Raw genomic sequence first — 278,542 nt, 5'->3', positions numbered from 1 at the left:
GATTTAACAATATAATACAGGGGTGAATTTTATAGACCTAAATCGACGCCCATATATACTGCTGGTTCAACCTTTTCTACTAGAGGTGAAACACATTACATCTGCCCCAACTAAGGGGGCAGGATATAAAACTTTTATGCACAACAAATAAAACATTTGATAGAGTGAGTGGCGGTCTTATTCATGACGGTTCATCTTTCCCACTAGCGGCCATTGTTACAGTTAATTTTTGGTTGAATCGAGCCGATAAACACTTGAACCTAAATTTGGGCACTTTTAAAATATAAAAATGTATCTTCGTATTGTTCCTTTAGGTTCGAACTGAACTTGGATCAGACAAATATAGATATGTATTTATTTTTTAACAATGCAGATAAAGGCATATGTTTGTTATAAATATACAAATTTATTTATTAAATTTATAAAAATTTATTTTAAATACTAATAATGGTTTGTAGACCAATTATTTAAATATAAAAATGTAAATTTAGCCGATTAATATTTTGTTTCAATTAAATTAAAGAAATTAGAATTATAAGAAATAAATACTTATTTTCAAATTTTTTTATTTGTAAAAAGGCGCCCATCAAAATATATTGGCGCCCAACATAATATATTGGCGCCCGACGATCGTTTCAATTAAGTTTAAATATTTATTTTAGGTGTTTTATTGTTATTAAATATTATTTTACATATTAAAATATTGTTTTTTTACTTGAACATTTACTAAAAAATTGAAAATTTAGTATTAATTATAATCGTTGGGCGCCAATAAATATCGTTGGGCGCCAATCAATATATTTCGTTGGGCGCCAATATATATTATTAAAGATTAAATATATTTTATATTTTATTTATTTTTTATCAGAAATATGTAATATATACATTAAAATATCAAATTCAATATTTTTATTGAGCACATTAATGCAACAAAAGTAATATAAAGTCAAAAAACAATTTTGTGACAGTAATAAAGTAGATCCTAATGTCCGACTATGCTTTAAAATGTAAATTTTAGTGATTTCTAAATATACAAATAGCAAAGATTTTAGGGCAGTTATCCCCTTTTTGTCAGAATCTGAAAGGAGGCATCTAGAGCTAGACACTAGCTTAACAACATGGCGAGGCGTGGCCTGTTAGCTTCCGGAAGGGCGCCATAAAATCCGATTGGTTGCTGGGCTGCCCGCCTCTAGTCTGTTACCAAATATTGGTCGACAAATAGACCCTGTTTGTTATATGTTTAGATGTTCAGACGGGTCCTTAGTAGTACAGTATAGTTTACTCACTCCTCATTGACAGAACATGATTAAGTATCACAGTTCTCGTCCTACTTGCAAGTTTACCACAAACTGATATCAAATCATTAGCCAGTTTGTGTCAGCGTCCTGATTTGTGTAGTGACAGTGTTACAACTTGAATTTAAAGAACATAGTTGTGTTATAAGAAAAATTTACGAAAAAAATGTGCAGCAACGAAAGTCCAACGAATCCAGCGCCGAGATTCCCATTCCCATTGGAGGCCAGTGCACCCAGAGCACTACTACCCATCGACCAGTACCGTCTTCAGCTCTACCAATATGCCGTCGCTGAACGTCTGAGGTATCCACTATTGAATCCGTTTCCGCCACCGTTAACGTGCTATCCACTATTTCCACGGGCCCTTCAACCCGAAGAGCCCAAACCCCAGCACAGTTATATCGGTCTTATCGCAATGGCAATTCTGAGCTCACCCGAAGGAAAACTAGTCCTCTCCGACATCTACCAGCACATCCTGGACCACTATCCGTACTTCAGAACGAGGGGCCCCGGCTGGAGGAACTCAATACGGCACAATTTGTCGCTGAACGATTGTTTCATAAAAGCCGGACGCAGCGCCAACGGAAAGGGTCACTACTGGGCAATCCATCCGGCCAACGTCGAGGACTTCAGGAAAGGCGACTTCCGACGACGCAAGGCCCAGCGGAAAGTACGCAAACACATGGGCCTGGCCGTCGACGAGGACGGCGCGGACTCGCCGAGCCCGCCGCCGCTTTCCGTAAGTCCGCCGGTGGTTCCGGGCCCTTCGACGGCCGTCTATCCGGTCCCGTCGACCCGGGGACCGTCGCGTAAACGTCAGTTCGACGTGGCGTCGCTCCTCGCGCCCGACTCCGGCGAGGACACCAACGAGGAGGACATAGACGTCGTCTCCAGCGACCAGCAGGAGCAGAACGCAACGGCGAACCAGTGGCCCATGTTCCCGATAGTAAATTATTATCAGGCCCTGTTGCAAGCCCGGCCCGGTCAAATCAAAACGGAGACCTCGACAGACGGTGGTGCCGACTCTTAAAGTGATGCAAAGACTTGTTTATAAAATTATTAGTGAAATGTGTTTTGTACCTAGTTCCCCACGCCGAAAGGTAAATTCCTCGTTCAGATTTTTTACACAATTCTATTTAATTTGTCTATTTTTATACGAATAGATGAACTTTAGGCAAATTAAAATATTGTTGACCACTACTGAACATTATTACTACTATGTTGTTTCTCTTACATTCCTTACAAGACTTTTTGGCCAATCATTGTGATTTTTGTAGATATTTACATAAGATTATTTTATTTATACTGTTACGTACAGTTTTTAAATATTTATATTATTTATGTTTTTATCAATTGTGATTTAACCGACACCCGGTTCTATTATATATTGAATATTTGTATATAAAATTATATATAAATGTGTATCAAATTGTAATATTATTATATGTAAATATATAACTTAACTCAAGTCATTGTTTTATTTACAAATTTACCATTTACAAAGCAACAACAACAATTTTCCGTATCAAAACTTGATAGAGCATTGGAAAATTGTCAAATTTATCTAATAATTGGTGTATTAAAAAAGAACTTTAATTCTAAGGTGAGTGAGAACATATTTTTACCAGTTTAAGGAATTATTTACTCTCACCAGAAATTTATAAGATCCGTCGCTAAACTGTGGGATGTCAAACTTGGGTAGCGTCGCTTCTTGACTTTTAGCTTAACTATGAAACTTTATATGTAGATAAAATTCAAAATTTTATTTTTATTTCTATTAGCTAACAGTAATTACAAAGTTTAATTAATTTTGTAACATTTTGCTCACATAATTTATTTATTTAATCTTCCGTAACAACTTTACAAGTACGTAAAGATTAAAATAATAATACATTTTTATTTAACATTGATTTATATTTCAGTAGTTATTAAAAATATTTAATTTATACGTAGCCTTTGATTATTTTTTTAATTTTAATTGAAAAATATAGTTTATAATATTTGCTGATATATAGACATGAAAATTTATAGATAATTCTTATTTTACTCATTCTTAAGGATATAATAGTTCATTCTTTTTGTAATATTATATTAAACTTTAATTAAATAAAAGTTTCTAAAATTGAAACTGGTATGAATTAAAGTTTTTAACTAAATCATTCATTTTAAGTAAATAAATATTAATCTCTAATATTTGAAAATATATTAAACTTTGTAATATTTACTAATGTATAAAGATAGTTATCGATAATACATTGAAGTATTCAGTATTTTACTTGAAAAAATTTTGCACTATATAATGTTTACTAGAATAAAAAAATTGAAAAATAATAAAAAAATAAATTTTAAACTTGAATAAAATTGAAGAATGAAGTGTGTAAATACAAATGAGCAACAAATAAAAATTAAGGTAAGTTTTTAGCATGGTTTTATAATTTATTTAGTGTAATTAAAAAACATTACAACATTTTACAACAATTTTTTCTTTAATAAAATGGCGCCCAACGATAATTTTAGTTAGGTTTATATATTTATATTAGGTGCTTCAAATTTGTTAAATATTAAAAAGTAACATTTTAGTTTTAAAAATGTGGTTTTTACTTGTTCATCCAAGAATAATTTGAAAATATAACTTTAATTAAAATGATCGTTGGGCGCCAATTTATTTTGTTGGGCGCCAATATATTTCGTTGGGCGCCAATATATATTATTAAATAAAAAATATATTTAACAAATACACAATAAACATTAACAAAATAAAATTCAATATTTTTTATTGAGCACAATAATTCAACAAAAGTTTCTTAAATGAGGATAATATTGATTTTTATTCGAATAATGATAATTAATAAGAACAAATAAAACAATGATCCTTAAATATTTGTGTATTTAAATTTATTTACATATTTTATAAGTTTACAATGTTGGATAAATAATAAATAATTACCAGAAAAATAAAATAAATCTTTTAAAAGCCTCCTCATTTATTTACTTACCATAGTAATAATCCTAGTACAAATGCAACAGGAAAAATATACAAATGTCCGGAAATACTATGAAAAAAACTTATCGCTTGTGGCCCCCGTGAATGGTCAGAATCGAGAGACGTAGACCGAAAATCTCTCTACGAAAACACAGTCGAGTACCTAATCCCCCCGGGAAATCATCAAACCGTTCAATACTTATGTCAAGTAGATTATAAAACACAATGAATGCGAAAAGTTAAAACCCACAATATTTGGTTACCTCCTGGCGCGTAAGTACCGGCCCGTCGAGGTCCTCAGGTTTTTATCAAATTAGTCTAAGCACTTGTGAATGTCACAGTTAGAGATTTAACACCTTTTATCCAATAATGTGGTTTTCATCTATTTCACTTTTGGATCGGACCATTCAACGGCCCGTCAATCATCGTGGGATGCTTTAATGTCGGATAAATTAACTTGTGTCTTGTGTAAATGGGTTTTTACTATTTTTAACACATTAGTGCGATTTATGTTTGCGGTAAAATTAATAAATATTAAGAATATTTATGAATAAATATTGTGTTCTAAAATTTTAGTATTAATATTATACTAGTTAACATTAACAATAATTTACACATATAATTAATAATTTTTTAATATTTTTTCCTTTTATTTAAATAAATATTTAATTATTTTCTTGGAATTTTAACAAAAGAGGTGTATTAAACACTTGAATATTTTTTCAACATTAATAGTGAAAATATGCAAATATAATAATAACATTTTTGCTTTTTATATATATAATTTTTTAAGGAATAAATTATTTGAAGTGTCTATTTTACTTAATATAAAGGAGAAACTAATTCTATGTATATAAGGAGAACAAAACATTATTAATAAATGGATGTAAAAGTAATAAAGTATATATATTTTAATTTAAAATAAATTTAAATTCTAATATGTATATTTAAAAGATTATTAAGATATTGTTAAACAGAAAATAAATTATAGTTTATTGAATATAAAGGATTGATTAAAAATTATTAATGTATAATTGTAAAAAATAGTAAAATATTCGATTTAATTCAAAATAAAAATTCTTAAGATTTCTAAAAAATATTAAAGAATTTAAATTTTTTTGCTAAATAATTTCCTAAATTAATTGCCCATAAAATATTAAATACATTACCTATGTTAAAATAATTTTTTTATATATTTCTATGTTTATAACAATAACAAAATTTAAAAATAATTAGGATTTCAATTTTTTGTTATAAATTATTTCTTATGTTTCTATGTTTAATAATAATGTATATTTTAATATGTTTAAATGTTGATCTCAAATTAAATTGTGAGAATAATTAAATAAATGTCTATTAATTTAATATAAATAATTCAATTCCTAAAAATATTAAACAAATAATTGATATATTTTTTATATATTTATGTTCTTATATAACCATAATAAATTTAACAATTCTTATAATTGCCATTTTTATTTCATAAATTATTACTCTTATTTTTAGATTTCATAATAATATATAAAAAAATGTTCTTTTTATCTGTAAAATTTAGAAATGAAGAGTATTTTAAGAGGAACTTAATCTTAAAAATCTTTCTAATGTTCGTGTATAATCTAATGATACTATTATTAATTTAAAACTGTAATAGTCACAGCTAAAAGCAACAAATTTAAATAAGAAAAAAATAGAGTACCGAGTAATGAATATCCTATAATCATGTAAGTAAACCAATTTTAGTTGATGCGCCTCTCCCATAAAATATTGCACAACGCGTATCATTCTCACCGAAATAAATAATTGACTCAGGCCCCACTTTTGTGTTCCAGCCAGCCCGAACCAACGCAAACACGCACTGGTACCACTTTTATTTGGCGATTTGAAAAACAAACTCGCCGAGCAACAATAAAAATAAACACATATTGTCACGTAAATACATATTCCGAACATTAATTAAACAAGCCCTGAATGCTGGTACAGTTGATCTAAGGTATTTGCATACACAGTGCCACAACATCCGAGGTGTATCGAAAACAAGAAGGCGGCGTGAATCAATATTAGCTGAGGCATCTTAACTTTTGGGGAGTGGTGAACACTTGAGGAGAATGAACAAGAAAAAAAGAACGTCTTAGGGACGAACGGTCCCTGAACACTTTGAAAATGCTACCAAGCACTCGGCCGGACGATTGTTTGAAGAAACAGACACCAAATATCTCGGATGATCAATATATCACGTAACTATTTGAGTTGTAATAATATTACCGGTGGCAGCGCACACCTTCGACAGGAAATTGTGTTTGTTCACGGGTCTTATGCACAAGACGATGGCGGCGGGTAATTTTAGATGCTGGATGATGAGTCGATGGGACCCATCTGGTCATCTCAATGTCAGATGCGGATCTACTCTGTGTTTTTGGTTTTATTTTGCGTTATTTATATGTTGTTTGTTGTGTAACTGAATTAACTCTTTTTGTAATATTTCAAGTTATTCTATAAAATGTTACACATATTTTTCTGAATTGAGATGGATATAAATAAATTAATTTTAATTTTGAATGGGACTTATAATAACTAAACCTGCGTTATTTAATTTAACATGAAATAGGACCGTTTTCATGTTGAAACACATTTGTTATGCATTTTTTATGGAGTATTTATCTCTTAATATAGTACTAATTATTTTTGTGTGACATTGTTAAAAATATCCATAAAATTCAATTTTCACTTAAAATATGATATTTAAAATTTATTTAAAAATAATTCTAAAAGGGTAAAACAATTTGAAAACTCTATTTTTTGCGTACTTACAGTGATGGTCATTAGTAGAGCAACTTTTATAATGTTTTGTCATAACTCTTTTATTTAATGTAAACTGTTAAAGTAATATTAATTTACCATTGTTGTATTATACACTACTATAGAAACTACTACTACTGTTAGATACATTTTAATGAGTTGAGCTGGACATAAATATAGGAACTTTAATTTTAAAAGGAATTTTTAATCATCAAATCTGTGTTATTTAATTTAATATTAACACTTTGTACAATATCCTTCTTTGTTTTATAATTCTGGCCCATCTCCGTGGCATAGACTCGGTCACTTTCCAAATATACTTCAAGTTTATATTCCTTCAAGCTTCTTATATTGCTGTGATGTATTCATTTAAATTAGTAAAATTTTTATGTTAAATTTGTTTATAAACGTGATTCCCCATATTTTCTATAGGATTGAGGTATGGAGATTGGAACGGGCATGACCAAACATCGATGCTTTTGTAATCAATTTTTAATTAATATTAAATATTTTTTTAAAGAAAGATCATAAAATATAATTTTTTTATTATTTATATCAAATTAAAACCTAATTTTAAAATAGTTTTTTAAATTATTTACTCAAAATTTACTCAAAAATTGTTCATTTATTTTATTTTTAATTTATTTTAAAAAATAATTTCAATTTCGTGTATAAATTTAATATTATTATAGGTGTATCTAATTTGTCTAATTTTCATATAGTATCAGGACAAATTTATTTACTGTTATAAATTTGTTAATTTTTAAGTGTACATGAAAAACATTATTTACAATTTAAACTGTTTTTGTTAGTATACACTGATTTTAATTAGTATATGATAGACAAGTATCCTCTACAAAGCCATTATTTTATACATGAAAATAAGATTTGAAAAATATACATAATTTAAGTGATGGAAAAATAATTGTAATTAATCTTTAATTAAATAAATTAACTAACTATTTTTTATTATTTATTATCCTCAATAAAGTCATTATTTTATACAAAAAATAAAGTTTGAAAAATATACATAATTTAAGGGATGGAAAAATAATTGTAATTAGTCTTTAATTAATATTATTATATCTGTTAAATAAATTAACTGATTGTGGGTAATTTTTCAAGAAAAAACCTAAAATATATTTTAAAATATTTATATCAAATTAAAACAAATCAAAACCTAATTTTAAAAGAGTTTTTCTAACTTAAAATAAATAAATTTAATTTATTTTATTTTTAAATTATTTGGTAGTATTTATCTATTAATATAGATTAATTTCAATTTTCATTTAAAATATGATTAAAATTTATTTAAAAATAATTCTAGAAGGATAAAACAATTTGAAAACTCTACTTTTTGTATGACTACTTATAGTGGTGGTCATTAGCAGAGCAACTTTTATAATGTTAAACATTTTTGTCATAATACTTTTATTTAATGTAAACTGTTAAAGTAATATTAATTTACCATTGTTGTATTATACACTACTATAGAAACTACTCTATTCTTATTCTATAAAATGTTAGATACATTTTAATGAGTTGAGCTGGACATAAATATAGGAACTTTTATTTTAAAAGGAATTTTTAATCATCAAATCTGTGTTATTTAATTTAATATTAACACTTTGTCCAATATCCTTCTTTGTTTTATAATTTTGGCCCATCTCCGTGGCATAGACTTGATCATTTTCCAAATATACTTCAAGTTTATATTCCTTTAAGCTTCTTGTATTGCTGTGATGTATTCATTTAAATTAATAAAATTTGGTTATAAACGTGATCCCCCATATTTTCTATAGGGTTGATGTCTGGAAATTGGGATGGGCATAACAAAACATCGATGCTTTGGTCTTTTAACCAATCCATGACAATTTTGAATTTATGTTTAGGATCGTTTTCATGTTGAAACATATTTGTTAAGAGAATGTCTTCAATATATGGAAGTAAATTGTTGTTTAATATATCCCTGTACATAAATCAGTTTAAGGGGACCTACGCCAGAAGATTTGAAGCATCCCCATAACATAATAACCACCACCATGTTTCGCTGAGGGTATGTCCCATTCCCTCTAGGTTGGCTTTAATTTCTGTTAACGATAAGATTGGATTGTTTTTTGACATTCGAATCTAGTTATCGATTTTCTTTCAAATTTTTCGAATTGAGACAACTTTTTTCGTAGTTACCACTTAGCCAGTCTTTCTAAATTTTTTTAATAATACGGGAAACGATTGACTTATTTAGCCGTAAACTCTTAGCCATCTAAGAGTGGATTTAAATCCACAGAGAGCAAAGAAAGACCATAAAGTAATTTTGTCCACTGGAAAATAAACAAGTATGCAATTTTCTAAAGAATAAAATTAAATTGACCAGTTGTAAGTAGACGCAATAATAACAGAAAAAACAATAAACATTATAGGTACTGGCATACAATTCAAGTAGTATAGTATTTTTAATGTATTTCAATAAGTTTCTGTAATTATGACCACTAGTGTACATCATTTAAACACAAGATTTAAATTAATAATAATTTCGCTAATAATTTGATTGTAAATTCGTGTAATAAATATGATACTAAGCGTGTAAATAATATTGTGCCAATGTTATTGTGGCGTGTAAGTGTAAGAATTTAAAGCGTCGAACCTTTTCGAGTCGACGGGTGTGAAAGTGGAATTCCTGAAGGTGTTTGTATAAAAACAACTTGAAAAGTAATTGAAGTATGCCCCCACGAAGAAAGAAAATAACGTCTAAATATTATAAGCAAACATAAACGCTTGTGCAAAATACGCACCCGAAGACGGGTGCCTTGCGAGTGTGAATAATCTATTATCAAATAATTCGATGTTTTTCACATGGCCGATTCGCAATACTAGCAATTGTAATTGTATTTATTGGACTGTGTGCAAATGACTAAATAATTGTACTCCTAAATATAGAGTACCAATGCCCGGGCTCAATACCTTGTTAGTTAAATGCTGTTGGCTCCCGTTGCGAGTTACTTACACTCGGAGGGTTACTTCTACCCGCTTTGGCTTTACTTATTGTATTTATATTGTACTGAAAACGTGTTACAATGAAGAGCCTCTCTAATTCATTATTATAGTCGCCTTTACGTAACCATTAAGCTGTAAAAATTATTCACAGGTTCTTTTTTTATAACAAATCCAAACTTTGATTCACACCCGGACGCGATCGATTTTAGTTCGTGGATTCAGCTGCTCTTGATTTGCCCTTTTAAAACTACTGCGGATTTTAATTAGTATATCATACACAATTATTCTCTATAAAGTCATTATTTTATACATGAAAATAATATTTTTAAAAAAAAAACATAATTTAAGAGAGGAAAAAATAATTGTAATAAGTTTTTAATTAAAATTAAATATTTTTTTAAAGAATTAACCTAATTTTTAAAGTAGTTTTTTAAATTACTTACTCTAAATTTACTCTAAAATTTTTCATTTATTTTATTTTTAATTTATTTTGAAAAATATTATTTTCAATTTCGTGTATAAATTTAATTTAATTATTTATCTTTATCTAATTTGCCTAATTTTAATGGTATCAGGACAAATTTATTTACTATTATTAATTTGTTAATTTTTAAGTGTACATGAAAAACATTATTTACAATTTAAACTGTTTTTTTAGTACACACTAATTTTAATTAGTATATGATAGACAAGTATCTTCTATAAAGTTATTATTTTATACATGAGAATAAGATTTGAAAATATACATAATTTAAGTGATTTAAAAATAATTGTAATTAGTCTTTAATTAAATAAATTAACTGACCGTGGGTATATTTTGAAGAAAGAACCTAAAATATATTTTTTATTATTTATTATCCTCAATAAAGTTATTTTATACAAAAAATAAAGTTTGAAAAATATACATAATTTAAGGAATGGAAAAATAATTGTAATTAGTCTTTAATTAATATTATTATATCTGTTAAATAAATTAACTGATTGTGGGTAATTTTTCAAGAAAGAACCTAAAATATATTTATATCAAATTAAAACAAATGAAAATCTAATTTTAAAAGAGTTTTTCTAACTTAAAATAAATAAATTTACTCTAAATTTAATGGTATCGGGACAAATTTATTTACTATTATTAATTTGTTAATTTTTAAGTGTAGATGAAAAACATTATTTACAATTTAAACTGTTTTTGTTAGTATACACTGATTTTAATTAGTATATGATAGACAAGTATCTTCTAAAAAGCCATTATTTTATACATGAAAATAAGATTTGGAAAATATACATAATTTAAGTGATGGAAAAATAATTGTAATTAATCTTTAATTAAATAAATTAACTGATTGTGGGTATTTTTTCAAGAAAGAACCTAAAATATATTTTTTATTATTTATATCAAATTAAAACAAATCAAAACCTAATTTTAAAAGAGTTTTTTTAACTTAAATAAATATAAATAAATAAATAAATAAATTTACTCTAAAAGTTTTTATTTATTTTATTTTTAATTTATTTAAAAAAATATATATATTATTTTCAACTTCGTGTTTAAATTTAATAATTATAGACATTTAATATTAATCAAAATATTAAATTGAGATTATTATGAGAGACTGTCATATAGTATCAGGACAAATTTATTTGCTATTATTAAATTGTTTATTTTTAAATGTACATATTATTTACAATTTAAACTGTTTTTGTTAATATACACTGATTTTAATTAGTATATGATAGACAAGTATCCTCTATAAAGTCATTATTTTATATATGAAAATAAGATTTGAAAAATATACATAATTTAAGTGATGGAAAAATAATTGTAATTAGTCTTTAATTAAATAAATTAATTGATTGTGGGTATTTTTCGAATCTAAAATACGTTTTTTATTATTTATATCAAATTAAACGAAATTAAAACCTAATTTTGAAATAGTTTTTTAAACATAAATTAAAAATAAATTAATAAAATGTTTTCATTTATTTTATTTTTAATTAATTTAAAAAAATATTATTATTGTCGTATTTAAATTTAATATAATTATTATATATTAATTTATTTAATTTTAATTAAAATATTAAGAGCTATTATTAATTTGTTCATTTTTAAGTGTACATAAAAAACATTATTTACAATTTTGTGATTTTGTTAATATACACATATTTTAATTATTTATGATAGACAATTATCTTCTACAAAGTGATTATTTTATACATCAAAATACATAAAAGATTTGAAAAATATACATAATTTAAGGAACGTAAAAATAATAGTATTTAGTCTTTAATTAATATTATTATATCTATTAAATAAATTAATTAATTATGAGTATTTTTTGAAGAAAGAACCTAAAATAAATTTTTTCATTTTTAAATTTACATGAAAACATCTACAATTTAAACTGTTTTTGTTAATATACACAGATTGTTTATAGATAAACAAAATTAATTTAGTTTAATTTGAATTTATTTATATCAAGTAAGACAACCAAAAAGTTGTATTATTTAAATTTTAATTGTGTGTACATTAAAAAACATTAATATTAAGTTGTTAATGCAGTTCAAAATTCAACAGTATTTATGTTAATTAATATAAAAATCATTTTTATTGTAATTGTAATGGTTTTTAGAGGTTTCGAAATATATAATTAGGGATATATGACATAACATAATTATAAATAAATTTAATATTCACTATTGATTAATTTTTTATAATATTTAACTTTATATGTCAGTGCTTGTAAAAATTTATTATTTTAAACTAAAATACTACTAGAAGATTATCATAATTTTTAGCAAACAATCGAGCAGAGATTAGAAAACAACAAACATAAACTAAACAGTAATTAAAACAGTAAATTCGAACAATTCTCATAGACCAGATCCATTTTGCACATGCTAAATATACTTAGGTATCTAAGTGTAGTTGTGTCAAAACATCAAACAATATACATTTAGACAAAAAGCTTTGAAACACATTCTCACGAAACGGTTGAACCAACGCTTAAGTAAATTTGATCTAAAATGTTATCTTAAAAAGAAATCTTCGTATTTGCCAAATGTTGAATGAATAGAATTTAGATGTCATCGTGTTATTATTGGGCCTATTTAAGTGTAAGCAGGTGGTAGAGGTAACCAAACGAAAATATACATTTCAGTTTCAAAATATCCAATATTATTCAAATCCATTGTCACACTTGAAAATTTGTGTTTGTAATAACAACAACTTGAACGGTTCGAAATTTTATATTTTAACCCCACAAACACTGTTTCATTGTGGGTGACGGTCCGTCGTTTATCTAATAAGATAAATATCGGCAGATTTCACGTTTTAAATGTTAGTGTTACATGTTGTGTAAGTTTTTTACGATATATTCAATTAGGTTATTTATTTTTATTTCCTATAGGGTATTTAAAACATTTTTGAGCTAAAACTGGTGGATTCAAAAGTATAATTCGTTCTCCCTTGACTTAAAAGATGCTGTAAAAGATGTAGTTATGTATGTTTTGTTAGTTTCAAAGTAGCAATGAATACATTGAAGATGAATAACACCCAGGTCCTCCTGAAACCTGCACCAATGAAGAAATATCTCCTGTAACATTTGGAAATAGACCATTAAACTGTGATGAATTAATCACACAATGAATTTCCTCAATAAGTTGGGCAAATGGATTCCACATGAAATAAGTGAGCTTAACAAAATTAGGAGCTTGACAACTGCTAATTCTCTCTTTGCACGCAGTGCAAATGAGTTTTTTAATAATTGTATTGTTGCATGAGATGGAAAATGAATTGATTAGGACAATTGTCGTCGGTCTGGACAATAGATGGAAGCTGGTAAGCTTGGTGAAACAGTTCTTAAGAAAAGATTTAACCATAAAGGACTGTAGGGTGTATTGCACAAGAAATTGTACATATTTACTATCCACCAAGAGGTCAAACGATGAATGCAACTGTCTACTACTCTCAAATTGACCAAGTTCATGAAAACTTCCTCAAAAATAGCTTCTTTAGTCAATTGGAGATGTGCTGCTTCTTTGTGACAACACAAAGCTATACCTGACATTAGAAATACAAGCTTCAAAATGTTCTACCTCATCCACTATATTGTCCAGACATGTGACTTTTATATTAAAATTATGTTATTTTAAATTTATGTTTTTTATATATCTAATATAAATACAAATAAAATTTATAAACTGTACATTATTTGTTTTTCTTTTATTTATCGCGTCGCTGTTCTATGTTTCATTTCGCCAACCACTAAAATTCTTCTGTGACGCTGAAAGTTTTCAAAGAGATCAATCGTAAATGTATTTATAAACTTTTGTTCGGTTCTGTATAAGATTAGAAAACCATATCAGTGAAACTGTTCTGTAGAAAATAAGTTTACCAAGTAGTGAAAATGTGTTGGAAAATATATACTTCGAAAATAAACCGAATAAAACATGAAACAGCCACGGTCCCCACGGAATACCCACACCGGCTATTGTATTAGAAGGAAATTTCGTCGAATGCTGTAATCAAACAATTTCATTTCATTAACATCTAAATTCGACTATCGTAGGCCTTAAAATAATAAACACGACCGATTCGACAACGCGTTTATCTGTTTACTAAATGTTATCGACATCGTGCGATGTTATTGTTGATTATTTCAAAACACAGAAATAACACCGTGAATATCGTAGCTTAATTAAATTTAAATCAAGCTCCATTCAAGTTTATACGCTTGCGGTCACTCGAACAAAACGAAAAATAAATAATAAAAACAGCCTATAATATTTCTCAATGTTTATTTATACAACGTTTGATATGAAATTTCATTCTTCGACCTGGTACGACAACGATGGAAAACATCGAATGTTATTCTTTATCCCAGGGCAAACTCATTAAGCCGGATAAGGATCTGACGACATGGTGAAATGCGATTTTTACGTGTTGCCATTGTTTTATTTATTGTGTTTGTGTTGATTATAAGCCAAATATTTTTATAGTCAAATGTTACGTGCCAACAAAAAATCTGAATAAAATGATAAAGGTTGTGTTTAAGGCAAATTGAAACAATGATTTTTTAATAATGAAATATTTATAGTGAATATTGCCAATAGTGAGTTCATATATATATATATATACATACAGTACAATAAAAAGTACACTATTCTCATTCTAGACAGGTAAATATTTAACAAACATTTTGTAGCATAAACGTTGATGTAAAAGCTTTAGAAACTGTAAACTTAACGACTGATAAATGTAAAATTACTTGACAATTATCAAATATCAAAATTTGATTATTTTAGTCTTTAAAATTCAGATTTTAAATTAAAATTCTGTTCTTATATAAATATTGAACAAATTTCATTATACAAACTTTCATGTACAAGCTTTTTTAATTTAATAATAACTATCTAATTATCTAAAATTTTGCTTGTTTAGTTTTTAATAAAAATGTTGAAATTTCTTCTTAATATAAATTTTAAATAAAATATCTAATCTTGTTTAAACATTTAACACTCATTTTGTAACATAAACGTTGATGTAAAAGCTTTAGAAACTGAAAATTTAAAGATTGATAATTCTAAAATTTTTGACAATTATCCAATATCAAAGTTTGTTTATTTTAGTTTTTTAAAATTCAGATTTTAAATTAAAATCTGTTCTTATATAAATATTGAACAATTTTCATTATATAAACTTTCATGTACAATCTTTTTTAATTTAATAATAACTATCTAATATAAAAATTTTGCTTGTTTACTTTTTACTGAAAAATGTTGAAATTTTTTCTTAATATAAATTTTAAATAAAATATCTGATCTTGTTTAAACATTTAACACTCATTTTGTAACATAAACGTTGATGTAAAAGCTTTAGAAACTGAAAATTTAAAGATTGATAATTCTAAAATTTTTGACAATTATCCAATATCAAAGTTTGTTTATTTTAGTTTTTTAAAATTCAGATTTTCAATTAAAATTCTGTTCTTATATAAATATTGAATAATTTTCATTATATATACTTTCATGTACAAGCTTTTTTAATATAATAATAATGATCTAATATCAAAATTTTGCTTCTTTACTTTTTAATGAAAAAAATGTTGAAATTTCTTCATAATATAAATTTTAAATAAAAAATCTGATCTTGTTTAAACATTTAACACTTATTTTGTAACATAAACGTTGATACAAAAGCTTTAGAAACTGAAAACTTAAAGATTGATAAATGTAAAACTATTTGACAATTATTCAATGTCAAAATTTGTTTATTTTAATTTCTAAAATTCAGATTTTAAATTAAAATCTGTTCTTATATAAATATTGAACAATTTTCATTATATAAACTTTCATGTACAATCTTTTTTAATTTAATAATAACTATCTAATATAAAAATTTTGCTTGTTTACTTTTTACTGAAAAATGTTGAAGTTTCTGCTTAATATAAATTTTAAATAAAATATCTGATCTTGTTTAAACATTTAACACTCATTTTGTAACATAAACGTTGATGTAAAAGCTTTAGAAACTGAAAACTAAAAGATTGATAAATGTAAAATTATTTGACTATTATCCAATATCAAAATTTGTTTATTTTAGTTTTTAAAATTCAGATTTTCAATTGAAATTCTGTTCTTATATAAATATTGAACAATTTTCATTATATAAACTTTCATGTACAAGTTTTTTTAATTTAATAATAATTATCTAATATTAAAGTTTTGCTTGTTTACTTTTTAATGAAAAAATGTTGAAATTACTGCTTAATATAAATTTTAAATAAAATATCTGATCTTGTTTAAACATTTAACACTCATTTTGTAACATAAACGTTGATGTAAAAGCTTTGGAAATTGAAAACTTAAAGATTGATAAATGTGAAATTATTTGACAATTATCTAATATCAAGATTTCTTTATTTTAGTTTTTAAAATTCAGATTTTCAATTAAAATACTGTTCTTATATAAATATTAAACAATTTTCATTATACAAACTTTCATGCACAAGCTTTTTTAATTTAACAATAATTATCTAATATCAAAATTTTGCTTGTTTACTTTTTAATGAAAAAATGTTGAAATTACTGCTTAATATAAATTTTAAATAAAATATCTGATCTTGTTTAAACATTTAACACTCATTTTATAACATAAACGTTGATATAAAAGCTTTGGAAATTGAAAACTTAAAGATTGATAAATGTGAAATTATTTGACAATTATCTAATATCAAGATTTCTTTATTTTAGTTTTTAAAATTCAGATTTTCAATTAAAATACTGTTCTTTTATAAATATTAAACATTTTCATTATACAAACTTTCATGTACAAGCGTTTTTAATTTAATAATAATTATCTAATATCAAAATTTTGCTTGTTTACTTTTTAATGAAAAAATGTTGAAATTACTGCTTAATATAAATTTTAAATAAAATATCTGATCTTGTTTAAACATTTAACACTCATTTTGTAACATAAACGTTGATATAAAAGCTTTGGAAATTGAAAACTTAAAGATTGATAAATGTGAAATTATTTGACAATTATCTAATATCAAGATTTCTTTATTTTAGTTTTTAAAATTCAGATTTTCAATTAAAATACTGTTCTTATATAAATATTAAACAATTTTCATTATACAAACTATACTACAAGCGTTTTTAATTTAATAATAATTATCTAATATCAAAATTTTGCTTGTTTACTTTTTAATGAAAAAATGTTGAAATTACTGCTTAATATAAATTTTAAATAAAATATCTGATCTTGTTTAAACATTTAACACTCATTTTGTAACATAAACGTTGATATAAAAGCTTTGGAAATTGAAAACTTAAAGATTGATAAATGTGAAATTATTTGACAATTATCTAATATCAAGATTTATTTATTTTAGTTTTTAAAATTCAGATTTTCAATTAAAATACTGTTCTTATATAAATATTAAACAATTTTCAATTATACAAACTTTCATGTACAAGCGTTTTTAATTTAATAATAATTATCTAATATCAAAATTTTGCTTGTTTACTTTTTAATGAAAAAATGTTGAAATTACTGCTTAATATAAATTTTAAATAAAATATCTGATCTTGTTTAAACATTTAACACTCATTTTGTAACATAAACGTTGATGTAAAAGCTTTGGAAATTGACAACTTAAAGATTGATAAATGTGAAATTATTTGACAATTATCTAATATCAAGATTTCTTTATTTTAGTTTTTAAAATTCAGATTTTCAATTAAAATACTGTTCTTATATAAATATTAAACAATTTTCATTATACAAACTTTCATGTACAAGCTTTTTTAATTTAATAATAATTATCTAATATCAAAATTTTGCTTGTTTACTTTTTAATGAAAAAATGTTGGAATTTCTTCTTAATATAAATTTTAAATAAAAAATCTGATCTTGTTTAAACATTTAACATTCATTTTGTATCATAAACGTTGATGTAAAAGCTTTAGAAACTGAAAACTTAAAGATTGATAAATCTAAAATTTTTTGACAATTATCCAATATCAAAATTTGTTTATTTTAGTTTTTAAAATTCAGATTTTCAATTGAAATTCTGTTCTTATATAAATATTGAACAATTTTCATTATATAAACTTGTACAAGCTTTTTTAATTTAATAATAATTATCTAATATCAAAATTTTGCTTAATTCTTAATAAAAATATATTCTTCTTAATATAAATTTTAAATAAAAAATCTGATCTTATTTAAACTTTTAACACTCATATTGTAGCATAATTGTTGTTAATTTGTTTATTTTAATTTTTAAAATTCAAATTTTCAATAAAATTTCTATTCTTGTATAAATATTATCAATATTTATTATATAAACTTATATAATTTTTTTTAAAATTAATCAAAAAATGTTAATTTTTTATTAATATAATTTTTAAATAAAAAATCTGATCTTGTTTAAACATTTAACACTCATTTTATAACATGAATGTTGCTATAATTTTGTCCACAAAAAAGGCTGTTTTTTAAAGAATAAAATTAGATTAACCAGTTGCATAGTAGACATAACAATGACAGGAAAGATAATAAACATTATAGTTACTGGCATCCCATTCAAGTAGTACAGCTCATATTTTAATATATATTTAATAAGTTGCTATAATTATGACCACTCTGTAAATTGAAACAACTTGTAATCAAACAATAAATCGGACCACACCAACAATAATTATACTGAACAAATTTTTGTCTTTAGGATTTAGTTTAATGCTTGAAATATGAATTTTTAAATTATCTGAAAAAATTGAAAGCAAACAATGAATCTGACCACGTGTCCACCAAAAAAGTGAACAAATTTGATAAACAGTGAACGCAAACCGTCTAATAAAACGAAGACACGTTAACAGTGAAAGAGGTAACGCCCAAAATTGTAAAAGATATTTTCAGTGGTGGACAAAAAATTGTTTGTTAATAATAGGTAGGAATGTTGATCTGTTGTGACTATATGTTAAAAAGATGTTTAGCCTTTTTATGAATGTAACATAGCTCGGTCTTTATGGCCGAAGAACTAACAAAGACAATGATATTTGAAATTATTTGATGTTGACTTTTTAACAAAAGACCCGATGAGCCGTCACCGATCAAATGCTTAAGTGTTTAGATCACTCCAGTTTGATATACAAAGAAAACCGTCACTCAGCACACAACTAACATGACCATTGTGCATTACAATAATTTTATACACTCTCCAACAACAATCGGTATTACATATATATATCAATGATGGCCATGCATTCTTGTGCGCAACGATTCATGATATTTTCAATCTCAGTTTTTAGTAACGACTCGTCAATATTAACAACTTTTGTTTAGCGTGTTTTGTAATTCCATACGTGTTATTAAGACATTGTTCGGTTCGAATGCAAATAAAAGGTTTATTGGGACGGATTATTTCAAAATATCGAAGCATTTCGTTTCACTGGACCAATTCATCATGTCTTTAGCACCATGACATCTTCATACGTACTTGTTCTAGATACTGGAAAAAGTATATCTTGACATTTAGCAACTTTAATTCAACAAAATAACTATTTTCTACAAGTAAATTCATGACACGAGAGAAAATTCTGGGTTCTTGGAATTAGGGAACAAATCTACCTCAGTTTGGACTTCTTCTGAATTAAACCGTTTATTATGTAGAAAATTGGACAATAACAAAATAATAGCCACATGGACTACATGGTGGATGAGGTAGAACTCCCCATTTAACATTTTGAGGCTTCCTTTGAGCCTCCAATGAGACTTGAAGAAGCAGAACGCCTTTTCTGTTGACCAAAGAAGCCCATCTTTGAGAAGGTTTTCAATGAACGTGGTCAATTTGTGAACAGTGGACAGTTGCATTGATCATTTGGCCTTTTGATAAGTAGCCAATCTGTAAAACTTCACCTATCATCCACCATACAATCATTACAATCATTTTTGGCTTAAATTCTGTTCCAACAGGTTTACCAGCTTCAACTCATAGTCCAGCCTGGTGAAAATATGATAGTCAACCCATTTCTCGTCGCATCTAACAACACAAACAATGAAAGACTCAACTGCATTGCGTGCAAGGAGAAAATGAAGCCTGTTTCTTAAAAATGATTCATCTCAGTTTAATGATTGGTTAATTTTCAATCATGCTGCACGATTCTGATTAGTGTTAGAGGTTTCAGAATGATCTTGACGTTGCTGATCTTCATACAATGTAGGAAAAAAATTAAGCACTTTTAGAAAGCTTCAAATTAATAAATAGAGTTTAATACAAAAATGTATTCAAATAACGTCATGTACATGACATTTTTTGTACCTAATACTTAGACACAGAACATTTTTACCAATAAAGTTGTACTTCGTACGTTACAAATACATTTTGAAATTTCGCAAATGATTGTGTTACACTTTGTATAAGCGGATATACATTTAGAATGTGAAATTTATATGTATAGCAGTTCCCTTTGACATGAAATTCAAATATTTGTTTTCATATGCACAAAAGGCAGCCTCCAGGATGCACCCGTCTTTGTTGCCATGTAATAATTTTCGTAAACGAAATTACATATTTTTGAAGAAATGTGTGTCGTCGAAATTATAGATTCATAAAAATTGTTTTTGATCTTATTTTCTTGCAACGTAAAAATTCCGAACACATGCTCTCAACTCAGCTATACACCCATAAGTGACGAGAATATGAAACTAAATGGGGTTGGCATGTGAGGCTTTGTAAATATTGATGTTTTCCAACATGTTCACAATAAATTTTGTTGTCACACATTAAATTTTCGTTTTACAGTTTTAAATTTAAACATTTAGTCAGCCATTTTGTTTCAGCACGGCCATATCAAAATGAATGTATTATCGCAAACAATAATAATAATTACTGTTAATTATTTTTTGTTGTATCGAACGTCTATTGTTATGCAAATAAGTCGAAGAAAGTCTATAAGCAATTATTGTTTGATTATAATTTGTTGAATTCGCTCGCCTCTTGAACAAGTCTCTCGGTATAAATCATTTATGTTAACGATAATTGTATGACACGTAACAGTCTTATTCTGATTTTGGTATACACGCAATTTAAACCAAGGTGTACAAAAGATTTTTTTTTACTACCCGTCAATGTAATTGTTGATATTAAAATGTGTATTAATTAATGATTAAGATGCGAGAAAGTTTTAATTTAAATAATGATCAGCCTCAACAACAATCGTTTATATCAAAATAAATTAGTAATATTAATGGTAAAATGTATTCAGTGGGGTAATAAAAAGTCCCTTCCTCTTATAAATTTGGAATGGACCAAAATTATAATATAAATAAAGGTATTTTTGAGGCAATGAAAGAATATGATTGTCATTCAATTTTAAAATTTTAAAAGATATTATACAAAATTTATCTTAAAATCCTTCTAAATTGTAATATTATGTTTTATTAATTAAAGACAGACAAAGTTATAAATCAAAAAAATTTTGGCTATAAATGACTTCAATAGTTCTTCAAGATTGTTTTATAAAAATAATTAGCCCTAAGAAATTTGTAAATTAAATTATATTATAATTATCTAAATAATTTATTTTATTGATTAAAGACTGACAAAATTATAATTGAAAGTAATTTTGGATATAAATATAAACTTTTACTTTAATAGTCCTTAAATATGTGATAAATAATAAATAAAAATGAAATAAAAAATGATAATAAAATTGCTAAAATATTTGTAAAAATATTTAACCCTAAGATATTTTTAAATGAAATTATATTATAAAATTCTAAATAATTTATTTTATTAACTAAAGACAGACAAAACTATAATTGAAATTAATTTCTGATATAAATATAAGCTTTTACTTTTGCTTCCACGTTAATTAAAAAATGTTTAATAACAATAAACATTAAATAAGAAGAAAAGATAATTAAATTACTAGAATATTCAAGTTTATTTATTATTATTTAATTTATTATAAAAATAATTAACCCTAAGATATTTGTAAATGACATTATTTTATAATTTTGTAAATAATTTATTTTATTAATTAAAGACAAATTTATAATCGATTCCATATGGAAACTACTAAAAACTGTGTTAAATAATAAACAAAAATGAAATAAGATGAAATGATAATTAAATTACTAAAATATTCAAGTTAATGTTATTATAAAAATAATTAACCCTAAGATATTTGTTAATGAAATTATATTATAATTATAATATAAATTTTCTAAATAATTTATTTTATTAATTAAAGACTAACAAAATTATAATTGAAATTAATTTTGGATATAAATATTAGCTTTTACTTTTGCTTCCATATTACTCAAAAATGAGATAATTAATAAAAATAGAAATAAGGATAAATGATAATTAAATTACTGAAATAAGATTAATATTATTATAAATATAATTCACCCTAAGATATTTGTAAATAAAATTATATTATAAATTTTTAAATAATTCATTTTATTCATAAAGACAAACATAATTATAATTAAAATCAATTTTGTATATAAATTTAATCTTTTACTTTTGCTTCCATGTTATTCAAAAATGTGATAATTAATAAATAAAAATGAAATAAGAAGAAATGATTATTAAATTACATACTAAAATAATTCAAGATTAATGTTATTATAAAAATAATTAGCTTTAAGATATTTGAAAATGAAATTTCATTAAAAATTTCTAAATATTTTATTTTATCCAATAAAAACAGATAAAATAATAATTGAAATTAATTTTAGATATGAATATAAGCTTTTACTTTTGTTTCCATATTACTCAAAAATATGATAAACAATAAATAATATAAAAGTAATAAGCCTAAAGTATTTATAAATGAAATTATTTTACAATTTTTTAATTGTTTATTTTATTAATTAAAGGCAGACAAAACTATAAATGAATGTAATAAGCTCTTAGTTCTAAGTTACTCAAAAATATAATAAATAAAAATTAAATAAGAAGAAATAATAATTAAATTACTGGAATATTCAACATTAATGTTTTATAAATTATAATTTGAAGTAATATTAGATATAAATATAAGCTTTTACTTTTACTTCAATGTTATTCAAAAATGTGATAAATAATAAAAAAAAAAATGAAATAAAAAGAAATGATAATTAAATTACTAAAATATTCAAGATTAATGGGTATTATAAAAACAATTAACTCTAAAATATTTATAAATGTAATTTATTTTATTAATTAATTATTATATTATTAATTTGCGTCATAAATTAACACTTGTTTTTAAAATAAACTTAAAAATTATAAAAAAATTAGTTGTACACTTAAAACTAAACAGATTCATTACATAAGAAACTAATTAACTCTTATAAAAACGTTAATAAAACTATTATTTACTGAAGACGAAAAAATAAATACATATAATACAAAATAGGAACTTAAACATTTGCATAAATAAATTGATACTGATAAAACGTTAAATTAAGAAGACTTAAATCACTTTTTCTGTATCTGGTCGCAAAATATTTGTAGCAACCAATTTGTGAGCCAATATTTAGTTTTTCAAATAATTAACCCATAAACAAGAATCATTTTTGGGGCACAGCCTACAATTAGCAACAAAGATAGTAACTTTGGTTCCGTATTAGTATTGCGTAATATGGATTTTTTTAAAAATCGAATTAAGTATAATTAAATTCATTAAGTAGCAAGCCCACTTCTTTCAGCTTAATTTGTTGCATGTGTTAGATTTCTTATAATAACATGTTGCTTTAATAGTTGTACATATCTGGTGAGGTAACCACTGAATGTATGTCAAATATTATTCTTTGTCTCGTAAACAATTTTAATTTTCTAAAAAAAAAAAAAATATTGTAATTATATATTGATACATATAAATCATGTGGTCACCATGAAAATCACAGCTTAATCTAGTTCACAAAAGAGGCACGTTACTACAATAAAATTCCCAAACACAATAAATAAAGAATTCGACGAATGCCTCGGAAGAATTAATTTATGAAGTTTTTTTATTTAAAATCATCAGTCATGGTGTGGTGTTAAACTGTTTATAGACGTCGACACGTGGTTAAAAAATGCAAATAACATGTCTGTTATTATTCTCTTATGACAAGTAAACGAAAGACCATTGTATAAATAGTTATGCGGATAAACTATACAATAAAAAACAATAATTTAATATAGAACAATGGTCGAAAATCAAACTTTTTTATAAATAAAAGTACGGCCATTGATTATTTTGAACGGTTTGATTGTAAAAGAAACAATAATATAAAATATTTCAACAAATCTTTTGTTCCAATTGACAATTCTTTTGTGCCATAATACACACAGATGTCCGTCAAATTTATGTTTTGACATTATTTTATTTCATATTCATCCTGCAGTGGCGGGCACAGTTCTTTTTAATGTGAGGGCCACAATATTTTGCCCAATTTGTATGATTGATAATCACAGTTTAATGGGTGGACTATTTCCACATGTTACAGGAGATATTTGTTCATGGCTGCAGGTTTCAGAACGACCTGGGTGTTACTCATCTTCAACGCATTCATTGGTACTTTTAAGCTAACGAAACCAAAAAAGTGCCACTACATCTTTTACAGCATCTTCTCTTGTTGCATTGCATGAAGCCTTTTTTAATGATTAAGGGCTCCTATATTTTCAAATATGTTACAGGACATATTTCTTCCTTGGTACGGGTTTCAGGACGACCTCGACGTCGTTCATCTTCAATACCTTAATCGTCTAAACCAAAATCATAAGTCTTCGCCACTTCACATGCAGTTGACCACATCATTTTAACCCCAAACACAAATATAACAGCAGTTTTTTTTTAAGTAACTGAAAGTGAAACTAAATAAATTGAAATCTGACTTTTTTCAGCACGTCACTGGACGACGTGGAACAAAAAGGTGTCTATATACAAGTGCAGGTATCATATAAGATGCAAAGTCATTCCAATATAACATTATTGAAAAGTATACGATATTTAAACGAGAGAAGAGAATAACAGAGGAGCGAACGCCGACAAAGATATTTTTATGCTGAAAATTTGTGCTACTTAAGACTGTCTAGAAGGACTTCTTTATAAATATATTTTTTCTGATCGGCAGATAAAAGAAATGTTTAACAACCCTTGTTTTTTCACATCGAACATTTCGGTGCCCTTTTCTTAATGCAATCGAAATGTTGGTGTGTTTAGATGAAAGATTACGTTCGGGCCTGTTATTTGGTTTTTGATCTTTGTGTGATGGCACAGTGCTATTGGTAATAATTACTCACGGAACACATTGGCATTTGCGGCAAGCAATTACCGACAACTGGTGGTGGGTGAATTTACCTTGCGTTAAGTAAAAATTTTATTACATATTCAAATACTGTTCCTTCAACACGTAACGGCGAAAATAAGGTATTTTCTCTATTTTGCAAAACGTCAGAATATATACATAAACGCCGTAGGATAACTTTGTGCCATTTCATTTAGGCATTTCTCCTCTTCTTTATTCTATCTGGGCCGTACTAAGCGATTTTTCATAAATCAAAGTATACTCAAATAAATATTTACTTTTGATTTTATAAATTTTATTATTTTTATAAAGATATACAATGATCTATAATATAATGATCACCAACACTTTTTTGTTAATACACTTTCATTGATTAATGGTTTTTGATACAAATATACATAAGTAATCAAAATATTAATAACTCGACTATTTCTAAAATATATGTACCACAAATTAATATAAATTAACAATATAAAATAATTAAAAACGTGTGTGTAAATGTTTAAAATTAAAAAAATATAATATTTGTTTATTAAACTAATGTAAATAATCAATTAATATCAGTAATTTTATCTTTAAAACAATTAATTAACAAAATCTAAATTTAGATATAGAAAAATTTGACAATTAAACTATTGAATTGAAATTGAATAAGATCTTCAAAATTGGTTTAAAAAAAAAATAAACTATCAATTAGTTTTAAAATAAAATCATATAAATAAAATTTGTTAAATTTCTTACAAATTTAAAAAATGTCCTAAATATTCTTGTTATTTTAAACAAAATAGAGTTTTGGAATATTTATAATATATCTATATATATAGATAATAATGAAAATTAAACAATAAACATAAAAAATCCAAATATTCATACATTTCTAGAAATGATAGAATTACAACATATTTTTTACATATTTTTTAATAATAAATATAATTAAATATAATGAAAATTGAATAATAAACAAAAATTCAAAATATTTTACTAATATTTTTATACATTTCTAGAAATGGTACATTATCAATGTTTTTAAATTAATAACAAATATCATAAATATATTTTATTGTAATTTTTAAAGAAAATAAAAGCACATTCACAAAATTGATTAATCATACCAATTACAGATATTTTTAGTACATTTTTGATAACAAATATAAATAGGTAATAATTAAAATTAAATAATAAACATAGAAAATCAAAATATTTTACTAATATCTTTATACATTTTTATAAATGGTAAATTATCAATGGTTTTAAATTAATAGCAAATGCAAATGTAAATATTAATAGATATAATAAAAATTAAATAATAAACAGAAAATTTCAAAATATTTTTTAATATATTTTATGTACATTCCTTGAAATGATGAATTATAAATGATTTCAAATTAATAAAAAATATTATAACAAATATAAATAGATAATAATTAAAATTAAATAATAAACATAGGAAATCAATATATTTTACTAATATCTTTATACATTTTTATAAATGGTAAATTATCAATGGTTTTAAATTAATAACAAATGTTATAAATATATTTCATTGTAATTATAAAAAAAAGAATAAAATTACATAAAATTTATAAATTATATCAATAACAGATATTTTTAATAATAAATATCAATAAATATAATAAAAATTAAATAATAAACAGAAAATTTCAAAATATTTTTTAATATATTTATATGTACATTCCTTGAAAAATAATAAACATAAAAAATCAAATTATTTTACTAATATCTTTATACATTTTTAGAAATGGTAAACTATCAATGGTTTTAAATTAATAAAAAATGTTAAATATATTTTATTGTAATTTTTAAAGAAAACAAAATTACATAAACAAAATAAATCAATTATACCTATAAGATACTTTTAATACATTTTTTAATAATAAATATCAATAGACAATAATGCAAATTGATAATAAACTTAAAAATTCAAAATATTTTATTAATATCTTCATACATTTCTAGAAATGGTAAATTATCAATAGTTTTAAATTAATAAAAAATGCCATAATCTATTTTATTGTAATTTTTAAAGAAAATAAAATCACATACAAAAAATTGATAAATTATACCAATAACAGATATTTTTAGTACATTTTTAATAATATATTTAAAATTTAAATAATAAACATAAAAATTCAAAGTATTTTATTAATATTTCATTTTCAGAAATGATAAATTATCAATGGTTTTAAATTAATGACAAATGTTATAAATATATTTTATTGTAATTTAAAGAAAAATAAAAGCACATAAACAAAATTGATAAATTATATCAATAACAGATATTTTTAATACATTTTTTATAATAAATATCAAATAATGAAAATTAAATAATAAACATAAAAATTCAAAGTAATTAATATTTTTATACATTTTCAGAAATGGTAAATTATCAATGGTTTAATATAGATCAATATATTAATAACAAATGTTATAAATATAAAATTCATAAATTATATCAATAACAGATATATTTAATAATAAATATCAATAGATATAATAAAAATTAAATAATAAACATAAAGTTTCAAAATATTTTTTAATATATTGATATGTACATATGTATATATTCATTCAAATTAATAAAAAATATAATATATATATATATATATATATATATATATATATATATATATATATATTAAAAATTAAATGAAAAAATTGTTAAAAACAATAAACCATATTATTTTATTACATCATCTAACATATTTAAGAAAGATAATTTATATTTATATTTTTATTGGATTTAAATCATCATTTTTTATTAACAATTATTTGTAACTGACTAATTGAAATGTATTATTCCACATTTCAATTTCCAAACCTGCATTAACAACTATTTTGTCTTTCACCGAAAACTATTTGAACTCATCAAAATTTACATAATAAAAAAACCAATTCCTACAAATTTAAATTGGTCCAAGTGACAAAATTTGGATATAGTAAATATGAAATAATTCCTCCTGATGAAATTAGTTCGCCAATCAAATTTGAATGCATAAAAAAAAAACTAGGTAATTTGTGCATGTTGGATGATAATTTTGAAATGGTTTCGGGAAAAATAAAACAGAATGAACCCGAAACGAAATTATCTTTGTAGTGCAAAATGATGGAACAATTGAACTGAATAATTTGCAAAAATATTATTTGTACGTTTTATCCGGTGCCTTTTAAAAATTGTCTGTATTTTAAAAAATTTAAATTCAGCTTTGGGATAAAATGCGTCTTTTTGATGTTAGTGACTGTCTATTTAGAATGTTATTGAATTATTCAGATCTGTACAGTGGTGTGAAACAGCGAATAAACGTAGAATAATGTAAACCTCACACCACCACACCAATTGTGTAACACCCTCACCGAAGCTTCCTTGCTTCTAGACAGGACCGTCTCGTTCCCTCCGTCTTTTCGTTTGACTTTTCCACTTTTATTTTAGAAACACGCCAACATTATTTATATAAAACACAAATCTCTCGCCGCGTCTCAAAACAATTTTGACGCATTTACGACACGTTGCACCAAACGACGGAACGTGCGTGCATTACTCAAACGTGTATTGTAATTTAAATTAATGTTTACATTATATTATTTTCATTAAATAAAAATGAAATCTTAATTACCACAAAGGCTAATAGATTAAACACTCAAGGAGCGGTAGATGGAGATAATTAGAGAGCAAAATGTATCACAACCTTATTGCTGCCGATAAAAAGTGCCCTGTCATCCTTTTAACTTAGAATGTGAACGACGGTTTAAATTTAAGGTTTATTGTTTACATAATACTGCACACGGTGAACACATCAGAAATGTTTAAACATAAAAGCTTCTGTCACACAATCGAGTTGTGTGAGACAATTAACCGTATCTAAAAGTCATAATTTACACACCCTAAGTGTTTTTATTAAAACATGCACAAGAAACATGAAAATCGTGTTAAAAACATCATGAAGAACAATACAACAATTATAACGACTTTCAGCTTATAATATTTTATTTAAAGTTTAATTCACAAGATAAATATTTTAAATCAATTATTTTTTTTTTTTTTTGTCAAATTGACTCTAAATTAATTGAATTAAATATAATATAATGCTTAATTTAAAAAATAACTAAATTAAAGAAAGAATTTTCTGATCAAAAATGGTTTAAAACTATTAATTTTGTTAATTTTTTGTTTATATTAATTATAAATTAATTAAATTAAATAAATCAATAAAATTTAATAAGACATACTACTTAATTTTAAAAAAATAACTAAATTAAAAGAATATTAATTAAGTATGTGCTTAATGCCATCTTAAATTTTATCAAATACTTTTACTTTCCCCATAACAATTATTTAAAATAATTGATATTAATTATTTTTTTTAATTTTTTGTTCAAATTAACTCTAAATTAATTAAATTATGTAAATAAATAACATTTAATGAGACATAATACTTAATTTTGAAAATTAACTAAATAAAAGAAGGAATTAAAAAAAGAATATTAATTACTTAAAAATGTCAATTATGAATCTACTTATGCCCAAAATTATTAATATCTTATACTTTATCAAATACTTTTACTTTCCTAATAAAAATTTAAAACAATTAACACTGATTAATTTTTTTAATTTTTTGTTCAAATTAACTTTAAAATATTTAAATTATATAAATAAATAACATTTACTAAGATATATTACTTAATTTTAAAAAATAACTAAATTAAAAAAGAAATTAAAATTGTAAAGTCCAAAATTATTAATACCTTATATTTTATCAAATACTTTTAATTTGCTGACAAAAATCGTTTAAAACGATTGACAAATTTGTTAGTTTGTTCAAATTAACTCTAAATTAATTAAATTTATGTCTAAAATTATTATTACCTTATATTTCAGTAAATACTCTTAATTACCTATTAAAAATAATTAATATCGTTTAATTTTATGTTTTATTTCATATTAATTATAAATTATTTGAATTAAATAATATTATTAAATAAGACATTAAAGTTAAAAAATAACTAAATTAAATAAAGAATAAAAATCATTATTTTTTAATTTTTGAGATGTCTTAATGAATCTTTTATTAATTTTTAAATTGTTTAAAATAGATTTATGAAAAAGAATTAAACAAAAATTAATATAAATTTATTCAAATATAAAATTTATTTAAATAATTTTTATTTATTTAAATTTAGAAAATAAGAATTAATATCATTGAATATTTCTTAATTCATAACATTTAATAAATTAAATTAATTATTAACAATTTAAAGTTTTTATCAAAATTGTTAATATAGAAGAATTCTTATTTAATAAAATATTAAATTTAATTTCCAAAATGTTTATGCTACTGTATAATTTACAAATAATGATTATTGTTTAAATTTTTCAAAATATATTTTTTATTCTTAGACTTATTTTTGATTTTATTTATAAAAAAAGACGTACGAGTGTTTTTAATAGTTTAAATATAATATTAATTTAATGTAGTATAAAATAAAATTAATAAATAATTACTATAATAATTAATAAGAATCAAAAGATTCGACCCACTGGTTGAGGAAATGTCCAAAACAATCTGAAACAGAACAGATATAATAAATTACACATAAAGAGGAATCAAGTGTAAGAAATACATAGTTTTATTCTTGTTGTTTCTACATAACACATCTGTAAGATGGAAGTAGCAAAGTACTTGTTAAAATAAGTGCAACTGTACCTCGCAAAATCGATATCCTATATAAGTTGATGCGAAATAAAAGCAAGTGGTAGTACTTATTTCGATATTGTTTATTAGTGCGGTTAATTAGTTATCGAAACAAGTTCTGTTAAAACAGAAGAGCGGACCGTAACGGCACAAACCTTCTCACATTCTCATCAATGGCAAGGCGGACGAAAAGAATAAGTAGTACTCAGAAGCGGTATTAAATTATAACCTATAGCATCTACTTTAAGCACTCAGATAAAGCATCAGGTATTAGTTAAAAATAAAAGCATCGCTAGGCTAAAAACAATATATGACAGCCAATCAGCCTTTCTTACTAATTATCAAATGCCGCCAAAATTTTACAGAATGCTCTTTCAAGTTTGTTGGTTTAAAAGGTGTAAGTTTTAAGTAAAGAGTTATTTTGATTAATGTTATTTTGAGCCTGGTGAAATAATTAATTGAAATAATGATCAATTATGGGAGCAACTGTTATTTTATCGAATCATTACGTTACGACTTAGACCATTGTTTAATAGCCATTGGATTTTTCTCATAACAAATATTTAGGTTATTTTTTGTCTTCGATTAACAAAGTCGGTGTGGACACTTTTGTAATGAGACTTTCTATGTTTCAATTATTGATTTAATTGGGTTTTTTGTATACCAATTAAGAAACAAAAAGGTTTTAGGAACATTTTTATAATTGTTTAGTGCTACTTTGAAACATATTTTTATATCCTGTAATTAACTAATTTACTAAAGCTTTACATAGTATTAATCCTAAAATCTTTAAATAAAAAGAAGTGAGGCTCATTTTTTGGATCAAAAACATGTTACCTTAAAATAACTCTTAATTAAAACAATTAAGCCACAATATGTTTCCTCAAAACTGATGAGCACTCACTGTTGAATCAAATACGTACTACAATGAATTAAGCAAAGGTGTTCCAGTAATTTAATAAGGAGTGAATTCTAAATCAGTACTAATTCGCTAGTTTAAATCAAAATGACCCAGATATTAATTGGACAAAGGTCAAATTCATATAAAGGTTCCAGTGGATTATATTGTGTGAGGTTGAATTCAAGTTTCGGATAACCTGCGATGGAAGAAAAATCAAAACAATCATGCTCCTGTCGCATAGCAGTGAACGATGAGACTGGCCGTGTTCAGTATGTATTTACTAGTTTCTTAGTTGCAATTGTTTCTTAATTTCACGCTAATTAAAACGGGACGCGTGCGTTATACAAATGTTTTGCGTCCGTCTGGACCGTTCCAATCAATCTGATCAGTGTAAATATCACTTTGAACTGTGACAGATCTGATTGATGTACTTTTTAGTACTCACGTTATGTAACTAATTAATTAAATGCTTTGTTGTTATTCTTATTTTAGTTTTATAATTATTAAATCGATAATTTAAATATTATTGATCAATTTTTTCTAGATGGTGTGTTGGAAAATTACATGTTTGGACCAACGTGCTTAAATGGCTCGTCTTTGTGCCAGTGGTTCTTCTCACAGCTGCCCTCATAACTTATATTGTATCAAGAGTCGCAGTCACTGCGGCCACACCTCAAACCACCAGATTAAGTATGATCATTTTAAAAAATTTCCACCGTAAAAAACCATCGTTATTTCAGAACCCGAAGATATTTGGTACATCAACGAAGAAAAAAGGAACATCCAACGTGGTCTTCAGACAGTTTACGTCCCGGAATACGATGATGTGTCCCTCCCCGTACCGACAGCTTACTACAACGACAATGACTTAATTTCAGTGAACCACAGTAAACAAAGGCAAAGGCGGTCACCAACGTTTAACACTGAAGATTATGTGGTGATTGAGAACTATGAAACGGTAATAAACAACGAAAGTGCAACAACTTCAAGAAACAAACGTGAGAAGTATGACACAAGCATGAACAGCACTGAATTGGTAACACTTTTTCCAATCTTGTGTTAGTCAAGACATTAAAGAGCTTCCTTTTAGCATGACGATGAAAGTCAAGAACATGTTATCGCCTATAATATTTCCACAAAAGAATTGTGGCAGATTGCAACCACAAAAACCGAAAAACCAGATTTAAAACCTTTCTTTCACAAGCATAAAATATCCAAAGAAGAAATTAGAAGCTTACAAAGTACTCATTTAACTCCAAACCAGCTCCAATTTAATTCACACTTAATTTCCAGGCAAATTTATGAGAACAGTCATGAACAGCACAGTCAATCCATGCACAGACTTTTATGAATATGCTTGCGGAAACTGGAATAAACATTTTCAGATACCTCCAGACAGAGCTTCGTATGACACCTTTGGAATCGTGCGGGACAATTTGGATTTTGTTATTAAAGATTTGTTGGACGACGTCCATCCCCCGGTAATGATGAAAACTGACGCATATTTCAATCTTACACTAATTTCTTTTCAGCCTGCATCCAAAAACAGTGAAGAAATGTTTAAAAGTGGCTACATATTGAAGTCAATTTTTGAAGACTTGCAGCACCACGATCACAGTAAAGCTGTGGTTAAAGCCAGAAACTTTTACTTGTCTTGCATGAATGAAGGTAGTTTTTCAAATTGTTGATGAATTTAGCTGAAGCTTATGTTTATAGAAATGATCAACAAAAGAGGAGACGAACCGTTGAAGAAGATTCTAAAACAACTTGGGGGTTGGCCAATAGTTGACAAAGACTGGGATGGATCTAATTTTGATCTTGTTTCACTTCTTGCAAAACTAAGGCTTCTCAATAATGACATACTTATTTCTGAATGGATTGGGCCAGACATGAAAAACTCAAAGGAATATATGATACATGTGAGACATCTCATTATACCCCTTAATTAAAATTAATAGTATTTTATTTAGATCGATCAAACTTCACTGGGATTATCTTCTCGAGATTTTTACATAGAACCCTCGACTTATTATTCAAAGGTGCTCGCTGCTTATAGAAGATTTATTCATGACATTGCTCACATAATGGGTGCAACTAACATTGCATTAGGTGATATTGATGAACTGTTAAAGTTTGAAACCGAGTTAGCCCGGGTATAACTCAAGTTTATTTATAAAATATGTTATGCTAACACTTTACTTTTCAGATTGTGTCATTAAATGCTGACAGGAGATCAGTATCAGATGTTTATCTCCGAACAGATATTCAAAGTTTATCATTGCACTTCCCTGACTTCGATTGGGACAAATATTTTTTACTCATTTTAGGACGAAAAATATCTTCCGTTTACCCAGTAGCCATACATTGTGTAGAATATTTACAGAAAATGCTGGAACTAATAAAAAACACTCACCCAAGAATATTACAAAATTACATTCTTTGGAGATTCATCAGACATCGTACGAATAATTTAGATGCCAGATACTCAATTGCTAAACAAAAGTATGTCCCTTTTAATATAAAACTTTGGGCCACTATAAATTTTATTCTAGATTCTACCACGTGTTAATCGGAAGAGAAAGGGAGCCTCCCAGATGGACGTTTTGTGTTGCTCAAGTAAACGCAAAGATGGATATGGCTGTGGGTGCTTTGTTTGTTAGAAAATATTTTGACGTAACAAGCAAAAACGATGTAAACTAGACTGACACATTTATTAACTCAATCTACAATTTTATAATTTCAGACAACAGCCATAATAGAATTGCTTCAGGAAGCATTCAGGAACACTTTATTTGAAAATAACTGGCTAGACAACTACACAAGAGATTACGCCAGGATTAAGATCAACGAAATGGATCTAAAAATTGGATTTCCAGATTTCATTTTAAATGAAAAGGAGCTAAATGAAAAATATTCTGATATTCACATACATCCCGATTACTTTTTTGAAAATACCTTAAGTATTTTAAGACATGTTACCAGAACAGAAAAGCTAAGAATTGGAAATTCTGTTGACAAAAAGATTTGGAGCATATCACCAGCGGTGGTCAATGCGTACTACAGCCGAAATAAAAATCAAATATGTACGTAAATTGTTGATACAACACGATACTTTTATTAAAGGTTTTTTTTTTAGTGTTCCCGGCGGGAATGTTGCAACCTCCATTTTACCATAAACATTTTCCAAAAGCTTTGAATTTTGGAGGTACTGGAGTGGTAATAGGACATGAAATCACCCACGGATTCGATGATAAAGGAAGACTCTTTGATCATCACGGTAACTTTCACTTGTGGTGGAAGGAAGCTTCCATAGAAAAGTTCAATGAGAAAGCTCAATGTTTAATAAACCAGTACAGCAAATACGTGATACCTGACATCAAAATCCCGATAGATGGATTTCTGACTCAAGGAGAAAATATAGCAGATAACGGTGGTTTAAAACAAGCATTCTTGGTAGGTCACTATTAGTTTATTGACAAATATACTCATAAAATATTTTAGGCTTACAAAAGCTGGTTAGATCAAAATCCTGATAACGACGAAAGTCTCCCACATATGCCACATAATGGAGAACAATTATTCTTTTTAAGTTTTGCACAAGTGTGGTGTGGCAGGCAAAGATCGGAAGTGGCCAAAACTAGAATTTCAACATCTGTTCACGCTCCGGGAATGTTCAGGTAATATCACAGATGCAGTAATAAAATATTCATACGGAATAATTGTTCCTCATTCTTTTTCAGGGTAATTGGGGCTATTAGCAACTCCGAAGATTTTGCAAAAGCTTTCAATTGCCCTTTAAATTCGCCGATGAACCCACAAGACAAATGTACTATTTGGTAACTATATTTTTATATTTTTTATACAGATTCAGTGACCCTAGTCAATGTTATTGCTTTTATTTTCCGACTGTAATTATTTACATTTTCTAAAATACATTTTGTTTTATAATATTTTATGCCTTTTTATTTCTTTTGTTTTAGTCATTTAAATCAAATTAAACTTAAAATTCATAAAAATTAATAATATGCTATTCAGTTATAAAATATGCTTTAATAATTATTTGGATTAAAATAAACAATTTATAGTTTGGCGACATCTGGGGTTTCCCATAAACTTTATCCAAGTCCCTTTTAGCTATCTATTGAATTTGACATAAACTAAGTCAGCGCCATCTATAAATCACCCAGTTAATCTTTAGTAAAATTTTTACCGGTTACATTTTATGAAAATTTTTAAGGTATTGATTGAAATTATGCTATCTACTGAATTATGAACTTACTACTATTTTATCATTATGATTTCTGTATTTAAATTTCATTTTTGAGGATTTTTGGGATATACTTAAATTCCAAGTTTAATAGTACAGAAAAAAAATGTAAAAATTAAAAACAAACAACTAATTGATTTTATTTTCCAATACAAAAATCTCTAAATATTACATCTAAAAGTTGTTCAGTTGTCACAGTTCCAACAAGCTTTCCTAAACTTCTTAAAGCTTTTCTTAAACTTTCTGCCATTAAAACCAGATCACCATTATATTCTTTTAAATCTCCTGTATATTTAAAGAACATTTCAAGGTTTGCTAGATACTCATTTAACTGCTGCCTGTGCCTCATTTGGTTCATTGAAGGATGCTCCCTTGAAGGCTCACCACATCTAAAACATTTTATTTACAGTTAAAACATCAAAGTTGGTGAGAATTTACATACAAATTTTTAAGTTCCAATGTAATTTTTTCAACTAGATCAACCACACCATCCTCAGTCTGGCAACTGACGTTAACAAAACTATTATTTAACTCAACATTTTTTACTAAATCAGTCTTATTCATGACAACAATACAATTTTTTTTAAACTGTTTTGTTTTGTGATCTAACAAATTATCCAGTTTAAGAGAAGATACATATTCAAATAAATAATCTGTGAAACTAGCATTATTATGTCTCTTCCAAAGCTCATATTTATCTGCTGCCACCACCAATATTACAAGATCACAAACTTCAAAGCTTTGTAAAGCTCTTGTAATTCCTTCTTTCTCTACAACATCAGTTGTTGTTGATCTTAATCCAGCTGTGTCAGCCAGAACTAAAGGGTAGCCCCCAATATTTAAAGTTACTTCAAGTATATCTCTGGTGGTGCCCTCAATTGGGGTCACTATGGCTGCTGGTCTTTGACACAAAATGTTTAGAAGGGAACTTTTTCCAGCATTGGGCTCACCCAGTATAACTGTCTTCACTCCATTTCTTAACGTTTCGCCTTTCCTGCCGTCGCACAAATGTTGCTGTATCTCATTTTTTAGTGTCCCAACATCAGTCATAACAGAGTTTATTAACCCTTCATCTAAAGTTTCAGTCTCTTCGAAGTCAATGTGGGCTTCAATATGAGCTACACATCTGACCAGTATGTTCTTCCATTTATTGTACAATTTACTGAGAGAACCTTGTGTTTGTAAAAATGCTTGTTTCCTCTGAGCTTCAGTTTCTGCTTGAAGCAAATCAGCAAGACCCTCCACTTCAGTCAAATCTAACTTTCCATTATGGAACGCCCTGCGCGTAAATTCGCCCGGCTCGGCCAATCTAAGATCTTTTAGAGTCCCCAGTGCTGTCAGAACAGAGTTTACCACTGCCAACCCACCATGTACATGTAGTTCACAGCTGTCCTCACCTGTAAAACTTTTAGGGCCTGAAATTGTTAACTGAGTGAACCCACCAGAAATATCAATGAATACCTGGAAACCATAGAATTAAGCCTTTGTCAAGGGTTTCTTTGGATGTTGGATCTTTGATGCTTCTCAAGTTAACCTTTCGTGGCTCTGGTAGTTGGCAAAGGCCTGTTAAGGCTTTTAGCGCTTCTCCGGCTGATCTGCCTGAAACTCTAATCACAGCCACACCACATTTTCCCTGACCTACAAAAGAATGGATGGGTTATTAATTAACATTATATATTTACATTACCTGAAGACAGGGCGAAAATCGTGTTCGAAGAATAACACCGGGATCGTTTAATAATGTAGTTTACATATCTTTTTAAAATAATCATGGCAAATGTTTATATCACACAGAAAATTGTTGTTGTTGTTCAGTGTACAAAATAACCTCACTTTTTTAAAAACCCTCTTGAAATGGTTTAATAGGTTTGAAACAAATATTGATATATTAAATATAAAGATAAATTTAGTAACGAAAACTGAAGAGAAGGTCCTGAGTAGTTAATAAGTTCAAAACAAAAATTGATACTGACTCAAGAAATCAAAATTAAATATATGTAATGATGTAAGAAAAATTACATAGGTTCAAAACATTGATACTACTTAAAAAGATCAAGTATATATTGACATTATATAAGATAAAATTGAAAATTAAGTGATAGACAACCAACTAGAACTGTGGAGAAATTCATGAGGAATTAATAAGTCCAAACAAAAATTGATACTGACTCAAGAAATCAAAATTAAATATATGTAATGATGTAAGAAATATTACATATGTTCTAAGCATTGATACTACTTAAAAAGATTAAGTATATATTGATATTATATGAGACAAAAATTGAAAATTAAGGGACAGTCAATCAACTAAAACTGTGAAGAAAGTCCAAACAAAAATTGATACTGACTCAAGAAATCAAAATAAAATGTATATAATGATGTAAGATATATTACATAGGTTCAAAACATTGATACTACTTAGAAAGATCAGCCAAAACTGAAGAAAAGTTCCTGAAGTTTTAATAAATTCAAAACAAAAATTGATACTAACTCAAGAAATCAAAATTAAATATATACATAATGATGTAAGAAATAAATATTACATAGAAACAATTTAAATGTGAGTTATAGACAATAAGGTAGTACTAAAGAAAAAGTTCATGATTTATTAGATCTGAAAAACAAAGTTGATACAGCTTAAAAATTAAAACTATACAAAGTCTGTAAACTATTTAAGAAAAATCTTTTTAAATATCAGTACTTATCTAGCTTGACACAGAATACCAAAACCATTTTTATTCTGTGACTTTGTGACCTAAAATAATTTATATTTAATCAAATTTTAGTTCCACTTAAATACTCACAATTTTCTTGATATTTGTAGTCCTAAAATTGATTAACTGGTGTCCATAATGAAACAATAACATTTTAGAAGAAATATATTTCTTAAAATATATATTTTACATATTATTGACAAAGTACAAAAGTATAAAAAGCTCTTGATATTAAATAACAAGACAAATATAATGTGTATAAACGTATATAAAATAAGTTTAACTTACAGATTTCTAGCATTTAATGGTACATAACATTTATAATTTTTTAAATGGTAGTAATAAATAATTTGAGAAAGATAAAAAATTACAAATGTTAGAATGTCATGGAAAAGTTGCAGTCAAAAGTACACTTTTGGAATGAATACAATTACAGAATTCGTCTTCTGTTCAATATCTCTAATATTAACATTAAACATATATTATAATGCTACAGTAAATAAACCTCCAAAATACTTAATTGTTATATATTAAAGTTATTGAATGCAGTAAGTTTGTTTAAATTTGAGTATTAACTATTAATAACTGCATTTGCCAACACAAATTAATTCACCAACTACCAAATCACAAGCATTTAAACACACAGGTATTTGTGTTTTTGAGCAAAGTTGACGTCTTTGTTAAAAGTCCTTTTAACAAAGTTATTGTCCGTGTTATTTGTGGTATCAAACACAGCATGTAAAAATACTACATAAAATTATAATAGTTTGGCATTAATTAGAACAGTTTCAAGGCACTTAATTTAACATCTGACACAAAATAAATAACGGGTATGGGTTGTAAAATGAACATACGAAAAAAATACTGCTAATTTTCACAAAAAAAAGTCTCAATCGATTTAGTTTAAGGAGATCAAAAATTAATGTAAAAAAAAAGATTGTTATTTACATATCAACAAGTTAATTCAAATGATTTTCTTGGAAAATTACTTCTTTCAAAAAATATCTGAATGTGTAGAAGTTACCTAAACTAACATTATAATGGCACGTTACATCAAAAGGCCACAATCTTTTAAATTATTCTTAATAATCACATCAGTAACAGCATCAAACACGAACTCAATATTATGGGTATCAGTAGCACACGTGAAATGTGTGTAAATTTCCTTCTGGTCCTTCCTCATATTCAAGTTTTCAAACTTCATTCTTATGTATGAGGAGGCGTCTTCGTATGTGTTCGGCCCAGTATATTCGGGGAAGCATATTGTCAATGGACTTCTGGTTATTTTATCCTCAAATAAGTCCTTCTTATTCAAGAACAAAATTATAGAAGTTGATACAAACCATTTACTGTTGCATATTGAATCGAACAATTTCATCGACTCCACCATCCTGTTCATTTCTTCGTCTTCAGCCAAGACTAAGTCATACCCTAAATTAAAAAGAGGATAATTTAAAGTCAAAATATTCAACAGGGTGTGATTGTATTGTAGAATAATAAATTACCTGACAAAGCAACACAGAAAATGATAGCTGTAACTCCTTCAAAACAGTGTATCCACTTTTTCCTCTCTGATCTCTGACCACCAACATCAAACATCCTAAAAAAATTCCAATTAATTCACACCCAAACCCTATCACGTCAGTCCCCTTACTTGAAATGTAGATTCTTAAATGAGAAATGAGTCTCAACAATGCCTGTAGTCTTGACACGCGTCCTAAGTACATCTTGCTGACTTGGCACATAACCAGGTTGTGATATACGATCTAAGGCGTTTAAGTAATAAGCTGCGGAATCGTTTAGCTGATACTCCCTCGACCTGGCGAAGCACAGCTGCACTCCCATGTCCAACCATAGTTTTTTCATCAGGGTGACCAGCTCCGGCGTCAGTTCACCTTCTTCGGCGGCGCTGGCGTAAGTGAAAAACTGTCGGGCAATATCCTAGAAAAAAAAATGTTTAACAAACTGTACAAGCAAGAATTAAAAATATTTAACGGGTTATTAAATAAATTTATTTAAACCCTTTATAGCCAAATATGTAAGGTACTATTTTTAAATTTATAATCAAAATTTGTAGAATAGATCATAATAAAAATTTAAAATTATTAAAAGATTATATATTACCTAAATTTTTTATTTTGTTTAAACTTTGAAAAATTTGTAGGAATTTATCAATTCAAATATTTATATTTAATTAATTGTGTTCAATACAAAATGTACAGAAAAACTTAAATTATTATTATTATAATTGTTACATGTTAAAATAAATTTTTCCTGTTGATGTAGATTAGATTAAATCTATTTATTATATACTATTAAACTTGTAGTTAAACTAAATACAATTTATATAAAATTATGAATTAATCAATTCAAATATTAATCAATTATACATCAATTTATTTAATTATACATTCATGCAGTTGTTTTAATATTAAATTCACTAAACTATTGTTTATTTGTATACAGTGTAGCCCATTTGAAAGTAGGACACCCTCATAAAATTTGTATTTTTTGTTCAATTTTAACATTTTTTTTCTCCATTGTGAAGCATGAAAATATATACTTATAGAGAAATTTTCATATGTTTTGTTCCCAAACCAACACCTACAGGGTAATTTATAGGGATGAAAATTGAATAAATCATACTATATACCAAATATCATAAAAAATTACGCATATTTTACTTTAATATAATTTTATTCATGCGTATTAATAAAAATTGACTTGGTTTAATAGTTTTAAACAGTTTTTCCTTTATAAACAATAATAAAATTAAAAGTGACGTTAATATTTGATTCCTAGAAAATGCAGGTTGTGGTTTTCCATCTAGGAAATTAAAATTTGTTAATTTATCTTTAAATAGTGTATGCACTGTTGAGGAATGTCATGTATGTAATAAAAGTGAATCACTTTTAATTGCACAACTTTACACACACATAAAATATGTTTGTGTGATAAACACAGAAAAAATAAACACTTAGAAATGCCATAAACTCTAACTTTCTTTTCCCCTATTTATAAATTTAATTAGTCACAAATTAAACTGAACTACTGTTTAACTGTGCTGTATGAATTTCCTCAAGATTTCCATCAATTATTCATAATTTGCGACTGTTGTATGTTTAATTGAGTAAGAAATAAAATGCATTACGTTAATTTATATGCAAAATTAATGAGTGAAAAACTGCACGCTGAACTCAAGAACTAGTAATTAATTCACGCGTTTTGCATTCATTAGAAATTTCCTTGCATGAAATAACAATCGAATATGATTTTTTTTAAGAGATGTGACGTAAATTATTGATAATAATCAAACTCGATTAACACACAATAAAATAAAGATGCCCAAATAGAGCCCAAAGAGTGATGAACATATTAATGAGAGCCCATTTAAACACTTTTAATTGCCTACTAATATTAAATCATTACATGATTCATAATGTCTGGGATGTGTGTTATGAATTGAAATTTACTTACTGCTCTACTAGGATCAGCGAAATCGATCCTCAATTGCCCCATAGCCCTGATAATTGCCATTAAACTTTGAATAGTGTTGCTATAGACCACAGGCCTATATTGCTCCCGTTCCTCATGCGAATAACCCAGTTCGTGTATTATTTTCATCTGTTTGACTATGGTACTTTTGCCAGACTCTCCAGCACCTAAAAACACATACCGGTTAACACACGCACTCCACTTAATACAACAACAAAACACGGCACGTTATGTTTGGTGTTTTGGAGGGTGATTAATGCCATACCGAGTAGCAACAGTTTAACTTCACTGGCCGCACGTTCCCCATCTTCGCGTAGGGCCCTGTCTATTATTTTGGATCGTGCCTGTGCCTCCTTGTCCCCAGTTGTACTCACAGCACAACCCATATTAATTTGAAATCGCACTACCCTTGACACTTGTTGCTCTAACTGAAACAGGAACGACTCCGCCCGGTCGATGAAAACATTTGTCGGTTACAAAAACTCCCAAGCACAACTGACCGCGTTCTGTTGGCAGCACTGGCAACATCTGTCGACGCGCGGCGCGGAATTTTTAAATTTGAATATTTTTGCTCCATAAAATATTATTTAATAAATTTATTTATATATTTAATTTATATTTTTTATTATGTAGACGATTTTATTAATGTTATGTCAAAAGTAAATTTAACCACTCTTATTACTTATGTTGTTCTATACAGTGTATTTTCTTATTCTATATATAAGTGTAACATAGCTTTCTGAATTAAGTGGTCTAAATATAGACAGTTTAATCTAAATAAATAATTAAAATAAGAATTAATTTTTAGTAATGTTAATATTATTTTATTGTATAACTCACTTTCAGTGACAAAAAAGTCACGTTGCACTCCAGAGAAAAGGAAAATAATAATTAATATGAAAAATCAAGCTATAAATATTGCTGAAATTATTTATTATAAAGATGTTTTTAGTAAAGAATCTATTGATGTCAAAAAAGAATATTAGAACTAAAGACTAAAGTTAGGTCAAAAATATATTAATTATCCCCCTAATAATTATGGCAAATAATACTGAACAATACTTGCAACGATGTATTTCAGTAAAGAAGTCATCGTTATCAAAAAAGAAGAATATTCGAACAAGACTAAAATTTGCACAAAAATATATTAATTATCCTCCAAAATTTTGGCGAAGAATACCTTGGAGTGATGAATCCATGTTCAATAGACTAAGATCAGATGTTAAACAATACGTTCGTCATCCTCCAAATAAAATTTTGGACCATAGACACACTACAAACTTTGAAACACGGTGGAGGAAACGTTATGGGTTTGGGGTTCCTTTTCTTGGCCTTCCTATAGGGCTATTACAGAAAATTATTGGCAAAATGGACAGTTTCCTGTATGGAGATATCATGAAAGATGTAATGGAACCATTTACCAACGATAATTTACCAGTTACATGAATTTTTATGTACGATAATGATCGAAACATGCGTTCAAAATTGTTCCAAATTGGTTAAAAGATAATGTGATTGGCCAGCGCAACATCTGGACCTAAATTCAATTGAAACCTTATGGAGCAGCAGGAAACACAGAAGCATCCTGACATTTTTGAGGTAGTCAATCATCAATTTATAATTAATTTTCAACCATTAAACTAATATCATCATTGGTGACTCATCATTCACCACAATGTTAATTAAAAGTAAATACTTTCCATCATTAAATTTATTTTCTACGAAATTTGGGGATGGTAAATTAATAAAACGCAGTATTATTTTAAAATTTACTCAACAAAACAAGTAATAAAAAATTTTCACTAAAAAGGCATAATTTAATAACACTTATGTTCATAAATAAACTACGATATATAAACAACGAATATATATAAAAAATTTTACATAATCAAGTCTATGTCACAGCCCAAATTAAAGGCTTTGTGTCTTAATGCAGGTGCCTTGTCTTCTTAGTATTGACATAAGTAGAATTGATGTTTAATAAATATGGTGCATATCTTAAGGCTACGGGTCGATAAACCCATTCATAGAGCATGTACTATGTTTTCCTCAAAAATCCGCTACTTGGTGGCGGTCCCAGGTTCATGTTCGACTGCATTGGCATGGTTGGATCCATTCCCATGGTAGCGGGTTTCGAAGCTCTCGGACTTGACCTCGGGGAAGACGGTGGTCTTTCGATCGTCATTGTTTGTTGAGGTATCTGAATGTCTGTTGTCACACCCATGGAATTGTAAATTTCCTTCAACATAAGAAGAATTGTGTCTTCTGATTCCCAGTAACACACGTGAGAAGTTAAGGCAAATATGTATTCGTTGATAAACTCGAACGGGGCTTCTTGGAGTACGTAATCGATTCTACGTCCGTTGTTTAATTGTCCTAGAGGAAGCTCTGTTGTTTCTTGAGGCACTTCTTCTACTTCAGGCGCATTAACTGTCAATTGCTCTTGGAAGGCTTTGTTCACTTCTTCTTCCAGTGAGGCCGGCTGATCAGCTCTGTGGAACATCGCCAGCTGATACACTGAGTTCCATGTGCTCTTCATGGATTCTATAACTTTTTGTTTTAAATCCGCCCCCACTTTTGCCATCGTTTCTTTTAACTCCAGGTGCATTCGTTTCCTTCCTTTGTGATGGGGAATAAGCACCGGCTTCAGCGATGATAAGTCCGGATTAACTAGAGATTCTACCCTATAAGCTACAGGATCGTACGGATGAAATATGTTAAAGAATGCGGGGCACGTAGGTAAAGCAAACTGGTCGCCCAAGGTGTCCAAACCTCTCACAGTTACAAACATTCCAATGGGTGATCCTAAGGCGAAAAATGCTTTTGGATGGAAGTCCAACTGAGGGTAATGTATTTGAGGTTGCCCAGTTCCTATCGAGCCCATCATGTAACTGATTCTTCTGCTCATTTTACGCTTGTCTGGGGAGGGTTTACCTGGAAGAGGTGGAACAACATCACCATCTAAAATTGAGATTTTTTATTATGTATGTTGAGAATTATAGATATTATTACTTACCTCCATTAGGTTCTTCTTCGATTTCTGGTTCTGGCGTTTTCTGATGACCTAATAAATCAAACAGGATTAGCGAGCCTAAGCTATGTCCTCCAAGGGAAACACCGCCTTTAAATGTAGGGTTTCTGATTTTGAATAAATTATAAATTCTATTTAATTCGTTGCCTACTGTTGATATGATCGTTTGACAATATATGGGGCTGGTATAGAAAAGAATATCTAATAGCGTATCATTTGTGAAATCTCTAAGTCTTGGAATGCTATCTAGTGTTATACTTTTCAGTTGTTTATCGATTCCAGTTTCTTCAGAGTGCAACTGGTCATGCCAACTTATTGGTAACACTTCTACTTTGTGAGTTATACCATTATCACATGAAGATTTGTAGTGAGATTGTACCAATTGAAGAGCTATGCTTCTAAATTCATCAACTGAAATACATAAAAAATAAGTATGGATATAAGGATTTTGTTTGAGACAAACTTACCAACTTCCTCAACAGACCTAAACTTCAAGTCGCAAACTGAGCCTATGCCGTGTACCATAAACATAAGATGATCGATGGTAGCTGGTTCACCCTCATCAATATCAAACTCATCCATGCCACGTTTAACAAGTCTCGCTCTAGCTTGGTTCTAAAAACAACAATTTAATAGTTGGAAACGGTCATATATTTTTTAGTTGTTGTACCTGAGTGTTCCCCCAAGCGTCTGTAGCTTGGGCCTGAGGAAACAGAACTAAAACATCGGGAGCATGGAAGATTACCTTCTCCCCATTTGCCAACTCCACTTGTCGGTGCCATTGGTTTTGTTCAAAAGCCGATTTAAATTCCTCCTCCAATCTGGCAGCCACGTTTTCTTCATAAGGTATATACCTACCATCCACTTGACCTTTGTGGAACCACGAACACCTTCGGACTTCATTCGGATCTCCTTTCCAGTAAACGGGAGTCCTTTGTCTGCGGAGTATGTTAACGTCAAACCTTCCTCCGTCCGTTGCTATAAACTGCTCTGGGTCTAAATCATCTAAAAATAAAACAATTATATGGTCCCATTGTGACAGAGTCAATATAAAAGCTTACTCGAAGTAAATGCGCTTTCTAAAGCCAATGAGTCGACCATTGAGAAGGGTTTCCACGTGACTTTGCCTTCCACTTCCTTCTTGTGGAACCAATGATGATAAACTGGTCTATAGATCTGGCTTCTGGTGGACTAAAACCCAATGTTTAAACAAAGTTTACAAGTATTAACTAAGTACTCACCGCAAAGGTGTCCGAATTTTGTGATAATCCATCGGAGGAACTCGCCATGTTTAAGTTAGACTGCATAGCCTCACTAGCTGGAATAGCCGACATGACAGGACTTGAGAAACTGTAAGGTATGGACGCAGCTGAATTGGGAAACGGCTGAGTTAGCTGTGAGTGCCCCAAAGTGGGTAGTCTTTGAGTGGGCAAAGGCTGCGAGATTGGAGACGGTATGCTAGGCGTGGGTGCAATAGGTTTGAATTGATATGGAACCGCCGGGTCTTGGTTCGAATGCGTGGAACTCGCCGGAGAAACGGAAGGCGGCGGCTGGAAAAAATTGACAGGGGCCGGAGCGGCTTGGTACGGTTGTGGTGGTAAATTTTGTTGAGGTGCGAACGCTTGTGGTTGTGGGGGTGGTGGTTGCGAACTAACCAGATTCGGAATTTGAGCGTACGTCGGTCGTTTTAATCCGGTTGCTCTGCGGAAAGTGTTTATTGAGCCCGAGTTGACGGGTGGTTGAGATGGTGCTGGATTAATTGGCACGGGATTGACCGAAGTTGCTGGGAATAAAGGCACGGGTTGCACATTCGTGTTTTCTTGTGCAATTAGTGTTTCGATGCCAGCGGGGGGTGGAGCTACAAATTCCTGTTCTTGAGGTTGGTTTGCAGTTCCTGTGATTCGTGAGAATGCTCCGGTTATGTTTGAGAGGGAGGAAAAGACGGAAGAGAAGTTTTGGGTGGTTTGTTCTGAATTAAACTGTTGTGTAGGCTCAACAGTAGTGACAGTAGGTGGTGGTGGTTGTTGGAAATGATGGCTGGCTGAAGGTGTTTCAACTTGATTGGTAAAACTTTCAAATTGTGGAACCGATGTGTCGAATAATGGTTGCTGATTCAATACTTGATCTGAAATTAAACAAAAATAGTTAAGCGTAAATCCCGACAAATTAAGTAATAAGTTTGAGTCAATAAGTAAAGTTAAATATTGAATATTGTAGTTAACACACCTAAGAAATTATCAGCAACGCCCAAAATATGCTTCACAATATAAACTAACAAAAAGTATTGCGTCTAGTGTACAAGGCTATATTATTGACGCCATATATGTCGCAAAGATTTTATGAAGGGGTGTAGAACCCTTAGCATAAACTAGAAAATATAATAAAAAATATGGATTCAAAGAACAACTGAAGTTTCGAAGTAGTAACCCTTAAGTAAAAAACGAATTATAAAGAAAACTGATTAATACTATTGTTAAATCGGTACAATTAGTTAATTAGTTTAACGTGATAAGTTTAAAATTGTTCAGACATTAGTTGCGAATATTGAGTTATCAAGTCGACTTGCAGCTTGGAAGACGATACGTAATTAATTCATTAATTATTATATTTACATGTAATGTATCTTTGTTTGTCAAATTCTTTGGTCTCGAACCTGTAAAATTAGACTATAGATAAGTGCTGTTGAATAATATTCTCCCTACCTATATCAGCATTTGTCATATTTCCTACTATAAAAGTAGACTAATTTCATTATTAGTGTCAGTGAGTGCGATGGAGGAAATGTGGTGGATTCTGATCTTAGTTTTTCTCGCGTCCACCGCGGGTGGTGAGAGTGTCGAATCGTGCGTGGAACATTGGAATTCCGAAGACGAATTCACCGAATTCTACAACATGGACCAAGTGATGGTGTCCTCTTATCACAGCAACAACGTGCCGTTCAAATACTACGACTGCATCGAGGAAGTAATAAGGAATACCGAACGCATCCCCCGGTCGGACAACATGGACTTGGCACTGGACACTAAGCCCTTCTTCAGCTTGGGCGAAATGAGGGACCCGAGGATTTTGACGAACCGCTACAAATTGCCGCCGTACACGAACGTTAAAGTGAAGGCTGGCAGAGAGTTTTTGGCAGCTTATAATTCATTGGAACCGGTGATTACTTTGGTGGATTTTACGAAGGAATCGAGAAGAAATGCGGCCGATTTTCTTAAGATATTACCCAATCTTCATCCGAGGGGGAAGGACATCAATTTTGAATTGATGTTTTTCAATTCGTCAGGTAATTGTGTTGTTTTGGGTTCGTAATTTACTGGGTTTGGCTTGACTATTGTTTATATTAATTGTGTTATTATCTTCACAATTCAAATTGTTGAAATTATTAAAGTAACTATGTTCTGACTATAAATGCTCTCATTTCTTTTATGCTACAAACAATTATTTAGGTTAAAAGATTAGTGGGATATACACAAAAATATTCCAGCAATTTATTCATTTCTGACTAGTAAACCATTTTTTCTTAAGATTTTAGTGTTTGGGGTGTTTTATCATTAAATACATTAAATATTTACAAAAGTTTGTGAGCTTATTACCCAATATTTGGAGTTCCTTTTTCAATAATGTTTTATTCTTTCAATTTGATATAAATATATAAAATTTATATTCTACATTTTTACTTTCGTGTTCCTTTTTTTATGAGTGGCGAAAAGCTTTGTTTATTGTTTCTATTATCAATTTTGTTTTACTTATTTTCCAATACTTTAAGTGTGAAGTTTTTCATCATTTTACAACAGTTTTAGATGACATTGCTTACGAAAAATCTGTGTAATTCTCCCCTCAATGAAACAATTTCCTAAAAGATCGATTATCTTTGACCCCATTTAGAATATCTTCTTCCGCCGTGACTCAAGGAACACCGACTATTTCCCAATTCCGGGCGATTCCCAAAAAATCGTTTCCGACCTACTTTTCAGCGTTACAACAGTGTGGTAAATTACTCACGGTTTCAGGAGTGACGGCGGTTTTAGAAACCACCGGCAACAATCGCAGTCACTTGCTCGATTTATTGGAAAAAACGGAATCGGGTCCCCAAAGTGAATTGATGAACAATGGATCGGGTGCAGCTGCGTTTTTTGCCTCACTGAACGCCGCTCAGCTTCAGTTATCGGCTAAGGCGATTTTGCTGTTTATTGATAGGAACGTGGTGGATGAGAACATATCCCATTTGTCAGGGCCGTTTATTAAAAACAAGGGGATAAGGGTGTATGTAGTTTGGGGAGGAGTTTATCCTAGTGTCAAGGAAGAGTACAAATTGTTGAAGGACTTGTGTGAATACACTGGAGGAAGATTCATAGTAGATGTAGGTGTAAATTTGTCTGACTTTTACCGAAGACAATATTTTGAGGAGGGAACTGAAGACCAAGTCGTAAGTAAATTATACCAGAACAAATAATAAATAAACATTTAATTTGATTTAGTCACTACTGCTGCAAAGGAAGAATTTAGTGAGGTGGAACAACTTTACTTTTCCCATTGATTCAGCAGTAACAGCCATACACATCATCATCACTCCTAATATTACTGCAGGAAAACTGAACACACCCACTGGTAACATTTGTTATCAACAGTAAATATATGTATTTATATATCATAAATGATTTTAGGAGAAGTTATCAATTTACTAGATAGCAATGATGTTGCCCAATACGCAATGGGATCCTTCGTTGACTCCAAAACAAACCAGTATGACATTCATTTGAACACAACAACGTTAACCTCCAAAGAAATTGGAACTTGGAATTTGACGGTGAAGAATTCACAAAATTTTAATTTAACTGTGTTCATTTTTGCAAAGCTCAACATCAAAACTACCGTGTTCAAAAAGGAAAATTCATCAGGTCAGTGAATACACTTATTATCACACTCATTGAAGAAAAAAAAAAACAAAATAAAGAAATGCAGATTATGCATATCTGGTCAATGGTTATCGAAGAAATATCAGTTATTAACCTCGGATGGAATAAAGCGAAATTCATCTTTAGGAAAATAAAAATAATTGTGACGTTATGAACTGAAATAAGGGTAAATACTCTTAAATGTAAACATGGTCATATATTATCATTAATTAGCTGTCTAAATTACGAATTATCAAAAAATTCGGAACATCAAATCATTTTAATAAAAAATAATAATTACAGACGAGAAAAATTTGTTTTAGTACAAAACAGTTTACTTTTAAAAAACAGCAACAATAATGATAATTTTGAAAATAAACGTAATTATGACGTTATGATGTGGGGTAAATACTGATTTTGTTACAAGTAAACAAAATTATATATTATCATTAAATAGTTGTCTAAATAATAAGAATAAAAACCAGATTGTGTAAGAATGAGAAGAAAATTAAATTCATTAATAATAATTAATAAAGTCATAAAATTATAGACATTAGTTTCAGTAGAAAACGTCATTTCACAATTGAAAAATTTTCAGAAAACAAGAATTATTAATAATATCCTTGAGGAATATAAAAATAATTATGACTTTATCTTATAAAATAGGGGTAAATATTGATTTTATTACATGCAAACACAATTGTTATCTTAACAATAATAAAAAACAATCAGATTGTATCAGAAGTCCACTAATAAAAATTAATAATTAATAATAAAATTGAAGATAAGGAAAATTAATTTTAGTACAAAATATCTTTTTTATAATTTAGTTCACCAATTCAAAAAATTTGCTTCTCGGAAACAAAAAATATTAATATTTTTTAAGAAAATTATTTTTATTTTTGACGATAAAATTGGGATAAATATTGATTTTGATACCTTCAAACAAAATTAGCCATGATATTAATTATGAAACTAAAGACAAGGAAAATTAATTTTAGTACAAAATACCTTTTTTATAATTCAATTCATCATTGAAAAAAATTGCTTCTACAAAACAAGAAGTAATAATAATCTTGAAGAAAATAAAAATATTTATAACGTTATGATATGACGCGGGGGGCAAATGTTGCATGTAAACAAAATCATATATTATCATTAAATTGTTCTCTAAATAATAACAGTAAAAACCAATTTGTAACAGGAAATTAAGTCAATCAAGTAATTTAATAAAAATTAATAATTAGAGATAAAATTACAGACAACAAAAATTTGTCTTAGTATAAAACACATTTTTTGTAAATCACTTCAAGAATGAAATCGTTTATTTAAAAAAAAAACAAGTAATATTCATAATATCCTTTAAGAAAATAAAGATAATTATAACGTTTTGTTATAAAATTGAGATAACTATTGATTTTGATACCTTCAAGCAAAATTGACCAGTAATAAAAATTAATAAAAATTTTAATGATAAAATTAAAGACAAGCAACATTAATTTTAGTACAAAATATCTTTTATAATTCAGTTCATCATTGAAAAAAATTTGTTTCTAGAAAACAAGAAATAATAATAATAATCTTGAAGAAAATAAAAATATTTATGACGTTATGATATGATGTGGGGGGCAAATGTTTCATGTAAACAAAATCATATATTATCATTAAATTGTTCTCTAAATAATAACAATAAAAACCAACTTGTGTCAGGAAATTAATTCAATCAAATAATTTAATAAAAATTAATAATTAGTGATGAAATTACAGACAACAAAAATTTGTTTTAGTATAAAACGCACTTTTTATAAAACACTTCAAGAATGAAAAGGTTTATTTAAAAAAAAAAAACAAGTAATATTAATAATATCCTTTAAGAAAATAAAAATAATTACGACGTTTTCTTATAAAATTGGGATAAATATTGATTTTGATATCTTCAAACAAAATTGGCCATTAATAAAAATTAATAATGATATTAATGATGAAACTAAAGACAAGGAAAATTAATTTTAGTATAAAATATCTTTTTTATAATTCAATTCACCATAGAAAAAAATTGCTTCTAGAAAACAAGAAGTAATAATAATCATGAAGAAAATAAAAATATTTATAACGTTATGATATGACGTGGGGGGCACATGTTGCATGTAAACAAAATTATATATTATCATTAAATTGTTCTCCAAATAATAACAATAAAAACCTACTTGAAACAGGAAATTAAATCCATCAAATAATTTAATACAAAATAATATTAATAATTAGTAAAATTACAGATAACAAAAATTTATCTTAGTATAAAACATCTTTTTTGTAAAACATGAATGATAAGATTTATTTTAAGAAAACAAGTAATATTAATAATATCCTAATATGACGTTTTCTTATAAAATTAATAAATATTAACTTTCATACCTTTAAACAAAATTGTCCACTAATAAAAATAATGATTTTAATAGTTGTCCAATTAATAACAATGAAAGTCAGATTTTATGAGAAAATTGAGTCAATGAAATCATTTAATTAAAAGTAATAACTAGTGATAAAATTACACAACAGAAAATTTGGTACTACCCTTTTTGTTAAACATTTTACAATTTAAAAAGTTTACTTTAACAAAACAAGTAATAGTAATAACATCCTTGAGGAAAATAAAAATAATTATGACGTTATATTGTGAAATAGGGGTAAATATTGATTTTGTTACATGCAAACAAACTCATTGTCTAAATAATTACAGTAAAAATCAAAATGTATCAAAAATCAATAATTAATCATAAAATTATAGACAAAAATTTTTTTAGTACACAACACAAATTGAAAAAATTATAATAATTAATTGAATAACACCTGTAAGTTTCAAGAGTCACAGATAAATATAAGCTATTAATTTAATCTTTGATCTATTACTATTAAAATTTTATATAAAAATCATAATCATAATACAAAAAATACATAGATTTATTATAGTATTTGACATTGAAATAGTTTATCTAAATATTATACAACAAACCTATTTAATGTTTAAAAATCTCGAACACATTAACAAATATTGGAAAATTACAAACAGATAAAGGGCACGTTTCCGGTTATATTTTTAGGAAACGCGTCCAAATCTTTTAATAGATCAAATATTTTTGCACGTTCTAAAAATAATCGAAAATCTCATAATAGATATGCGCATAAACCATCAAAAAAAGCACACAAAACCACAATGTCAACCTGCACATATCCCATAAACTGAACCTCAAATCAGCACACAAACAAATCTGGCAGGCTTCCATGTTTATTTTTTAAAATCGGTCATCAGCCCAATTACATAAAATACAAGAAGCGTGACTTACCAACATAAGATAGGAAAAGGCACGCTGCCTCGATGCGTTGTTTAAACACAAACTGGCCGCTTGTTGGTGTTAGAAATGAGAGTTTATTTGGACTTCGTTCATAAGTTGAGACGCAACTAAAGATGCGTCATCAACTGTATCTTGCGTAAATCTCTAGGAGGAACGGTGTGGAAAAAATGACCTCAGGCGCATGTTTACAACTCCGATGCACTATCTTTTCGGATTCTGTTTGTGTGTTTGTGATGTTTAAAGTAATGCCAACACGAGAGGAAATAAATAATGGACTATAAATAATACTGGTTAATTAAATGCATCGACGGAGAAAGATAGAACGAAAATGAACTTTGACTTTGAGGAACTTACGTATGATGAATATAAAACTTTGTAGAATATTTAAACAAATGTATTATTATAATGTTATAAACTACTTCAGCATTGGAAAACAACTTGACCTTTGGTCAAGATCAATATAATATGTACACGTATACCAAATCAATTTTTAGATCCCGAAAGGAAACTGGTCAATCTGATGAAAGTGCACATCAAAGGGGACGCCAATAATGTGGAACAGATAGCTTTCCACGACGAGAACGGTTCCAAAATATTCTTGGAGAAGAACAACTTCTCTATCATATGGCAGAAACACAGCGGGGACATTTCTGTTGATCCAGTAACCAAGGAGATTGATTTCAAATACCTTATCACCAAAATACCAGAAAAACCATTCTATGCCACAGTAAATGGAAAAGATGATAAAGGTAAATTTTACAACTGTTTGAATTGCACTAAATTCTTTAGTTGCAGGTTATAAGTTCCAAAGACTAAGTTACATGGACCCCAATGAGTACAAAAAAGTCTTCCCAAGACCTCCTTTGTCCATAGAAGTGGGTGAGAGCTCCGATTTGGTGATTGGTAACTCACTAACCAGTCCCAGAATATATTTTGAACTGACAAATTATGGCACCAACGTTATGAACTTACGATTCGCAGCCTCGGATGAAAAGTACTTGCTCCTTAGGCTGGAGCCATGGAGGTAAAGTATTGGATAACGGATAAAGTAATTTACCTTTAACTTAAATAACTAATTTGCCAACGTTCTACAAAGGAATTCATGTAATATTCTTGGAATTGAAGAAAAGATGAGCCTTAGTTTTGACCTCCTATTCGTAGTAAAATGAATAATAATCACATGGAGAAATATTTGGAGTATGTGGTGGATGAAGAACTACCTATTTAATATTCTGGAGCTTTCTTTGAGTTTCAAATGGGACATGTGGGTCTTCAACTTAGTCTATTGATTAACAAAGTTCATCTTTGAATAAGTTTCATGAACCTTAAGTTCCTTTTTATTGATCTTTTGATATCTTAGTTTCCATGAGCAGTTGTCAAACTACTTTTTCCGTTGCCTAAGATTTTAAATTGAATTTAACAGGTACTAATTGTTTTATTGTAGCATGATTTTAAGTCCCGGTGAAACCAAAACGGTTACCCTAACACTGGCAAGCCGACCCTACTCAGGGACCGACACCATCACATTCAAAGCAATGGGTAGTGAAACCATTGAAAAAAAAGTCATCGTTACTGTTGGAAACCCCAACACGTACGACCGTACTGACCCAGAATTAGATTGGCAATACACCAGCGACTGCACCAACCTCATCATAAAGGACTGTGACGGTGGCACCTGGACGATTGAAGTAAAAGCAAAAGATACCGGTGCTGGTAAAATAGAATCACATAGAAATAATAACAGTCTCTGTTATTAACTAAACTGTAGGTTTGTTGCGGCTAACATCAAATCCCAGTGGCATGTACTTCCCTAATAGTTATACAACCGGTACTACAGAAGAAGTGACCGGCTATTTCAGTGGATCCTGCTGCAGTCCCGACCTGCAAATTACGGCGACGGACGTGGCCAAAAATCGGATAACTCGTAAAGTCAATGCTTACAGTAAGTACAATGTGGATATTTGTTATTGAAATGTATATCTAAATGTGCTACTAACGTTTTGGAAATATTTAAGGAACTTGGTGGAGTCCTGGTGCTATCGCCGCTTTAGTTTTGGGGGTTTTGATACTATTGGCTATTGTGTGTTTGATAATCTGGGGCATTTATAAGTGCTGCACTACCAAAGAATCTTTCACGTTACCCACATATAGAGGCAGATATTAATTTATTATCAATTGGAAGTCTGACAATAATAGGTTTATTATTTTTTATACCTTTGTAACATAAAAACATTCTTAGCTCTAAACGTAGTTTATATATTTTTTTAGAATTTAATAAATAATAATTTAATAGTTTTGTAAAATAAATTTAAATAATAATAAAAATAGGCTTTTAATTATTTTGGCAATAATATATGAAAGAAAAAATATTTTATGAATAAAACCACAAACTAAACCTGAGTTTTAAGACAAATAATTAGGATAAAATAGGAACTAATTTTAACCACTTAGGCAGAACCCTAAATTGTAAATATTAAGTAAGAGTTAATACTGAATTTGTTAAATGTAAATAAAATCATAATATTATCAAATAGTTGTCTAAATAATAATATAAAAAATTATATTGTAGAAGAAAACTGAATTATTCAAATTATTTAATAAAAATTAATAATTAATAACTCAAGAAAAATATTGTTTAAGTATAAAATACTTATTTGTAATATACTTTATAACTAACCAATTTTACTTGCAGAAAGGAATATTAATTAATTGTTAAATTGATTGACTGATTTAAGTTTTTATTATTAATTAAAATTAATAGGGTTACTTTTTTTATACAAGGTGTTTCTAAAATAGGTGGGAGCAGGATAAACTACAATTCAGTGTAATAAATTTTGTTAATAATGATGCAGTAGCGTAGATTCTGGGGGATTCCCCTCTTTCTAACCCTTTATTCTATATCACTGAATATTTTAAAAATTTTATCATTTTTTTCAATTTAAAACAAAAAAGGTTTTAAATTTTCTTCATTATTGTGTAGTACCCAAATTTTGACCACCTACTTTAGAAACATTCTTAGCTCTTATCTGTGGTTAACATAACATTACTTAAATATGTTTTAATAGATATTTAAAAAAAAATGTCGTTACGATAAATTAGGAAACAAAATTTAATGTGCTTTTAATCACTTGTTAACTAACAATTATTTAACACGTCAATATTTATGTAACCCCTTTTTTAAATTTATACATATTTATATATCATAATTGGTATTAAACAGTACTAGAATTATAGTAAATATATTATCTAAGAATAAAATAATATTGGTTTTATTTGAAAACAATTACTTTTATAATCATAAAATGTACAAAATTTATATAAAATATAAAAAATAGTAATTTTGAATAAACCTAATAATTGACTGTTAGAATATAGGTTAAAGTAGGACCTAATCTTAACCATAAAAATGGAAACCTAGACTTCTTTCTGGTCTGGACAGAAGCGAATTAAATAAAGGTTTGGTACTCAGACTTACAGTAAGTAACTTGAGTATCCAACAAAAAGTATTATCATACAGTGGCCAAAACTCAAAACATTTAAAACCAATTGTTGCTAACTCAGGTTTGTGTCTTTGCAGCTTTGGTGGAGTTCGTCGTGGTGGAGAAACGCAAAGAGAAAGCAACAACATCCAACGTTCGATCATACAACACAAGCATTTACAGTAAGTAGGAATGTTTAATCGATAATATTCGTTTATTTTTCTTTGAATTTAAGGCGACGATCCCAAAGGTGGTAACATCCCAACCTTGGTGCTGGGCTGCATTATTTTCGGAGCGTTTATGGCTTTCGCCCTGTCCAGCATGATCAAGTTTTGCACGACGAAGAAAGCAAAACTACCAAAATAAGCTAGAACTGGATAATTTATCCACGTGTGATGACTTAAGACTGAAATATTAAATAATTTTTAAGCAAACAATTTTATTTGTACATTGTTTTACATGTTACAAAGTTTAAAAATAATTGCGACATCAGTGTGAACGTTACTAGATGTGTAATGTGTATTATTAATAAATGTTGGTGATTTGTGAAGACCCTATCTTATCTTTATGATATAACCCGTGTATTTATTTAAATTTAAGTAGCACCGGTAGTTAACTGCAACAATTTTTAAAGGGATTTTTATTGGTGCACAAATAATTAATTTTTCAAATTAGGTGCAACGAAAGCACCAATCGGGGCAACAGAGGGCGGAATAAATTTCACAGAAAACTGCAAATATTCGATACTTCAAAAAAAAAAAGAAAAAACAAAAAACAACAACAACAAATAAACAAACCCAATACACCTGCACCAAAAGCAGTAGAAACTAGGTCTTACCTGTTGACAGATCTATGACAGGCGGTGGTGGTTTTACTTGAGCTGGCAATAGCAGCGCATTTTGCGTAAAATCATCGACAGTGCCTCCTGTCACTGCAGCATTAAACAGAGGATTGTTTACCTTTTTAACAGGCTCGGACATTGTTCCGGCTTTAATTTCATTTAATAATTTAGGTACGTACAGTAAACAGATGTTACACGGTTCAGTTTCTCACCAACTGTGTAAATTTATTGTTAATTGTATTTCCTGACAGCTCTGTTGGTCGATAGACGCACTAATTACAGGTGACACTTAGTTTCTGTGGCCGATTAGTTGGGCTACTGATCAATAGATGGCGCACACAAGTTCAACTTGAATTTGTACCAATTGGAAAGAAAGAGAATGATATGTTTCTATAAATGGGTCACTTCATATAAAAAAATACAGTAGATAAATGACGCAGGAATTTTGAGCAGATATTTTTTTAATGGACAAAATGAACGTTAAAATTTTTATTCACTTTGCATATAATTTGAGGTAAAGTTGCAGAATCGGTCACTCTAAGGAACATTATATAGCGCATGCGTCGTAAGGCGCTGATTTCGCGCTTCTTGAACATTTTGAAGTGCAGTGTTGTCGGTTTGCAACGGTCAAAATATTCGAATCATTTTTTATGGTTGAATTATTGTTGTGTTGTTGTGTATGTATTATACTTTTTATTTTTTTGGTAAGTATATTATTTCTTCTAATTTGATGATTATTGCTCATTATTAAAATATTATACTTTACAGATTATATTCTCATGGCGTTTTTAAAAACAATATATTATTCCTATTCTTCTGCTAATTACTTTCTTAATTTATTTGTATGCTCATTTAATATATTTTACTTTATAGATCTTTCTCATTTTTAAAATATTATACTTTTATTCCTTTAGTAAGATTATTTTTAATTTGTTAGCAGTCATATTTTAAGTTATCTTACATTATAGATTATTTGTGTGCTGCATTTATTATTTTTTTTTGTACAATCTTAATTTATTGATACGGGTCGTTAATTAATTAATATATTTTACTATATAGATAATTGTATTGTATTTAATTAAAAATGTTTTTAATTTTTATTATTTTTTAATTTATTCCAATTTATTAATAAATTTATACTATATTTGTATTGAACAATTTTTTTCGAGTTACATAGACCATGACTGTTCCTCGGAAGATCTGTTTCCATCGTACCTCCACGAATTCATATGGAGAAATAAATTTAAAAATCATAATATGTTTATGAGCATTTTAAATTGTATTAGTGAGCAATATCCAGTGGAATAGTTTTTTTTGTTTTAATTAATTTTTTTTTATTATAAAATATATAAATATATCTTTTTTGTTAATTTTATATTAATGTTGTAAATTTACCTAATTATTTAATAAAGAACTTTTAATTAGATAGTTAAACTACCAAAGAAATATAGAGTAAATAAAAAATGAATATACTAATTAATAAAGTGATTTGCCGAATTTTATCTCTTTTCGAATTCAACCACATAAATAATATAAGTCATACATGAAAAACATAATAAATTACATATATATTTTTCTAAAAATCATTTCTCTACATATTTCGTTAAAAATGAAATCTGGCAACTATGCTGTCTAAAATCTCCGAAACAGACGATTTCAAATCCAGTTGACGCATGCGCTACAAATATTCCTTAGAGTGACCGATTCTGCAACTTTACCTAATTTGACATTTAAAGGGAATATATATATAACATTTTTTCCATTTTTCAAAAATGGAATCTAGGCGACACCACAGCGAAATCTATATTACCCGTCCTCCGTTCTAGGTTAGTTACGCTACTGCCCAACAGAGGGCACGTAAATTATGTTCACGAACATACTGCGAAATTTAAATTAAATAATAAGAATTTACTAAAAAACAGACGCAGTAGCGATAAGTGGCAGTAATTGCAATTTAAAAGTTCACGAAGCAAAAATGCATGTTTAGCATATTACACAATCCGGGGAATTTTACACGACACAATTTATTGGGATTTCAACAAGTAAAGCCCATCCAGGAGGTCTGAGCCAGATTGAACTCGTAGGCGCAAAAGTACTCGGCGATTTTGGTGGTTCCTGGAAACGCCACCACTCGCAGATCGCCGGCTTGATTAATTTGAATCGTATTATATAATGGGACTGTCGTAGTTAGCGGTTTTCCCCATTTGTCATAGCTGGTCACTGCAATGCGATTGCTTTGCCTTTGTCCTGTTATCGGGTTTATTGTCGAACATCTTGTTGTGGCGAGTATACAGGAGGTGATGTTTTTGAACAACGTCACCTGATCCTCCTCCAGCTCGGCACTGTTGTCTTCTGCTGCTGCCGCATAACAGTTGGCTATCTAAAACTTTAAATCAGATTATTTTGGATATTCATCTAAGGCGATTACCAAGAGGTCGGAATTGATCCTCCTGATGCATCTGACAAAGTTGCAGTAACCAGCGACGCATTGGCCATTGTAAAATTGGGATGCATCCTAAAACAACAACATCGTTTCGACATTTTATTTATTTTTGAAATAGGTTTTGTGTTTCTGATGTCACTGTTTGTACTTTAGATCTTTCCAAATATTATTACAAGTTACATATTGTATTTTTAGTGCGATGATTTTTGTACATGAATAAACGTAAATCATTGAATTATGTGATACCGTATTTTTAGAATGTTACAAACGCATGTTTTTAAGGAAAAATATTCAACTTTGTACAAGTCATGTTGCCAAATAGAAAATTTATATAGACCGAACGTCTAAAAATATGAATTCCATTACCAGGAATAGACAAAGGAAATACGTATATCTGTTATTGTTTTAAAATTAACTTGTATCTATATCATGTATTAAACGAGACGCATTAGTATTAAGCACATGTATGTTTTCTAATTATATTTTACGAAATCATCGTCTAATTACTAAAACTGTTTACCACGATAGTGTAGGTATTTGTTTATGATCTTTTGCGTTGAAACGAAAAATATTTGCAGTATTTGTTTGTATTGTTATTATGTAATCTTGGTCATTATTAATTTCGAGCAAAATACACGTGTTATGCCAAGTAAATTGAAGTAAATTACGCTTTAGCTGATAAGAATTTGCATGTCTTTCTTCAAAACCATTTAAACATGTTAGTCATAACCATGGAAATTCGCAAATATTTACCAATGATAGTGATATAACAATAAATCAATAGCAAGTTGTAGATAAACCTATTTCATTCATTACTTCACCGTAATTGTATCTTGGAAATCATTCGACGATTGTTCCGAGAAAAATAACGAGATTGAATTTATTGAACAGGACCTTCACGTTTCGCGGATAGGAAATAGGAAATCGATGTTGACTTAAGCGAATTACCAGTTTTTTAATGACCCAAATAGATAAACTATTGAAACCGCAGGGTTAAGGTCATAATGTTCATTTTCATGGCCACATGGTAAAAAGCATTTGATTTGATCTAACCCGTTACGCCAAAGCTTACCAACGCACAATGATTCATATTAAATGCGAGGAAAACGTAAAGTAAATAAATATAATTAACAACGAACAAAGAATTAAAAGATTAACGCGTCTCGTTTGTTGGAAGATGTTTTGAATCAACTTTCAACAAAGCCAAGGTAATCAAGGAAAACGTGAATTAAAAAATTGTGAAACCAAAATGAGACGAGGTGGAAATAAAAATTCGAAAATGTTGATAAGGTGCAATTTTGCGTTGTAAAATTAATGTACTTTGCATACTCGATTGGTGTCCAATTTGTTATTCGTATTTTTTTGTTTATAATTAGTGCTCAAACAGTGATACGAAAAGACGCCACAACAATTCATTTTAGTTGTGTGGCGTGTTAATTGTAAACTATGATTCAATAGTGTATTAATAATTGTAACCATAAACAAATAATTACTCATTTGTTTAAGTAATATTTTAAATAACGTTTTGTAGATTAACCCATTTATACACATTCCTGGTACTGATTAATTAATATTAGTGATGTCAACTTAAAAAATACCTACAACAATATTATCCACGCAGTCATTGTATCTTGTGTCAGTTAGATATGTGACCGCACAGTCTTCTAGTCCACCAATGGAGGGTTGGTTGTTGTTACTTCTTGATGATGACCGAAAACATCTAGAGCACGCACCTGATTCAGCGTTATCATCATCGCTGGCGATGTTTTGGCACATGATGTTAAATAGGTTTATTAGCTGTGACCTAGAATGATTATGTAATTTGGTAATCATATTGTGTATGCATGTTTTTAAGTGTTATCTGGACATTGGAATTTCACACATATTGATACTCAATTATCTGATATGGTTCCATTGTTCTATTATGATAATTAAATGTTGCTAATACGAAATTATCTTGGAACTTTGATGATGACATAATTATTCCTTAAACACAAAGCCCTGATAAAGTTATGTCAACATATTTGACTATTTAACCAAACTAAATAAATATACAAATCTAATCTCTTCAAAGAAAACTGGTAATATTTTACTGATCTAATTAAACTAGTTTGCACCAAAGAATGCACCACGTAGAAAAGTAAAATTTTACGTAATTACCACATGTTTTTGAAATATCACCAAGTCATATGACATGGTGGCACATTGGTCTTATCAAATGGTATTTTCTATGGTATTTCAGTCTGATTTTTTGTTAATTGTGGAGAAACGATAGATGAACATTTTAAACCATTAATTGAGTGCATTATAATGGTAGGTAATGAGTATTCGAATATGAAAGAAAGTATTTCTATCGTCTCCTTTTCCATATTTTCCTACTGTTCAGCATACAAATTTAGAAAACAGATCAAATAAGCAGTTATTCCTTTACATGATGTGATATGAACAAACAAACTTATAGGAGAAATATGGCTATTTTAGAAGACTTTAGATGTTACTAGCCCTACATTCCAATATCTTATCAGACTTTTTCTGAAACTATGTTTCTAAAGTATAAAAGAACGTTTGTTTAAAGACCCTCTAATTCATAAATTGATGCAGTAAGGTGATTAATTTGTGCAGTAATTAAATGAAAATGAAGCAGGATTTTGCTTGTTATTCAAGGCTGTCGTTCATGGGTTTTTTTAAACAATAAAGTTGATGATCATATAAAAAATTGTAGAGAAAAGATAAACGAACATTTTAAAGTATTATTTGACTACATAAATCTGATTGTCTAGTAATTATGAGTACTCAAATATGAAAGTAAGTATTTCTTTCATCTCCTTTTCTATATTTTCCAACCTTTCAGCTTAAAAATCACAGAAAACTGATCAAAACCAGTTATTCCTTTACTTGATTGTGTAAAGGGTTCTTTTATGAATATTTGAGCTTACAAAGATGATTCTAGTACGTCGTATAGAATAAATATGGCTATTTTAGAATACTTTAGATGTTAGTGACCCTGCATTTCAATATATTATTCCACTTTTTCTGAAACTGTCTTTCTAAAATATAAAAGAACGTTTGTTTAAGGACCCTTCCATTCATAAACTGATGCAGTAAGGTGATTTAATTTGTGCAGAATTAACTGAAAGTGAATCAGGATTTTAGTTGTTGTTATTCGAGGATATTGTTCATGTTTTTTTTTTAAACAAGAAAGTTGATGTTTACATAAAAAATTGAAGAGAAAAGATAAACGAAAATTTTAAACTATTATTTGACTACATAAATATGATAGTCCAATAATTATGAGTACTCGAATATGAAAATAAGTACTTCTTTCATCTCCTATTCAATATTTATCAATTTTTCAGCATAAAAATCACAGAAAACTTATGAACTTATGTAAAGGGTTCTTTTATGAATATTTTGAACTTACAAAGATGTTTCTAGTACGTCGTATAGAATAAATATGGCTATTTTAGTATACCTTAGGTGTTAGTGACTCTGCATTTCAATATATTATCCCACTTTTTCTGAAACTGTCTGTGTAAAATATAAAAGAACGTTTGTTTAAGGACCCTCCAATTCATAAACTGAAGCAGTAAGGTGATTAATTAGTGCAGAAATTAAATAAAAATGAAGGAGGATCTCACTTGTTCATGTTTTCAAGAAAGTTGATATTTATATAAAAAATTGTAAAGAAAAAAATAAACGAACATTTTAAAGTATTATTTGATTTCATAAATATAATAGTCCAGTAATTAGGAGTATTCGAATATAATAGAAAGCATTTCTTTCATTTTCTCTTCCATATTTTCCAACTTTTCATCCTATAAATCACAGAAAACAGATCAAAACCAGTGATTCCTTTACTTGATTGTGCAAAAGATTCTTTTACGAACATTTTGAGCTTACAAGTATGCTTCTAGTACGTCGCATAGGATAAATATGACTATTTTACTGAAACAGAGTCTTAAACTGCCTTTTATGTAACTGAAATTAAATCAAATAAATGCTTGTTCCTTATTTTTTAACATTTTTATGCATATATTTCTGGTTTGTAATGTGGATTTATCAAATTCTCCTACTTTCTTTGTCGTTGAGCTTACTGTTTCTAATAGCAAGATCAGAATGTTACGTATACAGACAGTAAAGTAAATTTATGAATACTGTAATTCGTAATCTGATGCAGTAATATGATGAATTTGGGCAGAAATTCAATGAAAATGAATGCAGGATCTTGGTTGTCATTTACGACTGTTCTTTTATTTATTTTGAAAATAAGATTGTTGATAATTATGTAAAAATTGTTAAGAATTTACTATTCTTAAAACTGCTTTGCTACGTCCTCAAAAATACATTCCCTATAGTCTCATTTAAATTATTTTCCTCCCAATTTAGGAGTTGAAACATTTTCATCAAAACTTAGTTTTTATTCAAAATAAGGTACAGGATTACTGAAAAAGTGCACATAACAGAAAATGTTGGCAGTAGTATATTTTAAACTAAAAATAAAAACAAACCAAATGTGTATTCCTGAAAATAAAATTTCTCTTTAAATTTGTACACTAATGTTATTAAATACCAACAGGATTAACTAAATTTTGTTTTAGCTAATTACTCACGTGTATTGTTCGCAGTTTTGTTGCTGGTGCTTTTGTTTAACACACATCACACCCTAAAAAAATATATAAATCATGAAATCATTGTGTGACAACTGAAACAAACAAAAATGTTTATAGAATAATTAAACACTGATATGTAGAATAACAATCTAAATTAATGTGGTTGACGAAAAAACTCATTGACATAGGAAAATATTAATATGCAACAATTAAAAAATAACTAGTAATCTTACATAACACTGATTCGACAAAATAAAATTAAAAGGAAAAAACAGACACAAATAAACACATAAAATGATGACGTAAGGAATTTTTGAGTTAATTGATGTTATTTAGCATGCAAAATCTGTTATGCAACCGACAGTCCCGAAACAACAACACACAAATCAGCCCGTACTCACCCCAAAGAGGCCGGTTATCAGTAGGATTTTGATTTTACGGAACATGTTATGTCATATACCACTTTTGTTGTACTGGCAGATGCACTTTTAACGAGCCGTTATTATTAATGGTGTCATAACGATTTAACTAAATTTCAAAATATCCGTTGCATGTTCGCAAATTATTGACCGGCGTGAACAAAATATATTTTTTTTTTTTGTATTTTGACGTAAACGGCCGAATACCATTGCATATTGGTACATGGAATGTACCCAAAAGTACTTTGGGACGTGATTCAGACTGTGTTCCATTGTGCAACGTCTATCTGTGTTATGCGAGTAAATATTGACGCCTTTTATGTTCTTTGTTTAATGTACGAAACAATTCTACTCTTTTATTATTATTAATCGTGTTAGTAATTATTCGCAGTAATTAATTGTTGTTTTAGATGTAAAAGGGGAAATTAAGTTAATTGGAATGTAATTCAAGGTGGTGTATATTAAAGAAGATGGGTCATTTTCATTTATTTATTAAAATGTGTTAAAAATATGAGTTGTACTGATTGATTTGGATGCCAGTACCCACGAAGTTTGTTTTTTTCTGTTTTTGTCGTGTCTACTATTTAATTTCATTTTAATCTTTCAAAAATTACCTATTTTTCTATTTTTCAATGGACAAAATTACAACAACTTTTTACTTATTGCCCTCTGTGAATTTAAATCGATTATTTGCAGTTTTTTGCTTATTATAATTATTTAATCTTTGGTCGAAGTGAAACTGTAAGAAAAATTATTATTCAGCTTCACCAAGACCGAGAGAAACAAGAAGAGATGACAATCCAACCTTATCTACAACTGAAATTAAAGCCAACATGGAGGAATTGGTTCAAGGACTGTCAGATGATTAGTGGATGGGGGTTTATTTGTCCCCAGACCTACAAGGAAAACCCTGGTTTCTATTAAAAATGTGAAGGTCCAATTTTAACCTGCTTAGGATCACATTCACTGAACCACAGAACAATGGGGAAAAATAGTTTTTAGTAATAAGTCTGTTAAATGATCTACAGGGACAAAACTACATAAAAATTTTTTTATATCTACAGTGAAACATGGTGGCGATTCAAATATGCTATAAGGATGCTTCAATTTTTCTGGCATAGGCCCTCTTAGACTTATTTATGTAGGAGGCTATATTAAACAACAATTTGCTTCTAAATATTGGAGGAATGATACTCTTAAAAATGTATTTCAACACTGGAACGATCTCAAACATAAATCCAAAATTGTGACAGATTGGTTGAAAGATCAAAGCATGGAAAAAGGATATTATACAAAGTGTTAATGTTAAATTAAATAACGCAGATTTAATCATTAAAAATCTCTTGAAGTGGCTATAATTATTGCCTGTTCAATTAAAAAAACAATGAATATTTTGCTGGTCTTAAAAATTTAAAGCAACCTATTGTTAACTATTATGATTAAATTTTTATTGATAATAAAACCCTGATAAACATAATTATTATTGAGATTACATCAAAAAAATGAACTATTAAATTAATTTTATTGATTTTCTATTACTGAATATCTGTGTAACTCAAATTAATTAGCTAAAATGTTGTTTTAACTTACTTTGTAATGTTTTAATATTACAACCACAGATAAAAATATATATTACTTTATCTAAAATATGTATGTATGTACATGATCCTTGTTTATTATTATAACAAAGGAAATATGATATAAATTTTGATGGTCTTACAAAATTAAACTGAATCTTTGTTAATATTTATATTAATATATCTAAAAAAGTAAAAATATTGTGAATTTTAGTTATCTTTTACAGGTTATAACTCAATCTAGAAAAAGTAATTTACGTTTTAAAATTTAACTATAAAATAACTTTTATTTAATAAAAATATCAACGATTTTGACATAATTTTTACAAGCAAATTCATACCCTAACAGGAAGAAGAGGTTTTACCTCAGTTTTGACCTCTTCTTCATAATTAAACCATTTTTTAAGTAAAAAATTGGACAACGATGGAAGTAAATAATAGACATGGAAATATATCTGGACTACATGGTGGATGACATAGAACTTCACCATTTTGAAGCTTCCTTTGAGCCTCCAATGGGACTTGTGGTCTTGCGTTATCTTGAAGAAGCAGAACGCCCTTTTTGTTGACTTAAAGTGTATAAAGTTTTTGAGCAAATTTGCAACAACTTGCTCAATTTTTGAGCAGCACACAACTGGATTGATTGTTGGTCTCTTGGTGGGTAGTCAATGTATACAATTCCATCATCAAAATTTTTCTTAGGTTTAGATTCTTTTTAAGTACTGTTCCACCAGGTTTCAGCTTCAACCCATTGTCCAGACATCAGAAAATTGTTGCAATCAACTCATTTTTTCATTTGCGTTGCATGCAAGCAGAGAATTGACAATTATTAAATGCCTAAATTTCTTAACCTCACTTAATTTATATGGAATCCATTTGTTCAACTTTTGAATGAATTTTAATGCATGAAACCTTTTTCTAATGATTGATTCATCGCACTTTAATGACTGGCCTATTTCTAAACTTGTTGCAAGAGGATTTTGCACGAGATATTGCTTAATTTCTTCGTTGGTACAGGCTTCAGGACGTCCTTGACGTTGTTCATCTCCAATGTATGTTAGTTATTAATTGCCACTTTCATGAGTGTTTAACTATTATTTTAGACAATATTAAATTAATAAAATATCAAAACAAACAAATTATAATATTGCATTTTTAGTAGACTTTGTGATATTCTGAAGGTTGCAACTTGCATCCAAAATATGCATAAACAAATAGTATTCACATGAATCTTCTTTATAGTTGCAACAAAAGGAAAACGAAGTAAAACAACAAAAATTTCGTTGACCTTGCAAATTTAAATTAAATGAATGGAACCACCGAATTGCTTAACTATTACGAATAAATACAATGTAATAAAAATTTACACTTGAATCATAACAAAATGAATCACTAAACAACAAATTACAAATTAATTTAAGTTGTTTGCGTAAAAATTTTTCAGAACCATTCGAGTATTTAACTAACTAACTAACTACGATTTCCAAGAAATAATCTCTGACGTTTTGGTAAATATAATAAAGTTTTAAATAAAATAACGTAAATAAGTAGATCCCTGAAAAGTTTTTTTTTTTTTTAAAGTTGTTGTGCTTTTTGTTGTTTACGAAAAGATGTTTTTAAAAGTCCAGTGAGATGATAAAGTACATAAAAATATTTATTATAGCTACCGAGTCTGTAAAACGTCATAGGCTTCTAGACATTACAAAATTATTTGTCTGCAATTTACACCAACAAATCTAACCTTGTTTCAAACCAATAATATTTTACATACACCTCTTTTTGTGACCTCGAGATAAAAAAAATTACACAATTAAAAATATTTACAGTGATAATAAATGAGACACTTGAAACATTTTATTATCGGAATGGAGTAATTAGATAAAAATATCCAGTTACATAACCGAAACGACTAAGAAAGGTTAGGGATGGATTTAATAATAGACGATGATGTCTTATTTATTGAGCACGGATCGTTATGGTGCGATTAGTTGGTACTGGCACACGAGGAGAGAAAAAAATCGTACACATAACGGATCCTCAGCTCTCTTCGGCTGCGATGTCGGTACGCGTCAGTCGGTGGCGCAGATCCGTGACTTAGCTCGCCGGCAAAACGCCCGTTGTTATGACACATCCCGTATAATTCTGGCAGTGGCAGTTAATCCGGGTGCACATAATTCGTGAGACGGGCCCGGTCGTCGAGTGTTCGCCTCGTTTTAGGTGGAGGAGACATCGTAAATACCTGTGACGCGGCACGAACCCATGCCATTCGAAACGAGCGTAGATTTAAACGTTGCGCAATGTTAAGTGTGGTCATGGTACACGCGTGGAGAGCCACGGATTCGTCACAGATAAACATTCTAGCACGAGTGTTCGGATGTACGATGTTTCCGAACCGGTCGACACTAGGCTAGGCTCTCTCGCTCTGGGTCTACGGTTTCGTTTCTAATGCGACGGCGACGTCGCGTTCGATTCTAATTCACAGTTAGGTTTTTTCGGGACGGGTGTCACCTTGTCCCCGGATCGTTTACGGATGTTTGTTTTGATCCGGTGCGCGGGAGCATCTTCACCCGTTTGTTTGCCGCCACTACATTTGATAATTTTGTTTTTAAAATGTCGATTTCATTCCTGTTTTGCATTATACTGCTTTGCATATCTTATAGTAATAAATAATAAATTGCTGTCACTGGCACCAGTTTCTTCTAATGGACCGTCAGAAGTTATTGCAAAGGAATTGGAAATATTCTGTTTAATTTGTCTGACATACATCAAAGCTTTCAGTCTCTCAAGCTTTGAATACTTTTAAATAAACAAGCTTTTGATTATAAACAATTACAGACATTGTTGTATCATACTTTTCGGTTTACGACGTTCAAAACTGAGATTCCTCTTCTTAAAAAAAGCAACTTGATTTCATGACTTACTTTACCTTCTTCAAATAACGAAATTTTGTACTAATACTAATACTGAATTTTGATAGTCTTACAAAATTAAACCGAATCTTTGTTAATATTTGTATTAATATTTGTAAAAAAGGTAAAAATTTTGTGAATTTCAGTTGACTTTTACAGATTATAAATCTGGAAAAAGTTTTAAAATTTAGCTTTAAAATAACTTATTTAATAAAAATATCAACGGAGTTTTACAAGCAAGTTTATATCATGTTAGGAAGAAGAGATTTGACCTCAGTTTTGACCTCTTCTTCATAATTAAATCATTTTTAAGTAAAAAATTTGACAACGATAGAAATAAATAATAGTCACATGACAATTGTACACATTGTGGTACCATAATTTTCAGTTTTCGACGTTCAAAACTGAGATTGTGTTTTTAAAAAAAGCAGCTTGCTTTGATGACTTACCTTACCTATATACCAACATGCTTTCTAAGAGAGATACAGGCCTAGGGGCACCCTGAATATTGTACTATGTAATAGATTTAGATTATGATTACTATTTCCAGACCAAATAGAAAAATATTAACAATTTTTTTACAAGTTTTACAAGCAAGTTCATACAATATTAGGAAGAAGAGATTTGACCTCACTTTTGACCTCTTCTTCATAATTAAACCATTTTTAAGTAAAAATTGGACAACGATATAAATAAACAATAGACATATGAGAATTATACACATTGTTGTGCCACAATCTTCAGTTTACTACATTCTAAAGTGAGATTATGTTCTTTTAAAAAAGCAGCTTACTTTGATGACTTACCTTACCTGTATACCAAATGTCGATTTCGGTTGTAACTTGAATTCATTCCAGTTTTGCATTAAACTGCTTCGCATATCTTACAATAATAAATAATAAATTGTTGTCACTGGCACCAGTTTCTAATTGATTAAGCTGATGGACCCTCAAAAGTTATTGCAAAGGAGTTGGAAATATTTAATTTGTCTGACATGCATGAAAGCTTTCAGTCTCTCAAGCTTTGAATACTTTTAAATAAACAAGCTTTGGATTATAAACAATTACAGACATTGTTGTACCATACTTTTCGGTTTACGTCGTTCAAAACTGAGATTCTTCTTCTTAAAAAAAGCAACTTGCTTTGATGACTTACTTTACCTTCTTGAAATAACGAAATTTTGTACTAATACTAATACTGAATATCTATGTAACTCGAAATAATTAGCTACAACACTGTTTTAGCTTACTTTGTAATGTTTTAGATTACAACCACAGCTAAAAATATATATTACTTTATCTAAAATATGTATGAATAAATAATATTATGCACATGATCCTTGTTTATTATTACAACAAAGGAAATATGATATAAATTTTGATGGTCTTACAAAATTAAACTGAATCTTTGTTAATATTTGTATTAATATTTGTAAAAAGGGTAAAAATATTGTGAATTTCAGTTGACTTTTACAGATTATAAATCTGGAAAAAGTTTTAAAATTTAGCTTTAAAATAACTTATTTAATAAAAATATCAACGGAGTTTTACAAGCAAGTTTATATCATGTTAGGAAGAAGAGATTTGACCTCAGTTTTGACTTCTTCTTCATAATTAAACCATTTTTAAGTAAAAAATTGGACAACGATAGAAATAAATAATAGACACATGACAATTGTACACATTGTGGTACCATAATTTTCAGTTTACGACGTTCAAAACTGAGATTGTGTACTTAAAAAAAACAGCTTGCTTTGATGACTTACCCTAGCTATATACCAATATGCTTTCTAAGAGAGATACAGGCCTAGGGACACCCTGTATATTGCACTATGTATTGGATTTAGATTATGATTAGAATTTCCAAACTAAATAGAAAAATATCAACAATTTTTTCACAAGTTTTACAAACAAGTTAATACAATATTAGGAAGAAGAGATTTCACCTCAGTTTTGACCTTTTCTTTATAATTAAACCAGTTTTAAGTAAAAAATTAGACAATGATAGAAATATATATAGATACATTTCAATTATACACATTGTTGTACCATAATTTTCAGTTTACGACATTCAAAACCGAGATTGTGTTTATAAAAAAAGCAGCTTGCTTTGATGACTTACCTTACTTATATACCGACATGCTTTCTAAAAGAAATACAGAATACAAATAGAAAAATATTAACAATTTTTTTACAAGTTTTACAAGCAAGTTCATACAATATTAGGAAGAAGAGATTTGACCTCACTTTTGACCTCTTCTTCATAATTAAACCATTTTTAAGTAAAAATTGGACAACGATATAAATAAACAATAGACATATGAGAATTATACACATTGTTGTACCACAATCTTCAGGTTACGTTCAAAAGTGAGATTATGTTCTTTAAAAAAAGCAGCTTACTTTGATGACTTACCTTACCTGTATACCAAATGTCGATTTCGGTTGTAACTTGAATTCATTCCAGTTTTGCATTAAACTGCTTTGCATATCTTACAGTAATAAATAATAAATTGTTGTCACTGGCACCAGTTTCTAATTGATTAAGCTGATGGACCCTCAGAAGTTATTGCAAAGGAGTTGGAAATATTTAATTTGTCTGACATGCATGAAAACTTGCAGTCTCTCAAGCTTTGAATACTTTTAAATAAACAAGTTTTGGATTATAAACAATTACAGACATTGTTGTACCATACTTTTCGGTTTACGACGTTCAAAACTGAGATTCTTCTTCTTAAAAAAAGCAACTTGCTTTGATGACTTACTTTACCTTCTTGAAATAACGAAATTTTGTACTAATACTAATACTGAATATCTATGTAACTCGAAATAATTAGCTGCAACACTGTTTTAGCTTACTTTGTAATGTTTTAGATTACAACCACAGCTAAAAATATATATTACTTTATCTAAAATATGTATGAATAAATAATATTATGCACATGATCCTTGTTTATTATTACAACAAAGGAAATATGATATAAATTTTGATGGTCTTACAAAATTAAACTGAATCTTTGTTAATATTTGTATTAATATTTGTAAAAAGGGTAAAAATATTGTGAATTTCAGTTGACTTTTACAGATTATAAATCTGGAAAAAGTTTTAAAATTTAGCTTTAAAATAACTTATTTAATAAAAATATCAACGTAGTTTTACAAGCAAGTTTATATCATGTTAGGAAGAAGAGATTTGACCTCACTTTTGACTTTTTCTTCATAATTAAACCATTTTTAAGTAAAAAATTGGACAACGATAGAAATAAATAATAGACACATGACAATTGTACACATTGTGGTACCATAATTTTCAGTTTACGACGTTCAAAACTGAGATTTTGTACTTAAAAAAAGCAGCTTGTTTTGATGACTTACCCTAGCTATATACCAATAAGCTTTATAAGAGAGATACAGGCCTAGGGACACCCTGTATATTGTGCTATGTACTGGATTTAGATTATGATTAGAATTTCCAAACCAAATAGAAAAATATCAACAATTTTTTCACAAGTTTTACAAACAAGTTCATACAATATTAGGAAGAAGAGATTTTACCTCAGTTTTGACCTTTTCTTCATAATTAAACCAGTTTTAAGTAAAAAATTAGACGATAGAAATAAATAATAAACACATGACAATTATACACATTGTTGTATCATAATTTTCAGTTTACGACATTCAAAACTGAGATTGTGTTTTTAAAAAAAGCAGCTTGCTTTGATGACTTACCTTACCTATATACCAACATGCTTTCTAAGAGAGATACAGGCCTAGGGACACCCTGAATATTGTACTATGTAATAGATTTAGATTATGATTACTATTTCCAGACCAAATAGAAAAATATTAACAATTTTTTTACAAGTTTTACAAGCAAGTTCATACAATATTAGGAAGAAGAGATTTGACCTCACTTTTTGACCTCTTCTTCATAATTAAACCATTTTTAAGTAAAAATTGGACAACGATATAAATAAACAATAGACATATGAGAATTATACACATTGTTGTACCACAATCTTCAGTTTACTACGTTCAAAAGTGAGATTATGTTCTTTAAAAAAAGCAGCTTACTTTGATGACTTACCTTACCTGTATACCAAATGTCGATTTCGGTTGTAACTTTAATTCATTCCAGTTTTGCATTAAACTGCTTCGCATATCTTACAGTATTAAATAATAAATTGTTGTCACTGGCACCAGTTTCTAATTGATTAAGCTGATGGACCCTCAAAAGTTATTGCAAAGGAGTTGGAAATATTTAATTTGTCTGACATGCATGAAAGCTTTCAGTCTCTCAAGCTTTGAATACTTTTAAATAAACAAGCTTTGGATTATAAACAATTACAGACATTGTTGTACCATACTTTTCGGTTTACGACGTTCAAAACTGAGATTCTTCTTCTTAAAAAAAGCAACTTGCCTTGATGACTTACTTTACCTTCTTGAAATAACGAAATTTTGTACTAATACTAATACTGAATATCTATGTAACCCGAAATAATTAGCTACAACACTGTTTTAGCTTACTTTGTAATGTTTTAGATTACAACCACAGCTAAAAATATGTATTACTTTATCTAAAATATGTATGAATAAATAATATTATGCACATGATCCTTGTTTATTATTACAACAAAGGAAATATGATATAAATTTTGATGGTCTTACAAAATTAAACTGAATCTTTGTTAATATTTGTATTAATATTTGTAAAAAGGGTAAAAATATTGTGAATTTCAGTTGACTTTTACAGATTATAAATCTGGAAAAAGTTTTAAAATTTAGCTTTAAAATTACTTATTTAACAAAAATATCAACGAAGTTTTACAAGCAAGTTTATACCATGATAGGAAGAAGAGATTTGACCTCAGTTTTGAACTCTTCTTCATAATTAAATCCTTTTTAAGTAACAAATTAGACAACGATAGAAATAAATAATAAACACATGACAATTATACACATTGTTGTATCATAATTTTCAGTTTATGATGTTCAAAACTGAGATTGTGTTCTTATAAAAAGCAGCTTGCTTTGATGACTTACCTTACCTATATACCAGTATGCTTTCTAAGAGATATATAGGTCTAGGAACTACCTGTATATTGTACTATGTACTGGATTTAGATTATGACTAGTATTTCCAGACCAAATAGAAAAATATTAACAATTTTATTTACAAGTTTTACAAGAAAGTTCATACCATATTAGGAAGAAGAGATTTGATCTCAGTTTTGACCTCTTCTTCATAATTAAACCATTTTCAGTAAAAAATTGACAACCATAGAAATAAATAATAGACACATGACAATTATACACATTGTTGTACCATAATTTTCAGTTTACGACGTTCAAAACCGAGATTGTGTTCTTAAAAAAAGCAGCTTGCTTTGATGACTTACCTTACCTATATACCAAAATACTTTCTAAGAGAGATACAGACGTAGGGACACCTTGTATATTGTACTATGTACTGGATTTAGATTATGACCAGTATTTTCAGACCAAATAGAAAAAGCTTTGGCGTTTGAAGGTTTCCTCCACCGTGTTTCAAAATTTTTGAGTTGTATCTGTCAGCACTTCAAATTACTCTATTACCCAAAATTCTGGAGGATAATTAATATATTTTTGTGAAAACTTCGAATATTCTTTTTTAATACAATGGTTTCTTGATTGAAATACATCCTTGTAAGTTTTGTTCATTCAGTCGACGTCTGATTATTCTATTAGACACAGTGATATTGTATGACTCAATTAATTAATTTTTATTTGCCTGATAGACAAGAAAGGATTTCGTTTACTGATTCTTCCAATTTGTCTGTCTATAAAAGGAGTTGTTTTTAGGACGTTTTCTTATTGTATTTTCAAATGAGTGTATTGTTTCACATTTTTAATAACATTGTAAACTAATTTTTGGGAGTATCTTAAGTTTTTAGTGATGTTAATTATAATTTCCCTTATCTCTGGAGTGCAATGCTTCTTTTTTCCCACTGAAAGTGAGTTATTTAATAAAATAATATAAATCCTACTAATAATAAACTCTTATTATTAAGAATTATTATTGTTACGGTAAATAGTAGCACAAAATGTAATTATGTTTGAATGTGGCTTTTCTTTGGCCAACCAAATCAGACTAATAAGTGAGTTTAAAGTAATATATACGTCGTTTTTAAGATGTATGAGAAAAAAACTATAGAATATTGAAATATGTTTTATATACTTACTAGACAAGTAACACATTTTTTTCTATCTAGTAACAACCAAAAACAAACAATTAAAACCAAAATAATAGTGCTGGAATAAAGAATAATACAGCAAAAATATTCATTAAACAAATATGGCGCAATAAATGCAATAATTATAATTGTACGCTACATTATTACCTAGAATTAAATAAATTTAATGACAATAATTAATTGGAACATTAACTAAATCATCAAAATAAATTATTCTTAAGACAACTATTATAACGTCGTCATTTATAATGTCACTATTTAATTTCAGTTTTGAACGTCGTAAACCGAAAATTATGGTACAATAATACATAAAATGGTTTATAATTTGATCTATAAAACTAATTTGTTATTAAAAATGTTCCAAAGCTTGAGAGACTGAAAGCCTGCATGCATGTCAGACAAATTAAGTAAAATATTTCCAATTCCTTTGCAATAACTTCTGACGATCCATTAGTTTAATCAATTAGAAACTGGTGCTACTGACAACAGTTTATTATTTATTACAATAAAATATGCAAAGCAGTTTAACGTAAAAGTGTAATAGATTCAAGATATCCAAAAAACTTCAACAATGCAACTGAAATCGATATTTTAAAATGAAAAGAAACCGTTGCACATTGTTACATTAGTCGATTGTGAATGATTCACATTATGAAAACATATAATAGGGGATGATGCCACTGCCGGACATCCCCAACGAAAAATGGAGTGTCAGAAGTTATTGCAAAGGAGTTGGAAATGTATTACTTAATTTGTCTGACGTGCATGCAAGCTTTCAATCCCTCGAGCTTTCGATCCACTAGTGACACTTTTAAACAAACAAATTTTATTAGTATATTAGTTCTATCAACAATCTTAAATATACCTAATTATAAACAATTTTACATATTATTGAATAAAATGAACATTATAAATGATCATGATTAATTTAACAACAATAATTCATTACAACATTTGGATTTTATAATAATTATGATCTTAAGAAAAGCAACTTGCTTTGATGATTTATTTAATGTTCCAATGAATTATTGTCGTTAAATTAATTTAATTGTAGATAATAATGTAATTTATAATTATAATTATTACATTTATTATTGCATTACTATATTTGTTTTATGAATATTTTTGCTCTATTATTAGTATCTTTTAGATTAAAACCAATAAATTTGTCGAATTATTCACTAATATTTCTCAGTTGTCATACAATAAAATTATTATTTATCTTTGTTTATTATCTGGTTAATTTATTTTTTATAAATAATTTACTATATTATTTTATTATTATTATTATCAATAATTAAATATTCCTATTTATTGTAAATTTATAAATATTTTATACAAAAAAGTATAACGTTAAACTAAAATTTAATGAATTTTCATTTAAAATCAAAAAATATACACATATAAATTGGATCGAATATAAATAATCACATTATACTAATTTTATTTTGATGAAATTTTAACATTATATTAAAATTTAACGCCATGCCGTTAAATCATTTTAATTATAATTGGAATTTTAAATGTCTACATTAAATAACTGTGGATTTTATGCAAAATGTATAAAGAAATAATTTCGTGTTATTCGTTTAAAGTGATTTTAAATTAATACGAAATTAATCTGTATTATCAATTATTTTAAGTATATCTAAAGTTTATTATATTATTTGTTAACAACAAGTGTATTATTGCACTTGTAAATTTTTCTTTCTATATGTTTTATATTAATATTACAAGAATTTAAATTAATATTAACTATTTAAAATAAATATTATATATTTAACATTAATATTAAAATTAACTAATTTTATTAAAGTATTAATTAATAAAATATCAAAATTGAATGGAATATTATTGCATATATATATATATATATATATATATATATATATATATATATATATATATATATAATGTATATAATGTTATGTTAATTACACAATTGATTAATTATCAAATATTCTGAATTAATATTTTGTTTATTTTTTTACTTTCTGACTCAGTTTTAACATTAGTAGATTTTATACTTATTTAAATAATTTTTTGTTGTACAAATGATATTACATTTCCTTTAACCGAAAGGTTTTGTTTTACTAAGAAATTCAATTAAAACATTTAAATGAGCAGATTAAATTAAATTTTATTCAAATTAGGATAATTAATCTTTTAATGTTTTTTTAAGATGGTAACAAATAGAAATGTATTTAAAAAAAAGTGGATTTTTTATTTATAGTATATATTATTTCTTTGGATTCAAATATTTTGAATCACTAATTTAATTAGTTAGGTATGTATTAGTTTAAATAATACAACCCTTTTCATATCAATCTGATTCATTTTTTTATATATTTTAGAAGCAGAAACAAAAAAAGGAAATGTTTAAAATGTGTGAAAAATTTCTCTAAATAAAAAAAAATTACTTGTTTTATCAAAATTTTAACACAATGTCAAAATTCAATGGAATATTATTAACTTGTTTTAATTACAATTGAAATCTAAAATATTTTATATTAATTAAAACACTTAAGTAACTTGTTATGCAAATTACAGATATGATTAAATATCAAATATTTCGTATCAATAAGTATTTTATTTTTTTTTTTTGTTTCATAACTTTAGGAAATTTTTTAATCCATTTTTTGCCGAAGTTTTATTTCTAAATAAATAATAATTTGAATACCTTCAATTTGTAGATATTAAGCAAATTACGTAAATAATAACTTTTTGTTTTATTTGCATGTTTTGTTTTATTTAAATATTGTAAAAATCATGTAAATTAACAAATTAAACTAAATTTTATTAAAAATAATAATAATAATTACTAATTACTTAATTAATTGCATAAAACAATTTTCTATCTCGACAATTTTTGTTTGAAAACATTTATGATGTCAGTATAAATGTTGATAATAAATGATAATATATTATTGTATATATAATTGAATTTGTAAAAATATATTAAAATTTAATGCAAATTTGTATAATCATTTTATATTAAAAGTTATAGAATATAGAATAGTCTAAATAAACAATTCTTTTGACAATTACATTTACACAATAAAAAATAGTAAATAGTATAGTTCAACTCGGAAATGGTAACAGTAAATAATAAATTTATATCAATTTATTTTGTTTTATATTTGAAGTAATTCCAGAAAGTGCTATTTCAAAGAATCTATTTTCGGTGTACACGTATCAAATATTTGTGAACATCCGGATTCTTCAGAATATTGACAACAAAATTAGTTCAAATTCTCTACTAGAATTCTAACAATACAAAGAATACTATTTATATTAAAAAATAATTTATGAAATAGATTTGAATATCATAAAATTGGGATTATTGAATTTATACAAATGTATTATTATGTTTACATATACATATAAATGATAAAAATTACATTGAGTTAATTATCAGTAAATTACACAGTGGCAATATGAAAATAAATTACACACATGTCAACTGGTTGAATAATAACGATTTTCCAGTTTGGTAAATCTTAGTTATGCCAATCACAAAAATGAAAATTTATTACTCATCTAATTTTCCAATACATCGACGTACATATTAAAATTTGAAGTATCATTAATTCATTAAAATACACTAGAAAATTAATTAAATAAAAAACGTTACGGGTTTATTAAATTTTAATATGGCTAGAAAAATTGAATTTATGCGTACATGTATTTAGCCAATCAAATGCTCATCATTATCGATTATTTAATATAGAATTTCTTTGTGATATTTTCACACTGGTTTGAAGTCTGGGTTATGTAAAAAATATAATTCTATTGTGTTTTAAACTTTGAAATTTGTCTTAAAAGGCTTAAAACAAAAATCTTTTTATTATTTAATATAATAATATATATTAAAATTGTAAGTAAATTTGTTTCTTTAATTTTTTATAGAAAATTTACATTAATATCTCCAATAATTACAGGTATCAATGAAATAAAACTAGAAAATATTAAACAAAATAAAAAATGAGGTTATGAAAAATCCCCTCCCTTTCTGATAACCATTATAGCCACAACCAATAATTAAGAAGTAACAGATTATTTAGACAAATTAACATTTAACTAGGTACTATTTTTTGAAATTATTTTGTTCTTGATTTTTATTAAAAATTGAATCTTTTAATTATTTAATATAATAATAAATATTTAAAATTGTAAGTTTATTTTTTAACTTGTACAGAAAACGTACATTGATGCCATCAATAATTACAAGTATCAAAGAAATGAAACTAGAAAATATTGAACAAACAAACATTGAAGTATAAAGTGAGGTTATAAAAAATCCCCTCTTTTTCTGATAACTATTATTGGCAAAACCAATAATTAAGAAGTAACAGGTTATTTAGACAAATTAACCATGTAGGTACTATTTTTTGAAATTATTTTGTTATTGATTTTTATTGAAGTATTATTAATTAAATAAAAATTATTTAAACAGGGATTATTAAATTTTACTGTTTCTGAAAAAAATTAAATCTGTGAGTACATATTTTTAGCAAATGCTCATCATTATTGGTTTATTTAATATAAAATTTGTTTCTAATATTTTTACATCGGTTTAAAGTTTGTGTTGTAAAAAAAAAAATCATTTTATTGCGTCTTAAGCTTTGAAATTTGGCTTAAAAGTCTTGAAACCAAAATCTTTTTATTATTTAATATAATAATAAATATTTAAAATTGTAAGTTTATTTTTTAACTTTGTACAGAATACGTACAAGTAACAATAAAATGAAACTAGTAAATATTAAACAGAAGTATAAAGTGAGGTTATAAAAAATCCCCTCTCTTTCTGATAACTATTATTGGCAAAACCAATAATTAAGAAGTAACAGGTTATTTAGACAAATTAACCATGTAGGTACTATTTTTTGAAATTATTTTGTTATTGATTTTTATTGAAGTATTATTAATTAAATAAAAAATATTTAAACAGGGATTATTAAATTTTACTGTTTCTGAAAAAAAATTAAATCTGTGAGTACATATTTTTAGCAAATGCTCATCATTATTGGTTTATTTAATATAAAATTTGTTTCTAATATTTTTACATCGGTTTAAAGTTTGTGTTGTAAAAAAAAACATTTTATTGCGTTTTAAGCTTTGAAATTTGGCTTAAAAGTCTTGAAACCAAAATCTTTTTATTATTTAATATAATAATAAATATTTAAAATTGTAAGTTTATTTTTTAACTTTGTACAGAATACGTACAAGTAACAATAAAATGAAACTAGTAAATATTAAACAGAAGTATAAAGTGAGGTTATAAAAAATCCCCTCTCTTTCTGATAACTATTATAGGCACAACCAACAATTAAGAAGTAACAGATTATTTAGACAAATTAACTATGTAGGTACTATTTTTTGAAATTATTTTGTTCTTGATTTTTATTAATGTAAAATTAATTAAATAAAAATCTTTTCAATAGAGTTTGTTAAATTTTACAGTGGATAAAACTATGAATTTATTGTGTTTTAAGCTTTCAAATTTGTCTTAAAAGTCTTGAAACAAAAATCTTTTTATTATTTAATATAATAATAAATATTTAAAATTGTAAGTTTATTTTTTAACTTTGTACAGAATACGTACAAGTAACAATAAAATGAAACTAGTAAATATTAAACAGAAGTATAAAGTGAGGTTATAAAAAATCCCCTCTCTTTCTGATAACTATTATAGGCACAACCAACAATTAAGAAGTAAGAGATTATTTAGACAAATTAACTATGTAGGTACTATTTTTTGAAATTATTTTGTTCTTGATTTTTATTAATGTAAAATTAATTAAATAAAAATCTTTTCAATAGAGGTTGTTAAATTTTACAGTGGATAAAACTATGAATTTATTGTGTTTTAAGCTTTCAAATTTGTCTTAAAAGTCTTGAAACAAAAATCTTTTTATTATTTAATATAATAATAAATATTTAAAATTGTATGTTTATTTTTTTTTAACTTTGTACAGAAAACGTAAATTGATTCCTCCAATAATTACAAATATCAAACAAATTTAACTAGAAAATATTAAATTGAAGTATAAAGTGAGGTTATAAAAAATCCCCTCTCTTTCTGATAATTATAGGCACAATCAATAATTAAGAAGTAACAGATTATTTAGACAAATTTACTATGTAGGTATTTTTTTTAATTATTTTGTTCTTAATTTTTATCAAAGCAAAAATAAATAAATATCCTTTCCATAAAGTTTATTTTTAAATTTTACTGTGGATAAAAGGAAGAATGTATTGTGTTTAAAGCTTTCAAATTTGCCTTAAAAGTCTTGAAACCAAAATATTTTTATTACTTAATATTATAATAAATATTTAAAATTGTAAATTTATTTTTTAACTTTGTACTTACTGTACAAATATCAAGAAAATATTAAACAGAAGTGTAAAGTGAGATTATAAAAAATCCCCTCTCTTTCTGATAATTATTATAGGCACAACCAATAATTAAGAAGTAACAGATTATTTAGACCAATTTACTATGTAGGTACTATTTTTTGAAATTATTTTGTTCTTAATTTTTATCAAAGCAAAAATAAATAAATATTCTTTCAATAGAGTTTATTTTTAAATTTTACTGTGGATAAAAGGAAGAATGTATTGTGTTTAAAGCTTTCAAATTTGCCTTAAAAATCTTGAAACCAAAATATTTTTATTACTTAATATTATAATAAATATTTAAAATTGTAAGTTTATTTTTTAACTTTGTACATTGCCTCCAAGAATTACAAATATCAAGAAAATATTAGATAGAAGTATAAAGTGAGGTTATAAAAAATCCCTTCCCTTCCTTATAACCATTATAGACACAACCAATAATTAAGAAGTAACAAATTATTTGGACAAATTATTTTTTTAAGTAAAAATCCTTTAGGTAGGTTTTATTAAATTTTACTGTGGCTAAAAAATTAAATTTATGCGTACATATTTTTAGCAAACGTTCATCATCATAGTTGATCTCCTGAATATTTTTTTATGTTAATATTGGAAAACCAGTTGTTGAAAATATGTAACTGTCGGAGTTCCAAAAACGCTCCGTTATCTCATTAGAGGAAACCTTGTCTGATTGAATTTTAGAAGGCTAACTGACCCAACCTCTAGATTATTTTCTTATGACACACATCGGAACGTCTATTTTATATTAATGCTGGCCCCAGTACTTTACTGTCGGTCGCTGCAACCCAACAAATTATTGGTTAGCCAGCTCAAACGTGTGTGTATGTGTTAATATGATGTAACGCAAATAATATTAGTCATAGTAAATATTTAACGGGTAAACAAAAATTGTTCTAGTACAGAGATAAACGCGGCAAGTCGCGGCACGAAACTAGTTTTTCCTGGATCACTGTATCCGATGTCTTTTTGCAGTTGGCATTTAAAAAGGTGTTTCAAGTACTCTGGATATGCTCTGTTTGTTATGCGGTCTTTTGTAATGCTAATCTTGACCGGTATTTTTAAGAAACCGCTAAACGCCGAAAAATCTCAATTATCACGTCTTGCTGCAATTTGGCTACAAGCAATTAAAATTTGACCGACTTTAAAACACCAGTTATGGTCGATACTGTTTGAATATATTTGTTCTTATTAGATGTTAAATATTATTTACTAAGAAACTAAGAAAATACGACTAAACAGTGAATTTAAAAAGTAATAAATTGTTATGTTATTGGAATATTGATTTTAAAATTATACCATGTACTTTTATTGAAAATACATATTTAATATATTTTGTATTTCTTGAAATATAATTTTCAATTTTATTGCGTTTGTTGACAATATAAAGAAATAGATAATCAAGATAAATAATACTATATAATAATAAACAATTTTTATTAAAAAAAAAGAAAATGTATTAGATTATTGATTTTAAAAATCTTTATGCACAACATTACTTAATTAAAAATACATTATTATATAAATAATAAAATTAATTTCTTTTAATATATTTGTCATAGGCATTTATTGAATAATTGATATATTATATTACATATAAAATATCATATTTCTTTCTAATATTTTTGCATTAGTTTAAAGTGTGTGCTATTTAAAAAAAAAACATTTTATTGTGTTTTATGCTTTGAAATTTGTTGTTTTTTGTTATTTAATACCTTTTTATAACGATATATAATTAAAATTGTAACAAATCTTTATTTTTTTAACTTAAAACAATTAATACCTCCAATAATTACAAATATCAAAGAAATAAAACCAATATATATTAAACAGAAGTATTAAGTGAGGTTATAAAATGACCCCTTCCACTCTGAAAACCAACAGAAGCCAAAAATTATTCAGACAAGTTTACTATGTAGAATTTGTTTTTTTTTTTTTTTTTTAATTTTATTAAAACAAAAAAGAATAAACAACATTTATAAAAAAACATTATATATACTTAATTTGATTACATTTTAAAAGTACACTTACAGTTCCTATTTAAGAGGATATGATAAATTTAGCTTAAAAAACACATGCCAAAAAATGTTTTTTATATTCCAAGCTGAAGGTCTATTTTTGTAATCGAAAAGTAAAAATATTAAAACAAAATACGTAATTGTTGTTGATTCCTTATGGTTAGGTAAACTGTGGAATAAAATATCAAAAATATTCTTGTATAAGTGACAGAAAGACTACAGACTTGTCTTTCTGTCAGTTATTCAAAATTTCAGATACTTTTCACATTTTATTTGATGATTTATTTACTTAAGTTGATCAGAAAGTGCAATTTTATCATAAAAATAGAACTTTTAATTCTGTCAGAGGCTCATTAATATTATCTATTTTTAGTGAAATTATGCAATTTGTAGGATGCTACAATTTCTGTCAGGTGAGTTTCAGTTTTTTTTTTCAGGTTTGTTTTTGTCTTTTGAGCTGTTATTTATTAATAGATAACTATCATCAAAAAATTTACTAATGCCCTAATCATTTTTTTTCATTACAAATTAAAAAAATATATATAGTATATTTCTTTAAAGTAAAATATAAATAATTTAATTCATAATTAAATAATAGTCAATATTCATTTATATAGAGTTATAATTAAAAAAATTAATAGGTAGTTTACTTTTTATAAAAAATGCTCTAATTATTTTTTCTCATTGTTTAATCGTAGAAAATTTTATAGTCAGATAAACTAGAAATAATTGAAATAGCTTAATAATATTAAGTTATGTGTTTAAATAAACTTATCTTCTATAAAAATTGTCCTAATTATTTTTCCCTTTGTTTTATTTAAAAAAAAATATATAGTAGATTATCAAAAATAATTTAAATTATGAGTAGCTTTTTTATTTTCTATTTCTTGAGATTTATTCATGTAAATTAAATGTTTAAAATGGAGTTTACCTCTTAAATAGGCCACAATTGTTTTGGAATAAGAGTAATTTTTAAATTTTTATGTCTTTCTTTTCACTGCAAAGAAAAATATCTGGCATCAATGGAATTATATTTACTTATTAAATAAATAATTGTTTGCAATAAAATTAAATATATATTTTTTTAAACAGCTTAATAATATTAACTTACGTGTTTAAATAAACTTATCTTTTATAAAAATTGCCCTAATTATTTTTGTCATTGTTTTATTGTTATTAAAATATTGTAGATTATCAAAAATAATTTAAATCATGAGTAGCTTTTTATATTTTTTATTTTTTGAGATATTATCCATGTAAATTAAATGGTTAAAAGGGTGTTTACGTCTTCAATAGGGCACATTTGTTTTGGAATAAGAGTAATTATTAAATTTGTATGTCTTTCTTTTAATATTTTTCTTTATTTTCATTGCAAAGAAGAACATCTGACCATCAATGGAATTATATTTATTTATTAATAAATAACAATTATTATAAAATTAAATATTTTAATTTAGTTAGTTCAGGAAGAAGACAAAAATCCATTAGAAGAATATTATTTTGCATTATTTCTTATAAAATTTATCGTTCCCATTTTTAAAGATTTAACATTTATTAATTTTTCATGAAATTAATCAATTTTTCTTAATGTCCAATTGTAAAAAATTATATAGTAGACTTCTGTCAAGTAGTCAGGTAGCTATTATTTATTAAAGTCGAGCTAGAAATAAAAAATGCCAGTAATTTACATCTTAAATAGGTCACGTTGTATGTAATTCAATTATATAATAAATAAAATATAAGCTCTGTAAAATGATCATATAATTTTGTCAGAGCAGATATTTTTAAATTTTATGTTGTATTTCTTACATATCTTTCATAATTTAATAAATTATTTGTTTAATTTTGTTCATTTAATTGATCAGAAGACGTAAATGTGATTTTCATTTCTATCACAAATTTATTTATCCCCTGAGTTAATATTTACTCTTTTTCACAAGAAAAAAATAACAATAAAAACAATTAAATTTTTAAATCAAAACTAATAAAAAACTTAAATTTATTTCTTTATTTCTTCTGGAAAAAGTGGATTTTGTCACAGATTTATTAATAAGCAATATTGTTTATTATATTTGTTATACAGTAGAAAAATCATCTGACTCGTCTGAATTTAGAGAGAGACATTATGCATGACAGAGACAGTAGAAATCTGCCACAGTGAGAGACTTACTGTCTCTATTGTTCATGATGTCTCTTTCAGGATTCAGATGGATCAAACTTTTTTCGTACTGTATATCTATTTTTGAATGATGCAATGGAAAACTTATTTTTTTGTATAAAAATGTCATAAGAATTTTTTCTATGTTTAACTGTAAAAAATTATATCCTAGATTTCCGTTGAGTAATATATAATTACAATCATGATTAATTGTTCTTTTGATTAAATTGTCCATATTGGAAAAAATAATCAATAAGAGCATTTAGATTTTTAATCAATATTAATTAAATTTAATCAATCACTTGATCAGTTGATCAGGAGAGATAATGTTATTACAAAAATGTCTGTTTTAATTTTTTTGCACAGACATAGGCAATATTTTTTATGGAATTCGTTATGTAACCCTTTTGAAGGGTGCTAAATTCACTTATTTTTATTATATCCTTTTATATAAAAATGCTGCTATAATTAATTATTCTTTCCATTGTCTCATCTTTTGTCGGGTAATATAGAAATAATTCAAGCCTCGACTTGAGGTTTTTTATTTGAATTTAACCTTTGGGCTATTATTTATTAAAATCGAGTTGGAAATAAAAAAGTTACAGGGGTATTTACATCTTAAATAGGCTTATCGTTTTGCAGACGTTGTCAGAGCAGGGCAGACATTTTTAAATTTATAAGTCGCACATTTTTTATATAATACTTTACATTATTTTCATTAAGGGGAAAAAACTAAATATATCCGAGAAGAAATATTGATGTTTTAAAACCCCCTCGTAGCGAACCCCCCCGAAAATAACGTTGGAACACTTTCTGCTTTCACTGATGGACGCCTAAATTTAATTTCGATGGTTCACCCGGTCTATTTCTGTCACTGAATTGAAAAGTTAGGAAACCAAAGTGAAGGTTGGCACATTCAAAACTAAATTGTCCATGTCGTAGTTGTTTTATTTATAAATAAGACATTTTCCAACTGATTGTTCTAGAAGAGGTACGTAATTGTGCGCGGTAAATAAACAATCACGGTCAGGTTCAACTTTAAATTATTATTATTGAACTGCGTCTACTTTCTCCGTGTTTATTAGGAACGCCAACATTCCGCATGGAGAGATTTATTCATTTACAATAAATAAACACAGTCGGGCTTGTTGTTGGTGAAATAATCTGTTGGTCACTTTATTCAAGTGCGACTTACAATTAACTTAGAAATAGACTAATATATAACTATATGATAATTATGTAATGAGATGATAATTTAATTTTAATCATTCGAGTATGTTATCGATATACAATAAAAATATTTATAATATTTTGTACTTTAGACTTTGTTATGTGTGTATGTAATGTAAAGTAAATTCTTAGCTAATCTGAAATGATTTTAATTATTGTTTTAATGTTTACTTTTTATTGTTTTTTTCAATAAATAACAATAAGTTTCTTATTGTAGTATTTTCCACGATAATATTTGTCTCTTTGACTAGTACAAAAATATTTTTAAGAATAAGGGAAACTAAGTGTGCATCACCAAGTCTTAGAAAGAGTAAGCTGGTCTTAACAAAGGTAATTCCAGGAACACGCTGTCCAACATAAAAGAAATCACTAAATATTGGAAAAATAATGACGCTACTTTAAAGAGAATTTAAAGGCTTTGCATTTTTTGTAAACAGTTACAATTTTAATTGGCAGCAATAATAAAAGGTAAGTTTCGAAAGTCAGTATCAAATGCACAACTTTCGGATGATTTTAACGATGTGATTTTAGTAAAAAATGGCAAACTGAAGATGAAAATTTGGCTATGTATACTCAGTGACACAGAAATATGCAGTGGTTAGATTTCTTTTATTTTATATGGTAATTTTATGTACAATTTGGGGTGATTAAAAACTCAGATAAAAATTTTGAATATATTGATCAACATCATTTTTTAAAACTCGTTTTGAGAGTTCTGAGATATCTCATGGTGAAAGTCCACAAACGTCTCTGGAGAGACTTTTGAATTTCGAAGTTTCCTGCCTATAATGTTCAATCGATGGTAACTTATGGCCATGGCAACAAATTTATATCAAAATATTAGAAACATTCCAAAGTAACTTTCTCAATATGAGATTGAGTATAATCGTGATGGAAGGCTGAATTTCGAAAGTTTTTAAGCTGAAAGAGCAAATGAGGTGTACCAAGAAGCCTTTCTTCTTCTGAAATTCACTAGTTGACCATTAATTTATTTTCTTGGACCTCCCTCACGTCGCTTTTTCAGGTGCCTAATTTTATGCCACCTCTAGTTGAGGCTGAAGGTCAGTGAAAGTCTTTGAAGGGACTGCTGAATTTTGAAGTTTTCTGCCTATGATGATCCACAGGTGTTCAATAGTTGGTAACTCGTGACTACAAATTTATATTAGAATATTGGAAACACTCCAAAGTAACCTTCTCAATATGAAATTGAGCATTAACCTGTTGGAAAACTGAATTTCGAAGGTTCCTAAGCTGAGAGAGCAAATGAGGTGCACTAAGAAGCCTTTCTTATTTTGAAATTCACTTGTTCACCATTCATTTATCGACTTGTGCCTCCCTCACGTCGCTTTTTCAGGTGCCTTATTTTATGCCACCTCTACTTGAGCATGAAGGTCAGCGAAAGTCTTTGAAGGGACTGTCTAATTTCCAAGATTCCTGCCTATGATGTTCCACAGCTATTCAATCGTTGGTAACTCCTGAAATCTTGATGGCCATGGCAATAAATTTATATCAAAATATTGGAAACATTCAAAAGTAACCTTCTCAATATGAGATTGAGAATAATCCTGTTGGAAAACTGAATATCGAAGGTTCTTAAGCTGACAGAGTAAATGAAGTGCACTAAGAAGCCTTTCTTTTTCTAAAATCCACTAGTTGACCATTAATTTATCTACTTGGACCTTGGACCTTCCTCACGTCGCTTTTACAGGTACCTCATTTTATGCCATCTCTACTTGAGGCTGAAGGTCAGCGAAAGTCTTTGAAGGGACTACTGAAATTGAAGTTTCCTGCCTATGATGATCCACAGGTGTTCAACCGTTGGTAACTCTTGAAATCTTGTTGGACGTGACAACAAATTTATATTAGAATATTGGAAACACTCCAAAGTAATTTTCTCAATATGAAATTGAGCATTAACCTGTTGGAAGACTGAATTTCGAAGGTCCCTAAACTGAGAGAGCAAATGAGGTGCACTAAGAAGCCTTTCTTATTTTGAAATCCACTTGTTCACCATTCATTTATCGACTTGTGCCTCCCTCACGTCGCTTTTTCAGGTGCCTTATTTTATGCCACCTCTATTTGAGGCTGAAGGTCAGCGAAAGTCTTTGAAGGAACTGTTAAATTTTGAAGTTTAATGCCTATGACGATCCACAGGTGTTCAATCGTTGGTAACTCCTAAAATCTTGTTGGACGTGACAACAAATTTATATCAGAATATTGGAAAAAACTCCAAAGTAACCTTCTTAATGTGAATTTGAGCAGTTACCTGTTTGGAATACTGAATTTCGAAGGCTCCTCAGCTGACAGAGCACTTCTTCTGTAATCTACTAGTTGAGTCTTCATTTGTCCATCGATATCTTCTGGGACTGTACAAGAATTCTAGACAGTGCTTCGACTTGTCCTGTCTCTTTTAAGCCAATAATTCACCTTCTTTTAATGACTAAAACTAGGCTGAAGGAATCCTTTAAACACAACCAAAGTGAAATCTTTGTCCAGGTTCTATTAAACACAAAAGTTCTTCAACAAATGGTCGAACGTACACGTCATTTTCTGAGGACATTTTTGTAATTGATGTGAAGTTTCATGCAATTATGTAGATCTGTATTTTCACATCTATAAATAAACACATTTACATGAGTTGGAAATGAAAAACAAATTATTAATTAGCATTAGCAAAAATGAAACTTTAAATAAGGTTTGCTAAAACAGACTTATATTTAATTAAGAATAAAAAACGGATTATAGTTTCTAAAATAAGTACCTGACATAATAACTGCATTTGAAGATTAGTTTTATCTGTAGTATCATTAACAAAGTCATTAATTAATTCTAATGTACAATGTATGTAGTTTTTAAAATGTTTTTCGACAAAATTATTTGACAATATCCTTTAATAATTACCTAAACGATTAGAATAAAAAACCACTAAAATAAATTATAGTAACCAATTTATTGATCAATCCAGTCGTACAATGTAAAAAATCAATTTACTTAATGTTCTTCAATGAGCAGAAGAGTTGTGCATTTTATTTATTTAAAGTCATTTCATATTTTATTCATATATAGGTAGCCAAGGTTAGAGATGATAAAAACAACAATTATTTATCATCTTTTAACTTGACTAACACATAAGGACGAAATCAATAGCATATAGGTACCATTATTGTGTGCATTTAAAAAAATAATGATCCTTGAATAGTTTTATAAAATTTCAAGTCAGTGTTAAATAGAGCGAGCAATTTCAAAATTTGTGTTATTTAACATATCCAGATGATGTAAAAGGCAAGTCGAACGTGTAAGTGTTGTTGCTTCGAAGGTTAAAAATCTATAAATTGGCCAAAACGGATAATGATTAAAACAATTGAAACAAAAATACATTTCCAAGTGAATTATTTATATAATCTGGCGTTGTAACGGTCAGAATATTGATTGGTATAAGGAAATGAGTCAATTGCAGCTTTTCCAAGGAATTATGCCTTCTCATGTCGTATTGAACCATGGGACACCTATAATTTAAATCGTGCATATAATGACAAAATTGATTAAACCAATCGTGCATCTATTTAGTACTATTTATAAATTGGTTGTTTTCCATTTTTACAAACGAATTATGATTTTTCCACAATTCTGACACGTGTCTCATTTAGGTTCAAAGGTGTGAGCAACATTGTTCCAGTTCACGTAATGGGTTTTGTTTACAAAGTAGAATTTGTTGCCAGTTATTTTTGATAAAAATTGCCAGGTCCAATTACGAAATACACGTGGACAGACAGCGATTCGAAAAATAAGTGTGATAAATCCTGTCACTTTTATTGTGACCCTCGTATATAAATAAATGCGTTTCAAATTCCCATGGTGGTAAATAAATAATTTTAATCACTTGCATCGAGTTTATTAATAATCGTATTATTTTAATCTGATTTCTTTTTATAAATTTAATTGGACTCTTTCACATAATGGTATTTAACAATATTTTAACACTCATAGTGTTATTGAACAATTATTTGATTATGTTATGGTATGTTGAATATTATATTTACCCCCAGGAAATTTTATACGTGATGTGAAAATATATTTTCTAATACATTAGTACAATATATATCATATAACGAATATAATAAAAATGCCATTAATAATAATAATAATAATAAGGCTAAATGGCTCCTTTAGTTCCACCAGAAACTATGAGGTAATTTTAATCAATAACATCAGCTAATTATTATCATAATATTTTGACTGTACTATTTCATAAAATTAATAATAATAATAATTAATATTTTATAAAATTCCATAATATTATTAAACTGTACATTAAATAATATATAGTAATGAAAAATTGACCTATCCAAGCAAAAATTCATGAATGACATGAAAAATTATACTTCCAGTCAAAATTGTTGATACATTTAATAAACAAAATAAAAATATTGATATTATGTATGTCATAAAATGAGTATGATAAAAAATGACAAAAAAAACTAGGGTAAATGACTTCTGTCGTTCTTGTCTAGACGCCAGAGCCTAGAAATCAATTTCAACCACTAGCATCAAGTTTATTAATAATCATAATGTTTTAATCTACTTTCTTTTATAAACTGGATTGAACCATTTCACAAAATAGTTTTTCTAAAGGACGATTATTTGATCATGTGACTTAAAAAATATTTTTTCAGTCAAAATTTTTGATACATTTAATAAATAAAATAAAAGTATTAATATTATATATATCGTACAATGAGTTTAATAAAAAATATTAAAAATCTAATTGAAAGAGCTCCAGTGGTTCTTGTCTAGACACCAATGTCTAGAAATCAATTTTAATCAATAGTATCAATTTTATTAGTAATTATAATATTTTAATCTGTTGTAATGTAATTCTTTTATAAACTGATGGAATCGTCTCACAAAATTTTTAATATATATATTTTTTTTAAATCCTATAATGTTATTGAACAATTATTTGATTATGTATGTTAAATAACACGTTGAAAAACTGACCAGTCCAGGTAAATTTTTTAAGTGACTTGAAAAATATTTTCTAGTTAATATTGTTGATACATTTAATAAATAAAATAAAAGTATCAATATTATATATATCATACAATGAGATATCAAATCAACTTTATTAATAATCATATTTTAATCTGATTTCTTTTATAAATTGATTGAATCATTTCACAAAATTTTTGATAATTAATATACTTTTTTAAATTCCATAATATTACTGGACAATTATTTGGTCATGTATGTTAAATAGTATGTTAAAAAATTGACCAGTCCAGGCAAATTCCGTAAATAATTTAAATAAATCTTTTCCAGTCAAAATTGTTAATGCATTTAATAAATGAAATAAAAGTATCAATATAATATCCATGAGTTTAGTAAAAAATGTCAAAAAACTAGTTGAAAAAACTCCTGTGGTTTTTGTCTAGACACCAAAGTCTAGAAATCAATTTTAATCAATAGCATCAACTCTATTAATAATCATAAAATTTTAATCTGATTTCTTTTATAAACTAATAGAAACATTTCACAAAATTTTTTAAATTGATATATTTTTTTAAATTCTATAATGTTATTTGACAATTATTTGATCATGTATGTTAAATAAGACGTTGAAAAATATTATATATATTTTTACAGTCAAAATTGTTGACACATTTAATAAATAAAATAACAGTATGAATATTACTATCATACTATGAGTTTAGTAAAAAATATCAAAAAAAACTAGTTGAAAGAACTCCTGTGGTTCTTGTCTAGACACCATAGTCCAGAAATCAATTTTAATCAATAGCATCAACTTTATTAGTAATTATAATATTTTAATCTGTTTTTTTTTTTTATAAACTGATGGAATAGTCTCACAAAATTTTTAATATATATATATATTTTTTAAATCCTATAATGTTTTTGGACAATTATATGATCATATATATTAAATAATATGTTAAAAAATTGACCACTCCAGACAAATTTCATAAATAATTTTAATAAATATTTTCCAGATATAATTGTTAATGCATTTAATAAATGAAATAAAAGTATCAATATTATACACACGAGTTTAGTAAAAAATGTCAAAAAAACTAGTTGAAAAAACTCATGTGGTTTTGTTCTAGACACCAAAGTCTAGAAATTAATTTTAATCAATAGCATCAACTTTATTAGTAATTATATTTTAATTTGATTTCTTTTATAAACTGATTGAATCTGTTCACACAATTTTTAATAATTAATATATTTTTTTAATTTCATAATGTTATTGGGAAATTATTTGATCATGTGTGTTGAATAATAAATTGACCAATCCAAACAAATTTCATAAGTAACTCCAAAAAATATTTTTCCTGTCAAAATTGTTGATACATTAATAAATAAAATAAAATTATTAACATTTTATATATCACTCCAATGGGTATAATAAAACGTAATAAAAAATAACTAGGCTAAATGGCTCTTTTGGTTCTTGTCTAGACGCTGGAGTTTAGGGATCAAATATTTCCGTAAAAATAGGATTTCTGTGCCTAAAGCACAACGTGCCAAACATGCTTTTTTATTACTGACACGTTTAATTCTTGAACACGTCCATAAATGTTTATGGTCATTGATAGAAACTAACGAAAATATATAATAAAAGCTTTTAATTTTTGTTTATGATTATAAAATTTGTACGAAAATTTTAATTCACCAAACACAAATAACATAATGATCAATCCACGTTATTTGCTTTGTCAATTAAATAACGTAACTATTATTGTTATTGTGATTTTTTTCTTTCACTAGTTGTTTATTCTGAGTCTGTGTTTATGTTTTAATATTTGAATAATCTTTATGGCGAAACATAACACAATTGTTTTTTTAGAATGATCTAAATTACGTTTTTATGAATAAAAAATAATTATTTAAGATAAAATTACAATTTGTAATATTTTTTTTATATATGTATAAAAAAATTCAATATAATTTTCTTATCGTAAAGTTTGAGACTTAAACATGTGTTATTTATGAGATAACTTAAATTACTGAGTAATACTGTTAATATTAAATATTTTCTGAGTATTTTACGTATTTATCAATCAAATGAATATATGTTAAAATGAATGTCCACTTACTAGAAATGTGACGACGTCAATCATTTAGTCTTATCAGTTGTTTATATTAATTGAAGGGGTGGGTAAATAAAAATATTTTTTTTTTTTTTTTGAAAAACGATGCAAATATTTATTTAATACAGAGTTAGGATACATAAACGGTAATATGAAAATATATAAATATTTTCTTATATGAATGAATATCATACTGGACGTCATACAGATTCTATTAAACACTTATCAAATCAACCAAATGTAAAAATGAGGTAAGTCCAGCATTAGTCTTATAATATATAAATATACAATAATGAGATAAACATAACATTAAATTTGCTGCACAGCAAGTAACAAAATACATATTTTACATAAATAATTGCGTATCTTAGGATAAATAGTTTACAAAATAATCACACATTTTCCAGTTAAAAATAAAAAGGTACGTTAATTTCTCTATGATAATATGACAAGGTAAATCCGCAGTGATGATGATTCACAGTTCACAATATAAGGGTTGATATGTAACCTCAAAGTGTTTTTTGAGGGTAAATATCGGACTTAAGACGATAAGATGGACAATTGTCCTAAGATTTTAAAGTATACATTTATAGTAAATATTACGCAATATTAAGTCATAGCTATTAAAAGCGCCAATAATACGCGAATATAATATGTTATTGTTAAATAAGAACAAGGATAATCATAGGAATAAATTGGCAAATGAAAGCGTGTCCATTAAGTTTATTGTGCAAGTTGACAACTTCCTTCGTCTTCTCAACGTAACTAACAAATAAATACCTATCACTAAAATAAATATGCTCTTTTGGAGGGAGCATGATATGTTCAAATCTCCTTAAGAGAATCATCACAACAACAGTGGCCAACTGAAGGCCACCAACATCACCCCGATCAGTAACTTACACCGCACTAATGATGAGCTTCTTTGTCTTTGATAAACGACTTCAGATGCTCGACCTCCGTCGAAAGCCGGACGATCTCCGAATGCAGGTTGTGTGTTTGCTTATCTGTCGGTTCACTGTTCTCGTTATCCTGTATGCTGGCGTGGAGTTGAGATTGTTTTTGGAGAGTCTGAAGGGTGGCGGCCGCCTGGCTGGCCGTCCACTCGGCGCCCAACGAAATTCCGGAGTCCCTCTCGTCGCTGGAACCTTCGGCGTCCCAGGGCGGGCTGGCCCTCGGTCCCGGCTCCTGCTTGATGTTCTGCAGGGACAGGAGGGCGCTGGCGGCGTCCTTGTCGCCGAGATGGGACTTGTGTCTGAGCTTCAGCGGTAGGCTGGCGTTGGCTTCGGTCGTGGTCAGGGCTACCGGGGCGCTTTCGTCGCCCGAATTGCTGGACACCTCGAACGGGGACTGGCCGCGTGAGCGGGATCTGGACAAGTTTAGGGCGCTGTTTGAGTCGTGGTAGAGGGTTGGGTGGTAGGGCTGGTAGTGGTAGCCGTGGTGGTAGTCGGCCGGTTCTCTGTAGGGGGTTTCCATGTGGGACGGGGGTGGGTGCAAGATGCTGTGGCTGTGTGGCAAGGCTTGCGGTGGCGGTGATCCCAGCACTGGTTGGTGGATGACCGGCGTCGGTATCGGGTTGGGGGAGAACAGGAGCGACGGTGATGGGTGGGAGATCTTTGAACGTTTGGTGAGACTGATCACTTGGTCGTTGGTTGGTAAGTTGGCCAAGACCTTTTCGACGCACACGACGCTGTCGCCGCAGATTCCGTATTCCTCCTTGATCGCTTCCAGTTGGGCTTTCAAAATGGCGTTCTCTTTAGTCAGTTCTACTACTCTCTGTTCCAGCACCATGTCGTTGTAGCGCCTCTTTTCGCGGGACCTTTTGGCGGCCTCGTTGTTCCTGCGGCGCCTGTCCCAGTAGCTGTCATCCTTTTTGTTGTCGGGGGTGAACTCCCTTTGCTTCCTTTGACCGAACAGGTCTTTATGGTTGACCCCGTTCATTTTGTAAGCTGGGTTGTTGTAGTTGTCTGAGTTTTCTTGCATGTCTCGGCCGTGACTAGATGGCATGTTTGAATTCAGCTGTGGAATTTCACCATTAATTGGGGAACCACTCTGGCCTCTACCCACGAATTCGGCAACCATTATACGCTGCTTTAGAACATCTGCAACAAAAGAAACTCCACTTTAGTGACTAGAGCTTTCGCACACCGGTAACGTACAACTCGAATTAATAAATAGTTGATAACCACAAAGAAGGCTTGAAATGGAATGCTGGGGTAATATGCAGAGTTCGGCTAAGGCCTTAAAATGTCTTATTATTATAAAAATAAGGACTGGTTTTAGCACAAGTATTGCCAAGGCCGTCCTGATTCACCTGCACTCAGCACCCAAAGGATGCACAATAACGTATTGGTATTGGTACAGTGCACGTATTCCTCCAATCGATTGTGTCCATCCCCACCGCTCATGATTTATTAAAAATGTTACAATGTTGTGTAACAATGCGCACGCTAATTAATTCATCAATTAGCTTTTTTGAGGATGATCGTGCACGCGTACTTGACTGCTCATGGTTCCGACAACGAGAACCGCACACCAAAGGCAAGCGACTTTTACGCATGTGACTCAAAACAAACCGCAAAACCTTGTGGCAGTTCGTTGGCTGGCAGCCGTGTAAAAATCATGTTCAGCCGTGAAAACGGATATGATTCAATGCCGGGCGAAATTTTTTTCCACAACCATCTGCATCGGGTCACAAAATAGAGTTTGTCCGAGATAGAGGGGGGGGGGGGCGCTGAAACATTGCATTGATTGCACCGGCTATCGGCATTGGAAATGTAGAAGACCTTGAAAGATGTTAATGCACCTTTTAAATGCAGTCTGGGATCGCGGCACTAAAAACAATTGGATAACGAGGAAAGCCTGTCTGGGTTACAGGAAGATACTGTTCTGGTTAATTTTGGTCCCGGTCTCTTTGTCTGGGCCGTTTTTTGACGGTTTGGGGCCTTAATGGGTGACGTATTTTATGTCACTTATCGATTGGATAATCTCGATTGAGTGATACAGCTTTATCTGGGCTAAATATAATAAAAAAACAATGGACTTAAATTGGCACAATTAAATTTGTTTAATCTAGTAAAATTATTTAAATTTATACACAATGGCCCTGCTTTTTTGTTATCTAGAACATGTTTATCGAAGATACCCTTTGTTATGTTATTCCATTGTTTATCTAAGTGGAGATGAATCAGATAATAATAATAATATTGACTCGTTCGGCGAAAATCTCAGAAAACACTGACTGGTCCTTTAGTAAGTATATTAAAATTTATTGATAGCATGAAACGGTGACTAATGCGTTTCCCGAAAACTGAGTAGTGGAACAATTAGAGCTTCAGCGAAGGGTATTTGGAAGCAGCAACTCGTGGAAAATGAGCGGTTCCGAGAACCCGATGGTTTCATTAATTTGGGTTTGATTTAAATATAAATTTTGTATGACGTGTAGGACATACGCCAAAACTAAATAGTTACGAAACTGATCTAATTTTACATCGCAGTTTTACTGCGCTTGAATCGTGTATTTACAATTTCATAATAGACAAATATTTGCGGGGAGACAATAGTATTTATTTTTTAACGCACGTGGTCCGGCCAAAGGACTCCCACATCCAAGTCTATTTTCCGTCCAGACTTAGCACTTGGTCAATTGGTTCCACAACAATAAACAAAGTTTTTTGTAATAAACCGATACAAAGAGCGTGGCGAGGACACTCGATGGTGAGTCACGTTCGCACACAGAGGATCTTCACGTTACAAAAGAAGCAGACTAGGCAAGAACTGTTTGTGGATAACTAGGCTAGTGGAACTCCAGTCCAAGAATGCCCCACTCAGTAAACTACTTATCTCTAGTTACATAATAGACAAATTGCTAAATCATGATCTTGCACTACGTTCTGCCTTTGTTCTGAGCAATTGTTTAAATCGAGGCCCAAAAAATCGTTAGTTTCTCTCGATAAAAACAAACACCACAACAACACGTCACCCTCCATCAACAACTAAAGCTTGTTGCGTCATTGGCTCAGAAGACACACTCATCGGAAACGCATCAATTCCCCGAAACGTTCTGAGTGGAAGCCGTGGCGGGAAAGCCCGGCTGAGGGATAATTCAAAAACTCACCAACTGTTAGGGTTGACGTTTTTGTTGGCTTAAGATCCGAACTGCTTGAACGTGGCGAAAACGTTCACCGATCCTCGAGCTAGTCCTGGCTTGAACTGTCAACAGAACGTCGTTGCACAAAAACAAAAACAAATCGCAGTCGTCGCGAGTGACGAACGGAGTAGACGGAGAGAATGGAGAGACCTCGTTTACACACGTCTGAACCGTGGAACTGTCCGCTAATGACTGAACGTCGGGCTGCGACCGCTTTCGGTGGACTGGTGTGAAAACGCGGCACGAACGCGCCGTTTAGCGATAAAGAGTGTGCGGGCGTCCGATGTTGATCATTGTCGCGACTGTGAGGAAAACTGAGGACAACACCCTCGGTGACTCACCAATCAGATCACTGACAGGTCACCTTCATGAGTTATGTAAGCAATCTGGATCGGTTTTTTGGAAATGACCATCGCCTCCACCCTCACCCCCAGAAGGTGGGAAATTTGATGGGTGCCCACGCCCGGGGTCGGGGATGGCGTTTCCCCCCCCCAACTGTTGCGTCGCGGTGCACACGCTCGCTGAGGTGGACGGGGCTCTTCGGTGCTGCTTTCACCGAGAAGACATTTCTGGGTGATGGGGTTTTTACTTTTCTTCTTCGGAGAGGTCGTCCGGATGTGGCCTTGGGGATTTTGATTTAAATGCCGAAATGGTGGATGCGACGACAACAAATATTGGAAACTTGGTGGGGGGAGGGGCATTTAAATAATGAACAAAAGAACATATTTGCAGTTTTATGTTCGACAAAGCATAGAACAAAGGATTAAAATATAATGATAAAGTTGTATTTATTTACACATAATTTATAAAACTTATTTTTATGTTTAAAATTTAAATCAATATTTTTAAATAAATAAAAAAAAATAATATTTTTGAGTTATTAATTACTAATTATTTAAAACTATTTTATTTTAATTCAATTTTTTTATTTGATCTGAATAGTAATTAATAACAATTTTTAGATTAATTGAAATATAAAAAATAATTTAATTTTAAGTGATTATAAATACAATTTCAGAAAAATTAATAAAAACTATTAATTATTTAAAGTAAATTTTACTTTATTAATATTTTTTTATTTGTTTTTAATAGTAATTTGATAGTGTTATTGTTTTTATTTGCAATAAATATAAAAAATAATTAACTTTTTGAGATTACTCAGAAAATGTTACCAAAAATTATTAATTATTTAGAACATTTTAATTTTATTTACACTTTTTTTAGAATTTTTTTCTATAATATTTTTGATATCTATATTGTTTTTATGTAAAATAATAGAAATATAAAAAATAATTAAATTTTAAGTGATTATAATACAATTTCAGAAAAAATAATAGAAACTATTAATTATTTAAAATTAATTTTTTTATAAAAAATAATTCACTTTTTGAGATAAATATTTAGTATCAGAAAAAGTTAATAAAAATCATTAATTATTTAGAACATTTTAATTTTATTTACACTTTTTTAGAATTTTTTTGATAGTTATTGCTTTTATGTAGAGTACTACAAATATAAAAAATAATTCAATTTCGAAAAAATTAATGAAATAATTAACTATTTAAAATAATTTTATTTTTTTTTTTGTATTTTTGTTTTTATAATAATTTTTGATAGTTTTATTATGTTTTATGTAAAATAATAATAAAAAAATAATTAAGATTTAGATTTTATAATTTAATTTCAGGATTATTAATAAAAATTATTAATTATTTAAAATAATTTTATATTATTTGCATTTTTTATCTTTTATAGTAATTTTGATAATTTTATTGTATTTTATAGAGAATAATACAAATAAATATATAAAAAAATATATAAATTATTATTTTATTTTTTATAGTAATTTTTGATAATTTTATTGTTTCTATATGGAATAATACAAATATAAAAAATAATTCAGTTTTTTGAGATTATTATTTAGTATTAGAAAAAAATCAATAAAAATTATTAATTATAAAAATAATTTTATTTTATTTATATTTTTTTTATAATAATTTTTAATATGTAAAATAATAATGAAAAAATAATTCAGATTTAGATATTATAATTTAATTTCAGAATTATTAATTATTTAAAATAATTTTATTTTATTTGCATTTTTTATTTTTCATAGTAATTTTTGATAATTTTATTATAGAATAATACAAATATAAAAACATATATAAATTATTTTATATACATTTATAAATTATACAGTATCAGAAAAATTAATATTAATAATTTTACTTTAACATTTTTTAACCTGTTTCTTATAATATTTTTTAATAGTTTTATTGTTTTTATGTATAAATATAAAAAAATAAATTAGTTTTTAGAGTATTTTTTAGTATTAGAAAAAATAATAAAAGTTATTATTTTAAACAATTTATTTTATTTTATTTACATATTTTTATAATAATTTTTCGATAGGTTTATATAGAATAATTCAATTATAAAAAATAATTATGTTTCAGATAAATTAAAAAAAAAAAAAAATAAAATTATTAATTATTTAAAATAATCTTATTTTATTTATATTGTTTTTATAATTTATTTATAGTTAAGTTTTTAGAAAAATTATTTTAAATTATTAATTATTTAAAACAATTTTATTATATTAACATATTTTATAATAATTTTTGATACATTAATGTATAATATTAACTAATTATTCAACAATAATAAAATAAGATTTATTTTGTTTAATTTTTTTTATTAAATTTTTAATCGTTATTATATTTGTAAATAAATTATTTTTCTGTTTTTTTGGAATTTATTATTTAAATAAATTTATTTGATTCATTCAATAATTAATAAATGAAATAAATATAAATTATTGAAAAATTACATATTTAGATAAATATTTTATTTTATATAATTTTTAATTTTGTATAAGAATCCATTTAACGTTAATTTTTTTTTTGTTTTTATTATTTTTAAGTATAATTATCTGAATATTAAAAAAGGTCCAGAGAAATTAATTTTATAAAATATGCATTTAAATAAATATTTTTTATATATTTAATTGTTTAAAAGTCGATGTGTACTGTAATTTTTACTACTTTCGAAAAAATTCATTTAAATATTTTTTAATAATTTTTCCACGTATATCGTCGTATATTTAAAACAAATTCATTTAATTTTTAATGTTTTTCGTCGAAAAACATGATTTTTGGGTTGTTTATTGAGTAAACTAGAAAATTAATTAAATAGTTAAGCATTTCGAGGGAATATTATGATTTAATTCCAGACAAATTATGTCAGCTCTAAAAATGGCGTGATAACTTATCGCTAGTTTATTGTAATACTTTTATTACATTGTTTCTCAATTCCTGTTGTTGTTTTTGAGCATCTTATCTTATTATTATTTTTTCTTTAATTATTACAAATAAGCAAATACTGACTGAAGTGTGTTTTATGCAACATTCCATAACCAAATAACAGACGTGTGTAAGTATAAATTCGAGGTGGAAGCGAAATGATGCAACTTTCGTGCAGATCCCATCACAGGATGGAGACTCCTGCTGACAAGGTCTACAACTAAAAAATACGCAAGGAAGTAGTAATGTAACGTGGAACGTTGCACACAAAACTATTACCCAATATTACACAGCATATTTTGCGTGAATCAGTCGAATAAATTTTTTTGTCACATTTTTATGAATAATTTTAATCGCATCGACGGCGAAACAAAAGTGAAACCGTACATGCGGTATTTTAATTCGATGAATAATACGGAAAATTATTTCCTTACAATTGATAAAAATCGATTGTGTGTATTAAAATGGCGGCTTTTGAAATTGACGTAAGCGCATTGCAATCAGATTGGGCTTTGATTTTTTAGTCGGCTTTATCTGTCCGGTGAATCACACACGTTTTGTGAACAAGTGCAAGGACGTATGGGCACGAATTTCTGGGGGATTCACGTGCTTCACGTGCACCCGTGGCTGCGCCACCTCCACCACGTTCTTGTAAACACTGATTCCTTTGTTTTACGCTTCGGTATTTTCGCTTGGGCTAGTTTAAATATTATTGAACTATCTGGAAATGCAAACAAACATGTTGTTTGTACTTTTGACGTGCCACGTCACCGGCCAACGTGACAAATGTTTTTCGACGTTAGGAATTTTATCGACGCGCAAAAAAAGGGTATTTTAATCCGTATCTTGATTTAACTGGGGGGGGGATTTTTTGGGTGACACGATTTCGTTTTGCGGGCAACGTTGTGCAACCTTCTGCGATTTATGACGCAACAATTACGCTAACCGTATTTTTTCCTTTTGTAACTTAAGTTTTTTAACCTCGCCAAACAAATATGTTTTTCAACTGGATTATCACGGCTGTAAAAAAAAAAAGATATCGTCCCGAAAACCATGAACTTTGGCGTAAATATGTTGTTAAAGTTCCACGTACTAACCTATGTCAATGTAATCTCGCTGTTGTTATTACTCGAAATAGAGATGACATTGGACCAACGACAATTCATTTGTTTTTTATGCAGATGCATGAAAATAATTTATTTGCCTGATACCGTCTTGAACTCGGTGAACTGCATTCAGTCTGGGACGTTGATAATTGACATAATTACGTCCACGAAATTATACCGGAGTTACGTTATTCGCAGTTCTTTTGGTTTGTGATAACAGTTTTCGACATTATTAATTTTAAACGTGGCTTAATTGTGCCAATTTAATTTCGCTGCGGTTTATCTAAAACCTAAATTCGTATCGATTCGAGATGCAATCTAGGTGAAAGCCATATGAAAGTTGGTCATATTTTCAAGAACGGCTCAATTAACGTGCGGCGGAACTGGGGGAATTATTTTTATTATTTTCACTACCGCCATGTTTAATAGTTTAATATAATCCACACATACAAGGCGATTTATTGATTGTTTTTTAATAGTTCAGTTTAACAAGTTTTTGCTAAACTTTCTGTATTATTTGAAAGCATTTTTATGGCTTTCTTTTATATATTGTTTTTGAGATCTCAAAAATTAGGTCAAAGCTTCAGAGCAGGAGAAGATGGGCAACGTCAAGGTCATCCTGAAACTTGTACCAACGAAGAAATTAAGCAATATGTGCTGTCATCAAACTGAACATCAAAACTTGGGCAAAAAAGCTGAAAAGGACAGGAGAAGTTGCTGAAAGTGAATGTACTGAAGATGAACAACGTCAAGATCGTCCTGAAATTGGGCAATATTTCCTGCAAAATCCTCCTGCAACGGATTGGGAAATATGCCAGTTATTAAATTGCGATGAATTAACCATTAAAAAGAAGCTTCAGGCAATGAATTTCATCAGAAAGTTGGACAAATAGATTCTATATAAATTGAGGATAACCTTTGGCAGTTCCCCATTCTTTCTTTGCAGGCAACGCAAATAAGCCTTTTATTGGCCATACTATTACATGGGACCAAAAATGGGCTGGTTACGACAATTCTCGCAGGTCTGACCAATAGATTGAAGCTGGTAAACCTGGTGGAACAGTTTTAAAAAGAGAAAAAAAGATTTTGAGGACTGTTTGGTGGATTGGGAAGTTTCAGAATGTTAAATGGGAAGTTCTACCTTATCCACCATATATTACAGATATTTCTCCATTTGATTGTTATTTATTTTTGTCATTGTCTAATTTTTTAGGTAATAAATGGTTTAATTCAAAAAGGGAGGTCAAAACTTCAGTTCCAAGAACCCAGAATTTTTTTCTCGTGTCAATTTATAATTCTGTATTAAAATTGCTGCAAATAACTTTCTCTTATCTTTAATTTATTTTAAAGTGCGTCTAATTCTATATATTTCTTGTAAATTAAATAATTAATTAAGATAAATATTTTACTTCAATTTTTAAATTGAAAAAGTTATATAAATTTTAATTCTATATTAAAATTGTTGTATTTTTATAATTTTATACAATAATTGAAAAATTTCTAGTTTTTTTCTACCATAATTTTAATTTGATTCCTTATCGTTCTTCTTGACTATTTATTAACTTTAAAATAACAAAATTGACATAAAAATATTCAACTAATTGTTAATTTAAATTTAAAAAGTCTGTTATAATTTACAATTCAATATTTAATGTAAGTTTATTCAAAAATGTCTTTCAATTTTAGTCTATAATTTGAAAAAAAGTGTATTTAATTTCTATATTTCTTCTACATTTACAACAAAATTAAATAATTAAATAATTTACTTCAATTTTTAAATTGAAAAAAATATATAATAATAATAATTCTATATTAAAGTTATTGTATTTTTATAATTTTATACACTAATCGAAAAATTTCTATTTTTATTTTAATAATTAATTAAGATAAATATTTTACTTCAATTTTTAAATTGAAAAAGTTATATAAATTATAATTCTATATTAAAATTGTTGTATTTTTATAATTTTATACAAAAATTGAAAAATTTCTACTTTTTTTCTACCATAATTTTAAATAAAAAGTTTTTAATTTTTTTTCGTTTTTTTGACTATTTGTTAACTTTAAAATAACAAAATTGACATAAAAATATTCAATTAATTGTTAATGTAAATTTAAAAAGTTTATTATAATTTATAATTCAATATTTAATGTAAGTTTATTCAAAAATGTCTTTTAATTTTAGTCTATAATTTGAAAAAAGTGCGTTTAATTTCTATATTTTTTCTAAATTTATTACAAAATTAAATAATTAAATAATTTACTTCAATTTTTAAATTGAAAAAATTATATAATAATAATTCTATATTAAATTTGATGTATTTTTATAATTTTATACTCTAATCGAAAAATTTCTATTTTTATTTTACTCTTAAATTGCCATAAATAAAAAAAAATAATTCGAAATCGACTTTTAAATTGACTTTTTTTTGTGGTTTAAATTTTTTTAGGTAACAAACGACTTAATTCTGGAGAGGGGTCAAAATTGATGTTGATTTTGCTTTCACTTCCAAGAAAAAATGGATTTTTTTTTTGAACATTGGCAAAAAATCGTTGTTTTTATTGAATAACTTAAATTATTGAAAAAATCATGAATATAAAAAAATGTTTTTGACAAAATCTGCTTCCTATGTATAATTCCAAGGTCACCGCTCCGCCCTGAGACTGGGGGTACATAATTTTGAGACAAAGTTTCTGAATGAAAAAAAATCACCGTGTATAGTAATAAAAAAAATCAAAGGCTGCGTTGCAGCGACCGGTACGGTTCAAGACACAAAAGGTAATTAATTAAATGGCGAAACGCCAGTTTAGGTCAAATCACATATGAAATAAGTAACAGGTTGACCTCAAGTTGACAAGGTCGCAGCAAAGACCTCACAATTTGCCAGTCGGCGTTCGTTTCCGGTTTGTACGTGTACGATGAAAATATTTTCACAAAAATACCAACCTTGATACATTTGTGATTACGAAATAGACCAATATATTTACGTAAAATTCCAACCTTCGACAGTGTCAAGACGCTATTATATCATTTAATGAAATATATATATTAGTAATATACATATAGGAACTTGTTATTTTGCAATGCCACAGTTAATATTCACGTATGATTAAGCCTGGGTGTTACTAAATTTATTGTACAATTAGCAGTTTTGCAATAGAACCAATACGGTCTCCTTTGTCCGTTCGAAATCGCCAAGAAGTGAGGTGAAATTTCGATGGCACCTCGTATAAGCAAAGCGTGACAATACACAACCTCAATACTGAGGAAAAGTGTGCCAAGTCCACGTTTTCTTCCCGCACATAGGTAGTTTAATTGTGCATTTGTTACGCTTCATTTATTCCGTATTTTGTATAAATAATACATTTGTTTTTTATTGCTGTATTCGATTAGGCAACGCATTAGTTTATTCGATTTGTGGCCACGTGATTTCATTGTTATCGCGACGCACAGTCTACCTATTTGGTACCCCCAAATTATCTTGATATTTTTGATAAGAAAACAATAGATTTCGTAACGAACAACACGGATCACAAACATCATTGCCCCGATATCTTTTTTGTACGTACATAAGTGGGATGCGAATTGCAATAGACATAAATACATCTGTTTCGTGTTTTAAAAATAAATCCAAGCATTTTGCCATTAACCCCAATTAAGCCCCTGGCGAAGATGCACTTTTAAAAATAATATTTATGGCGATACCAAAACAAAACCGGCAGACACGATAAAAAAAACACAATTAGTCAAAATTTTGCAAGTGTTTCGTTGTGTGATGGACAGGTTGGATCACTGGGGCCTAAAAATAGACGGGAAAAATAAAATTTATTTGGGTCCACCAAATAATATTTGGGTATTAAGTTTCAATGCCAAATTATTTTTTTCATCGTATACAAAAAACAATGCGAAAATAAATTTTATTTGGGTCCAACTTCCAAATAATATTTGGGTATTAAATTTCAATGCCAAATTATTTTTTCCTCCACATAAAAGTGGCTAATTAGAAACAAGTTGTGCTTAAAAATATTTAATTTATTAAATTAATTTTTATTTTATAGTATTATAATTAGGAAAATAAAATTTATTTGTGTCCCACTTTTAAATAAAATTTGGAAATTAAATTTATATGGCAAATTATTTTTTCTTCCATATAAAAATGTCCAGTTAATTACAAATATTTAAAATAAATTAATTTTCATATTTTTTAGTAATATATATTTTGTAGAGATTAGTGAAGTTTTTAAGTACTTTTATGAGGCTTAAATTGAGGCTAAAATTAAATGCAAAAATAAAATTTATTTGTGCCCCACTCCCAAATAATATTTGGAATTTATATTTCGATACCAAATTATTCTTCCTTCCATATAAAAATTTCTAATCAGAAACAAATTGTTTTTAAAAATATTTAATATAAATCAATTTTCATATTTTTTAGTAATTTATACTTTGTGGTGATTAGGGAAGGTTTTAAGTACTTTTTAATTATTTTATGTCGTACAAATTTGTATTACTGAGGCTAAAGTTAAATGCAAAAATAAAATTTATTTGTGCCACACTCCCAAATAATATTTTAAAATTAAATTTCGATGTCAAATTATTTTTTCTTGTATATAAAAATGTCTAATCAGAAACAAATTGCCTTTAAAAATATTTAATACAAATCAGTTTTCGAATTTTTTAGTAATTTATAATTTGTGGTGATTAGAAAAATATTTTTTAATTATTTTAGGCAAAAATTAAATACAAAAATAAAATTTATTTGTACCCCATTCTCAAATAACATTTAGAAATTAAATTTTGGTGTCAAAATTTCATATAAAAATGTTTAATCAGAAACAAATTATCTTTAAAAATATTTAATTTAAGTCAATTTTTATATTTCTTAACAATATATATTTTGTAGTAATTAGAAAAGTTTTTAAGTACTTTTTAAGTGTTTTATGTCGTACAAGTTTGTTATACTGAGGCTAAAAATAAATGCAAAAATAAAATTTATTTGGGTCTCTCTGCCAAATAATATTTGGAAATTAAATTTGGTTGCCAAATTATTTTTTCATCCATATAAAAGTGTCTAATTGGGACAAATTGTACATAAAAATATTTAATTTAAATCAATTTTTATATTTCTTAACCATATACACTTTGTAGTGATTAGGAAAGTTTTAAGTACTTTTTAATTGTTTTGTGTCGTACAAGTTTTTATTACTGAGGCTAAAAATAAATGCAAAAATAAAATTTATTTGGAAATTAAATTTCGATGCCAAATTATTGTTCTTCCATATAAAAATTTATAATTAGAAACAAATTATGCTTAAAAATATTTAATTTAAACCAATTTTTATATTTTTAGCAGCACTTTGTAGTGATTAGGAAAGTTTTTATGCACTTTTTAAATGTTTTATGTCTTACAGGTTTATTACTGAGGCTAAAATTAAATGGATAAATAATATTTGCATATTAAATTGCAGTGCCAAATTATTTTTGTTCCACATTAGAAATTATAAATGTATAAAAAAATTTCAAATTAAATTTTAAATTTATTTTTGTTATTGGGGAAATTTCTACACACTTTTCAAACGTTTTATGTGCACATTTTTATTTAAAATATTAGAAAATATTTCCGTTGGCGTCGTAAATTAATAATACACCTCTGTTCTATTGTTTGTCTCGAAAGTTAGCAATAAAAGCCGGTTGCTTCTACATTTGAGCAACGCAGAAACTTTCGTTAAATAATTATTTTAGGATTTATTAATAAATGGTGGTTAAAGAAAAAATTTGATTTAAATAATGTGTTTAATCGAGAGTGAAACTTTAACGTTCAAACTGGTGCACCTGCAATTTATTTATTTATTTAATCTAGTCTGGTGTTTATTGAATTAATTTAAACATAATTAAAAAATTACTTTGTAACTTTAACTTTTAATTAATATATTTTCATGATTTTATAAAAATTAGATTTTTTTTTGGAAAGTGACTGAAGCTTTCTGGAAATTGAGTTATTAGTTGTCTTTAAAATGTTGGATAAATATTTGAGTCCAAAATAGTAGCAGACAAAGAAAAGTGAGAATGCAAATAAAATTGTAATCAAAAATGTTACTGCCTTCTTTGTAACTACCTAATTTAAGTACTATTGCATGCACTAACCATGAATTAAAGAAAAAAAAAATTAATAAAAGTGATTCAAATTCTCTAGAGAACTGTTTGTTGATTGGAAATGTTCATCGACATCCCTAGAGAACTTTCCAGGTGCTTCAAATAATAAGCTCTCAAGAGAATCTACGAAAATAGTTAGGTACTGACTTACCGGGTGGCGGCGAAAAAATTAATCCATTTTCGGCGTGCATTGGCATTCTGAAGTTTTCTGGGCCTGCAGGCCTAATAACCGGATACAGAGCAATGATTAGGCCTTAAGTACACTCCACAAACACAAAATCAAAAATATATAATAGAAGTAAAAAACAATCACTAAAAAAATGGTACGAGAAGACAGTCCTTGGTTGTTAAAGTTGGTTACGAGCGATGTTCAGTTGTGTGACTGGCGAGCGAGACGGGTAAAACGCATGGAATCCGCTAAACAGCTTTGCTGCAAATGCACAAGCGGTTGTGTAGTCGACAGCAGCAAACAACAGTACCACTGAGGATGTAAAAGTATGAGATAGTGACCTAGATGTCCGCGAAGTAGTGGCAAAATGAAGAAAGCGGAGAAAGGGAGACCAAAAGGAAATGCGGTCGCCGCAGTAATATGTATGTAGTTACGTGAGATTATCACGACACATAATACGTTTGTGTCCTCAATTTGGCTCCCGCAAAACTTTCGGCCGTGCTGCATTCTTCAATAAAAATGAAATCATCGTGCTTAGAAAACGTCTAAATAGGGTTAACGGTTACGGTGAGAGTTTTATTATAAAGCTCAGTCCACTTTGGTGGCATTTTACATCACCGGTTATAACACTATTATGATTCTTTCACCAATTTTCGGGCCACTGTCACTGCCTTGACACTGAACTTCGGAAACATTTGTTCATTACCATGGCTATTTGCTTTTCTTCATTTCTTCATGTTCTTATAGGTACTGATTATTACTTACATTCATGTGTAAGTCTCATTTGTATTTATATTATATATTTCAATTCAAAATTAATTATTATTGCTAAAATATAATATTACAACAAGTAGATCAATGTTGTATTATTTATTTAGTTTGTAAAGACTAGTACATATTTTATACATGTACATTTATATTATATTTTTTAGAAATTTTAACAATACTGCTAAATTACTTTTAGGGTTATTAAAAATATATTAGAAAAAAAATCAATCATTAAAATTAATAAAAATTATTTTTACCATTTATTATATTCTACTCAATGTTAAAATTTTTTTAATATTAAAATATACAAAAATAAAAAATAATTTTTCTAATTTAATTTGATAATTAAATAAATAATATTAAAATTCTCTTAAACTGATTAAAAAATATTCAAAATAGATTAAAAAATAAATAGTGTAAAACTTCGAAGAAAAAATATTAGTAATAGTAGTTATAATTAAAAAAAAATCTCTTAAAATAAAAAAATGTTAAAATTCTCTTAAATAGATTGAAAAAAAATTAAAATATATCAAAAATTACAGTTAAATTTCGAAGAAAAAAAATCCAATAGAGATAATAATTATAATTAAAAAAAATTAAATTAAATAAATTATGTTAAAATTATCTTAAATTTACTTAAAAAAAATTCAAAATATATTAAAAAATTATGTTAAGTGTTAAATTTCGAAGAAAAAAAATATCTCTTATTTACTTTAAAAGTTTAACGTCGTTATTCTAAAAAATAACCATTTTTTATCGTCTATTACTTTAATAAAAATATATTTTTCAGGAATTTCGGGAAAAAAACAAATATAAAATAGTAATAGTAATTACAATTAAAAAAAAATGCTTAGGATAATAAAAATTAAATAAATTAAAATTCCCTAAAATAAATTGACCAAAAATAAATCGAAATATATTGAAAAACAAATAATTGTTTTGTTAAATGTTAAATTTTTAGAAATTTTTTGAGTATATTAGGTGGCACTGAAATTTTCTTTTTCAGGATTTTCAGATGAATAAGGAATATCCAAAAGTTGTATAATTAAAAAATAAATAAATAGTTATTTATTTTAGTTATTATTAAAATAATTTTTTCATTAATTACAAACGTGTTTTTTTAGTTTAACGTTAATTCAAAAAATTTGTATAATTTTGATATTAACATTTTAATTATTTTGTTTACTTCAATTTTGTTATTCTTAAAAAATATATTTACAATATTTTATATTGTATTGAAAAATTTTCATTTTCAGGAATTTCAGGGAAATGTGCAAAACAAATAATAATACAATTTTAAAATTCTCATAATATAATAAAAAATACCTAAAGTAGTTTTTTAAATTTCTTTCATTATTTTGTGTTTTAATTGGTTATTGGTTTATCGTTTCGTTAATTGTTATTCACAAAAGATGTTTTTTAATGTACTGAAAACATATCCAATGATAATAATTACAAAATAAAACATTTCTCATAATATAATAAATAATTAATATATTTTTTCTAAAATATGAGTCTTATTTACTGACTATTATAAGAATTTCAGAGAAATAAAGAATATCCAATGATAATAATTACAACAAAAAAATCTCACAATGTAACAAATATTAAATATATTTTTTCTAATGTTGTAATTAAAAAAATAATCTGAATTTTTTCTATTTATTTTTATTTTCACGAAAAAAAAATATGTTAATTTACTAATTTTAAAATTTAAACAGAAATATTGCTAATTTTAATTTTTGTCACAAATAAGAAAAACCTGTAAATTAAAATTGAGAACTAAATATATTAAAGTAATTTTATCAAACTAAATTTTCAAAAATATTGAGAGACAAGACATATCTAAAAATGATAATTACTAGTATTAGAAAAATTATATCTAAATAACATAATAAATAAGTAATAATTGATTATAGTTTCTCGAAAATATGCTTAATTAGTAAATACTATTGTTATTAAATATTCTAATCTTTATTTTCCTGTAATATTTTGTTTTTCGATATATTCATTTTTGTCTGAGTCAAAGTAAAAAAAAAAAAAAATAGAGATAAATATGATAAAATATAAATTAATGAAATAAATATTAATCAAGTGTTGAATTAGTAAACAACATTTTTGGGTCATTATTGTTTTTGTAAAAGAAAATAATTAAACTTATTCTTCTGTATTTTCTACATTTAACTGTCCAAAATTCTGAAATAATGAATATTTTTTCATAAAATCATGAAAATCCTTTTCCGAAATACCCTCTCTATTTTGTATAATAATTAATAATTACTATAATAATTATAATAATATTAAACACTCATCAATTTTATCTAAATAGAAATTATATAAATATGCTTAATTAATAGCTAATTAATTTATTATATTAATTTTATCAGACACCTGTTTTCATAAATTTGCGTTTTAATTATCCAAACATATTTATTTTAGATCACCACAATATCATTCAACCAAAAATAGAAATTACAAGTAGATAAACTCACATTAAAAACTAATACTTTTGTTTAAACAATTTTGTTATTTTAATGAGGGATTAATTATAAAATAAACACGCATGTTAGGCATCCAAATTTGACAAGGAATTATATTCAGCATTTGGGGCAAATATAGACAAGCTTCTTTAAATATGTCTGATTTAATTTCTAAAATAAACAAAAGCCGTCAAAAATTAATTAAATTATAATTTAGGTTTATTGTTTAATTGAACTTTGTTTTCCTTTTGAATAAGCATAATTTTAATTCTATAATTATCACTGAAAATTTTCATAAACAGGTAATAAAATATTTTTTTTTTAATTTTAGTATCTGTATTGCTCATTTATGTTATTTATTTTGATATAATTATCAATAAATAGATTTGATAGCACAATTTCTAGAAAGATTTTCAATTAATAAACAATTTTAAAAAATTAAAATGGAGCTTTTAATTAGAAGACCTAATTTAAAAGTACTCAAATGGCCGTTGAAAATTATTGTGGTAACGTTTATTGTGATGATTTCTTTTTCTAACGTTTAATGTTTGTTTTATAAGTAATCATTTTAGCCATTAGCCATTAAAAATAATATATATGATCATTAAGAATTTATAGTGAAGTGCTCAATAAACAAATTACAGTTGAAATACTTGTACAACAATGTGAAAGCATTAGAATAACCATTATCGATTTGTGAAAAATCAATATATCAATACGAGAAAAAAATCAACTTGATAAATCTTATGATTGTGAGCCAATTAAGTTGATTTCAGTTAGATCACACCAAATTTAGCGTTCGTAACTTTCAGCGATAAAACATTCTTCGATAAAAATGAAATCATGGCACATAGAAATCAGCTAAATATGGTAACTGTCACAGAGAGAGTTTATCAACAATCTTCTTCTTGGTCTTTGCTTTTATTTTACATCATTGGTTATAAAACATCAAACAAAATTTGCTGCATCTGATCCGTCATTGTTCTTTGCTTTGATATACGAAAGAGATCATTTCCGTGAAAATGAGGTAGGATATTAACCTCAATTACAATTCGAAAAGAAAGTTGCCATATAATATCTCTCCCACTTGGTTGTGTGCGCATATTATTTTACATCATTGATTATACCACTATTACGTTTTAGTACACAGCTTTCTTTCACCAAATTTCGTTGCTTGGTCAATGTCAGAACCTTGACCATAAACTTTACATTGCTTTTATTATTTACGGTATCAAATAGTAAAATGGCCAACTTACATAACGTGGTGTTGCCTCACTTTTTACTTCAACATCCATCGAATTTTTGAATCAGCACGTTCAGAAAATTGATGCATTAATACCAAACTGGCAAAAACTTAATTAATACAGACAATTAGATGGAAGCATCCAGGAAGATTCGCCTGAATTAAATAATTAGACGAATTAATATAAATATGATAAAGCACAGCTCTGCATTGAAGTGTGCCATATTAAACATCATTAGAAATTACACGCACGTATAATTAATTATCCTGTATATTATAAAACACAAATAAAATAGGTTTAGAAAATTACCAGCCATCAGTTATTTCACTGTCAACCGATGTCCTCGATTTCTGTTTGGCGAAGAGAGAGTTTTCAGTATCATTCTACACCTTTCTTTTAAACATAATTCATGTTATTAATCCATTTTACATCACTGGTACATAACTGTTTTGCTTGCTAGCGTAATTTTGTTCTTCATTTCAATAATGACACACATTCGAAAATTTGAATACATCCGTTAAAAAGATTTCGTGTCGCGATACGGATGGATTAATCGATGCGAGATTCAAATTAATTGCCTATTTAAACTTTATGGATTTAATTAATGCGTTGCAGTTTTATATTTATGTGTGTGGAGTTGTGTGTTTTAATTAATTTTAAAAAGTATGAAATTTATTATTTATTATCACATGTTTAATAAATTATTAATCACTTTTTGTTTTAGCTTTTACGTTTGAAAAAACTACAAAAAGGTTTGATTTCCTGTAAAACGCTGATTAATCGCATTTAAATATTTTATTGGATTTAATTATGTTTATAATGTAAAAGTTGTATTATTACTTATTAATTTTCTAAGATGATGTTAATTTATAACAATCCTTTAAATTGTGACATTGACCTCATATTCGTTATGCACAAATTAATGGAAAATTTAACACATTAAACATAAAACAGGTGATTATTGTAATTTTATCTGTTTTATGGGAAACACGTGAATAATTTCAATGCCTCCCTAAAAATTATTAACACAAAAATTTATTTAATAATTAAAGAATTATACTATAAAATTCTGATAGTTTATAAATATGTATTAAATTTTATAAATATTATTAAAATAAAAATACATGTTGAAAATAATTCGATAGATTCAATAGAGAAATTTTATTTAATTTAATTATTTGTGAACTTTTACTGCCACTTTGGTAGTACCAGGGCACTTATGTAATAAATAATAATGTCAATTTTCATACACTATTTAAATAAAGTATTTAAAAACCCATTTATTAATTTAAAAAGTAATCACACCAAAAAATTATATTTTATACTGCATAGAAAAATAGTTTCATAAAGAAGTTCGTTGAATAAAATAAAGTTGGAAAGTTTGTGCACGCAAAATTTAGTTTAAAACGTTTAGTAAAATACGATAAACATCATAAATTATTGTATTTTAAATTTAATTTTTTAAAGAAATTTATTGCCAGAATGACACTGACAGTTTATATTAAAACTTAAATTTTTAATTTAATTTATCTTTAGAATTAATTATTTGTAATATTTCACTGTCAGAATAACAGTACCAATGCACTTATTTAAAAAATAATAGTACCAATACACTATTTAAATAAAGTATTTAATAGAAACACTTTTAATAATTTAAAAAGTAATCACACTAAAAAATAATATATTTTATATATTATAATTATAATACATTATATATATATATATATATATATATATATATATATTTTGAAATAGTTCAATCATTAAAATAAAGTTGGAAGGTATTTAACAAATTCTTTTTATTAATTTAAAAAAAATCACAAAAGAAAATTATAATTTTTATTGTACAAAAAAATAATTTTTTGAAAAAATTCATTCAATAAAATTAAATTGAAAAGTTTACACATCCAGAATTTATTTTAAAAATGTACAATAAACATTATAAATTATTATTTTCTAATATTGTATATTAAAATATATATTTTTTATTGTATAAAAAAGTATTTTTTTTTGAAAAAATTCACTAAATAAAATAAAGTTGAGAAGTCTAGACATCGAGAATTTATTTTAAAAATTATAAATTATTTTGTAAATTTAATTTATGAAGAAGTTTTATTGCCAGAATGGCAATGACAGTTTTGTTTGTCCATTTTCATTAAAAATGAACATTTTAATTTAATTTATCTTTAGATTTTATTGTTTATAAAATCTTACTGTCAGATTGGTAGTACCAAAGCATTTACGTAAAAAATAATAAATAAGGTATTTAACGAATTCTTTTTATTAATTTGAGAAGAAATCACGTTAGAAAATTATATTTTTTATTGTATAAAACAGTAATTTTTTGAAAAAAATTCATTCAATAAATTAAAGTTGAAATGTCTACATATTCAGAATTTATTTTAAAAACATTATAATTTTTACTTTTTAAATTTAATTTATTAAGAAATTTTATTGCCAGAATGAGATTGACAGTTTTGTTTGTCCATTTTCATTAAAAATGAACATTTTAATTTAATTTATCTCTAGATTTAATTATTTATAAAATCTTTCTGTCAGAAAATAATAAATAAGGTATTTAAACAAATTCTTTTTATTAATTGGAGAAGAAATCACGTTAGAAAATTATATTTTTTATTGTATAAAACAGTAATTTTATGAAAAAAATGTATTCAATAAAGTTGAAATGTCTACATATTCATAATTTATTTTAAAAGTGTACAATAAACATTATAATTATTACTTTTTAAATTTAATTTATTAAGAAATTTTATTGCCAGATTGACATTGACAGTTTTGCCTCTCCATTTATATTAAAACTGAAAATTTTAATTTAATTTCTCTTTAGATTTAATTATTTATAAAATTTTACTGTCAGATTGGTAGTACCAATAAATATACTTATGTAAAAAATAATGAATATAGTATTTAACAAATACTTTTTTGTTTAATTTGAAAACACGAGAAAATTATATTTTTTTATTGTATAAAACAGTAATTTTTTGAAAAAATTCATTTAATAAAATAAAGTTGAAAAGACTGCAAATCAAGAATTTATTTTTTATTATTAAAATACATTTGTAGATTTGTAAAATTTTACTGTCAGAATAATAGTACCAATATATTTATATAAGAAATAATAAATAAAGTATTTAACAAATTCTTTTTATTAATTTAAAAAGGAATCCCACGAGAAAATTATATTTTTTACTGCATAAAAAAGTAAATTTTTTGAAAACGTTCATTTAATAAAATAATGTTGGAATTCACAATTTATTCTAAAAATTTACAATAAACATTATAATTTATCATTTTTTAAATTTAATTTTTCAAGAAATTTTATTTCCAGAATAAAACTGACAGTTTTGCCTCTCCATTTATATTAAAACTGAATTTTAATTTAATTTATCTTAGATTTAATTATTTGTAAAATTATACTGCCATATTGGCAATACCAATGCACTTATATAAAAATTTATAGCACCTATTTTCAAATACAATTTAAATATTTAACAAACACCTTTTTATTAATTAGTAATCATTTAAGAAAATCATATTTTTTATTGTATAAAAGTATTTTTTTGAGAAAGTTAATTCAAAAAAATGAAGAATTTATTTTAAAAATGTGTAATAAATATTATATATAATTCAATATTTTTTAAATTTTACTTTCAGAATGGAAAATTTTTGAAACCAAACCTTAAATATTTAATTTTAAGTTGCTTATTACTTAAAATATTTTGATGATATCATTATTTTTTGAGAATTTTTAATTTTAAAGAAAAAATCTTCATATACTGTACTTATTGCCAAAACTGCAGTTTCTTTATTAACAAAAAAATTTAATTTTTGTTTGAAATTTATATAAAAATATTTATTTATTTATATTTATGACTATTATTTCGATTATTTCGAAATTAATTTAGAAATACCAAAGCTTCAAAATAAGTGAACAATATAAATTGACAAAACATTAAGTTTATAAACTGTAAATATTTAAATTGGTCACAGATATGATAAGATTTTTTATGTTATTAAAATGACTTAAGTGACATTTATGAATTTACCATAGGTTGAAACTTCTTAAACAATGTTAATCGTTAAGCAAATTCTTAAGAAAAACCAACAAACTGAAAACAAAAACCCAGTTGCATTCACAAGTAAATCCCAAAATCCACACAAAATTGGGAAACAACTCCCAGCTAATTGATTCAGCAACGGGCCAGTACGGTTCTGACGGATCCATGCCCAGCATCAACATGACCTTGCTTTGCAGACAATGCATCATATTTGTAAACTTTTTCGGTCAGTTCTCGTTGCAAGAGGTGCATCGACTTTTTATCAAGAATATTTAATATGTGACCTTGGATGTGTTTACTGCAACCGCATGCAAATTACTTATCTTCTCGCAACGTTACTTAGTTTTTCGATACGGCTCTACCCCAATCCACTGCCAACCGAAATATCCCCTCACCAACCCATTAACAAATACGGCAGACAATTACAAAACGTCGTACGTGCGCAACGATGATTGCACTTGACATGCACAAACTGGCCAATTTTTTTTTTTGAAGATGTGCATCATCATTCAGCGCAATTTCATCTCGACCATTGGCAAACACGAAAACATCTGTGGCTGAACTCCGTTTTGGGCCGTGCATAAATTTTTCAGGTCCGCGAATCAATGTACGTTTTATTGTTTCGACTTGTTTACGACGTCAAATGACGAATAACAAATTACAAAAGTTGAATGATACGATTAAATTTACGTATTACCGACATTACAATAAGTGTGTGTGTTTTTTTTTTCTTCTGCTTTATCAGTATTTTCGAAAAGTGACGTGTTGTAATCGAAAATTTATCTAGACGGGCGATATGCATATTTATTTACAGTAATGATTCACGTTTTTATTGACGAATTTGTCTTAAATATCCGGTAAAAAAAATAAAAAGTACGAAATTTTTTAATGGCCATTAGTTAAGCATCCAAATAAAATTTGTCACGAGAAAAAAATTGTAGCTTCCCCTTAAAATTACACCGTTTATAGGTAGAAAATTAGAAAATAACAAAAAAAAAGGTACTCAATAAAATCACCATTATTATCAACCTGTTTTTATACAAACAAATTCATGCTACAGGAAAAATATTAACTTTTATAAACTAATTTATAATTTTAATTATGGTATTTTAAAAGTAAAATAAAAGTAGAATTTTTTAATTATTGTATAAAATTAGAAAAATACAACAAGTTTATTAAAGAATTAAAATATATATATATATATATATATATATATATATATATATATATATAATTTTTTTAGTTTAAAAATTGAAATATATAATAATAATATAATTTATTTTAATTGATTATTTTATTTTGAATGTAAATTTAGAAGAAATATAAAAAATTAAAAGCACTTTTTAAATTTAAAAAACTAAAATTAAAAGGCAATTTTTATAATTATAGAAAATTCGTAAAATAAATAAAAGAAAAACTTAGAATATTTATAATAATTTTAATACAGAATTATAAATTATAATAGTTTTTCTAAATTAAAATTAAAAATTGTATTTGAATATTTCTTATGTCAATTTTGGAAAATTTGGAATTAAAAAAATTGTTTAAAATTATGGTAATTTAAGAGTAATATAAAAGTATGAATTTTTCAATTATTGTATAAAATTAGAAAAATACAACAATTTTAATATAGAATTAAAATTTGTATATTTTTTTCAATTTAATAATTGAAGTCAATTGAAGATAATATTTACAACAATTTTAATACAAAATTATATATTATAATAGTTTTTCCAAATTAAAATTAAAAATTTTTTATGTCAATTTTTTTATATTAAAAATCAATAGTTAAGAAGAACGATAAAGAATGAAAATTTTTTTGTTTAAAATTATGGTAATTCAAGAGTAAAATAAAAGTGGGAATTTCAAATTATTGTATAAGATTAGTAAAATACAACAATTTTAATTTTTTCTGTTTAAAAATTGAAGTAAATTAATTAATTTATTTTAATTAATTATTTAATTTTGAAAGTAAATTTAGAAGAAATATAAGAAAAAAAATGCACTTTTTTAATTTATAGAACATTAAAATTAAAGGCATTTTTAAATGTAAAATAAATAAAAAAATTGATAAACAACGATTTTAGTACAGAATTATAAATTATAAACGTTTTTCTAAATTAAAATTAAAAATTGAATTTGAATTATTTTTATGCTAAATTTGTTAAATTAAAAGTCGATAGTCAAGAAAAATGATAATGAATTAAAAAACATCTTGTTTAAAATTATGGTAATTTAAGAGTAAATTAAAACTGAAATTTTAATATAGAATTAAAATTTATATAATTTTTTCCATTTAAAAGTTAAAGTAAATTAATTAATTGATTTTAATTAATTATTTAATTTTGGAATATAAGAAATTAAGAGAACTTTTTTAAAATTATAGAAAACTAAAATTAAAAGACATTTTTTATAATTATAGTAAATTAATAGTGAAATAAATAAAAAATTGGATAAACTTACAACAATTTTAATACAGAATTATAAATTATAATAGTTTCTCTAAACTAAATAAAATTGAATTTAAATATTTTTTATGTCAATTTTGTTATTAAAAGTCAATAGTAAAAAACAATAATTAATTAAAAAACTTTTTGTTTAAAATTATGGTAATTTAAGTATAAAATAAAAGCAGACATTTTTCAATTAGAGTAAAAAATTTGAAAAATACAACAATTATAATATCTAATTAAAATTCCTATAATTTTTTCGATTTAAAAATAGAAGTAAATTAATTAATTTTAATTAATTATTTAATTTTGAAAAAATATAAGAAATTAAAAACCATTTTTTAAATTATATAAAACTAAAATTAAAAGGAATTTTTTATAACTACAATTAATTAATCGTAAAATAAATAAAAAATAGAGATAAACATAGAACAATTTTTATGCAGAATCATTAATTACAAGAGATTTTCTAAATTAAAATTAAACTTTGAAAATTATGGTAATTTAAGAGTAAAATAAATGTAGGAATTTTTAATTATTGCATAAAATTAGAAAAAATACAACAATTTTAATATATTATTAAAATTTATATAATTTTTTCAATTTAAAAATTGTAGTAAATTAATTATTTAATATTAATTAATTATTTAATTTTGAAAGTAAATTTAGTAGAAATATAAAAAATTAAAAGCACCTTTTTAAAATTATAAAAAACTAAAATTTAAAGACAATTTTAATACAGAATTATAAATTATAATAATTTTCCCAAATTAAAATTAAAAATTGAATTTGAATATGTTTTATGTCAATTTTGTTATATTAAAAGCCAATAGTCAAAAGGAACAACAAGGAATTAAAAAACCTTTTGTTTAAAAATGTGGTAATTCATGAGTAAATAAAACTACAACAATTTTAATATAGAATTAAAATTTATATAACTTTTTCCATTTAAAAATTGAATTAATAATAGGTTGAAACTATGTTGTTCAATAAAAACACCCAACAAATCAGGGCAATATCTTAAAACACTTTGAAAACCCTCCAAGAAAAGCAGTTAACAAACAATAAACAGAAACTAACTGCAACCCCGCCAATTAAAATATTAATGAACTAATCAATAGAAAACACAGTTGGCAATATTAAATATTAAAACGGAATTATTTTAAGGAGCGCCACCCTGCAGTCTGTAATCCTCCCCTTTGAATGATTACGTGTCCAGATCACGATAGTAGTGTCAACGTACCTTCCATGCCTTTATTGCGCATTATGCAGAGTTGGCCCTGCTTGAAAATAGTTTACACGAAACTATCTGTCTGTAGAACACAACCAACCCACCCCACCAACCTAACCCTTCACGCGTTCGAGTTCGATCAACAAGTTCCAAGTATTTAATGCCTAGACTGAATAATTAGCCAGAATTTTACCATTGGCATGACAACATTGAAATTCACACGAGATTGTTATTGCACAACCAATTAATAGGGGATGAAAAGTTCTTATTTATCAGTACATTAAATTCAGACGTCATGTGTTTACGAGCCAATATAACCAAAGAGACTGGAAGTTCCATCAACACGATTTCAACATTACCGTCTATTACACTTGCTAAGCCACATTTAATAGGTGTCATAAAATAAATATTATATACGTCATTTTGGATATTTAATGTATCTGAAGCAAAACACCCATTTAAATTAAATATAGCCAAATTATGTACGGCTTTATTACTTTATTAAAATTATCAAATAATTTTATAAAATTATTCTGCACCGCTGCCAACGAACAAAACATCCAAATTTGTTTTAAATCAAATGACAAATAATTAAATTAAATTATATTTATTCTCATAAGTTTAATCAAAACATTATTGTTTCACAAAAAGTATTATTTTTATTGTGATTATTTTTTAAAATATTGTTAAAGCCTATTGTTTATTAAATAATTTTCATATAAACGACGAAAATAATTATGTTGTCTAACAGTGAGGAAACTTTTACAATATACAATTAAAAAAAACTGTTCATAATCAATTTATATTTAAAATAATTATTAATCATTATGTTAGGACATTCCTATTATTTAATCACTTCTTTTAAAACAAAATTTGTATGCTCCTAAAGGAGTTTATGAGCCAATTTAGAAGAAAATTATTATAATTTTCGCTTTTATAATCAATAATTTGCATTGTAGAAATAGACAAAAAAATATTTGATATTAGTACTCCAAATTTCATTTGATATGATAACATTTAATTTATTAAAGGTGCCTAATATTTTAATTCACCTCATTGTTTACTCATAACGAACTATAATTATGTTAATAATCATTTAAATCTCGATAATGGATTTGAATAAATAATAAATAACATGTACAAAGTACATTTTAAATCAATAACTGTAAATCCATTGTAAGTTTTTTTAATTTAATATTTGATGGATTTAAATTCAATATTGTTCATAATATATTTAGTTGGTCTAAATTTTTAACAACACGTTACTCTGTTGCAGTTAAAATTGTATATAAAAAAACGTTGAACCATAGGTATTAATTAGTCTGTATATACGGTGGGTTCCAAAAAACCTTTTTATTCATGAATAAATTTTTATGTTTTTATTATAATATTTTTGTGTTAAACTATGTTATTATATTTTTTCAGTTTACAAATTGCAGTAAATTAATTAATTTATTTCAATTTTTCCGTGTCCTTTAAAATCAAAGTTTCAAAATATAATTTGTCCTCAATAAATTAATCACCATTTTTTTTACAAGAAAATTCATGTCACAAGAAAAGAAAAACAATTTAGAAAAATGATGAATTAAATATTTTGTTTAAAATTATGGTAATTTAAGAGTAAATTAAAAATTATAACATTATTGTATAAAGTTAGAAAAACACAATAATTTTAATGAATCAATCAAAATCAATTTAGAAAAATGATAAAGAATTAATTATTTTGTTTAAAATTATGGTAATTTAAGAGTTAATTAAAAATTATACCATTATTGTATAAAGTTAGGAAAATACAAAAATTTTAAAGTATGATTAAAATTTATATTATTTTTTTTAATTTAAAAATTACAGTAAATTAATTATTTTATTTTAAATAATTATTTAATTTTAAAAATAAATTTAGAAAAGATATATAAGAAATAAATAAATTTATATAAAACTAAAATTAAAAGGCATTTTTTATATTTAAAGGAAATTAATCGTAAAATAAACAAAAGATTGAATAAATTTAGAATATTTACAACAATATTAATACAAAATTATAAATTATAATAGTTTTTCTAAGTTAAAAACAAAATTGAATTTGAACATTTTTTATGGTAAATTGTTTAAAATTATAATAAATTTAAGAGTAAAATAAAATTCATTTTCCAATTATTGTATAAAATTGGAAAAATACATCAAATTTAATATATAATTAAAATTTATATAATTTTTTCTATTTAAAAATTCGACTAAATTAATTAATTTAATAATTAATCTTGAAAGAATTTTTTTTTAAATTATATAAATAATAAAACATTTTTCAGAATATTGATTGATACAGAATTATAAATTATGCTACGAGAAAAAAATTCTGAGCGTCAGTTTTTACCTCCTCTTCAGGATTAAATCATTAATTACATAAAAAATTTGACAATAAATAACAGTCACATGGTGAATTATCTGGACTATATGGTGGATGAGGTAGAACTTCCCATTAACCATTTGGAGCTTGCTTTAAGTCACTAATAAGACATGTGTTCTTGGCTGTCATGAAGTACCAGAATGCCTTTTCTGTTGACTAAAGAAGCTCTTCTTTGAGTAAGTTTTTCATGAATTTGGTCGATATGTGAGTAGTAGACAATTGTATTGATTATTTGTCCTCTTGGTAGATACTCTGCATGAAAGATTTAACCAGAAGTCCACCATAGAGTCATCAAAATCTTTCTGGAGCTAAGTCTTGTTCCTCCAGGTTCATTTAGACCAACTTTTTGATGAAATTCATGGTATGAAATCTGATCACTGATCCAGTGGAACAGGTTTCAGAACGACCACGACGAAACCATGGAATTTCATCACTTTCAGCATCTTCGTCCAAAGACATTGGAATGCGATGCATCAAAATTTTTGATGAACTTATTGTATGAAGTCTATTTTCAAACACGTTACAGGAGGATCCATCTTTCTTACTTTCAAAGTATCTTCTCCAAAGCCATTGTGGGGTCTTCTGTTGCTTAAAGCTGATTTTGGAACTCAAAAAGCAACTTTGAACTAATTATAGAACATAAATACACCATGAAAAAATGTTTTAAATATAAACTTGAAGCAAAAAAATAAATGGCATAGTTACAAAAAGCTTTAAGAGCTTTCAATTAGTATATACAGTTTAATAATTAAGTAGGCATAAAGTTGAAACAAGTTTTTTGTCACGTTTCACATTTGAACCCATTAGAGAAAGTAATTAGTTCGGTAAGAGTCAACGACGACCTACCCCAACACATCCCGACAACATTAAGGAACAAAAGACCCCATCGATTGGTCGTGATCCCTTTCGATGGTTCGACCGTCCCATTTTTTCTGCGTGTCCTTTTAAATCTATACAGTCTGCAAATTGAGCACGCTCAATGTTCAATGGTTTTTTGAACGTTTCGTTGGGTGTTCCTTTGTCTGTGTGTGTGTGTCGGCGGGTCGTGAGCTGCGGCTAGACCGTTACACCGTAACACCGGGTCCGGGGGTGGCTAAACGTGGATTTTTTTTGGGGGGCCGTCGCCACCGCCGCCGCCGCCGCCGACACTAGACGATGGCCGCGTCGCCGTCACCGCCGTCCCGCGACGGAGCAGGGACTGTTGACTGCGAAAAGGTCGACGGTTGAACGGCCGAGCCCGGCCAAAACCTTCAACAGAAATTGCAAGGCCAGACAAATATAACTAATATACATCTTGCAGGACTGTATTTAAAAATTAATCACGCAATTTGTTGTTTGTTGACTTTGCTCGTTGCAGCCTTTTACATTCGGTCGGCTATATTTTTGTTTATGGCGGTCCGATGTTATACAAGGGAATACACAAATAAACTTAGTGTGCGTATGCTGTGCATTAATTTTTTTTACAAATGTTATGAAAATCAATTTGGTTCATCGATTTTACAGTAATATTTTAGTTATATTTTGTGTTTGTAGTCTAAATGACACTAATTACTTATTTAAACTTAAATGGAATTATTCTAAATAATATTTTATTATTTAAATATTTCTGTAAGCATTCAAAAACATGTTTTAATAATATTTAAATATTATTTGTACATAATATAATCACATTGTTATGTGAAATTGCAACATTTTAATGTAATGGTTAGTTTTAGTAATTTTCTTTTTCTTAATAAATATTTATTTATTTTTAATAAACATAATTTCATATATACACATGTTTTTAGTTTTTTCATGTACCTATAATATTCACAATTGTTTTATAAATAATCAATTTAATTATATATTTGGTAAAAATAAGCCTTAAAATATATTTTTTTATTAAAATTTTAATATTAAAATGGCTCTTTGCAATTATTCAATAATATGATTTTAATCAAAACAATACATATTTAATAACAATTATTTTTTAAATATTTTTTAATTTTTTATATAAACAACATTTTCTAATTATTTTATTAAAACAAATTGGACAAAAAAAGTATGAATAGTATTTAAGTTTTTTAATTCAATTGTTTAATTTTATTTAAAAAAAGACAATTTCAATAACAAAATTAAAATAATTACTACACTAACAATATTACAAAATTATTTAGCAAAAAAAATAACTTTATATATTTCTAATAAATATTTTCAGGTTTTAATTCAAAGCTATTTTTAATCATAGTAATCATATTCACAATTTGTCAATGTCAAAATAACATTTTTTTTTATTTATTGTAGCTCCCACAATAATTATATTTATTATTTAAAACAAATAGTGGATGTCATTTTGGATAAGATATAATGATAATAAAAAAATAGTAATATTAGGCAATTTATTTTTCAACTTTTTTAATAATAACTTTAATTAATAACATATTTAATAGAATTTATATTTTACATAATTTTTATTTTTTTATATAAATACAATAAATAGTATAAATATAAAATTTTTTTTATTTTAGCAAATTTAAAAACGAAGTTCAGAAAATAATTTAAATGGTATGTTTAATTAATTAATAATTAAATTAAAGTAATTATTATTTATAAATAATCAATTTAATTACATGTTTGGTAAAAATAAACTTATTTTTTTATGAAATATCTAATATTAAATATACTTAAATATTTTATTTTCAAATTTTTTAATAAAAATAATAAATAATATTAATATTTTATTAAAATAATTTTGAAAAAATCCAATAAAATATATATTTTTTATAAAAATAATTTTAACTATTTAAATAGATATAATAAATATCTATTAATAATTTTTATTAAAATGAATTCAAAAAAATCAGTAAAAATATAAATATTTCTTTATTTTTAATTTCAGTGTCTAATTATTGCTTAAATAAAGATAATATTAGCAAAAAAAAACGTCAAGATTACATTATTTTATAAATAATCAATTTAATTACATGTTTGATGCAAATAAACATCATATATACAATAAATATTTTCATTATTTTCCAATTTTTAATGAAAATAATTTTAATTATTTAAATATCTATTAATAATTTTTATTAAAATATATTCGAAAAAATACATTAAAAAATATGAATACTTTTAATTTAAATGTCCAATTATTATTTAAATAAAGACAATAAATATTTTGATTATTTTCCAATTTTTTGATAAGAATAATTTTAATTATTTAAATAGATATAATAAATGTCTATTAATATTTTTTATTAAATTAAATTCGAAAAAATCTAGTAAAAAAATATATTTATTTTTTTAAATTTAAATGTCTAATTATTCTTATTCTAAAATTATATTATTAATATTCTAAAATTTTATAGCCTATAAAGAGGCTCCCATAATAATAATATGTTTATTACTTAAAACAAATATTGTATTTAATTTTGGATAAGATATAATGATAATAATAAGAGTAAATAAAAAAGTAGATTATTATCTATAAATTTTGCATAATTAAACTATGTTAAATCTGGGTTTAATTGTTTCATATTTAAAATTAATTTTACTATCTTTGGAAATCAGTATAGTCACAATTAAAAAATTTCGTAAATAAGATAAAAAAATCTTTAATTACACATTTTGTTGAAAAATTAATATTAAATAATATTTTAGTATATGTATGTTTTTTAAAATTAACTGTTAAACTTTTATGTACATTATATAATTGTATTATTTTAAATTTGAATACCGATTTAATAATGTTTTTTACTAAATTAAATTCAAAAGCTGGTAACAAAAATTAATAAAATAATTATTCATTTCAATAATATAATAAAAGAATTTAAGACTTTTTTATCAAAAATTAATTATGATGAATGAATTTAATTTTAAATAAAAATTGTTATAAAAAATTTTCTTATGTTTATTTCACTACTGACAATATTTTATATATTAAATATTTTTTTTATAATTTATGTATGTTACAAATGAGAGGATTAAAAAGTATATTTAGATAACTTATCTAGATTTAATATGTATAATACAGTAATTTCTAGAAAGATCTGCGGTAAAACACTGATGCAATTGTAATTTATTATCGGTTTTATTTATTTGTTTTATTATCTTAAATTTTAATGGACACTTCACATTTTGTAACATTATTCATTTTTTAAATATATATTTTTAGTTGAATAGTTTTATCAATGAACAACGTGTCCATAATTATTTGATACGCAATTTACCCCCAAAAAAAAAAAACAAATACATAACGCCGTTTTAAAAATGTAATTTTTCAAATTCCAAAATGAAAATAAAACCCAGTGATGTAAACTGAAATTTCACATGATTTTTGGGGTTACTGTAACTGTGGAATGTAAATTGTGGGTGCAGAAATAACAAGACTGCTAACTGTATATCATAACATCCGTTGATGATTTAAAAATTTGATTTTTATGCGCTCGGTTTGCACGAGACGTTTAACCCGATCGCAAATATTTATAAATTTTTGCCCGTAAAACTTTGTTCGCAACTAAAGGCGTTGGACACTTAACGAAAATAGCACCGACGGAAACGGCCAAATAATAACAAAACGTATTTGCTGAAAATTGAAACACAACAAATTACTTTCTCTGTTTAAACAGAAAGTTTAAAACACGTGTTTATTTACGTACGTACGATTAATTTGTGTTGGTACACTTATGGGAAAGAGATTTTCTGGAATATGACGGTGAAATGTCGGTTAGGATGGGCAAATTGTTATTATTTCTGAATGGATTCTAAGCCATGTTTACCAACAGGTCGAATTCGATGCTAGCACCTAATGTTTATTGATTTTACTGTTACTGTTGTGTCTACTATGTAACTGGTCAATCTAATTTTAATTTTCAAAAATTGCCTACTTTTTTATTTTCCAATAGACAAAATTATGGCAACTTCTTACTTTATGGTCTTTCTCTGTGAATTTAAATCGATTATTTATTAGAGGTCTTTTGCTTATTATAATTATTTAATCATTGGTCGAAGTGAAACTGTAAGACAAATTATAATTCAGATTAACCAAGACCGAGAGAAACAAGAAGAGATGGTTAAGAGTTTACGGTTAAATAAGTCAATCGTTTCCCATTATTAAAAAATTTAGAGAAACTACGAAAGAAAATCGATAACTGGATAATTCTAATGTCAAAAAACAATCCAATCTTGTTAACTGAAATTAAAGACAACCTGGAGGAAATGGGACTTGCTGAAATTAGTTCAAGGACTGTGAGAAGATTTCAGATTTCACCCCAGATCTACAAGAAAATCCCTGGTCTCTACTAAAAATGTGAAGGTCCAATTTTGACTTGCTTATGATCACACTCCCTGGACTGGACAGTGGAAACGTGTAGTTTTTAGTGACTAATCTAAATTTAATTTATAAAAGATGATGGTTCTGCTTATGTTAAACATCCTACAGGGACAAAACTACACAAAAAGTTTATTATACTCACAGTGAAACATGGTGGTGGTTCAATTATGCTTTGGGGATGCTTCAATTCTTCTGGTGTAGACACCCTTAGACTGATTTATGTACAGGGATATATTAAACAACAATTTGGTTCCATATATTGAAGACATAATGCTCTTAATAAATGTGTTTCAACATGAAAACAATCCCAAACACAAATCCAAAATTGTGATGGATTGGTTAAAAGACCAAAGCATATTGCCCATCCTAAGCTCCAGACATCAACCCTATAGAAAACTTGAGGAATCACGTTTATAACCAAATTCGACATAAAAATTTTACAAATTTACAAATTTAAATGAATATAGACTTGTGGTATATTTGGAAAATGGTCTGTGCCACGAAGATGGGTCAAAATTATAAAACGAGAAGAATATTATAAAGTGTTAATGCTAAATTAAGTTGTCATATTTATATACAGCTAAATTCAAAAAAATATATGTAACATTTTATAGAATAAGAATATAGTAGTTTTTATAATATTGTATAAAACAACAATAGTAAATTAATATTATTTTAACAGTCACATTAAAAAAAAAAGAGTTATGGATAAAATATTTAACATTATAAAAAGATATTTTATTATTTTGAGTCTCATATGATAAAATAAAATAATAATGGTGTCAGAATATAACCAATAACTCTGAACTATGTACTATATTTTATAATACATAAATAGTTTAATTATTTAAATAGATATAATAAATATCTATCTATTAATAATTTTTATTAAAATAAATTCGAAAAAATTCAGTAAAAAATATTTTATTATATTTATTTTTAATTTCAATGCAAAAAAACATGTCAAGAATACATTATTTTATAAATAATCAATTTAATTACATATTTGATGTAAATAAACATATATTATATTTACAATAACTATTTTCATTATTTTCCAATTTTTTTATGAAAATAATTTTAATTACAATTTATATATTAATAAAGTTCATTAAAATAAAATCGAAAAAATCCAGTGAAATATAAATATTTTATTATTTTTAATTTAAATGTCTAATTATTGTTTAAACAAAGACAATATTAGCAAAAAATATATCAACATTATATTTATAAAAAATCAATTTAATTACATGTTTGATGCAAATAAACTTTATATATTTACAATGAATATTTTCATTATTTTCAAATTTTTTAATGAAAATAATTTTAATTAATTAAATATCTATTAATAATTTTTATTAAAATAAATTCGAAAAAATACAGTAAAAAAGACAATATTATCAAAAAAAAAAAAACATGTCAAGAATACATTGTTTTATAAATAATCAATTTAATTACATGTTTGATTTAAATAAACATATATTATATTTACAATAACTATTTTCATTATATTCCAATTTTTATATGAAAATAATTTTAATTGTTATTTATATATTAATAAAGTTCATTAAAATAAAATCGAAAAAATCCAGTAAAATATATTTTTTTATTTTTAATTTGAATGTCTAATTATTGTTTAAATAAAGACAATATTAGCAAAAAATATGTCAACATTACATTTATAAAAAATCAATTTAATTACATATTTGATGCAAATAACTATATTTACAATGAATATTTTCATTATTTTCCAATTTTTTAATGAAAATAATTTTAATTACTTAAATATCTATTAATAATTTTTATTAAAATAAATTCGAAAAAATACAATAAAAAATATGAACATTTTTAGTTTAAATGTTCAATTATTATTTAAATAAAGACAATAAATATTTTGATTATTTCCCAATTTTTTGATAAAAATATTTTTTTTTTTAATTATTTAAATAGATATAACAAATGTCTATTAATATTTTTTATTAAATTAAATTCGAAAAAATCTAGTAAAAAATATGACAATGGGTCAAAATTATAAAACGAAAAGAATATTATAAAGTGTTAATGCTAAACAACAATAGTAAATTAATATTATTTTAACAGTCACATTAAAAAAGAGAGTTATGGATAAAATATTTATCATTATAAAAAGATATTTTATTATTTTGAGTCTCATATGATAAAATAAAATAATAAGGGTGTCTGAATATGACTAATAACTCTGAACTATGTACTATATTTTATAATACATAAATAGTTGGTTTATTTGTCAAATAACAATATCATTAATACAATTACAAACGTACTTACCTAAATATTATCTTGAAATATTGACGTCAACATATTTGTATATTTTAGATACTAGTTATTACGTGTAGAATTTTAAACAAAGACTTGGCATATTTAAAATCACGTAATTTAATAAATTGATAAATATGTAGAAAGCGGTCACACATTAATGACAAAGAATTTACTTATAAGTCATACATACATACATATGTAGGTCCGTTATCAAAATATGTTGATTACAATTATTGCACCCAATCTAGAATTGTTTTTGGAAAATGCCTTGTTTTCACTTTGTGCCTTTTACAACGGCACATTGTGATTTGCGTATTTAGTCCACAACAATGACATCTATTTATAACTATTTATGAAATACAATTCATAATAAATTTCTTCTGCGTAACGAGTTAATCGGGTAACACACTAGAAGAAATAATTCCACAATCTATTATCTTATATATTATTAAATAATATGCGTATTTATTATGTAGAAGCGATAAAGGCCGATGGAAAAATGGTCGCTTTGTGTGGCGAGACATCAATTTAATCCCTTATTGAGCCTCACACCTTCGGGACGATGCACTTATTTTGTGGGATTCAATAAGAGACGGGGCCGAAAAAAAATGACGAAAACTAAAAATAATTCTAGCGATGCACATGTACACAGCTCAGGTCGAATTCAATAGAATCCATTCCGATCGCATTGATCATCGTCTTCTGCTGTTTGTTTGGTCGTTCAATCCTGTATCATGTACCGGTCTTAATTTGTCATTAATTAATTGATTTTTTTTGTTAATTAATTTAATTTTTATCTCACGAAAAATATGCTTTGTTCGTGGTGTGTTTATAGGGTGGAACGGTTTCAGGAAAGAGTTTCGGTTGGGTTTAATTTTAAATTGAGTGTATTTCGTAAATAATGTTGAGGATTCCGTGAATCGTTTCTTTGCAAAATATTTGCAGAGCAAAACCAAATGTTTTTCAAGTGTTGTTTTACAAGCAGTATATTTCTATCAATGATTTCGAGGAAATTATTTCAATAATATGACACAATTACACACAGGAAGATCGTTAATTTTGCAGTGGTGCTAAAAAATGTTTCAATATATTATTATATTATTTTTAATTAACATTCTAAAATTAAAAAATGCCTTTTAATTTTAAATTTTTATAATTTAGAAAAAGTGTGTTTAAATTCTTATATTTCTTCTAAATTTACTTTCAAAATTAAATAATTAATTAATAATTTGATTTTATTTTTAAATTGAAAAAATTATTTAAATTGTTACATTGTAATTTTATACAATAATTGAGAAATTCTTACTTTTATTCTAGACTTAAATTACCACAATTTTAACCCAAAAATTTAAATTCCTCATCGTTCTTTTTGACTGTTGACTATATAACAAAAATGCCATAAAAATTTTGAAATTAAATTTTTAATTTTAGTTTATTCAATCCTTTATTTATTTACGATTAATTTACTATAATTACAAAAAATGTCTTTTAATTTCCTATAATTTGAAAAAAGTACGATTAATTTCTTAAATTTCTTCCAAATTTACTTCCAAAATTAATTAATTAATTAAAATAAATTAGTTAATTCAATTTGTAAATTTAAAAAAATATATAATTTGTAATATTAAAATTGTAGTATTTTTTTTAATTTTATACAATAATTGAAAAATATTATTTTTATTATTTAAATTTAAGTTTTTTAATTTCTTATCGTTCTACTAAATTTAGTTTTAATTTGACAAAATTTAAATGCCATAATATTTAAATTCAATTTTTAATTTAGAAGAATATATATTATATATTTTTTCTAATTTTATGAAACTATTGAAAAATTTGTTCCATTGTTTTATTATTTATTACCTATAATTTAAATAAAGATTTTCTTGCATTTTTTCTAGAATCATAAAATGAATATCTTAATTTAATTTTTAATATGAATTTAGGAAAAAAAATAAATATAAGTTTTAATTTTCTAATAAAAATAATTTTAAATAATTTTCCATAATTAAAAAATATATATATTAACCTTAATTTTTTATATACTATTTAATAAAATTGAACATTTATTATTATTATTAATTTATCAAACTCATTTAACATTTTTTTAAATGTGTTACTATGTTGGCAGATTTAGTATGATTGGACGAAACTTTTGCTTAATCAAAATAATTGATTTCTTCGAATAATTCAAGATGATTAAACATTTAATTTAAAAGATTATAGGAATTGTGTCCCCAATGTTAGATATAAAATTCTGCATCGTTAACAAGAGAAAAGATAAAATTATCATATAAAATGACGTCATAAAAATTGTTAATTATATTGTTATCAAATGGGTTAATAAATTTTAAATTGTATATTGATTTATTTTATTTATTTATTTTTTTCTAAAATCTGCTTAGTATGGATAAAAAAATAAACTAATTTACGATAATTTAAATATTTCTTCATTAATTATTAAAATTGATCTATTATATTGTAATTTATCAAAATAAAAGCAGACAAATCATTTTATGAAATTTTTATAACTGTTATTTAGGTTGGTTTACTTAGAATCGATGTTATTTTTACAATAATGCAAACAATTGATATCCTCAAATAAATTTAAGGTATTTGGTCTAACCAAATATTTAAATCTATTATAAAAGGTTAAAATATTTCCATTAAAATATATTTTATCAGACTTTTTATAATATAAAATAATATTTTACGACTTAAAAATATTTGTATTAAAATTTATAAAATAATTATTAAAGCTGAATGTTTTAATATCTATTACTTTTTTTTGAAATTTTAGTAAATTGTCTTTTTCTTATCAGATTTTGTTTTAATATTAAATAATATTTTATATATTTATTTTTTCTTTAATATTTATTTTTTCTTTAATACTTCATTTGTATTACAATTTGAAAAATAATTACTAAAGCTGAATTTTTCAATATCAACAATAACATTTTTTTGTTTAATATTAATAATTATTTAAATAAAATTGATAATATTTTCATTCTTTCTAAATAATTATTTTTAATTAATAAATTTAATTTTGTCCAATTAATATAATATAAAGTACTTATTATATATTTAAATATTTAATTGTATATTAGTGTAAAGAACATTTTTAACATTAAAAAGTTATAAAATTAAAATTTCTAATTGTAAATTATTGTTTTAATTTTTAAATTTATGTATCAATAAATAATCGATATGATCCTTCATTCATATTAATTTTAATATATTTTTTTGAATATTTGTTTTAAAATTATAGTAAATTATTTCATAAAACTCTATTAAAATTTAACAAGTTAACTTTGAACTGATAAATAATTGTTAATTGAATTCATTGTTTTCCTGAAATACTATATTTATTTGATAATCTCATCATTTTTTTTAAATATTAATAATAAATCCAAATAAAATTAATGATTTATTGAAAAAAATTAGGTTAATATAAACGTTTATTATGAATTTAAATATTAACTGGAGTAAAAATAATTTTATTATTGTGAAATATTTGTAAAGGAACATTAATTGTAACATTTTTTTTTGTTAAAATTAAAAAATATAAAATTAAAATTTCCAATTGTGGAAATTGTGGAAATATTTTAATTTTTAAAAATCAAAAAAAAAATCTCCATTTATATTAATATTAATTTATTTATTTAAATATTAAATCACACCCTAAAAACTTCATGTTAATTAAATTCACTGATTTCCTCAAACACATATTTATAAAAATTATTCATTAATGTTGCCAATGTAATAGTAATAATAAATAAAATAGAAATGGTTTATTAAAATTTTAATAGTCTGATTAAACTTTTAAAATCATTTTTTTATTAAATATTTTGTCTAATTAATTAAAATAAAATGTTCAATACGAATTTAAATATGAAATGGAGGTAATTTTATTATTGTAAAATATGAAGCAAGGAATATCGGTTACAACATTTTTTATCATTAAAAATATAAAATTAAAATTATATATTATTGTGGAATTGTTTTAATTATTAATTTAAGTATCAGCAAATAATCGAAACAATCCTTCATTTATATTAATATTAATTTATATATTTAAATATTTTATTTAAAATTGCTGCATATTATTTAATCAAACTTTTCAAACAATTATATTTTAGTAGGCTCATGAACTAATATAACATTTATGTCATTTGATTTCGTTGATTAACTAATGTATTAGTTAAATCAATATTTAGGTAGTCTAGTATAATTATTTGAATAAAACGTTAATTAATATATAAATTACATTTCAGACAAACTAAAATTATATACGTCACACAAACCCAGAGACAGTGAATTAAAATTTTAACATTAAATTTGTAACGAGCTTTATGGAACATTTTATAATAATTACATATCGTTACAACGGAAAAGGCCGATAAAAGCAAACAGCTCCTTGTTAACGCATTACGGTTAATTCTTTTAGCAGATCAAAGAAAAATGCGAGACAATGTCGGGGCCCACGGATTTTTACAGCATTCGCATTGTCATACGTTATGTGCATTAAGTGCATTTGAATAAAAACAGTTGAAATTCGAATAGAAAGAGACCCTGGAACAGAGCGATGCACTTTTGTGAAGGTCGATTTCAACAAGCAAACATGTCTCCCCGTCTGGCTACCGCTCATTGTACACACATTTATGTATTCATTGCAAAAAAAAAACAGAAAGGAAGGAAAAGCACACGAAAAATTATTTTTCGTTGCACTGGTTAATACAAATATACTGATGTCGGAGAGTTGGGGGGGCATTATCTGGGGTTTCAGGGCCAATATTGCACCGCTTTTTAATCGTGGGGTGTTTTTGCTGGTTGGAGGCAATGTTGCTAACATTTTTGTTTTAAACTGGTTCTTACAGTCTTACAGGTGTGGCTCCTTGATACACAATGTCTTCTGTTATGGTCATACATCCTTTGGTTTTGCCAATGGAGTTTCAGAAAAATTATTGGTGGTTGATTTATTGATGTACAAGGTTGCAATCACTGGTTTTTCACATGCAAATTTAATGTAAAGCTTTTTATTAATAGTATCAATAAAGTGATAATGTAATATTTATAATTATGAAATGTTTTTGTTATGCATTCTACCGATATAAGCCTATCCTGTTTACAATGAATGTGGATAAATATTAATTTCTTGAAAAACAATACAATGACCTGTTTGTTTGTCAAAATAACTGTAGTAAATTATGTGAATAACAAACGCAAGTGACAATCATCGGTTAGCACCGTGGCACCATCCAGTTCCCCAATCGGCACCATCGATTACCCCTCGAACGGGCCAACAATCTGAAAAGCGGGCCGATTGCATTCTTCGATGGGCGAAACCTTTATCAAGTTGGCAATGATGATTGGAGGGAACACAAAACAGCAAACACCGTACTAAAAAGCCGAGTGGCCGACTGCCTTGAATAGTGCATTGGCCCTAAGTTTTGCACATGCACGTCTGCATCGGTCTAATGTCTGTGACCCCAAAAAATTTCGGGTGTTTGGCCTTCTAAAATCGTCCAATGCGCAATTCCAGCTCAGCACCTGCATTCGGCTGGCTAGGATTGGGCCTCTGCATTATCATTTAAACATGTTTACCTAATTTTACGACGGTGCTACCTTCGCGCCGACACCGGCAGTGCCATTATATAAGTTTTGGGCTGGCTGAAAAAGAGCACAAAGGGACGAATTTTGCAACGATAATGCGGTGTTGGGTTACCCGTTTCGTGTTTGTTTTCTGGACGCGTTAACATGTCCACCCGTTTTTGTCAAAGAAAGGACATTTCTTACACAACATTTTTTGACCATAGTTATATATACTATATAGGTGTCTAATTCTACATATTGGATTTATCATTTTGTAGATGGCTTTTTCATCCATTTTGCTGAAAAAATGTTCAAAGGGTTTTAATTTTTTTGAGTAATTTTGTTTAAAATTAAATAATATTCATAGAAAAATATTTACAATTAATAAAATAATGTAAAAATAGGAGAATATTTGATGAAAAAATTTGATTAATATTAAAATGTGTAACTACGAATTTCTAAAATAAACCCCTAATCAAAATTTTCTACTCTTTTTACTCCTCTATTTTTTTTATAAATTAATTGGAAATATTAATTTTTTAAAATTAAATTTACTTTCTAATTAAGTAATGTTAAAAAGAAGATATATTCATTTTAAAAAGATTATATTTAAAAGAAAAAAACTGTACAGATTCTAGAAAAAAATTGATAATAAAATACGTAAAACATGTTCTAAAAAAACCTTCATATAAAATATTTGTTACCTTTAGAAGTAACATCTGTTTCTTCTTGTAATGAAACCTACAAAAAAATAGGAGAATATTTGATGAAAAAATTTGATTTAATATTAAAATGTGTAATTACGAATTTCTAAAATAAACACCTAATCAAAATATTCTATTTTTTTTACTCCTCTATTTTTTATAAATTAATTAATATTTGTTACCCTTAAAAAAAAAAATTTCAAAATTAAATTTACTTTCTTCTATTTAAAGCCACATGTACTATATTTTATTAAACAATAAAATAGAGACCAATTTTCAAAATTCAAATTCTCTTTAAAATTACAAGAGCCTGTTTTTTTCAGTAATTTTCTAAATATTATGTAGTTATTTTATTTTTAATCAAAGAGCAGTAAATAACAATAAATTTTCTAAATAATTAAATATAAAAAGAAGACATATTAATTTTAAAAAGAGTGTATAGATCCTAGAAATAAATTGATTCTAAAATATGTAAAATATGTTCTTACCTTTAAAAGTAAAATTTTTTCAAAATTAAATTCACTTTCTTCTATTTAAAGCCACATGTATCGTATTTTATTGAACAATAAAATGAGATTAATCTTCAAAATTAAAATTCTCTTCAAAATTACATAAAGAGCCTGTTCTTCATTAATTTTCTAAACGACCTGTAGTTATTTTCTTCTTGATCAAAAATTTAATGAAAACAGCAATAAATTTTCTTAATAATTAATGCTAAAAAGAAGATATATTAATTTAAAAAAAAAACTGTAATGATCCTAGAAAAAAATTGATTTTAAAATATGTAAAACACGTTCTAAGAAAATATTTATGTTATCTTGAAAGGTAAAATTTTCTTCAAAAAAATTCACTTTCTTCTTTTTAAAGCCACATGTACTAATTCTATTGAACAGTAAAATAGAAACCAACCTTCAAAATTAAAATTGTCTTCAAAATTACATAGAGGCTGTTTCTTCATTAATTTTCTAAACATTATGTAGTGATTTTCTTCTTAATTAAAAAGTTAATGTAAACTCCAATATATTTTCTAAATAAGTAAAGATAAAATGGAGATATATTTATTTTAAATAGACTGTATAGATCCTAAAAAAATGATTTTAAAATGTGTAAAACATGTTCCAAGAAAACCTCTTTTGGAAATATTTATGTTACCTTTAAAAGTAAAAGTTTCTTCAAAAATAAATTCACTTTCTTCTATTTAAAGCTACATGTACTACAATTTTATTTGACAATAAAATAGGGATCGACCTTAAAAAATAAAATTCTTTTCGAAATTACATAAAGAACATGTTTCTTCATTGATTTTCTAAATATTATGTAGTTATATTTATCTTGATCAAAAAGTTAAGCCAAAACAGCAATATATCTTCTAAATAAGTAAAGATAAAATGAAGATATATTCATTTTAAAAAGACTGTATAGACCCTAGAAGAAAAAAAAAAATGATTTTAAAATATATTTCCGTTTACTGAAAAAATATTCAAGTTTTATTTTTTTTTTTCAAAAATAAATATACAGTAAAATAAAGACCAACCTTCAAAATTAATATTGTCTTCAAAATTACATAAAGAGACTGTTTTTTTGTTAATTTTCTAAATATTATATAGTTATTTTGTTCTTAATCAAAAAGTTAATGTACACAATAATAAATTTTCTAAATAAGTAAAGATAAAAAGAACATATATTTATTTTAAAAAGACTATATAGATCCTAGAAAAAAAGTGATTTTAAAATATGTTCTAAGAAAACCTTAATTGGAAATATTTATATTACATTGAAAAGTAAAATTTTCTTCAAAAATAAATTGACTTTCTTTTCTTTAAAGCCATATGTAGTATAATTTTATTGAGCAGTAAAATAGAGACTTCTTCTTCTAAATATTACGTAATTATTTGCTTCTTGATTAAAAAGTTAGTATAAACAATAATAAATTTTCTATATAAGTAAAGTTAAAAAGAAGATATATTCATTTTAAAAAGGTATATTATATTTTAAAGAAAAAAAACTGTACAGGTTCTATAAAAAAAAATGATATAATACGTAAAACATGTTTTAAAAGAACCTTCATAGAAAATATTTGTTACCTTTGGAAGTAAAATCTATTTATATTTGTAATGAAAATATTAGATGATAAAATCTTAAATTAATAATTTTTTTAAAAAATAAACTTACAAAATTAAAATCGTCTTCAGAATTAAATAATTCTCTGTTTGTACATTAGTTTCTTTTTGTTTTAAAAAATAATACATTATCTAGATAATTAGAGATAAAATAATGAAAAGGTATTAAAATGTATAAAAAAAACTTTCATTCATTTTAATTTTTTACACACACACGTCACTTCGATCAAATAATAAAGTGATTATTAAAAATACTAAATTTTCTAAATTATTAAAAATATATACATTTGGGTCATGAAAAAATAACATAGATACCAGACAAAAATTGATTCTTCATTACTAAACAAAAAAATACTTTGGCAAATATAATTAATATAATATAATCTTCAATAATAAATAGAGGTAATTATATTTAAAAAAATCTAATATTAATTTCCCTCTGATGAACAAATAATCGTTGAAAATAAAAAAAAAATATAGATTATATCTTATCTCATCTTATGTCAGATCATCTGATTCAAGTGAAATCAAATGAATAATGAAATACGAAATTGTATTGAATAATGGAAAACGTGTATTTGATAGCATCAAAACAAATCGTTTAAAAATACTCTTTCATGAAGAAAAAAAAAGTAAATATAAAACGTTGTTGCATCATCAGTTGTCATTTTCTTCCTGACGAAAGAGCCGATAATATTTATAACTTAAGATGAAAACAAGAGGAGGTGAAATATTGATTGTTTGATCCGAAAACAGCGTTTCATTAGCATATTTCGGTAATAATATCAGCGTCCTACGTTTTCAGACCTATGGCCTACTTCCGAGTAAAATTGGAACGCTTGTTGTATTACATTATCCTACTTATAGATTTTGTTTACATTTATGTTAACCACATTATGTTTAAAAACGCAATTTTTATTATCTGATTTCAACCCTTCTAAGGCCTCCCGTTATATTTTATCTGTTAACCTTATTAATATTATCAAGATTTAAGTAAAAAGGTCTTGTTGTAAACAATTTTTCCTTTGTTTTGCAATTTGTATTATGACACATAAACATCCTGATAAATTTTTATTTTTGTTACGAGATAATTAATATTACACATTTATGTGCATAGATACACGGTGGTCTCGATAGGTTTTAACTCTTTCGAGGGGTTTCGAGGGGGAAAACGGCGGAGATGGTGGAAAATATGGTAAATTCGTCTGATGCACTGCAAGAAGCCTTTGTAGTTGCACGTTATTATAGCGATCAGACTAAAATAACATTCAAGGTGACTCCGCCGCAAAATACCTCAATTATTACAACTCTTTAACCATTTAAACCATTGTTGCAACGACTTAGAAAAACACCATCGATCAAGTTTGAGTATAAATAACGTCCTTTGAAACTGGCCCGTTTATAAATAACTTTAAGGTCTTTCTGAATAAATGTAACCCCGATTTCAACTCATTTTTATGGGATTCATCGTGTACACAATTTTCTTAATTTATCTCAAGTTTATTTCAGTTATATCTTAACAATGAACAGCGTTAATTGAATCAGCATACATAAAACCAATGGATTTATTACGCCAAAGATGTTGGAAATATGAAATTTCATTGAAATTATTCAGCACTCGTGTTGACTGAAACTAATTGAATTCGCATATTTTCCAGATATCTGTTTATGTGTTATGCCATATTTGCCCCCTTTTTTTATTCAATTCAGCAAACATATTTACATTGCGTTGCAAACGTTATGGATTTTGCATGTGTCGATGCTTTTGCAAAAACTTAAAAAGGACTAATTAACGCGTTGTCATGGAAAACTACTTCCAGCTTGTTTGAATGTATCAAACGTGCTGCAAACTTCAAATAAATGCGAAAATATATACATATTTTTCAGGATTTTAACTTTATTTGATTAAAAATACGAGAATTGTACGTAACTACGTCAATAATATTTTGCAGTTCTGATGAAATTTTATTGGTTATATACTAAAATGTGAATTTTTAATTTTATAATTTTCTCTTACATTTTCCAGTCTGTGGATAGTTTTATTTATTGGGTTTGGTTCACGATTTATTTGAATACATTTATACATTATATTTTAATATTGTTTATATTATTTGAAAGCTTTTTTATGCTCTTTAAAACCATGCTGTTTATTTTTTTCTACATTTTGTACATTTTTGACTTAAAAATGGTATATTCAGAGTGACAGAAAGGCTTTTGCAATGAATTTGAAGAAGATGCTAAAAGAGATGAAGCCTCATGATTTTGGTTTCGTTGGTTTAGAGGTTGGACAACGTCAAGGTCGTCCTGAAACCTGTACCAGCGAATAAATTAAGGAACACACCTGAAAAAACCTCCTGTAACATATTTGGAAATAGACAAATCGTTAAACTGCGTGAATCAATCATTAAAAACAGTTTTAACCCAAAAAAGATTTTGTTGACACACCAAAAGACCTATTATTCATAAATTGATGAAGTTCATGAAAACCTTACTCAAATACGAGCTTTTTTAGTCAATGCTTCTGCATTTTCATAATAATACATGACCACATGTCGCATTGGTGGCTCAACAGAAGCTTTGAAATGTTAAATGGGAAATTCTACCTCATCCACTATATAGTCCAGATATTTCTCCATGTGACTATTATTTATTTTTGTTATTATCCAAATTTTACATAATAAAGATCTTTTCTTCAGTACAAGAACGTTTTTCTTGTGGTTTAATTTACAATTTTCTATTAAAATTGCTGTAAATGTTCTAATTTTGACTAATATTTCATTTAGTTTATGATAAACAAAGCCTTTTAGTTTTAGGTTTATAAAATTTGTATTTAATTTCTAAATTTACTTTCAATATTAAATAATCAATTAAAATGAATTAGTTAATTTTAATTTTAGTTTTTCATATTTCTAAAAAAGTGATTTTAATTTCTTATATTTATTCTAAATTTACTTTCAAAATTAAGTAATTAATTGAAAATTATATGAATTTTAATTCTATATTAAAATTATTGTATTTTTCTAATTTTATACAATAATTGAAAAATTCTTACTTTTATTTAACTCTTGAATTACCATAATTTTAAACAAAAAGTATTTAATTCCTTATTTTTCTTGACTATTGACATTTAATATAACAAAATTGATTCAAAAAATATTCAAGTTCAATTTTTAATTTTAGAAAAACTATCATATTATAATCCATAATTCTATATTAAAATTGTTATAAATATTTAAGTTTATCCAATTTTTTATTTATTCTATGATTAATTTATTATAATTGTAAAAAATATCTTTTAATTTTTATTTTTAATAATTTTAAAAAAGTGATTTTAATTTCCTATATTTCTTCTAAATTTACTTTCAAAATTAAGTAATTAATTGAAATAAATTAATTAATTTACTTCCATTTTTAAATAGAAAAAATTATATAAATTTTAATTTTATATTAAAATTATTGTATTTTTCTAATTTTATACAATAATTGAAAAATTCTCACTTTTATTTTACTCTTGAATTATCATAATTTTAAACAAAAAGTTTTTTAATTTCTTATTCTTCTTGACTATAGACATTTAATATAATTGGCACAAAAATATTCAAATTCAATTTTTAACTATAATTTAGAGAAACTATCATATTATAATCTATAATTCTGTTTTAAAATTGTTATTATATTCTAAGTTTATCCAATTTTTTATTTAGTTTACGATTTATTTACAAGAATTATAAAAAAAGCCTTTTAATTTTAGTTTTTTATAATTTTAAAAAAGTGCTTTTAATTTCTTATCTTTCTTCTAAATTTATTTTCAAAATTAAATAATTTTAAACAAAAAGTATTTTAATTCCTTGTTTTACTAAATTCAAAGTTTAATTTTAATTTAGGAAATCTCTTGTTATTTATAATTCTGCATTAAAGTTAAAAATTAAATTAATTTACTTCTATTTTTAAATGAAAAATATTATACGAAATTTAATTATATATTACAATTGTATTTTTCAAATTTTTTATACTAATTGAAAATTGCTGCTATTTTTTATACTTAAATTACCATAATTTAAAAAAAAAAGTTTTTTAATTCCTTATTGTTCTTGATCTCTTGACTTTTAATATAACAAAATTGACATAAAAAATATGTAAATTCAATTTTTAATTTTAGTTTAGAAAAACTATTATAATTTATAATTGTGTATTAGAATTGTTTATCAAATTTTTTATTTATTTTATAATTAATTTACTAAAATTATGAAAAATGTCTTTTAATTTTAGTTTTCTATAATTTTAAAAAAGTTCTTTTAATTTCTTATATTTCTCCTAAATTTACTTTCGAAATTAAATAATTAATTAAAATCAATTTACTTCAATTTTTAAATAGAAAAAATTATATAATTTTTAATTCTATATTAAAATTGTATTTTTCTAATTTTATGCAATAATTGAAAAATTCCCAATTTTATTTTAACATAATTTTAAACAGAATTGACATAAAAAATATTCAAATTCAGTTTTTAATTTTAATTTTAACTATTATAATTTATAATTCTGTATTAAAATTGTTGTAAATATTCAATCTTTTATTTATTATACGATTAATTTATTATTTTTCTAGTGCTAGCTTAAATTTTTATATTTATTCCAAATTTACTTTCAAAATTAAATTTTTAATTAAAATAAATCAATTAATTTGCCTAAATTTTGTGAATTTTAATTATATATTAAAATAGTTGTATTTTTAAAATTTTAAATAATTGAAAAATTTATACTCTTAAATTACCATAATTTTGGAAAAGTCACGAAAAATTTACTCAAAGAGGAGTCAATAGAAAAGTATTAGAGGCTCAGAGGAGGCTTCAAAATATTAAATGGAAAGTTCTACCTCATCCAAACTGAGGTCAACCTTTCCCTCAGTTCCTAAAACATTAACAAAAAATTGTCAATTTCTTTGTATCAAAGTAGTTTTAAAGAAATTTAAATCAACTTTAAAAACTTTAACGACAATAACAGAAAAACAAGATAAACGATTTGTTTGATTTGTCCATCGTAATTGTTCAAAAGCCATTTCCGAGTAAACCGTTTTTATCAGTTCTTGTGTACAATATCAGTAGCAGCTCCCAATATTTTCCACAACGTGATGAAAACATCGTGTCAATCATTACAAAAACAACGGACGATCGTCGCAGAGATAGCGTCGAACGTTGGGTTTTCCCCAAAACGCATCGTCCATGAGCGAATTCTTCGGCACGCTGCCGCTGCAAATTCCGCACGGCGTTTATTTTCGGATTACCCCGTATGTGTGACACATCGGCCTCTAGTTAGAGTTATTATCGAATGATGTAAAGTCAGGGTCGAGCGCTGACAAAGCCTAGGGCATATGCAACTTCTCTTGGGTCCATCGCGGTTTGAGACACAGGGGCTTCCAAGGTTAACTAGGTGCATCGTTATGGGCCGTCTAGTCTGAGCTATTTGCACTAGTGCCGTATTATTACTTCGGTTACGATTTCATCGGCCTATTTAGGTTATATGTGCGTCCGACCAACGTAACATTCGTCACTAATTGTTTTTATATAAATAACCGGTATTTTCGTTTTGATAACATTATATTTTTGGCCATTTCGAAACCATTAACGTCAAACTTGTGGATGAATAAACCCGTGGACTATTGTTCGTGTTTGACCTAATAATATTTTCGTTAAGGCGTTGATTGTGAAATCTGGCAAACCAAACTGGAATGTTTTTTGTTAAAACAATGACCCTAATGCATTTGGTACCGAAAGGAAACCTTTTGGAACGGTGCCATTTGGAATTAAATGACTTTTACCACAAAAGATGATTATACATTTTTTTTTAGTAAACTATTTGGGATTTACAAAGACAAATTTTTGACTTAACTTGAACAGAAAATAAAATAATGGATTAGTCTTTGTTCCCCTTTTCAGACTTTCAGAGTTAATTATGTTGTTTTAAATAACATTAATTAATTAAATCATTGATCTTTTGTTCATTATTTTCAATATTTACTGCAAATATTGTATTTATATAAACATTTAATTTAATTAATAATTTCGGAGTATGGTTTCCTGTTAATTAAATTTGTGATATATTATTTATCTTGCATGACATTTCCTTTTCAAATTCTGGATACTACAATTTTTGTGGTTCCATGAATTTATATGATTACAGGTTGAATGAATAAAGTCCAAGCTCATTATTTTAATATTCAAACATTTATACATATTCGTTATTTTTTGTTGTCTAAAGAATGTATTTAGATAATTTTGTTAACCAAAATCTAAAGTTTGATGTAAAATTCTTGAGAATCTTCAGACTTTGTGATTGGAGTACAATTTACGTGTCATAACAAAAAAAAAAAAATAAAAAGAAAAAATTAGGATTAAGGGATTTAAGATTATATTCGATATCACCTTTATTTCATAAAAAATTGTTAAAGATAAATCAAATAGTTTTAGACAGTCCAAATATAAGATATAAACACTGCAAAATATATTTGATTAAAGAGCATTATTTAAATTAAATTAAAACATAAAAATACAATAAAAAATAAAATGTCGAGTTAGCATTGAAGGTTTTTTAAAATTCATGAACAACCTCAGAATTTTTTTCTCTGCTAAAATTTGGGGGTCACACACAAAAAAAAAACCCATATGAATAATTTAAAAATAATTGTGCCCTCCCATTTACCTTTACATTTATTTATTTAAAATGGTTATTTTTAAAAATTTGGTACATATAAATTTAATAGATTTGAGCAGCTTAAAAATAAAAATATTTGTTTTTAAATTTCGTGAGCAATCTCAGAATTTTGTGTGGAGCTGACAAATAATTGTGTCCTCCTTTATTAAAAATGATTATTTTTTAACAATTTACGGGATATATTCAATAACTTTAAACTGCTTAAAAATAAAAATATTATGCAAGAAATAGTAAGCATTATTTAAATTAAATTTAAACAAAAAAATATAATATAAAAATAAAAATCGACACAGTCGAACATTTAAAGTTACTAAAATTCTTGACCAATTTCAGAATTTTTGGCTGAACTAAATTATGAGGGTGAAAAATTTTATTTCTAATTGTTTGTTGAATTATTTATATATTAAACTGGAGATAAAACAATTTAATTAGAAAAAATTAGAGTAATATTATTAAATAATTGGATACAGAATGATAATAAGTTATTAAATTTAAACAAAAAATTGCAAAAAATAAATGTGGTTATGACTAAATTATTTGATATGAAATAATGAAAACTTATTTTATTAATATTATTTATTTTCTATTTATTGTTATTGAACCAAATATGGAGCTGATAACTAATTTTACCCCCCATTCAAATCTTTCTTTTATTTATTTAAAATGATGAATATTTTAAGCAGTCTAAAAATAAAAATATTATGCGAGAAATATTTGAAATAATTGAATACAAAAACAAAATGTCCACTTAATAATTTCTTGGACAATCTCAGAATTTTTAACTGGACTAAGCTAATGAATTTATATCTAGTGAATTGTTAAAAATAATTATTTTAAATAAACAAAAGAATGGCATGAACGGAGGATATAATTATTTGTCAGCCCCATATTTCGTTCAATTAAAAATTATAACTAAACTAAACTAAATATGGAACTGACAAATAATTGTGCCCCCCATTCAAACCCTTCTTTTATTTATTTAAAATCATTATTTTTAACAATTTACTGGATATAAATTCAATATTATTAAGCAGCCTAAAAATAAAAATATTATACGAGAAATATTTGAATAGTGATCATTATTTTAATTAAATTTAAACAATAAAATGGAATACAAAAATAAAATGTCAACTTAATATTAATTAGTTTTTAAATTTCATGGACAATCTCAGAATTTTTGGCTGAACCAAATTATGGAACTAACAAATAATTGTGCCCTCCTTTCTTTTATTTATTAAAAATAATTATTTTTAACAATCTACTGGACATATATTCAACAACATTAAGCAGTCTAAAAATAAAAATATTATGCAAGAAATATTTGAATAGTGAGCATTATTTAAATTAAATTTAAACATAAAAATACAATACACAAATAACAGTCGACTTAATATTTAAAGTTACTAAAATTCATTACCAATTTCAGAATTTCTGGCTCAACTAAATTGTGGTGTTGAAAAATTTTATTAATAATTATTTATTGAATTATTTATGTATTAAATTGGAGATAAAATAACTTAATTACAAAAAAAACAGAGTAATATAAATTTATGATAAATAATTGGATACAGAATGATAATAGTAAAAATTAATTAAAAAAAATATTGTAGTTATTTTTGAATTTTTTTTAATAACCTTTATTAAATTATTTATATACTATAAATTTGTAAAATTAATAAACAATTTCAAAATTTTAGACAAAATTATGCAGTTGAAAAATTTTAATATTAATATTATCTTTATTCAATTATTTATTTATTAATGAAATTAGAGGTAAAACAACTTAATTACAAAATAAATCAAAGTTATTCAATAATTTGATACAAAATAAAAATAGTAAAAATTTATTTAAATAATTTTTTTAAAATTTTAATGATTTTTATTAAATTATTTTTAATTATTAATAAAATTAAACATTATTGCACAAAAAGTTAAATTATTTAATACAAAATAATTAAAAAAACTGTTTAATTCAATATTTTTTGTTTATTTTTGAAAATTTTAATCGTTAATTTTTATTAAATTATTTATTTGTGAAATTAAGGGTTTGTTGAAAAACGTTATTAAATTATTTGACACAAAAAATATATAAAATACGAACTAAATTATTTAAATAAACTTTTTAAAATATTAATGATTTTTATTAAATTATTATTAATTATTAATAAAATTAAACATTATTGCACAAAAAGTTAAGTTAAAGTTTGTTTAATACAAAATAATTAAAAAATTGTTAAATTCAATATTTTTTGTTTATTTTTGAAAATTTTAATCGTTAATTTTTAGTAAATTATTTATTTGTGAAATTAAAGGTTTGTTGAAAAATGTTATTAAATTATTTGACACAAAAAATAAATAAATTACGAACTAAATTAGGGGGTTAACAAAAAACAATTAATTGTGCCCCCTCCATTTGTATATATTTTTTATTTTTTGTTTATTTCAGACAATTTGGCAGATTTAATATAATTTTGAACGTGATGACATATTTTTCGTCGGCTCTGTATAAGAGACAACGAATCTGTTACGCAAAAACCGCATTCTGTGCATTTTGTATGGCAGCGCACGATTCAGCTGAAGCGCTGCCTGAAACAAACAAACAAACAAACAAACAAACAAACGAAAAGAAGAAAAAAAAAGCGAAATAATTAAAATGTGATGGTGTAGAAGAAATATATTTAGATATATGGGAGAACAAGTGCAATATACATGTATGCAAGGTTAGTATGAGTTTGCGCAGTGGCCATAAACGCAGTAGTCTGCTAAGAACGCCAATAACAGGGTCAATGCCTGATTGACAAATAGTTATTTCGTCAAGGTCGACGGTGACGTCACAGGCTGCACTTCTTACTCCAATGTTAATGCATAACTGACTGCGATCCTTTGTAATAATTTATTTAGTAATGACCACCCATGCTCCGCGATCATCATCCATTCCATCAACGAGGGGTTTATTCAAAATATACTTTATACTTTATATACGCATCCAGTAATTTATTTGCGTGTATTGTTTGATGCGCTTTTTGGTCTCCATTGTTCCAACTTTAGACTTGGCTGCATTAAAACTTAATATAATGATAAATTATGCATGAATCCATACTAACATTATTACACACACATGTATGGTTAAATTTTGTTGTTTAATATAAATAATTTGCCGAAAAATGTGCTTGAATAATTATTTATTTGTCACTTATTATAAATATTTTTGCTTCGTTGTGACCAAATTATGACATTCATAGGTTTATTTATCAATGCTACACAGGAAAACTTATGTAAACCAGATAAATTCAGTTAAAATAAATATTTTTAATCATAATTTGTTGTTTCACTATAATACTAAAATTTTGACCACTTTCCTTTTTATTTCTCATATGTAAGACAGGAAAGTTTTGAAAAAATTGGTTTTTACTAAAAATAATGATAAACTTTTTAAATTTTAAGCATTTAAATACTGAAATATTGTTTATAAAATAATATTTTTATATATTTTTTTTCAATATTTTTTTTATTTGATTAAAAAACATAAATAAATAAATAATTGAATAAAAGAAAAATTGAATAATAATAAAAAAATATTAACATTAATTTTATTTTTATTTAATTATTTATTTATTAAATATAAAACATAATTTTCTTAACAATAAATGAAAAATAAATAATATTAATAAAATAAGTTTTCATTAGTTCATATTCAAATAATTTAATAACCACATTTATTTTTTGCAATTAAGATATTTTATCTTAATTTTAATATGTAAATAATAATTAAATAGCCGAATAAAAGCAAAATGTATAAAAATGAGTAAAATAATTTTAAAATAATATTTAAATTTATGTCAAAAAAATTATGTTTCATATTTAATAAATAAATAATTGAATAAAAATAAAATTAATGTTAATATTTTTTTATTACGTGTCAAATAAATCTTTCAATAAAGTTGTTTTATCGTCAATTTAATTAGTATATAAATAATTTAATAAAAATTTTAAAAATTTTCAAAAATAAATAAAATATTTTTAAATAATTTTTTACTATTATCATTCTGTATCCAATTATTTAGTAATGTTACTCTAATTTTTTTAATTAAATTGTTTTATCTCCAGTTTAATATATAAATAATTCAATAAACAATTAGAAATAAAAATTTTTCACCCTTATAATTTAGTTCAACCAAAAATTCTGAAATTGGTCAGGAATTTTAGTAACTTTAAATGTTCGACTGTGTCGATTTTTATTTTTATATTATATTTTTTTGTTTAAATTTAATATTTTACTATTATCATTCTGTATCCAATTATTTAATAATATTACTCTAATTTTTTTAATTAAATTGTTTTATCTCCAGTTTAATATATAAAAAATTCAATAAACAATTAGAAATAAAATTGTTCACCCTCATAATTTAGTTCAACCAAAAATTCTGAAATTGGTCATGAATTTTAATAACTTTAAATGTTCGACTATGTCGATTTTTATTTTTATATTATATTTTTTTGTTTAAATTTAATATTTTACTATTACCATTCTGTATCCAATTATTTAATAATATTACTCTAATTTTTTTAATTAAATTGTTTTATCTCCAGTTTAATATATAAATAATTCAACAAACAATTATAAATAAAATTTTTCACCCTCATAATTTAGTTCAGCCAAAAATTCTGAACTTGATCATGAATTTTAATAACTTTAAATGTTCGACTGTGTCGATTTTTATTTTTATATTATATTTTTTTGTTTAAATTTAATATTTTACTATTATCATTCTGTATCCAATTATTTAATAATATTACTCAAATTTTTTTAATTAAATTGTTTTATCTCCAGTTTAATATATAAAGAATTCAATAAACAATTAGAAATAAAATTGTTCACCCTCATAATTTAGTTCAGCCAAAAATTCTGAAATTGGTCATGAATTTTAGTAACTTTAAATGTTCGACTGTGTCGATTTTTATTTTTATATTATATTTTTTTGTTTAAATTTAATATTTTACTATTACCATTCTGTATCCAATTATTTAATAATATTACTCTAATTTTTTTAATTAAATTGTTTTATCTCCAGTTTAATATATAAATAATTCAACAAACAATTATAAATAAAATTTTTCACCCTCATAATTTAGTTCAGCCAAAAATTCTGAACTTGATCATGAATTTTAATAACTTTAAATGTTCGACTGTGTCGATTTTTATTTTTATATTATATTTTTTTGTTTAAATTTAATATTTTACTATTATCATTCTGTATCCAATTATTTAATAATATTACTCAAATTTTTTTAATTAAATTGTTTTATCTCCAGTTTAATATATAAAGAATTCAATAAACAATTAGAAATAAAATTGTTCACCCTCATAATTTAGTTCAGCCAAAAATTCTGAAATTGGTCATGAATTTTAGTAACTTTAAATGTTCGACTGTGTCGATTTTTATTTTTATATTATATTTTTTTGTTTAAATTTAATATTTTACTATTATCATTCTGTATCCAATTATTTAATAATATTACTCTAATTTTTTTAATTAAATTGTTTTATCTCCAGTTTAATATATAAAAAATTCAATAAACAATTAGAAATAAAATTGTTCACCCTCATAATTTAGTTCAACCAAAAATTCTGAAATTGGTCATGAATTTTAATAACTTTAAATGTTCGACTATGTCGATTTTTATTTTTATATTATATTTTTTTGTTTAAATTTAATATTTTACTATTACCATTCTGTATCCAATTATTTAATAATATTACTCTAATTTTTTTAATTAAATTGTTTTATCTCCAGTTTAATATATAAATAATTCAACAAACAATTATAAATAAAATTTTTCACCCTCATAATTTAGTTCAGCCAAAAATTCTGAACTTGATCATGAATTTTAATAACTTTAAATGTTCGACTGTGTCGATTTTTATTTTTATATTATATTTTTTTGTTTAAATTTAATATTTTACTATTATCATTCTGTATCCAATTATTTAATAATATTACTCAAATTTTTTTAATTAAATTGTTTTATCTCCAGTTTAATATATAAAGAATTCAATAAACAATTAGAAATAAAATTGTTCACCCTCATAATTTAGTTCAGCCAAAAATTCTGAAATTGGTCATGAATTTTAGTAACTTTAAATGTTCGACTGTGTCGATTTTTATTTTTATATTATATTTTTTTGTTTAAATTTAATATTTTACTATTACCATTCTGTATCCAATTATTTAATAATATTACTCTAATTTTTTTAATTAAATTGTTTTATCTCCAGTTTAATATATAAATAATTCAACAAACAATTATAAATAAAATTTTTCACCCTCATAATTTAGTTCAGCCAAAAATTCTGAACTTGATCATGAATTTTAATAACTTTAAATGTTCGACTGTGTCGATTTTTATTTTTATATTATATTTTTTTGTTTAAATTTAATATTTTACTATTATCATTCTGTATCCAATTATTTAATAATATTACTCAAATTTTTTTAATTAAATTGTTTTATCTCCAGTTTAATATATAAAGAATTCAATAAACAATTAGAAATAAAATTGTTCACCCTCATAATTTAGTTCAGCCAAAAATTCTGAAATTGGTCATGAATTTTAGTAACTTTAAATGTTCGACTGTGTCGATTTTTATTTTTATATTATATTTTTTTGTTTAAATTTAATATTTTACTATTACCATTCTGTATCCAATTATTTAATAATATTACTCTAATTTTTTTAATTAAATTGTTTTATCTCCAGTTTAATATATAAAGAATTCAATAAACAATTAGAAATAAAATTGTTCACCCTCATAATTTAGTTCAGCCAAAAATTCTGAAATTGGTCATGAATTTTAGTAACTTTAAATGTTCGACTGTGTCGATTTTTATTTTTATATTATATTTTTTTGTTTAAATTTAATATTTTACTATTACCATTCTGTATCCAATTATTTAATAATATTACTCTAATTTTTTTAATTAAATTGTTTTATCTCCAGTTTAATATATAAATAATTCAACAAACAATTATAAATAAAATTTTTCACCCTCATCATTTAGTTCAGCCAAAAATTCTGAACTTGATCATGAATTTTAATAACTTTAAATGTTCGACTGTGTCGATTTTTATTTTTATATTATATTTTTTTGTTTAAATTTAATATTTTACTATTACCATTCTGTATCCAATTATTTAATAATATTACTCTAATTTTTTTAATTAAATTGTTTTATCTCCAGTTTAATATATAAATAATTCAACAAACAATTATAAATAAAATTTTTCACCCTCATAATTTAGTTCAGCCAAAAATTCTGAACTTGATCATGAATTTTAATAACTTTAAATGTTCGACTGTGTCGATTTTTATTTTTATATTATATTTTTTTGTTTAAATTTAATATTTTACTATTATCATTCTGTATCCAATTATTTAATAATATTACTCAAATTTTTTTAATTAAATTGTTTTATCTCCAGTTTAATATATAAAGAATTCAATAAACAATTAGAAATAAAATTGTTCACCCTCATAATTTAGTTCAGCCAAAAATTCTGAAATTGGTCATGAATTTTAGTAACTTTAAATGTTCGACTGTGTCGATTTTTATTTTTATATTATATTTTTTTGTTTAAATTTAATATTTTACTATTACCATTCTGTATCCAATTATTTAATAATATTACTCTAATTTTTTTAATTAAATTGTTTTATCTCCAGTTTAATATATAAATAATTCAACAAACAATTATAAATAAAATTTTTCACCCTCATAATTTAGTTCAGCCAAAAATTCTGAACTTGATCATGAATTTTAATAACTTTAAATGTTCGACTGTGTCGATTTTTATTTTTATATTATATTTTTTTGTTTAAATTTAATATTTTACTATTATCATTCTGTATCCAATTATTTAATAATATTACTCAAATTTTTTTAATTAAATTGTTTTATCTCCAGTTTAATATATAAAGAATTCAATAAACAATTAGAAATAAAATTGTTCACCCTCATAATTTAGTTCAGCCAAAAATTCTGAAATTGGTCATGAATTTTAGTAACTTTAAATGTTCGACTGTGTCGATTTTTATTTTTATATTATATTTTTTTGTTTAAATTTAATATTTTACTATTACCATTCTGTATCCAATTATTTAATAATATTACTCTAATTTTTTTAATTAAATTGTTTTATCTCCAGTTTAATATATAAAGAATTCAATAAACAATTAGAAATAAAATTGTTCACCCTCATAATTTAGTTCAGCCAAAAATTCTGAAATTGGTCATGAATTTTAGTAACTTTAAATGTTCGACTGTGTCGATTTTTATTTTTATATTATATTTTTTTGTTTAAATTTAATATTTTACTATTACCATTCTGTATCCAATTATTTAATAATATTACTCTAATTTTTTTAATTAAATTGTTTTATCTCCAGTTTAATATATAAATAATTCAACAAACAATTATAAATAAAATTTTTCACCCTCATCATTTAGTTCAGCCAAAAATTCTGAACTTGATCATGAATTTTAATAACTTTAAATGTTCGACTGTGTCGATTTTTATTTTTATATTATATTTTTTTGTTTAAATTTAATATTTTACTATTACCATTCTGTATCCAATTATTTAATAATATTACTCTAATTTTTTTAATTAAATTGTTTTATCTCCAGTTTAATATATAAAGAATTCAATAAACAATTAGAAATAAAATTGTTCACCCTCATAATTTAGTTCAGCCAAAAATTCTGAAATTGGTCATGAATTTTAGTAACTTTAAATGTTCGACTGTGTCGATTTTTATTTTTATATTATATTTTTTTGTTTAAATTTAATATTTTACTATTACCATTCTGTATCCAATTATTTAATAATATTACTCTAATTTTTTTAATTAAATTGTTTTATCTCCAGTTTAATATATAAATAATTCAACAAACAATTATAAATAAAATTTTTCACCCTCATAATTTAGTTCAGCCAAAAATTCTGAAATTGATCATGAATTTTAATAACTTTAAATGTTCGACTGTGTCGATTTTTATTTTTATATTATATTTTTTTGTTTAAATTTAATATTTTACTATTACCATTCTGTATCCAATTATTTAATAATATTACTCTAATTTTTTTAATTAAATTGTTTTATCTCCAGTTTAATATATAAATAATTCAACAAACAATTATAAATAAAATTTTTCACCCTCATAATTTAGTTCAGCCAAAAATTCTGAAATTGATCATGAATTTTAATAACTTTAAATGTTCGACTGTGTCGATTTTTATTTTTATATTATATTTTTTTGTTTAAATTTAATATTTTACTATTACCATTCTGTATCCAATTATTTAATAATATTACTCTAATTTTTTTAATTAAATTGTTTTATCTCCAGTTTAATATATAAAGAATTCAATAAACAATTAGAAATAAAATTGTTCACCCTCATAATTTAGTTCAGCCAAAAATTCTGAAATTGGTCATGAATTTTAGTAACTTTAAATGTTCGACTGTGTCGATTTTTATTTTTATATTATATTTTTTTGTTTAAATTTAATATTTTACTATTACCATTCTGTATCCAATTATTTAATAATATTACTCTAATTTTTTTAATTAAATTGTTTTATCTCCAGTTTAATATATAAATAATTCAACAAACAATTATAAATAAAATTTTTCACCCTCATAATTTAGTTCAGCCAAAAATTCTGAAATTGATCATGAATTTTAATAACTTTAAATGTTCGACTGTGTCGATTTTTATTTTTATATTATATTTTTTTGTTTAAATTTAATATTTTACTATTACCATTCTGTATCCAATTATTTAATAATATTACTCTAATTTTTTTAATTAAATTGTTTTATCTCCAGTTTAATATATAAATAATTCAACAAACAATTATAAATAAAATTTTTCACCCTCATAATTTAGTTCAGCCAAAAATTCTGAAATTGATCATGAATTTTAATAACTTTAAATGTTCGACTGTGTCGATTTTTATTTTTATATTATATTTTTTTGTTTAAATTTAATATTTTACTATTACCATTCTGTATCCAATTATTTAATAATATTACTCTAATTTTTTTAATTAAATTGTTTTATCTCCAGTTTAATATATAAAGAATTCAATAAACAATTAGAAATAAAATTGTTCACCCTCATAATTTAGTTCAGCCAAAAATTCTGAAATTGGTCATGAATTTTAGTAACTTTAAATGTTCGACTGTGTCGATTTTTATTTTTATATTATATTTTTTTGTTTAAATTTAATATTTTACTATTACCATTCTGTATCCAATTATTTAATAATATTACTCTAATTTTTTTAATTAAATTGTTTTATCTCCAGTTTAATATATAAATAATTCAACAAACAATTAGAAATAAAATTTTTCACCCTCATAATTTAGTTCAGCCAAAAATTCTGAAATTGGTCATGAATTTTAATAACTTTAAATGTTCGACTGTGACGATTTTTATTTTTATATTATATTTTTTTGTTTAAATTTAATTTAAATAATGCTTACTATTTCTTGCATAATATTTTTGTTTTTAAACAGTTTAAAGTTATTGAATATATTTAATAAAGGAGTAGACAATTATTTGTCAGCTCCAAAATTTGATTCAGTCAAAAATTCTGAGATTGCTCATGAGGGGACACAATTTTTTTTCAAATATATATATTTTTTTATTTTGGTACAAATAATTTAATAACATTTTTCAATAAAGCTGTTTTATCGATAATTTCATTAATAAATAAATAAATATTTTTTTTAAAAATGATTAAAAACATTCAAATATAAACAAACAATTTTATAACCTATATATTTTTTAAATATTACTTTTTATTTTTATTCTTTTTTATAAAGTTTGTTTATATAATTAATTTTATTAATAAATAAATAATAAATAGTTTAATAAAAATACTTGAGTTTTCAAAAATAAATTGAATATTTAATATTTTTAAAATATTTTTTATGATCAATAAATAATAAATATATTTTTATTTTTTTATTATTTTATAATTAACTAATACTACTTCAATTTTTTTTTACTACTTACAACAAATTAATTAGTTTGTTAAAATAATTTTTTATTAAAACTTTTTTTTGTAATAAAATAAATAAAATTATTTTTATCTATTTAATATTCTCTCAAGATTTTTCTTGTTTAATATAATTATTTTTAATATTCCTTGTTGGATATTAAAAGTATTTGTTAAAATACTTTATTATTACGTCCAATCCTTTTTTTGTAATAAAATAAATAAAAATATTTTATATTTTCAATATTATCAAAAGTATTTCTTGTTTTAACATAATTATTAATATTGTTGCTACCTTATTACCTTTTATTTTTTGTTGTAAAATAAAAAATACTTTAATATTAAAAATATTTGTTAAAATACTTTTTTATTACTTTCAAATATATTTTTTTTTAATAAAATAAAAATATTTTTATATATCTAATATTCTCTATATTAATTTAATAAATAATTAAAATTTGTCAAAAATATCGATGATGATAAAATGATAAAAAATGTAATATAATATTTTTAATAGACAAAGAACAAATTAGGTTCTTAGTTATTAATTTCTTACACCATGAATAAAAAAGATTGCCAATAAATTTAAAAATACAAAAAAAAAATTATTAAAAGCAAATAATTCTTGTTTTAGAAAATCCACAAAGCTTCTCTCAACGATCCAATAATTCTAACAATTATAACTATACAAATGTTTATAATAAAATCAGCTTTATGATCAGTTTTTGTTCGAATCAGAATAACTTCGTGTGACATAAAGATTATCGAAATTCGGTAATAATAGATTTATCAGCGAATCCCTAATATGCTCCATAATCATAATCCTGAACTCGTTATCGTAATACGTGACTGGTAATAATATTAGTGAATATTTAAAAGTGATATAATTAACCGGTGCCATTAGTAGTTATACGTTCGGTGCATTCGGTGGCATAAAGGCGACGATAAACGAATCCTTGAACCCCCCCGAAAAAGACACTCGTAACATTTCATGAGAATCCCCGAAATAAATGAATGATGAATCAGTGTTGCGAACGGGTTTTTTTTTTTTTTTTGTTTTCTCTTTTATTTCACCTCTTCCACGGGGCGTCCGTCCAGCGTTGATGAAATAAAGAAAAGCGAGGCGAGGCCTCCATTATTACTAGTTAACATTATTTTCTTTGTAACTGGCCATAATTCTGGGCTAAAATAACTGGCAACTGCAGGCGTCACTTGGCCTTGGCCAAAACGAAAGCGCATCTTGCCGGATAATGCGTTCGTTACCCAAAAAAGAAAAAAGAAAAATGTTTATCCAATAACGTGGATAAATAAACAGCATTACCCGAAAAATATTTTTGTTTTCGACTTTTTTACACTGTTTTCGGTTGTGTGTGTGTGTGTGTGTGTGTGTGTGTGTGTGTGTGATCAAAGTCGTCGTAACACACTTTTAACATCTTATCTGAAGTCAAAACAACGAATAACAGATCTCGGAATCCGCTGTTTTGACTGTGGCGGACCGTATGTAACAAAAGGAACCAGCACAACGTAATTTTACGCATTATTTCACAAAACGTCTATTTATACATAGTTTTTGCATCAAGTTATTTATCAACACGGTGATGATACGACGTTAATGTTGACGCAGTATCGGTGGAAAAATATGGATCAGACACTGGGTTAATTAATTTTATAACAAAGACATTTATTTTTGTACAGATTAGCGATTGTTTATAGGATGATATAAAAAATTCATTGTCGACCTTTATTACAAGGATCTGATGTGTACATTATCGGTGTATTATTTTGACGAATATTTATAACATCGCCATTTATGGACAGTTGACGAGTATGAATATTTTAAATTATCTTGTTACTATTAAATCTTTTTTCAATTTTTTATTTTAATTAATTTTTTTGTATAAATAAATATAAATTTATTTATAAAAAAAAATTGACTTTAAAGAGTATTTGTTAGAATACTTATTATTCTAATTATCTTCAATTCTCCTTTTTTTGTAATAAAACAAAAAAAAAATATTTTTATTTTATTAATATCCTCAAAAGATTTTTCTGGTATTAACATAATTAATTATAATATGGCTTGTTAAATAATAAAAGTATTTGTTAAAATACTTTCATATTACCTCAAATTCATTTTTTTTTTAAATAAAATGAATAAAATTATTTTTATCTATTTAATATTCTTTTAAGATTTTTCTTGTTTAATATAATTATTTTTAATATTCCTTGTTGGATATTAAAAGTATTTGTTAAAATACTTTACTATTATGTCCAATTCTTCTTTTGTAATAAAATATATATGCAAATATTTTTATATTTTCAATATTCTCAAAAGTATTTCTTGTATTAACATAATTATTAATATTGTTGCTACCTTATTACCTTCTATTTTTTGTTGTAAAATAATAAATAAAAAATATTTTAATATTAAAAATATTTGTTAAAATACTTTTTTATTACTTTCAATTATTTTTTTAGTAAAATAAAAATATTTTTATATATTTAATATTCTCTCTAGATATTTCTTGTTTAATATAATTACTTTTAATATTCCTTGTTGGATTTTAAAAGTATTTGTTAAAATACTTTATTATTACGTCCAATTTTCTTTTTTTTCTAATAAATTAAATAAAAATATGTTTATATGTTTTCAATATTCTCAAAAGATTTTTCTTGTATTAACATAATAATTATTAATATTGTTGTTAGATATTAAAAGTATTTATTAACTTCTATTTTTTGTTGTAAAATAATAAATAAAAAACATTTTAATATTAAAAATATTTATTAAAATACATTTTTATTACTTTCAATTATTTTTTTGTAATAAAATAAATAAAAATATTTTTATATTTCTAATATTCTCAAAAGATTTTCCTTATATTAACATAATAATTTTTAATATTCTTTGTTAGTTATTAAAAGTATTTATTAAAATACATATTATCTCGAATTTTTTTATGTAATAAAATAAATAAAAATATTTTTATATTTTCAATATTTTCAAAAGATTTTTCTTGTATTAACATAATTATTAATATTGGTGTTAGATATTAAAAGCATTTATTAAAATACGTTCTTACCTTCAATTTTTTTTGTAAAATACAAAATAAAAAATATTTTAAGATTTTAAGTATTTTCAAAAAATTCTTATATTAACACAATAATTTTTAATATTCTTATTTAGATTAAAGGTATTACTATTTCTTATTACTTCCATTTTTTTTCTTTTTTTTGTAATAAAATAAATATGAATATTTTTATATTTTTAAAATTCTCAAAAGTTTAATTTTTAATATTATTTGTTGATACTAAAAGTATTTGTTAAAATACTTTTTTATTACCTCCAATTAATTTTTTTTATAATAAAATAAATAAAAATATTTTTATATTTTTAATAATCTCGTTTTAAGTTTTTTTTTGTATTTACATAATAATTTAAATATTATTTGTTAGATATTAAAGGTACTTGTTAAAATATTCTTATATTACCTCCAATTCTATTTTTTGTAATAAAATAAATGAAAATATTTTTATATTTTCAATATTCTTAAAAGACTTTTCTTATATTAATATAATAATTTTTAATATGGTTTGTTAGATATTAAAAGTATTTATTAAAATATTTTATTGGTATCTTCAATTCTTTTTTTTATAAAAAAAATAAATATTTTAATATTTTTAATATTTTCAAAAAATTCTTATTTTAACACAATAAATTTTAATATTCCTAGTTAATCATTAAAAATATTTGTTAAAATACTTTCTTATTACTTTCAATTATTTTTTTTTTTTGCAATAAAATAAATAAAAATATTTTTATATTTCTAATATTCTCAAAAGAAACATAATTTATAATATTGTTTGTTAGATATTAAAAGTATTTATTAAAATAATTATAACCTCCAATTTTAAACTAATAAAAATATTTTAATATTTTTAATATTTTCAAAAAATCCTTATATTAACTCAATAAATTTTAATATTCCTAGTTAGATACTAAAAATATTTGTTAGAATACTTTCTTATTACTTCCAATTTATTTTTTTATATTTATTTATACAAAAAATTTGTCTCTTTAAAGTATTTGTTAAAATATCTTTTTTGTAATAAAATAAATAAAAATATTTTTATATTTCTTATATTCTCAAAAGATTCTTCTTGTTTTAACATAATAATTTTTATTATTGTTTATTAAATATTAAAATTATTTTTTAAAATACTTTCTTATTACCTCCAATTCGTTTTATGTAATAAAATAAATAATAATATTTTTATTTATTTCATATAATCACAAGATTTCTCTTGTTTAACATAATTATTTTTAATATTCCTTGATGGTTATTAAATATATTTCTTAAATTTTATTAGCTCCAATTTTTTTGTTTTGTAATGAAATAAACAAAAATATTTTTATGTAATAAAATAAATTAATAGTAAATGAAATACACTGACATTATTAAAACATATTTTAAAAGATTTTTCTTGTGTTAATATAATAATTTTAATATCTATCTAAAAGAGAAGAAAAGTATTTTATAAAATACTTTCTTGTTACCTTCAATTCCTATTTGTAAATAGATTGTGTACAATATAAATATTAAATTTGAGTATTTTTGGTGATATTTAAAGATCCAAAAGGATTTCAAATAATATTTAAGTAGCAATACTTTATACAAAAATATTTACTTTGTTGACAAATATTAAAGATATTTTTTACAAATCTCAAGAGATTTTTCTTGTATTAACATAAATACAGTGAAATGAATAATGCAAATTAGGTTTTCAATGAAATAAAGCGCAAATATAGGATTTTTAAGCAAAATATATTTCCACACAATGCTACCGTATGACGTAAGACATTGCATTTTTTCAGTGCATTACACAAGGTTGCTACATATCTATTTTGTTTTTCAGTTTTATAATGGCAATGGATGAAATTTATCAATAGACTTCTAAGGAAAACGAAAGATAAATTAAAGGTCGGAATCCATTTTTAGAATTTTCCCAGGGTTATAACACAGTAATCGTGTAAAAACAAAGGAAGTGACACTTATCAGAAGGATATTATTGCATCGAGTTGATTTTTTTTTTGTTCGTGGCGTTCACAGATCCTCCGCGACAATCGTAAAAAAATAAAAATGTAATAAAACAACATTGATAACGCAATATCTAATCGGCCAGTGGCAGATCTGCAGTTCTACGTGACTCAGGTTACGTTGTGCACATTAAGTAATAATCTAAATTAGGAAATACCAGAACGATTCGTTTTTTATAGCCCAACATTTTATCTAGCTGCAGAAATTTGTGGAATTCGTGGAGGGCCGCCGTAACGGCGGAATAAAACCTCCGGACGGTCCTGGCACACGGGCAGTCCGTGTAGAGGATTGCAGTTCTGTTTTTCGGTAATCTATAAATATAAACTGAGTTTGCAAATTTCTTTGTGCAGGTTTAATGGCCTCGTATTTTTAAAACCGACTGCTGTTGAAGGTATTCCGCACACAGCAATGGCCAAATAAAATAAAATCCAACATGCGTGTCTAACAAAAATAATGAATATACCGCGGGGTTCATCAAACTAAATGAGCATGCATGTTTTAATAATAATTCGGGTGTCATTGTTTTGATGTATTTTGATTTGTTTCGTAATTTTAACTGTGACGTGTAACAATAATTGATCACAATGTAATGATGTGTAATAAGTGGGTTTTACTGATTTATATATGTTATACGTATAATATATATAAAAGGACGTGTGACTAAAAAAATAGTTTTTTGATGTTCGAAATGGCTGCCAAAATAGTATGACAATGATTAAGCGGAAATTTCGACGTGGCATTAACTCTGACTCACCGTTTGTTCCTTGGAACGTTTAGCTTTTGAGTTTCCGGAAAATTTTTGCAAATTTGTTAAGTAATAATTTATTAGGCTTTAACTTAATATTTTGTTCCAATAATTTTGCAAAAAGTATTTTTATTCAAGGCTGCATATTCCGTTTCGTTCTAAATAAAGTAACATTTATCATTACGATTTAAAAATTGTATCCATTCAAAACATATAATTTTCTTCTTAAATTTAAGTTGTCTCAAAACTGAGAACAAACCAAAAATATTCTTTCAAAATATCTTTACATTTTTTATGAATTTATGACATTATTATTATATTATTTTATAAACTTAATTTTTTAATATTTATTCATTTAATTAGTAATTTTATCTTTATTTTTTCAACTTAATTGTTTAATTTTTATTTTTCAAGACATTTTTTAAAACTTTTTTCAAAATATAATAATAAAAAATATGATTTAAGCTTATTTTTAAAATTTTTAAATTGAATTAGTTCATTTTAATTTATAAGCTTAATTTTTCAAATTTTTTAAATTAAAATAAGAATTTATATTTTTTAATTTTACTTGGTTAATTTTAATTTTATTAATTTTATGTACTTAAATTTGTTTATTATTAAATTAATTTTAATTTTTATATATTTTATAAATTGAAGTTACAAATTTTGATATTTTCAATTTAATTGGATATATTTAATTTTTATACTCAATTTTTTAAATTTTATTAAATTAATTACCAGTTTTTTATTATCGAATTTAATTGGTTAATTATAATTTTTAAGCTTAATTTTTTAAATTTATATACTAATTTTATTTATTTATTTATTTTAATTTAATTGGTTAATTTTAAAATTTTATCAAACTCTTTAAATTTTATAAATTGAATTACTAATTAGTTAATTATATTTTTTAAGCTTAATTGGTTACTTTAAAATTTTTATCGAACTTCTTAAATTTTATAAATTGAATTATTAATTTTATTTATTATCATTTTTTTATATTTAATTAATCAATTATAATTTTTAAGCTTAATTTTTTAATTTAATTTGTTAATTTTAAATTTTTATCAAACTTTTTAAATTTTATAAATTGAATTATTAATTTTTTTTTTTTAATTGAATAGATTAATTTCAAAATTTTTTAAATTTTATAAGTTTAAAATACTAATTTTAATATAAATATAATTAATTGGCCAATCTTACTTTTTTAAGATTATTAATTTAATTACTAATGTTATATATTTTTGGTTAAATTTTTAATTTTTTAAAATTTATGAATTTAAATATTCTTTTCTTTGACTGATTAATATTAATATTTAAAATTTAATAAATCCATTTTTTTATACTTACATTTAACTTAATTTTGCCATAATTGACATGTATCTTTTTTTTAAATGGAAACGTTGGTTGAAAGGTATTTTATTTATTATTATTATTTATTATTATTATTATTATTTATTATTATTATTTATATTATATTATTATATTTTATTATTATTTATATTATATTAATTTAATTTCCAATTATATTTGTTTATTTTTTAATTTAATTGGTTAATTTTAACTTTAATTTTTATAAATTTAACTGGTTAATATTTAAAATTTAATAAATCTAAATTTTATACATATAATATTTATAAATTATGTTAGTAAATACCAAATATGACCCCATTTTTCTATTTAACTGAAATTATCAATTTTCCACAGAAATTGTTTTATATACAGTGAGGTCGTATGAAGTACCTCTGCTCTGAACAATTGAAAATGTCGTTTAACTTAATTTTGCCATAATTGACCTGTACCTTTTTTTAAATGGAAACGTTGATTGAAAGGTATTTTTATTTTTTATTCAATGTTATTTTGCTGGCTAAAATTAGGTGAGTAGTTACACAATTATGACATCATTTAATGTGTTAGATAATGTTCCAAAAAAAAAATTTATTCCATGTTTATTACTAAAAATTCCTACAAAAAATAGGTATTACAGGTCAATATTTACACTACAGAAATCAGTTTTAGAATCTTGTTTGCTTCTGAATTGTTTGTTGTACTTATAATAGTTAAAGAGGGGAGGAACTACGACCTCACTATGTATAATACAATAATATATATTTTTTCAACTTTTACCTTTTTATTGCTTTTAATTAATTTTTTATCAGTTTTTTACTGATTTACAACAATTTATAAATTAATTTTCATATTAAATTAATAAATCAATAAGGTGGTTTAAAATATTTTTTATTCAATAGGACTCTAATTTTCTGTGTTATTTCTATACTCTGAATCTATTAACCTATTTATTTTACCCAAAAGTTTTTTTCATTATATTATATTAAATACCGGAAAAAGTAATTTACGTTTTTGGTTCATGATTTATTTGAATAAAGTTTTATATTAACTTTAACAATTTTGTATTTATTTTTTTTATATATTTTTATCTGACCATCCTATTTATTTTTTTTTTTTCGTAAACCTGATTATTTAAATTTATTTATTTGTTTATCGGTTTTGAGTAACTTTTATATACATAAGATTAAAGTTTAATAAAACTATTAATAAGTTAACCACACCCAATATCATATATTTCATTTTTTTCCGTATTTTTGTTTAAAAATTGATTTATTATCAAAATTTTCTTTAATTGCAAACATTAATCTTCACATATCAACGTTTGGGTCGTTGCATCAGTTCCTTCAGTCTTTCATGTGCCTTTTTGTTCAATGAACTCGAGATTTAAAAATACAAACTTGTTTGTCCAAAGTTGATTTATTATCAAATTGCGAAATTTTCTATACTTATTTATTTTTATGCATTATTTATCGGGGTCTTAATGAATTTGTGGTAAATTATTGAAGTTGAACTTAGAGATGTCTCAGTAAATTTTTGGCAAATCAGTTAAATAATATTGTGATGATGTTATGGTTGTTGTTGTTGTTATTCATTCAGCATTTGACTTATTAGTCGTAACAATGTTAGTTAGTTATTGGCTATAGATGCGAGATATATTAACTCTCCTAGCAAACAATAGTACAGTGAACTTGTTAAACAAAGCACAGCCTTACCAAACAAAATATATTCATTTTATGAATTCATTATGGTTTAAATCATTTTAACCTCTTTATCACGTCTCACAAACATAAACCAGCATTTTTATTACCTTAACAAATATTTTTGTTGTTTTTGCAGTCTAGACAGAGGCGTCACATATTCCACCTTGAGAGGGTCAGTAACTTTTTCTCTTAAAATAATTCATTACTTGATAACCCCATAACAATCGTAAAAGCTTGTGCGTAATACTTCGAATTTACATAAACAAGTTTATGGCGAATAACAAAGGCAGTGTCATTGTGAAGATTAAAAATTAATTGTTGTGGAAGAAGGCAAAAAACAGATCCATAAACTAAACCAAACCGTTTTATACCTTTGCCAACAGTGCTGAACAAATATATGTACATAGTTTATTACAAAATGAAAATTAATGACGGCGTTATATAATTTCGATGTGGAGTTACTCCGTTTTTTTAGCATGTTGGGTTAGGTCAATGTATTGTCATATCATTGCCCTCATCAGTGTGTACATGACCTTAGTACGGCATAACAGAAGTAACAGAATTGATATTATCAGGAGAAAGTTTAATAATGCTGCATTCATTATACCGTCGTAACCTTGTTATACTAGGCATTAGCAAAAGAGAAACTTGAATGCAAAAAAATAAGTGGGAACTGCATTGATATTGACATTGTTTGGCTCCTTTTGTGTTTGAATTATAATAACTAGAAACTAGAACTGTTACTTTATTACATCTTTTTACATAAAAATAATTGGAGTATGAATAAATGCATAAACAACTATTTTGTGCACTATGGACTTCACTCAAATAGTATACAGTAGTCAAATGTCACCATTTTTTTTCGGTATTAGTTTATTATCGCTTGGCCTAAATCCATTTTGATACTAAAATACATTTTAATCTGCGAGATTTGCGAATGTCTCAAATTGTTTAGATAATCGTAAACAAGTTGTTTTGAGAATTTACTTAATTAATAATTAGTAATTAGGAAAGTATAAAGTTGTAACAACAAAATATTGATGAACACATTTGCTTTTTGTTTTTTCATGAAATATTATCTTCTTAAATCATTAAAATAATAAAAATGTTGAATAATGTTGTTAATTTTTATTATAATTTTTAAAAAAGTAAATTTCTGGAATTTACCAACATTTCAATGGATAACAGCAAAAAAATATTGTTGGATGCATTTTTTTTTCATTTCTTCAATAAGTAATATCTTCTTACATTTTTTAAAGAATAAGAAAATTGAATATTATTGTTAATTTTTGTTATAAAATGTTAAAAATCCTGTTTCCATTTTATTTGTTCAATAAATACATCTTTAAAAGAATAAAAAAAATTGAATATTATTGTTAATTTTTCTTAAAATTTCTAAAAATGTCAAAAATCCAATTTCCAAGCATTCCAGAAAGTAAATTTTTGAAATTACAAACATTTCAATGGATAACAGCAAAAAAATATTGTTGGATACATTTGTTTCTTATTTCTTCAATAAATAATATCTTCTTACATCTTTAAAAGAATAAAAAAATTGAATATTTTTGTTAATTTTTGTTATAATTTCTAAAAATGTCAAAAATCCAGTTTCCAAGCATTAATATATATTCTTGCATCTTTAAAATAATAAACAAGTTGAATTTTGTTGTTATTTTTTGTTAAAATTTCTAAAAATGTCATTAATCCAATTTCCAACCTTTCCAGAAAGTAAATTTTTGAAATTACAAACATTTCAATGGATAATAGAAAAAAATATTGTTGGATGTATTTGCTCCTTACTTCTTCAACAAATAATATCTTTTTACATCTTTAAAAGAATAAAACAGTTGAGTTTTGTTGTTAATTTTTGTTAAAATGTCTAAAAATGTCAATAATCCAATTTCCAAACTTTCCAGAAAATAAATTTCTGAAATTACAAATATTTCATTGAATATCAGCAAAAAATATTGTTAGATACATTTGCTTCTTATATATTCAATAAATAATATCTTCTTACATATTTAAAACAATAAAAAAGTTGAATTTTGTTATTAATTTTTGTTAAAATTTATAAAAATGTCAAAAATTCAATTTCCAAACTTTCCAGAAAGTAAATTTTTGAAATTACAAACATTTCAATGGATAACAGCAAAAAAATATTGTTGGATGTATTTACTCCTTATTTCTTCAATAAATAATAGCTTTTTACATCTTTAAAACAATAAAAAAGTTGAATTTTGTTATTAATTTTAATTAAAATTTCTAAAAATGTCAAAAATCCAACTCCAGAAAATAAATTTCTGAAATTACAAATATTTCATTGAATATCAGCGAAAAAATATTGTTAGATACATTTGCTTCTTATATATTCAATAAATAATATTTTCTTACATCTTTAAAAGAATAAAACATTTGAATTTTGTTGTTAATTTTTGTTAAAATTTCTAAAAATGTCAAAAATCAAATTTCCAAGCTTTCCAGAAAGTAAATTTTTGAAATTATAAATATTTCAATGGATAACATAGCAAAAAATATTATTGGATGTATTTGCTTCTTATTTCTTCAATAAATAATATCTTTTTATATCTTTAAAAGAAGAAAAGAAATTAATATTGTTGTTAACTTTTGTTATAATTTTTAAAAATGTCAAAAATCCAGTTTCCAAATATTGATGAAAGTAAATTTATATAATTATAAACATAACAACAAAAAATATTGTTGAATGCATTTGCTTTTTATTTGTTTAATAAATAATATCTCGTTACATCTTTAAAAGAACAAAAAAATTGAATTTTGTTGTTAATTTTTGTTATAATTTCTTAAAGTGTCAAAAATCCAGTTTCCAAGCATTCAAGAAAGTATATTTCTGGAATTACCAACATTTAACATTTAGGTAACAGCAAAAAAATATTGTTTAAAATAATAAAAAAAATTGAACATTATTCTTCTATATAATTATAATTTCTGGATTAAATGGATTTTAGACAAAAAGTATTGTTAGATACTGTTTGGCTTGTTTCTTCAATAAATAATATTTTCTTACACCTTCAAAAGATTAAAAAAGTTGAATATTGTGATTAACTTCTATTATAATTTCTAAATTTGTTAAAAATAGAATTGCTTCATAAAGTAGTAACTTCTTTTACATCTTTAGAAAAAACAAAAGGATCGATTTCAAAGTTGTAGGTAGCATTGAATAATGAAAGAAATAATTTTATTGTGGTACACGAAGTAACATTTTCATTTTTGAACAATAACCTGTTAAGTGCACGATTCCAGAACATCATCGATTAGCCATTTGCAGTATTTCATTGAAGACAAAAGAACGTACATTGAAGCCATGTAAAGCCATAAATTAAAAACAAAGCAATATTAATGTAAGTGACCGAGGTATGTTAAAGTACACCTCATAAACACACTTACAGTGTCACTTGACAAGATTTATGCTCAATAGCGACATGGAATCATTATACACGGTTGTGCCTACATATCTCCCACATACGGGTATGTCATTCTTATCACTTATTTAAATTTCCCGCTAAATCTAGGTTAATTTCGATTTATTAAATCAAACAGGAAGTGTATTATCATACGTGATTTTACCTACAACTATACCGCACAATATGTTTCTATAATATGACATGTGGTTGTTGGTCGTGATGAAGTATCTGTGTCAAATCAATATGGTGCGAGCCCTTTCGGAGAAATCCACAAGGGTGGTCCGTTAATAATAAATAAAACGGTTGCACGGGACTTTCAAACAAAAAATAGGAAGTACAATTTCACGGACGCACATTCGCATCGAACTGTTTAGCATAGGAGAGGAAAAAAAACTAGTTTCATTGTGAATAGAAATAGATTTATCTGGGCAGAAGTAGAACCGCTAATCTGAAGCATTATAATAATAGAGAATAGCGTAGTACTTAACGTATAAACAACATGCCGTCTTGTCGAGACTAGCGTATTATCCATCTCTATCTCTTTGAGTGACTGTGACCCAGATTCACTATTCAGGTCACTATTCGCTCCGTTCAACACCAGTGATTTGTCCCAGAAAACTTTCTGTACATTTTGCTAAATTTAAATAATACGTAACCATTACATTTGACTTTTTAATGGCCACTTTTTCAAACACCTCTCTTATTAACATCATTATATCATTTATTGTTGTTAAATAATTGTCTTAATTATCTAGGAAACTCATCACAACATTGAACTTGAATTACATGTTACTGTTATTTTGGTGTTTATGCGATGACCTAAAAAACCACCACTCATTTTTTTTAGATGATTTGGTTTGTTTAGATGGTTTTGTAATGTGATAATGTGTAATGGAGTTTTGTTTATATGTTTGTGATAAAAACTATTTGTTTAAACAAAAAATTTTATTACATTATTGATGTTGCTAACCAAAATTAACACATCTGAATAAGTTGTGTAAGATGTAACTTCATTAGTACATATCTAAAAAGTTCAATGATTCTTCTCATAATTAACGTTACTAATCAAAATTGGGAATCTATCCCAAATATTGAATTAATTTGGAAAAAATTTAAAACCCTTGAACTCTATTAAAAATTTAGGAATTATAAATAGCTGAAGAATGACAAGTACAAATAAATTTGAAATATGTTGAGAAAACTCTAATGAAGACTTCTATGAAAAATGAGGAAAAGAAGGAAATCAAACATCAAATCATTGTTAAGTGGTCTAATCAACACAACTGAATGAGTTACAAAATGTAATTTTATTAAAACATATCTAAAAAGTTTAATGATTCTCCTCATAACCAACGTTACTAATAAAAATTGGGAATCTATCCCAAAGACTGAGTTAATATGGAAAAAATTTAAAACCCTTGAACTGTATTAAAAATGTAGGAATTTTTATTAGCTGAAGAAAGACAATTACAAAGAAATTTGAAATGTGTTGAGAAAACTGAATATATCAGTACAAAATTTTACGTTTAAAACTTTAATGAAAACTTCTATGAAAAAAGAGTAAAAGAAGGAAATCAAACACCAAACTACTGTTAAGTGGTTTAATCAACACAACTGAATGAGATACAAAATGTAATTTTATTAAAACATATCTAAAAAGTTTAATGATTCTCCTTATAACCAACGTTACTAATAAAAATTGGGAATCTATCCCAAATACTGAATTAATATGGAAAAAATTTAAAACCCTTGAACTGTATTAAAAATGTAGGAATTTTTATTAGTTGAAGAAAGACAATTACAAAGAAATTTGAAATGTGTTGAGAAAACTGAATATATCAGTAAAAAATTTTACGTTTAAAACTTTAATGAAAACTTCTATGAAAAAAGAGGAAAAGAAGGAAATCAAACACCAAACTACTGTTAAGTGGTTTAATCAACACAACTGAATGAGATACAAAATGTAATTTTATTAAAACATATCTAAAAAGTTTAATGATTCTCCTCATAACCAACGTTACTAATAAAAATTGGGAATCTATCCCAAAGACTGAATTAATATGGAAAAAATTTAAAACCCTTGAACTGTATTAAAAATGTAGGAATTTTTATTAGCTGAAGAAAGACAATTACAAAGAAATTTGAAATGTGTTGAGAAAACTGAATATATCAGTACAAAATTTTACGTTTAAAACTTTAATGAAAACTTCTATGAAAAAAGAGTAAAAGAAGGAAATCAAACACCAAACTACTGTTAAGTGGTTTAATCAACACAACTGAATGAGATACAAAATGTAATTTTATTAAAACATATCTAAAAAGTTTAATGATTCTCCTTATAACCAACGTTACTAATAAAAATTGGGAATCTATCCCAAATACTGAATTAATATGGAAAAAATTTAAAACCCTTGAACTGTATTAAAAATGTAGGAATTTTTATTAATTGAAGAAAGACAATTAAAGAAATTTGAAATATGTTGAGAAAACTGAATATATCAGTAAAAAATTTTACGTTTAAAACTTTAACGAAAACTTCTATGAAAAAAGAGGAAAAGAAGGAAATCAAACACCAAACTACTGTTAAGTGGTTTAATCAACACAACTGAATGAGTTACAAAATGTAATTTTATTAAAACATATCTAAAAAGTTTAATGATTCTCCTTATAACCAACGTTACTAATAAAAATTGGGAATCTACCCCAATACTGAATAAATTTGGAGAAAATTAAAACCCTTGGACGTTATTAAAAATCTAGGAATTATAAACAACTGAAGAATGACAAGTACAAAGAAACTTGAAATGTGTAGAGAAAACTGAATATATCACTCAAAAATTTTGTTTAAAACTCTAATGAAAACTTCTATTAAAAATGAGGAAAAGGAGGAAATCAAATATCAAACCAATGATAAGTGTTTTATTTAACACAACTGAATAAGTTACAAAATGTAATTTCAATAAAACATATGCAAAAAGTTCAATGATTCTCCTCATAATCGACGTTAATAATAAAAATTGGGAATCTATCCCAAATACTAAATTAATTTGGAAAAAATTTAAAACCCTTGGACGTTATTAAAAATCTGGGAGTTATAAACAACTGAAGAATGACAAGTACAAAGAAACTTGAAATGTGTAGAAGAATCTGAATATATCAGTCAAAAATTTGGTTTAAAACTCTAATGAAAACTTCTATTAAAAAATGAGGAAAAGGAGGAAATGAAACATCAAACCATTGTTAAGTGGTCTAATCAACATATCTGAATGATTTTTAAATTGTAATTTGATTAAAACATATCTAAAAAGTTTAAAGATTTTCCTCATAACCAACGTTACTAATAAAAATTGGGAATCTATCCCAAATACTGAAGTAATTTGGAAAAAATATAAAACCCTTGAACTCTATTAAAAATCTAGGAATTATAAATAGCTGAAGAATGACAAGTACAAATAAATTTGAAATATGTTGAGAAAACTGAATATATCAGTCAAAAACTTCACGTTTAAAACTCTAATGAAGACTTCTATGAAAAATGAGGAAAAGAAGGAAATCAAACACCAAACTACTGTTAAGTGGTTTAATCAACACAACTGAATGAGTTACAAAATGTAATTTTACTAAAACATATCTAAAAAGTTTAATGATTCTCCTCATAACCAATGTTACTAATAAACATTGGGAATCTATCCCAAATACTGAATTAATATGGAAAAAATTTAAAACCCTTGAACTGTATTAAAAATGTAGGAAGGAATTTTTAATAGCTGGGAAAAGACAAGTACAAAGAAATTTGAAATGTGTTGAGAAAACTGAATATATCAGTAAAAAATTTTACGTTTAAAACTTTAATGAAAACTTCTCTGAAAAAAGAGGAAAAGAAGGAAATCAAACACCAAACTATTGTTAAGTGGTTTAATCAACACAACTGAATGAGTTACAAAATGTAATTTTATTAAAACATATCTAAAAAGTTTAATGATTCTCCTTATAACCAACGTTACTAATAAAAATTGGGAATCTATCCCAAATACTGAATAAATTTGGAGAAAATTAAAACCCTTGGACGTTATTAAAAATCTAGGAATTATAAACAACTGAAGAATGACAAGTACAAAGAAACTTGAAATGTGTAGAGAAAACTGAATATATCACTCAAAAATTTTGTTTAAAACTCTAATGAAAACTTCTATTAAAAATGAGGAGAAGGAGGAAATCAAATATCAAACCAATGATAAGTGTTTTATTTAACACAACTGAATAAGTTACAAAATGTAATTTCAATAAAACATATGCAAAAAGTTCAATGATTCTCCTCATAACCAACGTTACTAATAAAAATTGGGAATCTATCCCAAATACTGAATAAATTTGGAGAAAATTATAACCCTTGGACGTTATTAAAAATCTAGGAATTATAAACAACTGAAGAATGACAAGAACAAAAAAACTTGAAATGTGTAGAGAAAACTCAATACATCAGTCAAAAATTTTACATTTAAAACTCTAATGAAAACTTCTATTAAAAATGAGGAAAAGAAGGAAATCAAACATCAAACCATTGTTAAGTGGTCTAATCAACATATCTGGATGAGTTTCAAAATGTAATTTAATTAAAACATATCTAAAAATTTAATGATTCTCCTGATAGTCAACATTACTAATAAAAATTGGGAATCTATCCCAAAAACTGAATTAATTTGGAAAAAATTTAAAACCCTTAAACTCTATTAAAAATATAGAAATTATAAATAGCTGAAGAATGACAAGTACAAAGAAATATGAAATGTGTTGAGAAAACTGAATATATCAGTCAAAAATTTTACATTTAAAACTCTAATGAAAACTTCTATTAAAAATGAGGAAAAGAAGGAAATCAAACATCAAACCATTGTTAAGTGGTCTAATCAACACAACTGAATGAGTTACAAAATGTAATTTTATTAAAACATATCTAAAAAGTTTAAAGATTCTCCTCATAACCAACGTTACTAATAAAAATTGGGAATCTATCCCAAATATTGAATTAATTTGTAAAAAATTTAAAATCCTTGAACTCTATTAAAAATATAGAAATTATAAATAGCTGAAGAATGACAAGTACAAAGAAATTTGAAATGTGTTGAGAAAACTGAATATATCAATCAAAAATTTTACGTTTAAAACTCTAACGAAAACTTCTATGAAAAATGAGAAAAAGAAGAAAATTAAACATAAAATCACTGTAGAGTGCTTTACTTACAACTGAATGTGTTACAAAATGTAATTTCATTAAAATATATCTAAGAATTTCAATGGTTTTCTTCATCTTCAACGTTACTAACCAAAATTGGGAATCTATCCCAAATATTGAATTAATTTGATATAAATTTGATTCACCACAGTGAATCACAATTTATAAAACTAAATACTAAAATTCATTAAATATTTTTCAAATTAACAATTTGATAGAAGATATAAATAAAAAATAAATAAAATCAACAAAAAAATTGCAATACAATGAAGAACAAATATTATGATAAACACGTTAAGAATTTATTTACGAAGAATGTGGACAATTAGATGCGCTAAAAGTGGGAACAAGTGAAGATGTTGCAGATAAATCCGATACAAAGTCACAACAGATTTCTCTATAAGAAAAGTACTTTTAAAAAGAGGAAACGATTGTTGAAAACATTCCATTTCCTTCGTCAAACCCGTTTCTCCGCAAGAGAAAAAGTATTCTGACTAATTGTTAAATCGAGCTAATACTTTCGTGGAAAAGGTACAGCGACTGGATTCAATGTTTATCAACAATCATAATACGTTCTCGGTAATGAAGAAGTTAATCGACGCTTAAATTAGTTGACTTAAAGGCAAGGAGTTGATGTTTTCGACGAAACTAATCGATCAATGAGGTAAAATTACTCAATCGATGATCGGATTACTTTAATTTCTGTAACAAGGCGATTAGGAAAATTTCTATCTAGAATTTCAAGTGCCATTACTCATTATTTTACTATCTCTAATAAGTATGGTTACATAAATCTTTCATAAAAACTAAAGTATATTATTGATCTAATCAACGATGTCCATTTGAACTTGTGTCAAGTTTTAATTTGATGTAAAACACGACATAACTAACGGCGTTACGTAATCCTAATAATTGAAATGTGCGACAAACATGTCATGAATGATATGGATGGAGTTCTGGTTACATAGTTATATTAACGTTCCTGACCTAACTAACTAAGTTGAGGATGATATTCGACAGATTATGTCGCGTAAAAGTAAACATATTAAACTCAAATATTTATTATAATTTCGTCTGACCTTTAAAAAATTCCTGGTGACTTTCAAGCGGTTTAAATCGTATTTTATAATACTGATAACATTTAATAAACCTCAAAACATAAACAGTGAATTATGTAAAAAAGTTTTTTAACAGGATGAGCTCGTCTCCACGCGTCACATTTTTAATCGACTTACTTTTTTATTTACGTAACTGTGTATGTAACTTTTAACGGCACGTTATCGTAGACTAAATTATGAGTCACTTTTGAATAAGTCACTCTTGTGACTTATGTTTAGTTTTACGTTCAATTTATTTTTGCTACATTTTCAATCAATATGGGGATTTTAAGTAAAAATAATCTTGATAGTTGTTATGTTATCCCATTTATTTATGTCATACATTGATTTAAATCATTTTATGGGTTCAAGTGCTACAGACAATTCTTGCAAATTTGATTTTTAAGTTCAGAAATGCAGAATGTTTTGAAGATGAACATCAAGGTCGTCCTGAAACTTGTACCAACGAAGAAATTAATCAACATCTCCTGCAACGTGTTACAAAAGAGGCCAGTCATTAAACTGTCATTAATCAATCATTAGAAAGAGGCTTCATGCAATGATTTTCTTCAAAAATTTGGAAAAATTTCACATTCGTTTGACAAACGTCAATTCTCTCTAGTCTGTACAATGGGTTGAAGCTGATAAATCTCAGGAGCAGCAGTTAACACAAGAAAGAATTTGATGGCTGTATAGTGGACTATTAATGGACTATTGTCCACCTATCAAGAGGTAAAAAACAATCAATGACACTGTCTACTGCTCACAAACTGAGCAAGTTCTAATTACTCAAATTAGAAAGAGAGTTGACCTTCTGCATGACACATTAGAGGCTTAAAGAAAGATTCAAATGTTCAATAGGAACTTCTACCTCATCCATCATTTAGTCCAGATATTTCTTCACGTGACTATTATTTATTATTATCATTGTCAAATTTTTTACGAAATAAGCGATTCAATTCTGAGGAGGGGGTCAAACCTGAAGTTGATGTTCTCTTTAGATCCAAGAACCCAGATTTTTTTTCTCGTTGCTTAATTCATAATTCTGTATTAAAATTGCTGTAAATGTTTTAATTTTATCTAATATTTTATATATTTTAGAGTTTATTAACTATAATTATAAAAATGTCTTTTAATTTAGGTTTCTATAATTTGAAAAAAAGTACATTTAATTTATTATATATCTTCTAAGTTTACTTTCAAAATTAAATAAATATATAATAAATATTATTATTTATTATTTATTTTACGATTAATTTACTATTATTTTAAAAAATCTCTTTTAATTTTAGTTTTTTATAATTGCTTTATATTTCTTCTAAATTTACTTTCAAAATTAAATAATTAATTAAAATAAATTAATTAATTCACTTCAATTTTTAAATAGAAAAAATTATATGAATTTTAATTCTATATTAAAATTATTTTATTTTATACAATAATTGAAAAATTCCTGTTTATTTTACTCTTAAATTACCACTTTTTTTTAATTCCTTATCATTTTTTTTTTTACTATTGACTTTTAATATAACCAAATTGGTATTAAAAATATTCAAATTCTTTATTAAATTTTACTTAAAAAAACGATTATAATTTATAATTCTGTATTAAAATTATTGTAAACATAAGTTTATTCATTTTTTTATTTATTTTACTATTAATTTACTATAATTATAAAAAATGCCTTCTAATTTTAGTTTTATATAATTTAAAAAAAGTGTTTTCAGTTTCTTTTATTTCTTTTAAATTTACTTGCAAAATTACGTAATTAATTTACTACAATTTTTAAAATGAAAAAATTATAAAAATTTTAATTATATATTAAAATTGTTGTATTTTTTCTAATTTTATGCAATAATTAAAATTACGATTAATTTACTGTAGTTATAAAAAATGCCTTTTAATTTTAGTTTTATGTAATTCAAAAAAAGGGTTTTTATTTTCTTATATTTTTTCAAAATTAAATAATTAATTAAAATTAATTAATTTACTTCTATTTTTAAATGGAAAAAATTATATGAATTTTAATTAGATATTATAATTGTTGTATTTTTCAAATTTTTTACTCTAATTGAAAAATTCCTGCTTTTTTTATACTTAAATTACCATTATTTTAAACAAAAAGTTTTTTAATTCCTTATTGTTCGTGACTTTTAATAACAAAATTGACATAAAATATATTTAAATTCAATTTTTAATTTAAACAATTATTATAATTTATAATTCTGTATTAAAATTGTTGGAAGTTTATCCAGTTTTTTATTTATTTTACAATTAATTTACTATAATTATAAAAAATGTCTTTTAATTTTAGTTTTCTATATTTTTAAAAAAATTCTTATAATTTCTTATATTTCAAAATTCTGTATTAAAGTCGTTGTTTATCAATTTTTTATTTAATTTACGATTAATTTACTATAATTATAAAAATGCCTTTAATTTTAATTTTCTATAAATTAAAAAAGTGTATTTTTTCTTATATTTCTTCTAAATTAAATAATTAATTAAAATAAATTAATTAATTTACTTCAATTTTTAAATAGAAAAAATTATATAAATTTTAATTATATATTAAATTTTATACAGTTCTAATTTTATACAATTCCTATTTATTTTGCTATTATAACTTTTAATTCTGTATTAAAATTTTTGAAAATATTCTTTCTAATTTGATCTGATCCTATTTATTTTACCATTAATTTTCTATAATTATAAAAAATTTCAATTAATTTATATAAATTAATTACTTTGTTTATTTATTGTTGATTAAAATGGTGAATATTTTGTTAGTTTAAACTCAAATTACTTTTTCCTGTACTTAATATTGTATTTGCAATTATTTGAAATTATTTTAATATGAAATCAACTTGTTTTTAATGTCACAAAAGCTTTTAATATCATATTTTTAAATCATTGTTAATAGTAATAATAATATAATTATTTTTGTCGCAAATACAGATAAAATGTTCATGTTTGTTGTTTCCAAGTTCCAATTATTATAAATAATAAAATATTTTCATTCCCTTTGAAATTTAATTGAGTTTTATTTAATTAACGCCACTTAACTCGTAAAAAGATACAATTAAAACAATAATGTTGAACTATATGAAAACAATGCAGCCAATAAATAATTAAATACGATAATGATAAATCAACACAAAAGCATCATAATTTTATATTGGTGTAAGCTACATGTTAATTACGCCGCAATTTCTAATACGTATCTATTTATTTGTATGTGAAAGCTTTCTCTTTTATCAATGAATGTCAAACAACAGTGTTTCTATTCCATTGATCCACGGACGAAAATAATAATAATAAAAAAAAATAAATTAATAACGCTAATTAACAAATTAATCGATGCTGAATTATTCGATGTCGAAATTGAGGTATAAATAATGCACGTGTATCTTGTTAAAATAAACATAATTTATATTTGGGATGTCAATGTAAAACGTGAAAGAGAGAATTATTGGAAATACCGCTGATTGATGTGTCAGGGATTGCTGAATTTATAAAAAGCCGTCTCCCGTTGGAGTTCATTATTGGGAACTGCGCTTCGAATTATTAAGGAATGTTGAATTTGATAGATATTTGACACAATCTGTGTAGTTTATAATTAGATGTATCTAATCGGGGTTATAATTAGAATTGTCCATATGATTTCGGTGTGTTTATTTTTGAAATTTTGGTCATTTGTACGCTGTCAAAAAATGCGCATATAATAATATAATTAATTTTTTTTATCATTCAGATTAAACCACTTATTTTTTAATTTATTTTTAATACTTGATTTCACTTATGCTAGCCTAATTTTGATTTCGTTTTATATATTTTTATTTATTATTTATCATTTCATCAAAATTTATTGTTAGAACTATTTGTTTAATTTCAAATAGCAACGAATAAAATATTTATAACTATAAATATATAATCAACAGTTTTATTTGCAATATTTAATCATTTTGTCATTTTGTTTGTTTGGACTTTTATTTTTCAAATTTTAATTATTGTTATGAAATATATGTGGTAAATAAACGGAATTTTTATTTAAATAATGAGGTTATGTTAATCTAATGTGATTATAATATAATTTATATTTTGAAACATACTTTATCTGAATTTTTGACCGTGTATAAAAATTATTTGATCTATTATTTTAATTTTTAAAATTATAAAATAATAATTTATTGAAACTTGAATTTTTTGGTGACATTTATTTTTATAAAACATATTTTATTTTTAAATCTCTTTTAAGTTAAAAAAGTTATATATAAAATATTAAATCACACTTTTAGACGATTAGGATGGAATAATTTCTTTATAAAAAAATAAAATAAACTCACTTACATTTCAAAATTGAATATATTATGTAGAAATATTATATATTTTTTTCAAATTAAATAATTGTAAATACAGTATTTATTTAAAGAATTAAAAAGCAATAAAAAATTAATTTAAAATATTTGGATATATTTTTATTTTAAATCTACGTTTTTTTATATTTACAATTGATCAATTACTTTCAGAAATTGTTGATTTTAGAAAACATCATAATTAATTTGTAGAATTATAAAAGAAATTAAATTTAAAAATTTGTTTGTATCGATCATATTAATTTGTTCTTCCTACGAATATCAAAGTATATACAGTCTATCATTCAAATAGAGAGAGAGGGGGACTTTTAACCACTTCACTGTATATTTATATATTATTATTTTATATGTTTTATAACCAATTTTATTCTTAAAAATGAAGAATCCCATTTTTTGATTTTAAATTTATTATAAAATAAAATGAAAAATATATTGTGACATACTCATAATTTAAATTAAATGTAAACTTATTATTTTTAAATTTTTATAGTTTTTATAATTAATTTTAATTTTAAAAATTAAAATTATAAAAATTAATTATAAAAAGTAAAAAAATTATGAAAATTATAAAAATTATATAAATTATAAAAATTTTAAAATTATAAAAATTATAAAAATTATAAAAATTATAAAAATTATAAAAATTATAAAAATTATAAAAATTATAAAAATTATAAAAATTATAAAAATTATAAAAATTATAAAAATTATAAAAATTATAAAAATTATAAAAATTATAAAAATTATAAAAATTATAAAAATTATAAAAATTATAAAAATTATAAAAATTATAAAAATTATAAAAATTATAAAAATTAATTATAAAAATTATAAAAAATTATTGAATTTTGAAGATAATTCATTTTTAATAAAAATATAAATTTGTTGTTATATTTAATAAAAATATCTATGAAATTCAAGAAATTTGGCAGATTTAATTCAGAATTAATGTAGAGTTAAAAATCATATTAAACTAAAAAATTTGTTAACATTAATCATAATTGTGTTCATTCTTGGAATATTAAAATATATACAGGGGTTTTTCATCATTTAAAAAGTGGGAGGAGAATCTTTTAACGACCTCGCTGTATATTGTTTTATGGTGGCTCATATTTTAGGTATTATTTATTGAATCCCATTTTTTGATTTGACATTTATTATAAAAAAGTTTTGTGTAAACATGATTTTAGCTTGGTAGGTAATTTTTTTTACAAATAAGATTTTTACAAAAATATTTTTCATATATATTTTTTGTCACATATTTGAGGGTTTCAATCAGTAAGTAGTAAAATAATTATATCAAAAAATTTTGCACATTTTTGATCAATTATTAATTATTTTGTTTTTTTTTTCGTAATTTAAAAAAGCAGGAATTTTATGCATTTTTTAGTTTAATGAAAAAATCATTTTAATATAATTATTATACATTATATTAATTCAAATAAATTAGTAGATAAAGTATGATTATATAAAATATTGACATTATCTTTTGAAAATTATCGTGTTAGCAATAAAATTTTTATTATTAGTATTATTATCTCATTATAATACTTTCCTATATTCTCATTATAGTTTTATTTATTTATTTTTTCTTGTTGTTATCACGTATCTAAGACGATTTGCTTTGTCTGAAAAATTGTTTATCCTTACGAAAACAATCGTACGAATTGTGATAAAAATGTGTCATCAATTTTATTCAAAAACAACTCAATTAACAAATCATTAGGGAGACAAATGGTAAATTTATTTGCGTCCTAATACACATTGTGTACATATTATTATTAGTCAGTGCAGTTGTATGACATAAACTACACACAATTTCGCTTTTTTAAACATGGTCGTTTATGGCTCTAGGTACGGGTTAATCTGCAGTTATGTTAAATGAATGGAAAAGAAATTAGCGGCGAATAGAGGAAGGGGGGCCAGTTTGTTGGTGTCGAGAAAGTATGACCGCAATATCTGACACACATTTCGTTCACTCCTCTCTTTTTGCCGTTCAAGAAGTCCGCACAGCCATCTCTGTTCGTTCTTTCTTTGGCCTAGATACGAGGAGAAATTAAACAATAATAAACATAAAATATCTTTGTTTAATAATTTTATAGTCAAGTGAAAATAATGCGTTTAATGCATCATCATGTCCGATTAAATTAATTGTTTTAAGAATTGTGCCACCTAAGATTTTAATCGTTTTATGTAACCCCCTTCGTGCGTCGTTTGGGCTGGCCAAACGAAATTAGGCGGCGATTTGGTGTGCGGATGCGGACGTCGACGCCGAAATTTGGGTCACCATTTGTTGATGTGTAATATTGTATAATTCTTTGTTACGAAAGTATTTCCCAAAAGTCACGGCCACTTTTTAGCGGTCAACATCATCTTCCTCGTTCTCTCCGAAACAATTGCTTCCATCATCCTTATTCCATTGTCTCGGCCATTGTTTGTTTGCATGGACTAGATTTACACTAATCTTTTTTTTTTTACAGTTAGCCCGTAAATCACGGCACAATTTGTAGTGTACTTTCAATTTAAGTAAATCACCTTAAAACAGTCTATTATGTAAATTATTGAGTCAATTGTCGAAAACACCAGAAGCTGAAACAATATTCCGGGGGCCGGGTTTAAAAATATTTCCATTACGTAACGCCGGGTACCGTTACCGTTTTTTCGATTCTTTTACGGCAGCCTCATTATTAATTTTATAAATTTAGAAATGTGCATTTTGCAACGCGAGGTGGAAATAAATTTCGTAAGTTCTTCGCAACTGAACCATGAAGGCTGGTAACTTTTTTTCGAAATGATTTATCAGCACGTACACAGATTCCATCTGCTAAGATTTCAGATTCGGTTTAATTACGACTTTTAAACAGCAAATTACAATAATTTTAATCGATTTGGCCACTCAAGGTGTATAACTACAAGTTAAAAACGCACCAGTATAAAATTACATCATTTATTTTATTTTTTTTTTTTTTTTTTGAACAGGAACTAAAAAAGTCGTTTAAAACGACAAATTTACGCCATGAACTTGAACTAGATTTCGGTTTAGACTAAAACTTATGTAAACTATTGGCTCCTGGACAATTTTTTCATTACTGTCGGAATTTCTGAAACGAAAGAAACTGTAAACCGTATTTTTAGATTTTTATTAGAATTGTTTGACCTAGAAACAAATAAATACATACACCTGTGCATTTTTACGAAGAGTCTCAAATTCTGGCATCAATTTTAAATTTATTGAATTATACATCATAATATCTAATATAATATATTAGTAACTCCTGTGTAATATTTAGTTATTTTATTTTTAATATTTTGAATTAATAAATGAAAAGAATAATTATTTTAATGAATTTATGTTTTTATACTGGTTATGTTATGTTAGATTAGACTAGGTTATGAATAAAAATAAATTTTTTTTTATTAATTTATAAAAGGGAATTTTATTTTTTTGAATTTTAAAATGATAAAAATCAATATTTTATTATATTTTAAAGAGAATAATTAGTTTTATTTATAGGATACATTATGTTAAACATATTTTTAAATTTAATAAATAATAATTTTAAATTTATATGCTTTTATTTAAGTGATAAAAAAGTATATTATATTTTTAGAAAATCAATATTTTGTTATACATTAAAGAGATTAATTCATTTTATTTATGCATTATTATAATATTAATATTGAAAATATTTTAATATTTACATATTTTTATCAGTTTCCTTTAAAAAATATTATAAATTGTTCAATATTTTTGTTACTTTTTATGTCAGTTCTAATCAGCAGTAGATTTTTTCTATAGTTTCTCCTGAAAAAATATAACCCCTCAAAATTAAATTTCAAAAATGGTTTCTTTCTCATATTTCTGTAACATTTGGTCCAATCGTGTTTAAATTTGGTACGTATTATCTTAAAATACATCTATTTTCTATGTCCCTGAATATTTTTTAAAACTATAAAACTTTTTATGCTGTCTGTAAAATTTAGAAGAAAAAGGTGCTCTTGATAAATTTTGATTAACTCAGCCCTTTTTGACATATTTCAGATGTAATGTTTATTTTAATTTTCTTCAAGCATTAAAATTGAAATATCTCAAAGACGACTCTCTTAAACAAAATTAATCAAGAGCACCTTTTTTCTTTTAAATTGTACAAACAATATAAAAAGTTTAATAGTTTTAAAAAATATTCAGTGGCGTAGAAAATAGGGTGAGGAAAGCAGGGGAATCCCCCAGAATCTACGTTACTGTAACATTATGGATAAAGTTTATTATATTGAATTGTAGGCATTTATTTTAGGATAATATATACCAAATTTAAACACGATTGGACCAAATGTTACAGAAATGTGAGAAAGAAACCATTTTCCAAATTTAATTTTGAGGGGTTATATTTTTTTAAGGAGAAACTATATAAAAAAAATATAAAAAATACAATCTTTGAAATTTGAATTTCAGTGGCTGTATTTATTCAGGAGAAACTTCAGAACAAAAATGTATTTAGATTTTCCTCATTATTGAACGTGCTCTAACTGCTTCCAAATTTTGATCACTTATTTTAAAAACACCTTGTACATTATCTGATAATTTTAATGTCATTTTTTATTCATTTAAGTTTATTAGAATTAGTTTTATTTTATTCTGGTTCAACTATTGATTAAATATTAAAAAAAGGATAATTAAATAGATAAATCGATGGATCATTTTTTAAAATTCTGATTAAATTCTTTTTTATTTATATTTTGTTCATTATTTTTGTATTCGATTTAATAAATATAAACCTATGAACAATCAAATTTATTACATTTTCTGAAAAAAAAGCTGTTTAATATTCACTGTACTCTAATGCTTATTTTTTATGGATTCCACGTGTAGAAAATATATTTAATATATTTAACAGGCCACCTATTTTAGAAACACCTTGTATAATTTAAATTAGGTCAGTAGTAAATTTAAATTGAATATTCTAGTAATTCTAAAAGATTTTCATATAAATATTATTTTATATATATATATTTATTTAATTTTATTTGTGCATTATTAAAATATTAATAATAAATATATTTTTTGATTTTTATTTTTTATTTTTGTTCTGGAGTTTATTAAGGGTGTGACATATTATTAAATATTATTATAATTCAAATTTTTGACATTTAAATTTTATAAATAAATATTCTCGTGTATTTATAAACAAATATATTAAATAAACACATACATAAAAGCTTTAAAATTAATAACCCAAACATTTAGACCCATGGTGCTAACTCCCACAAGTGTTACGCCACTTTTTATATTATACAATTTAATAACAGTTTAAATAAATGTTCATTTTAGTTCGGTGACTTTGAATTCATTAGGTAATTTAATTATTAATTTTATATTATTTATACTAATAATACAAGGAAATATTTATACCTACATAATTTTATTTATGTGTAAATAAAGTAATAAGAAAATTAATAATATTATTAAATTTTGATTTTATCGTTTAATATTGTGAAAACCTTTTATGGTTCAAAATGGTGAAAACCTAATAAAATTAAACACATAAATTTATTAATATTGTATTTTTTTATATTTTTATTATTTAATTTTTTACGACGTACTTGACTAAAAAATATATTAACGTTAAAAATTTACGATTAACAAATTTTTTCACTCTGAATCACTGCTAAAAATTTTTCACCATTTCTCATGATTATTTATATGAATTTAGTAATTTAAAATTTATATTTTTTCATATTTCATATTTTTAATATGCAATTTTACTATTTTGAATAAATATAAACTAATATTTCGTTTCGATAAATAATTAATTCAACTTGGTTCATTAATAGGTATTTAATATGTTTATCAGAAAATTTGTCAAACTTTATTTTTTTGATACTATTCAATAATCCAAAAATTCTATATTTTTGATAAACATTATTTATATAAATATCAAGAAATAAAATAATAATATCAAATAATTTACAAGGTGTTTCTAAAATGGGTGGTCAAAATTCGGAAGCAGTTAAGACACATTTAATATTGAAGAAAGTATAAATATTTTTTTTTTCTTCTAAAGGTTCTTCTGAAGAAAATACAACCCCCAAATTTAGGTATTTAAAATTAGAACAAGTTCAATAATCTAAATTTTTTTTCTTCTAAAGAAAATACTGCCCTGTAAATTTAAATTTAAATTTTTTTACATTTAATAATGAAGAAAGTCTAAATACTTTTTTCTTATAAAGTTTCTTCTGAACCAAATACAGTCCCGCCAAATTTAGGTATTTAATATCTTAATTATTTATTAGAAAATTAGTCAAACTTGATTTGTTTGATACTGTTTAATAATTAAAAAAATTAAATATTTAACCAATTATGGAAATAATATAAAAATAACTTAAACAATTCTTAATTATTTTATTATTTTATTAACTTAAATAAAGAAATAAAATAACACAACTGTCAAATAATATGGTGTTTATAAAATGGGTGGTCAAAATTTGGGAACACATTTAATAATGTAGAAAGTCCAAATTTTTTTTCTGAACAAAATTATTAATTAATTATTAGAAAATTAGCCAAACTTGATTTGTTTGATACTGTTTAATAATTAAATTTTATTTGTTCATGTTTTATTGATTACTTATAATATTTTTAATTGCTTAATATTGTCAATTATTATTCTGAACCCAATACAAGTTTTTAATTTATGTTTTGTTTTAAAACAATGTAATTTTAATTTTTATTAAATATAATTAAAAAAAATTGCAAACTTTTGTACTAAAAACGTAAAATCAATATTTTGTATTATATAAACAATGCATATATGTAATAGAGTATTTTTTACAGAACTTTCGACATTTTTTGTCATTACTTAATCAATACTGCAATTATAATGTTGTATATTTTTTACTATGAATATTTCAGTATTATTTACGCTCATACGTAGTAATTAAATTTAAATATTCATTCATTAATGTTTACTATTATTATATACATACATATAATACAAATACAACCTATTTTAGTCCGTGTTTATATTTATTTATGTGATAGGAACACACATAAACCAACATATTCTCACCCTTTTATTAATAATTATGACTTAAACGTCGTCTTAGTCAATATTTGTTTGTTTTGTGTATAATAAATAATTAATTAATAAAGTAATACAAAGATGACTTCACCTTTGCATTGTTACAGCGTTATCATCAGAAGAACAATAATGAATCATCATGAGGAATTACAAGGAAATTATTAGGTAATAAGTTGTTTGTTTTATTATTAACGTGTGCAAAGAAAAATTTTTGCTTCTTGATGCCATTGTCTTTGGTAACCATGTAAAATTGCACGCGTCTGCATTTATTTGAAGAGCTGACCGGTCAGCAGTATTTTTTCGTATGCAAGAATGTGGTAATAAAATTAAAATAAAATTCGTGCACGCTTTATTATACAAATCAAATTTCATTGATAAATTTTGTTGACCTTTATTTTTGATTGGACAAGCATATTATTTTATTTATGGTGAACGACATACAATAGAGTTAATTAATTGGTTAATCTAATTTGGACTATCAGCAACAGGAACAAGCTTGCATTTTGATAAAATTCTGCATATTAATGGGTACGGTTTTTTACGTACGATATCCTGTGGTGTTATGTAAGATGGTAAAGTCTGCTGATAAACAATCGCTGATTATTATTGAAGTGCACACACATGCAAAAATTGTCGGTTAATAGGGGCGATTAAAATTTCACTTGTACGGTAATTCGATTTTGTTTTTAGACCTGATTGATTGACATCTTTTTCGTGTTGCATTAGAAAGGTTGCGTTGAATAATTTGTAATTAAGGAAAATGAGGTCGAATGCGACAGTAACAACTAAGATGGCTCCTGAGCATTGGCGCCAAAGAACTCTCTATTTAGCATAGTATTTACAGTGAAAACGTCGTTCGACCAAAGGGTTTCATTTCCATTTTGTACGTTTTTTATTCGTGTAATTTATTTTTACCACTACTACCAGTTATACTAATCATTTTATTATTGAAATAGTCGCTAGTTTGAACAGCTGCATAATCATGCAATGTTTTTAAAATTTTTGGCAGGTACCATCTTTACTGTTATGTTGTAAATTGTATTTTTTTCGTGTATTTAAATAAGTAAGTAAGATAATAATAAATCTGGCATACAACAGAAACGGTTTTATAGCAATAATGTTTAAATTTGAAAGCAAGATTGCAATTGGAGAAATTTTAATGTTTAGTGATTGATTGACAGGTTGTATCAATTAATAATATATCTGTTAAATGAGTTGAATATATTTTATACAAGTGGAATCCATAAGAAAATATGAATTGTAGTACACTGTATATTAAAGAAAGATTTTAAGAAAGAAAATTTAACATTTGAATTCTGTAAAATTGATATTTTTAATAAATATTATCCATATAATTATCATTTTTTTAATTTTTTGAATAGATGAAAATGGGTAAGATAAAAATAAATTAAATATCTCAAAATTATTTTTATTATGATCTACATTATGATGAACTTATGTAAAGAAATAAAATAATACAATTGTCAAATAATTTACGATTAACAAATTTTTTCACTCTGAATCACTGCTAAAAATTTTTCATCATTATATGAATTTAGTAATTTAAAATTTGTATTTTTTCATATTTCATATTTTTAATGTATAATTTTACTATTTTGAATAAATAATAAATATAAACTTATATTTAGTTTCGATAAAAAATTAATTTAACTTGGTTCTTCTGAAGAAAATACAGCCCCCAAATTTAGGTATTTAATATCTTAGAAATTTATTACAAAATTAGCCAGACAAACTATTATTTCAAAATTTAATGAGAACAATATTATTAACCATTAAAAAATGGTTGGTCAAAATTAGAACAAGTTCAATAATCTAAATTTTTTTTCTTCTAAAGAAAATACTGCCCTGTAAATTTAAATTTAATTTTTTTTTACATTTAATAATGAAGAAAGTCTAAATACTTTTTTCTTATAAAGTTTCTTCTGAACCAAATACAGTCCCCCCAAATTTAGCTATTTAATATCTTAATTATTAGAAAATTAGTCAAACTTGATTTGTTTGATACTGTTTAATAATTAAAAAAATTAAATATTTAACCAATTATGGAAATAATATAAAAATAACTTAAACAATTCTTAATTATTTTATTAATTAATTAATTTTTTAATTTTTTGAATAGATGAAAATGGGTAAGACAAAAATAAATTAAATATCTCAAAATTATTTTTATTATGATCTACATTATGATGAACTTATATAAAGAAATAAAATAATACAATTGTCAAATAATTTACGATTAACAAATTTTTTCACTCTGAATCACTGCTAAAAATTTTTCATCATTTCCCATAATTATTTATATGAATTTAATAATTTAAAATTTGTATTTTTTCATATTTCATATTTTTAATGTGTAATTTTACTATTTTGAATAAATATAAACTAATATTTAGTTTCGATAAAAAATTAATTTAACTTGGTTCTTCTGAAGAAAATACAGCCCCCAAATTTAGGGATTTAATATCTTAGAAATTTATTAGAAAATTAGCCAGACAAACTATTATTTCAAAATTTAATGAGAACAATATTATGAACTTCCTAAAAACTGCCAAATAATATACAGGGTATTTCAAAAATGGTTGGTCAAAATTAGAACAAGTTCAATAATCTAAATTTTTTTTCTGATGTTTCTTCTAAAGAAAATACTGCTCTCTAAATTTAAATTTAATTCTTTTTATATTTAATAATGAAGAGAGTCTAAATACTTTTTTCTTCGAAAGTTTCTTATGAACCAAATACACCCCCCCAATTTTAGGTATTTAGTATCTTAATTATTTATTAGAAAATTAGTCAAACTTGATTTGTTTGATTCTGTTTAATAATCATAAAAATTGATATTTTTGATAAACATTATCCATATAAATATATATATTTTTAAATATTTAACCAAATATGGAAATAATATAAAAATAACTTAAACAATTCTTAATTATTTTATTTATTTATTTATCAAACAATTAACTAAAATTTAATCAGAACAATATTATGAACTTAAATAAAGAAATAAAATAATACAACTGTCAAATAATATACAAGGTGTTTCTAAAATTGATGGTCAAAATTTGAAAGCAGTTAAAACACATTTAATAATGAAGAAAGTATAAATATTATTTTTTGTTCTAAAGTTTCTTCTGAAGAAAATACAGCCCCCCAAATTTAAGTATTTAATATCTTAGATATTTATTAGAAAATTAGTCAAACTATTATTCTAAAATTTAATGAGAACTTAAATAAAGAAATGAAATAATACAATTGCCAAATAATATACAGTGTATTTTAAAAATGGTAGGTCAAAATTAGAACATGTTCAATAATCTACATATTTTTTCTGTTTCTTCTGAAAAAAATACTGCCACCTGAATTTAAATTATAAAAATTGTTTTTTCTCATATTTGTCTTACCTTTGGTTCAATCGCGTTTAAATATATTATCTTAAAATACATATCTACAATTCAATGTAAAAAACTTTATTCATAATGATACAGTAGCGTAGATTTTGGGAGTTTTTTCTCTTTTTTTCGTCCTATTTTCTACGCCACTGAATATTTTTTAAAACTATAAAGTTATTTATATTATTTGCACAATTTAGAAGAATTACTACTCTTGATTAATTTTGATAAACACAACCGTTTTTGAGATATTTGAGTTTCAAAGTTTGAAGAAAATAAAAAAAAATATTATATCTGAAATATGTCAAAAACCGCTGTGATAATCAAAATTAATCAAGAATACCTTTTTTTCCAAATTAGGAAAAAAATATGAGAAGCCTAATAGTTTTAAAAAATTTTCAGTGGCGTAGAAAAAAGGGCAAAAAAAGAGGGTAAACCCTTCAGAATTTACGCCACTGTAACAATTTGGCAAAAGTTTATTACATTAAATTGTAGCAAACTATTTTAGGATAATACATACCAAATTTAAACACGATTGAACCAAAGACTACAGAAATATCAGAAAAAAAAACAATTTTTGAAAATTAAATTTGAGGGGCTGTATTTTATTAAGAAAAAACTTTAAAAAAAATTATTTAGATTTTGTTCATCGTGTTCTAACTGCTCCCAAATTTGGAACATCCATTAAATAAAATTTATAAAAGATTAATTAATTAAATTACTAATGGGAAATGTAGAAAATTCATTTTTATTTGTTTCAAATATAAACTATATATCTTTGTGATGATTGTTAGATTAAATACGATAGGTAAACTGAATTTTTAAATTATCCATTAATAAATTTATGATGTGAGAATATTTTTCAAGTGGTTATGATTTGACAGCTTTTTATTTTTATGAATATATTGTAATTAAAACTATATTTTTCCTATTTTTTAGTTTAATTTATTTTAAAAACAATTTTTTTTGTTTATTTAAAAAAAAACTATTAACACAAAATTGCACATAGAGAAACTTTTAGTGATTGACAGATTGTATTAATCAGTATTAAAATATGCTGATGTGCTTACCAGAAAAAGAAATTTACGTTTTTAATGTTTAATTTTTAAATAACAACTTTCTTTAAAGTAACTTTTATTGGGTAATATAAAACCATTATAATTAATAATTTCCAAATTACTTCCATCAAATTTATACCACGACAAAAACTGCAGGGTTCTTGAAACTGAAGAAAAAACCAACATCTGTTTGACTTCTTCTTCAGAATTAAACCGTCTTTTACCTAAAAAAGAAATGAATATTGACAAAACAAAATAATAGTCACATGGAGCAATATCTGGGTTATATGATGGAGGTAGAGCTTCCCATTTTAACATTTTGAAGCCTCTTCTGAGTCTCTAATGTGAAGTGTGGTCTTGCCTTGTCATGAAGAGGCAGAACGCCTATTCTACTGACGTCTTTGAGTATATTTAACGTGACATTGATCAGTTTTCGAGTAGTAAACAATTGCTTTGATCCTTTGGCCTCTTGGTAAGTAATCAACATGAAAAATTCCTCGAACATATAGTCATCAAAGACTTTCTTGGGTTAAAACTTTTAAGTACTGTTCCTCTAGGTTTACCAGCTTCAATTCTTTGTCCAGACCAGTGAGAATTGTCATAATCAACCGACATATCATTACGTGACTCAGCTCCTCTGTTATCCTCCTTAATTTATTTGTTCAATTTCTTTTATGGAATCCATCGCATTAAACTTCTTTCTAATGGTTGATGAGATATTGTTTAATTTCTTCGTTGGTGCAGATTTCAGGACGACCTTGGCGTTGCTCATCTTCAATGCATCTTCTTCATAGTGAGTCTAATAATTGTCTTCTATGAAAAAAGATACAAAAACTTCGTTGGTGCAATGCAGAATACAATTTTTATATATAATTAGTTATGGTGACATTTCCATTTTAAATAAGCCATTTTATAGTTGTAATACAACTAGTTCCATTTTATAGTAAGTAATTATTACTAATTACAAGTAGTTTTACTTGGAAATTAATTGGATAAAGTTGTCCATTATGCAAAAATAATATGATCCGATCAAACGTGAAAACGATTTATCAGAACCATAAAAAAGTTATCTCGAAGGAAAAATTTCAAATCACTACCACGAAACGGACGAAAGAGTCGCGGATATCAGTGAAAACGCTTTCTTTTGTCCGAACTGTTACGTCGATTTAGCAATATGTAGAACAATGATTTAATTTCCAAAGGGATAGCGTGAAAATGGTGAGTCATAGGAGAAACAGTTCGTTACCCCTTATTCGTAACCTGTTGTTTAATCATCGTCGCCGGTCGAAAAATTAAATAATTGAAAAAACAAAGTGATCTACGTACGTGTTTGTCACGCGTCCAAAACCGAAACGTACCAGTAATAATTTGTAACAGAAACGGGGACAAAAAATTGCAAACATCCTTTGCGTAACTTTGATAAATAAATCCGATTGCGAACTCTCGACTCTTGATAATTATGATTTGGGTCTATCGAAATGTGTAAATATAACTATTTTACTGGAGCAGTTGCGTATAATTTTGTGCTTTTGATTTTCAAGTTTTCAAGTTGATTTGGTTGGTTAAATACTCAGAGAGATTAAATGATTTGGTTTGTAGTAATGCTTCCTTTGTTTACTGAAACTTAAATATTTATTCAAGGATTAAAAAAGTGATAAAAAGTTACTAAATGCTTACTAAATTATTACTACGAGTGTATCGTTCCTGTCTGTAAATAGATACATTAAAAAAATAGTGTCATCCATTTTGATATTGAAAGAGGTTAGAATTCAATTAGAAAATTTGAAAATAAGTAAATGCAGAAATAATTATTACAACGAGTAAATATGTGGATATTGTCTATTTGTAAGTACACTGAAAAAAAAGGAATTTTCAAGATGATTTTAATACTCGTTCCTTTGATTAATTCTAATTTCCTAGACAATAAATAACATTTTTCAAGGGGATTAGAAAAATTGATAATAAATACAGTAAATGCAGAGATAATTATTACAACGGTTAAATATGTGTATATTTTCTGGTCAAAAACTCAAAGAAGTTGAAAGAATTTCTGAAGTACTCGTTCTTTTGACTAATTCTAATTTGGTAGATATTAAATGACATTTTAAAGGGGACTAAGAAAAGTGAGAATAAGTACTGTAAATACAGAGAAAATTATTACAAAGAGTAAATATGTGTATATTGTCTATCTGTAAAAACATTGAAAAAAGAGGAGTTACCAAGATGATTTCATTGGTCAAAAACTCAAAGAAGTTGAAAGGATTTCTGAAGTACTCGTTCTTTTGACTAATTCTAATTTGGTAGATATTAAATGACATTTTAAAGGGGACTAAGAAAAGTAAGAATAAGTACTGTAAATACAGAGAAAATTATTACAAAGAGTAAATATGTGTATATTGTCTATCTGTAAAAACATTGAGAAAAGAGGAGTTACCAAGATGATTTCATTGGTCAAAAACTCAAAGAAGTTGAAAGGTTTTCTGAAGTACTCGTTCTTTTGACTAATTCTAATTTGGTAGACATTAAATTCAATTTTAAAAGGGACTAAGGAAAGTGAGAATAAGTACTGTAAATACAGAGATAATTATTACAACGAGTAAATATGTGTATATTGTCTATCTGTAAATACATTGAGAAAAGAGGAGTTACCAAGATAATTTCATTGGTCAAAAACTCAAAGAAGTTGAAAGGTTTTCTGAAGTACTCGTTCTTTTGACTAATTCTAATTTGGTAGACATTAAATGACATTTTAAAGGGGACTAAGAAAAGTGAGAATAAGTACTGTAAATACAGAGATAATTATTACAAAGAGTAAATATGTGTATATTGTCTATCTGTAAATACATTGAGAAAAGAGGAGTTACCAAGATGATTTCATTGGTCAAAAACTCAAAGAAGTTGAAAGGTTTTCTAAAGTAGTCGTTCTTTTGACTAATTCTAATTTGGTAGACATTAAATGACATTTTAAAAGGGACTAAGAAAAGTGAGAATAAGTACTGTAAATACAGAGATAATTATTACAACGAGTAAATATGTATATATTGTCTATCTGTGAATACATTGAGAAAAGAGGAGTTACCAAGATGATTTCATTGGTCAAAAACTCCAAGAAGTTGAAAGGTTTTCTGAAGTACTCCTTCTTTTGACTAATTCTAATTTGGTAGACATTAAATTCAATTTTAAAAGGGACTAAGAAAAGTGAGAATAAGTACTGTAAATACAGAGATAATTATTACAACGAGTAAATATGTGTATATTGTCTATCTGTAAATACATTGAGAAAAGAGGAGTTACCAAGATGATTTCATTGGTCAAAAATTCCAAGAAGTTGAAAGGTTTTCTGAAGTACTCGTTCTTTTGACTAATTCTAATTTGGTAGACATTAAATTCAATTTTAAAAGGGACTAAGGAAAGTGAGAATAAGTACTGTAAATACAGAGATAATTATTACAACGAGTAAATATGTGTATATTGTCTATCTGTAAATACATTGAGAAAAGGTAAGTTACCAAGATGATTTCATTGGTCAAAAACTCAAAGAAGTTGAAAGGTTTTCTAAAGTACTCCTTCTTTTGACTAATTCTAATTTGGTAGACATTAAATTCAATTTTAAAAGGGACTAAGAAAAGTGAGAATAAGTACTGTAAATACAGAGATAATTATTACAACGAGTAAATATGTGTATATTGTCTATCTGTAAATACATTGAGAAAAGAGGAGTTACCAAGATGATTTCATTGGTCAAAAACTCAAAGAAGTTGAAAGGTTTTCTAAAGTAGTCGTTCTTTTGACTAATTCTAATTTGGTAGACATTAAATGACATTTTAAAAGGGACTAAGAAAAGTGAGAATAAGTACTGTAAATACAGAGATAATTATTACAACGAGTAAATATGTGTATATTGTCTATCTGTAAAAACATTGAGAAAAGAGGAGTTACCAAGATGATTTCATTGGTCAAAAACTCAAAGAAGTTGAAAGGATTTCTGAAGTACTCGTTCTTTTGACTAATTCTAATTTGGTAGATATTAAATGACATTTTAAAGGGGACTAAGAAAAGTGAGAATAAGTACTGTAAATACAGAGATAATTATTACAACGAGTAAATATGTGTATATTGTCTATCTGTAAAAACATTGAGAAAAGAGGAGTTACCAAGATGATTTCATTGGTCAAAAACTCAAAGAAGTTGAAAGGATTTCTGAAGTACTCGTTCTTTTGACTAATTCTAATTTGGTAGATATTAAATGACATTTTAAAGGGGACTAAGAAAAGTAAGAATAAGTACTGTAAATACAGAGAAAATTATTACAACGAGTAACTATGTGTATATTGTCTATTTGTAAATACATTGAGAAAAGAGAAGTTACCAAGATGATTTCATTGGTCAAAAACTCAAAGAAGTTGAAAGGTTTTCTGTAGTACTCGTTCTTTTGACTAATTCTAATTTGATAGACATTAAATGACATTTTAAAAGGGACTAAGAAAAGTGAGAATAAGTACTGTAAATACAGAGATAATTATTACAACGAGTAAATATGTGTATATTGTCTATCTGTAAATACATTGAGAAAAGAGGAGTTACCAAGATGATTTCATTGGTCAAAAACTCAAAGAAGTTGAAAGGTTTTCTGAAGTACTCATCCAGAGATAATTATTACAAAGAGTAAATATGTGTATATTGTCTAACTGTGAATACATTGAGAAAAGAGGAGTTACCAAGATGATTTCATTGGTCAAAAACTCAAAGAAGTTGAAAGGTTTTCTGAAGTACTCGTTCTTTTGACTAATTCTAATTTGGTAGACATTAAATTCAATTTTAAAAGGGACTAAGGAAAGTGAGAATAAGTACTGTAAATACAGAGATAATTATTACAAAGAGTAAATATGTGTATATTGTCTATCTGTAAAAACATTGAGAAAAGAGGAGTTACCAAGATGATTTCATTGGTCAAAAACTCAAAGAAGTTGAAAGGTTTTCTGTAGTACTCGTTCTTTTGACTAATTCTAATTTGGTAGACATTAAATGACATTTTAAAGGGGACTAAGAAAAGTGAGAATAAGAACTGTAAATACAGAGATAATTATTACAACGAGTAAATATGTGTATATTGTCTATCTGTAAAAACATTGAGAAAAGAGGAGTTACCAAGATGATTTCATTGGTCAAAAACTCAAAGAAGTTGAAAGGATTTCTGAAGTACTCGTTCTTTTGACTAATTCTAATTTGGTAGATATTAAATGACATTTTAAAGGGGACTAAGAAAAGTGAGAATAAGTACTGTAAATACAGAGATAATTATTACAACGAGTAAATATGTGTATATTGTCTATCTGTAAAAACATTGAGAAAAGAGGAGTTACCAAGATGATTTCATTGGTCAAAAACTCAAAGAAGTTGAAAGGTTTTCTGTAGTACTCGTTCTTTTGACTAATTCTAATTTGATAGACATTAAATGACATTTTAAAAGGGACTAAGAAAAGTGAGAATAAGTACTGTAAATACAGAGATAATTATTACAACGAGTAAATATGTGTATATTGTCTATCTGTAAATACATTGAGAAAAGAGGAGTTACCAAGATGATTTCATTGGTCAAAAACTCAAAGAAGTTGAAAGGTTTTCTGAAGTACTCATCCAGAGATAATTATTACAAAGAGTAAATATGTGTATATTGTCTATCTGTAAATACATTGAGAAAAGAGGAGTTACCAAGATGATTTCGTTGGTCAAAAACTCAAAAAAGTTGAAAGGTTTTCTGAAGTACTCGTTCTTTTGACTAATTCTAATTTGGTAGACATTAAATTCAATTTTAAAAGGGACTAAGGAAAGTGAGAATAAGTACTGTAAATACAGAGATAATTATTACAAAGAGTAAATATGTGTATATTGTCTATCTGTAAATACATTGAGAAAAGAGGAGTTACCAAGATGATTTCATTGGTCAAAAACTCAAAGAAGTTGAAAGGTTTTCTGAAGTACTCGTTCTTTTGACTAATTCTAATTTGGTAGACATTAAATGACATTTTAAAGGGGACTAAGAAAAGTGAGAATAAGTACTGTAAATACAGAGATAATTATTACAAAGAGTAAATATGTGTATATTGTCTATCTGTAAATACATTGAGAAAAGAGGAGTTACCAAGATGATTTCATTGGTCAAAAACTCAAAGAAGTTGAAAGGTTTTCTAAAGTAGTCGTTCTTTTGACTAATTCTAATTTGGTAGACATTAAATGACATTTTAAAAGGGACTAAGAAAAGTGAGAATAAGTACTGTAAATACAGAGATAATTATTACAACGAGTAAATATGTATATATTGTCTATCTGTGAATACATTGAGAAAAGAGGAGTTACCAAGATGATTTCATTGGTCAAAAACTCCAAGAAGTTGAAAGGTTTTCTGAAGTACTCCTTCTTTTGACTAATTCTAATTTGGTAGACATTAAATTCAATTTTAAAAGGGACTAAGAAAAGTGAGAATAAGTACTGTAAATACAGAGATAATTATTACAACGAGTAAATATATGTATATTGTCTATCTGTAAATACATTGAGAAAAGAGGAGTTACCAAGATGATTTCATTGGTCAAAAACTCAAAGAAGTTGAAAGGCTTTCTAAAGTAGTCGTTCTTTTGACTAATTCTAATTTGGTAGACATTAAATGACATTTTAAAAGGGACTAAGAAAAGTGAGAATAAGTACTGTAAATACAGAGATAATTATTACAACGAGTAAATATGTGTATATTGTCTATCTGTAAATACATTGAGAAAAGAGGAGTTACCAAGATGATTTCATTGGTCAAAAACTCCAAGAAGTTGAAAGGTTTTCTGAAGTACTCGTTCTTTTGACTAATTCTAATTTGGTAGACATTAAATTCAATTTTAAAAGGGACTAAGGAAAGTGAGAATAAGTACTGTAAATACAGAGATAATTATTACAACGAGTAAAAATTGAGAAAAGAGGAGTTACCAAGATGATTTCATTGGTCAAAAACTCAAAGAAGTTGAAAGGCTTTCTAAAGTAGTCGTTCTTTTGACTAATTCTAATTTGGTAGACATTAAATGACATTTTAAAAGGGACTAAGAAAAGTGAGAATAAGTACTGTAAATACAGAGATAATTATTACAACGAGTAAATATGTGTATATTGTCTATCTGTAAATACATTGAGAAAAGAGGAGTTACCAAGATGATTTCATTGGTCAAAAACTCCAAGAAGTTGAAAGGTTTTCTGAAGTACTCGTTCTTTTGACTAATTCTAATTTGGTAGACATTAAATGACATTTTAAAGGGGACTAAGAAAAGTGAGAATACGTACAGTAAATAAAGAGATAATTATTACAACGAGTAAATATGTCTGTCTATCTGTAAGTACATTGAGAAAAGAGAGAAAGAGAATAGTTTCGAAGTTGATTTTATTGGTCAAATATTTAAAGAACTTAAAGGGTTTTTTATAGTTTTATGAACGTATAATAAAAACGTTTAAATGGATTAGAAAAAACGTTTAAATGGATTAGAAAAAACGAGAATGAGTACAGTAAATTTAAAGATAATTATTACAGCTAGTAAATATGTGTATCTCGTCTATCTGTAGGTACATTGAAGAAAGAGAAATTACAGTGAAAGAACTAAATAAGTATCCATTACCCAGAAGCCTCTTCTATAATTATCTAGACACTTTTCCCATGTAATTACTGTTGTTTCACGCAATTGCAGTTTATATTTATTTTCCTTAACAAATTTTAAACGTCTGTTATTGGTTTTGTTTTTATAGTGCGGTGAAATTTCCAATTTTTGATTTCCAGACGGAAAATATCACTTTTTAATAGGACGACAGTTTTGACTGGTTTTTTTATTGTATTAATTTTTTTTAACAATTACATAATCCAGTTAACAGTCCGTGAAACTCGACTACCGTACTGTTCAGTTAATTGTTAATCTTGTATTGTTGTAAGTGTGATAATCAATTTACATATCGACTACGGTACTGCCATTACATAATTAATACTGTTAGATAAAAAACTGTACATGCCAAACAAAATATGAATAGTGCGGCCCAACAATTCGAATATAGACGGTCACGATCGAATAGATATTAGTTAAATGTGTAAAAAAAGCAGGACAGAATTCCGTTAACTGGGTTATGTAATCTATAGTAAATACAGAGATAACCTAAATACGAAAATCGATGTCAGGCTATATGAAATTCTCAATACAAATGTACTTATCCAAATTGGGACAAGGCCGTCGCTGTTAGGTCTTTCAAATAAAATTTTAATTGTGACACACGAGTGCAGTTTTATTTTTAAAATTTTTCACGCGATTCGCCACGACGAGAATCGACGAATCGAATACTTTTTTAGCTGTTTCTTCTTTAAATTAAATCTACCAGGGGCGTAAATGTTTAAATGTTCAATGCCGTAACATATGTTGGGTTTTTTAAAAAGTTAATGAATATGTAGGTTATTTATTTATACAATTTAAGTGTATCAACAAACAGAGTTGTGAGGATGAGCCCACAACACAACTAATCACTAGTTTAGAATGTTTTACTTGTTACAGACTAAATAATAATTTCGAGGAACATAAAGTATAGATAAAGTGATACGCGTAATTAGCAATTACAGGAACGGTTAAGTAATTAATACATTGAACTTATCGCATCTCTTTCGTACGTCGTACGTACAAAATGAAAGTGCCTCCGTTTATTAAAAATCAGGCTATTAAAATATTTGTTCAACAATGTACTGGAATTGTATACATTGTAAAAGTATCATAAAATATATATAATTTAGTACGATTTCATTGTTTTAAATAAATTTTAATTATACATTAGAATGAGTAAGGGTTCAACACAATTAAAAATATATAGTTTCTACATTGTGCAATGTGGTAACTATAAACCTAAACACATTTTTAACACATGATTTTTAACCAATTGTCTAAAAAGTTCATAATTGAAACAGTGCAACTAATATTTTATTGGTTTTTTATAGACTCCAGTAAGTAGAACTAATTTAATTAGCATATTTTAATATTTAATTACAATATGTCAATCAATCTCTAGAAGTTGGAGTTACTTCTTTACCACTACAGGTTTTAAATTTATTTATAACATTATTTATAAAAAACAGTTTCTATTGTATTATGAAATAGAGTATATTGTTGCTTATATTTTCTACCTCTATAATTTGCATCAAAACATTTTGTTATTATTAATTGTAAACATACAAAAAATGATTTTGATTTCTAATAAATATGTATTATTTCCTGAAAAAAAAAACAGTTTAAAATTAAATTAGTGCTTTTTAGTGTTTAGTTTTTTGTTAATTCTATGGTGTATAATTATATATTTGACGCCGGAAAAAGTAATTTACGTTTTTGGTTTTATATTATATTATACTCATTATTAAATTTTCGAATGAATAAAAAATTAAGTCAATAAATTCCTTTCATTTCAATTTTTTTTGTAAAATCATATATTATAAAATAAAATTATAAAATGGTTGAATTTCTAAAATTTTTCCAACATATTTAACCAAATTTTTAGAAGAATATAAAAATAAAAAAACATAAAAAACAAGCTAATTAAGACTAAGATTAAGACTTTTAATAAAAATAATATTAAACAATATAAAAATATTAAAAATTTAACAATATTTTAATCAAAAGAAATAATTATATTATTTATCATTTTATTTTTATATCATAAAAATTTAATGATATTACAAAATAAGAAATATTTTTAATATTTTACATTTTTAATAAATTGGTTTTGATATTAAATAATTAATTGATAATTGAAAAAATAATGAAATTTTTTGTGAATTAAATAATTTTTTTAATTTCTTTTTTTTAGTTTATCCTGTAAATATATTATGAAATGAAATATTTTAATTATTATTAGAAAAATTTAAAAATTTAGGTCATAAAAAGTTTTAATATTTTTTAATTTAAAAACAAAAAAAAATTAAATTTTAAATATATATAAAATTTGTATATAAAATTTAAATAAATTACATAATTTTCATATAATTTTTTAAATTTATGTTTTAATTATATATCATGAAATATTTTTATCTTTTCTTTTTTAAATTATTTTTTTTTATTTATTTTTATATTTTTTATTTATTATCTTTATTTAAAAAATAGTCATAACTGTCATTCTGTTATTATTTTTTTATTTCTCTACAAATTATTTAATTAAGATATTAGAATAATTAAAAAATATAAATTTATTTCTTATTAATAATATTCTTTAATTTTTATATACAGGTAGGTCATAAAAAATTGATGATATTACAAAATAAGAAATATTCTTGATATTTTTAAATTAAAAAAAAAAAAAAAAATTGATAATTGAAAAAATAATGAACTTTTTTGTCATCTACCCGTATCTCAATATTAAATATATTACAAAATTTTTCAATTTCATTTTTTTTACTTTATGTTGCAATTATATATCATGAAATATTTTAATTATTTCTTTATAAATGAAATATTTCTCTTCGTTTTTTTTTATATTTTTATTTATTATTATTGTTTTGTATTGTAATATTATTATCAGTAATATTGTTTAGTTTTTATATACTCAAAAAAATATTGAATAATTGATTGATGATGTTGCAACTATATATCATGAAATATTTTAAATATTTCTTTTTAAATAAAATATTTCTGTTCGTTTTATATTTATATATCTTTATTTATTATTATTCTTATTAAAAAGTAGTATTAATTAGCTTGTTTTTGTTTTTTTTTATTTTAATAATAATTATTTAATTAAGATATTAGTAAACTTGAAAAATACAAAAAAAAAATTATTTAGTAATATTATTTAGTTTTTATATTCATATAAAGTAATAAGTAATAAATAAGAAATATTTTTATATTTTTAAATTAAAAAATAATATAATGATTTTTTAAATTAGTTATATATATTTTACACAATATTAATTATTATTTATTTAAATAAAACAATAACTATATAAATAAATAAAAGATATTATTAAAATAACTGAATATTCTTAAAATTGTAATGTAAATTAATAATTGTAATAACAATAAGTAATAAATAATACTATAAAATATTATTTAAATACCATATAATCAGTATTAATAATTATTTTATTAATCATTTATTGAAATAAAAAATGTAAGTAAATAGTAATTAATGTCACTAAATCTTCAAAATTGTTCAAATTGTTCTTACAAATTTAATTTCATTGATTTCATTGAGATATCATCCAACAGAGGTCAATTATAGCATTTTTATAACCAACAAACGAGTAAATTAGAGTATTTTTTAAAATAAAATAAATATCATTCTTCAATATGAACGTAATCTATTTCATATGAAAATATGAATATTTTTTTCTACTGATCAGACAAATGATTGAATAAAATATGAGAAACATCTCAAAAAATCGGAGAGTGATTTAAATTGGTTACGATTTTATTAAAAAAAAAAAAACTGCATTTAATTGTAACGTCCGCACAAAAAAAAAAACATAATTACATAACAGCCGACGAAGATTTTCGTGTATCGTTGACCTTAACGAACGTGAAATATAGGGTAAAAGTTCTAACAATACATGCATTAGCCTGTATTTGCGTTACGTTTGACCCGTCGATTTTAGGTCATTAGGCCAATTAGCCACATAGAGATTTCACTTGTATCAGCCGTCTTACTATCGAACGTACATAATATGGTAACTATTAGTTCGTGTGGATCTGAAATAACTCTTTAAGGTCTAGGTCATGATTTTGACCGAGAGTTTTTTAACATTCGTTAAATAACTGACTTACTTTCTACAAATCCGATTTATCTATTCGATTATTTATGTATTTATGCATCGTCTCTTGTTTTGTATGCAAAAGAAATTTTCCTCCCATTAGAAAGGGATCCATTAATTTATGTGTGTGTCCATTGATTTTTTCGTAATAACCCGGTAATATGTATTTATTGATGGATCAATTTAAATAATGCACTCGCTACATAAGTAACAGCAGTTGCCTGGGTAATTTTGCATAATTAATTGATTACCAGTTCTAAAGAGCATAAACTAATAAAATGAATATTTCGGCCTTAGGATTGTTGTAATTAACCAGCCTTAACATTATAGTTGCATAGCATTGGTTATTAAAAAAATCGCCTTTCAATCTTATGCGTGTTATGTCCATCAACTGCGTTGATCTTAAGGTGTTACTCTAGTCATATGATAATTGCCAAGTGTCCATAAAGCAAATTTAAATTTTATTGTTTATCATCTGTTGCAATGTAGGATTGCCATATTCATTACCTCATTTTCATTGCATCAAGACAAACAAATAGTAAATAACCTGCGATTTCAATACATAAAATAATAAAGTTTTCATGGAAGTTGTTTATTTAGGGTTCCGGAAAACCGTGACTAAGAGCCCCCAAATGACTAATGCCGCTTCAATTTATATTTGCAATAAGAAGATAAAGGAAGCCTGCCAAGGTGAGTAATATATGGTTTGATAAAGCACGAGGTCATTTACATTTTGTAACACCATTATGTAGTTTTTTTTTATATTTTAGCAATAACATGAAAATTCGAATGATTCTTCGTTTTCATGAAATCGAACGGATGACAATGGCAAAAGACAATGAAGTGTACCTTTAAAGTAATTACTTGTTGTAAAGATCGGAATTTATTATTATTGTTTAGATGTGATAATAGTTGTAAAATTAATAATGGATCTGATGTAATCTTATTACGTATTCTTTGTGGAATTGAATGTTAATATAACAAAGCATTTACCTAAAAGCTGCTATTAATGAAATGTATCTTGATTCTATTTACATTGATGACATAACATTTAATGCCATAATATTATCGTATTATCAATAAACACTGATATATTTAAGAATAACAAATATTTATTAATATTTATGGTATTATTAATTCTTTAGTTATCGATTATAACTGATAAAAAGCTAAATATATACTATATTATTTTAAAATAAAACTACTGAATTATATACACAATTAATTCTTGTTTGTTAAAAATAGTTTTTAGATAGAGAATATTATAAAGAATTATATAAACCCATTTAAACTCTAGTTTCTATTTTATAACTAGTTTTTAAATAATGCCAAGGTACAAATAAAAATAAAGAGTAAGAAATGGTTAAAAACAATGCTAAATAACAACATAGTTTATTAGTCTAATAATTCGAAAATAAAATTATTCAAATCATCTAAATACAGTAAAAATTAAATAATATATAAAAATGGCCAAATAAACTTGTACTAAATATTGAACAACAAAGTACTTTATCTTAAAATACCATTTATATTTTTTTTATCAATATATAATATAATAAATATTATTAACAATGTCTATTGATTTAAACAACAAAGAATATTTATTTATTTCAGAAGCCAATGACGTTGACTGGAGAAAACTTTTGTAAAATGTGTATAAATAAACTGATTTGTATATTCAAATTGGGTGAATTTAGACCAATCTAAGCGTTTTACTTCCTTATTTTTACTTTAAAACTATTTAAAAATTTATGTGACTGGGTTTATATAATTTAAAATCAATGTTCCTTAAAATAGATTTAGAAATTAAGGAAGAAATAATTTATAAATTCCAACTAGAAGTTTTAATTTAGTACTGCAGTATAAAAATTGAATCTAGTACAGTAAGCATGAACATTATTTTTATCTAGAATTGAACTTAATAATAAATTCAAATAAAACAAAAAAATAAAAATTAAATAAATATATTTTGATTTATAAACTTGCCTGGAAAACTTTACTTCTAACAATTAAATTATGTGCTAGAAAATATAAAGTACATAAATATAAAGAAAATTACCTTAAAACTTTTTTTAGTTTTTAAGAAAGTTGGTTAAATATAGTTATTATTATTATTTCGTCTAAAATATTAAGAAAAAATTCACAATATTCAAATAAACCAATTAGAGAAAATTATATTAAAATTTAAAAAATAATCAGTAATCTATTAGTTCACAATTCTTTGAACTATTTGAACATTTAGTATAATTTGTTTATTTAAATTATATAAAAAATACAATTATTCTTTTATGGCTAAAAATTGTCTGAGAATTCAAAAAATTCTAATAAAAAATTAAATAAAATTAATTAATTAATTATTTTTATATTCACCTAGAAGACTTTTATTCTAAAAATTAAGAGAAAAATACAAAAATAAACAAAATATTTATTTCATCAAATTTTTGTAAAAGAATACAAATATGTAATTAAATAAAATTAAATTAATTATAGTATTATTTTATATTAAAAAAAATGTAAAAATTCGAAAAAACAGTTTACATTTAAAAATATTTAAGAAATTGAAAATTGCTATAATTTTTTTACTGTAATTATTTTATGAAATTGTTCAATAAATTTTGTTCTCATTAAATCATTAGAATAAAATAATCACTGTTAATCAAAAAAAAAAAAAACAAAAAAGAAAATTAGAAAAAATTAACAAAAATTTAAAAATATAAAATTATAAATTACTTTTAAACAATTTCAATTCTTAAGATTATCTAAAAAATGTTGAATTCTATAATAATAATAATTTATGAGCAAAATTAGTAGTTTAAATTCAAGTTATCAAAATAATTAAAAATGCATTAAAATTTAAAAAATAAATAAAATGTAATTATTATTTATTTATTATGTATTATGATGTAAATGAATGTAAAATAAAATTATATTCATTCATATATTATTTTGAATAAAAAAGTCTAAAAATTAAAAATATTAGACATTTTTTAATAATTAATTTTAAACTCACCTAAATGATATTGATTCCAGTAATGTCCAAGTTGTGTCCTAGAAAAATAATATATAGTTTAAATTTGTATTGTCAAAGGGGGGAAATGTTTTAAAACTAAAAATAATTAAAATTCAGAATTGTCAGAATTATTTGAAAACAGTAAATTTAAAATTTGTAAATGAACACAGAAAATAAAGTTATTATTAATTTGTATAAAGAATGTAGATTAATTGAATTCATATATAAAAAAAAATATTTAAAAATATTGCAATAAAATAGGTTAGGATTAAAAAAAATTTTAAATTTAAAAATTAAAGTTTAAACAAAATAATAATAATAATAATAATAAATAAATCAAGAATTGTTTGAATTATTTAAAATTATATAGTTTATATTTTATATATTTAAATTATGTAAAATTAAAATAAAATTATAATAAGGTTATTATTTTGAGTACGTCATTATTTCCTATGTGATTTTCCCAGTAAATCGTCGTGTGTTGCCTTTGAGGGGATAATCATTCAGAAACAAGAAAATCTATTAATACCATAACAAGATTTAGTTATTAAATTGTGTGTCCATTAAATTATACAGGATATAAATAATATAATTTTTATATGAATTAAATGAAATAAATGGAAAATATTATTATTATTATTGTATTAATCAATTTTTTCTGATTAAATTATTAAAATAAAATAATTCACTGATAGTCAAAAAAAATAATAATAATAAATATAATGAAATAAATAATATATACTTTAAATTATATTGTCAAAATGGGGATTGTCAGAATTATTTGAAAATAGTAAATATAGAATATATAAATGTGACAAATATTACGAAAATAAAGTTAGAAATAATTAACAGAAATTTAAAAATATAAAATTATAAATTACTAAAATTCTACTCTTAAGCTTACCTGAAAGATTGTGATTTCAAAATAATAATAATTTATAAGCGAGATTTATTTAATTTTATATTGTCGAAGTGGCAAAAAATGTATTAAAATTTAAAAATTAAATAAAATTAAAATTGTCAGAATTATTTGAAAATAGTACATTTAAAATTATAAATGAAGACAATAGACAAAAAATATTCCTAAAATAAAATTATTATTATTTTGTATAAAAATGTAGACTAATTGAATTTATATAAAAAATAAAATAAAAATTATTTAAAAAGATTTTATTATTTTGTATAAAAATGTAGATTAATTGAATTTATATAAAAAAAATAAAATAAAAATTATTTAAGTTTTTGATTAACGGTTATGCTTTAAAATTTAGTAAAAGTAATAAAATAATAATAATAAATAAGTATTGTTTGAATTATTTTAAATTATTGTCATAAATTATATATTTAAATAATAATAACATTATTATTTTGAGTATATAGTTATCTCAGATGTGATTTCTGTTTTCCCAGCAAAAAGTCGTGTGTCGCCTTTGAGGGGATAATCATCCAGAAACAAGAAAATCCGTTAATGCCATAACAAGATTTAGTTATTAGATTGTGTGTGCATTGTATTGTGCATCATGCGACTTGCCTTAATTACGTAATTAGCATGTTTTAGAATGTGTCGGGGTCTTCGAGGCACGTGGGCTAACGAAAGAGTTCATATGCGATAACGGTTAATAATATTAGTAATTCACATTTATAATATGTTACATTATTACATAAACTAGTTAACATTCGTAGGTGTAATGAAAATAATTCTGTGTACCACGTTGCAGGGCATTACGCAATTGAAACCGAGACATACGTCTCTACCATGTGAATAGTCGGCGATAAACGTGACAATAAAGTACTGTGGAGTATAATCGGTATTAAATATTGCTGTGGCACCAATCGACGGTGGCAGCCTGCCACGTGAACACACCAATTTCTTATCCGATGGACGCGTTTCGTTTTAAGACCTGTGGAAACTGGCCGAGATGATCGCAGCACGTTTTCCTATTTACTGACGCATTTTCGTTTGTGTGAACTCTATTTTTCCTTCCTTTGTCCTTTGTCAGACGATTCGATTATATAAATTCTTTCGAATGTACAAACACGATTATGTCAATAGACGATTGTTTTAATTCAGATTAGTGTTACCATTTGTCGGGGTTTTGTGCACGTGAAAAATTTCACAGGTGCACGCCGCACGTTCTTCTCGCATGTGGGTGGATCCTTTCTTTATTATTTGTGAATGATATTTTAGTCTCTGCGTTGCACGAGGATGCTGCTTCAGATTTGTGTCATCGATATTATTTTATCATTTTTAATTTATCACATTTAAAAATAATATTTATTTTTTTTATTATTATATTCTATATATAGTATTTATTTAAGTAAATTCAGATAAAAATTATTATTATTATTATTATAAAATATACTAAAAACGATGTAAAATACTTGATATTATTGTTATATAACTAGTTTTATGCTTATCTAGTTATTAATTTATTAAATTACTTAATTAAATAAATTCAGTTAAAATTTGCTAAATATTAAATAAAATACTTAACATTATTAATATTACAGTTTTTGTTTTTGTGTAAAACTAAATTCATTAACTAAGAAAATTAAAAAAATAAATAAATAAATAAAATACCATTTTTATATAAATTTCATAATTTATTATAACAAAATTAAAAAATTCTATTTTTTATAAAATAATTTTGTATATATTTTTTTTTTTTAATTAATTTTCTCTTTGCTGTAATTTTTGAATATACTTTATTGTTGCCTAAGAAAATTTAAATATATTTTTTAAAATTATACATAATAAAATTAAATATTAATATATTTATTGGAAATATATAAATAATATAAAAATTCATTATTTCAATATTTGAGTTATTTTTTTACTAATATTATACATTACATGAGAATGGTGAACTGACTTATTTTAACAATAACAATCAGTAAAACATTATTTTACATTTTTTAAATTTTTAGTTTTTATCAAATAATTTTATTTATTTTTTTTTTTATTTATTTATTTTCTTAATTATTTTCACATTTTCTCTGAAATTTAAATATAATATATTTATTTTTTTTTTTTAATTTTTGTATCATACAAAATAATATTTTACAAAAATTGTTTTTTGCATAAATTCCATAATTTATTAATATTACTCATTTTGGGAATTTTATTTTTTTTATTTAATTATTTTACTTTTTTGAAAATTACATAAAGTTTTTTTTGTATCACTATACAAAATAGTATTTAAAAAAAAATAAAAATAATAAATTTATTCTTGTCTAAGAAAATTTAATTTTTAAAATTATACATAAAATTGAATATTTATTTTTATTAAAATTAATTAATTGTTTCAATATTTGAATAATTTTTTACCAATATTATACATTGCACGAGAATGGTGTGTATAATTTATTAAAAAATACTTCAAATTATTTAAATTGAGAACTGATTAATTTATTTTAAAAATAATAAATATCCAACAATCTATTAATAACTTGACAGTTTTATTTTAACATAAATGAAAAATGTTTAATCATTTTTATATAAATTCTATAATTTATTATAAAAATAAAACAAATTTTTAATTTTTATCAAATAATTTTATTTTATTTTTTCATTTTTTTTTTCTGTAATTATTTTACATATTTTTTCTAAAATTTTTGTATCATCATACAAAATAATATTTAATTAACATATTTTACAAAAATTGTTTTTTGCATAAATTCCATAATTTATTAATATTTTATTAATTATTTTACTTTTTTTTGAAAATTTCGACATTTTGTATCATTATACAAAATTTGTATTTAATAAAATAAAAATAATAAATTTATTCTTGTCTAAGAAAATTTAAATAATTTTTAAAATCATACATACAAATTTTTGTTATTATATGTAATATTCAACTAAATTAACAATAAATAAATAAAATATTGTATTTATGGAAATATATAAATGATAGATTAGCGACTGTTAATCTGTCTTTTTAGTTTGATTAAAACACTAAATTCACAATAATACGCTTTATTACAACAAACGTACTTTAACCCTCGACATCTAAAGCTTGACTGCCTGGTTCTTTCTTAAGAACTGCCCCGAATATTAAATGTAAACAAATACTTCAGATTTGCTTATAAAACAAAACTAGTCTAAATAGATGTGAGCACGTCGCATCGGTCCATCGGTGAAGGTGATGACGTAAGCTAACACGGCCTTCCTGACATGTGCGGCGTCCTCGCGCCTTCCGCAGTTTTGCAAAGATTCACCTGACACCGGTAATCTGTAAACATTATAACAGCAGTACAAGCTCAAAATATATTCGAAGAACTAAGTCTAAACCTTATTTCATTTAACAAAATAGACTGTTATGCGGCACAGTTAACAATCACTAGAAGCTCAGAGGCGGCTCAACCATCAATAGGTCTGTTACACCCATGACTCTCAAGTGCTATCAAAAGATACCATATTCTAGCCAGGAGCTCAGAGGCGGTTCAACCACTACCAGGTCTATTACCCGCTTGTCTCACAGACCCAGAACACAACAATCTAAGCCTGCAGAGCAGGGACCTTAAAAATAGCCTGCCGAGCAGGTACCTTTAAACATAGCCTGCAAAGTAGGGACCTTAAACATAGCCTGCAAAGTAGGGACCTCAAACATAGCCTGCGACGCAGGGACCTTAAAAATAGCCTGCCGAGCAGGGACCTTAATCATAGCCTACTAAGCAGGGACCTTTACACATAGCCTGATACACAGGGACCTTAAACAGCCTACTATGCAGGGACCTTTACACACATTCACACATCAATCTTATTAAATAAATCTATATCCATCATACCTTATAGAATTTCTGTATCTGGCCAGGTTCGTAACTGTTCATGCGCTGCTGTTGTAGTTCTACCTCGGCTGCCAATCCTTCGGAGTGCGTACCTCTCATTAGGTAAACAATGCGTTACCTCAAAGGGTCCGTGATACTTTGGTTTCAACTTTCCTCTATTCGACAGCTAATAGCGACATCTAATCCTAACGAACTTGCTTCTGTATGTAGTTCGGTTGACAATTCCAGATCAAAAATGTTGAAAATAGGATAAGAAGTCAATCGTACATTTTCACATTTATATGTCCATTCAAAAGATTTTCCCTCACGTAACAGTGCAGATATCGGTGCTGTTAAAGTTGCAAAGTTTTTCACAAGATGTCTAAAATATCCAGCCAGTCCTTTTTCGATCACACCTAAATATTTCACAGATGTTTGTAAAAAGTTACATTTTTGTATATTTAAGGGCGTCAATGTCCTTTCTTAAATTCTTATGACATTCTTGAATGGGTCGAGCAGGGCACAACACATCATCAACATAAACAAACGTAATATCGTCTTTAAGTGGTCCAATGGCTTTAACGATGGCGCTCTGATAATCTGATGAAGAGTTTATGAGATCAAACGGCATTCGGTTGTTCTTTTATTTCTTTCGTAACCCACTCGTCCATTCCTGACAAATTCAAGTCATATTCCTCAAATGCAATTTCTAAATCTTAAAAGTCGAAACTGCGCTGCAGCCACACTTAAACCTTCTGCGCAGTCATCTTCAATGTTGCTTGAGTAGTTTGGGCGTTGGCCATTGTCGATAAAATTTCCATGTTTTGTTTTTGGAATCTGTTGTTACTTTCTTGCTGCTAGTCTCTCTCCGATGCACTTTCGGTAATGTTCACAACGTTCGGACTCACTGCGCGTTTGTGTTTTTCACTATTGTCTGTTCGTTCACAAAGAAACACAAAAAAAAAAAAAAAATATTTTTTTTAGGTCCTTTCTTCCGGAAATAATTCACGAGAAGATATCCTTTATCCCACTTCTGATGATAGATTAGCGACTGTTAATCTGTCTTTTTAGTTTGATTAAAACACTAAATTCACAATAATACGCTTTATTACAACAAACGTACTTTAACCCTCGACATCTAAAGCTTGACTGCCTGGTTCTTTCTTAAGAACTGCCCCGAATATTAAATGTAAACAAATACTTCAGATTTGCTTATAAAACAAAACTAGTCTAAATAGATGTGAGCACGTCGCATCGGTCCATCGGTGAAGGTGATGACGTAAGCTAACATAAATAATATAAAAATTGATTAATTGTTTCAATATCTGAGTAATTTTTTATTAATACTATACATTGCACGAGAATGGTGTGTATAATTTATTAAAAAATACTTAAATTATTTAAAATGAGAACTGATTAATTTATTTTAACAATAGAAATATCCAATAATCTATTAATAACTTGTTTTATTTTAACATAATATGAAAAATGTTTAATAAAATTTTTATATAAATTTATTATAAGAATAATACAAATTTTTAATTTTTATCAAATAATTTTATTTTATTTTATATTTTCATTTTTTTTCTGTAATTATCTTACATATTTTTTCTAAAATTTAAATATTTTTTAATTACAAAATAATATTAAATTAATATATTTAAAAAAAAAATGCATAAATTCCATAAATTATTAATATTACTCATTTTGGAATTTTTTTTTTATTTAACTATTTTACTTTTTTTGAAAATTTAATCATAAAAAATTAAAACTTTCACTATCACTATACAAAATATATTTTAAGAAAATTAAATTCCAAATAATTTGTTTTTTTTAATCATCTCTTTCAGTAATTATTTTGCACATTTGTTCTAAAATTTAAATACTTTTTAATTTGTTGTGTCTTTATACAATATAATATTTAATTAACATAATTAAAAAAATTGTTTTTACATAAATTCTATTATTAATAATAAATTAATACTAATTTTAGGAATTTTAAAATAATTTTTTTTCCATTTAATTATTTTATCTTTTTTGAAAATTTAGACATTTAAATATTTTTTGTGACACTATACAAAATAGTAATTTTTAAGTTAAAAATTAATAACTTAATATAAAATATTATTGAATTATTCTAATTAATAAAAATTAATTATAGATAAGAAATATTCTATATTTGAATAAAAAACTTTGTAAAGAGACAATTAATTAATATTAGTGAGTGGCACATTGTAGTAAATGAGATTACAAATTAGTAAAACGATTATTTGGTTCACACACGTGAAAAATGTTACAGGTGCACGCTGCACGTTTATCTCTCATGTGGATTCTTTATTATTTGTAAATGTGATTCCACTAATAGAGTGCACGAGGACGCATTTGCAGGATTTACTATTTTTATTTTTTATTGTGCATTAAATAAAATTGATTAACTCAATTTATATTCACTAAATTTTAAAAAAAATCAGAATATTTTTAAATTAATAATTGATTATCTTATTTTTAAAATAAACTACAAATAATTTGACATCGTTTCTTTATTATAAACAACAATTCAATTTAATTTTATTAAATTATTCAATAATTTATACATGATATATAATTATTTTTTATATTAATTAAATAAATTTGTTTAAAAAATTGGAAATAAAATATAATTGTAATAATCTACTTTTTTTAATCAGATTAAATCATTAAAATCAAATAAATGATTTACTAAAAATAATGTGTTCAAAAGTTTTAATTTAATACTAAACATATTTAACCATTTCTATTTATTATCAATAATAATAATTAATAAACCTTAATTAATGTTAAAATTTATAAAACAATTTAATTCCCAATATTTCAAATTAAATTAAAAGATCATAATAATAATAAAATATTAAATTTTCATTAAAAAAATGATTTTTTTTTTGATAATTTCAAAATAATATTTTCAAATTAAATTACTTGAATATAATATTATTATATTATTCCAAATATTTAAGTCAAATATACAAATTTACTAATAATATTGATAATATATATTTTATTAGAATATAATTTTGATCAAGACTGTCGAAATTCAATTTTTTGTTACCATAAAATTAATTTTGATCATATTTTAATGAAATTCTAGCAAACTATTCATGTGATATTCCATTAACCAAAATATGTTTTGGTAATTAATAGTCTTTTGAGCATTATCCAGTATCCATATTCGTAAGATAATAAAGCTCTCCTCCGCCTTCCTGCGGAACCTTATCCAATTACCAACTTTCCATCATCGCAGCAGCCGTATCAGATTCACCCAAAAATAAATAAATAAAAAAGCCCAGAATAAAAACGCTAATCAATTAATTGCCATAAATGCTTGCAGCGACAAAACGAAAATAGATTCAATTTATCTCGTTCGAAATCTTGTTTAATTAATCCATTTGCAAATAATTTGATAGTGAAGTAATCTATTCTCGTTATTTAATTTCACAATGTCTGGTTTTCTGAAGACGTAAACGTTTACTTTATATTTAAATAAATATCACGTTTCTAGATCAATTGCATTAAATATTAATAAATTCTTTGTGCGAGCTAATCCGACATGTACGACTAAGCATTTTACTCGTTGTTGAAGATGTGTTCGGTATTAATAGTGATATTTGTATGATAGACGACAGCCTTGTGTTAATGTTTAATGATTACTTCCAGTAAACAAAAATAAAAAAAAAAAACTGTTAATCTTATAAGAAAATTTAGATAACGAAATTGTTTACGAGACATATTCAATAGATTTCTTTGTTAATTAAATGTTTTATTTACCATAACAGTTTAGAGGTTTTCCCCTTGTTATTTCACATTAAAGGAAACAAATGTCGCGGTGAGATCCTTCACTTATTACATTATTCTTGTATTTGTTATTGGTTTTATAAAAATAACAAAAGGTAAACCGCATACGTTAGATCGGAAGTACAAATATAAATGATAGATTTATTTTAATCGTTTTGAAAATTTTAAATTCCCCAACAGAAGAATTTCTACCTTGATTAATTGTGATTTACGTTTTTGTTAACTAAAGGAAATCTATTATAAAGGGGTTTCCTCTACTAATAACTTTTAAATGGGACAAGACATAAACTTCAAATAAGAAACAACTAACTAAATTTAAAGTTAGTGTAGGCCAAGTTGTCCAGTACCATAAGGGCACTATCAACTATTTTTTAAGAGTCTTGTGATGTCTCATTTTAAAGGTACTTTTATTCTGTATTCAATACTATTTTACCTAAAATTTTTTGATAAAATTATACTATGATTTAAAAGTTCCCCTAATAAATTGTATTACAGTTTGGTGTTCGCTTGTGGATTGAACACCTATTTATACTGTCTGCTGGAGTAAAGGATGGGTGTACGAACACGGGTGGTACACTACAGAAATGCACTTGAGTTTGATAGGTTTATTAATCACTGTGATACACATGGAAGCTGATCCAGACGGAGGAGTACGGACGAGAGTTGACTGACAGAGACTAAGAGAGACTAAGAGTGACTGAGAGTGACTGAGAGTGACTGAGAGTGACTGGGCCGTGATTGAGAGAGACTGAGAGTGACTGGCCCGTGATTGAGACGGATGACAGACTGAGAGATCGAGTCAGGGCGCTAAGGCTATTTAAAGGGTGTCCAGGCACTTCCACATCTGGTGGGCCTTCGTGGAACACGCACTTTCTAACGCCACACATGTGTGCCTCAAAGGACAGCACTTTCTACATCTGGCAAGTCCTCTCGGTACTCCACATCTGGCGAAGCTTCCCGGAATACAGAGTTCAAAACATCATAAAATGTAACAACGCTAAAGAACTCAGCAAAACACAATTCGAGGAAATTTCCGTGGGGCCTGGGCCCTACATCACCCCCCTACCAGTGATGAAGTTCACGAAAATCCGGCTTGGTACCTATCTACGAATCGAACTCTTCTGTTCGATCTGCGTAGACTTGTTCCTGTAGGTACTGGTAACGCATGTTGTTGGTTTGGTTCCTGTGGTGTGTCCTGACTGGAACCGGGCTGCGCTGTATCCTTGTTCTTCTTGGAATTGTCACTGGACGGGCCTGGTTGGGCCGTATTGTCCAGTGTTGCTGGTCTATCTGGTACAAAAATATACGTATTCCCCACATCGGTATGATAAACTTTTACAGAAGGTTTCTGCCGAAAGCGGCACATATTCAAGCACCGCTAAATCAACTTCTACAAGGTAACGAGAAGGGAAAGACGCCTGTTAAGTGGACACCAGAGGCTATCAAGGCTTTTGAAGATACAAAGGAGTACCTAGCGCAAGCTACACTCCTTGCTCATCCTGCATTGGGTGCACCATTGACAATATTCACTGATGCATCGGATTTTGCGATTGGTGCGTCCTTGCAACAAAAAATCGGTGATGACTGGCAACCACTAGAATTTTTCTCGAAGAAGTTGATTTAGCGGTGCTTGAATATGTGCCGCTTTCGGCAGAAACCTTCTGTAAAAGTTTATCATGCCGAGAAACTGCCGAAGTTGCTTCACGGTGTGTGGCTGCGGGAAGCTACGAATTGCGCTAACCTTCTCGGGTAATGGACGAGTGCCCGTGTCTGATACTAGGTAGCCGAGGAATCTCACCTCGGATTTACCGAATACACATTTTCCCGGATTTATAACCACTCCGTAACTCTTCAGGCGTTTGAATAAGATCTCCAAGTGTCGTAGGTGCTCCTCGTGAGATGATGACGCTACAAGAATGTCATCAATATAGGCGAAACAAAACTCGAGACCTTGGAGTACTTCGTCGATGAAACGCTGAAAAGTCTGAGCTGCATTACGTAGTCCAAACGTCATAAAATTGAATTCAAAAAGTCCAAACGGTGTGGTGATGGCAGTTTTCGGAATATCTTCTTCCGCGACCGGTATTTGGTTGAACGCTCGCACAAGATCGATGGTCGAAAAAATAGTCTTGCCGCTGAGTGTTTGAGCGTAATCTTGGATGTGTCTCACCGGATACCTGTCAGGGCAGGTTTTCGCGTTGAGAGCACGGTAATCGCCACATGGTCGCCATTCGTCTCCAGTTTTTGGGACCATATGAAGAGGCGAAGACCATGGACTTTTAGAAGGTCGAGCGATTCCAAGATTTACCATCGTCTGGAACTCTTTCCGAGCAGCCCGCAGTTTGTCCGGGGCAAGTCTTCTTGGCCGTTGCGCGACGGGAGGCCCTGGTGTGGTTACGATGTGATGTCGTGTGGAATGCAATACCTCGCTCGGTGCTCCTCTGGGGCGTGTGATTTCTGAATACTGCTGCAATAGGTCGTGGTACGGTGTTGAACCTGCAATAGTTTTGATGCTCGGTCCGTTGTACTCAGTTACCTCTCCGGTTGAAGTAAGCTGGGTCACTTGGTCTAGAAGCCTTCGACGTCCTATATCCACTAGCAGTCCAAAATGCGCTAAAAAATCAGCACCGATGATAGGCTTGGAAATATCAGCTACCACAAAACTCCAGGTGAAAACTCTCTTCAGGCCCAAATTAAGAGTCAAATCTACTGTACCGTAAGTGTGGATTACGGTTCCGTTCGCGGCTGTCAGTTCGTACGTGGATCTAGTACGCGGCTCTGGCAGATATGTACGTGGATACACACATAAATCCGCCCCTGTATCGACGAGGAACCGTTTTTGGGTAGTCCGATCCGTAACGAATAAACGGCGCGAAGTTGTAGGGCTGATCTCGTTCGGCGCCATTAACGAGTGCCCGGGGCGTTTCCCGCGCTGTGGTACGTGCACGGCTGCTTGCACTTTCTTGCATTTTCGGCAAACTTCCAATGATACCAACACACCCCGTTAGCATCTCTCGGTCTACTGGGACTTCTTGTTCGCGAACGGGATCTCCCACGTCGATTATCGCGTCTCCTCGATAGATCATTTCTAACGTCCAGCTGGTTAATTTGCTGTGATGCCAACTTCTCTTCGACCCGGATTAGCCTTTCAAGAATACGACCCATCATGTCCATACTATTTGGTAAGCTGGCGCTCACTGCCCTCGAATTCGAGGCTTTGATGATGTCATAGGCGCGATCACCAGTTTCCGCTGCCTTAGAAAGTGGCACATTGGGCTCCATGCTAACATGCATACGAACATCAGAAGGCAAACGGCTCTCCCAAATCGTTCGCAGAAGCGGCTCGGGTACATCAGGGCCTGCCAGACTTTGTAGACGCCATAGGAATACTGACGGTTTGTCGTCACCTATAGTTTCTGTTTCCAGAAGTTGCCGTATCCGATGTTCGTGTGATAAAGTAAGGCGACTTACCACTCTCTCCTTCAAACGTGAATACGATTCACTGTTTATTGGCGGCTTTATAAGGTCTTTTGCCAATAGAGACACGCTAGGGCTTAGTGCGGCGAAAGTCTGTATAAAACGCTCTACAGGATCGTTTAGGTGGGCTGCATCAAACCTCATTTCCAACATGTCGAACCAAAATTCGGGTTCACTTTCCATAAATGGTGGTAAGATGATGGTTCGGGTCGAACGGGCGTCATCGGTGGTCTCGGCGCTGTTAGTGGCATGTTGATCGGCATTGGCTGGCATTTTTCACAAAATTTTACTCACAACAGATCACGTCGGGGTCACCAATTTGGTGTTCGCTTGTGGATTGAACACCTATTTATACTGTCTGCTGGAGTAAAGGATGGGTGTACGAACACGGGTGGTACACTACAGAAATGCACTTGAGTTTGATAGGTTTATTAATCACTGTGATACACATGGAAGCTGATCCAGACGGAGGAGTACGGACGAGAGTTGACTGACAGAGACTAAGAGAGACTAAGAGTGACTCAGAGTGACTGAGAGTGACTGAGAGTGACTGGGCCGTGATTGAGAGAGACTGAGAGTGACTGGCCCGTGATTGAGACGGATGACAGACTGAGAGATCGAGTCAGGGCGCTAAGGCTATTTAAAGGGTGTCCAGGCACTTCCACATCTGGTGGGCCTTCGTGGAACACGCACTTTCTAACGCCACACATGTGTGCCTCAAAGGACAGCACTTTCTACATCTGGCAAGTCCTCTCGGTACTCCACATCTGGCGAAGCTTCCCGGAATACAGAGTTCAAAACATCATAAAATGTAACAACGCTAAAGAACTCAGCAAAACACAATTCGAGGAAATTTCCGTGGGGCCTGGGCCCTACAACAGGTTTACTTTCAAATTGGTTGTGCTTATAATAGTTATCTGGTGAACCCCATCGTATATTTAAAAAAAAAATAATTGACATTAAAAGACAATCAATTAATTAAAATCCTTTTAAAATGAAATTGTATTATAATTTTGTTCAATAATTTATTTTATTAATTAATTATACCATATAACATTATAATTTTGCTGCCACTTTACTTAATTCTAAATTTTTTATTAAAAATAGGCTAAAATATTTAATTGTATTGGACAAATTAAGCAAATTTTTTAACAAAAATAAATTTATCATCTGAGTAGTATTTATTTTTGTACTTTTATCTTTTTTATATATAAAGCAACAATTAATTATATTAATTAATACTTTTAATGTATCTAATATTTTAAAATAATTGATGAAGAAATATGAATGTTTTGAAATTTCTAATAAAATATTCGTAAATTTTATTAAAGTCGCATATAAATAATCAATGTAGATATAATAAATTAGATTTCTGACAAATATGTAATTAATCAAGAACATAAAAAACATGATTATACATAAATACACACATATTAAAAATATTATATTCATTATATAGTATTTAAATAATGTCTAATAATATATAGTGAAAGTACATATATTTTGAATTTCATTATATTTATTATATTATTTCATAATTTAAAAATATAAAAATATTTCTTATTTAATAATATCATTTATTACTTTATCAACCTTTTAAAAATTCTAGATTATTATTATCAATCAATTTATTTATTTATTTTTTTATTAATATTGATAATAAATAAAATAATGAACATATTTATATTAAAATACATATATTTTGAAAAAATATAAAAATAAAATATTTGTCTATTTAAATTTCAAGTGAGGTCTTAAAAAGTCCCCCCTTTATAATTATTTTATAATTTTTATTATATTTAAATAATATTTAATGGTTAATGTTAAATTTTAAAAAGCATTATATTTATTATTATTTTTTAAAATATAAAAAAATATTATTTAGTAATAATACTTTATTGTCTTTACAATTTTAAAAATAAAAAGACTAATATTATTCTAAATTATTTATTATTTACTATTTATGAACTTCTTTATTTCAGTGAATAAATAAAATAATGTATATATTTTTACTAAAACATATATTACATATTAATATCATAAAATATTTAAAATTTGTGTCTGTTTAAATTTCAAGTGATGGTCATAATTAAAACAAATCAATATACAGTGAGGTTTTATGAAGTCCCCCCTTTATAATTATTTAAATGATTATATTATATTTATTATTATTTATTTTTAAGTTAAATTTAATTCAATTTAAATATATACAAATATTTTTTATTTAGTAAAAGTTATAAAATCGAGCTTACAATTTTAAAAATTCTAAAATTATTATTTATTTATTTATTTCTGTTTAATACCTACTTTATTTACTTTTTATTTCAATAAATAATAATAAATAAAATGATGTACATATTTTTACAAAAACATAAATTACTTGAAAAAATCGTAAAACATTTAAAATTTGTCTATTTAAATTTAACAGTTGATAAAGAATTACTTTAATATTTAATACTTTGATTTTTCTTTTAATTTATCCTTTTTAATTTAAAAATATATTTTTTTATTTTATTTATTATTATAATTAGTAATTTGACAATTTATTGACAATTCAATAAGGAACCCCAAATTTTTATTAATTATTTTGATATTATTTTTTCACTATTTTTATTTCAATAAATATTAATAAATAAAATAATGTACATATTTTTAATAAAACATATATCATTTAAAAATATAAAAATTTTGTTTATTTTATTTATTTAATTATTAATTTGACAATTTACTGACATTACAATTTTAATTAACACCAGATAATTATTTATTCACTATTCAATAAATAAAATAATGTATTTAAACTAAAAATATATTACTCATAACACATAAAATATTTAATATTTATGTCTATTTAAATTTCAACAGTTGAAGTGAGGTAACACAAGCCATTATACAGTGAGGTCGTCCCTTTTTTATTATTTTTTATATTTATGTATTTAATTCTTTTAAAACATTAAAAAATTTAAATTTCAACATTTTTGTATTATATTCAGGTTGTATTAAAGATGTTAAACATATGTTTTTCCGAATATTACCAACATTTTTAATTTTCGTTTAATAATAAATTTTAATTTATAAAATAATTAATGGGCAAAAATTTAGAAACAACACTAACTATACATAAACAATATTGATGGAAAATCAACTAATATGAATTAAATATAACAAAAATTGTAGTATTTTGAAAACCTTGGGATTTCATCCCACTTAGTTTCATTTTGAAGGTCACTTTTTTTAAAATAATGATTTTGAGCCTCATCCAAAAACCTCAAAGACCAGCCTCATAAATCGTCAGATTTAAATTTCTAATTGGATTGTGATCGTCAATAAAATTTGTTATTTCACGAATTTAGCACCAAATTATTGATCAGCCCATTTATATTTGTTAAAAGAAAATAATCAGGGCCAATTACATCCATTAAATGAATTTTATGGAATGTTATATAAGAGCACGTGGCAGAATCGAATGAACATGATAACGGTTAATCTGAAATTCACATGTATATTGTGTTACAGCACGACTAGGAACCTGACAGATCTTAATACGTAATCAGGTAAAGTTATATTTAGAAAAAAACAAACGTGAATTATTGTAATTTATGAACTACTTTGTGAATAAATTAATTCATATATTGATTTGTGGGGACATCGATGATCAAAGAATGAATGTTCCATTTTCGACATTGAGCACTGAGTTATGTAACTGTAACAAGGTAATTTATTATATTTGAAATAATGCAGCACAGAACAATAAAAAATGTAAAACACTATTTGCAACATCTTGTATTTCATAAATACTATTTTGCCACAAAATAACATCCTTGAAGATCATGAATCAGTAACCCACTCTTTGATAATTAAGTTAACTATTTCAATGCGCCGCAGTTATTATTTCGATTTTTTTTTTAAATATCAACATTTCGTCACGGTGGCAGTCATTATGGTAAAATGTTAAATAGTAAATTACTGGACAATTGATTATTGTCGTTACTTAATTTTTTTTATCCAATTTCGTAAACTGACCAAAAATTATACACTCACGCAACATAAGTTTGAAATTACTAAATTTTTAACCTTCGTGATGAATGAATGAGTTTTTGATAAGGAAATTGTGCTTCTACGTAACAATATCTACGATGTGTTTTTCGTATTAGATAAACATGTAAACACGATCAAGTGATTTCGACAAATTGTACGATTTAAAATAGACGTAAACAAATAAATTTTAGGCGGATGTTGTACATTTTGAGTGGCAGTTTAAAGATACCGATAAGATTTCCTTTTTGCGGAAAACCTTTTTAAAAATGTAGGAGTAATCGAAAATGGTTTAAGTATATTTGGAGATTATACACAATTTATTTTTGTATTTATATAAATATTACGTTCCTACTAAACCAATTTAGAAGATATTTATTTATACTTCTGAAATTGTGGAACTGATTATGAAGACACATTCTAGTTATGAAGTATTTTCTGACATTGACTTATAGCTGAAAATACAAAATTTTTCTTAATTAAAATAAAGAATTTGTCGGAGGGCAAAACAGGTAATATTCCGAATCAGAAGACTTAGCTGAGATAGATGAAGTCTTTATTGATATTGACTTATAAAGGAAAAGTCAAAAATTTTGCCTGGTTGAAATAAAAATTTTGTTGAAGGCCACCACAGCCAAAATTTCTAATAACAACCCAAGAAGCAATTAAAAATATAATCAAATAATCTACTTGAAATCTGAAGAAATTATCGAATTGATTAAGAAGACTTATTTTAGATATTGAAGTATTTTTTGACCTTAACTTAAAGCTGAAAAGGTAACAATTTGGCCTAATTGAGATAATGGATTTGTAGTAAAGCTAAACAGCTAATATTCCCAAAAATAATCCAGGAAGAAGCTCCAAATATTAAGATTAAGTACTTGTAGTTCTAAAGCTTTTTAACATCATCGAACTGATTCAGAAGACTTAGTTGAGATATGAAGACTTTACTGATATTTGCTTTTAAATAAAAAGTCAAAAATTTTGCCTGGTTGAAATAAAAATTTTGTTGGAGGCTACCACAGCTACAATTTCTAATAACAACTCAGGAAGCAATTAAAAATATCATAATCAGATACTTCTACTTGAAATCTGGAAAAATTATCGAATTGATTAAGAAGACTTATTTTAGATATTGAAGTATTTTTTGACCTTGACTTAAAGCTGAAAAGGTAACAATTTGGCCTAATTGAATTAATGGATTTGTAGCAAAACTAAACAGCTAATATTCCCAAAAATAATCCAGGAAGAAGCTCCAAATATTAAGATTAAGTACTTGTAGTTCTAAAGCTTTTTAACATTATCGAACTGATTCAGAAGACTTAGTTGAGATATGAAGACTTTACTGATATTTGCTTTTAAATAAAAAGTCAAAAATTTTGCCTGGTTGAAATAAAAATTTTGTTGGAGGCTACCACAGCTATAATTTCTAATAACAACTCAGGAAGCAATTAAAAATATCATAATCAGATACTTCTACTTGAAATCTGGAAAAATTATCGAATTGATTAAGAAGACTTATTTTAGATATTGAAGTATTTTTTGACCATGACTTAAAGCTGAATAGGTAACAATTTGGCCTAATTGAGATAATAGTTCTAAAGCTTCTTAACATCATCGAACTGATTCAGAAGACTTAATTGAGATATGAAGACTTTACTGATATTTGCTTTTAAATAAAAAGTCAAAAATTTTGCCTGGTTGAAATAAAAATTTTGTTGGAGACCGCCACAGCTATAATTTCTAATAACAACTAAGGAAGCAATTAAAAATATCATAATCAAATACTTCTACTTGAAATCTGGAAAAATTATCGAAATGATTAAGAAGACTTATTTTAGATATTGAAGTATTTTTTGACCATGACTTAAAGCTGAATAGGTAACAATTTGGCCTAATTGAGATAATGGATTTGTAGTAAAGCTAAACAGCTAATATTCCCAAAATTAATCCAGGAAGAAGCTCCAAATATCAAGATTAAGTACTTGTAGTTCTAAAGCTTCTTAACATCATCGAACTGATTCAGAAGACTTAGTTGAGATATGAAGACTTTACTGATATTTGCTTTTAAATAAAAAGTCAAAAATTTTGCCTGGTTGAAATAAAAATTTTGTTGGAGGCTACCACAGCTATAATTTCTAATAACAACTCAGGAAGCAATTAAAAATATCGTAATCAAATACTTCTACTTGAAATGTGGAAAAATTATCGAATTGATTAAGAAGACTTATTTTAGATATTGAAGTATTTTTTGACCATGACTTAAAGCTGAATAGGTAACAATTTGGCCTAATTGAGATAATGGATTTGTAGTAAAGCTAAACAGCTAATATTCCCAAAAATAATCCAGGAAGAAGCTCCGAATATCAAGATTAAGTACTTGTAGTTCTAAAGCTTCTTAACATCATCGAACTGATTCAGAAGACTTAGTTGAGATATGAAGACTTTACTGATATTTGCTTTTAAATAAAAAGTCAAAAATTTTGCCTGGTTGAAATAAAAATTTTGTTGGAGGCTACCACAGCTATAATTTCTAATAACAACTCAGGAAACAATTAAAAATATCGTAATCAAATACTTCTACTTGAAATCTGGAAAAATTATCGAATTGATTAAGAAGACTTATTTTAGATATTGAAGTATTTTTTGACCATGACTTAAAGCTGAATAGGTAACAATTTGGCCTAATTGAGATAATGGATTTGTAGTAAAGCTAAACAGCTAATATTCCCAAAAATAATCCAGGAAGAAGCTCCAAGTATCAAGATTAAGTACTTGTAGTTCTAAAGCTTCTTAACATCATCGAACTGATTCAGAAGACTTAGTTGAGATATGAAGACTTTACTGATATTTGCTTTTAAATAAAAAGTCAAAAATTTTGCCTGGTTGAAATAAAAATTTTGTTGGAGGCTACCACAGCTATAATTTCTAATAACAATTCAGGAAACAATTAAAAATATCGTAATCAAATACTTCTACTTGAAATCTGGAAAAATTATCGAATTGATTAAGAAGACTTATTTTAGATATTGAAGTATTTTTTGACCATGACTTAAAGCTGAATAGGTAACAATTTGGCCTAATTGAGATAATGGATTTGTAGTAAAGCTAAACAGCTAATATTCCCAAAAATAATCCAGGAAGAAGCTCCAAATATCAAGATTAAGTACTTGTAGTTCTAAAGCTTCTTAACATCATCGAACTGATTCAGAAGACTTAATTGACATATGAAGACTTTACTGATATTTGCTTTTAAATAAAAAGTCAAAAATTTTGCCTGGTTGAAATAAAAATTTTGTTGGTGACCACCACAGCTATAATTTCTAATAACAACTCAGGAAGCAATTAAAAATATCATAATCAAATACTTCTACTTGAAATCTGGAAAAATTATCGAATTGATTAAGAAGACTTATTTTAGATATTGAAGTATTTTTTAACCTTGACTTAAAGCTGAAAAGGTAACAATTTGGCCTAATTGAGATAATGGATTTGTAGCAAAGCTAAACAGCTAATATTCCCAAAAATAATCCAGGAAAAAGCTCCAAATATCAAGATTAAGTACTTGTAGTTCTAAAGCTTCTTAACATTATCGAACTGATTAAGAAGACCTAGTTGAGATATGAAGCCTTTGATGATATTTGCTTTTAAATGAAAATTTTGCCTGGTTGAAATAAAAATTTTGTTGGAGGCCATCACAGCTAAAATTCCTAATATCAATTAAAAATATCATAATCAAATATTTCTATGTGTGAACCCAGAAAAATTGTCAAATTGATTGAGAAGACTTATTTTAATTAAAATAAAGGATATGTAGGAAAATAAAATAGCTACAGTTCTCAAAAGTAACTCAGGAAGTGGCTCCATATATCAAGATACTCATATTTCTAATAGCTAAAATATCTAACAATTTATAAAGTTGCTATAGAATTTTATATGAAGAATTTTTTCACTTTTTTACTACTTTCCAAATTAAATTATGTAAATTAATTTCGTATACTTACTTATAAGTATTATTATCTACTTACTCATAAGTACCATTATCACAACTTCTAAATTATAACAAAAATTATAATAAGAAAGTAAAATTATGTTTCGTCTGCAGAATAAAAAAAGGAAGCAGTCCTGGAAAACTGCCGTCAACAACAAGTCATGGTCACAGACAAGGAACCTGAATACACAAACATTGGCACAGAGATGATAAGAATAAAATTAACTATTTTATTTTTAACACATTAAAATCAACAACCACGAACATAATAAATTAGAATAATTTTAAAAGAAAACATTTATTTGAAGAACCTTTAGAACATGCATTGAAAGAATCAAGGAAGTAAATTGCGTTAGCTCATAACGTAATGAATTAAAGAAGTGAGCAACAAAAGCATTCGAATGACAGTAGCAGATACTTCAAGGTATCAAAGTTAATTGACCTTTCGCAAAGTCTTTGACAAATAAAACCAAATGAACGAACGTAATTTAATTTAGTAGGTTAATGTGACAAACTATTTATCGCATTGTGGCTACTTAGCTCTTTGTGAATAAGAAATAAAGAAGTTAAAACGATAATGTGCCATCCTTAGAACGGCGCAAAGGACAGGAAGGGAACAATACATGTGCGACTTGAAATTGCCTGACACGAGTTCACGGAAACCGCATCGAGCTAAAGTTTACATTGCTCGAATATCTTGTGTTCGTTGCATGATCGTAAACAGTGAACCTGAACTTACGAACATCGGTCTGGAGATGATAAGATTGCGATTAACCGGTAACGCACCAACATTTCCTTTTGGGGAAATCGAAACCAACGGCGAAGGAGAAGGAAAAAAAATGAAAATAAATGCAAATCCACGTGATCAATGCAGTTTTCGATCATGGCCAGGCGTGGACGTGTTAGTCCGATGCAGTTCCTTATTGGCATGCGTAATTCAGCCTTGCCAATCGAGGTCTCGCTATTCGCGCTATAATGTTTTAACTTATTATATTTTATGTTTATGTCCTCGATTTAGATCTTGCCATGTTATTTTTATTAAATTATTCACGGGAATGAATATTATATCAATATTTCTTTATACGAAACGCTTTGTAAACGTCTTCCTTTTGATGACTGCGCTTTTAACCTAATTAAGTCTTTCTAATACATCAACAATGTCAATGTTGGGATATGGAGTGGGATTTGTCTCTTATCTTAAGCACTTATTCTAAATTTATCTGTACAATATATATTTCGACACTGCACATTGCAGGTGTAGCTTTAACATACATTGTATTACAAAAGCTATTCTATAAAATGTTACATATGTTATTCTGAATTGAGCTGAATATAAATATAGCAACTTCCATTTAGAAAGAAATCTGTGTTATTTAATTTAACATTAACACTTCGTTTTATAATTTTTACCCATCTCAGCATAAACTCGACCATTTTCCTTCAAGATTCTTCAATTGCTGTGATGAATTCATTTATTTTTGTATGTTGAATTTGGTTATGAATGTGTTCCCCCAAGTTTTATAGAGGGTTGATGTCTGGAGATTGGGACGGGCAAGACAAAACATCGATCCTTTGGACATTTAATCAGTCCCTCACAATTTTGGATTTGTGTTTCATTTTCATGTTGAAACACATTTATTAAGAGCATAATTTCTTCAATATATAGAAATAAATTGTTGTTTAATATACCCCTGTATATAAATCAGTCTAAAGGGGTCTACGCCAGAAGAACTGAAGCATCCCCATAGCATAATTTAACTGCCACCATGTTTTACTGTGGGTATAACTAACTTTCTGTGTAATTTTATTACTGAAGCATGTTTAACATATGCATTATTATAAATTAAATTTAGACTAAAAACTGCTCATCCCCACAGTTCTGTGCTCCAGTGAATCTGATCCTAAGCATGTTATAATTGAGCTTTCATATTTTTAGTAGAACCAAGGTTTTTTTGTAAATCTGGGGTCGAATGAAATAAAAGATTCATTTCCTCCAGGCTGACATTAATTTCAATTGACGATAAAATTGAATTGTTTTTTGACATTCGAATTATCCAGTTATTGATTTTCTTTAAGTTTTTCGAACTCAGACAAATTTTTTCGTAGCCACCACTTCACCAGTTTCTCTAGTTTTAATTTTAATAATACGAGAAACGATTGACTTAATGTTAATTTGAAGTTTAGATACGAATATATGGAAGTTATATATAAAAAATGGGATTTAGAGATTTAAAAGTTAGGTCAAGAGTTAATAGAAAATTATTAAAAATAAAAGGTAGAAATTATGGAGTGGAAGATCAAAAATATGAAGATATTTAAGAGAAAATATAAAGAAATAATTAGTAAACTGTAGAATAAAAAATACAAAAACAACAGTCTAACCTAAAACATAGAGACATTTAAGAGTTTATGAAGTAAAATGTAAAAGAAAATTGATAATAAAAGATATTTCTTCAAAAATATAGAGACAATTAATAATGAATATGAGAATAAAATTTAGAAAATGAATGATGAAAGTACTGAAATATAAGGAGAAACAACAAAAGATTATAATTTCTTATGAATGGTGTTTGAGGTAAAATAGAAAATCTTAGAAAGCAAAATATATACTTTAAAATTAAAAATTTAAACGTTATAATGGAAAGAAAAGAAAAATAAAAAATATATGTATTTAATGTTAATTTGAAGTACAGATATGAATATATAGAAGTTATATATAAAAAGTTGAGATTTAGAGATTTAAAAGTTAGATCAAGAGTTAATAGAAAATTATTAAAAATAAAAGGTGGAAATTATGGAGTGGAAGATCAAAAATATGAAGATATTTAAGAGAAAATACAAACAAATAATTAGTAAACTGTAGAATAAAAAATACAAAAACAACAGTCTAACCTAAAACATAGAGACATTTAAGAGTTTATGAAGTAAAATGTAAAAGAAAAATGATAATAAAAGATATTTCTTCAAAAATATAGAGACAATTAATAATTAATATGAGAATAAAATTTAGAAACTGAATGATGAAAGTACTGAAATATAAGGAGAAACAATAAAAAATTATAATTTCTTATGAATGGTATTTGAGGTAAAATAGTAATCTTAGGAAGAAAAATAAATACTATAAAATTAAAAATTTAAACGTTATAATGGAAAGAAAAGAAAAAATAAAAAAAATATATTGAATGTTAATTTGAAGTTCAGATATGAATATATGGAAGTTATATATAAAAAGTTGAGATTTAGAGATTTAAAGTTAGATCAAGAGTTAATAGAAAATTATTAAAAATAAAAGGTAGAAATTATGAAGGGGAAGTTCAAAAATATGAAGATATTTAAGAGGAAATATAAAGAAATAATTAGTAAACTGTACAATAAAAAATAAAAAAACAACAGTCTAACCTAAAACATGGAGACAATTAAGAGTTTTTGAAGTAAAATGTAAAGGAAAAATGATAATAAAGGATATTTCTTCAAAAATATAGAGACAATTAATAATGAATATGAGAATAAAATTTAGAAACTGAATGATGAAAGTACTGAAATATAAGGAGAAACATAAAAAATTATAATTTCTTATGAATGGTATTTGAGATAAAATAGAAATCTCAGGAATAAAAATAAATATTATAAAATTAAAAATTTAAACGTTATAATGGAAAGAAAAGAAAAAATAAAAAAAATATATTGAATGTTAATTTGAAGTTCAGATATGAATATATGGAAGTTATATATAAAAAGTTGAGATTTAGATATTTAAAGTTAGATCAAGAGTTAATAGAAAATTATTAAAAATAAAAGGTAGAAATTATGAAGGGGAAGTTCAAAAATATGAAGATATTTAAGAGGAAATATAAAGAAAGAATTAGTAAACTGTACAATAAAAAATAAAAAAACAACAGTCTAACCTAAAACATGGAGACAATTAAGAGTTTTTGAAGTAAAATGTAAAGGAAAAATGATAATAAAAGATATTTCTTCAAAAATATAGAGACAATTAATAATGAATATGAGAATAAAATTTAGAAACTGAATGATGAAAGTACTGAAATATAAGGAGAAACAATAAAAAATTATAATTTCTTATGAATGGTATTTGAGGTAAAATAGAAATCTCAGGAATAAAAATAAATATTATAAAATTAAAAATTTAAACGTTATAATGGAAAGAAAAGAAAAAATAAAAAAAATATATTGAATGTTAATTTGAAGTTCAGATATGAATATATGGAAGTTATATATAAAAAGTTGAGATTTAGATATTTAAAGTTAGATCAAGAGTTAATAGAAAATTATTAAAAATAAAAGGTAGAAATTATGAAGGGGAAGTTCAAAAATATGAAGATATTTAAGAGGAAATATAAAGAAAGAATTAGTAAACTGTACAATAAAAAATAAAAAAACAACAGTCTAACCTAAAACATGGAGACAATTAAGAGTTTTTGAAGTAAAATGTAAAGGAAAAATGATAATAAAAGATATTTCTTCAAAAATATAGAGACAATTAATAATGAATATGAGAATAAAATTTAGAAACTGAATGATGAAAGTACTGAAATATAAGGAGAAACAATAAAAAATTATAATTTCTTATGAATGGTGTTTGAGGTAAAATAGTAATATTAGGAAGAAAAATAAATACTATAAAATTAAAAATTTAAACGTTATAATGGAAAGAAAAGAAAAAATAAAAAAAATATATTGAATGTTAATTTGAAGTTCAGATATGAATATATAGAAGTTATATATAAAAAGTTGAGATTTAGAGATTTAAAAGTTACATCAAAAGTTAAGAGAAAATTATTAAAAATAAAAGGTAGAAATTATGGAGTGGAAGATCAAAAATATGAAAATATTTAAGAGGAAATATAAAGAAATAATTAGTAAACTGTACAATAAAAAATACAAAAACAACAGTCTAACCTAAAACATAGAGACATTTAAGAGTTTATAAAGTAAAATACAAAGGAAAAATGATAATAAAAGATATTTCTTCAAAAATATAGAGATAATTAATAATGAATATGAGAACAAACTTTAGAAACTGAATAATGAAAGTACTGAAATATAAGGAGAAACAATAAAAAATCATAAATTCTTATGAATGGTATTTGAGATAAAATCGAAAATCTTAGAAAGTAAAATAAATATTTTAAAACTAAAAATTTAAACGTTATAATGGGAAGAAAGAAAAATAAAAAAATATATATTTAATGTTAATCTGAAGTTCAGACATGAATATATGGAAGTTATATATAAAAAGTTGAGATTTAGAGATTTAAATGTGAAATCAGGAGTTAATAGAAAATTATTAAAAATAATAATTAATAATAGATATGGGAATAAACTTTAGAAACTGAATGATGAAGGAGTACTGAAATATAAGGAGAAACAAGAAAAAATTATAATTTCTTTTGAATGGTATTCAAGGTAAAATAGAAAATCTTAGAAAGTAAAATAAATAATTTAAAATTAAAAATTTTTGAATTTGAGGTTCAGATATGAATATACGGAAGTTATATATAAAAAGTTGAGATTTAGAGATTTAAATGTGAGATCAGGAGTTAATAGAAAATTATTAAAAATAAAAAAAGTAGAAATTATGAAGTGGTAAATATAAAGAAGTAGGTAACATTTCAAAGATTGAGCAATTACATAAGAGACACAGTAAAAAGAATAAAGATTATAGGTACTGTCATCTAATTCAAGTAGTACAGCTCATATTATTAATAAATTTTAATAAGTTGCTTTAATTATGACCACTACTGTACGTAATTATTTTAAATTTAGTTCCAAAAACTTCCTCACAAATTTTGTAAATATTTTGTTGATTTCTGACTTTATTTATTTATTTATTTTTATTGTAGACTTTTGGCCTGTTGAATTGAAGTTTGATAATCAATCACTTCATCAATAACTGTGCCTTACACTTATTAATAATCAAACACTTTTGAGTGTCCTACTTTACAAATTTAATAATTCTTGTATAATTTTTGATAATACATCTATAAATAAATAATAAAAAATAAAAACCAATAAATAAATTTATGAATAATGTCCCACATATACATAATATTGTACATAATTTGGCAAAGACCAATAAAAACGAAGTGGCGGCTCAAGAATGCGTGCGTATGTCCATTCATCTGTACGACAATAGACCTCATGAAAGGGATTATATATAAATTGTAATTCATTGTGTAATAAAAGGATGTCACAGTGTATTGAGTTGTCACCATAAATTTCGCTTGCTATTTTTAACGTTGAATGTTTCATGATTATCTGAAATGAACGCTAATTGTTATATATTGATTTCTACCAACACGTGCGTCGTTAATTTGATGCACAACTTAACGCCCGATGGAAAGCCGTTTTAATCATTCCCCGCACACAAATTACCATCGTCCATCCGGTGCGACATCTAAATTCGGGGGGGCCCATCGACCGTACAGTTGCACGGATTGAATCCCAATTGTTTACATCGTAACTATTTTTATGGACGGACTCGAAAAATAACATAAGTGACCTATCTCCACCTAAAAGTTATTGGGTATTTTTATAAACGCGTGTTTACGTCTGCGGCCCGTCAAAAATTTTCTATTCATCCCGCTAGAAAAATAAACACGACTTTTAAATCGGTTTGATGTAACAAAAAAATTGAACATTATCCAAACGAAAATAGAGTTTCGAAAAAAAAAAATAGAAATTGAAAATAGTGCATAGGTGCACACAAGTTTCAATGACAAATAAGTCATGCTGTTTTTAACCGACACGTATGGTTTTTTTCGTACGTTAAAATTGTTTATTAAAAATTCGACTCTTGTCTCGGATGGATTGCGCAAGTTTAATAAATTGCCGTTACATAATATGTTTATTGTTTGTTTACATGTTGTTATCTTACATGTTTTTTTTCCTATTGCCAACAAATGGAAATGTACGGGGTATCCCCAAATTTGGTTGACTGTTACGATAGTTTATTATAGGACAGATGGAGAAAAACTGACCTGAAAGTGTCCAGAGTTCAATTTTTTAGTATATTTTGATATATCTGACCGTTTCTGAATATTTTATATTATATTTAAAATATATTCATTTTGTATCTACTTAAAAATAATCTTTACTTAAGTTAAATTTTAAACAAAATAAATGAGCAATATTGTTGCTCTTAGAAATAGTGAGAAAGGATTTCATTCTTCCAATTTGTAAAAGGAAAAATGATAATAAAAGATATTTCTTCAAAGATATAGACATAATTAATAATGAATATGAGAATAAACTTTAGAAACTGAAGTACTGAAATATAAGGAGAAACAATAAAAATTATAATTTCTTATGAATGGTATTTGAGGTAAAATCGAAAATCTTAGGAAGTAAGATAAATACTTTAAAATTAAAAATTTAAACGTTATAATGGGTATAAAGAAAAATAAAAAAAGTATATATATTTAATGTTAATTTGAAGTTCAGATATGAATATATGGAAGTTATATATAAAAAGTTGAGATTTAGAGATTTAAATGTGAGATCAGGAATTAATAGAAAATTATTAAAAATAAAAAGGAAGGAATTATAAAGAAATAATTAATAAACTGTACAATAAAAAAATACAAAAACAATAGTCTAATCCAAAACATAGAGGCAATTAAAAGTTTATGAGGTAAAATAGGTAAAAGGAAAAATGATAATGAAAGTTCAATTTTTTAATATATTTTGATATCTCTGACCGTTTCTGAATATTTTATATTATATTTAAAATATATTCATTTTGTATCTAATTAAAAATAATCTTTACTTAAGTTAAATTTTAAACAAAATAAATGAGCAATATTGTAGTTTTCAGAAATAGTGAGAAAGGATTTGATTCTTCCAATTTGTAAAAGGAAAAATGATAATAAAAGATATTTCTTCAAAAACATAGACATAATTAATAATGAATATGAGAATAAACTTTAGAAACTGAAGTACTGAAATATAAGGAGAAACAATAAAAAATTATAATTTCTTATGAATGGTATTTGAGGTAAAATCGAAAATCTTAGGAAGTAAAATAAATACTTTAAAATTAAAAATTTAAACGTTATAATGGGAAGAAAGAAAAATAAATAAATATATATTTAATGTTAATTTGAAGTTCAGATATGAATATATGGAAGTTATATATAAAATGTTGAGATTTAGAGATTCAAGTGTGACATCAGAAGTTAACAGAAAATTATTATTAATAAAAAGGTAGAAATTATGAATGGAAGATCAAAAATATGAAGATATTTAAGAGGAAATATAAAGAAATAATTAGTAAACTGTACAATAAAAAATACAAAAACAACAGTCTAACCTAAAACATAGAGACAATTAAGAGTTTATGAGACAAAATATAAAGGAAAAATGATAATAAAAGATATTTCTTCAAAAATATAGAGATGATTAATAATGAATATGAGAATAAACTTTATAAACTGAATGATGAAAGTACTGAAATATAAGGAGAAACAATAAAAAATTATAATTTCTTATGAATGGTATTTGAGGTAAAATCGAAAACCTTAGGAAGTAAAATAAATATATTAAAATTAAAAATTTAAACGTTATAATGGGAAGAAAGAAAAATAAAAAATATATAAATTTAATGTTAATTTGAAGTTCAGATATGAATATATGGAAGTTATATATAAAAAGTTGAGATTTAGATATTTAAATGAGAGATCAGGAGTTAATAGAAAATTATTAAAATTAAAAAGGTAGAAATTATGAACGGAAGTTCAAAAATATAAAGATATTTAAGAGGAAATATAAAGAAATAATTAATTAGTAAACTGTACAATAAAAAAATACAAAAACAACAGTCTAACCTAAAACATAGAGACAATTTAGAGTTTATGAATTAAAGTATAAAGGAAAAATGATAATAAGAAATATTTCTTCAAAAATATAGAGATGATTAATAATGAATATGAGAATAAAATTTAAAAACTGAATGATGAAAGTACTGAAAGATAAGGAGACACGTGAGATCAGGAATTAAGAGTTTAAGAGGTAAAATATAAAGGAAAAATGATAATAAAAGATATTTCTTCAAAAATATAGATATAAACTTTATAAACTGAATCATGAAAATACTGAAATGTAAAGAGAAATTTCTTATGAATGGTATTTGAGGTAAATGTTGCTTGTTTGATTCTTCCAATTTGTCTGTCTCTTTAGATTTTGATTTTTCATGTTCATCATTATTTCCCTTTTTCTTCATGTCGTTCCATAAGTTTTCAAATGGATTTAGATCCAGACTTTGAGCTGGCCAGTCGAGAACATGATTATCTTTTAACCAATTTTGAACAACTTTAGACCCACATTTCGGATCATTATCATCCACAAAAATTTATGTAACTGGTATCATTGGCAAATGGTTCTAACACATATTTTATAATATTTTTATACATGAGACAGTCTATTTTACCTACCTACTGATATTGTTAGACTCAATTAATTAATTTTTATTTCCTGGTAGACAAGAAAGGATTTTTCAGGAGCATCTTAAGTTTTTAGTGCTGTCAGCAACATTTGGTCCTTGATGTTTCATGTTAATTATTATTTCCCTCTTCTCTAGAGTGCAATGTTTCTTTCTTCCCACTGAATTCAATAAAATAATATAAATCCTACACTTATTTATAAGAATATTGTTAAATAATAGCACAAAATGTAATTATATTTGAATGTGTTATTTCTTTGGCCAACCAATTCAGATTAAGATGTCAGTTTAAATGAATCTAAAGTCTCTAAAACAAAAGAGAGTATAAAATATTCAAATATACAGGGTGTCCCTAAATTGAGTGCACAACAATTAACCACATATTCTTGATCTCAAAATTGACCTATTTGCTTCCTAAAAGAAGCCTTCAAAGGTTATTTAAGTTGCTGTAATACTTTTAGTAACTGATGTTACTAATTTTGACTTTTTAATATTTGTATACAAGGTGTTTGAATTAAACATATTTATTATTAATTATTAGAGTTTATGAGGTGAAACTTCAAAATTGATTTTGCTTGAAAACGGTGCATGTTATTGAACTTCAACAAGAGGACCATTTTTAGACAAACATTTTTAAAATTTCATATTATGATCTCAAAGTTAAAATAATATAACGCACAAAAAAGTTAGGAGAATTTTAAGTTCCTCCTGACCCTCTCCAACACCACTGTAGTAAAGTTTTTAAATCACTTTAAAGCTATTTTGTTAAACTTGAAAAGTTATGTAACTGTACAAAATTTCGTTACTCTAGCTTTGTTAATTTACGAGATACTTCATGATAACTACATTCAGTAACCAACCTTTGAAGGTCTGTATCTCTCTTAGGAAGTATATTGATATATAGGTAAATTGAGTCGAATCCTATTTTGAGGTCAGAAATATGTGATTAATTTTTGTGCACTCAATTTAGGGACACCCTGTAAAAAAATTTAAAACTAAAAAATTATAGTAAAGAATAATTGAACAAAATATTTATATAACAAATATGGCAATTCCGTGATAAATGTAATTATTATTTACAATCAAATTTACTTAATCACAAGAATGTATTGGAACATTAACCAAGTCATTAAAGCAACTGGCTGTAGTAATGTTTTTAAATCACTTCAAACCTATTTTATTAAACTTAAAAAGTTATATTACTGTACAAAATTTCTTTATTCTATCTTTGTTAGTTTACGAGATATTTCATGATAACCACATTCAGTAACCAACCTTTGAAGGCCTATATTTCTCTTAGGAAGCATATTTATATATAAGTAACATCAATAGGTCGAATCCACCTATTTTAAGGTCAAGAATATGTGGTTAATTTTTGTGCACTCAATTTAGGGACGCCCTAATTATTATTATTTCTCTGGCCACCACCACCACCACAAAAACTGAAATTTTGCAGACTTCTTCTGAAAACTACTTATTTTTTTGCATTATATTTAAAACAAGTATATTTTTCTATTCTAAAATTCAAACATTATTGAAATTTTAATAATAAAACATATAACCCTGTACAAAGGGAAGTAAGTAGCGTATAAAAAATTTGCGCAAACCTCGTACAACGAATAAAACAGTGTAAGTAAATGTAACATTTAATTAAAATATTATTGGTTAGCGCAATGCCCTGGAAGCCTAAAAGCCGCGAAGGTCACTATGATTTCTTAAGTATTGAATAACATGTTCTATATCGATGCTATTGTAATGAATATTAGAATAGAGAATATGCAATGTCGTAAGAATACGTAATATGTTATCTTTATTGCAATAATTTTCAAATTGCAAAATTGCTTATTAAATCTCCTTTATCCTTAATATGTTGATAATTCAAGGCACTTGTATTTCCTACAAACAATATTTTATTTATTTTTAATTAAAATAATGCAATAATTATATTATTTTGTTTATATGTAAGTAATTAAAATTTTAAATGTGTGCATTTTGACATATTACACATTTACATGCATTTGCAGGAAATTGTTAGTAATTTATTTTATTTTTATTCTACCAGTTAATTTAAATGTAGTAGTAGTAATAGTAACACTATTAGAAGTGATAATTACAATTTTTATATGATTTTATTATTAAATTATTATGTTTGTGGCTCTTACAACAATAAGTTGTTTTAATTAATTTTGTTTTTCTATTAATGATGAATACTTAAAAAGTAAACAAATAACATTTATATTTTTGTTTTTTAAGTTAATTAAAATTTAGTTTAGTGTTAGTTTGACCTTTTAATAAATTAGTGACCTCAAAAATATACATACATTTAAGTATTCAACTTTTTTAATCACATAACTTATTTTACTTTTTATTTTTCTGATTTTCTGAACAAAAACGTTTTTAAATATTGTAACCCATCATGAATATTTATAAATTAGTATAATAAAAATTAAAAACTATATAAATTTAGTAAATAAACTTAAATTTATTATTATTAATCGAACAACTTCGATAATCATTATTTTTTAATACTCAAAACTTTTAAATTATTCCTTTTTTTCAATATCTATATTTAGTTTTCTTGAATTTGTGAATAAACATATTTTTAAACTTCGTAATAAAAATATATATAAAATTATTTAGGAAACTTAACTATATTATTATTAATCGAATAATTTTTATTATTCTTATTTTTAATACTACTTTAATACTGATAAAGGTATTAATTTTTTATTCAATATATACATTTTGTTTTTCTAAATTTATGAAGAAATATTTTTTTTAACTTAATTAATTAAAATTAATTAATAAAAAAAATAAAAAGCATAAAAATTAGTAAGTAAACTAAAATATATAATTATTAACCAAATAATTTTGATAATTTTTTAATACTTAAAAAGAATTAACTTTTTTTCCAATATTTATGTTTTGGTTTTTTGAATAAAAACGTTGTAAATGTTTTAATGAATATAAAAAATACATAAATTTATTATTATTAATCGAATAACTTTGATAATTTTGATTTTTTAATATAAGGTTATAATAAGGTTAATAATAAGGTATTAACTTCTTTTAATATATACATTTTGTTTTTCTAAATTTATGAACAATTTTTTTTTATTTTGAAATTTATAAAAAATAAAAAAATAGTAAGTAATCTTAAATATTAACCAAATAAATTTGATAATTTTTATTTTTTAATACTTAAAAAGAATTTTTCCAATTTTATCATTTTAATTTTTTTTAATTTTTGAATAAACACAAATAAGAAAATATTATATAAATTGTAAATAAACTTAAATTTGTTATTATTAATCGAATAAATTTGATAATTTTTATTTTTTTAATTCTTAGAAGTAATCTTATTAATATTAACCAAATAAGTTTGAAAAAAATAAATAAAAAAAATTATATATAATTTTTATTTTTTAATGCTCAAATAGATTAATTTATTTATTCATTTTTTTCAATACATTTTATTTTTCTTAATATAGTATATATATATATATATATATATATATATATATATATATATATATATATAAATTGTAAATTTAAAAAATGTATGTATAAAAAATTGTAAATAAACTTAAATTTATTATTATTAATTGTTTGATAATTTTTATTTATTTAATTGTTAATGGTATTAAATTATTTTTTTTCCATATATACATTCTGTTTTTCTAAATTTATTAACAAACAATATTTTTATTTTGTAATTAATAAAAAAATAAAAATATATATAAAAATTAGTAAGTAAACTTAAATATATTATTATTAATGAAATAAGTTTGTTTATTTCAATTTTTTAATACTAATAATTAGCTTTTTCCAATATCTACGTTTTGGTTTTTCAAATTTTTGAATAAACATGTTGTAAATATTGTAATTTGAATAATAATAAAAAATAATATGTAAAATTGTAAATAAACTTAAATTTAATATTATTAATCGAACAATTTTTATATTTTAATACTAAATTTGTGAATTTAAAATAAATCTAAATTTATTATTATAATCTGACTAAGTTTTATAATTTTTAATTTTTAATAATTAAAGGTTTTAATACATATATTTTGTTTTTCTAAATTTATGAACAATCATTTTTTTATTTTGCAATTAATAAAAAACTAAAACAATTATTTTATACGATTTTTAATTTCATTTAAATTAAAATTAAATCTCTTGTTTCGACCAATTGTTCAATTATATTATTTTGAGTTTCCTCAAAAAATGAATATCAAATTTCTGTTCGAAATTTAATTAAATTCATAAACTTTAGAATTTTACTATTTGGTGTTTGCAGCTATTAATTAGCTTACTCACAAATAACAGTATTCACTACATTAGATAATAATGACTTAATTGTTTATTTAATTATATTATTCAAATAATTGAAGCAGAAATTGTTGAATGGTCAAATTACTATTTGTGCATTTCTGCCCCGCTGATTTGTAGTTTTATGTAAACAAAAATAAATTGAAAAATTTATTGGTTTAATGTAATTTTAAAAATATTTAAAATTAATAATAAAACTTTAGTTAGCCCAACGTGGTGATTTTATATTTTACCATATTTAATGTTTTGGTTTCTCATATTTTGAATAACGTATCCAAATACTTATTTTGTGAACATAGTTGTTTAAACCACTGTCAGGACTTTATTATTATTAATATTTAAAAAATATTTTTGTCATCAACACCAATTTCTAAAAAAAAAAATTATATGTGATACATTGTAATTAATTTAAAAATATCAAAACACTGTTTATTTTAAAAAATATTAAATTGTAAAATAAAATATTCTATAAATCAGTTTTTTATATATTTCATTCTTCAATTATGCCAATTTTGGAAAAAATTGATCAACTAATTTAACATGTCAATAATAAATATTTTTTTAAATATCAAATTACCTATCATACTATTACAGGATGGCACTATCAAATTATTATTATTTATTACCTATATTTAAACATATTTTTGTCGCCAACACCAGTTTCTAAAAAAAAATGTATATGGTACTTTATAATTAATTTAAAAATATATAAACATTGTTTATTTTAAAAAATATTAAAATGTAGTTTTTCTTTCTTCAATTATGACAATTTTGGAAAAAAATTGATCAACTAATAGAACATGTTAATAATATATACTTTTTTTAAATATCAAATTAACTATTACACTATTACATTGTTATACTATTACACTGTTACTATAATTTTTATTATTTATTACATATATTTGTTTTAGGAATTTCAATAAAATAGTTGGGTATTTCATATTTTGTTTTACAATTTAATATATTTTTAATATTTTTTTATTCATGAATAATATAGGGATGTTAAAAAAAATTACCAAATTTAATATTTTTTAAATCAAATATTACCTATACATTTTATAAATTTTATTGATCATTAATTACATAAGAATTTTTTTACATGGTTATAAATGAAATATATTAAAAAATATTTATTAAATATTCTGTTTTAAAATTTAATATTTTTTACAACCATATTTACATATTTTTTATTAACCATGAAGCATTTTTTTTTTTTTTTTTGATATTGCTGATGGTGAAAAAGTATTTTTAAATGATGTTTAAACCACTGTCAGGACTTTATTAATGCAGAATCTCCATCAATGAAAATTCGTCCAACAATAAGAATAATGTAATAATATAAAAAACAAATTATGTAATTTATTCTGTCAGTCGCGTGTATTCTATTATCACAAACGCATGATTTAATTGAGTACTAGGCCTGGGTTACAAATCGGTATGTTACTCTCACTTTTTGCCACGTGATAATTCACCTACACGTGATTCCTTGAGACAAATTATATACATAATTCCCCATAAGCCGTTAATAAAATATAACTGATTTAACTAATAGAAAGTTTACTAATGTTACAGTATTTTAATCTTGGCCTTTTCTAATAATTACATGTCATCCCGTTATATAATGTTTTTGCTGTAATTCCTAACATTTCTATGTGTTAATTACCCGAACGGGATTTATCCGATACTAACGTTCAATGTTAATTTCGCTGCTTTCAACCCAGTTGCATTTTAAAAGAAAAAATAACATAAGCATAATACGGTACCGCAGTACCGCCCACATTTAAATGCGATGCAAAAAAACTTTCCTCCATGATTGAAGGAAAATAAAATTAATAAACCTGTATGTCACGACGTGATTAAGTTGTTGTCTCCAGTTTTTGGGTACAACAAACTTAAGTACCGCGAAACGATTATCCGTGGACGTTTTGCAATAAATATCAAACTAATTAAGCGCTCAAAATCGAGACGTCAATCAGACTCATCGTCATGAGCCGATGCTCAAGTTAAGGTTTACATAAACTGGTGCCGAAAGAGTGGTGGTACGGTACCGGCATGCCGAGTCGGTAGTACCGACCGGTAGACAAAATGGAATAAGAAATGGAATGTAATAACCTCATTGTGGTTGACAGAAGGTTAAGGTAGGTTATGTTTTATGCAGTTCCGCGATAAAATCCTTCGATAACTCGTTACGAGAAAGGTCGTCAAGTTTCAACTTTGTCATTACTGATTTTTTTTTTTCGTTTCGTTTCGTTTTTTGTTACTTCTTTTACGGGTTAGACCTAAAATAAAACGGTTTCGTGTTTCCTTTTTTTTTTCTTAACAGACGGATCGTACCACATCCAGCTCCGGTTTTTAATTGTGTCGTTTTATGATTTGCATAAAATTATTTATTGCATTCAGATTATAATAACATGTTTGTATCTGTTGGAGTTATGGATTTATGGTATTATGTAATACCTTGTGGAATGCAAAATACGTACCCATCGTTTCCTAAAAATCGACACGAAATTATCAGCCTTGAAGTTCTTTTATTGAAAATTGTAATTTATAAAAAATATATATTTTTTGCCTCACAAATTTTCTTTCTCAATTTCATTTAATTTTTATCTTCTCAATGTTATAAAAAAAGTTTTTTCAGATTCGTTAATTTTTATTACCTATTATAAATATAAATGTATTGACTGATGAAAAACGTTTCTAACCCCATAATTTTAAGTAGTACTTTTAATTAATATACGCTTGTAATAACGTAAAAAAAATGTTTTTCAGTTATAAAAATACTTTTCCTATTTTATATATTTTCTTTCTCATTGATAGATTTAATTATTTATAAATTTTAATCTTTTTAATGTTCACAATTTTATTACTAATTACTAATTAATTTCTGATTAATAATTATTAATTACACTAATACACTATTACATTAAGATACTATTACACTATTATTATTAATTATAAATTTTGTTTTAATTATTTTTTTTTAATTTTTAAATGTTAATGGTATTTACTTTTATTAATTTTAATTACTAATTATTAATATTACATTATATAGTATTACTCTACAATACTATTACACTATTATCGTTACCAATATTATTCATTATAAATTTTATATTGTTTTAATTATATTTTAATTTTAAATGTTAGTTTGTATTGTTATTTTTATTATGAAATATCATTTTTACTTTATACATTTTGTATATAACTCATAATAAAAAGTATAAAATAAAAATTGTGTTTTATCATCAATTTTAGAAAAAAATCTTATATTATATAAAATTTAAAAAATAAAAAAGTAATTTTTTTATATATTAAATTAAATAAAATAAATGATTAATATTTATGCTGTGTTGTCACAACACCAATTTCTAAAAAAAAATCTTATATACTTTGTAATTAATAAAAAATATGTAAATAATGTTTATCAATTATATTAAATTTTATAACAAAATATTTTCACATATTTCATTCTATAACCATCACCAATTATGGAAAAAAATTCTTATGTGATTAATGATAAAATTTAAAAAATATCTCAATAATATTTTTTTTTAAAATATTAAATTAGGTAAAACATATTATTTGTAAATATTTTTACAATAATAACGAATTTTTGTTAAATATTTAAAAACATTTTAATCACCCACACCAATTTCTAAAAAAATACTTTTCAATTAATTTAAAAATATGTAACATTTTAAACAAATATGCCAATTTTGGAAAAAAATTGATCAAGTAATTTAACATATTAATAATATATTTTTTTTAAATATCAAATTAACTATCACACTATTACATTGTTATACTCTTACCACTATTACACTGTTACTATCATTATCATTATTTATTACCTATATTTGTTAATACCTTTACAATAATAATGAATTTTAGTAAAATATTTAAAAAATATTTTTGTCATCAACACCAATTTCTAAAAAAAATATATGTGGTACTTTGTAATTAATTTAAAAATATCAAAACATTGTTTATTTTAAAAAATATTAAATTGTAAAATAAAATATTCTATAAATCAGTTTTTTATATATTTCATTTTTCAATTATGTCAATTTTGGATAAAATTGATCAACTAATTTAACATGTCAATAATATATATTTTTTTAATTATTTAATTGCCTATCACACTATTACATTGTTATACTATTACACGATGTTATTATTACTCTGTTACTATCATTATTATTATTTATTACCTATATTTGTTAATACCTTTACAATAATGACGAATTTTAGTAAAATATTTAAAAATATTTTTGTCGCCAACATCAGTTTCTAAAAAAAATGTATATGTGGTATAATTAATTTAAAAATATATAAACATTGTTTATTTTAAAAAATATTAAATTATAGTTTTTTATATATTTCTTTTTTCAAATATGCCAATTTTGGAAAAAAATTGATCAACTAATAAAACATGTTAATAATATATATATATATATATATATATATATATATATATATATATATATATATATATATATATATATATATATATATATATATATTAAATTAACTATCACTCTATTACATTGTTATACTATTATACTGTTACTATAATTATTATTATTTATTACATATATTTGTTAATACTTTTACGAATTTCAGTAAAATGGTTGGTTATATTATATTTTGTTTTACAATTTAATATAATATAATATATAGGGATGTTAAAAAAGATACCATATTTAATATTTTTTAAATCAAATGTTACCTATACATTTTTTAAATTTTATTGATCATTAATTACATAAGAATATTTTTTACTATTACTCATGGTTGTAAATGAAATATATTAAAAAATATTTATTAAATATTCTGTTTTAAAATTTAATATTTTTTACAACCATATTTACATATTTTTTATTAACCATGAAGCACTTATTATTTTTTTTTTTTTTTTGATATTGCTAATGGTGAAAAAATATTTTTAAATGATTAGAATAAAACGAAACAACCTCAATATGTTATGTAAAATGTTATTTTACGTTTCTCCATTGCGGATTTTCTTATCTATGCAGTTTTACCACAATTTAAACAAGTTTTTCATTTTGTCTGAGTAAACACCAATTAAACTGAAATAAAATAGCATTACTAAAAAATATGCTTAATTTGATATTGTGTAATATTCTATGTAAACAATTGTTATAATGGGAATATCCACGGTTTTATAAACAAAATCATGTTACTACTGCAGTTTTCCATTACATCATTGCGGTTATTGAATCCATTTGTTTTTTAAAAACGGATTACACATCGTAATTATATGGGAATATGTCAGTCAATTAAATCAAGATTTATTTAATTATGCAAAATTAACCAGCTTCGCGGTACCTACAGTAAAATTTTTCATTAACTGGCGTCATAGTAAATTTATCACGAAACCAAACAGTATTATTCACTATTCACGTTTAATTAATTATTATTCCACAGAAGAACCTTGTAAATCAAATTAATCAGAATCATATTCCATGGATTATTTAACTGATTATCTATTATGTCATATTTTCTTATTTTTATTGAACGTTTCACAGTTGATGAGTCACTGGTGTGAGAACATTTTTGTCAAGTTGCGAATCCGTTACCACAAATTTGTATACTAATATCCTCTCAAATTGGGTACTAAAATACATATTTCTGACCCACATAATTATTTTTATTCACATTTCATAAAGCACACGGATAACGGTAACGGTTACGTCAGTGTAACATTTTTAAATATTAGTGTTGTCTAATTATGTCTCATTATTATTGGACCGTGCTGATCAACATTTAAAATACAAATTTCCTCTTATTTTTTTATTATATTACAAATAAAAAACAAAATTAAAATAAAACAACTATAATTAATAATAATTGTAATAATAATAATAATAGAGTAATAATTAATAAAAATACCAACATCTTAAAACAAAAAAATGGAATTAAAACAAAATAATAATAGTGTAAATAATTAAATAATAAATTTTAGTAATTAAAATTAATAAAAATACTTACTAACATTTGAAATTAAAAAAAAAGAATTAAAACAAAATAAAAATTATTACTAATAATAATGGTATTAGTACTATATCGTGTAAAAGTATAACAGAGTAATAGTGTACTAATGTAATAGGTAATTTGATATTTAAAAAATATATAGTGAATATGTTATATTAATTGATCATTAATCAAACGAGATTTTTTTTTCCAAAATTGATCATTGTCTTAAAATGAAATATATATAAAAATGATTTTAAAAAGAAAAAAACACTAAATTTTGAAAAATACAAAAAATAATAATATTATAATAATAGTATAATATTGTAATAGGTCCATGGTGTAATAGTGCCATAGTGTAATAGTGTAATGGTGTAATAGAATAATAGTGTAATAATATAATAATATAATAGTGTAATAATGTAATAATGTGATAATGTAATAATGTGACAATGTAATAATGTGACAATGTAATAATGTAATAATGTAATAATGTAATAATGTAATAATGTAATAATGTAATAATGTAATAATGTAATAATGTAATAATGTAATAATGTAATAATGTAATAATGTAATAATGTAATAATGTAATAATGTAATAATGTAATAATGTAATAATGTAATAATGTAATAATGTAATAATGTAATAATGTAATAATGTAATAATGTAATAATGTAATAATGTAATAATGTAATAATGTAATAATGTAATAATGTAATAATGTAATAATGTAATAATGTAATAATGTAATAATGTAATAATGTAATAATGTAATAATGTAATAATGTAATAATGTAATAATGTAATAATGTAATAATGTAATAATGTAATAATGTAATAATGTAATAATGTAATAAATGTAATAATGTAATAAATGTAATAATGTAATCAATGTAATAATGTAATAAATGTAATAATGTAATAAATGTAATAATGTAATAAATGTAATAATGTAATAAATGTAATAATGTAATAAATGTAATAATGTAATAAATGTAATAATGTAATAAATGTAATAATGTAATAAATGTAATAATGTAATAAATGTAATAATGTAATAATGTAATAATGTAATAAATGTAATAATGTAATAAATGTAATAATGTAATAAATGTAATAATGTAATAAATGTAATAATGTAATAAATGTAATAATGTAATAAATGTAATAATGTAATAAATGTAATAATGTAATAAATGTAATAATGTAATAAATGTAATAATGTAATAAATGTAATAATGTAATAAATGTAATAATGTAATAATGTAATAAATGTAATAATGTAATAAATGTAATAATGTAATAAATGTAATAATGTAATAAATGTAATAATGTAATAAATGTAATAATGTAATAAATGTAATAATGTAATAAATGTAATAATGTAATAAATGTAATAATGTAATAAATGTAATAATGTAATAAATGTAATAATGTAATAAATGTAATAATGTAATAAATGTAATAATGTAATAAATGTAATAATGTAATAAATGTAATAATGTAATAAATGTAATAATGTAATAAATGTAATAATGTAATAAATGTAATAATGTAATAAATGTAATAATGTAATAAATGTAATAATGTAATAAATGTAATAATGTAATAAATGTAATAATGTAATAATGTAATAATGTAATAATGTAATAATGTAATAATGTAATAATGTAATAATGTAATAATGTAATAATGTAATAATGTAGTAATGTAATAATGTATTTTGTTACAACACCCATTTCTAGATCATGATTAAAAAAAATGTCAATAATGTTCATTTTAAAAATATTAAACAAAATATTTAATAAATATTTTTTTAAAAATATATTTAATTTACAATCAACACCAATTTGGAAAAAAAATTCTTATATGATCAATGATTAATTTTAAAAAAATATTAAATTGGGTAAAATCATTAAAATATATTAAAACCTATTTCTGAGTAATTTATAATTTATAAATTGTTTTAAAAAATTCAGTTTTTCACTCAATTTTTTTAATTTTTTTATCAGCGTACCATTTTTAAAAATGGTAAAAATTTTTACCATAAAAGATAAATCACAAAAAATAAAAATTAATGCATTTAAAAGAATTAGGAAAATATTGGGAAAAATATACAAAAATATTGTCCAAAGTGTTTAAGAAAACAAACATTTTTGTTTTAAGTGGTACAATTTTAAGTAAAACAAAATATTTAGTATTACTTCAACAACCTTGACCACATTTAATATTAATAACCACCAAAACACAACATTAAAGTGTATTTATTTGTTAAATAAAAAGAAATTTGTAAAACATGGAATATTTAATAAATATTTTTTTTTTACTTTCAGCAGAAATTATTTAATAATGAACGGATTTAAATAATTTAATTAATTAATTTAAATAAAAAATACGATTAAAACAAAGGTAAAATTACTACAATTAATTTTGGAAAATTATTTTATAAAGTTATTTAATTTTTATGAGCTTGATAATGAATGAATAAGTTATCTTTGTATGACTATTAAAATAAATGAACGCATTTAGCTAATTTCGTTTTTGGTTGTTTTTCGTGAAAAGTTTCGTCACCACCTTTTAGTTTTTGACACCAGTTATTAAGTAAAATACCCTTCAAAAGAACACCGACCCCCATTAAGTTCAGTGCACGAATGCGTCGACGGGAAATATTCGTGAATCATTAGTGCATCCACCATTTCTACACACAAAGGCCCGACATTGTGTGTGTGTGTGAGTGTGCGCTTATTTTTTTTTCGGCGGTGCAACGTCGAATTTCCATAATAATCGCTAGGTAGGTTGCACAATGATATTGTTTAAACAAAAGATGCCGCGGTGAAATGTTACCGAACCCGATTTCATCAAGCGACTCGGTTTAGGTAACAAACAAATTAAAATGACCCTGGCCAATGCCAAAAGTTTGACGACTCTTTCATGTGAAATTAGTGCCGAGACAAAAAACAAAATATTTTTCTAATTTATTCGCGGTCGAAGCCACCACGACTTGCATGATATTTTCAAATATTATTGACCCGACGTCATTGCAACGACTCGAATTTTTCGTTGGTGGGTAAACATCTTGCACAAAAAAAATTTAATAAAGCTTCGTTGTTAATGAACTGAATCTTTGTCTACGAATTGCTGAACGTTCAATGTCATATCTGGATTACGTGCCGCTGTGTGCTAGTTAATTGTCCAATACGCAACACCATGATATCATAAAATGAAACATCAATATTACGGCAATTAATACGAATCATTCTTGTAAAATACAATTTTGTGGTCCGGGAAATAAAGTGTGACTAACAATAAAATTGTGTGACGTCTTGTTCCCACTATCTTTGTCTAGATGCTTCCAGTCGCTTAGTAAACACTAAGTCTAAAAATAAATTCATTAGATTCCACTAATAATATTATATAACAACATTTTATCGCGGCTTTTCGAAATAAAAATCGTCAAAGTCAATGTAAACAGATTCGTTCTAAATTTCCGCTCTCCGTCCGTCGCGTTTCTGTGCGGGGAGGAGGCGTTTTTGTTTTCGTATTTTCGCACTGCGCGATAATACGTTTATTTATTTATTTGATGCGACACGCAAATTCAAAAATTATTTTTCTACGGAGCGTGAATGTATTTTATCTTGGTACTGAGATTGTTAAGTAAATAGGTTGCCAAATATGTTTACAAAACATTCCGGGCCGTTACATCACGTTGCAGTATCCTTACACCGATGCATGAGATCGGTGTTTTTTTCGGTGTAAACAAAATACGTTTTAAATTTGCACGCTCAAAATTAATTCTTTAATAACAAATCAAAAATTATGGTGCGGTGCGCCACCTATGAGGCGGTAGCGGAATTATTAATACGTGTAGTAAGGCGAATCTAGACGAGCACTACTACTTAGCCAAAATCACCGACAGAGGACACTGGATGTAAGTAAGTGGCCACCTCTGTACACAAATAGCTGCACTAAAGGTTCCTTGGTCACAGAACACCATAATATCATCTTCACTGCAATCTTTAAGACAATAGCTTAGGCACTGTACAAATAGAGTTAGAAAATAAATAAAAGTGATCAATATAGTTTTTTTGTGCTATACTGTATGGATTTATATTGATTCTTGGGTAATTTATTTTCTTATTATTTCTATATTGCAGCTTACAATCACTAACTTTTGTTTTTAAAGACCTTTGAATTAGTAAGTAAATGTTTTTAGTTTACTATTAATTATAACCTATAAAATAGTAAAATAGACACTATTACATACTTCAATAGTTTCATGATACGCATTATCATTATGCAGTTTTAAATATATTATGTAATAAAAACAATTAAAATTCACGACTTAAATTAGAAACATTAATTAAATTAAATTACTGTTCTAATATTTTATTATATATTTTAATAATTTATATATTTATATAATTAATTTTGTATTATTATATATATTTGTACACAGTTTTGAAATAATAAATTATTAACTCTCCCACACATAAATTAAGCAAATTCCTACCATTTATTCATTTTCAGTTTTAGTTTATTTTTAGTTTAAATTCAATATTTTTAAAAAATTAATTAATTAATACATTTCACGAATTAAACAAATTCCTGTCATTTATTCATTTTCAGTTAAAATTAAATATTTTTCTATAATTTTATAAGTATAAATTTTTCCTTTAATTAACAAAATTTTGCTCAAATTTGATAGGTATTTAAAAGAATATAAAAATTTTAAGATGTACATTTATAAATCTAATTAATATCAGCACAATACTTTAATCAGTCAGATTAAAAACACATCAACTATTTAAATGGCTTTAAAAATTAATCAAAATAAAAAAACAACCCCGAAAATATGAATTTTGAAATGACGTGTGATTTTTGTTTAATTCACGCAAAATTTAGCCCAAATTTTGGCAGTTTTTCATCAAAATCAATAAGTTTAATTTCATTAATAAATGATTATTAAATATTGATATTTAAGTTGAAATATTCTATCTTTCCAGTAGTGACCAAAATTTTGCTCAAATTTGATAGGATTTTATTTAAAATCGAAAATTTGAAATGTAGGTTTATGAAACTAGTTAAAATCAGCATAATATTTTAATCAATCAATTTCAAAACGTATTTCAATCAATCGAAATGCGTAAAACAACACTGAAAATATGGCTTTTAAATGAAATATGTGATTCTTGTTTAGTCCACCTGAAACTTACCCCAAATTCATCGAAATTCCGTTTTAAAGTCACACACCAATCAATGAAAACGCAAAACCTCACAACCTACAACACAATTGAAAAACCACAAAAAAACTATGTATATTATGACTGCTTCTGAGATATTTTGAGATACAGAGATTTAACTAAAACAATTTATTTCGTGCGTGTTCATAATTCAAACAAATAACAGAGACGTTTTTAGAGGAACTGTGTTTTTAACAATAAAAAAGTTTTGTGAACTGTTCCTCTTCTTCTCCAATACTCTCGATCGATATTTAAAAAAGACAAATTGGCTTTGTTTGCTTTTAGGGTTCGATCAATTTTATGCCTATTAAAATAATTAATATGTTCTATGTTTGATTGATGTCAACTTTTACTCTTTTCAGTGATTTTAACAAAAACTTATTTGTGTTTATGTTGTCAATTAAATAAATAGTATATGATTATTTTTCTATCATGTTTAATTATATGTAAATATAATTAGAGAAACAAAATATTCAGAATTTTGTTTTAAAATTAAACAAAGTTAATGATGAAAGGTCATTTTTTGTGGTGCCAGGCACACAATAGTCAACAAAATTTCAATTGAGTACATAAGTAACATTGCTGAGAATTTTTATTTATTTAATTGTTTAATATTAATGTCTGGCTTGTTATGAGTAGTGACTTATTTCAACATTGTCCATTAAATCTCCACACTAGTGAAGCAAGTTTCTATCATTTACTCATTTTCAGGAACTTTGTTTTCAGTTAAAAATTTAATAATTTCGTTAAATTTTACGACTTGTTTGATAAACGATTATTAAATGTTGACAGCAAAGTTGTAACATTATGTTTTTCCAGTAACACAAAATAAATACATAGTAGCTTCATTTATAATTCATACTATTGAAACATTTCTAGTTTAATAACATCACATGCAGACATTTAAATCAATATGAATAACAGAGCTGCTGTTTCGCTAGTTTATATGTAAATGACCAGAACTGGCTCATTTTATTACCAAAAGCATTAACCCCTTATGTTTGTATTTAAACCCCCAAAACCGCAACTATCCTTCTTCAGCACGTGACAGGTCAACTAATTGTTATATATTAGTTTGACATCGTTTTTCGGGCAACGTAAAATTTTGAAAGGTAATCAATATTTTTCTTCTTGTAAATGACCACAAGACACGCCGCGGCGGCGTAATAGTTATAAAAACTTGTTGAACGAACAGTGCTAAAACGGCCAGTGTTCATATATGCACAGCGGGTGTAAATGTGTTTGGCGGCGGTTTGTTTATAGTTTATAGTTGATCATGTCCAAGGAACCAAGTGAAATGGTTGATCTCGAAGATAGGGATCCCAATACACTGAGTCAACATTTGCAGGTAATTATGCAACCAGGCTTACAATTTATCGATGTATTGGATTTATTTATTTGTGTTTGAAATTGGTGGCAGTAAATCTTGAAGTGAAAGTATGACCTATTTATTATTTGATACAGTACGGTATAACTCCGGTAGTTCGTTCTTCCGGACTGGCTGGTTTAGCCTCTCCGAATCACTGGACTGGTTGGTTCGGCCTCTCCGAATCACTGGACTGGCTGGTTCAACCTCTTCAGTGATTCAGACACTCTTATTATTTGGACATTATTGACAATTTTGCCTGTGTATGACAAAAAGACATAGTAAAAACTGAATAAATATATTTTTCCTATCTGAACAAGCAAATATTACATACTCAATTAATATTCTTGTTTCTTTGGAACCATTCAACAGGCTACTTTGAAGCTTGAAACTGCTAAACCAAAAGATGTAATAGAGGAAGATGTCGAAGCTTCAAAAAAAAAAATTAGTTCAGTAAATGAAAAAGATTTGAATATTGAGCAAATCCTTAAGAGTTATTAATCCAGAAAATAACATGAATAGCCTGGATACATGGGTTTAAAATAAAAAGAGTTAGTTAGACTCAAGTGAGGAACAACTAATCCAAGAAGCATTAGCGAATAATATTAAAGGTTTAAAAGAGTTCTTCAATGTCGGAGGATGATGTAAATCTGGAACAACTAGTCAAGAAACATTAGAGAGTAATACTAACTTCAAAAAGATCTTGAGACTCAGAGGATGATGTGATTGTAGGGGAACTTCAAAATAGGGATAGGGAAATCAGTTTTTTGATTTTTCTATCCAATGAACGGAAAAAATTTCCACATGGAAGAAGTATTGCTTCTGAGAAAGTTGATGTAGCTTCACAAAGTTGATGTCAGGGGATGATGTGATTGTAGGGGAACTCAAACATGCAGATGCTGTCAATCAGTTTTTTGATTTTTCTATCCAATAGACTGAAAAAATCTCCACATGGAAGAAGTATTGCTTCTGAGAAAGTTGATGTAGCTTCACACAAAATAGTTCAAATTAAACTAGGCTCTATAAACAAAAATATACTTTCCAAATAAAAAAAATAAAAGAACTCCAGTAATCCGTATACCTCAATAATCCGGACACACAATGATATATCCCTGAATTATCGAAGTTATACTGTTTTCCATTTTTGTCTGTTTAATCAAAATAATAACAAAGATTAAATATATTTCTAATGTTTCGGTATTAAACGAAGTAAATAAATATAATTAAAGTAACATTATGATTCACTCGTTTACTCTTATAATTAATATTAAATTTATTGCTCCGCTTTCTTTTAATAAGATAGTACATACATTGTATTTCTCCAGTTATATTTTATATTTCATTTAAATGTTATATTAAAAGATTTTTTCATTTTTGGGATTAATAATTTAAATTTCGAAAGTTATTTCAGTCTAAAAATTAAGAAAAGAAGTAATATTTAATGTTTTATTAGTTTTTATGCCCTTTAATTTAAATTTTGAAAGTTATTTCAGTCCAAAAACTAAGAAAAGAAATAATATTTAATGTTTTTTTAGTTTTTATGCCCTTTAATTTAAATTTTTAAAGTTATTTCAGTCCAAAAACTAAGAAAAGAAGTAATATTTAATGTTTTATTAGATTTTTATCCCCTTTAATTTAAATTTTGAAAGTTATTTCAGTCCAAAAACTAAGAAAAGAAGTAATATTTAATGTTTTATTAGTTTTTTATGCCTCAGAAATATTTTAATATGATATTTTTATCTCAATATCACAATCACTGAATTTAAATATGCTTTAAAAAAGTAGAATATTGTATGACTATTTCCATTTGACATTCTATTTGTAAAATTGTGGATTTTTTATTTTAAATAGTAGATAAAAATTCTAAAATAACAAATAAAAATGTACATAAAAGTACTAATTAAACATCATTAAAAAACACAGCTTGTCTGGAAAAAAAAACAAATAATTTAACAGTAACAGAAAATTCCTTGAACAAAATTTGAGTTCAATTTCAAATTGAATTGAATTGAAACAATAGGATTTATTTCATAGTATTCATAATTCAAATAAATAGAGCATTTTTTAGAATTTTTAACCATGGGAAAGTTTTGTAAGTTGTTTTTCCTCTTTTTCTCTTACACTTCGACCGATTTTTAAATAAGACAAATTGATTTTGTTTGTTTTTATTTTTCGATCAATATTATGCCTATTAAAATAATTGGTATGTTCTATGTTTGATGTCAACTTTTAGTTTACAGTGATTTTAACAAAGAATTTTGTGTTTGTGTCATCAATTTAATTGGTAGTTGGTTATTTTTCTGTCATTAATTTAATTATATGTAAATGTAATTACAGAAACAAAATATTCTGAGTGTTATTTTAAACAGAATTGATGTTGCCTTAAACTAATTAATGTTAAAAAGTGATTTCAATAGACTTTTCTGGTGCAGGCTACATCAAAGAGACAAACTTAAAATAAATTTTTAAGTAACATATAATTTTTGAACATTTTTATTCTAATATTTCCAAATCGAAATCAAACTAAAAAACAAATTTTACTTATACATATACATTATTCGTGTATTTTGAGATACCATTCTAAAATTTTAGACGTCACTTAACAAAGTACTTACTAATTTATCCTATTTTCAAAAAATCTAGTTACATTTTTATATTCAGCAGTATCTAAATCTTCTGTATATCAAATTGAAAATTGAAAAAACCTAAAAAATAAATATTTTTGTGAAACAGTAAAGTACCATCATTATCAAATTTTTGGATAAGGTGAATGTGATGAGGACGTTAACCCACAACATGTGAACCACCCTGTATACCTTCAATTTTAAGTTATGTGTAATAAAAGTAGCCGTACCATAAACTAATTAATTACCTATTGATTAAAGCTAATTTATTCCACTCCATTGATCAACAAATGGACTGCCAATAAATTAATTGCCCATTATCACGAGGATTTGAATTATTTATTATTTACTTAATTAAAATAGTCCATCGCAATTCCATTTCCCATGTCCAAGGCTGGACGTTTACGAACATTTTCCAGGTGTCATGGGACGAGGTGTTCGGCGAACCGGACACGATACGAAGTCCGGAATGTGCCTGGTCTGTGAGCCATCAGTGCTTCAGATTGTCCAGGAACTGTTGTTACACCTGCCTATCGGTTTTATGCGCCCCGATCGCGGCCTTTTTGATGGGCATCACCTTCGCCTGCATATCGTTTAAGGTACCACTTAGATGCCCTCGGCGGTGTAGGGTTTAAACGCTTTGGTTTCAGCACATTTGGTGCCTCAACCCTTGTCTAAGGATTTGGAAAATCACCTGCGCCTCAACGAGAAACTTCGTGGCCGCCTGCGCCCAGGCCATCGTGGTGCCCTGCACCGAGTCCTTCGGCTACTTCTGGTCCCAGATCAGGGTCAAGCTGCAGAAGCTTCCGGACGGCAACGACAGAAAAGAGGACGTCTTACTCATATAAATTGTCACATGTTAACATATTTTTACACAGAACTCGTATTTTTTATGTAACATTCTTCCATGTGTGTTAAGGCAGCTTTACATGTACATATTACAAAAAAAAAAATCTATAACAGGTCTGTGGAATTGTGCAATTGCGTTAAACTTATGAATATTTACCCCTTGATTATGTAAATTTTATTGGATATCAAACAACGATTGCTTAAAATAAATTAAATTGTCCCACACTGCGTATTTTTTTATTAGTTGTAAACCAGGAAATGAGTGCAATTTATTTTTTAACCAGATTCAGGGCAACAGCTCGAAGAAAAAAAAAAGGAACACACGCAATTACGGGATCGATATTGCTTCGTGATAGATTTTCAAGTGGTCATTTTTCTTTTTAACTTAAGCAGGTCAACGTACCGATAAGAAAATGAATTTATGGATGGAAATTTGCAATTCACCTAGAAATGTCTTGTACAAATTGCCCACGTGAGCCATAATGATGGTCCGTTTATAACAAAATCAATATTTTTATCATACAATCACGTTTTTTACTTTTTGTTTTTAATTTGTCTATGAGATGTTCCAAGTTGAACAATAATCTCTGTATAAACTACGTTAAACAATAATAAGAGGTCAGTTAAGATAAGATAGTTGTGAGTGTATTTATACATATTAATTTTTATTTCTTCGTAATAATTACAGCACAATGTTTCTGAGCAGATCACACTACGGGTTTTTACTGAAGTTGTGCAAGAACAACGAAAATGTTATACAACGTATCCTTTTAATTGAATTTAATTGGTACTGTTATTAGTGGTACTTGCTTCCTTAACACCTTTCAGGTTTGTTGTCTGCCAAAGCTACTTCTAAGCCAGGTAAGTCACAGGTTACTTTCGTGACACAAAGATTGAGTGTCTTGTTGCAGCATTTAACTGGCAAGACCCCTTTAATCTGGAAGATCAACTAACGGAGGAGGAACGAGGTATTAGAGACACCTTCAGAACCTACTGCCAAAGCAAATTGTTACCCAGAGTCATAGAGGCAAACAGAAATGAAAGTACTGACCACACCCAACCTTTTTGTTTAACTTATTTAACAGGGGTTAAATTTTAGTATTCCACAGAGAAATCATGACTGAACTAGGAGAGATTGGAGCACTGGGCTGTACCATCAACGGCTACGGTTGTGCTGGTGTGTCTAATGTGGCCTACGGCTTGCTAACTAGGGAAATTGAAAGGGTTGACAGTGCCTACAGGTCAGCAGTGAGTGTGCAAAGTTCCTTGGTGATGGGATGCATCCACGACTTCGGCACTGAGGAACAAAAACAACAGTATTTGCCCAAACTAGGTACGTAAACAGTCTTGGGCAACGAACTTGTGAGTGTGTGTGTGTGTGTTGCAACGTATCCTTGACTTTGGTCCATAACCTTTTCGTTGCACAAGTCTCACACACTTTCTGATATACAGGGACTGTTTAAAAAATGACTGGTCAATACTACATAAAATTTGCCCATTTGGAACGTTGTATAAGCATGTTTGTTGACTTTTTAAGGCCACGTGTACATTTTTATGAACTGCACAAAGCAAATTTGTTTAAATAAATATTTATAGTTCGTTTGTTGCGTGTTGCAGCCAAAGGTGAACTGGTGGGTTGCTTCGGATTAACTGAGCCCAACCATGGTAGTGACCCAGGTTCAATGGAGACAAAAGCCGTTTATGACCCCAAATCGAAAACCTACAAATTGAACGGCAGCAAAACCTGGTTGGTAACTTAATAAAATATAGCTGAATTTATTAACAACCCATTCATTAAAAGGATTTCCAACGCCCCCCACGCAGACGTGGGCATAATTTGGGCCAAATGCGAGGACACAAAGATACGTGGCTTCATAGTCAAAACTTCCCAAAAAGGGTTCAGCTGCACCAAAATCCAGGGCAAGTTCTCCCTCAGGGCGTCCAGCACCGGCACCATCTCGCTTGATAACGTCGAAGTGCCGGAAGATCACGTGCTTCAGGTGGAAGGTTTGAAGGGTCCGTTCAATTGTTTGAACAATGCCCGCTACGGGATTGCTTGGGGGTCGTTGGGGGCGGCTGAGAGTTGTCTGGAGATTGCCAGAGGTTACACCCTGGACAGGAAGCAGTTCAAGAAGCCCATTGCAGCTAATCAGCTCATCCAGAAGAAGCTAGCCGACATGATGACTGAAATTGCTTTGGGATTGCAGGCTTGTTTGCGTGTTGGACGTTTGAAGGACAAAAATTTGTAAGATTACCATGGTTATTGGGCTGACTTCAATTACAAACAATTTTATTTCAGACACACCCCCGAAATGATCTCGATTTTGAAAAGGAACAACGCTGGAAAATCATTGGAAATAGCCAGAGTGGCAAGGGACATGCTTGGAGGCAACGGCATTCAGGATGAATACCACGTCATAAGGCATGTGATGAATTTGGAGAGTGTCAATACCTACGAAGGTAATTAACATGAGAAATAATTGTTCTGTGAGTGGAAATAAACTGAATTTATTCATATTTTAGGAACGCACGATATACACGCTTTAATATTGGGAAGAGCAATTACTGGAATAGCTGCTTTTTAATGGTATGTAATTGTAACACCACATTGCGTGCATAATGAAGCGTTGCTTTTTGATTTTAGGTACAAATCATGTTATCACATGGTGTTTACAGTAATTTCTAAACCAAAAGCGTATTACAAAACTACATGTTTTTAATTTCTGATGTTTTTATAATAAATGATAAATAAAAAATATGTTGTGTTATTTATTGCCTTTTAATTTCTTAAGACAAACATTTCTTAGATTTAAATTGGCCCTGTTCAAAGAAAGAAGATAGTGTCATTATCTCAAAATTTCTGTGCTATTTAAGTGGAATATTTATTTTATTTGGAAAAAAACTTCAATTAACAAAAATCTTATTAGGAGTAATTTCTGGGAAATTACAATACCCACACAGATATTGCATTTTGACAAAGTAATTAAATATGTTTTAAAACTACATAATTTAATTTGGACGTTTTTGAAAATAATGTGTTTTTGATTGATTATTACATCAAAAAATATTAAGTGTACGTGAAATAATTTTATATTAAAAATAAACATACATTAAACTATTAAATAATATAACAATAATATTAAAAATATAATAATTGACGATTCTGTACTTTGAAACATATACTAGGGGCAAAAATTAAAGGATGTTGTTTTAATATTTTTAAAATTTCAACATTATTCATCTTTATATATAAATAAATATAAAAATTAATTGTTATTTTGACCCTATTTTATTGTATCAATAATAAACATTTTGATTTAAAAAATAATTATAGTAATCCAACTTTTGTCTCCAATTTAATTTTACCCAAAAAAATCAAACAATAATTTAAGTTAAGGTTATAAAGTAAGTAGGCATTTCAAAAATATGTCTAGTTCCACCTTGATAAATGCCTTTGCTTACCAGAAAAAGCTTGAAACTCCAGTGTACGTGGTTGAAAGAACGAGAGAAGGACTTTTGAAGGCAACCTGTACCTTCCTCGATTACGAAACTATAGGATACGGTACCAATAAACGTGTATCAAAGAACCAAGCTGCTGATTTAATGTGGCAAAAGTGAGTACAATTAAATGTGTTGGTTTATTTTAATTTGTGGTTTCCAATTAGGCTCCTTGAACAATACCCAACCCTAGACACTGGTGTGATCGATGATTCTAACGTAAGTCACTTCTGTGTGATTAAAACTTGGTCAAATTTTAAGTTAACATTTTAGAGCCCCAGTCCTAGTCACAATAAAAGTGAAGTAAACCCCATTGAGTTAAAACAGGAGCTACATAATCTCGGGTTCACATACACCTTATATATTTTTCAAATGGAACCGTTAGTTTTAAAACTGGTGGGCCAAAACGGAGTCATCTTATTTTCAGCCAAGCGTGAAATTGAAGCATCAGTCGAAGATATCCTAAACTTGGCTGTTAAAATGGCAAAAGCAGAAGTCGAAGTGATATGAACTGAACAAATTCGATTAGAAACTCAGGAACACACCGTTTATAACATAATTTCCTATTATTGACTTTCACTATCATTTAATGTGAGGTACCTTAAGTAAAATACTTATTGTTAGGTCACACCAGTTAATAAATAGATGCATTCAATCAAATTGATCGTTGAAATTGTTTTTGATTTCCAAATGTTTGCAATTATGCAACTGTATTAATTGTTTGTTTGTTATCAAAGTTCGCAGATCCAAAAATAATCCTTATCAAACTGACCACCTATACAAAGGTCACATTTTGAAATCACCACACTAATGCCATATTAAACATACTTTTTATTTTAGTATTTCCTTTAATATTAGAGTAAATCAAAACCTAATGAGTAAATTAATTACTTAGGAATAGTAAAGATAATCTCAGAAAAGCTGAAATATAAATAAATATTTTATTTTATTATTGATTTATTAATTATTAAAATCAAAAAATCACGTTTTTTTTTGTTTTTTATTCATTTATAAATCAATCTTATGTCTAAATTAAGAATGCTTTTTAAAAAATAAATAATTTTTTATATTAATTATTAAAATAAAATAGTTAAAATATCATTTTATTTTTTATATTTTATTCATTAAAATAAGAATGGTAATATTATCCAATTTAATATATAAAAAAAATATTAAAAATCAAGCAACAATAAAAAAAATATTTGTATTTTTATAGGAGTAAATTCATTTTTAAACTCAAATAATTACATTTTTTATATTAAATGATTCAAAAAGTTTCAAAAATAAAATTATTTTGTATTTTCTTGGTTATTATAATGTTTTTATTGAAGAAATTTTTAATACTTACTAAAATTAAAAAACAAAATTTTGTACTTACATAAAAAAGTGCCAATACCTAAAATAAGAAAATATTTTTTAGAATTTTTGTGCCAAATTTTTTAAAGAATTTTTATAAAAAGAACCTTTTTAAGAAACAATTTACTTATTACATAAACACAAATTTGAAAGATTTAATTACTAAAAAACTCAATTAATTAGTATGTATTAACTATAATTTCAAAATTTTGTTCTATAAAATGTTGTTAACCCTTCAAAGAATCCATTTAAAGATTATTATGTCGAAAATTTATTTATTTTGGCCCACATTACGTTTGTAAGACCTTATTGGCACACCCTGTAAATTATATACAGTGTCTCATTTTAAAAATGGTAAAACCTCAAAACTTTTTTATTTGGAACTCGATTTTTATAAATAATAACTCAAAAGAGAAGAAAAAAATGCATAAAAATGGAGAATATACATATGGTTAGAAACATTGATTAGGATATTTTTTTGTTCTTCATTGAATCTTTCAAAAAATATTGAATGTAAAACAGTTTAAACATATTCTTCTAATGAATTTCTTTCTTGTGATGACTGAACCATAAAATAAAATGTCAAAAATGTCGAAGAATTTTAAATAATGACTTAATTAACTCATTAGTTACCAAAATCAAATTAGTGTGTGTTAAAATATCTTTAAATGTGTATAATTGAGTGATAAATGAAGATACCATGAAGTCTGTGGCTAAAATTTGACACTCTCAGAAATGTGAAAGTTAAATTTAGTAGAAAATTTGATTTAAAATATAATTATTAATATGTAAGGATAAAATTTATTGAATTGAATTGATTTTTATAATAAAAAATATCCAATTTGATTGATTTTTCTGTTTTCTTACTAAAAAAATGTTAAATTAAATATTAACAGTGTGATAATGCTCATTTTCTTATGTGTACTGACTAAACTAAATTTAGTTCTGTTAATATTCATTTTATGTATAGGAAATGCTAAGCAATTGAAATGTTTTTTAATATTCTACTTAATTATGCTAAAACATATATGGTGTTCTATTGTACAATAACAAAGTTATTGATGTTATAAGATTAATAAAATTAAACGAACACTCTGTATAAAATTTGAAAGTACTAACAATACCTATTATAGGATTGTTCTTAATTTACAGGTATGCCAAAAATGAACCATCCAGCATCAAAATTGGTGGCTCTACGTACATTTTAGACCATCCATCTGTCAAAATTTTTGGAAATAAACTAATTACTCAAAAACTATTGGGTTTAGGTATAGAACATGATATAGCCATTTTATTTGCAATTACATATAAAATTTAATAATTCAAAAATATACAGGGTGTTCCATTGAAAATAACAAAATTGATGTCACTTCCGGCATTTTTATTCAAAATAAGTTAAAATCATACTTCAAATCATATAATTGATATATAAGTTTCAAACTAAGCAGCTTTTTATCACTTTTTTCTTAATAGTGACCCCTGTCTCATCTGAATGGTGGTTGGAAATGGAGGAGATTTAACTTTAGTACTAGTGGAATAATTAAATTTTGATATTTAGAATTTAGTTAAAAAAATCCCCCTGTATATAGTGTGGCCTATTTAAGATAAAGGCCATCAGATCTAGACTTTAATGAATAATAGATCAAAAGATCTGCATGCTATAAAAACTGTATAACACATGAATAGAAAAAAATATTTTAGAAAAATCTTAACTGTTTTTAGATACAAGTTCGAATCTTCAACAAAAAATAAGTGTTCCATCTGAAGGGATGGAAAAGGTGCTAATTTTAGCACTATGTATTTACCCCAGGTTAAAAATATCACCCTGTATATTACATTTATGTGTATAATTCCGTACGTTATCTGTACAAACATCAGACGACTATTTCTATTAACCCACAGCGAAAACGGCCACACCGAGACAAAATAAATATAGACCAGATAAAAATAGATAAATATAAAATTATTGGAAAGAACCACGGGATAATAACGCTTGTACACCGATAAACGGGACAATTTAACGTGCCGGTTTCGGTGACGGCTCCCCGTACGAACCGGAAGAACTCAATGAACGGAAAATAAAAGATTGTACGGTACATGCTACATCGCATTAAATAGAAATTTCTCCGCACCGAGATTATCGGTGTCAGCGTGAAAGTTCCGTTGGAATGTATCTCACGTTCGTTACATTTTCTCATCTGGCACGCCGAAATGAAAAAAAAATCAATAGCTTGGTCCTAGGCCAGCTTAGGGAGGGTCCCACCGACGGTGCTACGTCTTCGGGTACTGTACCACGTAATTGTCGACGGGAAAATTCCCTCGAACCATTAAAAAACTATGCAAAAAACGGAATAAACCCATGGATGATACGAAATGCAACGAAAGGGGCTGAGAAAGTGGCGGCGGACGCAGGCGCAGGCCGACAAATCGAAATTCTACAATGCTATCGGAACGGTGGGTATTCGAATTTGTGTGTGTGTATGATTGGCATACATAAAACTGATTACAATACATTATTAATTTGTATACGGTGCGATACCGCATTTTCAGTGTCAGTAAGAAGAAGCCACCGGTACGGTCCATCATGTCCGAAAATACAGTGCTCGATAAAATTGGTGTGCTGTGCATATGCATAGTGGGTTTTCAGTTGGTCCGATTTTTGTTCAGGGCTGCTTACAATAATTTTCTGGGTGCCGCACTGAGGATCAACTCGATTAATTTGAAGGAAACTGGAAAATGGGCCGGTACGTACTTTCATATTATTTTTGTCCGTGCACAAACGTTCGTAAATTTCCTAGAAGTTGTATAATTTTAAACGTGGTGTGTTGTGTGACTAGTGATAACAAAAATAATCAGCAAGCTAAGATTAAATTTAATCTTGTTTATAATTTCTTATTATATAATTATTAATAAATACTATTTAGTGCTTTAATTTAATTTAATTTATTAAAAATATCGTTCATTTTTCATTTAAGTTGTTATTTTTGACTTAAAAATTAATACACACATTTCTGATGTAATGTCAGAAATAAAATAAAAATATATTAAAGTTTGAAAACAATAATTAATCTTCCCCCTTTACTGTAAAAGCTGTTTTAAAAACGTATAAAGTACATGAAACTCCTTTGAAACGTAATTACATTTCTGTACAATTGATGTAAAATAATTATTTAACAAGAGGATTATTTAAAAAATATTGTACATTACATATTCCCTTAAATGTGTAATTTTTGAAATATATACCTTAAAAATTGTTTGATCTACACATCTGTGAAGTGAGAAATATAATAAAAACATATTAAAACTTGAAATCAATAATTAATCTTCACTTTTTAATGTTAGAAATAATTTAAAAACGTTTAAAATATATGAAACTGTAATGAAACATCTTTGAAATTTTAAAATTAATTACATTTCATTATATTTTTGTACAATTGACGTTAAATAATTATTTAACAATACGATTAGTTAAAAAAACATTGTACATCTTTCCTTAAAATTGTAATTTTTGAAATATATAACTTAAAAATTATTTAATACACACTTCTGTGATATGAGAAATAAAAGAAAAATATATTAAAACTTGAAATCAATATTTAATATTCACTTATTCATGTAAAAAATTATATAAAAACGTATAAAATATAAGAAAGAGTAAAGAAAATCCTTTGAAATTTTAAAATTAATTACATTTCATTATATTTTTCTACAATTGACGTAAAATAATTATTTAACAATACGATTAGTTAAAAAACATTGTACATCTTTCCTTAAAGATGTAATTTATGAAATATAAAACCTAAAAATTATTAATCCACACTTCTGTGATATGAAAAATAAAATAAAAATATATTAAAACTTGAAATCAATATTTAATCTTCACTTATTCATGTTAAAAATTATATAAAAACGTATAAAATACAAGAAAGAGTAAAGAAATTCGTTTTGAATTTTAAAATTGATTATATTTCATTACATTTTTGTACAATTGACGTAAAATAATTATTTAACAATACGATTAGTTAAAAAACGTTGTACACCTTCCCTTACAGATGTAATTTTTGAAATATATAACTTAAAAATTATTTAATCCACACTTCTGTGATATGAGAAATAAAATAAAAATCTATTAAAACTTGAAATCAATATTTAATATTCACTTATTCATGTCAAAAATTATATAAAAACGTATAAAATACATGAAACAGTAAAGAAAATCCTTTGAAATTTTAAAAATTAATTACATTTCATTATATTTTTGTACAATTGAAGTAAAATAATTATTTAACAATATGATTAGTCAAAAAAACATTCTACATATGTCCTTAAAGGTATAATTTTTGAAATATATAACTTAAAAAATATTTAATCCACACTTCTGTGATATGAGAAATAAAATAAAATTATATTAAAACTTGAAATAAATATTAAATATTCACTTATTCGTGTCAAAAAATATATAAAAACGTATAACATACATGAAACAGTAAAGAAAATCCTTTGGGATTTTAAAATTAATTACATTTCATTATATTCTTGTACAATTGACGTAAAATAATTATTTAACAATACGATTAGTTAAAAAACATTGTACAGCTTTCCTTAAAGGTGTATTTTTTGAAAAATTTTTTAATCCACAGTTCTGTGATGTAAGAAATAAAATAAAAATACATTAGAACTTGAAATGAAAAATTAATATTCATTTTTAATTGTCAAAAATGATATAGAAACATAAAAACAGTAAAGAAAGATCTTTGGAATTTTAAAATTAATTACATTTCATTATATTTTAGTACAGATAACGTAAAGTAATTGTTTTACAATCTGATTATTTAAAAAATATTGTACAGTTTTCATTAAAAACTATTAATCCACAATTCTTTGATATCAAAAATAAAATAAAAATGTATTAAAACATGACATAAATATTTAATATTCACTTATTTAATGTCAGAAATAATGTAAAAATATATTAAGATACATAGAAAAGTAACTAAACACCTTTAAAATTTTCAAATTAATTACATTTAATAATATTTTTGCGCAAATAACGTATAATAATTAATTATAAACAATTATAGTGGTAGTAAAAACGTAGTATAAACAGTTTTCATGTAACTGTTAATGTAACTGATAAGAAAAGGGTCATTAAGCACGTACTTTATGTTGTTGAATTAAAAATAGAGTTAAAGGAAACTAACGTATGTAGAATTCATAATGCAAACATTAGCAAATAATAGAATTGCTGATTAAAAATTTAAATCGTCGCATTACCTTTATAAAGTCTTGATTTTTAAAATGAATTATTTATAAGATTTATACGTTAAACAGTGAAAACATTTTACATGGTTAGGTCAATTTTTCAAACCTGTCATAAGTTTTATACTCAAATAAAATTGATCCCTAATAATATGCAATTTAAAAAATATTTTAACAACAAAAATAATATATCACATTTAATTTATTGATTTAAAACTAAGGAAAGTTTTTTCCTGACTTTTCTTGTGCAGTAAACGTTTTATTTATTTATTAATAAGCCCTTATTACTATTTTTAAGAAGTTAAATACGATGTGATCGTGAACTTACTTTCTTAGCTTAAAAGAAAGACAAGTTTTGTTTCAAACTTGTTTACCTAACATTGGTTTATTTATTAAAGGGTATTTAATTACTGATTTATTATTATTATTTCAGTTGTTACCGGTGCAACAGATGGCATAGGAAAAGCATATGCCGAACTATTGGCAAAAAAAGGACTGAACATTGTTCTGATCAGCAGAACTCAATCCAAATTAGACTCCGTCGCCAGTCAGATAGGTAAGTTACTAAATTAAGTAATTTTTTGAATAAACTTCTTACATTTTACCGCTTACAGGTACTAAATACAACATAGAAACTAAAACAATAGCAGTGGACTTCACAGAGACTGAGAACATCTACCACGACATCGACAAACAACTGACCGGTTTGGACATTGGTGTCCTTATTAATAACGTTGGTATGAGTTACCCACATCCCGAATACTTCCTGGACCTGAAGAACAAAGATGAAATCTACGACAGCATCATCAAATGTAACATCTACTCCGTTACTAACATGTGTAAAGTAGTGATGCCTGGCATGGTGGAACGACGCAGGGGGGTGGTTGTGAATCTCTCGTCTACCGCAGCCCAAATCCCCAGTCCACTGTTAACCGTCTACTCCGCCTCCAAGGCGTTTGTTGAGAAATTCTCCGAAGATCTTGCCTCGGAATACGCCCAATATGGCATCACGGTACAATGCATCATGCCTGGTTACGTGGCAACTAACATGTCGAAGATCAAATCGTCCACTTGGATGGCACCAAGTCCTTTGACGTACGTGTCGGAAGCTTTGAAGACCATCGGTGTTCAACAGAAAACTACCGGATATTTCCCTCACAGTCTGTTGGTCGGGGTGGTTCATACGTTGGAAAACATTTCTCCCAAGTTATCCAGATGGATTGTTACCAAGACGATGCTTAATATAAGGGCTCGGGCTCTTAGACGAGCAAGTAGGATGTAGGAGGTTTATTTATTTTGTTAGCATATTGACGAGGAATAATTTTTAATATATTATTATTTATTTGTGGTAGTTTTATTTAACAGTTGAGTTGAGTTCAGTTTTAATTAAGAAAAGGATATTTTATATGGGTCTTTTTCTTACCATTTCTTTTTTATTATATTATTGCTTACACAACATATTTAAAATGTAATAAAATATGTAAAACCAATTCATTGAAAGAGGGGGAAATATTATATTAACCTATCCTATTTCAGTTCAATAATATACTCCTTGTCAACACAATTCATCTAAATGTGAAGCTGATCACTTAAATAAGTTCTGAATAAGTCTGAACACATTTATTACGATATTCACCAGCAATTTTCTGGCTAATAATAATAATAAAATGAGTTCTCCCATTCCAAATATGCCTTGTATCTGAAGTGAACTCTATGAAAATGTCATTAAATGTTAACATAAACATAAGTATTATATGAGAGGATGGAAAGACATAAAGGGATGATAGCAGCTGCTGTAACTCAAATCTGCAGTCCACTATTTAAAGCATTTATTCAGAAATTCTCACAGGGTGTTCCAGGAAGAGCGGTGGTAAATAAAGTACAATAGCTAATTTATAAATATATTCGTTTTATTTTCAAAAATTATAAAACATTTCTGTCAAATATGATAAAGATAATAGGTCTCAACAGTCCCTAACAGCATTAAGAGTGTATAAAATATTATTGCACCTCCCTAAAATTACCTAAACTTACATTAGTAATAAATACAAATTCAGTGACTAGCAGCATTATTTGGCATGATACGGAAATTCTTAATTATTTTTTCTGGTTCGCCTTTTTCGAAGGGCACCGGCCTGTCGGAGTAAGTGAGCATTTTCATCGTCGTCGGTACCTGGATCCCACAGTTTAGCTTTTATCGGTAAGTAAACGAGTCCAAAGAGTGTTACCACTAAAATAATTAAATACTTATCTATGGGTAATTATAATAATGCCAGCTACAATAAAAATTGAGCTTATGACGTAACAAAAAAGGATAAAAAGCTGCTGAAAAAAATTAGTTTTTTGAGAAAACTAAAAAATAATAATAATACACAGTGGAAGTTACTGAAATAACAACTATAAAATATTCTGTTGTAAAATTGTAAATAAATAAATAATATATTAATTTATTCACCAACAAGTACCATATATACTTACTGTTTAAAATGCACGGGAAAACTACATAGAAATTTAACGTTGCGGATCTAAAGAAAAGTGTTTCACTCAAATACAAAATTATTGTGATGACCAAAGAACATATTCCCATACTAACAATGCTACAATGATTAACAGTGTTTACAAATAAATATTTAAAATAGATCAATACTTACGGTTTGTAATGAATAAAAAGCGTGCAATGTATTAGAGCCAGAGATTTCAAAATTGAGTACATTCCTAAAATCCTGGAGGTTGTGTACTCCTCTAAAAATATAAATATATATAGTTTGTTGGTTTAAAAATGGTTAAGTTAAATTACCATCTACGTATTCGCTAGGTTCTAAAATTGTCTTGCTTAGGAAAGATCGTTTTTCTATGTAACTTCTAATTGCCGTTCCGAAATCCATGAATGCGACAAACGCTATCCAGCCTCTAAACGCGTACATCATTTTCCGGTCCATTTTTTATTAATTAGTTAATTAAATTCAACGCGGTTGACGAAAAGGCACGTAAAACGACGGTATTATTTATAAAAAATGGAGTGATATGTTGATTTGTTGAAATTCATATTTTTACATGTTTAACCAGTCCGTTTCTTAGGTTAGGAACGAACGATCAACGCTCGCATCAAAACATTTTAGGAGACTGCAGGCAACGTTGCCAAAGGTAACTTCTACGGGGGAATAAAAGGACAAGTTTTCATTAGTGTTGCCACTTTGCCATTTAATATAGAATATTTAGTAATAGGATCAGTGTATTTTTTTAAAAGATTCAATTAGGTGTTCAATTTACATCTGAAAATAACAGAAAATGAATGTGTAAAACCGATGTAAAGGTGATCGAGTAATCATGGTTGCCGCCTGCTCAACTGGCCTATGCTAGAACCATATATACAGAAGTGTTCATCATTAAAGTAATGTTTTAAAATGTCAACTATTATAGACATAAATATGTTACTTAATGTCAATTGTTAAAATAATATTTATTGATATTCTAAAAACTATTTTTTTATTCTATAAAATATTTCATATATTTCAATGAATTGAACTGGATATAAATTTAAAAAAAAATTGTATTAATATGTAACATTTCAATGAATATTTATAGTTTGTATTACTACAGTGGTGGTCAAAGATATAGCCCGAAATTTTGTAAGATACGCCAGAAAAGACATTTTAGATCTAAATATTGCTGACATCACTAAAAACTTAAGATTCTCTAGAAAAATAGTTTGCAATGTTATTTATTAACAAATATAAAATAACACACCCAATTGAAAATATCATAAGAAGTCGTCCTAATAAAAAACAATTCACTTTATAAACAGACAAATTAGAAAAATCAGTCTTCTAGTTAAATAAAAAATGAATTAATTGAGTCATACGACATCGGTGTGGCTAGTAGAACAATTACACTTGCAAGGATGTATTTCAGTAAAGAAACTATTGGTATTAAAAAAGAATATTTGAACAAGATTAAAGTTTGCACAAAAATATGTTAACTATCCTCCAGAATTTTGGCGAAGAGTAGTTTGGAGTTATCAATCCAAGTTCAATAGAATATGATCAGATAAATAAAGGTTGGACCCTAGATACAGTACAAAAGCTTTGAAACACGGTGGAGGAAACGTGTTGGGGTTTGGGGTTTCTTTTCTTGGCATGGTATGAAACCATTACAGAAAATTATTGATAAATTATGTATCCATTTGCCAAAGATAATTTGTCAGTTACAGAATTTTTATGCATGATAATGGTCTGAATCATGCGTCCAAAGTTGTTCAACATTGATTAAAAGGTCCCCACTATTGGCAATCACTTCAAGCAATACAGGTAATAAATGATCTCTACAACAGATCAGAGTAAATATAAAAACACCAGATTTGGGATATAAAATTTTAATATAAAAATATTACATACATTTTAAATATTTTTTTTTTATAATTTTTTCAATTGTGTTCGTCACCTGAGATGGTTCACATTTAAAAGAATAATCACAAATCTACATCACAGTTTATAATCAGTCAAGAAATGTGCGGAAAATGTAAGATACAACAATCAATCTGTGTTTTAATAGAAGTGTCTCACTGTTTAAAACTTATTAACCTGGTTATTAGTTAAACCACACAGGTTGATTTTTGTATTTACTAACAAATTATAATTGAATTTGGTACAATAGATAGTGTTAGGAAAATATCGATTACATATATATAACATTCCTCTAACATTTATATAATATATATATTTTTTATATATTTAGCACTTATTTTTATTATGATTATTGCGAAGTATATCATTTAATATTCAATGTATAATTCATATTTGTACTCAGAATATAAATAATTATTCTTCTGAATAATCCTAAACAACAAACGTATTTATTATCACTTATGCAATTTAAAGCCGAGTTACGTATTAATCACTACTGTATCTAATATTTAATCAGTAATACTTATCTTATTAATTAGGCCGTTATTATTAATGAACAATACGAATTAACGTATGTTAGTATGAACAACTTGGTTACTGCTAAACCCTGGGAAATATTTTCGATATAATTGATCAATGAATCGACGTCTAAAAACAACAAACGAAATAATAAATATGAATTAAATAGGTCATGGATCAAAATCTTACTTGGATTGTATGCCTCCACCTCTTGGCAAACCTGGTATCTTTTTAACCAAGTAAAGCTGCTGCAATATTCCATAGTAATCAATGTTAGGAAACTCTTGTATGATCCCTAAAACATTAAATAAACAATAGTTTTGCTGATACATTATTGGCTGAAAGTGGGGTTTTGTTGTCATATTCATTTGTATTCCTGAAGATTACACAAATCAATAAGACAACGCTTTCAACGAATCCCTTGTGTGCAAATTTTGAGGACATTATTACCTGTAAAGATAATTTCAATATTTTTGTTCAGAGCTTCATCTGCAGCTTTCGCTGTAGCTGTAGGTTTGGGGCAATTTTTGAATGTTATTAAAATCAGCGTTATGTTGTCAGTAGCACCCTAAAATACTATTAATAAATACCTGTTAAATTTGTGTTTACTACCCACCTTATAGAAACACGTATCAATGGCGAGTTTGACAACCTCCTCCAAATCATCGGTTATCAACAGAGTGTCGTGTACGTATTGACATAAAGCTTCGTCAGTAATAACATCCCAAACGCCATCAGACGCTAAAATCATAAATTCATCATTGTCGTCCTTCTGCTGAACATACACATCCGGCTGCGACGATAAGATCTGGTGGAGCTGATCTTTGTCGCTTTGCTTTTTCAGCTCGAAGTCCCCCAAGGCCCGACTGACACCCAGACTCCTGTGACCCCAGCTAATCCTGCCGTTCTGGACGATCCCACCGGCCGCATTGATTCGCAACTTCTCCGAAATCAGATTAGGCTTGTGGTCTTGGGTGGCGAACACCCTGGCGTTGTTGCGCCAAAGCACCGCCCTGCTGTCGCCGCAGTTGGCGACGAAGTATTTATCTTCCGAAATGAACACACATAGGGCAGTGGTTCCGCTGGTTTCCTTTAGGTCGTCGAGTTTTCGTAAGTAGTCGTCGAACTGCAGAAAACCTCTTTCGATCGCCGTCGGCATGTTGGCGTCGAAGCCTTCGACGTTCAGGACGCAGTCGAGTAAATGATTTGCGCAATAATTCGAACACGTCGGGCCGCCGTGGCCGTCGAACACGGCGAAGTACGACAAGTTCTCGCGTCCCTCCAGCTTCGCCTTCGTCACGTTCCTGTCCTCCATCATGACGTGCCAACCGATCATGCTTCCGACGGCGAATTTTAGATCATTGCCTTCGCCATGGCTGCAAATTATATTTCTGTCGGGGGTGTTTTGTAACGTTCCCATTTGCATTTGGTGAAGGTAATAGGATCTAAACTAAACAAATAACTAATTAAGTTAATTTTTCTAATTTAAATTTCTATTATAAATTTTGTCCAGATCAATAAAATTTTAAAAGTACTTAAAATAATAAAAGAATTCAAATTCGTGGAGTCGGGTATTTCCAAATTAAATAGAGAAAAAATGATCATTTATCCTGCAAACTACTTCTGTTGGAAGAATAAATGTCCCAGGAGGGTCCTGGAGTGTGTGATTAATAAAATTGTCCCTCTACAATTAGAAGACTTGTAATGTATTGGCAATATCCTTATAATTACACAATTTATATATATTTTTAAACGTTAATTCAGTTTGGAGTTGAATCCTGTACGTATGTCGAAGTGAAAAAGATGCCGGTAATAAGATTGTCGCTTAGAGACTTTAAAAACGTGACCGGTATGTCAATGTTTGAGTTTAGATCTATTGGATGTGACTGGTTAACTCGTTCCTCGTTTACAAGCCAAACTGTTATGTGATTCTGAAGGTTTTTTACACTTAACAGTTAAGTTTATGTTAATTTGTTCTTACTCTGTGATTTGTTATACTAGTTTATTAAAGAATTAGATGTGTAAAATTAATTTAAAAAATGATGCTCAACCAAGAAGAAAAGTATAGAAATTCAGTAATTTGATGACTGCAAACTTAAAATTAATAACTAATACTGAAGAATGGAAGATTGTGGTTGATAAGTATCATCAAAACCAGAAAAATTGTTATTTTAATATTGACATTTTATTTTGTTTCAAAAGCTTATTTCTTTCCTTTCAAATAGGAATTGAAATATGAAATAAGAATCTTATACGCCTACACTATCTCTAAATCTGTTTTAGTATCCATAATTCCATATACAAAGATTCTTAAGAAAGTTTCTGTATCAAATGTCAGAGTTCATCGAAATATATGGAATGGTTGGAGATATCAAAACGCAGTTTACAGCAATCGACGTTATACAAAAATTTAATTTTAAATAATTAAACTAATAATCATCTATATATTAAATTAATTTGGAACGTCCTGTATTGTTCTATTCTTATTTTGAGACGTTCTGTATCCATGTATAAACTCAAAATATTAATTATTTGACTATTTTACTTCTTAACTTCTCCTAACTACTGAGTAAATTAGTGAATTAATATGAATAAGAATAATTAGACTTTACTTTTTAAATATGATGAATCAAATTAGCAAATATCAGAGTTTATAAAAAATTATGGAATGGTTAGAGACATCAAAATGCAGCTGTGACAATGGACGTTTGAGACAAAAAATAGCTTTAAACAGTTAAGCTCATGATTATCTGTTTTACTATTTTGAGACGTTCTGTATTCATGTAGAAACTCAAAATATTAATTATTTGACTACTTTACTTCCTAACTTCTCCTAACTACTGACTAAATTAGTGAATTAATATAAATAAGAATAATTAGACCTCACTTTTAAAATAAAAAATCAAATTAGCAAATGTCAGGGTTCATAGAAATTTATGGAATGGTTAGAAACGTCAAAGTGCAGCTGTGACAATGGACGTCTTAGAAAAATTTAGCTTTAAACAGTTAAGCTAATGATTGTCTATCTATTTCACTATTTTGAAACGTCCTGTATTCATGTATAAACTCAAAATATTGATTATTTGACTACTTTACTTCCTAACTTCTCCTAACTACTGACTAAAGTAGTGAATTAAAATAAATAAGAATAATTATACCACACTTTTTAAATAAAATACCAAATTAGCAAATGTCAAAGTTCATAGAAATTTATAGAATGGTTAGAGACATCAAAATGCAGCTGTGACAAAGAACGTTTTAGAAAAATTTAGCATTAAACTAAGGATTGTCTATTTTTTCCATTATTTTAGGACGTCCTGTATTCATGTATAAACTCAAAATATTACTTATTTGACTATTTTACTTTCTAACTTCTCCTAACTACTAACTAAATTAGTGAATTAATATAAAAAAAGCATAATTAGACTTCACTTTTTAAATACGGAGAATTAAATTAGCAAATGTCAAAATTCATTAAAGTCTATGAAATGATTAGAGACATGAAAATGTAGCTGCGACAATGTATGTCTTAGAAAAATTTAGCTTTAAACAGTTAAGCTAATGATTGTCTATCTATTCCACTATTTTGAAACATCGTGTATTCACATATAAACTCAAAATATTTTCTATTTTACTTTCTAATTACTAACTAAATTAGTGAATTAATATAAAAAAGCATAATTAGACTTCACTTTTTAAATATGGTGAGGTATGTATAAACTACTAAGTCAATTGGTGAATTAATATAAATAACCATAATTAAACTCTAATTTGAATATGGAGAATCGAATTTACCAAATGTCAAGGGTCATTAAAATCTATAGGATGGTTTAAATTTAAACAATTGAGCTGATAATTGTCTATCTGATCAACTAATTTGGGATGCTACATCTATTTAAATGAGATGATAATTGGACAGATAATTTAAATAAGGGATTATAAGTAGATTAAAACTTGTTAACTAATTTTAAAATGGAGAACCGATTTTCTCAAATGTCAAGGGTCATCGAAATCTATGGAGTTTGTAGAGACATCAAAGTGCAGTTATATCATGTTTTAGAAAAAATTATCTTTGGACAATTAAGACAATATTTGTCTATCTACAGAACTAATTACTACCAACTATCAAATAAATTGGTCAAATAATAATAATAATAGTAATAATAAGCATAATTACACCCACATTTAAATATGGAAAATTGAAATGATATAAAAAATGTTATTTTTTTCAGTTATTTGACAATTTTGATCCTTAAAAGCTTGTAACTACTACTAAAATACTATTATGATAATAAATATAATTGAACCGCAAGTGTAAATAAGAAAATTTTAGTGTAAAAAATTCTTTTAGTTTGTTTATTAAAAAGCGGCAAAATTTAAATACGTCACTAAAGATATTAAAGTATGTTCTGTTTTCAACTAGATTCCTATATGATGAGGTGCGACAGGTGGTAACACATGACATATTCAAAAAGCCAACATTCTTAGAGAAATTCAACACCATACCATTGATCTTACACGAAACTTACCTTAGGTATTGTTATTACAAGAATAAAAATAAAAACTATAGTAGGACTATTGGAAAATTACATTGATAGAAACATCTATGGGGGGTACTTACCAGGTCTCTTCCTTAGGCCGCAAAAGGCTAACAGTGACTGCCACAGACAATTTCTCTTTCGAAAAACATTTCAAATGCGTGGGCCGTGTGGCCATTGATCGTTATCACATAGCGGTAAAATTTAAATACGCAACAAGACGACATGCGCCAAAAATGATAAGGCCATTACGCACCACCCCTGCAACATCCAACGATTCCCGAAACAAACCCATTGCGGCCGAATATCAACAATTAAATGCGTGCATTTTCGACCAGGCCCCACACCGTACTATGTGGGGTGGTTATCGATTGCAGCACGTGTAGGTTTCGTCCCCGGGACGAAACCGACATCGTCGACTCTGTAAACGGGCCCTTAGAGTTATTCACGCAGGATTCATTGACATCAATCAGCTAAGCAGCCATTCACCCACATGGAAGTTGAAGGACAAGGTTATCCTTCATTGATTTATGCGAAAGAGTTTGTGGGAGTTTACGCCATTTTCTCCGATCGTCGTTGGTCCCCA

General features: G+C 25.7%; 15 protein-coding genes across 22 annotated transcripts; 8 read left to right on the top strand and 7 right to left on the bottom strand.

Annotated features, from left to right (window-relative positions):
- Nucleotides 1–1,326: 1,326 nt before the first annotated feature.
- LOC109596381 (fork head domain-containing protein FD5) lies at nucleotides 1,327–2,325 on the top strand. Its single transcript, XM_020011924.1, has one exon. The coding sequence runs from the start codon at nucleotides 1,462–1,464 to the stop codon at nucleotides 2,323–2,325; it is 864 nt and encodes a 287-aa protein (XP_019867483.1). The 5' UTR covers nucleotides 1,327–1,461.
- A 30,318-nt stretch (nucleotides 2,326–32,643) lies between these two features.
- On the top strand, nucleotides 32,644–36,369 carry LOC109596387 (neprilysin-4-like). Its single transcript, XM_020011929.2, has 14 exons — nucleotides 32,644–32,739; nucleotides 33,015–33,160; nucleotides 33,211–33,506; nucleotides 33,561–33,711; nucleotides 33,764–33,951; nucleotides 34,003–34,138; nucleotides 34,187–34,389; nucleotides 34,441–34,623; nucleotides 34,677–34,972; nucleotides 35,023–35,161; nucleotides 35,214–35,553; nucleotides 35,607–35,923; nucleotides 35,972–36,147; nucleotides 36,211–36,369. Exons 1-14 carry the CDS (start codon nucleotides 32,672–32,674, stop codon nucleotides 36,308–36,310), a joined length of 2,739 nt encoding a protein of 912 aa, XP_019867488.2. The 5' UTR covers nucleotides 32,644–32,671; the 3' UTR covers nucleotides 36,311–36,369.
- Nucleotides 36,370–36,852: 483 nt separating this feature from the next.
- LOC109596386 (tRNA modification GTPase GTPBP3, mitochondrial) lies at nucleotides 36,853–38,691 on the bottom strand. Of its 2 annotated transcripts, XM_020011928.2 has the most exons (4): nucleotides 38,425–38,691; nucleotides 38,199–38,375; nucleotides 37,180–38,152; nucleotides 36,853–37,126 (listed from the first exon to the last, which is right to left on the bottom strand). In XM_020011928.2, the coding sequence occupies exons 1-4, from the start codon at nucleotides 38,507–38,509 to the stop codon at nucleotides 36,877–36,879; spliced, it is 1,485 nt and encodes a 494-aa protein (XP_019867487.2). In that variant the 5' UTR covers nucleotides 38,510–38,691; the 3' UTR covers nucleotides 36,853–36,876. The 2 variants fall into 2 exon arrangements, with proteins under 2 accessions (XP_019867487.2, XP_049825370.1); XM_049969413.1 differs by lacking the exon at nucleotides 38,425–38,691 and having other exon boundaries at nucleotides 37,180–38,142; nucleotides 38,199–38,337.
- A 912-nt stretch (nucleotides 38,692–39,603) lies between these two features.
- On the bottom strand, nucleotides 39,604–43,426 carry LOC109596384 (G protein alpha i subunit). Its single transcript, XM_020011927.2, has 5 exons — nucleotides 43,212–43,426; nucleotides 42,929–43,113; nucleotides 41,106–41,392; nucleotides 40,957–41,051; nucleotides 39,604–40,882 (listed from the first exon to the last, which is right to left on the bottom strand). The coding sequence occupies exons 1-5, from the start codon at nucleotides 43,330–43,332 to the stop codon at nucleotides 40,500–40,502; spliced, it is 1,071 nt and encodes a 356-aa protein (XP_019867486.1). The 5' UTR covers nucleotides 43,333–43,426; the 3' UTR covers nucleotides 39,604–40,499.
- A 1,275-nt stretch (nucleotides 43,427–44,701) lies between these two features.
- On the bottom strand, nucleotides 44,702–58,737 carry LOC109596399 (phospholipase DDHD2). The gene is made up of 7 exons (XM_020011942.2): nucleotides 58,543–58,737; nucleotides 47,219–48,102; nucleotides 47,039–47,168; nucleotides 46,648–46,982; nucleotides 46,445–46,592; nucleotides 45,963–46,388; nucleotides 44,702–45,907 (listed from the first exon to the last, which is right to left on the bottom strand). The coding sequence occupies exons 1-7, from the start codon at nucleotides 58,682–58,684 to the stop codon at nucleotides 44,985–44,987; spliced, it is 2,988 nt and encodes a 995-aa protein (XP_019867501.2). The 5' UTR covers nucleotides 58,685–58,737; the 3' UTR covers nucleotides 44,702–44,984.
- On the top strand, nucleotides 48,114–50,564 carry LOC109596400 (uncharacterized). The gene is made up of 2 exons (XM_020011944.2): nucleotides 48,114–49,260; nucleotides 49,988–50,564. Exons 1-2 carry the CDS (start codon nucleotides 48,750–48,752, stop codon nucleotides 50,428–50,430), a joined length of 954 nt encoding a protein of 317 aa, XP_019867503.2. The 5' UTR covers nucleotides 48,114–48,749; the 3' UTR covers nucleotides 50,431–50,564.
- LOC109596380 (uncharacterized) lies at nucleotides 50,617–56,564 on the top strand. 2 transcript variants are annotated; one of them, XM_020011923.2, is made up of 6 exons: nucleotides 50,617–50,875; nucleotides 54,720–54,974; nucleotides 55,021–55,249; nucleotides 55,670–55,938; nucleotides 55,994–56,167; nucleotides 56,241–56,564. In XM_020011923.2, the coding sequence occupies exons 1-6, from the start codon at nucleotides 50,632–50,634 to the stop codon at nucleotides 56,387–56,389; spliced, it is 1,320 nt and encodes a 439-aa protein (XP_019867482.2). In that variant the 5' UTR covers nucleotides 50,617–50,631; the 3' UTR covers nucleotides 56,390–56,564. The 2 variants fall into 2 exon arrangements, with proteins under 2 accessions (XP_019867482.2, XP_049818256.1); XM_049962299.1 differs by lacking the exon at nucleotides 50,617–50,875 and adding an exon at nucleotides 54,223–54,579.
- Nucleotides 58,738–60,345: 1,608 nt separating the features above from the next.
- LOC109596379 (uncharacterized) lies at nucleotides 60,346–66,207 on the bottom strand. Of its 2 annotated transcripts, none has more exons than XM_020011922.2 (5): nucleotides 66,000–66,207; nucleotides 65,599–65,651; nucleotides 62,591–62,792; nucleotides 60,974–61,060; nucleotides 60,346–60,925 (listed from the first exon to the last, which is right to left on the bottom strand). In XM_020011922.2, the coding sequence occupies exons 1-5, from the start codon at nucleotides 66,042–66,044 to the stop codon at nucleotides 60,581–60,583; spliced, it is 732 nt and encodes a 243-aa protein (XP_019867481.2). In that variant the 5' UTR covers nucleotides 66,045–66,207; the 3' UTR covers nucleotides 60,346–60,580. The 2 variants fall into 2 exon arrangements, with proteins under 2 accessions (XP_019867481.2, XP_049826563.1); XM_049970606.1 differs by having other exon boundaries at nucleotides 65,599–65,690; nucleotides 66,000–66,030.
- Nucleotides 66,208–95,748: 29,541 nt separating this feature from the next.
- Nucleotides 95,749–253,718, bottom strand: LOC109596401 (nuclear factor interleukin-3-regulated protein). Of its 4 annotated transcripts, XM_049962321.1 has the most exons (3): nucleotides 253,518–253,718; nucleotides 208,408–208,445; nucleotides 95,749–97,769 (listed from the first exon to the last, which is right to left on the bottom strand). In XM_049962321.1, the coding sequence occupies exons 1-3, from the start codon at nucleotides 253,526–253,528 to the stop codon at nucleotides 96,577–96,579; spliced, it is 1,242 nt and encodes a 413-aa protein (XP_049818278.1). In that variant the 5' UTR covers nucleotides 253,529–253,718; the 3' UTR covers nucleotides 95,749–96,576. The 4 variants fall into 4 exon arrangements, with proteins under 4 accessions (XP_049818278.1, XP_019867504.1, XP_049818279.1 ...); XM_020011945.2 differs by lacking the exons at nucleotides 208,408–208,445; nucleotides 253,518–253,718 and adding an exon at nucleotides 110,531–110,874; XM_049962322.1 differs by lacking the exons at nucleotides 208,408–208,445; nucleotides 253,518–253,718 and adding an exon at nucleotides 99,785–100,093.
- On the top strand, nucleotides 250,957–261,151 carry LOC109608790 (glutaryl-CoA dehydrogenase, mitochondrial). Of its 2 annotated transcripts, none has more exons than XM_049962320.1 (10): nucleotides 250,957–251,095; nucleotides 259,072–259,145; nucleotides 259,212–259,244; nucleotides 259,295–259,426; nucleotides 259,483–259,716; nucleotides 260,001–260,130; nucleotides 260,185–260,628; nucleotides 260,683–260,843; nucleotides 260,907–260,970; nucleotides 261,028–261,151. In XM_049962320.1, exons 2-9 carry the CDS (start codon nucleotides 259,076–259,078, stop codon nucleotides 260,966–260,968), a joined length of 1,266 nt encoding a protein of 421 aa, XP_049818277.1. In that variant the 5' UTR covers nucleotides 250,957–251,095; nucleotides 259,072–259,075; the 3' UTR covers nucleotides 260,969–260,970; nucleotides 261,028–261,151. The 2 variants fall into 2 exon arrangements, with proteins under 2 accessions (XP_049818277.1, XP_019880897.1); XM_020025338.2 differs by lacking the exon at nucleotides 250,957–251,095 and adding an exon at nucleotides 252,370–252,425.
- Nucleotides 254,820–259,064, top strand: LOC109608791 (caveolin-3-like). Its single transcript, XM_020025340.2, has 3 exons — nucleotides 254,820–254,892; nucleotides 257,954–258,133; nucleotides 258,185–259,064. The coding sequence occupies exons 1-3, from the start codon at nucleotides 254,821–254,823 to the stop codon at nucleotides 258,380–258,382; spliced, it is 450 nt and encodes a 149-aa protein (XP_019880899.2). The 5' UTR covers nucleotide 254,820; the 3' UTR covers nucleotides 258,383–259,064.
- Nucleotides 261,152–261,757: 606 nt separating the features above from the next.
- Nucleotides 261,758–262,541, top strand: LOC109608798 (uncharacterized). The gene is made up of 3 exons (XM_020025347.2): nucleotides 261,758–261,997; nucleotides 262,049–262,100; nucleotides 262,155–262,541. The coding sequence occupies exons 1-3, from the start codon at nucleotides 261,810–261,812 to the stop codon at nucleotides 262,389–262,391; spliced, it is 477 nt and encodes a 158-aa protein (XP_019880906.1). The 5' UTR covers nucleotides 261,758–261,809; the 3' UTR covers nucleotides 262,392–262,541.
- Nucleotides 262,542–265,662: 3,121 nt separating this feature from the next.
- On the top strand, nucleotides 265,663–269,840 carry LOC109608795 (very-long-chain 3-oxoacyl-CoA reductase). Its single transcript, XM_020025344.2, has 4 exons — nucleotides 265,663–265,691; nucleotides 265,788–265,981; nucleotides 268,930–269,052; nucleotides 269,111–269,840. Exons 1-4 carry the CDS (start codon nucleotides 265,678–265,680, stop codon nucleotides 269,776–269,778), a joined length of 999 nt encoding a protein of 332 aa, XP_019880903.1. The 5' UTR covers nucleotides 265,663–265,677; the 3' UTR covers nucleotides 269,779–269,840.
- A 545-nt stretch (nucleotides 269,841–270,385) lies between these two features.
- On the bottom strand, nucleotides 270,386–271,615 carry LOC109608797 (uncharacterized). The gene is made up of 4 exons (XM_020025346.2): nucleotides 271,294–271,615; nucleotides 271,148–271,238; nucleotides 270,975–271,093; nucleotides 270,386–270,726 (listed from the first exon to the last, which is right to left on the bottom strand). The coding sequence occupies exons 1-4, from the start codon at nucleotides 271,433–271,435 to the stop codon at nucleotides 270,590–270,592; spliced, it is 489 nt and encodes a 162-aa protein (XP_019880905.1). The 5' UTR covers nucleotides 271,436–271,615; the 3' UTR covers nucleotides 270,386–270,589.
- A 1,818-nt stretch (nucleotides 271,616–273,433) lies between these two features.
- Nucleotides 273,434–278,162, bottom strand: LOC109608799 (protein phosphatase 1B-like). Its single transcript, XM_049970745.1, has 5 exons — nucleotides 278,040–278,162; nucleotides 274,035–274,868; nucleotides 273,869–273,986; nucleotides 273,608–273,713; nucleotides 273,434–273,547 (listed from the first exon to the last, which is right to left on the bottom strand). The coding sequence occupies exons 2-5, from the start codon at nucleotides 274,842–274,844 to the stop codon at nucleotides 273,466–273,468; spliced, it is 1,116 nt and encodes a 371-aa protein (XP_049826702.1). The 5' UTR covers nucleotides 274,845–274,868; nucleotides 278,040–278,162; the 3' UTR covers nucleotides 273,434–273,465.
- Nucleotides 278,163–278,542: the final 380 nt, after the last annotated feature.

Source organism: Aethina tumida, chromosome 1 (assembly GCF_024364675.1).
Source record: "Aethina tumida isolate Nest 87 chromosome 1, icAetTumi1.1, whole genome shotgun sequence".
Lineage (NCBI taxonomy): Eukaryota > Metazoa > Arthropoda > Insecta > Coleoptera > Nitidulidae > Aethina > Aethina tumida.
The sequence above is the reverse complement of the archived record's forward strand: the minus strand, read 5'-3'. Positions and strand labels throughout refer to the sequence as shown.

What these genes read in the sequence shown, in the direction of transcription:
- LOC109608795 (XM_020025344.2), top strand. An exon ending in GGAAACTGGAAAATGGGCCG is followed by an intron (nt 265,982 to 268,929) that starts GTACGTACTTTC and finishes TTATTATTTCAG; the next exon opens with TTGTTACCGGTGCAACAGAT. An exon ending in CTCCGTCGCCAGTCAGATAG is followed by an intron (nt 269,053 to 269,110) that starts GTAAGTTACTAA and finishes TACCGCTTACAG; the next exon opens with GTACTAAATACAACATAGAA.
- LOC109596399 (XM_020011942.2), bottom strand. Translation starts at nt 58,684, where the DNA reads ATGTCCGAGCCTGTTAAAAAGGTAAACAATCCTCTGTTTAATGCTGCA. An exon ending in AGAAAGCGCATTTACTTCGA is followed by an intron (nt 46,983 to 47,038) that starts GTAAGCTTTTAT and finishes TTTTATTTTTAG; the next exon opens with ATGATTTAGACCCAGAGCAG. An exon ending in CGAAGAAGAACCTAATGGAG is followed by an intron (nt 45,908 to 45,962) that starts GTAAGTAATAAT and finishes TCTCAATTTTAG; the next exon opens with ATGGTGATGTTGTTCCACCT.
- LOC109596401 (XM_049962321.1), bottom strand. An exon ending in CTGGAATCAATATCATTTAG is followed by an intron (nt 97,770 to 208,407) that starts GTGAGTTTAAAA and finishes CTTTTGTTGCAG; the next exon opens with ATGTTCTAAAGCAGCGTATA.
- LOC109608791 (XM_020025340.2), top strand. Translation starts at nt 254,821, where the DNA reads ATGTCCAAGGAACCAAGTGAAATGGTTGATCTCGAAGATAGGGATCCC. An exon ending in CACTGAGTCAACATTTGCAG is followed by an intron (nt 254,893 to 257,953) that starts GTAATTATGCAA and finishes AACATTTTCCAG; the next exon opens with GTGTCATGGGACGAGGTGTT. An exon ending in TCGCCTGCATATCGTTTAAG is followed by an intron (nt 258,134 to 258,184) that starts GTACCACTTAGA and finishes CTTTGGTTTCAG; the next exon opens with CACATTTGGTGCCTCAACCC.
- LOC109596386 (XM_020011928.2), bottom strand. Translation starts at nt 38,509, where the DNA reads ATGATTATTTTAAAAAGATATGTAAACTACATTATTAAACGATCCCGG. An exon ending in CTTAATTCTATGGTTTCCAG is followed by an intron (nt 38,153 to 38,198) that starts GTATTCATTGAT and finishes TAACAATTTCAG; the next exon opens with GCCCTAAAAGTTTTACAGGT. An exon ending in ACATTGGAACTTAAAAATTT is followed by an intron (nt 37,127 to 37,179) that starts GTATGTAAATTC and finishes AAAATGTTTTAG; the next exon opens with ATGTGGTGAGCCTTCAAGGG.
- LOC109596384 (XM_020011927.2), bottom strand. Translation starts at nt 43,332, where the DNA reads ATGGGTTGTGCTGTGAGTACAACTGGGGACAAGGAGGCACAGGCACGA. An exon ending in AGTTAAACTGTTGCTACTCG is followed by an intron (nt 43,114 to 43,211) that starts GTATGGCATTAA and finishes ATGTGTTTTTAG; the next exon opens with GTGCTGGAGAGTCTGGCAAA. An exon ending in TTTCTGTGTTGCTTTGTCAG is followed by an intron (nt 40,883 to 40,956) that starts GTAATTTATTAT and finishes TTTTTAATTTAG; the next exon opens with GGTATGACTTAGTCTTGGCT.
- LOC109608790 (XM_049962320.1), top strand. Translation starts at nt 259,076, where the DNA reads ATGTTTCTGAGCAGATCACACTACGGGTTTTTACTGAAGTTGTGCAAG. An exon ending in CAACGAAAATGTTATACAAC is followed by an intron (nt 259,146 to 259,211) that starts GTATCCTTTTAA and finishes AACACCTTTCAG; the next exon opens with GTTTGTTGTCTGCCAAAGCT. An exon ending in CGTTTGAAGGACAAAAATTT is followed by an intron (nt 260,629 to 260,682) that starts GTAAGATTACCA and finishes ATTTTATTTCAG; the next exon opens with ACACACCCCCGAAATGATCT.
- LOC109596400 (XM_020011944.2), top strand. Translation starts at nt 48,750, where the DNA reads ATGGAGGAAATGTGGTGGATTCTGATCTTAGTTTTTCTCGCGTCCACC. An exon ending in GATGTTTTTCAATTCGTCAG is followed by an intron (nt 49,261 to 49,987) that starts GTAATTGTGTTG and finishes TCACGGTTTCAG; the next exon opens with GAGTGACGGCGGTTTTAGAA.
- LOC109596387 (XM_020011929.2), top strand. Translation starts at nt 32,672, where the DNA reads ATGGAAGAAAAATCAAAACAATCATGCTCCTGTCGCATAGCAGTGAAC. An exon ending in CTTGTCTTGCATGAATGAAG is followed by an intron (nt 34,139 to 34,186) that starts GTAGTTTTTCAA and finishes TTATGTTTATAG; the next exon opens with AAATGATCAACAAAAGAGGA. An exon ending in TTGAAACCGAGTTAGCCCGG is followed by an intron (nt 34,624 to 34,676) that starts GTATAACTCAAG and finishes TTTACTTTTCAG; the next exon opens with ATTGTGTCATTAAATGCTGA.
- LOC109596380 (XM_020011923.2), top strand. Translation starts at nt 50,632, where the DNA reads ATGATTTTAGGAGAAGTTATCAATTTACTAGATAGCAATGATGTTGCC. An exon ending in CAAAAAGGAAAATTCATCAG is followed by an intron (nt 50,876 to 54,719) that starts GTCAGTGAATAC and finishes ATCAATTTTTAG; the next exon opens with ATCCCGAAAGGAAACTGGTC. An exon ending in AAATGGAAAAGATGATAAAG is followed by an intron (nt 54,975 to 55,020) that starts GTAAATTTTACA and finishes CTTTAGTTGCAG; the next exon opens with GTTATAAGTTCCAAAGACTA.
- LOC109608799 (XM_049970745.1), bottom strand. Translation starts at nt 274,844, where the DNA reads ATGCAAATGGGAACGTTACAAAACACCCCCGACAGAAATATAATTTGC. An exon ending in TTGATACGTGTTTCTATAAG is followed by an intron (nt 273,987 to 274,034) that starts GTGGGTAGTAAA and finishes ATAGTATTTTAG; the next exon opens with GGTGCTACTGACAACATAAC. An exon ending in TATTGAAATTATCTTTACAG is followed by an intron (nt 273,714 to 273,868) that starts GTAATAATGTCC and finishes TTAATGTTTTAG; the next exon opens with GGATCATACAAGAGTTTCCT.
- LOC109608797 (XM_020025346.2), bottom strand. Translation starts at nt 271,435, where the DNA reads ATGGACCGGAAAATGATGTACGCGTTTAGAGGCTGGATAGCGTTTGTC. An exon ending in CTTTTTATTCATTACAAACC is followed by an intron (nt 271,094 to 271,147) that starts GTAAGTATTGAT and finishes TAATCATTGTAG; the next exon opens with CATTGTTAGTATGGGAATAT. An exon ending in TTTCCCGTGCATTTTAAACA is followed by an intron (nt 270,727 to 270,974) that starts GTAAGTATATAT and finishes TAATTATTTTAG; the next exon opens with TGGTAACACTCTTTGGACTC.
- LOC109608798 (XM_020025347.2), top strand. Translation starts at nt 261,810, where the DNA reads ATGTCTAGTTCCACCTTGATAAATGCCTTTGCTTACCAGAAAAAGCTT. An exon ending in GCTGATTTAATGTGGCAAAA is followed by an intron (nt 261,998 to 262,048) that starts GTGAGTACAATT and finishes GTTTCCAATTAG; the next exon opens with GCTCCTTGAACAATACCCAA. An exon ending in GTGTGATCGATGATTCTAAC is followed by an intron (nt 262,101 to 262,154) that starts GTAAGTCACTTC and finishes TTAACATTTTAG; the next exon opens with AGCCCCAGTCCTAGTCACAA.
- LOC109596379 (XM_020011922.2), bottom strand. Translation starts at nt 66,044, where the DNA reads ATGTTCCGTAAAATCAAAATCCTACTGATAACCGGCCTCTTTGGG. An exon ending in TGATAACCGGCCTCTTTGGG is followed by an intron (nt 65,652 to 65,999) that starts GTGAGTACGGGC and finishes ATATTTTTTTAG; the next exon opens with GGTGTGATGTGTGTTAAACA. An exon ending in ACTGCGTGGATAATATTGTT is followed by an intron (nt 61,061 to 62,590) that starts GTAGGTATTTTT and finishes TTGTTGTTTTAG; the next exon opens with GATGCATCCCAATTTTACAA.
- LOC109596381 (XM_020011924.1), top strand. Translation starts at nt 1,462, where the DNA reads ATGTGCAGCAACGAAAGTCCAACGAATCCAGCGCCGAGATTCCCATTC.